This window comes from Leuresthes tenuis, unplaced genomic scaffold (genome assembly GCF_036924035.1).
Source record: "Leuresthes tenuis unplaced genomic scaffold, fLeuTen1.0.hap1 SCAF_12, whole genome shotgun sequence".
Lineage (NCBI taxonomy): Eukaryota > Metazoa > Chordata > Actinopteri > Atheriniformes > Atherinopsidae > Leuresthes > Leuresthes tenuis.
In genome coordinates, this window is record NW_027325366.1 from 4,974,974 (window position 1) to 5,263,331 (window position 288,358).

General features: G+C 39.6%; 7 protein-coding genes across 11 annotated transcripts; 5 read left to right on the forward strand and 2 right to left on the reverse strand.

The window, feature by feature from the left end:
* The first annotated feature begins 4,191 nt into the window (after window positions 1-4,191).
* Window positions 4,192-5,139, forward strand: cxcr2 (chemokine (C-X-C motif) receptor 2). The gene has a single exon (XM_072397617.1). The coding sequence runs from the start codon at window positions 4,192-4,194 to the stop codon at window positions 5,137-5,139; it is 948 nt and encodes a 315-aa protein (XP_072253718.1).
* Window positions 5,140-8,152: 3,013 nt separating this feature from the next.
* faima (Fas apoptotic inhibitory molecule a) lies at window positions 8,153-15,376 on the forward strand. Of its 2 annotated transcripts, none has more exons than XM_072397878.1 (5): window positions 8,153-8,218; window positions 9,205-9,345; window positions 9,478-9,706; window positions 13,147-13,196; window positions 13,376-15,376. In XM_072397878.1, the coding sequence occupies exons 2-5, from the start codon at window positions 9,232-9,234 to the stop codon at window positions 13,523-13,525; spliced, it is 543 nt and encodes a 180-aa protein (XP_072253979.1). In that variant the 5' UTR covers window positions 8,153-8,218; window positions 9,205-9,231; the 3' UTR covers window positions 13,526-15,376. The 2 variants fall into 2 exon arrangements, with proteins under 2 accessions (XP_072253979.1, XP_072253978.1); XM_072397877.1 differs by lacking the exon at window positions 8,153-8,218 and adding an exon at window positions 8,930-8,948.
* Window positions 15,377-16,004: 628 nt separating this feature from the next.
* Window positions 16,005-22,558, reverse strand: parp9 (poly(ADP-ribose) polymerase family member 9). 2 transcript variants are annotated; one of them, XM_072397876.1, is made up of 8 exons: window positions 22,473-22,558; window positions 20,791-21,684; window positions 20,468-20,683; window positions 20,025-20,240; window positions 19,758-19,818; window positions 16,941-17,410; window positions 16,626-16,785; window positions 16,005-16,520 (listed from the first exon to the last, which is right to left on the reverse strand). In XM_072397876.1, the coding sequence occupies exons 2-8, from the start codon at window positions 21,667-21,669 to the stop codon at window positions 16,246-16,248; spliced, it is 2,277 nt and encodes a 758-aa protein (XP_072253977.1). In that variant the 5' UTR covers window positions 21,670-21,684; window positions 22,473-22,558; the 3' UTR covers window positions 16,005-16,245. The 2 variants fall into 2 exon arrangements, with proteins under 2 accessions (XP_072253977.1, XP_072253976.1); XM_072397875.1 differs by having other exon boundaries at window positions 16,941-17,413.
* A 187-nt stretch (window positions 22,559-22,745) lies between these two features.
* Window positions 22,746-35,270, forward strand: parp14rs1 (poly(ADP-ribose) polymerase family member 14-related sequence 1). Of its 3 annotated transcripts, none has more exons than XM_072397872.1 (17): window positions 22,746-22,920; window positions 23,041-23,144; window positions 23,655-23,685; window positions 24,406-24,690; window positions 24,792-25,013; window positions 25,118-27,360; window positions 29,788-30,018; window positions 30,207-30,428; window positions 30,638-30,716; window positions 31,002-31,151; window positions 31,400-31,462; window positions 31,632-31,808; window positions 32,265-32,483; window positions 32,620-33,228; window positions 33,566-33,702; window positions 33,895-34,069; window positions 34,543-35,270. In XM_072397872.1, exons 1-17 carry the CDS (start codon window positions 22,746-22,748, stop codon window positions 34,824-34,826), a joined length of 5,406 nt encoding a protein of 1,801 aa, XP_072253973.1. In that variant the 3' UTR covers window positions 34,827-35,270. The 3 variants fall into 3 exon arrangements, with proteins under 3 accessions (XP_072253973.1, XP_072253975.1, XP_072253974.1); XM_072397874.1 differs by having other exon boundaries at window positions 31,005-31,151; XM_072397873.1 differs by having other exon boundaries at window positions 24,409-24,690.
* A 2,674-nt stretch (window positions 35,271-37,944) lies between these two features.
* esyt3 (extended synaptotagmin-like protein 3) lies at window positions 37,945-186,900 on the forward strand. Its single transcript, XM_072397879.1, has 24 exons — window positions 37,945-38,631; window positions 39,621-39,662; window positions 40,843-40,977; window positions 41,162-41,238; window positions 41,358-41,427; window positions 41,513-41,602; window positions 41,704-41,759; window positions 42,313-42,433; window positions 43,561-43,737; window positions 45,233-45,315; window positions 45,542-45,590; window positions 45,745-45,834; window positions 45,971-46,033; window positions 46,123-46,182; window positions 48,108-48,179; window positions 48,936-49,022; window positions 49,440-49,589; window positions 49,742-50,094; window positions 50,238-50,336; window positions 51,562-51,693; window positions 51,786-51,891; window positions 52,145-52,194; window positions 53,829-53,887; window positions 186,889-186,900. Exons 1-23 carry the CDS (start codon window positions 37,993-37,995, stop codon window positions 53,866-53,868), a joined length of 2,841 nt encoding a protein of 946 aa, XP_072253980.1. The 5' UTR covers window positions 37,945-37,992; the 3' UTR covers window positions 53,869-53,887; window positions 186,889-186,900.
* dnah7 (dynein, axonemal, heavy chain 7) lies at window positions 55,692-154,215 on the forward strand. Its single transcript, XM_072397643.1, has 64 exons — window positions 55,692-55,834; window positions 56,090-56,141; window positions 56,561-56,741; window positions 56,974-57,046; window positions 57,285-57,410; window positions 57,888-58,007; window positions 58,652-58,835; window positions 58,941-59,120; window positions 59,475-59,747; window positions 60,003-60,130; window positions 60,400-60,478; window positions 60,818-61,042; window positions 61,214-61,360; window positions 61,751-61,930; window positions 62,698-62,838; window positions 62,949-63,316; window positions 63,676-63,862; window positions 68,866-69,059; window positions 71,587-71,785; window positions 72,051-72,191; window positions 73,029-73,241; window positions 73,351-73,460; window positions 75,034-75,202; window positions 75,601-75,703; window positions 81,287-81,414; window positions 81,635-81,847; window positions 82,586-82,684; window positions 83,020-83,268; window positions 84,025-84,174; window positions 86,500-86,682; window positions 87,903-88,079; window positions 88,375-88,506; window positions 90,126-90,347; window positions 91,027-91,224; window positions 93,589-93,744; window positions 93,903-94,071; window positions 121,721-121,847; window positions 123,502-123,721; window positions 123,888-124,514; window positions 124,706-124,951; window positions 125,259-125,488; window positions 125,694-126,024; window positions 126,126-126,472; window positions 127,895-128,075; window positions 128,328-128,513; window positions 128,877-129,040; window positions 129,377-129,531; window positions 131,434-131,624; window positions 135,130-135,263; window positions 135,393-135,728; window positions 135,969-136,095; window positions 136,414-136,608; window positions 139,196-139,288; window positions 139,374-139,550; window positions 139,750-139,911; window positions 140,019-140,219; window positions 140,366-140,527; window positions 141,091-141,276; window positions 143,448-143,585; window positions 145,725-145,955; window positions 147,883-148,035; window positions 150,390-150,567; window positions 151,255-151,358; window positions 153,956-154,215. The coding sequence occupies exons 1-64, from the start codon at window positions 55,692-55,694 to the stop codon at window positions 154,160-154,162; spliced, it is 11,781 nt and encodes a 3,926-aa protein (XP_072253744.1). The 3' UTR covers window positions 154,163-154,215.
* slc39a10 (solute carrier family 39 member 10) lies at window positions 155,344-190,727 on the reverse strand. The gene is made up of 10 exons (XM_072397880.1): window positions 190,662-190,727; window positions 179,473-180,651; window positions 179,086-179,263; window positions 171,100-171,275; window positions 168,080-168,244; window positions 167,812-167,920; window positions 167,415-167,735; window positions 164,621-164,701; window positions 157,780-157,970; window positions 155,344-157,632 (listed from the first exon to the last, which is right to left on the reverse strand). The coding sequence occupies exons 2-10, from the start codon at window positions 180,628-180,630 to the stop codon at window positions 157,480-157,482; spliced, it is 2,532 nt and encodes an 843-aa protein (XP_072253981.1). The 5' UTR covers window positions 180,631-180,651; window positions 190,662-190,727; the 3' UTR covers window positions 155,344-157,479.
* Window positions 190,728-288,358: the final 97,631 nt, after the last annotated feature.

Consider the following 288,358-nt stretch of genomic DNA (forward strand, 5'->3'; position numbering starts at 1 on the left):
TCAAGGGAAAACCTATAATTAAGAATAATTCATACCCCAAATTCACTCAATCTGACTGAAAAAGAAACTACACGTTATTTTGTCCATTTGATAATGCACCAGACATCCATATGACCACTTTCCTAACATTGAATAATGGCTCTTTGTGTCTTCAGAGGAGTTCTGAACAGTCAGGATAAAAAACATCTGAGGTTTTCTGAACATGTGGGTGGTGTGAACGGTCTTGTATCTGGCCTGCTTCCCACAGATACCATCAGAATTGGTATAGGGAGTAGGGGTGGGCGATATGGCAAAAATATCATATCACAATTTTTTAAAGATAAAATCATGATTTCGATTTTATCACAATCTTAAATTGAAAAGTGAAAAACAGACAGTGTTGCAGAAGTATTTTCGGCTGGGCAGCTCGTACCACGGGTCAACTACTTGAAGCAGACGTTCGAACCCTGAAGAAATTAGAGAGGATGACAAAATAAAACACTGCACTTCAAGAATCACGGCAAGCATCAAAAAACTTTCACTGCAAATACCTCACATGTGCATGCAAACTCATTTTGGATCAGGTACCCAAATTTGTAGGGATTAAGACTATAACTAAGACTGCCACCAGATTAGATGGGGGAGTAACCCAGATAGAAACAATATATGTAGATATAAAAACAAAGAAAAAACTAGTTAGTTTGCCTTACAACCATGTTCCCAGATTTTAGACAGGCTGTGCAAGGCCAGGCAGACTAACTAACCCAAACAAACTACTAAACAAAAAAAGAGGACATTGAAACAGTGCCACGGACTCAGCAAACTGAAAATAAAACAAAAAATTAACTATACAACCCCAGCATTTTGAGACTATTTTATTAGCTTAAAAAATATGTAAACACCAGCTCATACTTTACGTCACCTCTTTTAATGGAGACCTGCGGTTCCATCACCTTCACGGGGAAACTCTTGGTACAGATGTGTGGATTGATGTGGATGAGTTTAACTAAATGAGTCCATAAATATGTTGATTTGTCCCTTTATTGAAAATGTGTGAATAAGGTGAAATGTCATAGTATTTGCAGAGGCGGACTGGCCATCCTGCTTGTGTAAAAGATCATTTAAATTAGTATTCACAGATTTTACCTAAACTGCTTTGGTACTCTCCACTTTGTTCTGTGGTTTTATTAAATGCAACATATGGTATGCTCTGCAAAGTAATAGCAATACTCACCTCTTCCAAGTCGTCTTCATGGCAGGGCAGGGGAGGTAAAAGAGGGAACTGGCCCAATTGCCTGTTTAAGAGCTTTTGGAGCAATCCATGTTAACAAGTGGGGGAGGATAGTACAGAAGAATGTACTATTTGATTGGAATAATATTACAAAGTATGTGTAACTGAATTTTTTACAGGAATGTGTACATGTAAATATTTATTTTTCCTTTTTTGTTTTGTAGGGTGTTGGTTGTAAATATTTTGTAATTCTCTGGTTACAGAGAGGTCACACCTGGGAGTAAATGTCATGTAGAGATTGTTTTTACATGACATTACAGCTGAACATATAGCTTTCATCCACAAACCAACGTGGGAGAGCCCGAAGACGCATGTGCCAGACGCACATAGGCATGCGTAAAACCAATTTTGACCACTTCATGCTGTTTATTTGCTTTCTTTTAGTTAACTTTCGTTTCTTTTGGATTCTTGTGCGTGTTATGGAGCCGTTTCGGTCCATGTTTGTAAGCCTTTTTTCCTGGATTACATTTTCGGAAGTTGAAACAAGTGGCATTGGAGTGTGTGATTGAAAACCACCGCGGTCTGCTTCTCCTCCTCCAGTTGCCGATACTTTATGTTTTTAATAACGCTTGTCTGTAAACATGTGTTAAACATATAAATTGCATGAACAGAAAGAAGGGACTCACCTGTTGAGTAACGCACATTTCCTTATACGGAAAGCCTTGTCGGAATGGTGGGACATTTGAACGTCGGAATAGCGGGATGTCGGAATGGTGGGACGGTTGCATGTCGGAATGGTGGTATGTCGGAATGGTGGGATGTCGGAATGGTGAGATGTCGGAATAGCGGGATGTCGGAATGGCGGGATTTCGGAATGGGTGCTGCCACCCGATGTGAGCCTACAAAGTGCTTAATGTAACGGCTCCCATCTATTTGAATGCTCTTACAAAGGCTTATGTCACAACTCGGTCCCTCCGTTCGTCCCAGGATTGTCGTCTAGCAGTGCCTACACCACGCCTAAGACAATCCAAACTCTTTTCATGTGTCGTCCCACGATGGTGGAATGACCTACCGAGCGCTACCAGAACAGGGGCGTCCCTGACTATCTTCAAGAAGCTCCTGAAAACCCAGCTCTTCAGACAGCATCTCCTATCCCAGCACTTACCTTGTACTTCCCTACCCCCTCTATCTCTGCACTTCATCTTTCTGTACTTCCCTCTATGCCTGCACCCTATCTCTATCCTCTGACTCTGTCACCTCTGACAGAGTCTGACTCCTGGGTTCCTTCTATGTAGTTTATTGTTAGCTTTTTGTATAGCTTGTTATATCTTCATTTGTAAGTCGCTTTGGATAAAAGCGGCTGCTAAATGCATAAACATAAACATAACCACTAGAAATACACTGGCTTGAGCTGCAGAAAAACTATATTAAAAAGGAAGAAAAAATAAAACCATAATCCCTCTTAAAATCCAGTGAGGCCACATTGCAATGTGAAAGAACAGTGAAGTGTGAAAAGCAATATAGCATTAAAAAAAAAACAGGGGTACAGGGTCTCTTACCACTCTCACTCAAACAGAACAAAAAAAATATGTTTCATGTCATAGTATAAAACAGTAAGTAATCTTCTGTCAACATCCACTTTTGCAATCAGAACATAGATTTTAGAAGTCTGATAATTTTTTCATGTAGGTCCCCCAGAGAAGATAATCTCTGTGGTTTTCCTGCTCACTCGAGTCACACAGTTTGCTAATAGCTTCAGCAGCACCACAACCTGGTCCACACATTATCGCAAAGACTTAAAGCAGATCTGAAGTAAAGGCTGAAGTGGCTGGATTCTTGTTCAATTTATGCACATCAGGGCAGGAAAAATGAAGCTACAGCTTTTCATTGTTAGTCTTTTGAATCATTTGGTGCGGACCTGTCAAGAAGAGGATGAGAACCCGGTACGTGATTCTTAAATTTTACCATTCATTATGAACGTGAGCAATAGAAAAAGACCTATATGAAGCTATCCAACAAAATAATGTTTTCCTATTTAATAATTGCATGGTGAATATGATCCTTCTTAAACTAATGCCACTTTAAATAGATTGCTTGGGGTTTTTAACAGTTTATTAAGCATCATTCAGCTTTTCAAAATCATTAAAGCAGCAGTGAGACATCAAAATATTGATTAGCCAGGAAATTTCAGTGGTTACGAGACTTCACAGAATAGATATTTGCAGTGTCAGTGATCTGCATTTCGTGACGTAAATGTACAAACAGATTCAGATTAATACTAATGACTTTTCCTCATGAGATTTCTATGAGAAGATATTGAACTTATGTCTGTCTAATTGATATAAGGACCCGATGAGTAGCTAGGAAAAGTTGTTAGAACAAAGGGTTAAATATACTGTTGGATCAATGTTGGAAGCCCATCTCCTTTCTAGGATGGAAAAAATAGATAGAAAATAATCTTTAGTCAAAATTCTGAGTTAGGCCTTTGGAATTCTGAATTCTTATTCAATACAGTGTTGAAAATGGACTTCCAAAAGCTTTTGGCCAGGCTTCTTGACCAGTGACACCCAGCAGTGCCACCAACAATACCATTCAAAGCTTTGAACACACTTATGCACCATTCATAAGAACCACTCCTTACTACAGTATTACTACTGTTAGAAACTTGGGGAAATAAGGCAAAAGGATGTAATTTTCTCTCCCTCTCATAGCACCTGTCACTCTATTTTGATAGATATATGATTTAGGCTTAGAAGACAAAGGTTAAGTGTACTTTATTGTACCACTCTGTTTTGCCTCTGGTAGCCTACTTGTTACTTACCAACTGCCATGATTTTGTTTTTATGTCAAAGGCCAACGCAAAGGAAGATCAGCTTTTTGAAGACATTTACAAGTTCCTCGGCAATTCCACGTCTTTTTATGTGGATGAATCATCTGCACCCTGCAACGTAACCATGCTTGGATTTAATTACATCGGCCTGATGATCGTCTATATAATAGTTTTTCTGTTTGGCATCATAGGCAACGGTGTGGTTGTCTTTGTGGTCTGTTCTATGAAGAAAAGTCGAGCAAGCACTGATATCTACTTGATGCACCTGGCGATAGCTGACCTTCTCTTTTGTATTACTCTCCCGTTCTGGGCAGCCGACATCCATTCTGGCTGGATTTATGGCAGCTTCCTGTGCAAACTCCTTTCAGGCTTCCAGGAGACATCTGTATACGGTGGCGTCTTCCTTCTGGCATGCATCAGTGTGGACCGCTACTTTGCCATTGTGAGAGCTACGCGTATGCTGTCCTCCCATCACCTGCTGGTGAAAGTGATTTGCAGCGTTGTGTGGCTGATGGCTGGGGTGCTGTCTCTACCTGTGGCAATTAAGAGAGAGAGCATGTATGCTGAGGAGCTGGAACAGTACATTTGCTATGAAAATCTAACAGGTGAAAGCAGTGACCAGTGGCGAGTCAGCATGCGTGTCCTGCGGCATACTTTGGGCTTTTTCCTGCCTCTGCTGGTGATGGCTGTCTGCTACGGCTGGACGGTGGTGACACTGTGTCACACTCGTAATCAACAAAAGTATAAGGCCATACGAGTGATCCTGGCGGTGGTGTTAGCATTTATTTTCTGTTGGCTGCCTCATAATATCACTGTACTGATTGACACATTCATACGAGGTGGATCACTGAAAGTGGAGACGTGTGAGACTCGCAACAGAGTGGAGGTGATGCTGAAAGTGACTCAGGTTTTGGCCTTCATGCATTGTGCGGTGAACCCAGTGCTGTACGCCTTCATTGGGGAGAAGTTCCGGAACCAGCTGCTCTTGGCTCTTTACAAGCATGGCCTCATCAGCAAGAGGGTTCAGGTGGCATACCGGAAGGGCTCTGCCAACAGCATGGGAAGCATCAGATCTAGAAACACTTCCGTTACAATGTAAATCTGGGAAAATAAGGGGTTTGCCTGATTGATCTGACTCAAATGTTTGTGTTTATTATCCTATCTTTCCTCCTCTCTCTTGGCTTTCTTAATATACATATATATTCTTAATCTTAATAAATATAATGGAATAAAAATACAGCAAAGAAGCAGACGGAATTTAGTTCAGCTAAATGAAGGTGACAAACTGGGGACAACAGCCAAACTGACTCAGTCCCAAAGAAAACAGAATTCATCCAAATGCAGCTCTAAAGGTCACATGTTGACATCAGTTTAGTTTGATCAGTACTGTTTCTTCTTTGGTTAAAGTCTGAGCTGGATTAAACGGGTATAGAAAATGGATCCATGACTCATGTGTGAGTATGAATTGGCTAAACACACAGGAAATCACATTCTTCTGAAAATGGCCAGATACAACAACTGGACTGGAAGGGAGTGAACATGCAGGCAAAAATATATATTTTTTTAAAACTTTGAAAGACCGTCATAAGCCTGGGAAACTATTGTTCAAGACTAATTTATCAACAATCAACAATCGCCAAGTCTGTCATGCAGCTGTGAGAACAGGTGTAGTTATAAAACTTTCACATTGTACATTTAAAAAAACTCTTCATAAAAAAGTCTGCTGTTTGATGTAGAGTGCATAGGAAATTGATTCTGAGATGTTTCTACTGTTTCCATCAGAGAAATCTGAACAGTGAAAACTATTCTTCTTATAATCAGACTTGTGATCTTTTAAACAGGAAGAGGTGGTGAAATCTTTCTTTTAGGTAACACTTCTGTTGAAACTCTTCATGAAGAAAACTAAATTGCTCTTTAGAAACAATGCTTGAATCCTGAAATGCTGTCAGCTCTGCCTTTCATTATCCAACAACATACTTCTTTCACGATTAATAAAATGTATATTCTTTGTCTAAATGTGTACATCAATCTCAGTAATGTTTGTGCATGAGGGTGAAATGTATGTAGCTTGGCATTCCCTAACTACTGTATGTGCGTCTAAATGACTGATGTGAGTAAACCTAAAGGAAAAATGTGTCTTCAAGTTATTCAGGTGCACGTGCATTACACTATTAAACAGTCTTATCTACAGTTCCACACAAAAAACCTACTTTGATGATGCAAAAAACATTTTGGCAATGTTAGCTTTACAATTTTTTATGGTTTGCTGCAAAATTAAACCAAACTACTCAATTCAAAAACATATCGTTACGTGTCAAGCAAAAGACATACAAACTTGATGACTTGCTGTTGGTAAAAGACAAAACATTAAGTGCTGTTTCATAGTCAGGGTTTTTACCACTTTCCTGTTATTGTTTGTGGTTTAGGGTTATGATGGTTATCATTGTAACTGGGAAGCATACATGTTTTTACTAGAATTCCATAGAACCTGGGTCACAAGAAATGAGAAATAAAATTTTCAAGGAGAGCATCAAAACATCAAATTCTTTTGTCAAAATAATAATGATAATAATAAAAAAAGCATTCATCCAAACAGAATCTTCATTAAGTTACTTAAGTGTCAGTTGAGTAAGCTGATGTTGTTTGGAACAGCTGTTTTATGGTGTTAAACAACCACTCCCGAAGACACTGGAGATGGCTGATTTCAAAGGAATGCTTGGAAACTAGTCCCAGGTGCACACAGGTCATGAAATGTTCTTGAAACATCCTTTGTGAAGACCAGGGAAAAAAGAGTAAAGGATTAATTTAGAAGTTTAAGAAGCCTGATTTTCAAGTAAGTGGAGGAAGTACTGCATTTAGCTGAGGTATTATGCCTCGTTCTCCCAAATTTGACAGCTTACTCTTATTACTGTTATTCTATCCAGTTCTTTTGTTTAAAGACATTGTGTGATGCAGTGTTTGATGTCTGAGACAACTTGGTGTAACACTGTGACAGTCTGAAATCACTCCCCACCCCACTCTTGAATGTTCTAACATGAAGCTGTCCCAGACCATAATAATCTTTAAAAGCTGCTCTGACAGAGGGTGAAGCCATTTTTCCTCAGATAATTTGGTCAGAGAGACATTGCGCGAGTTGAACATCAGACAGCTTTGTTCTACTAACTGTAAGTTACAAGAGCAGAGGTGAAATTAGCCAAAAATACTTTCAGAAACTAATTTGTGGAATGCAGTGGCACAAGAAGAATATAAAATGAACAAAAGCATTAACAATGGCTGCCATCCAGTGGCTACTTTTGTGTCAGGTTTCAGGTATTGTCAGACTATCATGATTTATTGGCCATTTTTTACATAGTCTTTTTCTTTCTTTACTTACTTTATCTATAAATATAGGAAACAAATTACAAGAGATGCTCAAAATACAGGAATGATTCTGCTTAAATTATTGAAATGTTGCAAGTAAATGTCCTTTGTTACTTTTTTTCCGTTTTCGAAAAAAACTGAAAAAATAGGTGTTACCATAATTGTTGCATGTTCATCGTGACAAAAGAAAACCAGTGGCGTTACTACACTTTGTGGTTTATTAGCCAACCAACAATAGACTGTAATGTGCATGCGTATGGATCACTATCAGAGAACAGTGGACACATCAGGACAACAGAGACTAATATGAAAACAGTCAGTTGGCTACAAAAACCCTAATTTGTAATATACTGATTGGCTAGTATAAACCCCATGGACCCCAATGGATTGGTGACTTGCATTTGTGTGTCATCCACTTTTCACGTCCGCATGTGGATTGTGGTCCTTTAAAGTTCTTTTTATTCCAGCTTTTGGTGTGCTTGCATGGCTGTCACAGTAGGTTACTGCTTGGCCTTAAGGATTCTGGACAAAACAACCACGGGGTTGATAAAGGGGGGATAAGTGGAGGGAAAAATGCAGCCAAGTCAAATAAATAAATAAAGCCTAACGTACACATAAGGACTTTCCATCCCTGTTTTTACCGGGTGGGCGGAGACAAGCCTATGCGTAGACCGATTCCATGTTGCCATAGTAACAGCATAATAACAGCTCTTCTGTTGGCTCACTCCGGTAGCTAACTACCTGTGAATAAACTACGTAAAAGTAGCCGCTGGACATTTGTAACCTCAGAATTGGAGTATTATTTCAGGACCACTAAGGTAATATAGATACATGATGATTACTAATATTCTGGAGTTAACGTATGAGGTTGTGTTCTGCAGTATTGAATAGAACGTTAGCGGTCAGGGGCTTTGAAAATATTGTCAATACACGCTGAATACGTTTGGCTAATATAGTAATGATTCTGCTTTCTCTTCAAAATCAAATCACAGTTTATTAAAACTACTCCGTTTTCATTGAAGACTTCTCCCGTTACTGAAAATCAATGTTTCAGTGCTTCTAGAAATAAACTAATAATTTATTTTTATTTTTTTACTTATTCTTTTCTTTATTTATTATCCGCTGTATAGCACTGGTACACCGAAATGGATCGTTGTAAAGGGCTGTATAAATAAATTACATTTACATTTACATTTATTTTAATGTTTTTTTTGCTTGGTTTCAATTTAGGAACGACAGTATAATTTCGTTCTTCCCATTTTTCCATAATGAAGTCTCAAGATTATGCCTGAGCACAAATGTTTCTTTAAGTTTAGGATAAAATAAATAAACAGAACACTTGTGTACCACTTCCAAGCATCAAAACTATGTAAAACGTGAGAAATGTGACGTGGTTGAAGGAAGGAAATGTTTAACATTTAATATGGAAAAGGTTGGAAGTATAAATATTTTTGTTTAAAACCACGCTCGATATTCTTAGTTCAAATCGTGAGCTGTAATTTTGAAAGTGAAGCAGCAATACCGGAAGTCAGAATGCAAGCAATATCGGTAACTTATTATTCTCTCTTTAGCAACGTTTCCAAGACGAGCTGATCAACTGTTTAAGCTTTAACATTTTGCACTATTATCACTATACTTATATGGTAGTTTGTGTTGTGGTAATACACTCAAACGTACACAGAAAGTAATAATTGGCCCCATCTCTTTAAGAGAAACGTATTGTAAGCCCGGTGTGTTAGCTATCGTCAGGATTTTAGCCATGCATCTGCTTCACCATTTAATGCTCTAGCTCGGATACTGTTAGTCTCCAGCAGGTTCTGAAGAACTTAGGATGTCGAATGATCTGGCTGGTGTGTGGGAGGTGGCCCTGAGTGATGGAGTCCACAGAATAGAGTTTGAACATGGCACAACCACTGGCAAGAGGGTCATCTACATTGACGGAAAGGTATTTGCACTGTTAATATTAGCCACGGAGGAGACTAGTACTTTATTAGAAAACTAAACTCTTCTTATGATTAACATTTACTCCAAACAATTGTTGTTAGCTGCAATTTTCTGATTTTGAATTATGCTTTAGGAGGTTCTGAGACGCGACTGGATGTTCAAACTTGTGGGGAAAGAGACGTTTAATGTGGGCCAGTCAGACACCAAAGCAACCATCAATATTGATGCAGTCAGCGGCTTTGCCTATGAGTACACTTTGGAGATCAATGGGAAGAGCTTGAAGCAGTACATGGAGAACAGATCAAAGGTCACCAGCACCTGGCTCCTCAACTTGGATGGCACTGACTGCAGAGTTGTCCTGGGTAAGCTCTCTGTGTGTCTTTGCCTAATGTACCAACTGTGTGTAGTATAACCATATGTTCAGTGCTTACTTCGCCAGTGTAAATTGATAGAAAAACAACTCCTGGCTTGTATGAAATATGCATAAATAAATGGTCTTTTCTTGGATTATTTGTTCATCCATATTATCAGTCAGGATTGTAATTGACTTGATATTTAGCACAGAGGCTAATCTCTTTAGCTGCTTTAAGCCCCACGCCATCTTCAGCCACCTCTGTCATCAGGGTAAGTTAATCCTACTTATAATAGCTGATCAGGTGGTATACTGCTTAAAGCATACATACACGGCACGCAAAAACTACAATAGGTTGTTTGCATTTATGAACTACAATGCTCAAAAGCACAAGAATCTAAATGTTTCCTTCAACTAGAATAAGTGTGAGTGCTTTTTCTCAGACAAGCTTTGTGGCACTTTGTTGCACAACAGAAATAATCTCAGTGGACCTTACACAGAGGGAAGCCCAGCAGTTCTTTGGGACTTTGATTTCTTGTATTATCTGGGAAACAGTTCCAAGCTAACACCTAACAACTACATTAAAAATAAACAAGCAAAGGCTGTACACATATTTAGATGTGTATCAAGTTATATGGTGGTGCCTAGAAGATGCCTCTAAATTTCTATATTTTGGCATACATAGAATAGAAAAATACTTAATCATCCCCCAGTGGGGGAAATTCAAAACATATCTCTCCTCACATGAACTGCAGATTTTTCCACAACATATTATCTGCTGGATCAAACTTAAGATTTTGAGTGGGCTATTCTGTAACATGAACATTTTTCTTCTTTAATCATTATTTTGTACAACAACCTGTGTTAGGTTTGTAGACTTACTGCATGACTCATTTTCTCTTGAGTTTCAGTGCATAGATGGATGTCCTGACATTTTCTCTTTGAATTTGCTGGTATAATACAGGATTCATAGCTGGCTCAGTTGGTACAAATTATTCCATTAGTCTGGCCAAAACCACACTAACAATGCATGTAACCATGCTTCGCAGAAAAAAAGAAGAAGGCTAACAGGTCCAAATAAAGTGATTGGAATCTCTCCTGCTTGTTCACGCTCATCTAAACTCCAATGGGCCTGGGTGCTCTACACATGCTTCACAGTTCCACTTTGTTAAACTTTTTGTGAAGATAATAAAGCACAAATGTAAATTAGTACAGCCAAATTCCCAAGAAAGGTGCTCATCGTTGACATATTGACATTATGTTTCATACATGTGAACTCACAGTTGCTTAAATCAATATATTTACATGATGATCTCCCACAAAGTTAGAAGCAGCAGAATTTCTTGAACATTTTTCTACTGACCACAGCATCAGAACTCGATTCCATTCCTGGGAATGTTTACCAGGAAAAGGACGATCATCAAAATAAATGGGTGGAAGAAGGTGTAACTGTAGCTTGATTCAGCAGTGCATATAATTGTACTGAGTAGTGGCAAATTGTTCTGGTCCAAACCATGACACTACCTCAAACACGTTTCACAGATCAGATGAGGTTCTTCTGCTGGGATGCAGTGTTTCCCCTTTCCAAACAAAGAGCTTCTCTTGAACTAACAAGTTTGGTGTGTTAATCATCTGTCCACTAGGAATGGAGTGATTTTCCATCGGATCTTTTTTTCAAATGGTGATATCTAAGGCGATCTCAAATTAATTTAATGTCATAAGATGTTAAAGACAAAAATCTCTAGAACCTGCGCTTTACGGTGTACTTCAAAATGTTTCTCATGGAGCAACATGTCTGCATACAGAGCCCTTTGATCTGTGCAACTGAGGAGGGAATATTACACTCTTAATTACACCCTGCTGCATCGTTTTGTCCTTCTCACTTTTTTCAGAGATGCGCACCGTGGACACAGGCTCTTTTTGTCTTGTCTGTTCTTCATCTTCTTGCTTGCTTACCAAACACTTTTCTCTGCACCACAAGTGGTGTGCTATGTTATCTTTCTTTTTAGTTGCAAAATAAATAATTCACACATATATCTGAACAACAATAACTTAATTAAATCGATGGATCAACATGCGTAAATAAAATGCTCCTCACACAAATAACCAAACCAAAATAAAATTTTGAGCCACAGGTACTTATGTCGGTGCAGATGTGGCGCAAAAGCCATATTTCTAAATAAATAATTGGCTGTAATAGGGATGGAGGGATTTTCGATCGACCGTGGCCACGATCGACTGATCTAAAGACAGCGCTAATTTCACATCCCTACTGTCCACAACGTATTTTTCCAGCCAAAACAGAGGAATTAGCACCATCATCCTTACCTCCACCAAGACAAGGGCTGGGATATTGTTGCTAGTTGTCTGTTTCATGAAGCAAAATGTCATGAAACTTAGTGGACGGTTGGAGCTTGGGCAAAGGAAGAACCATACCAGAATAAGTACATTCATTAACATAACCTGATGTGAGGAGCCCTTAATTGCTTAGAACTAACCTTGTTTTTTTCTTGTGACTTCACTGTGGGCTGCACAGTGGTGTGGTGGTTAGCACCATCGCCTCACAGCAAGAGGGTTTCAGGTTCAATTCCTGGCTGGGGCCTTTCTGTGTGGAGTTTGCATGTTCTCTCTGTGTAAACTCCGGCTTCCTCCCGTCATCCAAAAGCATGTATGTTAGGAGCCCCGGGGAAGGCTGGAACCAAGGGAGGGGATGCTCTTCAGTCACGAGAGGGAAAACTCAGACAACAAAACCAGTGCCAAAGATGGATGTACGGGGCCCCTGACGCGTAACGGCAGTACAAAGCAGCTACGTCATGGAAACGAACAAGGCAACAACTGATAATACCTTTAATCGCTGTGACCGGCATGGGAAGTTGAGACTACTAAATATGCCTTTAATTTATTTCTCTCTCAGTTCATTCTTGTCTATCTTTTTGCTTTTTTGAGAGGTATAAAAGGAGCTACATTTTGAATTTTGTTAAACAGCTTGAATAATAACAATTGAATCTTGACCTTTGCTCTTGTTGACATCTCTGCTGGTCGACCACTCCCGGGGAAGGTGACAGTGGTGTTGAATATCCTCTGTTTGTATGCAGCGTAACCACTTTCACATTGTTTGACACTAGCTGATGATCCGTTGATCAAGAGCATTTGATCAGCAGCTTTTGTCAACAGGCAATGACGCCCTGAAATGTTGTTTATCTGCGGTTGTATTTACTTCATTTTACAGCCTGTTATAGCACCAGATGAATATTATGTCATAACATTTAAAACCATAGAACTAAAAGAGGGTGTACTTTCTTTTTTGCACAACGTTAAAACACTTGATGGTCTTTTTATCTTCTTTTCAGACTTAGATTCTTCTAAGCACCATTGTAGCTGGCAGTTATGCTACATACTTTCTAATGTGCAACAGTTGGAGAACTCAATCACTGTCTCCTCCTTTTCCAGAGAAAGACACTATGGATGTGTGGTGTAATGGTGAGAAGATTGAGACTGCAGTAAGTATAACATCAGAAGGATCCACTGAAAAATTTGATTATGTATGTTTGATGTTAATTCCAAGTTGTGGGGAAATTAAAAGAAGCAACTTTGAGCATGGATCTCCTGAAGTCATAAACCAAAGCATCACAGGAAGAATGTTTTTCTTCAACCACACTGTTGTGATTTGCGCATGCAGGGAGAATTTGTGGATGATGGCACGGAGACGCATTTCACACTCGGGGATCACAACTGCTGCGTGAAGGCCGTAAGCAGCGGAAAGAGACGAGACGGGATCATTCACACGCTGCTCGTGGACGGCACAGAGATAGCTGAATGCACAGAGTGACGGGTTTACATCTGTGAGAACTGTGTTTGTGTTCTGAAAAACCTTTAATTTAAAACTGTTTGAGTGAGAGACCAACTGAGAAACGCGTGCTGCAGGGTATGCTAACCATACATTTTTTGTTGTAATTCTAGTAATAGCTGATGATAAGATCTGCAGGCTGGACAGTTTTAGAGGAGATGAATTAATGTCAGTCAGAAAATAGGATTTGCTGTCTCAAAAAGTTTACTCTCTAAAACACCTTTTTGGAGGAGTAAACTTATACCCTATATGATATACTTCCAGTTTCATAAATGATATAAAATGGGAGTCTACAGGTGTCACATTTAGTTCATTCAGCCATGCTTGGTTAGATGAGCGCCTGTCTTTTAAGACATACTCAGCATATTTACATCCACAGTTAATATAAGTTAGCTCAACTTGGCCAGATGACTGAGCTACTCTCTTTTGTCCCACTTTACGTGCACAGGCAGGGAATCGAAGTATGTCTGACGCTGCAACACTATGAACTGTGTTAGAGAATGTTCAAAGATATTCTGCTGCATCTAACTTTCTGTTTGAGAGATTGTTATACATGTATGTATAGCTGCACAGATTCTTTACGTTATGAGAATGATGATTTTGACAGATATGTTGCCGTTATTAAATCAGGATTTTTTTTATAGCAGAGTGACAGTCTCAAAATGCTGTAAGTGACTGCGTGTTGATACAAAGCTGCAACGGGACTACTTTCTGTCAAAACGTCTGACACGTTTAGCTATTTGACAAAAGAAAGAAAAGCATATGAATGAGAGCATCGTTCTTAGACATTTGATATCCACTTGATGTTTTACTGGTTTTACAAAAAGATGCACGTTGTCTTTTTTGTTGTTAATGGCTTTTTCTTCTTCTGTGCTTCTGGGCCAGTTTGAGTTTAATTGAACGAATACATGCTGGAGGGATTCGACTCCCATCCCCATTATCTTGTCCAGCTTTGAGAAGTTCTGTTGTGATTTTGGCAGGACTAACATGTTTACATGCATTTAAAAAGTTCAGTTTTGAGCAGACTAACACAGTAATCCAGTCAGCAAACCCACAGACCTTTTCCTCCCTGCTCTTTGAGCTAACTTCCTATGTTGATCAATGTGGTGCAGTAAAGGGTTTAAACACCAGGATACAGTACTCGTTGAATGTAGAACCATACCAGTGTGCCCTGTTGAGTCGTACGTAATATTAAATAGTCTGTTTCATTAGTTAAACCTGTTGATGGTGCAGTAACATGTTATTAGCTTTTAACAGACTGCTGTATATGTATAAAATGTTTTAAAATGGTGTATTTTCTGCAACAAAATGGCTACAATAGTTTGATAGACAATCATTGAGATGTGATTTGTCATTTATACAGCTGCTATATATCCCTTTCTTACTGCCACTGGCTGTGGAGACTTCTTGTTGATGTTGTGAGATGTGTGAAAAGCTGTTGTCACACCATTCTTCCCTTTTCCTTGGGAAAATCACAGGTTGTGGTTATACAGAAATGAAGCTAAACATTTATTTAAATTTTTCTCATCTCATTGTCCACTGAGCTGAGCACACCAGTGACCATTATGTAAATTTAATCCATGCATAACAGTGAAATGCAGCTGACAGAGCCAGTCAGTGGGAGTTGTTCTTAGACTATTTCTATGGTCGGAGGTGATGAGCTCAAATGCTCGACAGACTGTGCTGAACGGATTTCTCACCGTTGTGTTATTGTGTCAAATGACAGACTCTTCGTGTCTTTTATATCTCCTGTATGAAAGCTTCACGTTGGTACAAGCATTTCATTTTATAAAATGTAAACTGCATTTAATTTGATTAAATCTAAGTAGCTGATGTGGTTTTCTTGTTGAGCATCAAATGGATGGTATCAATGGACAACACTGGACACAGCTCTGTTGCTTGTTTCAACAAACATTTTATGTAGTTGTGTTGTAACTTACAACTGGGTATAAACATCTAGGTCCTTCAAACAGAAATATTTTCTTCGATATAGACGCCAGGAACACAATTTGGTTACAGTCCTCACAAATTATTGCTATTGTGCTGAAATGCACCTACCTTAACACCAAAGCTCTCATCTGTTACTTGAAGATTATGCCATAAACCTACCTAAAGCAATCTTAACCCAGTTTTACATCACTTTATAGTACCCTTACCAAAGTAAAAAGAATCCTAATAATTCAATCATAAGTTAGTTAAGTTAAATCTTTGATTGGTTTTCAAAGGGTTATGCAATACCTTGTGTTACACATACTCGTATACAAGATGTTAACTACCGTACCCAAAAAGAAACGTGAAAAAATGAAGGAATAATCATACTGAAAATGCATAGTAAAACAAAAAGAATGTCCTGGTTCTCAAGATGAGATCAGAGATCCGAAAATGAAACCTGACATCAGCAGCAGCTCCACTGTGCTACTGTGGTGCTTCAGTGTTTTAAATGTTAAATGTGAAGCATGTATTTTACACACATTAAGACGATTTCTTACATGGGTACAAGACAACAAAAAACATCAAATTTAACGTTGGAGCACGTGAAAATGTCATTTCAAGAATTCTTTTGTTTTTTTCAGATAATTCTATCAGACAAACAATTTTGTGGTTATGTTTGATCAAGGAGATATTTAAGCTTGTTTAAGGAGAAACTAAGGATTTAGCTGTTGCGTCGAACAAATAAATCCCCCAAGGAAACACGTCACTCTTCACACCCTCTTACAGGTGATGATGTACGTGGGCAGAGCCTGGTATCCACTAAAAACGACAGAGGTGTCACCTCCTCCGGTCACGCTGTCATAGATGACGCCGGGGTCTGACCCCACGGGAGGAGGCAGTATGAGCCCCCGTTTACCAGGAGTGGAGTTTCCCATCAGCACCTCTGCTTCCACGAAGTACAGGTATTTGTCTTTTTTCAGCTTCCACAGATCCATGGCCTTCTTTACTGTGCGAGCAAAATAGATGCCCTCACCATAAGCTGGGTCTATATCCAGGAGAAGAAAAAGAAAGAAGAAAAGGATTTGTTATTATTTCCAGTCTGGATGAATCTGTCAGGCTGCAACTCTACATTTTTTTTGTATTATCCCACCTTCAGGTGGTGCGCACTCTGCATGGAATCCAATGCGGCTGATCATCTCACAGAATTGTGCTGGTATACATTGAAACATTGTCTTAGAAGTTGAGCAACGCAACTGATTCTTCTTGAGGTCAAACAGCACCTGTAGCGCAGGGTTCTTCACTTTTTCCACCTAAAAAATAAAACACAAAAAGATGCCTGCAGTGGATTATTACACAGAATTTAAAACTAATCAGCACACCAGTTTATCCTTTTGAGAATCCAACTGTACAATCAATCACATGACTAAAGCTTCACAGTGACATGCAATATTTATCCATACTGTACCTTTAATATCCTCAGGTTCTGACTTTTAAAGGCAGATAGTCTGCCTGAGAACTCCAGACTTGAGTCATCAACAGTCAGTCGTTCAGCAGACACTTTTGTATCTGATAGCATTCTAATTTCCCTTTCTCCCTCTGAGATAAGCTCCTTCTGGATGTCGCAGAGCATTGCCTCTACCTGCAGCAAAGCATCGGCAGCCTCCTCTATTGAAACCCCCTTAATGCTTATGCATGCGTGGCCTTGAGTGAAAAACTCTTCAATGGAGACCCTTCTTTCGGTTAAACGAGACAGCTGCTGATGTTCTTCTTCACCCCAGTGCAGGATGAGGTTGTTGTGGATATCAGAGCTGGAGAAGGTGAAGAGGTCAGTGAGCCATTTCTCAGCCTCAGCAGTTGATTCCCTGGAGGGGCCACACAGGCTGATGTTTGGAGTTGAACCTCTGCTGCCGTGGATGTCCCTTCTGTCCACTGCTGCTGCTGGAACAGACATGAGCTCAAAGTCATTGCTGAGGTACAACCTCAGTTTCAAAAAGGTTGGGACGCTGTGTAAAATCCAAATGATTTTTCAGCCAGTATTCATTTTCAGCTATGCCCCCTGTGCACAGAGATGTTTCAAGATTTTCAGAATCTTGCTGATATTATGCACAGTAGATGTTGGAATATTCAGTCTTCACAATTTTAAATTGAGGAACATTTTTCTGAAACTGCTCGACTTTCAGACGCTTCTGAAAGACTCTGCCTCTCTAAGGAGCTGTTTTTATGCCGTTGTGATATTGGCCTGGGGATTTGGTAGTGGCCCTCTGCACCCATTATTGAGCACAATTCATGTAAGACCTGCACCATATATTTTGGAGGACGACTCCTGTGGTTTCAAACCAGCAGTATCCACAGTTATGTGCCACGTACTTGCTGCTGATGTTGTTGCTGTTTTTTATTTATCCCCTCCCGTTCGTCTTCCTGCAGGTGCTCCTTCGCCTGGTTTCCCCACAGAGGCCGCAGGATGTTTTATGTTTAGTCCTTTTTGTCTTGTTTTTCTCCTAATATTCTCCTATTATTTCTTTGTATCTCTGTCTCGTTTTCACTTTCTTTTTCTTTGTTCTCCCTCTTCCCATGTCCCTGTCAGGTTTGGCATTAATATGTATAAAGTATTTGAACAAAAATGAATAAATAAGCAGTACTGGGCATCGAGGGGAGCTTTATATTCATATCTGTCTGTCTGTCATATCAAGTCTTTTAAGCTCCACATTCAGCAGCTTGTCAAGAAGCTGAAGCTGCGTATGGGTGTTTACTTCCGAAATAATTCCTGTTTTTCATTTGCTGCAAAATAGAGACTTGCTGCTGTTACTTTCTTGCCCCTGATGGATTATGGTGATGTTTTGTACATGCATGCATCTTCTCAATACCTTCTCTCCTTGGATGCTGTGTATCACGGAGCATTGGGGTTTATTATAAGTCTCTGACTCATCATTGTGACCTGTATTCTTGAGTTGGTTGGCCTGCATTGTCTGTTCGAAGACAAAATCATTGGCATGTCCTCATTTATAAAGCAATTCTCAATTTGCTTCCCTCTTACTTGTGTGATTATATCAAGCTGACAAATTTTGGAACTTTTAGTGTTCGCTCAGTTTCTCTGTCACAAGACCTATTTTTGCTGTCTGCGACAGAGTCTGTCTGTTTTGCTGTACAACTTGAAATGGGAAAAAGGAGTTTTGGATGTGCGTCTCCTGCAGCGTGGAACCTGTTGCAGGAGGAGTTGGGTCTGGGGGAGCAGGTCTCTTTAAATCTTAGTAGACTGTTGGAGGGTGATGCATCAGGTTGTAAACGTTTTGATGACTGATGGCTTTGATTCTGATGTTACACTGGATCCGTTGATCTGTTTCTATCATTGTTTTGTATTGTATGTCTATGACTTGCTGCTGTCTTGGCCAGTGCACTCTTGTAAAATAGATTTTTAATCTCAATGAGGCTTTCCTGGTTAAATACATTTTAAATAAAATAAAGCAATAATAACAAAGCAAATGTGTTTGTCATAACGTGGTAATCAGATTACTATTCTGCTTGCCATGATGCTGGACGGGACAAGGTTAAAATTTTTATTTCAATTTTAAACAGTGTCTCAACTTTTTTGGAATTAGGGTTTTTGAGAAAGATCAATTAAATTATAGTAACTGTTAGAATTCCTGCCCTTCATTAGTTTGACAGTGTTCTACTCCTCACTTATTATTCTATGTTTTTATACAGTTAACGGAGATGCTATTTAAAAAAAAAAGGTTCCTTGCTAATTTTCCAGGAATTCTCAGGTGAGTTTTCATGTTTTTGCATATCAGACTACAGACTACTACATCTACACATATCAAACTGTCCAGTTTTTCATTGTTCAAAGTACATCACATTAATATAACAGACCTTCATCCAAAGCAACATCCAAAAATAAGGAACACACTGAGAGGAAATCTGGGGTTCACTAACTTGTCCAAGAACACTTCACGACGTGTGATCTGTGGCAGTTGTGAATATAACAGAAATGTTCCAATTTCAGAGTTACGGTTAGGGTTTCTCTACCTTCTTAGGTACAACTGCCCAAAGCAGACAGCTTGTCAGCTCAAAACTAGTTTAAGACAGTTGAGCTTTTCTGCATTGCTTTGTCTCCAACAATGGTATTTAAGATCATGAAATATGTTGAGATTACAGTCTTGATGAAAAGTTTCTCTGTGATTTTCCAAGGAAAATGATGACTAGTTGATACTAGTGAGTTACATCATCATACCGCCCTAATGAATATTAGTTCAAATGTTTTTTGGTGTAGATATTTTGCTGTTACCTGGTGCAAAGCTGGAGTGTGATGCATTTTGCTGGCAAATTTTAATTTGTTCCTCAAAAGCCTGGAAAGAGAAGAAGAGCATTGGCAACATAACTGGTCAACCTGGTCAACATTTTTCAGCAGGCGTGGGAGTGAATCACACCAAAGCCAGTACATAACCACATTGTCATTTTAAGAGTGATGAAATTTGAATTATTTTAACCTGAAACTTTACATAATACGCATGTGATTAAGCATTTAGAAGATATTGTGTTTTTGAAAAAGAACCTGAAATGTATCATGGTCAGAAGGAAATATGATGAAGTAAACGTCCATCTTTTTTTGATGATTCTGGGTGAAGTTGTACACCGCATCCATCATCATCCTGGCAACTTCTTTTTTTGAGAACCCGAGGTTTCCAGTGCCGATTGCAGGAAAGGCGATTGACTTGTAGTGACTTGCAACTGCCATGTCTAAGCAGTCATTTACTGAACTGAAAAGAATCTGTAATGATAGAAAATCAAAAAGATTGATAGACATCCTAAAGCAGTTTATGGGATTTTCAAAAAACATCCTCACAATCATCCATGGCAATGCAACTGCGGAAAATGTGGACATTACTCTTTCAATCTGCTCAAATGCAATTGTGAGATTAAAAAACTTTAGTTTTGAATACATCAGACAACAGTTTTACTAACGGAAAGGCCTCATGCTTACAGACTCGTACTTACCTGATGTGCTGTATGTTGTCCTTTGCTAATGCAGAAAGTGTGATACACCTCTTTACAGTTCAGTTTGTAGGGTTTTGTGGTGATGATATGCCCCTTTGACTTGGCACTGTGCATTTCTTTCTGCATTCCATTACCAGCTTTCATCAATATGGCTGCAGAAATTTGACCCTCACTCAGATTTTTATTCTGTGATGCAGTGTTTACAATAACATCTGTCTGTAAGAGCACAATAAAGACAGAAAGTATAAAACGAAAGAAATAGTTCCAGCATTTGAAGCCCCTATCAACATAAAATAGACATTTTTACGTGTCCCGATTCTTACTTGTTGTTCTTCAATTTTATCCTTCCTCAGTGTCACACGGACATTTCCAATCTGAATGGTAGGTGATGCTTTGGTAGCACTTCTGGTGTTCTTTGCTGTTGCCTGGCTGTATGTCATCATCGTGGAGGGGGCGAATATGCCATGGAACGCTCTCTCGATTTCCTTGACAGTGGGCTCGTCATTGTTCACAAGGAGGATCTCTTTGGGACGATGTCCATGCTGAAAATATTCATAGTACTTTTTCACAGATGAAACTATGGTGTTTACACAGTCTGGACGGGGGTAGTTGAACAATCCAGAGCTTATAGCAGGAATGGCAACAGTTGAAAGATGGTGTTCTTTAACTCTGTCGAGAATGCTCTCAATTGCTTTCTGCAATTCTGGTTCAGCAAGTGACACTTCATTCCAGCTAGGATGGTGTGGGAGCTCTGGACCCACAGCATGGATTATCTTCTTGCATGGTAGTGACCCTGCATCAAAAATAACCGCATCTCCTGTTTTCAAGTTACCATGCCTGAAGACATAGTCATTACTCTCTCTTTGGATTTTAGGGCCACCAGCTGAAGACAGAGCTGAAGCAAGGCCTCCAAAGTGCTCAAGTCTGATATTAGCAGCATTCACAACAGCATCCACAGATAAACTGGTGAGATCGCCCTTCCACACAGATACCTGAACCCCTGAAGGCAGAGTGACACTAACTCTCTTCTCAGGGACAACAGCTTTGTGATTGGCAATGTTCGGCTCATTCTCAAAATCCACACCATCGAAGGTGGCCACACATCCAAATTTGGTGTTAAGGATATCACTGAGAGCAACTCTAAATTTTTTTACAATGTGTACTGAAGATCCTTGAAGAGGAAAGTCTAATTTACTGGCCATGGTTTCTTGACAGACCTGTGGAAACATCACACAGCAAAGCAAATCACATGTTGTGTTAGTGTAGTGGTATAATTGCCACCTTTCATGTGGGTGACCTGGGTTCATATTCCCTGAATGAAAGGTACTACCTCTAGTAGGGGTCCTTAGTCAAGACCCCCTTACCCTACCTGTAAGTCGCTTTGGATAAAAGCGTCTGTTAAATGCATAAACATAACATAACAAACGCGACCTTCAGTGCGTTTACATTTCAGATTAAAGTGTTGTTGTAATTCCAGTCCAGTAGAGGGCGGCAGAGACAACGTAGTTTAAATATTATGCCACAGAAACTTTTGACCTGCCCCAAAACAAGCTGTGCCATAAACTTACAGCTGTTGTGTGAAGGTGCACTTGTACTGCGACGTTGACCATTTTATTATTAGTGAAATATCACGTTTTAATACGCAAACCTCTTCATATTTCTTTATATTTTCATGCAGTTCTTTCTCTATTTGTACACTAAAGCGTGCACACCCCATGCATGCACACGCACCAGTGAAAAGATCCATTAAAACCCGAGTAAAATGTTGAAAGGATGATAGCAGCAGTTTGCATTCATCCTACAGCTTCACTCATTTCTAATTTGTTCGCCATTTAAAAAAAAAACTTGTTTATCAAAAGCGAATATTCGAGCGAGCACGAGACAACAAAACACGACGCTTTATGTTACTAATTGAGATAAGACAGAATTCCTTTTTCATTTCATGCATTTGATTCTCCATTCAGATTTCAAAAAGAGTTTACAAAAAGGACAAGAAACGACACACTCACCTCAGTCTGGAAAGTACCGAGTGGAAAACAGAAAGCAAAAGGACAAACCAGACCGGGCGCGGTCCTCTCCAAACTGCCGGAAAGCTAGCCAAGTTTGAGTTAATGTTCCTTTTGTTTAACTCAAGATAACACGTCCAGCTTTGTAGCAGCACCTCATTCCAACGCCTCAAGGCTGAATACAACAGCAACGTCAATGATAAGTCAGCCTTTCAGTTCCTAAGAAACAAAAGTGAAAGTATTGTGAGACAGACGGGGTTTGGTCGTGAACGATGGCTAACGCGTACTCGTTTACTCTGTTCGTCGAGTTCGAAGAAAACAATATCCCGAGATTAAAAAATAAGTTGGTGAAATACTTTCAAAGTAAGAAATCTAACGGAGGCGACTGTGAGGTGGACTATGAGAGTGGCAGCGGGACAGCGGTGCTGCGCTTCCTCAGAGAAGAAGGTGAGTTTGGCCAAAGTTGTACATGATTTCATGTGAACGTGAACCGAGTAATGACAGTCTGTTCCCCACCAGTACACTTCCTTATCGAGGGTGTTGTAATGCCTGTCCTTTCTCCCATAGACCAAAAAAATGTTTTGGCGAAAAAGGACCACCAGATCATTTTGGAGAAAGGTGTGTTGTTGAAGATGACAGTTCGTTCTCCCCCGGAGAAGAAAACGACGAAGGTGAGTGCACAAGTTCAAGTCGGTAGAAAATCAGGCTAAGCGATTGTGCAGTTTATTGTGCTCCTCAGGTTTTGGATTAACTCTTACTGTGCCTGCATTTTAAACTGAGAACAAATGAAACCTGCTGTCACATCATTCATTTTCAGGATGATTAACTTAATCAACCTTTCCTGTTCTCACATAACATAATTAGTATGTGTTTGCTGGGGACCATTGGACATCTTAGCTTTGAAACTGAGCAGGTCTGTTCAAACCAAGACAGGTTGTTAAAGAACAGCACACCCTCTGCTGCTTGCAGTTTACTGGAAGTCACGTGACTCAGCATAAATCTGAGGCAGTGCTGCCTGCTGTGACATCTGTGTCCTCTTTTTTTCTGCTGTTTGGATATTACAAAGATCGAAACCACTATGCAAATTGAGAATTATTGGGTGTTATTTTCCTGACACAGATCTGATCATTTGCTTGACTTGATTCCTTTTGAAAACTCAGATTTTTTTTAACCCCATACAGGAAGTTCCATCTGATCAAGAAAACAAGACGTGTAAGTACAAAGTGACACCAGCACATTCTCTTTGGTGTGTCAGATGTCCTGGATTGTTACAAATAAAATGTTTTATACACACATTGCACACCTTGGAGATAGTTTATGTTACTTGAAATTACAACAGAATATACATAATAAGAATGTTTTATCCATGATTCCTTGTCCTATTTTTGACAGTAAAAAGAAAATATTTTAAATCCATGTATTTTATTTTCAGTTTTGGTTGTGTCGAAATGTGCTTCTTCTGTTTTCCCTCCATTTGTGTTTTGCTTTATTATAGTATATTTGGGCGGTGTGTTCATTGGCAACATCAGTCACATGATAATAAATGACCACAGCTCATGGATGTCTGACTGCTTCAGCCACATAGAGGAGATGTCTAAATCACTGTGCCTACATGGCGCTATAAAGATGCATTGGGCTTTAAAAAGTTCCATGAACTTTATAGTCTTGTTTTGGACACACTACACATAAAAAAACATATTTCAGCTAAGTATTACTCCAAAACACTGACCAGCAAGAATTCACTGCTGTGTCAGTGTGAAAATCTTGCAAGAGGGAAGCAGGAAGGGCTGCAGAAGGAGTTTTTTATTAAAGTAACCATTACAGATCGTTAAGATGTGTGGTTGACATCGTTGGGGTTGACTGTTCTGTGCTAGAATATCTGTCTTTGCAGAATGACCATTCACTCATTTAGCTCTCACTTCTCATAAACAGCAGATGTTGCAGAGACCAACAAACTGTCAAGTGCTGATGAACAGAACCCTACAGATAAAGTCCAGACGCAAACAACTAGCAGTGATGGTCATGTAGCAGACGAGGAGCTGTGTTCTACCTCAGCTGTTTTAGAGAATATCCCAGAGAATGCAAGCCAGGAGTTCTTGGAGATGTTGGTGGAAAACGTTTTAAAGGATCTGAGCTCTTCGTCGGCATCCCAGAACTTTGTTTTGGAAGTCATTCCTGACATTTCATCAGCTGTTGTGACTTTCCAGAGTGAAAAAGGTACCCAGTTAATCTGTGTGTGTTTTTGTGTGCAACTGAAAGTGAGGTTTTGCTTTTAAAAAGCTTTCACTGAGATGCTTTGCCTTCTTAACATTTCATAGAAAACACTGACTTCATAGCAAGATGCCCTGAGAACAGGATGTTCACTAAGAAGAAATTATCGATCCGACCTCTCGAAGTCACAGAGCAAATAGTTGTTGAAGACATTCAAAATGTTAACGCAGACCTACTTCAGCTCTACTTTGAACGTGAAGGAGATGTGGAACATGTCGCACTTGATGAATCAGAGCAGTCTGCTGTCATTACATTTAAAGACCAGCAAGGTATGTTAGTTCGACTACATTTTGGAAGTTTTTGTTGTGGATGTGGATTATCACCATTCTAATTCTGCAGACAGTGTGACAGTTCATTATTTTCTTTTCCATAGTGGTAAAGAAAGTCGTGAAGAAGAAGCATTACATCAAACGGGAACAAATCAGAGCCTATCCATTCTACAAGTCTTTGGGAGTAGCCCTCTATGGCAAAGACAAACCTTCGCCAAAACTTCCTGCTGCAGTCTCTGAACCCATTGATACTGCTGTCTGGAGATACCTAACTAACAATCAAGACGCAGCGGAGTCCGTCCGTAGTGACTTGGCAAAACATTTCTGCAATGTAAACCTCAAACAGTCTACTGTGCTCTTGAGCCCTATGCCTGCTCTGCTAAAGCAAAAGGATGCCAAAGTCATCATCAAAGAGTGGGCAAACACTGTAAAGTCAGCTTTTGCACAATTTTTGTCAAAATTCAAACCCTTGAAGTTCAAGCTAGAGTCAGAGCTATGGGATGAGTCTGAAAGGGAAATCAAACAGGCGGTACTGAATGAAGACGTGGTTATAGTGCCTGATAAAGCCAGTGGTGTCTTATCTGTGGTCGGCCGAGAGAATGATGTCAACAGATTAGACAAACCTCTTTCTGAAGTGCTTAGCAAGATTGAGCAAAAGCTTCAGAGGGAGAAACTGAGTAAAACCCAAGAGATCACAGTGTCACCATCAATTTTCCACATCTTGTCTCAAGATGGTCTTCAAGATAAAATTCTCCAACTATGCCCAGAACTCAGAACGTCATACGACAAAGTCACTGCCGTTTTTAAAGTAACTGGATTTGTGGATGAGATTATCGCAGCAAGCCAAGTTCTACATGATGCAATGAACGCATTGAAACGGCAGAATTTAGAAGTGGATAAGTTTGTTTTTGACTTGTTGAAGCATGAACAGCAGGAGGAGCTCACAGACGCCCTCCTCACGTCTTCTGGCATAAATGCAGCATTAGAGATCAGTGTACACAGGCTGCAGCTCGCTGCTGTTTATGACAAAGACCTGATTGAAGCTCAGGACCGTCTGAGTAAGCTGCTGGTATCCCAGCACATTAATGTTGAAGACAGAGGTGTTCTGGAAGAGCCAGAGTGGCAGCACTTGGTCAGTCAGTTGGAGAAGGCCCATAGTGAGTCATGCAGAAAAATTCGGATCTGCACCACTCCTCAACAAGTCGTGGTGTCCGGTCACAGGGATAGTGTCTTAAAAGTTAGCAGTGAACTGGATGACTTTTTAACACAGAATGCTCACATTGAAGAAACCGTTGCTGCTCAGGCAAATGTCATCATTGAATACCTTAAAAGTCTCAACACATCTTGGTTGAAGCAACTGAAAGGCAAGGTGGAGGTGTCTTTCAGAAAGGAAGTCATCCTCCTTAGTGGATCTAGAGCTGCTGTGAAAGAATGCAAGACCTTGGTTGAAAACTCGGTCTCTTCTGTGTTCTTTGAAACTTTAAAACTCTTCAAGCCTGGAGTGAAGAAGTTCTTCCTGCACCAAGAAACCATGTATGTGAACTCACTTAAGAATGAAACTGGTTGCCTGGTCCAGTTGGTTGACTGTGTTGGTGGTGGACAAGATGATTTGGGCTTTGGACAAGTGCAAAAACCTGTATACCAAGTTCAGACATCTGATGGAGTGGAAGTAGCAGTTTGCAAGGCGGATATGTGCAGTTACCCCGTAGATGCAGTTGTCAATGCTTCTACTTCAAACTTGAAACATGATGCAGGCCTTGCAAGAGCACTTTTGAAAGCTGCTGGCCCTCAGTTGCAGGATGAATGTGACAAAGTGATCTGTTCAAGAGGAAATCTCAAACCTGGAGACTGTGTTGTAACTGGAGCCGGCGGGCAGCTTTGTTGCAAGACAGTCATCCATTCAGTTGGACCAACGTTTGATTCATTGAAACCCAAGAAGAGTCAGGCCCAGCTGAAAAGAGCTGTCAAACAAAGCTTGGAACATGCTGAAGAGTATGACTGCATTTCTGTGGCTCTTCCTGCCATCAGCAGAAATCAAGGTTTTCCCCTCAATCTGTGTGCCACCACCGTGGTCCAAGCAGTGAAGGAGTACTGTGATGAGAAGTGTGACACCTTGAAGATGATCCATTTGGTGGACAATGATGACAGTGTTGTTAAGGTTATGGAGGCTGCTGTCAGGCAGGAGTTTGGAAATCATGGTGTTAACCCTTCTCAGCAGTCTCCTCCTCCCAAAGTTAGCAAGTCTCCTCTGGTAAAGCATGTCGCATCTAAACCCTGCTTATGTTGTGTGCAGACCAAGGAGGGCTTGGACATTATTCTTACAAAAGGAAATATTGAGGCTGCCAAGGTAATTTCCATTTTACTTCACTTGATTAAGAGCAAATCATTTGAGTCTGAAATAAAAATATCACACTGGAAATACATGCTGCTACACATTTTTGCTACTACATTGTTAATTACAGATTGGTGGGAATAACCATGTGATAGCACTTTTGCTCCTAACTGCCTTTAACGTGCTGCTGGCGGATGCGCTGCAGTTAATCAGCGTAGTTGACATGTATTCATGTTTAAAGTTTATATTCGAGCCAGTCATCCACACAAATACAAGTTTAATGTTGGAAGGAGTAAATGTTTGTTTCTTTACAGCTAAGATCACCTGCTAGCTCCATATCTTTGACCGTCATCAGAAATTCACGACTATTGTGTAACAGATGGGTCTGAACATTAATTTCCTTTAAAAAAAGGACAGATAGTTCAAAGAGCTGAGCAAAGCAAAAGCAGCAATAGGCAATTTATTGAACGGACATTGAACAGTTTTAACTGTCCCCATTATCGTCTGATGTGAGTGGCTGAGATGCGGATGCAATATAAGGAATCACTTCCAAATAACCTTCCCCGGTCCCTTAACCTGCATTAGAGATCGAAAACCGTCATGTTTCCTTGACTGCAGATGCATGTTGCAGCCATGCCCTTGGTCTGTATCATCTGTAACTAGTTGTAAATAATTTCTAACAGATTCTCATACTAAACATGAGAAATCTGAAATCAAATTCAATTACTCTGGCCAGAGCTACTATAGTGAACAATTAATTACAGCTTTGTGCCATCAGATAAATTAACAACATTTATTTAGTATTTTAGCTACTGTGAGCTCCCCCAAAATGTTGTATTTCATACCAGTTAGTTGCTTGATAATGTGTGAATTGGCAAACTGAACTTTGATAAAGAAGGAAGTCACTTTATCTAAACTCACCGAGATCAGACGCACACTTATGCAGGCTGGATAGACTCCATTTCACAAACAGAGTCACAGACAGCGTTTATCTTGTATTCTTTTTCTTTAAGTGGTTGTTATTGTTCACAAGGTTGGGTTTTGGCACTGAGGTAATCAGAAATTGTGTTAGTAACCAAATTTACCACCAGTGGTAACCAGTAACTATTATTAATATTACAGCTCACGGCTTGTGGACGGGTCTATCACGTCAGACAGCGACAGTCCCCAACATGCGTTGTTATGACATAGATCATGATGACTGGTCCCTGGACGCACGCGGGCGCTCACGCACACACTGAGTTTCACTCCCTCCTTGTGTTTTATAAGATATATGAAAATGATTTGAGAAAAAAAGGTGTTCTAAAATACTCCTAGGTAGGGGGGGGGGGGGGGGGGGGTGATATGGCAAAAATATCATATCGATTTTTTAAAAAATAAAATCACGATTTCGATTTGATCACAATCTTAAATTGAAAAGTGAAAAACAGACAGTGTTGCAGAAGTATTTTGGGCTGGGCAGCTCGTACCGCGGCTCAACTACTTGAAGCAGGCGTTCTAACCCCTCCTTTTCTACCTTCTTGAACGGTACCAATACTTTACAAGATAAAAGGTAGCTGCTTCTGTTACCTCTTTCTATCACTTGCTTGACTTGTCATACGGAGTGCCTTTGTCAAACGCCTGTGTTAATGTTGTCTGTTTTGGTCTTAGCTAGCTGCTGCCTCCGCCTGCGGTGCCGGTGCCGCCGGGCCCCTCGCTGTTTGGCTCTCAGCATTCTGTTTGGGATGCTTCCTCTTCAAGTGATTGAACAGGTTCTTCGTGTTGCCACCTGCCGTGCGAATCTGTGCAAACTTTGCAAATCACATTTGCTTGCGCTTGATCAGTTGCAGAAAATCCAAACCAATTCCATATAATGGAGGTGGAATTTTTTTAGCGACCAACTCCTCCGTTTGGCTTTCAGCCATGGCTCTCCATGCAGCTACTGTTACACACAAACAAGGAGGCGGGTAAGAAAGCGCGTCACTGCCCGTAATTCGCTCTGATTGGTCGGTCAGGATAATGACGTAATACATCTGGTGCATCAGCATAGAACTGCAATTTATAGAATGTGCCCGAGACGATCCAACGATCTCTGCAGTTTGACAGATCGTTACGGATCGTCTTCACGTTGCAATCCTTCACGATTTAATATCGTCATATCGCCCACCCCTACTCCTAGGGTCTCCAAAATTTGGTCACAATGTGACAAAAGTAGACACAGTCTGGAGTCTGTAGGACAAAATACCCCAAAACATTGTTAAGTTAATTTTATCCTGGTAACACTAGCCAGCTCAGGATTGGGGATAAGCTAGTGTGCATGTTCAGCTGTAACAGAGGGGATGGACTGTGTGCCAAGACTAGATGAATACATGGGGCTTGACAGACTCCTACAGCACTGATTCTTAACATATCTTCTACTTTAAAATATGTTGTATAATGATATATCTGTTACCACATTTTCAGACGGAGGTAATAGTAAACACCGTCGCTGAAGACCTTGTGCTGAACAAAGGGGCAGTTTCAAATGCCATCTTGGTTGCAGCTGGACCCAAGCTTCAGAAGCTAGTAGATGGCCAGAATGCCAGCGGAACACCAGGAGAGGTCATTGTTACTGATGGCTGCAAGCTGAAGAGTAAACAAGTATTTCATGTAATTGCTCCGAGCTGGAACAACAGCCAAGGCACAGCTGAAAAGGTAAAGTATGACATCATGTATATGTATGTATGTGTTAGATAACCAGGTCTATGGTACAGTTCTCTGTAAAACATCTACATTTCTATACTTATATTATAGATATTATACATGAATAATAGCTTTCAACTTATTTACTTTTATCTTTCAAAAAGGCTTCATTTGGATATTATTTATCCTTTGTTTTTCAGACATTAAGTGGAATCTTCAAGGATTGCCTTGGATTGGCAGAAGACAATCATTTGGCCTCCATATCCTTCCCGGCCGTTGGCACTGGAAACCTGGGCTTTCCAAAAGACCTTGTAGCTTCCTTGATGTTGGATAAAATCTTCGAGTTTAGCAGCCAAAGACAACCCAAGCACCTGAAGAGGGTTGAGATTGTCCTTTACCCTGGAGATGTTCAGACTATTCAGGTGATCAAAGAAAACAGCCTCTGGAGTGTTTTCATGTTCAAATAGCTAAGAACCAAACATACTACTAAATACATGATGTCTGTTGTTGCTAAGAGGTTTGGATGTTAAAAAAAAACAACACGATGCAGTCAACTGATCTGTAATGTGTGCTTAGGAGTAAAATTTATTAAAGTTGTATTTTTAAGATGTCTGTCAAATTTTGTTTCCAGGAATTTAGCGATGAATTTAAGAGGAAGCTCCCCAGTGCCTCAGGTGGTTTGTTGCCCACAGCTTCATCACAGAGTACAGGTAGGCAACACCGTATTAAGTTATTCGCAGTAACAATGTGATACTATTCTGTCATTAGTCAGTTAATAAGTCTATTGTACCATTAAGGAAGTATTTCAGTGTATTTACACACTTAGCAGGGGAAATATTGAGTTAGCTTTAAAATGCTTACCATATTTATTGCTGGTAAAACTAAATGTTATTGTATTATTTTCAATCAGCTACAACATCTCAAGAGTATCTTTTTCAATGTGTTTCGCAACAGGAGTTTTTCACTTTTCATTCTTTATTTATGTCCTTTGTCAGCAGGCCCCTTCTCCAAAGTTGTCTCCACTTCAGGAATGCATGAGACTAAAATGGGAAATGTGACTGTGCAGGTATTAACAGGAGACATAACCAAGGAGACCACTGATATCATTGTCAACTCTTCAAATGAGACATTTACGCTCAAGTCAGGTAAATAATAGCAAAGCTTAAATATTTATGTGATGCAACAGTTATAATCAAGAATATGAAAACATTTCAAATTAACAGATAGTTGGTGATAAAACATTGATCAACATTGATCGTAAATATCAATGTAATGCTTTTGATGACAGTATCACTTAACAGTTTTGAATAGTTAATATCTTAGACATAATTCACAGTATCAGGACCTATAGTTTTTAATTAAATGAATAGTTGTTTTATTTCTCCCTCGTCAGGAGTGTCCAAGGCTATTCTGGAAGCAGCTGGTCAAGCTGTTGAACAAGAGTGTCGAAACCTTGGTAGGAAAACTCATTTTATGACTCTGTTATCCAAAGATGATCCTAATCTTAGTGCTACAATATTCATAGTTGACACGAGATGATAATTAACCCAGGTCTGTCGTCATTGTACAAGATTGTCCAGAATGGAAGAGTTTCAAGCATTCAGGTCCTCTCTCCACACCTGTAGGAGCTGAACCCAACCCGGGCATGATAATGACAAAACCGGGTAACCTACAGTGTAAGAAGATCCTCCACCTGGTCGGACAGACTGACCCAGGAAAAATCAACAAGGCTGTGAAGAATGCGCTCCAAATGTGTTCCAGTAACTCCCACACTTCAGTCTCATTTCCTGCCATTGGCACAGGTGAGACTTACTAACAGGAATTTGTTAATAAGCAACATATGCTCCACTTTGCTCATCAGAGGGTACTGCTTGCATGGACAAAGCTTTGAAGTCCATCTTCTTGCAATTTTAATGTTTAGATTGCAAGAAGTGTGGATTTGACTTGATGTTGATTGGAGAGTGACCAGTGCTCAGGACGGGAGGTGGGACCGCTGTTGGTTTCCTTACCCAGGAGATAGTTTTTGATTTAATGGGATTATGATTACAATGAATTGGACTGTATCATTGAAGTGCCTTGAGATGACATTTGTTGTGATTTGGCGCTATAGAAATAAAACTGACTTAAATTGAGAGTTTTCTCTTCGCACATTATCAGTTCAACCTCCAGTTGATGGGATATTTATGAATTATATTGATAGTTTCAGTTCAGCTCTCTTGTATGATTCTTTAGTGACTAAACATCTTTTATCTTTTTAGGTCAAGGACAAGCACAGGCAAAACTGGTGTCAGATTCCATGTTGGACGCAGTGATTGATGTGCTGAGTCAAAACACTTCCTCTACTCTGACAACAATCCGGATTGTCATTTTCCAGCAACAGATGCTAAACGACTTCTACAACAGCATGCAACAAAGGGAATGCAGTGACCAGAGGGATAAAGCAGGGTTCTGGACAAACATTAGCTCCAAAATCAAATGTAAATGTGCAGTATCTATGGATACACACACACAGACCGTACATATATGTGTGTGTGCGTGTTTATACACAGACCTTTATCAGTTATCAGTTGTAAAGTGAAATTCTAATGTAGGTCTTGCACTTTGTTCTTTCAGCATTTTTTGTTGGTGAAAGTACAGAAAAACAGGAAGAAGAATTTACCATTATCCCTGCCAAGGTGGACCCTACATGCTTCCACATCTGCAGTGGCGCCCAGGCTAATGTAGATTCAGCCAAGAAGTGGATAACTGACCTGATATCCAATGAACAAAACAGAGTTGTCATTACAGACAACGCAATCTTTAATCTCTCTTCTGCAGACCGCCAGCACATATCTGATATCCAGAAGAACATGGCGGTGAACCTATGGACTGAGATCAAGAACGAAAATGCCTCAATCATCATTGAAGGGGTCAGCAGGGATGTGCTCAAAGCCAACCGTGAGATTGATGATGTGCTGAGGAAGGTGAGGGATGAGCAGGAGCTGAAGAAGAAATTGGAGCTGGCAGGCACAGTGGCAGACTGGCAGTATCGGCAGAACGGGTCTCCATTTAAGAGTTTTGACGGAATGACCAACTACCAGCTGGAGCGAGCGCTGGAGAAAGCTCAACCAAGTATTAAGATTACAGTACAGGGCAATGACTACACTGTGGACATGTCAAAGGGACTAGCCACGGACAGCAAAGGACAGAGCCTACATATGAGGCGAATTGACAAACTAAAAGGTATTTCACACATAGATTTTTAAATCCAAGTTTAAAACATTTATTTTCTCACATGTCTATGCATGAAATCTGCACAGTATCTTTTAACTTATCTAAACTGTGCTTGTTTTAATCATTTTCTTTGTTTCTCTTTATGTTTTTATGTCTTTTAATGCTTCTTCCACTCCCCCTGCAATGCTTTTAGTATATGTAAAGTACTTTGAATTGTTTTGTACATGAAAGGTGCTATACAAATAAACTTGACTTGACGTAGATGGGGATTTGACCAGAGATTTTGCAAGCCAAAAATATGATGCCATAACTGTTAATGCCAACAATCTGGTTGTTTCATTACTAGGTGGAGATGTTCCCGATACCTGGGATTTCTTGCCACCTAACTCCACCTGTCTGGCTGTCACGGTCCAGGCTGGGACACCAGAGTACACTGAAGTACAAAATCTATTCAAGGCCACATGCACTAAAACGATTACCAAGGTAACATAATATTTTAGCTATCACATAGTATAGACTGATTTTGTCGTGCTTGCTGACAGTGCTTGCCTGGTCAGCTTTGTAATATATATATTTTTTTTAACTATTTGAAGTACATTTCACAGATAAAGGTGTATAAGTAATGATCATGAACCCAAAGCAGAATGCACAAAGATGTATTTCTCACAATCTTAGATTGAGAGGATCCAGAACCCTGGAATGTGGAGAAGTCTTCAGATCAAGAAAAATGAGTTGGAGATGAGGAATGGCCACCAGAACAATGAGAAGCGCCTCTTCCATGGCACCTGCGAAAGAACTGTGCCTGTCATTAATGAGCGCGGCTTCAACAGGAGTTACGCTGGAAAGAATGGTGAGATGTTTGGGATGTTGCTGTGAAGGTGTTGATAGTGAGAGCTGGCAGGAAACGCTGGGGAAATCAGAGGGAGAGATACAGACTCTAGTTTGATTTGAGTCTTTGAAGCCACATCACATATGGTTTTAAATCAGTTTTGGTCGTATAATATAACTGCTTACTGAGAGTTTTGAAAGTCGTCCTGACGGCCCCATTCTAAATAAGTGGCTGTAGGCCTACTCTCAGAGGGAATATTCTTACTTTATTATACTTTTACTGTTGATGACAACCAGATTTGTGGTCCAAACAGTTCTAAGAATCACATTAATTTGTTTAGCTGATCTTGATATTTACAGTATGGTTAGATCTTACTATTTGATTTTTGATTATCATTTTTGAAAAGGAAGTAGGTGATGAATGAATAAATGATGAAAATCTTTGGTGACTGTCACATGTCAACTGATTAAATCTCAGTGTTGTTCTATTTTCAGCTACTTGTTATGGCAGAGGCTCATATTTTGCTGTCAATGCCAGTTACTCTGCCAGTGACACATACTCCAAGCCCAACCAAAGTGGGGATAAATTCATGTACCTCTGCCGTGTGCTGACGGGGGACTTCACCGTCGGACAATCAAACATGATTGCGCCTCCGACCAAGGGGAGCAACTCCAATGAAATATACGACAGCGTTGTGGATCAAATTGGCACACCAAGCATGTTTGTGATCTTCCATGACACCCAGGCCTATCCAGAATACCTGATTACATTCAAGTGACACAGCCATGTGCTGTGTAACAAAAGATAAGCTGGCAGTGATTTACTCTTTTTGCTATTGCCAGATAATCAATGTGCATGCATGTAAAGTCAGTAGTCTTTAAACTTTTCAACTTGCACAAGGGTCAGTTATTAGTAGCCAGACCCATGTAGTGCCTTGAAAATGAAACAGTAGAATGATGACATCATTTTGATTATGTGAGCAGAAATCAGTGATTGGAAAGAAAACAGAAGGACGAATTGTTGCCTTTGCTCTCAATAATAGAGCTGAACATGAATGTTTATGACTCCAGAGAGTTACCTGCTCCGTTCCAAAAAAATCATGTGCTCATAGGAACATTTCTGTGTATTAGATTTGATCAACAATCATTTCTAGATTTGAAAGTACAACTGACTGCTGTTCCTGTAACAGAAAAAAGCCTTGGAAATAAACTTACAAACTGAAGTATTGACTGGTTTATTTACATCAAATGACGCACACCAGCTCAACTTTTTGTTATAGAGCAACATGTGCAGTAAAGTTCACTTCTTGCTTTACATTCCAATTTTATTACCAAGTAAGTAAGTACATAGTGTATATGTTCCAAAAATAATAAATAAAGGCACAACATGTCTACTTAAAATGATTTGCAAAACATACATATATTCAAGCATAGTCCAGCCTTAAGTCATGAGAACAATCTTAACAATGCTCAGAGTGAACTTTCAGTTTAAGAGTATCTGAATTACCTCATAACAGCTCAGATCAGGTACTCAATGCGATCTCTGAACCTTGATTATAAAAGTGTGAGTATTAACCACACTTTGGACACGATGACAATTGCGATTACCAGTTTCCTCCACTCTATGGAAACAATCTCCTGTTAGATGTAGCCTCTAAACTCCATTTATGATTATTTTAAATGTATGTCACAGCAGTTTCTTTATGAAATGATCTGGGGTTTAGTTTATGCGGAAACTTAAAGATGGTTCTTTGTAACAGAATTTTTTATAATTTCTTCAAATTTGATATTTCTATCATCCCATTAAGATAATACATGTATTATTAAGGATGTAAGCTGTTATCTTGTTCCATTCTTCCTGCAAATAAATCTGAGGGCGTGCAAAAATATGTTGTGGCATTTTGTGTTTATAAGTTTTCCACACAATGGGGACAGATCGGGACTGTAGGCAGGCTAGTCCAATAGCTGTACCCTCTTCTTCCTCATCAATACCTTTGGAATCTGTGTAGAATGTGGTTTTACATCGTCTTTAAGGCAGCATATGTTGCGCTGCATTACTTCAGCCATAACATAACTGTAAATTAGTTTTACCACGAGCTCTGATATAATCCCATGCTATCACAGGGCTTGGCTTCAGGACTTCAGAAACATCTGGATGGTCCTTTCATCTTTGGCCGGAGCACATTCTTGCAAAAAAGATCTGGAGCACTGATTGTTGTGACCACAGTAAATATTTCCACTGTGTGATGGTCTGTCTCAGACGCCTCTGAGCCCAGAGAAGTTGACGAAGCCTCTGGACAAGGTTAACATTAGGCTTCTTTTTTTCATTGTAAAGTATTAGGTGGTATTCTTAATGTAAATCCATACTGTAGTGCTTAAAAAAGGTTACTCACAGTTATTCCGCAGTTATGTCAGATGTTGATGAAGGATGGTTCTTGATGCAGTGCCATCAAAGGAATTCAAACCCACAGGTATCCATCTTAGGTTCGCACCCTTGCTCTTTAAACTCAGAAATTTCGCCTTTTATGAGTGTTGCTTTTGTATCAAATCGTGATTACAACCACCAGCTGATATCACCTGTTTGAAATAACTTACTATATTTTTTCTACCTTGACGCTCACCCCTAATTTACCCTTGTCCCAACATTTTTAGGAATGTGTTGCAGGCCTGAAATGCAAAATTGTGAGTTTATTAGCAAACTGCATAAAGCTCATGAGACAAAACAATAAATAAACTGGGTTGATACTGTGTCAAATTGAGTAAAAGTCAAAGTAAGAGTAAGAATGACTGTTTCTACACTTTCAGTGCTGATCTGGGGTTGTATGAGATTATTCAGACCTTTAATTCAGCAATTTTTTGATGCTGCCTTCGCAGCCATTACAACACACCTGTATTTGGACAGTTTATTATATTGGTTCATGGCAGACCCTTTAAACTTCCATTGTGTTGAGTTGGAAGTGACCGAATGGTTTACTCATTGCTCATATACTCATTACACACAATGCCATATCAGAGGTCTAACAATTGCATTTGAATGAAGGAAAGGACTTTACACCTCAGCTGTAAAATTCTGTATCCGCCTCATGATGAAGTGCAGGTCACCCACCTCTAATCCCATATTAGATGAGGAATTAACAAAAATTATACTAAAAATACATATTTATATTAAAATTAAGATTAATCAAATGCATTAAAAATGGAATCTACCCAGCAATGATGAAACATGGATCTGTTTTCACCACGATTGAATCAAATCGACCTTGAATGACACAAATTACTTGATCATTTATCAGTGTTTTTCAATTTACATTAATTTTCAAGATATATTTTTGAAAATTGACGTGAATTTGAATATCTCAATTTGTAATCATTTGATTTTTGTTACTTCAGCACTTCTTACTGACGGAGTAGTGTCTGCTGCTTTCATTGGATGGTAGAAGAAGGTAGAGTCGGGGTGAGCCAATCACAGAGAGAGTAGGTAGGGCCACACTCAAGTCATTTCTAACACCATTTCTACCCTCTGCTCCGGGCACCCCGCCATTGATAGTGCACATGTTCTGGCGGTTTCTACACTTGTCAATACCACCACTATCTGGTGAAGTAAATGATTTTTCACACCAACTGAAGTCATTTGAATGTAGATCATCGTCAATAAAATCAACGAAAATAAAAAATTGAATAAAAAATGGAAATAATAATATGAATCTGCCAGCCCACTGTACAAATCTCCATTAGTCCACATTCTTATCGTCTTTATGCAAATTGAGCTCTCGGGCTCCATCTGCAGGTTTCACTGCATTACTGCAGAAACATTTTCTCGGACTGTTTAATCTTAAATTTGAAGTCCAGAAGAACCTCGCTGAAGTCCACGATATGCACGTCGTTATCCGCCTCACCATCTAAAGCTATATAAAACAGTAGATTGAACAAATACCGTGGTAATCTATGATTTGGTTTTTATGCAACTATTGTACTGGTGGAATTCTGTTTTTGCGGAGCACATTCCCCACCCATGGACGCAGGTGTGCGTACCTGTTTTTCGTAGGTTTCAAACACGGAAGTTTCAGTGTTGTGACGTTTTCATCGCTGCTCTTAAGGCGAGTGTGGAAGTTTGGCCACTTTTTTTCTTCAGGCATCTGTGAGAAAGTAAGCCGAAGTAAGCAAAGAATAACAACTTTTTTCTGGACTTGTGGAATCGAGTGTCCCCCCCCCCAACGGGAGACCTGCCCGATGGCGTCCGCCGCTCAGACGCGTCCGAGCGGCCCGGCTCAGGGAGCAGAGATCGGGAAGAACCTGTCGATCCACGGCAGCGCAGAGAAACTGAGCCCCTCTTCTGTCAATCGCATACTAATGGAGTTCCTGATTTACTTCGGACGAGCCGTGTTCGTCTTCTACCCCGTATATCTGACGGGGTACATGGGCTTCAGTATCAGTTGGGTTCTGTTGTGCATGATGATGATTACATGGTGGAGTAAAAATCGCCAGTGGAAAGACGCCCGGATCGGGTCAGCCATTGATTTTGTGGACAACGAGACGCGTGTTGTCAACACAGAGCTGAAAGATTCACTACAGATGGCTACATGGGTATGTACTGTGCTGACACTGACAGGAGTGGGGGACTTGCTGTGTGAGCCGCCTTGTTGGCAACCGCATTCCAGACATTACAGATACGATCAAACTTGAACGTCAGATATTTTATTTGCCGTTAGTGGTTAATTATATCTACCTTTGTCAGACTCATCAGTCGTGTATGGGGCGACGTTGTGTAAAACATCCCGAAACAAGCTTTGAACAGTGTTGCCCTGACAACAACGTTTTGTATTTGCATGGCCGGCCAGATTCCAGCTCACCCTCCCATACCAAGACAGCCAGCTAAAGTATCCTGTTAGGTTGCAGGAGGTTTCGCCTCTTCCCACCACACCCTTATAAACAGTGACTCATGGGACCTGATGAATGTGGGCTAATATGTTTGATAGATGTCAGATCTGATCGGATTTTTACTGGTGGTCACTGTGTATCAGAGATAATGATGATGACATACGTCCTGGTTTCAAAACGACCGGCAAGATTAAATTGTTTTAATTTAACGCAGGCACATTTTATTTCTGATTCCCATCTGGCCATTGCAACATACACACTTGGTGTTGTGGAGTTAGTTTTTTGCTGTTTAGTGTCTTGCAGAGCTCACGTTACTTGGATAAAGGGGTGGGCCCATTATGTGGTGTGCATTAGAACATAATCCTAAACTTCTGTTACAGTTAACAGTTTTGATGCTGCAAGGAAGTGTTGGTAAGTCTTAAACAAGCACGACTGTGCTTGTCCACAGTCAAATTTCTGGAATGCGAAATGTCTGTTTAATCCGTCTGATACATCAATCTTTGCATCATATGATTTTTATCTACCTGTTTTCATTTGAATGATGCCATGCTCTAATTTTGGTTGTTTAATTTGTTTGATTATGCCATGAGATCTGTAATCCCTCCCATCATGCATGACATTGTGTGGTTTTGACTGTTTTGGTCAAGCTTGTGATTACAGATCCACTTCTAACTTTCTTATTTTTTCCCCCAAAGGTACAATTCCCAGATGTTGAGAAAGTCCAGTGGGTTAACAAGGTATATGAAAATAAAATTCTCCAGTAGATTTGTGGTTTTGTGAGGTGATGGGCATCTTCTTCAGGGAATGTCAGACTCTTTATGTCTTTAGGGCTCACAGTGCTGTAGAGCACACTTCCCCACCATCCCATCAAGGTGGAAATCAAAACCTTACTGTCATTTCTTTAAGGAGTCTTCAGGAATAGTTCTCCAGGCTTCTTGAAGGACATCCCAAAGCTCTTCTTTGGATGTTGGCTGCCTTTTGTTCCGTTCTCTGTCAGATGATCCCACACTGCTTCAATAATGTTGAGGTCCGGGCTCTGGGGAGGATTCATGAGACCTGTTGTCACTGATTTTCAGTCTAGTTCTTGTGTCATTTGGCATAGCTCAGCCACCCTTCCATAGAAATATTTTCTGATGAGGGTTCAGTGTATGGGCTTAAATTTGTCTAAAGAATAACTGCAAATAGGGTGATCTTAAATATGCCTTGAGTTGCACACGTTTTGCTGTCCACAAATACAAATTTCCTATTTGTAACTCTATTTTTCTATGTGTAAAATAGAAAATGATAGCCACATGTTTAACATCGCACATGGAGAAATATGCCAAGTTTCTAGCTAATAGCTCTTTGGGAATCAATTTGTTGTCGCAAAGATGCAAAGACTGTTGTCTTTGACTTTTTCTGAAAAACAAAAGTCCCAAAGATACTCGTCAAAATTGTTTCTTTGTTCAGTTTTCTGTTATGTGTAGACACAGCACTGGTTCATCCCTTGAATTAAGCCTTTTTATGCTTGAATTATTCATAGGTGTTAAATGACAAAAAAAAACACATTCTTCTGAAAATTGTCAGGTACAACAGGACTAAAAATGACTGAAAATGTAGCCAATAAAAACTTTGAAAGACTTTCAGAAAGCTTGGAGAACATGACCACTTTAAAAGTTTACAGGAAAGTGTGGCTGCTTGAAAGCCCAATAAACAGAGTTTTAGTGTACATCAAAGGGCAGAATACACATGTCAAACCCGGTGTTTGGGACAAAGAGATGAACAGGCTAAGATGAAATTGTAATCCTAGTCAGATATATTAGTTCACCACTGAAAATGTGTTAGCCTAAAATCTTATTTAAAGATTTGTGAAGCATTTCTAGCTGCTGTTTATTCAGAGTGTTGAATCAAGTTGTTACCTCCTGTGTGTATGTTCAGGTGTTGGAGCAGGCGTGGCCTTTCTTTGGGATGTACATGGAGAAGCTCCTGAAGGAAAACATTCAGCCATCCATCAGGCTCTCCAACTCAGCACTTAAAACATTCACTTTTACCAAGGTCCACTTTGGCCACAGAGTGAGTTGATGTTTTACGACCATTTCAGTCCATTTGTTGGGAGTTACTCACTTATTTGATTTTCAGTCCTGTTTTCTAAAACCAAGCAAATCCAAGTGATTCAAGTTTAGTTTGAAATGAAGCTGTGGCAGCCATATGTGAGGCTCATTAATGTGGCTTTCTTTAAATGTCTGCATCATTTCAGCCTCTCAAGATCACAGGTATCAAATCTTACACCCATGAAGTGGATCAGAGGGAGGTGATTCTGGACTTGAATATAAAGTCAGTCAAACGCAGGTTTTTTTTAACAGTTTAGTCGACTGTACATCTGAGCCCACTTGTGAGCGTGCTGTGTTCCCTCTCCACATTAACATCTAACCAGCACCTTTTTTACTTTACAGTTATGACAGTGATGTGGACATCGACACTGAAGTGAAGCCAGCAATCACAGCTGGTGTGAAAGGTCTTAAAGTGAGTGCTTGTTGTTCTTCTGTGTCCACAACTTGAATTTTACGTTATGGCTGCTGCTCTTGTAAAAACTGCCTGAACTTTTCAGCTCCAGGGGATGCTGAGGGTAATTTTAGAGCCTCTTATCGGTCAAGCACCGCTGGTTGGAGGCGTCACCATTTTTTTCATTCGCCGCCCTGTGAGTGCTCATCTATTTATTCTTTAGTGAAAATTACAATTATTTGATTGGTCTTTTTGTGAACTCCCAAGCCTTTTAAAAAAAATCTATTTTCCCTCCAGACCTTACAGATCAACTGGACTGGCATGACCAACCTTCTGGACACCCCTGCCTTTAGGTTAGTCTTTCCAGAAAATCGCTCTGACTCTTGGGCTACATTCACATAACCAGGAGTGATTCACCTCCTAATTTTCTTTTTTTTTTATATATTAATATTAGATTTTTTTTCAGGACGGTGTGGACACAGAAAATCCATTGTCATAGATCAGATATACATCCGATTTGTGGCTATGCAACATAACTGAGGACACTTATATTGGATGTGATGCAGCTTTACATGTGTTGAACGTTGTTGTCTTCAACGTGCAGCACCACCACAACACTGCAGGCAGTGGCTGATAAAACAGCAAAAGTCAGCCATTTGGCTTTTCTTGTACTTCTCAAACTTTTACCTCATAGCTGGACAAATGTTTCCTGTCTTGTATTGCTAAATGCCATCCATAAATGTGCTGGAATGGCTTCTATTCAGAATCGTTTGTTGGTAATGTGAATGTAGCCTCAGAATACCAGTTTTTCTATTTGGCTTCAACAGATTCTTTTTTATCTATCTGATCTTGTTATGCTCATTTGCCTGGTTGCTGTCCTCTCCCGTCTCATCTGTCCCCTTTTAGTTCACTGTCCGAGGATACCATCATGGACATCATTGCCTCTCTCATGGTGTTGCCCAACCGCATGTGTATTCCCCTTATAGACCAGGTCAAAGTGGATCAGATGAGGTTCCCGCTTCCCCGTGTATGTATGAAATCCCAAATGCTTCCACTTTAAGTCTATCCTTATCTTACCACCAGCCCTGCCTCAGTTTTAGATGGTGATATAGGAAGATTTGAAAAATCTTCAACATCTGCGATATGCCGTACCCATATTGTAACAGAAGAATGATGAGGTGGAATCCATCTTTCTTAGCTGCCATTTGCAGCCTGCACTGTGACCTAGTCAAAATGATGTCATCATTCTACAACAATAATTCAGTCAAAGTGAAGCTTCTTCAATAATTCAGAAAGACATTTTTCCCCCAGAGTAACAGGTTTAATGTATACTATTAACAGATATACACTCCCATACCTTGTAGGTACTTACATCCCCAAGTGAGCATGAGCTACATTTAACACTTGAGGTCAAACTCAAACTGTACCTTAAAGACAGGTTCCAGTACAAAAAGACACTGAACCCCACGTTGCCCCCCCAGTGTATCAATGGGGGTATGAATGTGTGTATGTGTGTATTAGAAAAAGCACATAGTTAAGAATCTTAAGACATGCTGTATGAATGTGTGTGAGTGGGGTGAATGAGGCATGTAGTGAAGCGCTTTGAGTGGTCAGCTAGAAAAGCGCTATACAAGTACAAGTCCATTTACCATTATTGTGATATTAATATTAGACCTAACCCTACCCCCTACCCCACTCTCATCCTCATTTGATGAGGATGAGAGTGAGTCATCAAATGAGGATGAGAAATCACAGGCATCGACCCGGTGCCTGGTCGATTCTGTCATGCAAAATCCTCCGAGTGTTTTAGAATATGGTCTAAAACTGAGTGTTTAATCAATCTGCCAGTGCATGGGATCCCATAGTCATGAATTGACTGATTCATTTCAGCTCCCCTGGAGTAAACTTGACAGTGTTCTCAACCATTCTGACATTGGCTGCTGTAAATGAGATAATTGGGTCGAACTGAAGAATGCATTTATTATTTGGCATATTTGGAAACAGAAGGTCTTGTCATGGACCTATGAATAAAATTGATGTGTTATTTTTACTAAACTTTGCTCTTTCAATTGAACTTTTTTAATGCAGCTACAGATGGTGTGTCTGAACAAAAACGGTGCTCATGTGAAATTGTATGACTCCTCTGCTTCTTAGGGGGTGGTGAGGATCCACGTGCTGGAGGCCAGAGACCTGTTGGCCAAGGACACATATATGATGGGCTTAAAGAAAGGCAAATCAGACCCATATGTGACACTCAGAGTTGGCAACCGGCACTTCAAAAGCAAGACCATCGACAATACTTTGCAACCAAAATGGAATGAAGTGTATGAGGTACAGTAAGAAAAGCATGCTACAGTTCATTGGACATTCATTCAGCCATTTTGGGATCATAAACTTTGTTTTAGTGGTTCAGCATAAACTAAAAATTACATGATGATCCATTTTCCTTACCCAGTAATACTGGGTTAAAATTTGCTTAAATTTGATCCCACATTTCTCTTTTTGTGAAAGTCAGAAGCTGACAAAGTCACTTTTTTTTTCATTATTCATTTTGCAGCAATGACTCGCTATCAGCTGCGAAGCTTACTGTCTAATTTCTATGTTACAACTGTTACAGCGTGTAATCTGCTGGGAGTCTTTCCCTTAGAAATCACAATCCGTATACTTGATATTTACATTAACTTGATCATCTGAAAACACATCCCCCTCTGTCCCCCTCTGCTTTTTCACATTGTTAACATGTTCATATGGTGTTTTTGTCCATGTGTGATAGGATGTATCATAAGCAAAATCACAGCAAAAATATGGCTGAGGATTTCTGCTTTGAATCTGTAGAGCACCACCTTAAGCTTCAGAAAGCTGAGGTCAGAGAGCCCAAATGTTCTACATTAGACTATTTGGAGGACCCAGCTTCAGCCACTCCTGACTACTTGCTGGGTGGTGCTCTGAGAAGTTAAGAGAAGCCAACCCAAGCAAGATGCAGAAGCTAGTTTTCATCTGGTCGCTAAAATGCTAAACTACAGACAAGGTGGATTTATTTTGTTTGGAGACATTGCAGTGTCCCATCAAAAATACAGAAGAGCTTACAGGTCTATATTTTTCAAATTCTACCAATAAACAGCTACGTTTTTAAATGAAACTAATCATAAGGTGTGACACTGTTGCAGCCGTTTATCTGAGAGACACAGTGAGTATGAACATGTATGTCCAATCAGTCCATTTCCTTCTTCACACTATGCTGGGACTGATACCTCCGAACTGACCTTCATAGCAGCTGAGTTTCTCTCTGAAGTTTATTGTGAAGACTGATGGTACTGCAGTCATAAACCTGGGAGACATTGCGACCATAAGAGGGCATGTTAGAAAGTTTTTTTCTTATGGGTTTTCTCTCTGTCCCATGCTCATTTCAATTCACACTGCTGGGAAAAAAGAAGCGAGCAACGCAGTCAGCAGCGTAGCCAAAAACCAGCTATATTCCCAGGCTGTGCCTGCCATTTCCCTGGGAAGGCAGCTGCCCAATGTTTCAGCCTTCTCACCTTATGTGAGAAGCCCATGATTCTGGTTCCCAGTGAGTCATGGGTATCAGCCCTCGCCATTATTTTGCTGCTGTTTCTGTACTGTTCTTTACAACAAGAGCGCAGCAGAGTTTTTATTGAGTCACAGGAGACTTTCAGGAAGTGCTGAGAGGTGGAAATGTGTGTGGAGCTCATTAGCATATTCATAGAGCCCCACTTACCGGATGAAGAACCGGATTTTGGATGCGAGGGTCAGGAACTGCTAGAGCAGGACGTTAAACAACGTCCACCTTTTCTTTACCTTTGCACAGTTTGTTGTCCATGAAGCTCCAGGGCAAGAGTTGGAGGTGGAGCTGTTTGATGAGGACGCAGATAAAGATGATTTCCTAGGAAGGTAAGTTACTATCTAATAACCAATAGAATAGATATTCTGTAAATATTGCCGATTGTTTCACTCATAATTTATCATATTTAGCCATATACTTTACATCCCTCCACTGCCGTGCAAAACTGAGCTATAAATTATGTAATTTTTATATGTATATGTACTTTTTATGAAGATAATGGATAAATATGGCCCCATGCCCTTGACATAATGGTTTGACATTTTTCTGCCTTAGGTACCAGCTTGATTTAGGAGAAGTGAAGCGGGAGAAAGAAATGGATCGGGTGAGTTAACGGTTGTACATAAATGCTTATAGCAGGGGACTTCAGTGCCACTGCAAAGCACAAGCTGATTTATTTGTTAATATTTTGGTCAGTTTTGTATTAAGGGTGAGAATTTTCAGTGCATTTCTTGTCGATATCTCCCTCACTCTTGCAGTGGTTTCCTCTGGAGGAGGTTCAACACGGTGAAGTTCATCTCAAGCTGCAGTGGCTTTCCCTAAAGACCGACTCCAGTCTGCTGAAGGAGGTATAGCAGCTGCAAGCTTCCATCAGGACGCTTAATGACAACATGATTTTAGTGTAATCAGACTTATTGCCACTGCGTGTAGCTCAGCTCTCAGCGGCTATACAGATGTGTAAATGTCATGGTCACTCTCTTCCAGACCAATGATGGCCTTGCTTGCGCCATGCTTGCTGTGTATCTGGACAATGCCTCAAACCTACCAGTAAGTGCTTCATGACAGGGAATATCATTGTAGATTTAGCAAACAGTTTATGCAAATATGCTTAAGTGTACTCATGTACTTGTTTCCAGAAAGACCACAGTGAGTTCTATTCGCATCACAAACATGGGAAACACACAAAGGAGGCACGGGTAAGATCAGATTATTATTACTTTGTGTGTTCTGGGGTCCCGTTCCTGTGTTAAAGCTGATTTAATTTCCCTAAAAAAGTTTGAGTCTCACTAAAGACCTAAAACTATTTTATGCCCATGAAAATGAGGGTGTTAGACTACATATACATAGATATTTAACAATGCAGATAGACATGTAAGTCATGTGAAAACAGTAGGTTCACCCTGCTTTTGTTCCAAGGTTTTACAGTTCAGAACATATTAAAAAAAGCATCTGCTCCACACCAGGTGTTAACAAAGAGGTAAATGCAACCTCAGATTAGCAACAGCTCGTGGCATATTACACCATGTTCTTTATTGAACAAAGCCAAAGTGAAAAACAAAATCCACCCTTACTGCTTTCATGGGAATGAAAGGAAAAGTATCAGCCAGGTGCTGCTCGTCGTAACTTGATTATTTGATCATGTGCAGGTGTGAGCAGCTTTAAAAAAAACGTTTGGCAGGTTGATGTCATAAAGAGCAGTCAGACAGAATTCTTCCACATTAATGAGAGCGACTGGTAACTTCATGCAGAAAACCATTCAAGTTGTCGCTGCTAAAGGTGGTTCTAAACAAGCAATTGAATTAAGGGGTTTGCTTATGTTTGCCGTACTACTTCTGCACTTTGGTTCAGTTTTTGTTCAATGAATAATGACACATGTATTATGTCATGTGTTGTTGTTCATTTGAGCTTGTGTTTACCTAATTTTAAGACCTGACAATGACCAGATTAATTTTTGATATGTCCCGATAGGTGAAACCTCAGGATTAAAAGAGCATGTACTTTGTTCTTCACAAAGCCTTTTAGAAATGTAATCAGAACTATAACACATTCTGTCTTTTTTTAGATCACATTCAAGTGTTATTTTTCACTCCTCCAATACAAAGATCCTCCAAACTGTATTTTTGGAACACAAAGGATTTGCATTTTTAGCTCATTTCAAATAGGATTGTGTTGGATATGGTTCAGGGAAAACACTTTTCTAGGATTCTAAACGAGGCTCTCAGAAAGCATCTTCTCCATGGTAACGCCTTACCACTCAGTCTTTCTGGGTCAGAAGCTTCAGTCAGGTCAGATACTGTCAGTGGTCCAGGTGTGCCCGTACCTGTGTGTGGCTGGTATTTCTGGTCTGTCTGGTGCATGCTTGTCATTTATGTGGGTGTGTTATTGCCAGCTGGTTTTTATGTTGGCAGATTTCCTCTTTCACCTGAGGCTTGTTTCGACTGAGTTTCCCAGCATAAGAAAGTGTGTTAGACTAATATTTCAACAAGTACAATCAAGTTTACACATTGGGTAGTTTAGACAATTCTGAGCAAACTGTGAGAAATATTTATGGGAACATTTTCTTTCAGAATTACTTACAAACTTCTCCCTATACAAGATGTGCCAATGTGAACTGCTTTCAGAAGTCACTGAGTGCCATCTGCTGGCTACAGCCTGAAATTGCATTGACAGAATGAGAGATCAGGTGTGAAGGAGAACAATGAAGTCGATGAGGAAGACACTGAATTTCTTATCAGGTTTCATTTTGCTGGAATGTTAAAAATGAAAATCATCTAACTTGCCCCAGTAATCATCTGTTTAACATGTTTGTTCCGTGGGGTGAGGTGTGTCTGCAGTGTTAGAATGGAATGCAGAACAGTTTCAACCTGGAAGATAAACTGCTGTTTTTCTTATTATTCTCTAAACACTTTACTTGTTTCTGCTAATTTAACTTTTACTTAATGTTCTGTAGTGCTGTTACACCAGGTCAAATTCCTGTGTACATTGTACATTTGGCACATAAAGAGATTCTGATTCTTATATGAAGCTACTCTGACTGACCAAAACATTGAGTCAAGAAAAGAAACTTAATAAATGACAACAGACACTGTAAAAATAAATCTTCTATTTGCTCTGTTTTCAGCTCACAAAGAAACATTCTGGTCCAAACTCTTTGGTGGAACTTTCCATTGATAAGGACGTTCAGAAAAGCAAGGTAACACTCACTTTACCCTCCTGATATGCAAGCTCCCTGATAGTTAATGCCTTTTTTGAAGTCATGTCTGTCTTACGATTATTTTGGGTTATAGTTACCATTATTTTCAAGAGTTTGAGCACCAGACTGCTTGTTTGGCAAAAACCAGATGCAAGGCCAACAGAATAGTTCTCCACCCCAGTTTAGGTATTCACTGTGAAGTAGTTTGACTCTGCACCTGTAGTCTTCTGAATGATGTTAGCTGGTGTTCAAAGTTTAATTCTCCAAGCAGTTATTGCAGTGCATTCCCATTCGATTGATTAGCGTTCCCTTGAGCTAGCTTTAGCTAATAAGGCCACTACAGCAATGCATTAGGAAGTTGAATTTGTTTTCGGCAAAAAGTTGCACAAGGTTAGCCTCTGCTGAGTCTTTTTGTTCCCTTTTTTTCTCCTCAGTGTCAGAGTTACAGAATTTCTTGACAATAAGAAATTACCAGGGCTCTGCTTGGTGTATTTTTCTCTAAAAAGGGGCAAAACAGTTTTTAGCATTTTAGGCCTTCCCTGGCTGCTCATTCGATCTAAGTAATTATCAGCTGTACAACGACACCTGCTGATAACCTGGGCAAAAACACACAAATTCTAAGCAAAATTTATTTTCATCCTACAGAACTCTTCTTTTTTCAATCCTCTGAAATTTCAATAGAAGCACTACGTCCCTTTACTCCTCTGCAGAGCTGCAGCTACTAATCACCCAGCAGCACATCTCCTTTTTCCACAGGTTGTGTATGCATCTAAAGACCCCACGTTTGAGGAGGGCTTCACCTTCTTTGTGCAGAATATCAAAACACAGCAGCTCATTGTTCAGGTTTGTCATTTAGTGTTAATTCAGCACTCATAGGATCTCTCTCAGAATCACATGTTATGTGATAATCCATCTTGACCGTAACCACAGCTAACATCTCAGTGTAATGTTGATTTAATTTTCCTCCCTTTTTTAAATATTGATAATGATATCAGCCAATTTCCACTATGGAAAGTGCTTTTTGATAAAGTTTTCCAAAAATATCTACTAAACCTATAAAACTATTAACAACTGTTATCTACTGAATGTCAAATAAGCCCAGACAAATGATTGAAAGCCTTCATTTTCCTGCTGCTCTATTGATTACAATAGAACCCAGACAGCGAAAGTAGAATTTTTTTCAACAGCATATGAGACAACTAGATATCAAGAGGTAATTTATTTACTGTTTTTAATGTTGCCTTTGTCTGTGTGGCTCAGGTCAAAGAGCATGAGAAGAAGACTCTGCTTGGTGTTCTCAACTTGCCCCTCAGTCGCCTCCTCAACTCCTCCAACATGACTCTTGACCAGCGTTTTTTGCTGGAGCGTTCAGGAGCAAACAGCCAGATCAAGCTGAAGGCCACTCTCAGGGTGGGCACACAAGTTTACACCTGTTCACCTTTCTGCTTTTTCCAGCTGATGTTCTGCTCATTCAGCCTAGGTTTTCAGAGAACTTGTCAGTGCGCCTTATTAGGATGATATTTTTGAGATCAATAACGGTCCTGTCCTCCATCCCGCAACAGATTCTTACTGTGGAAGAGCCGCCACCCAAAATCATCCCCTCTTCTTCCTCCCAAGCTAAACAACAGACGCCACAGAATAAGCCGGGAGATAACACCTCCATGTCCACTCCCTCCTCTGCCACAGTTTCCTCCAACAACATCCCTGCTGCCTCCTCTCCAGCCCAACTGGCTGATTCACTGAATGGCTCAAATGGAAACTATTTATCTCACCGCCGTGGCTCATTCCTGGCTTCTGAAAGCCTGGGCTCACCTTCCAATTCCAACATGCGTCGGTTTGACTCTCACAGCCTGCTGTCAGATAACTCTATTGCATCTTCACGTTTCGACATCTCAGACGGAGCATCCTATCCAGAGTAAGTTTTTGGATTTCTCAACATATCTTTGTCAGAATTAAGTTCTGATTTTAGACTTGTCTACAGAAGTCATGAACTGACCAAGAAGGATTTTAGCAAGTTATGGAAATGAAATGAAATTAAACTTGCTTTCAACACTATAGGGCTATTAGGAATCATAAAGGCTCATTTGGACAGATCCACCTGACTGTAAAGTATGCTTCTCTGAGGAACAAACTCATCATCTTGGTTGATGCCTGCAGGTTTGTTACAAAAATCCACATTCACGTTTTTTCCTCTTAGCGTCATTACTCACTGAAAATAATGCCATTAAAAACCTACAGTGTTGTGCAAAAAAGCCACTCTTTCCTTATATTTAAGCTCCAGGGAGCCAGACTTTTTGTAATCTTTTAAAGTGGAACAGTTCTCTGGGTTTTCCAAAGGTCTTTCAAAGTTTTCTGTCTGAACTAGAGGGAAGTGGTTTTTGTCTTGTGAAACCTCTTAATACTGACCTAAGAATTATTGAAACTTCAAAAAGGCAGCTAACTCAAGTGAAGACCCCATGTTGTCTACCCATCACAGACAACTTGGCAAAGAACCAACTATAAATTGCAACTTTAAGCATTTTGATAGTATCAGGCTGTCACGAAGACACATTATTTTAATTTACTTTAATTTAAATGTATCCATGTAAAATACCAAAGATAACACAGTTTGACAGACATTTAATAGTATCTTTTAACTGACAAGTTGATTACCAAAGAGCTATGGGCCAAAAAAATAGTATTTGTCCAGATGGTGTGCATAAAAATAGATGAAAATGAACAAGTGTCAGACCTACAAAACTATCTACAGCAGATGAACTCTATCTGAAAGTGATATCTTTAAGAAACTGGAAAAAGATTAAGCAAAAACATGACACAGGACCTGATTGTTCAGTTCAGTCTCCATGGAAGCATGACTGTAAAGAAGCCATTTTTAAGGAAGAGAAACAGGCACAAGAAGGCCAAATGACACAAGAAGTGTCTTATGGAGGGATGAATCCTCCCCAGAGCCCGGACTTCAACATTAATGTGTGGGATCATCTGACAGAGAACAGAACAAAAGGCAGCCAACATCCAAAGAAGAGCTTTTGGATGTCCTTCAAGAAGCCTGGAGAACTATTCCTGAAGACTCCTTAAAGAAATGACAGAAAGCTTGTCTCAGAGGGTTCAGGCTGTACTTTAGAGTAAAGGTGCTCAGACCAAATATTGACTTTCAAGCTTGTTAGAATTGTACAAACTCTGTTTTGTCTTAATGTACTGTATATATCTTTATTTTTGCATGTTTCAATAAATTACTATTTATTTCCTATTTTCCTGATAATACCTAAATAACTGAGAGGTCATATAAGACTTTTGCACAGTGCTGTATTTTAATGGCTCCAGGTGTTGAAACTGAAAAACTCCAGCTATGATTAGTCTCCTAAATGTATCCTCTTCCCGACAGGAACTTATTCCCCTGCAGTGAGAATGGAACAGATTCCTACGTCCGCCTCTATTTACTCCCCGACCAGACATGGAGACACCGCAAGAAGACACACATCAAGAAGAGGACGGTCAATCCTGTCTTCAACGACAAGTAGGAACACTGACTCACATACTTGCATGGAGCAGGAAGAGCTTCTTTGAAACTCTCTGTGATGCTTATTTTATCTTTGTCTTTCCTCACAGGTTTGAGTTTGATATGTCACTTGAGGAGGCACAGAGCAGGAAGTTGGACGTGGCAGTTAAAAATAACAAAATGTTTCATACCAGAGAGAGAAAGGACATTGGCATGGTAGGTGGTGCTATTTGTGCATACCCTGTGTTCTCTTTCCTGTCTCAAGGTGAAGTATTTCATGGTATTAGATAGCCATTGGTGAGAGAATTATACAGCCTTTCATTTTTCAGTTGTGGCTCGTTTTTGATTCAGTGTTGTAAAAGTTATTTTTTTTAGATATATTGTAAAAGAAAACCCTTTGGGCTCTGATTGTTTGTTGTCACTTTGCAGATTGCAGCTCAGTTTGGGTAATTTATATTTCTGTCCACAGGTGATGGTTGATTTCTCACAGCTGGATATAGCCAAAGGTGTCACAGAATGGTATGAAGGCCAGATCTCTTACTTTCTGTTTCTTCACAATTTCGTGTTGTTTATTCTGGGTGGAGCACAAACATGAACTTTGTATGTCGTATGAGAACATAGTGTAAGTGTGCTGAATTGAAGTAAAAATGTTTACTTCCATACTTGTACACCTGTACATGTGTCCAATCACAAGTGGATTGCTCTAAGTATGCGTGTTGACACTTGGTGTTAAAATGCGTTCGACCAATAAACATGTAACCTACGTATCACAGTCAGCTGAACAACAAATAGGACATCAGCAAGTCTACTGATCTTTCTGTAATATCACATCAAGTGACCTGAACTTCGTCTTATATAGACATTAACATGCTTAGGATTCACCAGAGTCGCAATAATCTCTGAATTAGCTCAGTTATGTGACAGACAAGAGAAGTAAAAGAGCTCACATTTCTACAGCTCGCGAACAGGCAATCACCTGTTTTGTGCACAGAAGTGCTGCGTGTAGGTGGATTCCTCATTTGACAAACTGTTTAAAAGCTAAGACTTGTGTGCTTTAATTGATTCAAAGCATTTTATTATATGGTCACCACAGCAGGTACAATCAAAAGCACCACAGTCAAAACTAAACCCCTTTAAAGCCTCCTGATATTCCATAGAATATAAACTTCCTCAAAAAACTATCCTTTTTTTCCATTAACAAGGGTTCTGAAAATCTGGTTCAGTTAAACGTTTAAACCTATAGAAATAATTCATTCAATACATTGCTGCAACAGATAAATGGTAAATGGACTTGTAAAGCGCTTTTCTAGTCAAACTGACCACTCAAAGCGCTTCTGACACTACATGCCACATTCACCCACTCATACAGCACGTGTTAAGATACACATAACTACGTGCTTTCTAATCATTCATACACATTCAACACAACATGGGGTTCAGTGTCTTGCCCAAGGACGCTTCGACATGTAGCCTGGGGAAGTCAGAGTCGAACCACCGACCTTCCGATTGGTGGGCGACTGCTCTTCCTCCGGAGCCACCAGATGCAAGGTGGTTAGAGCTGTTGCCTCACAGCAACAAGATTCCTGGTTTGAATCTTTCGGTGACCTTTCGGTGTGGACTTTACATGTTTTCCCTGTGCCTGTATGGGTTCTCTTTCTGGGTACTCGGGCTTCTTCCCACATTCCGTAAACATTCCAAACAGGTTAACTGGTGAGGAGACTGAAGGGGTGAATGTTGGCATGTGTGGTTGTTTGTCCCATTTGTTTCTGTGTTGGCCCAGTGATGAACTGGTGACCTGTCCAGGGTCCATGAATTGGATAAAGCGGTAATAATACGTGGATAGAATATATTCTCCTCTCTGTTCCGCGAGGTTAATGGGTGGTCGCTCTTTAGTCTGTCTGAGGACACATTTATGCTCGGACTGCTAAAGAATGCACTGAGTTCAGAATCCCCCATTTGGAAATGCCATTTTGAGCAAGCGACCATTCGTATACTCACTTGAGCTACTAGACCATTTGAAATAACTGACTGATGGACTCAAGTCTGGTCCAGAAGAATGATGAATTCGCACAATTAAGTAAAACATGCTTATTTGGTTCAGCCATAGTCGTGTTAACTTTTCATATCTCTGTTTTTTTCTCTCTTTCTTTAAGGTACGAGCTCACACTGCCTGGGCTGAAGAATACAAACTAACAGGTGGAACTGTAAAAGCGTTTGCAGCTGCAAGCCAAAGATGAGACATGAGAGCCGCACGTCCCTCTGTCTTCTTCTTCATCGCAGATTAGATTCAGATTTCTATCAAATATGCTGGACATAAATTATTATGATAAGTGGCACATACAGTAAAACTCCACATTGCAGCCACCTCAGCATTCAAGTTAATCTCTCTGCTGCAGATGCTCCACACGTGCATAAGCAGTTGTATCATGGAGGTACATCTATTTATTCTTGCATATTTGCATTGACGGATCAAACCAATTGATCCTGAAAACAAAGTTTTCTTTCACTTAGGAAAAACAATGTAATTCATCAGCAAATGTTCAATCCTCAGACAGACAAGGCAATTTCTGCATTTTTGTTATGGATTTGTTAAGTTGATCAGAACCAGTTATCTCTCTGTATTTGTATTTAAATAGTTGAACTGTCACTTTTTATGTAACGGGTTAAGGGAAGTTGAATAAAAACCAAGTGTTTGTTGAAGCAGTCTAAACAGAGTGTGTTTGTTGCACTGGTTTACACACTGAGCCACTCATTTTAAAGGCAGGGAAAATTAAGGCGACCTCAAAGGGGGGGCCTTTAGCGGTTAAGATAGTAAGTTTTAAACCTGCCTTTATCAGATTCCCAACTAATATTTATTTCTTTAAAGTGGTCACATCAATTTCCAGGATAATGTACAACCTGATGAGCTTTTACTATTTCAATTGAAAAGCAATCAATAATTGAATAAATGTGAGAATGACTTGGCAGTAGTTTGTGGAATCATCATAGTAGTTTTATGGTTTTAAGGTTTATTATATTTATACCTCATTCAACAAAAAAGCAGTATTTTGACAGATGGAGCATCTTTTTCTTTTGTACATGGTGTAGAAATATGTCTCTAAGTCTGCTATGTCTGAGTTGATAGCGATATTGAAATTTGTTCAGTTTATATTAATAGGAAATAAACATCTTAAAATACATTGTGGCTTTAAATATCGTCATATCTTCGATAAAACTCGCTAGGCAAAAACATACTATGCTAACAGCAAAACTTGATTGAATATCAACAGAGTACACAAACTTCTGTTATACCGTAACTGAATTGAGAGGCTCTGAATTCACTCTGCGGACTCATACACCGCCCAACTCCTGCGCGAGGTCAGGTCACAGTTGCTTCCTTAGCAACCTCCTTAGCAACAACACATAGGTTTCGGGTATTCCAGATGAAGCTATTTTTTTCACCAACACGAGTTCAAGCTAGAAGAAACCAAATATTATAGATAGCACAGCACTCTCAGAGACAAATCCATTACAGGTAAGTAAAAACTGTAATTATAATACCGTTATCTAGATTAAACAATTTAGGCTAAAGCATAAATATATAGAAACTTGACATTTAATTAGTCACGACAAAAGCTAACCATTTTTACCCATCTACCGATAGATATTGACTCTTCTCATCGAAATTACAGCTCGCGGGTGTATTGTCGACGTTACTGTTGTAATTTATGGTTTCAAAGTGCGCCAATTTAACGGCAAACTAATGTGAACTCCATTGCTCTGGTCCCCGAAAAACAGCCGTTAACGGAGACAAAACCCCCATTTTCCACGGACAAGCAGAAACCTCGAGGAACCGAAACAGCCTCGGAACGTGGGTTCAATGTTTTGTCTTTTGAGTGTTTTTTCTTTCTTTTTTTCCTTCTAAAGCTAAAAAAGTTTACTGTTTACGGTTTTTGTTAATCGCATCAACTGAGGTATCCATAGTTAATAATCACATATTTTGACCAAGCTATTTCTTATGTGCTGAAGAAGATGTGATGAGTGGCCCAAGTCAAAGTTATAGAAGAGCCCAGAACCAGAGCCAAATGGCAGTGCGGGTCCCCGGGGCCTCCAAACACTGCAATGCACAGTTCAGTCGAAAGCACAGGAATCTCCCTAAAAGCCTGATTGCATTGATTGGGTAAGTTGGGTTGCTTTAATATTACATTAAGATGATTTATCTGATTACCATGACAACATATGCATTCACCTCTATACCAGTGATACTGTTTTCACGGCTGCACAGCTTACCACTCAAGTAAATGAGATATAGAGTTTAGTCTCTTAGAATAAAGTTTCCCAGCAACTTACTACTGGAAACTGCAACTAAAATAAAGCACTTTATCTTTCTTATAGTCAGTCCTATTTTCCACTATTTTGCACTGTTCCTTTTTAGCCAACAGGAGGAAGACTGCAGCGACTCCACCACAAAGGCTAACCGTGAAATGGTAAAATGCAGTCCACAATCAATACTACATATCACAAGCCCCCTGCTCATGATAAAGACATTGCACCTAAATGAAACAGAAGCCATACAGTAACCTAATGGTTGCAGTTGTCAGGTGATTTTTTTTTTTTTTTAATTTTTCAAAATACATTTTGACATATTTCTTTAAACTTTAAAGCCACATACATTTTTAATCAGATAGTTTTTTTACATTATCTATATAATTTTGATTATTTTTACATGCACTGGTGGGTTTATCTTCTGTACATACCATTGGGAAAAATTCAAAATTCAGATCTGAATATTTTCACACTCTTTTAGGCCTTGGATGGACATATATTTCTCCATCACCCAGTATCACCTAAGTAGTTGTTTAAAATGTTACTACTGCCCCTGAAAATGATAATCTGTCTCTTTCAGATGTATAACTATTATTTCCAGAGGGGGATCGATCTGGAGAATGTGGCTCCTCTCCAGGATTCTTGTCTGAAGAACATTCAGGAACTGGTCCCCACCAACTTGAAGAGCCTGAGCACACCCCTGGAGCTGCTGGTTGATGAGATCAAGGAAGACTATTTGTTCAGCGTCAAAACAGAAATATGTATTATATATTACATTCAAAGCCAAAAGCTTTTATCAGAGCAATAATTATGACTTACAAAAAACAGTTGCACCTTTTAAGACCCACACATCAATAATAAAATGAACAAAATAGCCTAACTACAATTTTTAACTCATTTGAAATAATGTTAATTCTTGATTGTATTTTACCTGAAAATCATGACTTAGTAATAGAATCATGTTTATGTTAATATCTTTATGTTTGATTATAGTGACGTATACATCCAGTGAGCCAAGAAGAAGTGACAAGGACAAAGAGAAAATTCTACCTTCTCACAGACTTGAGTAAGGCATCTAAATTGGCATGTTTGCCATGTGAGAAGTAAGCAGAGCCTCTGCTTGCATGTTCTATACTGAGTAGAAAAGCTCTCTTGGCGAGGTCATATTTAGATTTCTAGTTTTTCTTTGCACAAGAAGTTGTAATAAGCAGTTACTGGACGTAGTTATAAACAGTGTGTTTTGCATTAATATTATTGGGTAAAAGTACCGTCTTTACATTTCTTCTGTTGTCTTTCCCTGTCAGAGTGGAAATTATTCCAAAACCATGGCAAAGATCATTTGTCCAATCACGAAAAAGGATGAATGAGAACCTTCACTGTTTCAATCCCACAATGCGGCAATTGATGTTCCTCTGGCACAGCTCTTACAAGTATGTAAATTCCTATGCATATCTATGTATGTTAATTCCTTATACGAACTCCTGGCCGGGCCTTTCTGTGTGGAGTCTGTATGTTCTCACCGTGTATGCGTGGGTTCTCTCCGGGTACTCTGGCTTCCTCCCACCATCCAAAAACAAGCATGTTAGGTTAACTGTCCTTAGGAGTGAGTGTGAGAGTGTGTGTGGTTGTGTGGCCCTGTGATGGACTGGTAACCTGTCCAGGGTGCACCCCGCCTCTCGCCCGATGACCGCTGGGATAGGCTCCAGCCCACCCGCTACCCGACCGATGGATTAAGCAGGTATAGAAAATGGATGGATGGATATGTTGGACACTGTGTGGTGTTCACCAAAATATTGCTTGGAATTTTGTTCTACTTTATTACATCATGTCACACATCCCAGATCAAGAAGTTGGTGTAGATCCATATTCAGCCTGATTTCTCACCCTCCTGGATTACCTGCTTGCAGAAATCTTCGTCTGGTAGATGTAGACGAGTTCCACAGGAGCGACAAGTCTATTGAGCTCTCTGAGTTTCAGCAAATTGTCAGTCAACATGTTGATAATGCCAAAGACATCCTACTCAAAAAGTAAGTCCACGTTATCAGACCTCACCAACACATGAGCACAAAGGTAAATCACAGTCTGAAACAAATTATTTTGTGACGATTTAATGTACAGGTGTTATGAACAGATGTTGAATTGTGCTCAGCAGTTCTTTCAAACACAAAGATTTCTAATTTCATTTTCCAAAAGCGCTGTCTGTCCAAAAATATGTACTGTAAAATGAGTCTCTTGCAGTATCTCAAAGTCCCAGCTATAGGAGGCCATTTACATGAGTATTATCAGCAAGTGTTCCCCTCCAAATGTAATGCTCTGGATGTTATGTTTGTTTCGGAAAATATTAACATGTGGACAGCTAATTTTAGCGGCCTCTAAAGTTCGATACCATTTCACAAATACAACATTGCATAAGTCTAAGCATGTTAGTTGAAGGTTTTTTCTCATCACTGCATAATACGTTCCTATTGGTTTTGTGGGTCTGGGCATGCCTTCCTGACAATAATGCATAATGCAAGTGGCTCTACTCCTTTAGGATGCTTGTATTCAGCAGCCACTCAAATAACGGAGAAGTCAGTTGATCATCAACACTAATCTGACTGAATCATTTTTTGGGAATATAATTAAAAATTCAACAGTCTCTTTTTAATTATGATTTTGTTTTCTGTTTCAGTTGGGTTACACAAGTACAAAACATTTACTACCAGAGCTGCATGCTCAAACTGGTGCCTTCATTCAGCAACTTGGCCAAACTGAAATCTTTCCTCAACTGTGTAGCTGCACTGATGACTTACCAGCTGCAGAATCTTGCCATAGATTCATTGAGAGACTATACACATCTCATTTCTCAGGACCTGGTAGGAGGAAGCTCTTCATACCAGAATGGTTTAAAAAGATGGAACAAAATGGGCTGGGAAAACTCATGCATTTATGTATTTTTTAAATTGCTCTCCACTGTTTAGTGCTCAGACGAAACCAGTGGACACCCAGGCTTTGTTCTGCATTTGATCTTAGAAGACAATGAGATCAAGTTTGAACCTGACCTTAAAATGTATGAGGAGGCCCTCCTTCATGTCTATGAGTTAATGCTCAGGTCTATCGACATGGTACCTCGAATTGAAACCAAACTCTACCATGAGTGGGTAAGTATACATCTAGTTTACCTACCTAGAACTTATGTAGTCTGATGGCAAAATGCTGAAATAATGTTTGATTTCCATTTAACATGAAACCTCCTATCACTGTTGTGTTTTAAAGAAGATTTCTAAATTAAACTAGCTCAATGCATAACAATCTCTTACATTGCTACCATTACATAGGACATTATTTTATAGCACATTTTTCAAGATTTCTCCTACTGTGGTGCTATTTGGCTGTCTGTACTCTATATTTCAAAATCCCATTAGCTACTCTATTTCAGGCTTTGCATCCATGATCTACTTTTATGCCTCAAGAATACATTTTGCCTTCGCCTAAGTTAGTCCCTGACTTCACAGCCAGACTCCCAGCTTGGAAACAACCTGAGACCCATCATTCTTCCTGAGATCCTTCAGGCCCAGCAGGAGGAAGTGCGCAGGGTGTTCTGGGCTGAGTGTGTCAGGCCTAAGGAGTATGTCCATGAGTATGATAAATACACTACATTGGTATCCAAGCAAGCAGAGGAAGATGTGGCGCTGTTCCTCAGTGAACAGCACTCCTTCCAGGATATCATGGCAGAGGCAATGCACTACCGGCAGCTTGCTCACCAGATCCAGTACACGCCATGCAAGGTAGATTATTTAATTTATCAACCCAGGATGATTGGAAAAATTTAAATCTGCGTTAGATGCAAACAGCTGATGTTTTGGTAGTTTCTAATTCAACTCATAATGATCATTCCCCATATAAAGTTATCTTGTGGGAAGCAGAACTTTACCTAACAGAAATCATCCCAACAGCAGTACTTCTTCAGTTCATAAAATAGTTTGTTGGAAAAGTTGTACTATTGTTGTTTTTTGTTAATGACACATATTGTGGAATTTTAGGTGGTAAAGCTTGGCCTGTTTGAGGTCCAGTCCCATAAGCTCATCCACTCTCTTGTGAAGCGTGCTCAAGAGCTCCAGCAAAAACTGGCCACACGGATGCTACAGGACCACCAGGAAGTTAACAAGGCGTGAGTTGGTTTTCATTTCTTCATTCATAACAATAGCAGACTGCAATCTCTTCACAGCAATACAAAAAAAAGAAATTAATGTATGTGCCAGTATAAAAAAAATAACTTCTGCCATGGCCTAATAGAAATGTCTGCTTAATAACACAGCTGAAATATGCAAAAGGTGGCTTCCGTCATAGAAAATGGAAAGCTTTAGCTTTTTAGGTTTGAGACAGAATTAAATCCTCCTTATGGTTCACTCAAATAATAACGCTCCTTTTCTCTCTCAGGCTCTGTAATGAATTTGAGAGGATTTCTGAGAGGGCACTGAGCACACCGCCTGATACTCAGCAACTGATGGAACTTAAGGTGACTTCGACAAAGTCTAATCTCACGGCCCAGCTTGATGCGTTATTCCACAGACAATTGTTCCATCTTAACAACAGATACTTTGCATTCAGATTGCATTTCTCATTGGAAATGTAGTCAGTGAATTTACAATATTATTTTAATCCTTTGATTTGGGATGCTGCCTCTAATTGGACCTTTGGGTGACCTATACTTGAGGCTACAGGAATCCTGGGCTGGCGTTGAATCTTTTCAGACCTGCTAACTAGCTCTACTTTTTTTTTCTTCAGATATTATGTCTTCCATGTAAATTTAAGAACTTCTTCAGAGTGTCCATCGTTGCCATGTGCCCCCATGCAGGTCTACATCAATAAGGTGGGGACTACAGAGATGCCTCTCCTGAAGCAAAGACTGGCAAACTCTAACATACAGCTATGTTCCCTGATGGACTTTGTGACCCTCTCATCACTGGATATGGAGCTCAACTCACAGACCGTCCAGTGGTTTAAACGTATGCCATCGATATTTAAGGAGCACCAGCAGATAATTAATGAAAAGACAGAGCTGTACCAAAGTGGCCTTAAGGTCTGTGTTTTTCTTAATCTACAAAATGTATTATTTCTATCAAACTATTTTTGACAGAAAGCTTCTAAACTGTAGAACTAACCAGTTGAGTAGATTAAGTGAAGGTGAAATTAAACAAAAAGGTGATTGCTAGAAAACGGAAAGCATGCATTTGTATTGCACTCATTCCAGCTGTGCCGTGAGCGATTTGTGGAAGAACTGGAGAGCTACAGTGTACAGGTGGAGGAGTTTCTTGGTTTTGGTGATCTGTCTGATCTCAGCAAATATTTGAAGAAAGCACAGGCCCTCAATGCCAAACTGGAGTTATCCAATGAAAAGGTACATCATGACTTTATAGATTAAGATATATAGTAAAATAAAATAAAAAAAACTAACTGAATAAACTTCTGGAATAAAATTATGCAGAAGGAGTTTATAGCATTGTGTCAGTGCATATTCTGAATGAAATATGTTTGTTGATTGTGTAACGGATGATTGTATTTAATTTGAAGGTGAATATAGGCATTTTAAAATCTTTAATCCCAAGAGGGCAGCATTGGATTTGAATGGAGTCACTGGAGCTGCAGAAGACTTCATCATCTGTTTACCATGTGTTATCCATGCATTGGCAAACATCTTTTTCCCCATCCATCATTTCATTAAATGTCTTTGTTTATTTCTTTTTTCTTCACTCTTATGTTATTCAACCCTCAACTCCACTCTGAAAAGATTAATGATTTCAATCTCGAAGAGGAGGCCTTCGGCTGGCCTGTGTCCCAGTATCCACAACGTAAAAAAATCCAGGACAAGTTGACTCCATTTCTGCGCCTCTATGAGACAGGCGCCAATTTCCTAAGTCAACACGAGCAGTGGCTCCACGGGCCACTTTCCGTTGTGAACCCAGACAAGGTAAAAAAGTGCGGAAAATTATGGATGTTCAGTATCTTTGTGACCACTTCAAATATATTCCAGTCTGAAAGCCACCCACCTAAGCAACCCTTTCTCATTTATCCTAGCAGCTTCCTAGAAATACCATAGTAACAGTTTAAGAGACCATAGCAACCACCTTTGGAGCCACACAACAACGCGCTAGCAACCAGCTGAAACACAGTGGCAACTACTTGGTGCTGCAAGAGCAACCAAAACTAAAACGATAGGAAATGCTTAGCAACCATCCGACACCGGCTCTCAGAACAACTTAACGAGTCCTGCCTGTTTTATTACCCTTAAATAGACTTGCCTTTATCTTTTTACCTTTAGGTTTGACAGACTGGTTTGTTCTGTTTTTCTGTTGGAGGTCAACATATTTGTATCCATCGGTCTTCAATTCTATCACAGTCACGTCTATGTTCCCTGTTATTCTCTCAATATTTGTCTTTGATTTCTTTTTTTTTAATCTACCATGTAGTAACTTGTCAGCAGCCACATTTAAGCAGTTAGCTTCTTGCAGCAAATCTTAAAAAGTCTTATACAGCCAGACTAATGTGTTTCCATACAAGCTGGATATACAGAGATGGTTTAAAGTAGATGGTATTTTTTATATACAGTCTCTAAGTTCTGAGACTTTAAGTTAATTTGAATTTGAATTTGAGTAACAATAGTTTGTTTTATTGAACATTAAGATATCTTGTTGTTGTTTTAATGAAAAAAAAAAAACTCAAATAAAAACCATATAGGTGGAAGGCGAAGTTGGCAATTATTGGCGCACTCTATACAAGCTAGAGAAAGGCTTCAGTGAGATACCGAGTGCCTTGAGGATAGCCACTACTATAAAGGCTCAGGTGGAAGACTTTAAGCAGCACATTCCTATGGTGCAGGTAAGACCCTCAGAAAAAGATTTAGTCCTCTGTCTTACCTAACATCTACTTGAATTTAAAAATCTACATGCCTAAAATATTTCTTTTGACCATTCTTTCTTTTTTCACAGGTCTTGTGCAACCCGGGCCTGCGCACACGCCACTGGGATGCCATGTCGGAGTTAGCTGACATTTCCCTGCACCCAGTTGATGACCAGGCATGCGTGGCTCGCTTCTTGTCTATGAGTCTGGAACAGCACTTGAGCAGCTTTGAAGGCATCAGTGAGGCGGCCAGCAAGGAGTACTCGCTTGAAAAGGCCATGGAGAAAATGGCCAGCGAGTGGCATGACATGGAGTTCAGCCTCCTGGCTTATCGAGAAACGGGCACCTCCATCCTGTCATCTGTTGATGAAGTGCAGATGCTGTTGGATGACCACATTGTGAAGACACAAACCATGAGGGGATCACCCTTCATTAAGCCTTTTGAGGAGGAAATTTGGTAAGACACAAGAGGAGCTGCTTGATATTCATTCATAGCACATGTAGGCACATGTGGGGGAAAAAAATACCACTCCATCACTGCTGATCCACAATCTGTTGGCACTGTTGTTTACTGACTGCTGGGCTGGTAAGACGATAGCTATCATTTTACAACTTCACATTAAAACTCTGTAATGTTATTATCTGGATTCATGGTTGGGAGAAGATAACACCACAATGATGAAATTAGTTTGTTACAATGTTTTTACAACCCAGCTAGTGAACTCAAATTGATACCTGGTATTAAATACAAGTTGAACCAAATACACAGCTTATAGTACAATCATTTATATAATTGTTTTTTGTGATTCATCTTAGTGAATGGGAAGGCAAGTTGCTGCTTCTCCAAGAGATCCTGGATGAATGGCTTAAGGTGCAGTCCACCTGGCTTTACCTGGAGCCCATATTTAGCTCCCCAGACATTATGATTCAGATGCCTGAGGAGGGACGCCGTTTCACAACTGTTGACAAAACATGGAGAGACATAATAAAACAAGTGTCCCAGGTAAGTTGTTTGATTTCTTTTTCTTTTTTTCTTTTTTAATAATCATAGCTCTGTAAAAGAACATGGGTAAAAAAGCTCCTCAGGTGGATTTGTCTCACCTAACAAAAGGAGAAATCGAGAACTTTATCTGGGTTATTTATTCTGGGTTGATTTTGATTGTATTCATTTATTACATTTAAAATCATCGTATTATTATAAGAAAACTGTAGCTGCAGACACACACCTGACAAACAGCAGATTAGAATGGAGAGGGTGCCCTCAGGTGAAGTTAAAGTAAAAAAAAAAAGTTTTTCTCCAGTTTAAAACAACTGCTCTGTTACTGTAGTGCAATTCAACTCTCACAAGTATAACTCTGACTGTTTAACAAGCTCTAACGAGTAGAAAAGTAGTTTTTCCTGCTGTTTTCATCCACAGCTGCTGTTTTATACAACCACTGTCACTTGGCATTAAATAGATTAACATGAATTGTAATGGCAATGTGTTGTTGTGAGAACACCATAAAGTTTTTTATAATATATCTCACTTTATGTGAATAAAATACACAGTAGCACACAGGGGCTATTTATTTGTCACTTTCAAAGAAATGTCTGAATAAGTGAATGCCATCACTTTAACAGACTGATGCAGTTCATTGTTGTGTACCTCATGTGCAAACAGGGCTTAAATGTTTAGGGTACAGATTGTTCTATTATTGTGTTTTTTGTTGTTTTTTTCTTTTAATCGTTAAATCAAAATCAATAAAAAATATTTGTGATATAGGAATACATTTTAAAGTTTTTATCAATACACAAAGCCCTAATCATTGGAATCATGGCTGTATTCTATTTTTTTCTCTCTTTAATTAGAGTAAAAATCATCTGAAACTATACTTTGATCAGTCATAATAACAGAAAGTTGGTTTTATTTATCAGAGTAGCAATGCAAACAAACAAAATTTCAGCAAGGCAAATACAGCTCATGCGTTATGTTAGAGTACTACTATAATCACATCAAATTCAGCACACAGCCATGCCAGCATTAATCTGCTCAGTTGAGACTACACACACATATATACATACGAGCATGCACAATGGGAAGAAAGCCAGCAGATGGCGAGAGTGAAACGCAGAGGAAAAGAGGAACTGCTGAGAAATACAGTCGAAGACAGTAGGAGTATTTAGACAAAGGGAAAGAGAAATGAGTGAATGAGTCAGAGAGAGAAGAACAAGACAAAAACAACAGAACGAGAAAGAAAGTGTGTTGCACCAGCATCTTCAAAGAGTTTCCAAAGGGTAATTGGCATCCTCAGTAGACCTGAAATGAGACACATCAATTTCAGGCAGTGTCCTCCAGAAAGCCCGGCCTGACTGCACCATCAAATAGAAATTATGGATTTTGTCTGGAAGGGGCATGAGTGTATGGGGCCACAAAGAAAATGAGGTCACAGAGGGACAGAAAGCCTACACATACAGGTGTGCATTCGTACTGTCTAGACTACTGTGAGCTGGTATAAAGTATGTAGGCGCAGATGGTGGTACAGTGTCTTTTTTACAGTTGAATTTGTGCTCACTCACTGTTAGTGGAATATTAGTAGATTTCTTAAGTTGTCTTTTTTTCAGTGAATAGAATTACTTTCAAAGTGAGAAAAGGGGGATAATTTAGTTCTGCATTTTCTTTCAACTCTCAGTCCCAGATATTCATGATAATTGCTACATCTTTTTTTCAACTTTAGCTTATGATAGGAAAGCTATATTTTTAGATTACAATGATTTGCACTCAAATCCTCATACATCATTTCAGATTTGGTGTGTATTTTTAATGGTAATGATTCTAATTCTCCATACAGCGTACAATAGTTATAAAGAAGGGCCTCTGCATATAGGCTTGTACTGCATCAGGAGCTGATAAACAACACATCCCTGCACTTCATCCACTGCATTGGTCAGCAGTGCATGAAATTAGAATCATCTCCACTACATACTAGAACTGAATTGTGTGAGCAAAAAGGCAGGCCAGTGTTCAGCTCTCTTACGAACACGTCGGGGCTTGATAATGTTTTTGCTTCGGCTGTCAGCCACTGGGAGCTGCTCAAGATTCACTGATCTTCCAGCACCTCACATCCTCCAGGTCCTCCTGCACTTTTATTAAAATCTGTTGGCTTTTTAATGTGTCTTTTATCCACTATTGCAAGCACAGTTGTGGATGAAAATGACTAAATACGTTAAAAAGATTTACTTTAATGAGCCTTTTCTTTTCTTTTTAAATTATACTACACACCACAATCATGCCCCCTGTAATGAGCAGAGGAATGGAAAAACAGTTCACCCCTGAGCTGATACATTTACACTCATGCAGATGTAATACTCTGCAGGACTTACCATGAATACACAAGCCTTTTTTGTCCTTAATTCATAGCATCTGTCTGTCAAGAGCAAAGAAAATGCTGCCTTTACCTCACGGGTTTTCTCTGCTATATCAGCTGTGAACACATCCTGTCCTTTGCTGAAACCATCTGTTTGGTGCATAAAAACTACATTATCACACATAATACCATGTTATCCATTCAGTGTGCTCATGAATAGCTTCCCGCTGGCACAGTGAATATAAAATTAGACCTATTATTACATTGTCCTCTTAAAGAATGGACCAAAATCACAAGTATGATGACATTTATGAAACGATAGAATCAATTTATATCAGTCAGACACTCTTAGATGGAATAATTGTATATGCTTTGAAATGCAATCAAGTAAGACTTTTTGTCTGTGTATCATCTGCTATGTCTTAGCTATTGAACTTGATTATTTAATTTATCTTTTGAAACATTCCAGTTATTGAATCTTTAGTATCCTCTACTGATTATTGCCGGAAAAAAAATTATAAAAGAAATAGAATGAGTACCTTTTTAAATGAGGCAACACTATCTTCAACTGAGTTATGGTAAGAAATGAAGAGTGATCGTATTGTGATGATGATTAGATTATTACAAAGCAATATACAACCACAATTCAAAAAAGTTAGGATGGAGTGTAAAATATAAATAAACAGAATGCTGTGACTTACACTTTACGATTTCATGAAATATAGTTGCTCATCTTGAATTTGATGGCAATAACATATCTGAGAAAAGTTGGAATGGGCAGACAAAAAGTAAGTAAGGATCGGCAGAGATTCTGCAAACTAAACAAAAAAAAACCAAAAAAAAACCTGTATCTACCAATTTTAGATGTTTCTCAACGTAAAGAGACATGGACAGAAATCAATGTCTGTTAACACAGTTATGAGGATATGGATTGTGCCATTCATATTCATGTTAGAGCTTCATCCTGCAAAGTTTAATTTCTTCTTACATTTTACTTTATTTAGTAGCCGAATTACCAACATTTCCATGTGAACAGTTCAGCTATTCACTGTGTTTCCATTAAATTTAGAAAAAAATGTATCAAAATTTACAATATCTGAGTATATGAGATAAGTGCACGGATGAGATGATATTAGAGCTGACACTGACACTGATGTGAATTCTTAACAATTACTTATTACTTTTATTAATAATCTAATCCTAATCGCGATAGATTTTCAGACCACTTTGGGACACGTGGCCCTCATTGTGTTGGACAAAATGGATATTACTAAAGGGAGAAATTGCAGTTTTCTAATATCACTTTTGAAGCAACACTAACAAAATATCATTGCTGGAAACATATTAACACAACGTATCCATCCATCCATTTTCTATACCCACTTAATCCAACTGTCGGGTCGCAGAGGGACTGGAGCCTATCCCAGCAGTCATTGGGTGAGAAGCGGGGTGCACCCTGGACAGGTCACCAGTCCATCACAGGGCCACACAACCACACACACGTTCACACTCACTCCTAAGGACAATTTTAGAATCACCAATTAACCTACCATGCATGTTTTTGGACAGTGGGAGGAAGCCGGAGTACCCGGAGAGAACTCACGCATACACAGGCAGAACATGCAGACTCCTCACAGAATGAACACGACGTATACATTTTCATTTTATTTAGCATTTTCTTGATGTTTTGGAATAAGAATTAAAATATGTAATTTAAGCATATACTTCTCGTATACAGTGAGTGCAACACAAATCTTCTCTAGTGTGGCAATATGTCTGTCTGGGAAATAAATGTGTAAAAGATGGTTCTTTCATTGATGTCATCCATCTGTCCATTGTGTATACACACTTCATCCTTGTTCAAGTTCAGGAAGGGCTGGAACCTACTCCAGCTGTCCCTGGGTGAGAAGTAGGGAATTAGCTTGACAGATCATTAGTCCATCACATGTCAAATATAAAGAGACAAACAGCCATACAAACAAATACTCATACCTTTGGCCATTTAAGAATCACCAGTTACCCTAACATGTCTTTGGGTTGAAATGTTCGGGTAACTGGTGATTATTTAATGCAGGCACAGAAAGAAAATGCAAACTCTACACAAAAAGGTTCCAAGACAGGTACCTTGCTGATGTGATCTGTGTGACTCATTCACCACTACTGTAATTCCAAAACTGAGATTAGCAGTAGTACATGAAATCACACCAGTCCAGGTGGGACTGGACCCCTCAATTCCCAGTTCCAGAGGCTGTTGCCTTATCCATTAGGCCACTGGGCCTTATTTTGTAGATGTCTGGAGTGAAGAGTCCACTGGCCGCAAAATAGTGTATCTGAAACTGATAGCTTGAAAGACTCTGAATGGAGCTCAACTCATTTTTAGGGATAAATTATGTCAAATTTGAATTTGTTGATGTGGTGGTAGGCAGCTTAGCGAGGTTGAGTGGGAGTTCCATGTACAGAAGTTGTTAGTCCTTGTTGTGGTGTACCTACGTTCAACTCCTGACCTAGGGCACTTTGTTGCATGTGTCTGCTTGCTTTCCTGTAACAAAAAAGAAATAATGTGTTTCTGACTAACTTGTTGCACTATTAATTTGATGATGATGAAATTTCCAGCCTCTGTGACTTCCCAATGTCTTAAAAACTGTTCTTTTATCTGGTGTAGGACAAGCACGTTTTGGCAGTGATAGCCATCAACAAGATGCTGGAGAAGCTACAAGAGTCCAACGAGTTTCTGGAAATGATCCTCAAAGGTCTCAATAACTACTTGGAGAAGAAACGTCTCTATTTTCCTCGGTTTTTCTTCCTCTCCAATGAAGAACTGCTGGAAATCCTCTCTGAGACCAAAGACCCCACAAGGTGAACAGTTGCATGTGTTTACTGTCATCAATTGCTCTTACCAACACCATTCATGGTATGCCATTGGACATTCCCTTGGGTTCCAACGACCAGTTGAAATTAGTTTGCCATCGTAAGTAATTAGAAATAAACTTTAATTGAAACTAGCTCAAAACAGAGTGTTTAGCTAGAAAAACAACAAATTTCTATAGTTAATCGATTACAAAACTTCACAATTTCAGAAAGGGCATTCAGTAAATAATTCAGTTCAATTCAGTTTTATTTATATCGCGCCAAATTACAACAAATGTCATTTGAAGGCACTTAAATAATGTAGTCCAATTCAATTCCAATTTGAGTTCAATTCATTGTAATCATAATCCAATCAAATCAAATTGATTATATTCAAAATTAGTCCAATTCATTCATACAGAGCAAATTCAAAAATAATGTCCTAGCTAAGGAAACCAACAGATTGCACCGAAACTTGCACCGTCCTGAGCGTGCCTGTGGCGACTGTGGAAAGGAACGACTCCCTTTTAACAGGAAGAAACCTCTGGCAGAACCAGAACCAGGAAGGGTGGCCATCCGCCTCGACCAGCTGGGCTTTGAGAAAAGAGGGGACAACAAACACTGTAACACCATTCAAAGGATACCTGTTGGAACAGGGAAACACAAGTTAATAACCACAATAATGCCAAATGTACATAATATCATTTGAGAAATTAAACGGGGGGAAAAGAGAGCAAAGTGAGGAAAGGTGTGACAAAAGAGGCCCTCCCATCCAGATAATACATGTTTCCAGACAAAAGATGTTCCTGCATTTTATTCTCTTCCTGCTATTTCAAATTCTCATTCTTCCGCATCTCTGCTTTACTTCAATTCTTTCTCCAACAGCTGGGAATTCTGATTACATTCATACAGATACACACAGCTCAGCTCTTCTGTAAGGAAGGTATTTAGCAGTATTTGTGTAGGTGTTTGGGTAAGCTGCTGAGACCGATTAATGTTAGGAAGACTTTGTTTTTAAGGGAGAATTTGAATTATTGGTCGCTGTGTAAGAATATAAGAAATTGTTAAGTGTCTGTTATACAAGAAGCATCAGTAGAAACCAAACAATCACAGAAATCGCGCTACTGTAGATATTTATTCCTCGAACCAAGGACAAATGCATGATTTATAGTTGCACAAGTCACAGGATGCATAATGAAGAAGTGTGAAAAAATGATGAATGAGTTTTATCAGCTGGAGGTTTATTTTCTTTAATTTACAGTTCTAACTAAACTTTAAAACATATTCATCCAGTTCATAAATGCGAACAGAATTCCTAAACAAATAATCCCAATGTACAAATAACAAATAAATAAATTGAGTGGAGAATAACATTTGAAGAGTAATTCACTACCAAAACATCTCAAATCTATCTAAAAAGCAGAAAATAAATGTGTTGGGGAAAAAAAATGAGATTTCATGTGCACAAAAAGAAACTTGACAAAACAAACTAATAAACAGTCAAAATTGTTTGTGGAAAGTTGGGGCCAGAAATATTTGGACTAGTGCATTTTTGTGAATACTGGATTAAGGTGTGAAATTTCAAATCCTTATTGGATTAAGGTTTTAGGAATTACAGCTCCTTGGTATGTGGAACCCTTTTTTCATAGGATCAAAAATGGTTGACTCAGAAGCACAGTTGGGTTTTGGTGAGTCCTTCATTACATCCTAATCAATTAAGATACAAAGTCTGCATTTGATTCCAAATGTTAGATTTAGATTAGATTTAAGGAGACGCTGCTGTGAACCCACAGTATGTGGTCAAAGTGAGACTGGCCATTTTTAGGCTGCAAAAGCAAAACAAAACCAAACATGTTAATGGCTGTGTTCATTTCTATAATCATATTTAAGCCCCTGAAAATAGAGCTGTAATTCCTGAAGCCGTCTTTCAATTTGAATGTGAGTATTATCAAATTAAAGATGAGACTCTTTACCACTTTAAACCCATCTCTCTTCAATTGTGGAACAAGCTAGGAAATTATATCAAAGCTGGGGCATTCGTCCGTACTTTCAAGAATCTATTGAAAGCTCATCTTTTCCAAGAACATCTCCCCTGCAAACACTAACTTGCCCTTTGCATCTTTGCCCGTTCCTCTTGCTCTTCGTCCTAATGAATGGATTTCGTACTTAATGCCTGCACCTGGGTTTATTATTGTATTGAAGCCTGAATGTTATTTCTCACTGTCAGTCACTTTGAATAAGATCAATTTTCTAATTCACTAAATGTGAGGTGATATATTCATTACGTAGCTGTGTGTTTAATATGTTTTGGTAAACTGTCAATGTCAAAAAATATTTAACACTTAACTGTTAGTAAAGTTTGCCCAATTATACCATATATATATATATATATATATATATATATATACTGTAAAAAGCAGCATTTGTTTCAGTAAAAATAAGATTACAGCTTTTTACCAGTTTAAAATGAGATCAGATCTCTGTGGATCTTTGACCTGCTTAAGCAATTCCATTTTCTTGCATTTTTTTTTATAAGGGTGCAGCCCCATCTAAAGAAATGCTTTGAAGGCATTGCTAGTGTGGTATTCACTGATATACTGGATATCACCCACATGAAGAGCAGTGAGGGTGAAATGGTGCAGCTCGTAGATATAATTTCCACCTCCAAAGCCAGGGGCCAGGTGGAGAAATGGCTTCTTGAACTCGAGAATGGCATGACTGTCTCCCTGCATAAGGTATTGTGACTGTTACTGTAGTTGCCATATTTTTTATATCACTTACAGTGCACAGATGAGGTTTAATAACAGTGATCTTTCAAAACTCATATACCTCTTTTGAAATGCTTTTTGAAAATTCTCACTTGGAGAATTTGTTCTGTAGATAACTCAGTGTTTCCCACCAAACTTGATATGCATGTTCAAAGCCTCAGCTTGTAGCATTGAACACAGAGTAACCTAACCAGAGAGCTGAAACAGTTGTTTCTCCTATGGTCTATTGTAGGTAATAGGGGAAGCCATTAAGGCATACCCCAATGAGCTGAGGATCAACTGGGTGCGTGCCTGGCCAGGCCAGACTGTCTTGTGTGTCTCGCAGGTCTACTGGACAAAGGATATCCATGAAGCTATTGGCTCAGGACAGAAGGTAATCATTTATTTTTTTTGCACTTGTTAACATATGTTCTAAATTGTAGTTTACATACCTTGTAATCATGAGGGAACTCTTTATACACGACTAGTCTAATGCACTCACTGATTTTGAAATTTTAGGTTAAATTTTTTTAATTTTATTTACTTAATCTTTTATATCATCTGATCTAACCAAAAACATCCACTCTTGATTCTTGGAGTAAACAACAAAAAATGAAAATAACAAAACTAAGAAAAACAAGCTGGGCTGCATGTTCTACATCTAAATCCACAGTAGGCTTTGAAGTTCCATTATGTGCATTTCAAAGCTGTAACCATGGCAACACATGTTATGAAGAACAGTGTAGTCAAAGGGTTTAACATTTTATCAGGACACATGACACCAAGTTAACACGAATGACTTACCTGGTGGCTCTACTGTGTGTCCAAACTTTAATCTATTACTTTAATCTAAAGTTGATTTTAAACAACAAAACATACTGTTTGTTACACAGCCTTTATAACTGACATTACCAGTTGCTATCAGCTTACATAACCAGCTACCATTATATGCTGTTTAGTTAAGTTGGACATGTAGATTCCCTTTTATGACAGATTATGCTTTTGTACCTTTCACTTTGTAGAATGAAGGTGATGCATAACCAGCAATAGCTCGAAGGAAATTTGTGATATCTTTCTTGTGGACTTGTTGACAGAGATGGATTTAGTAGTTGTTTAAGCAATCAGACATGTAAACTTAGAATTATTGATGGGCTCGTCAAAGAATCATCTCTCTGTCTTAATAAACTCCAGCATGCTTTGCCTTTTAGTCACTGGTTCTTCTCTGTCTCAGGCCCTAGAAGCTTACCTGGAGCAGAACAATCGACAGATAGACGACATTGTGGCACTTGTACGTGGAAAGCTGTCCAAACAGAATCGAGTAACTCTTGGAGCTCTTGTTGTGCTGGACGTCCATGCCCGAGATGTTTTAGCCACACTGGTGCAAAAGAGAATAAGTGACGAGAATGACTTTGAGTGGCTCAGCCAACTGCGTTACTACTGGGTGGTATGTGGAAGGGGTGTGGGTGGGGTGACGTGTTTGGGAACTTTTGGGATGAATGTCTACTTAGAACACACACTCAGCGATTGAATTTCAGAACTCTGCATCTGTGCAGGAGAACCACCTTCAGACCAAGATGATCAATGCTGGTTTGCCTTATGGCTATGAATACCTGGGCAACACACCACGTCTGGTCATCACCCCACTCACTGACCGCTGTTACCGGTAAAGCTATGACACAAGAATCCACAACAGTTCAGTTTCTTCTTCACTATAGTTTGTTAGATATGCCTCCAGCAAAAATTCTTATCTTTGTACTAACACTTCTTACCATAGTATTTCAGTGCAGGGGCCATAGTCAGACCCACTTTAATGGTCAGAATAGCTTATGAGAGAACACACAACTCTGAATCTATAAAATAGGGTGAGAGAGAGAATAGGATTCATGTAACTACCAACTTTCTACTACCCAAAGTCTTTCCTGCTGTCTTTTCATAAGCACTTTTCTACAAATACTACCGTCTATAAAATCCAAATAAGCTATTTAGCCACTTCCTGTCCCTTCCAAAAATATAATTATCCAACTTTGAATTAGTGTCATCGAAAAGTTAAAATATGCCATTGATAGTGCAATCAGCTGTCACATCTAAAGATTCATCACTCAGTCTCATCTTGCTGTTAGAGTTAACTACTGACAGAGGTAATTAAATGCAGCCAGGAGACATTGAGGGAACAGTATGAGTGTTTGATCAGCACAGGCTGAATTTGAGATTAAATCTCAACTCTGCCAAACACAAATTCCTGTCCCTCTTCATAAAAATTTGATTTCCTCTCTTAAACGTACATAAAATTATATCATGTCTTTTCGCATAATCACTGGTTTGTCCAAGAATGCAATTGCCATTTTTGAGATGGTTTGTGCCGCCTCTAAATTGTCAGGTATGGTGGTGTACGTGGCGTGGTGGAGATTAGAGGACCCAGAAACAGATATTTAAAGTAAAACTTGATTTATTTAAGATAAATAAATAAAAATCACAGCTGAGCCAGAATACACCAAAACCTAAACTATGAAATAAACACTAGGGAAAACCTGGCTGTGACTATGAACATGAACATGAACATCATGAACATCATGAACATCATGAAGAAGAAGAAGAAGAAGAAGAAGGAGGAGGAGGAGGGGAAAAAAAAGACCACAAGACCAACCTGACACACATGAAAGACGGTGAGGATTTCGAAGAGTGCATGGGGGAACCTGGAAGCTAAATACTGAAGGGAGGTGATTAGTGATGGAAGGCAGCTGGGGGGGAAAGCACAGATGAAGTTAATGACCAGGCAAGGGAAACCAAAGGAAAACATGACAAAACCAAGAACTAAAAACATAACAAAACCAACCGATGTGACATAAATATAAATAACTAGTTTTGGTTTGTGGTAAATAATTCAGTGTATTAAGAATACAACAAAGGATTTTAAACTGTTTTATCAATAAAATGTTTTATTTCTATAAGGACTTATAAGGGCTCTTTAAAATTTTCTGTATTGTACAACTGTATTATTAATATTGTTAGCTATAATTATTAGCCGTAAAATTTAGTACTGGTGCATCTAAAAAAAAAGTGATACAGTAATAACAGAAACTAAATTCATAATTCAGTGTAAGCATATTCTAATTTAATCAATAGATTGGCAACAGGTTGCACTGAAAGATGTTTCAGAGGTTACTTGAAACCTTTAAGAAAAATCCCTTCCAATCATTTGACAGATGACTTTTTCCTGTATGTTTGTTCTCTTTCAGCACCTTGTTTGGAGCCCTCCACCTCCATTTGGGAGGTGCACCTGAGGGCCCAGCTGGTACAGGAAAAACTGAGACAACCAAAGACTTGGCCAAGGCTGTTGCCAAGCAGTGTGTGGTCTTTAACTGCTCAGATGGACTGGACTACATTGCTCTGGGAAAATTCTTCAAAGTGAGCAAATTCTCTTGCTATGACTTAATTTTTAACTGACACTGAAAAGGCCTTGAAAAATGTTCTTCTTCCGATAATTAATTAGAAGGAGTTACTCATACATGCTGTTTCCCTCTTCTTTTGGAATGAAGTGCAAAGAACAGATATTTATTTCTTGGAATCTTAACTATTGCCACATTCTATTATCCTGCTCTTTGAAGCAATATAATAGAATGTGATAAGTTTTAAAAATAGCACTCCACTGTTGTGGCTGTGAAGCCAACAGCAACACCAAATGATTAACACCGAAAATGACAGAAATCTTCCCCATGCCATTTTGAAATTAGTCACCTACACAGCCAAAATGTTTGATTTTGTGTTAAGTAGTTTCATGTGTTTGTGTATGTATGTGTGATCAGGGCCTCTTGTCCTGTGGAGCTTGGGCCTGCTTTGATGAGTTTAATCGCATTGACTTGGAGGTGCTGTCTGTGGTGGCTCAACAGATTCTCACAATACAGAGAGGTTTGTTTTTTTTTTTAAAGTCGGCTTTTCATTCCTTTTGATCTTCAAGTAAGTTGGCATTATACCAGAAACAGTTGGCTTTGTATGAGCAGTAAAGAAGCAGGTTTTAAACTGCAAGAGGTGCAGCACAGAGCTAAGGCAATTTGTGAAGACTGGCCAGGAGAACTTCAAGCACAGCTTTGTTCACTGCAGTGCAGCAGTGTGTATGCGCTTTGGGTGTTGAATGACTTTGTCACAAGATGTAAGAACCAAAACAATGTCCAGAATATGCCCATCCTAAAAATTTGTTGTTTGTGTTATTCAAGTACCTTATTGTACCTTCATATTATAATTTACAATATTGGGATAAAGAAGACTGACTTCACCTGACTACTCTGACCTAACTTGACAAATGATGAAGCTTCTAAAACTAAGTACATAAGCATTTTTCATCTATTGTAGTGAGAAACAGGTTGTCTTCAAGATGTGCTCATTACAAAGAAATAGATTAATGTTCTTAAACCTGCAATGTGAATGAATAAATAATTAATTTATCATCGTTAGTTTTTAGTTAGTCTTGCAAAACATTCTTTGCAAAACACTTCTACTCAACTTACTTCATCACAGTAAAACTCTATTTACCAGAATGTTGGGAGGCTGTGTGAAATGTGAATAATAATGAAATGCAATGATCTGCAAATCATTTAACTTTGTGTTGAAGTTGAATTCAAAAAGTGTACACAGATGAAGACATGCATTGCATGGTAGGCAGGCGGTGGGAGTAGATAAAAGTCAATAAAGGTTAAGGGGCAATGTGAGCAAACAGTGATGTGTAAACTAACAAAAGGCAGCAGGAGATTCTTTTATGAACAAATAAGTCGAAAAATGTCCAACAACTAAAGAATGGAAAGGAAAATAGAGTTGAATTGAAAAAGATAATTAAAACATCTTGGATTTACATAAAGTCCCAACGTGGTTCCCAGGTTGCATACAATCACTGGGACATGATTAGAGGTTAGAGAAAACTAAAAGCTGTCCTGATTATATTAAATTTCTAAAATGAATGTGAAGGAAAGAGCAGCAAGGAGAAAGGATGTTAGTCCAAAGAGCAATGATAGAAATAGAAATAGAAATAGAAAAATACTTTATTCATCCCCTAGTGGGGGAAATTCAAATTAGTCAAGTAGCTCAAAAGAGTATTAATATTTACAATGATTTCATACTGAACAACAATAATAATGATAATAATAATCAATTGACGAAATAAATAAATACATTTGAGAAGAACATGTCAGCAGTCACTGTTAAAAAGCCTTATGGCTGTGGGGACAAAGGACCTCCTGAACCTCTCAGTCCTGCAGCGCAGTGAGATGAGCCTCTCACTGCAGCTGCTCCTCTTACCTGCCAGGATGCTGTGGAGAGGATCTATTATTATCCAAAACAGCATATAATTTCCTCCTCATCCGTTGATCCACCACAGCACTGAGAGGGTCTAACCTTCTGCGTACAACAGAATTGGCCTTTTTCACCAGTTTGTCCAGGCACTTTGTGTAGTGCAACTCCCCCAGCAGACAACATCATAGAGCAGTGCACTCCCAATGATAGTGTGATAAAACATGCATATCATATCACTGCAGACATTGAAGGACCTGAGTCGTCTCAGGAAGAAGATACGGCTCTGGCCCCTCCTGTACACTGTTTCTATGTTGGCAGACCACTCTAGTTTATTATCCAGCACCACCCCCAGGTATTTGCACGTCTGAACAGTCTCTATTTCCCCTCCATCAATGCAGACTGATTGGTATGGAGTTTTAAATCTCCTGAAGTCCACCACCAGCTCTTTGGTTTTGGTAGTGTTCAGGAGCAAAAAGTTATTTTTGGTCAAGCCATAGAAGGACTCCACAAGGTCCCTGTACTCCTTCTCCTGTCCACCACGCACACATGCCACAACAGCTGTATCATCAGAATATTTCTGTATGTGGCAGGACTCTGAGTTGAAGAAGCCTAGTCTGATGTGTACAGGGTGAAAAGAAAAGGAGCCAAAACAGTACCCTGCGGAGCCCCAATACTGCATTCCAGTGTTCCAGAAACACATCTCCCCATCCAGTCTCTCCAAGGTCTTCATGATATGAGATGTCAAAGCCACCGGTCTGTAGTCATTCAGCTCCACCGGTTGCCCTAATTTGGGCACCTCTATGAGACAAGAAGTTTTCCACAGCACCGGGACTTTTTCCATCTGAAGGCTCATATTGAGGTGCCTATGAAGAGGGACTGCTAGTTGACCAGCACAGTCCCTCAGAAGCCTTGGACAGACTCCATCTGGGACTGCAGCCCTTCCTGACTGAAGTCTCCTGAGCTCATCTCCAACCTCCTTCATAGTTAGACAAAGAGGTTGTAGCAGAGGAATCAATTTTAGAGATGGTGGTGGGGGTGCAGCTGGACAGAGGAGGTCAGGCAGTGGGAGCTGCCACAGATGTGAAGGTGCAGCTGGGCTCAGGAGGCCTGGGTGTGGTAGCTGCCACAGATGTGGAGGAGCAGGGTGCCTGATGCTGGAAGCTGCCGCAGAGGTGGATGTGCAGCTGGGCTCAGGAGGTCTAGTGGTGGAAGCTGCCGCAGAGGTGGAGGTGCAGCTGGGCTCAGGAGGTCTAGTGGTGGAAGCTGCCGCAGAGGTGGAGGTGTGGCTGGGTTCAGGATGCCTGGTGGTGGAAGCTGCCGCAGAGATGGAGGCATAGCTTGACTCAGGAGACATGGTGGTGGAAGCTGCTGAACAGAAGAAGAGTTGCTGCGGAGGTGGAGGTGCAGTCAGACGGAGGAGGAGGCTTGGCGATGCGAGTTGCCATTGAGGTGGAAGTGCAGCTGGACAGTGGAAGCAGTATAGAGGAAGCAGCTGTAGTGGTGGGGGTGGAGGGAACAGCAGCAGAGGTGGAAAAAGCCACACCATCAAACCTGTTGTGATGCTGGTGGAAAGTATTGGCTCTGTCCACATCACCTTCCACAGACAGAGTTTTTCAGTCTGTATCCAGAGATGGTCCTTCTGCCCCTCCACACCTACTTGGTGTTATTGTTCTCCAGCTGTCTCTCTACCTTTTTCTTCTACTCCACCTTAGCTCGACGTAGTGTCTTTTTAAGCTCCAGTTGTACACTCCTCCGCCTTTCTCCATCCCCTTTCTGGAACACCCTCTTTTTCTGGTTGAGGAGGTCTTTGATGTCATTGGTGATCCATGGTTTATTGTTAGGATAGCACGTTACAGTCCTCACTGAAATCACAGTGTCCCTACAGAAGTCAATGTAGTCAGTGATGGTGCCCACCCTACTATCCATGTCAATGTCCATTTCTTCTTCCTCCAGCAGCACAACCCAGTCTGTGACATCAAAGCAGTCTCTCAATGCATCACGTGCCTCTGGTGACCACTTCCTGAAAGATCTAGTAGTAACAGGAAGTCTTTGTACACAAGGTCTGTATGTAAGTTGTAGATGGACCATGCTGTGATCAGATCTACCCAGTGGTGGAAGAGACACTGCCCTGTAGGTCTCCTTCACATTAGCATAAAACACATCTAATGTCTTTTCTCCACGTGTTGAACAGTCCACATACTGTTCAGAGCCAGTCAGGCAGGAGGATAGAGAAACGTGGTTGAAATCCCTTGTGATTGCAATGAATGCTTCAGGATGCTGGGTCTGTATCCTAGCAACGGTGTCGTGGATGACGTCACACGCCATTGTCGGTGCTGCCCTCGATGGAATGTAAACAACGATGACGACTGTATATGGTTACTCTCTGGGCTCATAGGACTCACGGAAACCAACTGACAGCAGTTCAATGTCTGGACAACATATCCTCTCCTCAACGGTCACATTGTGGGGGTTAACCCATTTCTGATTAAAAAAAACAGGATAATACCCCCGCCTTTCCACTTACTGCTCGTATTCCGGTCACGATCCGCTCGTACGGCTGTGAAGCCAGGTATGCCCACACATGAGTCTGGTGTGTTGTCGTTCAGCCAGAACTCAGACAGACGGATCAAACTGCTCTCCTTATACAGCTGTTGGCTCCGCACAAGCGCCTCTGGCTCATCACACTTGTTTGGTAGCGAGTTAGAGTTTCCCATAATCACCGAGGGCAGAAAAGGCTTGTACCTCCACCTCCTGTTGTGCCTCTTTGCCTTTAATTTTGGTTCAGCTCTGCATCCACGGTACAGCTTTTTTTTAGCTCGATCAGAATTGGATGTTTAATTCCGCGTCCAATCCTTGACAGTGCCAACAGTTCTTCTCTTAGGTACACCGCTCTAGTACTGGTAGCAGTGCACATTGTCAAAAAATAAAAAATAAAATGAAATGTAAGTAAAAAGCAGATCACTAAAAATCACTAAAAAAGTTGAGATAAAAATGACATATAATTATATAAACAAACAAAATTGAGAGCTACACAGACTTGCTGCCGATAAGGCCGGCGCATAGCAATACGAAGCACAGAAGTGTCCTTTGCAGCTGATAACTTAAGCTCGCATCCAGAAGACCATTGTTTTCAATTTTGCTTATTTCAGCAATTCATGGGTACCACTGACGTCACGTCGATGAGACCGCCGCCATATTTGTGTACATACAGCCGAGACAGCCTGAACGCTTTTAAGAGCATGGATGCCTACCAGTATGCTGTTGCTAGATGTGTGGAATCACGGATATGGCACCTGGAGTCAAGGAAATTATATGTCATCACAGCACATGTAAATAATTCAATAACAGTTTTTAAACGTGTGGTTTTGGTAGTAGTTCACCGTTAACGTTACCCTGGTTGTTGTTTGCTCCGGCGCTAACAACTCCCTAGGTTGTTTACATTCCCACTTATGCTCACTGCTAGCTGACATCCATGCTTTATCATCTATCTATGAAGTGAAACATATGTGTGACTTTTAATGTAAACAAGACTGTTTGTGGTTAACTCAGATCATGTCAGTGGTCTCTTCTTATTGTAGCCAACCATTTATTGTGCCGGTCTACGTCCTTTGGGATGGAATAAAACTGCATTTCGGGGTTTCTTTGTCGACTGCTATCACAGCCAACAGCTCAACATATTCCTAGCATCTTTCAAATAAGGTCAATTTTCAGTATCTGATTTTCCTCCTCCTCCACTTGTTCTGGTAACGTGACAACGCTGTAACCTGTGACCTGAGTGCTGCGGGCGGACACAAATATGGCGGCGTGGTCCTGATGAATACAATGTCCAATTCCATTTTGCTCTTATTACAAAAACATAGCTCCCTTGGAAAAAGAGTCTTGCTGCTGATCTGATCTGCCTGCATTTCAGACCCTTTCACTTAATGAAAACATTTGGTGCATTTTTAAACAAAAAAAACATGGCAAAAGAGCTCCTGAACTGTTTAGCTACTAAATCTCATATCAGGCATCTAAAACTTTAGCAATGGCTCTGCTCAGTTGCCAAAAAGTTTTCAAAAAATGTGGCAGTAAATATGCCTTGTTTCAACCTTTCTGAAACATGTCTCTGGCATCAGATTAAAAATGAGCACATATTTTTACATACATGTTTTGTTTTTGCGTACTCTTGCACAAATCCAATACGTCATCTAACTGCATCTGTTTGATCAGGTATTGCTGCCCATAGTGAAATGCTGATGTTTGAAGGGACAGAGCTAAAACTGAACCCCTCATGTGCTGTGTTTATCACAATGAACCCTGGCTATGCTGGACGCTCAGAACTGCCAGACAACCTCAAGGTACATCGTCAGTCTTATTTTCAGTATTCAGCATACTAATTAATTAAGGTTTGTTTGCATTTGTTTGTAAATCTGCATTACTGTTTATTTTTGTCATACAAGAGGGTTAGGGTGTCTCAGAGCAGCCAATTTAGAGAACTTCAATATACGTAACTACTTAGATGTAAATGTATTTAATGCAGTGCACGTTTCCATTAAGAAAACTCCCTCTAAACCACAGGCTCTCTTCAGGACTGTAGCCATGATGGTACCAGATTATGCGATGATCGCCGAAATTGTGCTTTACTCGTGCGGCTTTGTGACTGCGAGGCCTCTGTCGGTGAAAATAGTGGCCACTTACCGACTTTGTTCAGAGCAGCTGTCCTCACAGCATCACTACGACTATGGGATGAGAGCTGTCAAGTCTGTGCTAACTGCTGCCGGAAACCTTAAGGTTTGTCAAAGTGATGGGATTCTTTGCTGCTTGTCGTTTTTCTTCCCTACAAAATGAAAAGAAAAAAATCTGAAATGTATACATAATCATGTATGGATTATATATTTCAAGTCTAATACTGTTATCCTGATAGACTTCAGTTTCCTTTCAGGCAGATGTAGTTACATTGATGTAGATGTAGTTAAATCTTTAATAATTAAATGTAAACATAAATGGTAAGAAAAGCTGAGTATAATGTCTTGCTTTATCTTCAAAAGAGTTCCATGGTACAAATGTAAGATATTGAGCAGAGTCCTGTGATGTGTGAGTGAAGGAAGAAAAGAGTAGAAAAGATCCGTAAAAGAGGCTTTCAACATTTAGAGACAGGCTCTTCTTTTTCTGTATAAGCAGGAGATTTTCTAGCAGATAGATTAAGCCTGATGCCATTTTTACTTTTCTTACAGAGAGACAAGTGTATTTAGTTCCCTAGCAACAGCTGCTGATGCCTCTTCTTGAATTTAACAGGGGTGCCTGTCAGTCAGATGTGAACAAAAGGGAACTACTTTATTGTAATTAAGCCACTTCATAATGCATATGAAGCGGCTGAATTAACGGGAACAATAAAGTAGTAGGCTACCCTGTGTCTCTTGTGCTCCTCTTATTTATTTGTTGATGTGTTTCATTTGCTGGTTTTATACTTTTATAATTTTTCTCCTCTTATCTCATTGGGGATGTTCTTTTCTTTTCTTTTTTTTTCAGTTGGCTTTTCCAGAGGAGAATGAAGACACCCTGTTGCTGAGATCCATTATCAATGTCAATCTGCCCAAGTTCCTGGCCCATGATCTGAAGCTTTTTGAGGTGTGTTGGGCTCACATTGTCTTGATTAATGGAGCAGTTCACTTCAACTGATGTCAGCCCGTGTTAATTCCACTCAGTTCATCTGGAATCTCGATGCACTGAGACAATCTCATTTTTATTTGAATCAGAATAGTTCACTGGAATACATATGTGCATCAGAGAATGGGTTCTTCATTTCCTCTGTAACTATCATTTGTGCATCCTCACTCTTAAACATCTCAATGTCAGTGTGTGATTATGCATGCTTTTCCTTCAAATAAGGATTGAAGAGCTTGTTTGTATTGCGGTGATTCTTTTGTCACTGATCCCAAAATATATGACTTTTTTTGCCCTAGGGTATCACCTCTGACCTCTTCCCAGGGGTTACGCTTCCAGAAAGAGACTATGAAGTTCTACTCGGGGCCATAAGAGAAAACTGCAAGCACATGAACCTTCAGGTCACAGAATTCTTTGCGGAGAAAGTCCTGCAAATCTTTGAGATGATGATAGTGAGACACGGTTTCATGCTGGTGGGTGAACCATTTGGAGGAAAGACCAGTGCTTACCGTACGCTGGCTGCAGCCCTTCATGACATCTATGAAAAGGTGTGATGCCCATTTTCACTGTGCAGAATTGTAAGTCATGGGGAAATGGAGTAAGAGTGATTCAGATAATTGCAACAGCAGAGGTGAAATGTGGCACATGAAGCCCTAAGCTTGATGATCATATCCGATAGCATCAGAAATGTTGAAAGCACAGCCTTATTTGCGAATAGTTAAACTTGTAATTTTAACTTTTATGGAGTCTGAGTCCTTGGAACATGAACTTGCTGAATCTGTAAAAGAAGACGAAAAATATCACCTAAACCTTTCTGTCAGGCAAATTTATGTGACACCCAATATTCAAGGCTTATATGAGACGCATGCTTGTCCCAAGTAAACACATCCATCCAATTTGTCAGAGCTGTAGTCTTTGTTTAGCAGTTATCGATCTCACAGAGAGGAACAGAACTGGCTTGTTGTATTTACATGGCCGCAAGGCCTGAGAGGCATCCCACCGAGGAGACAGATGAAGGCCTGCTGATGAACGCCTGGGAATGCCACATTTATCATCTTCATCCTTGTCGCTACACATCCACTGATCATGCCCAACTCTGCTCCCCTCTATCCCTCTTTTTTCACAAACAGTTTGCTTTCTCTTTGTTTTTTATTCAGACTGAAACCTTGTCTGAATTGCTGTTTGTTTCAGAATTTGCTGCTCTTTCTCAGCACAAGTTCTTATATAGATAGGAGTATTCAAAGTACTAAGGCGGGAGCAAGTTGATCAAATGAGTTTGGTAATGAATGTGGTTGTTTCATCAGGGTCTGATGGATGAGAACCAGGTACAGATCACAGTGATCAACCCCAAATCCATTACAATGGGTCAGCTGTACGGCCAATTTGACCCCGTCTCTCACGAGTGGTCTGATGGCATCCTTGCTGTCAGCTATAGGACTTTCGCTTCCTCTCAGGTAAGGCGGCCACCTGGAGGCAGCTGTGTAAATCCCTGTGCAAGTTCACTACCAAAGCTGTGTGTATGCAAAAAGGAAAGAATGTGTATGTTTTGTCAGATTATTGATGCTGTGTGTATGCATGGCTCTTTTTTATGAATCTAAGTCATAGTATAATTGTACACACATGTGCACGTACCTGCTGTGCTCTGTAACCATTATTGGATGAATATCTGTATCTATATGTAGATATAGCTATAGATATATATGTACAGTCACGTATGATTTTATGTCTGACATATACTCTTTCAGATAGTTTTCTCCCTAGAAAGTCAGAGTTGATTGTACTAAACCTGCTTTTAGGTGCTTTTGTCTTTTCGTTATAAGGGGCACACTGTTTTCATTACAGACATTTATCTGTGGGACAGAGGGAAGGTGTCTTCACATAGGAGGATTCTCTGAGGAGTTAGAACTGTAGCAAAGAGTGTTTGTCTGTCATGAATACACCTGCTGTTTATGGTCTTGTTCCTTCTTTCTCATTATGCCAGTTACTTTGTTGCAATGCTAATTTTTCTTTGCGATAAAGCGGTCATGCGACTCCAGTTTTGGCTTGTGAAACCCTCTGCTCTTCACATGTTTTCTGTCAGTGATCAATTTTTCTCCTTTAATTCTTGACAAACTGCGCAAACATTACAAGATAACTAACCAACACTTTAACATTTACATATATTGCAGATATGCATACCAATATTGTCTGTATGGAAGCACTCTTTTTTTTAAACAGTTCTCTTCACTAGTTAAAGGAGGAAATATTTGTCTATGTTCACTACATTGTGTTGGGCTTGTACATAAAGGCTGCACAGCTTTGCCAGGACTGTTGGCTCACAACAGACATTCAGGCTACTCTCTTGTCAAGCAGACAGTAGTAGAGATGAAGTATCATTCAATGCAGTGTGCAATATGCTTTCTTCATAATGAGTAATGCAGAACTGAGTCACATTGAGCAAGAACATTGCTGCTGCACATCACCACATGAGTTACAGCTTCAAGAGTGTGTTGCGCTACCTACAGTAGGTAGACATACAACAAGAAGATGAGATTTATATACATCATTGTCTCCTCAGCCTCAGTTTCGGAGTTTTGGATGGATCATTGTTCAGCTAGATTGGCATTTCAATTAATTGCAAGCTGGCTGAGAGAAAGGCTGCAGTGACATGTGAACAAAAGAAACATTTGGCTGTCTTGTTAAAATTAGACCCTTAATAACTCTTTCATTTGTCACACACAGCAGACATACAAGGCAATTTGAAATTGCAGTGGAGGCATGTTCTGATGGAAAATCATTTATTTTCCCTATCCTCAAATTGTTTCCAAATTAACTTGTCGTCTGAAATATGTCTCCGTATATAAAGTTGTCATTTTACAAATTGTTCTTTGTTTTGTCATTGAATGATTAGGTTGAAGTTGATGCAATTAAAATAGAAAACAAGAGCATATCTTGTCTTAATTAATTTTGAAAAAAGCCTTTTATTTCTCTGTGAGAAGAAATCTTTATTTGATTTGCTTTCTTTTTCTGCAGCACGTTTTACCTGACAAATTTAATAATCTGGAGTCAACAGCAGCATAGCGGGTTAAATTCCCTGCATATGCTATGTATTTTTCTTTATTAGTCAGATCATCATATTACATAAAACTCAGTTCTCTTTCAAGTAACAGATGGCCCCAGCCCATGCATCCTCATTTGTTTACATTATAACAAATCAATTTAAAGCACAGCTCTTGCCAGCCCGTTTCACTGGAGAATCAACACTTGTTGTCAGTTTCAATTATGACAGCGTTGGTGTTTATTTCTGTCACATAGCAAACATTCCTCACTTTGATTAAAATGCACAGGGCTTTGGTGACCTTGAAAGTCTGCATAGTCATTCCTCTTAGTGAAAAAGAAACAAATGCAGTATTTGGGTACTATAGAGGTTACAGACACACTGCAAACTAAGCTGTAGAACATGCATTGTTCTCAATGATCCTCAGATCTTAGAAAAGTTAGAAAATTCCTGTTTTATAGATTTTAAAATGAATCAGTCTGTAAATATGTCTGTTCATTTCATCCACCAAACTGATTCAGTATCATTTACAATATTTTACAAGACTTAATCATAGCCTATATTTATCTGAAATGATTATGCATTTCTGTTTTTGTGAGTTGTGATATTTAAAAGCCTAAACCAGCAGGACAGTATTGTCTTCTATTTGTGACCTGTCCTTCTCTTTGGAAGCTGTCAGAATTGTGCTTATCTTTCTTTGCTACGAGTTATTTTGAAGTTGTGTACCACTTGTGTCTTTTAGAACCCTGACAGAAAATGGCTCATCTTTGATGGCCCAGTGGATGCTGTGTGGATTGAGAATATGAACACTGTACTGGATGACAATAAGAAGCTGTGTCTGATGAGCGGTGAGATCATTCAAATGTCACCACAAATGAGCCTCATCTTTGAGCCCATGGACCTGGAGGTGGCGTCGCCGGCCACAGTGAGACATACCTTTATTTACTTGATGTACAAGTTTCATTGTTATGTGTGTGGCTTCCATTTTTGTGCTCTTAATGAAGAGTCAGATGACACAGATAACACAGTGGACAACATGGACAGGAACTGAACAGCTAACGGGGGGGGTCTTTGAGGTCTCCTGAGCAATGTGTGGGTCATTCTCACATGAGTTGTTTACTTGTCTGAACTAGTGTACCTGAACTACCTGGTCGTTACGGTCACCAATGTGACTTTAATTTCTGTTGTTAAAGAGTACTGTCACATATGTGACCTTATCAACCCCAACCCACCAAGTGTGAACATCCTCTTCTATTACTTATAAGCTGATATTCCCCACATACTAGTTTCCAGCTGAGGAAGCCTTTTGGGTGCAAGATGAAAGTCTCCAAGAATTAAAAAAAAAAAAAAGGTATCAGTGAAATTATTTCCTTCCTGATATTCCTGCTCAGTCTTCATCAGGGCTTCAAGCTCGCCCATTGTATCTGTCAGTGACATCATATTTTCCATTAAATCAAGAGAAGAAATAGTATAAATGTCCTCCTCCTTTCCCTCTGCATCCTAGACATTTGGGGATTTGCGGTCTTATTTCAAGCTTCTCCCACAATGCAAACAGCTACACAGGACAGAATCCAAACCTGCATGGAAAATTGTTTAAAAGATCAGTGTTTTCACAGAAAAAAAGTCAATTAGAAAATCTCAAGAGGAAAGACACATTATGTCCAGAAATATTGCAGTAGGTTGCCACTGGTGCCACGCCATTCTAGAACAATTACGGAAGACACAAACCTGAGTTATATGCCTTGAAAAAGGACAATGTACAGCAAAAAAATTAAAACCAAGGGGCATTGTTTTTGACTGAACTGTAAGAAACCAACTGAAGGAAATGGAACTCACATCCTGAAAAGCCAGACGTAAACCATCACTAACACCTTAACAGAACAAAACATAGTTACCGCGAGCTAAAGAGACCCAGCCATGGACTGTGGGTAATTGGATAAAAGTGGATTCCATGTTTTCTTCCTGGGGTTGGACAAAGGATGAAATGCACAGTCCTTCAGAATGTTGATATGTTCAACACTGCACTACCACATTGAGTTCCCAGCATTTCACCCAATAATGTTTGAATAATTGCTGTAATTCTGTGTATTTTAAGAATCACCGGTTTAGAAGTGTGTTTTCATAAGTAATGTATGCTATTGGCAGGTGTCTCGCTGTGGTATGATCTACATGGAGCCCCACATGCTTGGCTGGCGACCTCTTTTACTGTCCTGGCTCAATACGCTTCCAACTGCTGTCAATGCCACACACAAAGCACTCATCACTGCCCTCTTTGACCGCATAATCCCTCCATGCCTCCAGCTCATTCGAAAGGCAACAAAGGTGCTGAATTTCTAAACCTTTGCTCAATGCATACTGTACATGTTTAAGATGGCAGTGGTTCACTTCTGCATAATATGCTGTCATATATGATACCCCAGAAAAATAATTATATCAGTCTTACTGTGCAGTAGAACTTTTCTTTAGTTACTTTTTGAATGTTTAAGTACTGTTTGTGCTGTTTAAATTTGACATTTCAGTTACACAGTTCACCTGCTTAGTTTAGAGAGTCATAGAATATTTAAACATCGTCCGTGTTTGAGATTTTTAAACAAGTTGTCCTTATGTTTGATTGCAGGAGTTGTCCCCGACCTCTGACACCAATCTAGTGAAGTCCCTGATGAATCTGATGGACTGCGTGATGGATGAGTTTCACAATGAAGAAAAAATGAAGAGCATGAATGAAAAAAATATTTGCTCCTGGTTAGAGGTTTGTGCACTACACCTCTGCAACTGCCAGTAATTATTATGATAGGGCTATGAACAGTGATAGCAAATGAATTGCTCTTAAACTGAACTCATTAAGACAGTGTTATGTTGCGGCCTGGTGTCCTGAGAGCATTCCATCACACAGTGCTGGCTGTTGCAAGCCTCTATACAGCCATGTCTTTGTTTAGATCAGTTTGCATAATGCAAGTATGACAGAGTAAATATACAAAAGTCAAAACAACAAGAGCTTAGAAACACTAAACCAACATTCAACGCCTTTAAGACCATCTGATGTGTCACTTTTCATTTAGTCAAACTGCCCATTCAAAATGTTGCACTTGAACACACTGCAGGAACTGAATTTAAAACAGCTTTCTTGTGTGCTTAGAATGCAGATTGGAACCATATCTGATATAAAGTGGGACTGTCAGGTTTTGTTTGACTTTGCACTGATTTGGCAAGTCTGGTTTTACTCACGGAGGCAGAAAAAAAATGCTTACATAGAATGAAAAACTAGACTTAACAGGTGAAATCACAGGTTTGAGCTGAGCAGCGAGAGAATAAACGGCTGTGCTTACAGGTTTTATGAAAGTGTCAGATGGAAAGTTTGCTTTTAGCTGTAAATCAAACTGAAAACTGACTTAATTAAACTGTGTTTTTAAGAACTGAAATTTGAAAAGTAAAACCTAAGTCCTTTTCCTCTATTATCTACAGCTTTATTGAGCTTTTTCTTTTCCATTCATCTTTTATTCAGACCTTCTCGGTGATGTGAAGGCACTGGTCATAGTAGTGTTCACCAATGCTAGTTAAAGGCACACACAAGTTTTCTTTAACCATGCAATCCTGATAAAATCTCAAAAGTTTTTTTTACATATACTGTAGTAATCAGGTCGGCCTTCACACAGGCAAAAAAAGGAAAAGTTTTAGCAGATGAGCCCTCTCTTCTCCCCCCTGCAATGACTTCCAGTTGATTTTTTCCTACTTTTATTTTTTGCCTTCGAATCATGTCTTTTGAAAGCACTGTTATTATCACCCTGTGGCACACTGCACTGATGAATGCCTTTCACCCTTCTCTTCTGTGTTTCTCATCCAATCATTATCAAAGTGTTGAATTAATCAGCTTTTTAACAGCAGGAGCTATCATGAGGCTGCTAAGCCTCATTTCCAATTCCTACAGTATCCCTGCTGTTTTTTGTTCTTTTGCAATAAAGACATCCCCTTTGTGTGGATTTTGTTTGCTGTCTCCTGAAATAATCTGAACAGTGGTTGATGCATTGTCATGGCTGTTGTACATTTAAATCAAATTCATAGTTGCAAACCTTTCCTGCTAAGTGAAATTTTTGACGGCAAAGCTTTTATGTACAACTCTAAACCTATACATTTCCTCATTAATAAGCTTGTCACACTGTAAGCATCATGTGTACCATGAGTGTATTAAATTTAGCATTACATATAATAACCTATATAATAATCTTGTATAATTACTTGAATGTATTTTAAGGCACTGCATCTTGGCTTTTAAACACAGACTCAATAGACAGACATTGTATGCACAGGTTGATATGATTAATGTAATTTAGTGATGAATAGCGGTGACAGTTGTCCTTTCTTTGTACAAAGGGCATCTTTGTGTTTTGCCTGGTATGGTCAGTCGGTGCCAGCTGTGATGATTTAGGCCGGGTGAAGTTTGATGTGCTGGTAAGAGAGGTCCTGAATGGCCCCTTAAGCAAGGAGACCATAACTCGTTATGGCATTCTGGCAACTGTCGAGGCTCCACCTAAACAGCTCACAGTTCCCTTACCCACCGAGGGAACAGTGTACCAGTATCACTTCATTAAAGAGGTAAGACTTCTGCTGACACTCAGAAGTTGAAGTTGTGAGCGATTTGCTGTATTTTTTTATTGAGGGTTACTTATGATTCACTTCCTTTTATCTGCAAATCTTTTCAACAAAGATTGGGAACATTTTTGATGAGCTTTGTATTATTAAGTTAAAAACTAAACACCTCCATCACACAGTATAAAATTATGTTAATATCAAATCTTACTGTGCAAAATTCTTGAGGCATCCTTCACTACTTAATATTTTGCTTCCAACAAGCTGGACTTTCTTGTAATCTTCAAACGTAGTCTGAACCAGTGTTGTGTCTTTAGGTAATATGACAAGTTAGCAAATAATTACTTTTAATTTGTATCTGTTGTATCTTTGTTGCTAGCTGCCTGTTGTAAAGACAAGCAGTTTATTCACATTTCTTTAGTAGCATCTACAGAAAATACCAAAGATAACACTGTCTGAAGACATTAACAGCATATTGTTCCCTCAGTGTAGGCTTTGAAATTAATCAATTGTGAATGCACCTTCAGTGTACAGACATGTCCAGTTTATCTCATATTATACACAAATCAATGTGTGTGTGCTCAATTTAAACAATTTCATTCTGATTCAGATTTGGTCCATTGTGCCCAGTGGACAGTAACCTCTTCTATCATGATTTTTTTTTCCTTCTATGTGTTCTTTTTAGGGCCCAGGTAGGTGGGAGCTTTGGACAGATGAGCTCAAGACTGCTCCCTCCATATGTAAGGACATGCAGTTCAACCAGATCATTGTGCCCACTGAGAACACCATACGGTACATGGCACTAATGGAGCTCCTCGTCACTCACCAAAAGCCAACTATTTTCATCGGTCCCACCGGTACAGGCAAGAGTGTCTACATTACAGTAAGTTGTACGATTGTGTTGTTTCATTAACCTGAATTTTGAAAAGCACTATGTGTTGTGTTGTTGTATATGTAGTGCATGTTATATAAGAAGTGAGCGTTAATTTCTGTGAAGTGTAATCGAAACACAGAGTTAGTCAGACACAAATAGCAAAAGCAACACAGTTACAGAATACATGGTATTTCTCAGCAGAACTTAGAATATTTATATAAAGCACTAATCCACTCCTCCACCCGTTTGCTCCATGTGTTCATCCATAAGTGAGCTCAAACTTCAGACTCTGGGGCAAATGGAGATCATCTCACTGGGGAACCTGCTTTGCTCTCAGCTTCCTGCTTCTCTGCATAGTGAATCGGCTCAGTACAAAAATGGCAACCAGCAGACCGTAGCACAATTCCAAATCTGGCACAAGTGATAAAGCAGCACCAACACCCTAACTGCTTGAATATGAATGGCATGTTGCCCTCACACTGATGCACTTTGGCTGCATGCTGTGTTCATTCACATCATAAATCTCCTTTAATTTTGCACGCCCTTACAAGCATGATTTGACAAGCATGTGTATGCTTGCTGTGCGTAAACTGATCAAAATGCACAGACAGGTGGTGTACGTTAGTACAGGTCCATAAAGCTTAATGTGAGCATTTCTTGTGATCAAACTAGTAAAAGCTGTTTTATGTGTGCTCTTCTTGTAAAATGCATCTTTTGCATGCTGATGCAAAATATTAAGTGATCATAGTATTTTTCCTAATGAGAACTTAAGGACATCTTCTCAACTGTTCAGTTAATGAAATATACTTCTGCTTAGTACTCTACTTCTGCTTAGAGTTTTTTTATGATCTAGTAGTAATGTCTTATTTTTCTAGGCCATTTTTCAAAGTGAAATCTTTTTTTTTTCTGTTGTGGAATAATTTTATTAAGTTAAAGATGTATACAATTGTGAAAGAGTAAGCTGAACTTCTTTCAGGTCTTTCTAAGGTTTTATATATCAGGGAAATATTGTAAAAATCACCTGGTCCATACCATGTGAAAATAGGAAAATACCTCCTCAGATGAACTACAAATGTGACAAATTATTTGTCTGAAAACTTTGCCAAAATGCAGAAGCAGCATGTGGAAAAACTGTGTCCACCATTACTGCTTTGTTTGGAATTAAGAGAGTAAGTAGTAGTCAGGTGCTGGTAATAAAAGTATGTGATTAATCCATCATGAACAACTGTGAGCACCTCTTTAAAGCTGAGGCTCTGGTAGTTTGCTGGTCTGCAGCATTCAGGTGGGTGTTAACACAATGTCAAGGAGAAAAGACTTCAGCAATAGTCTTATAGAGGCAATTGTTGCTGCTCATCTATCTGGTAAGGGTTATGAGGCCATTTCCAAAGTATTTAGAGTCCATCGTTCTGCAGAGAGAAAGTTTATTCATAAGTGAAAAACATTCAAGACAGCTGTCAATCTTCCCAAGAATATATATCCCAGCAAGTTGACCACAAGGTCAGAATTACAGAGAAACCCAAGAAATACCTCTCAGACTACAGGCATCAGCATATTGTCAGTTCATGACAGTACAGTAGAAAAAGACCGAACAAGTATGACTTGTTTGGAAGGTTGCAGAGGAAAGCCTTTTCTTACTATGCATGGCAGCGTGGCTTAAATTTGCAAAGTTGCCTCTGAACAGACCACAAGTTTCTGGAACAATGGCCTTTGGACAGCTGAGGCCAAATTATTGTTATTGTATCAACCATAAACTCTTCAATAAGTATTCTACAGTCAAATTTTAGACCATTTGTCCAACAACAGAATGAAAAAAAAAGAAAATAACAAGTTGTTGCAATGGCCTAGACCTTAACCTGATTGACATGGGACATGAAGAGAGCAGTGTGTAAAAACAAATGTCTCAAAACTTCAATGAGCTGAATCAGCAGTTCAGCTCATTGAGAAGAGTGGCCCGAAATTCCTCCACCATGATGTGAGAGACTCATTATGTTATATAGAAAAGGATTTCTTTAAATCATTGCTGCTAAAGATAGTTCCACAAGCTACCGAATCATGAGGTGCACTTTGTTTCTCACACAATGCTGCTGTATTTTGGTTTAGCTTTTGTAAAATATGTAATGACACAAATAACATTATTGATAATACGCGGTTGTTCATCTGAGTTTGTATTTACCTAATTATTAGGACCTGATAGACCTGACTTGATCATTTTCTGTTGTGTCTTGATACTGAAAACTTAGGAATTGAAAGAAAGCATACTTTCTTTTTAATGTAAATTTTTATGATGTAGTCTTGTTAATACTTTACTGAACATAATGCACTTTCATACAGTGAGATTTGATGATAATTTGTGTTCATATTTCTATTGCTTAGGACTTCCTGTTGAACAAGCTGCAGAAGGATGTGTACAGCCCATTATTTATCAACTTCTCAGCCCAGACTACAGCTGCCCAGACCCAAAATATCATTATGTCTAAGTTAGATAAGCGGCGCAAAGGAGTGTTTGGCCCACCCCTGGGAAAGAAAATGGTACAGCTACTATTTTTCTTTCTCTTGAACATCTTGTCAGTCTTCAGTCACTCTATTTTGACAGTTCAACAGTATGTTCAGCTTACAGGCATGTTGCTTTTCATCAGTACTTGGTAAATAATCTCGATTCTCAGTACACTAATCTTGGATCTTATCAGGTGGTATTTGTAGATGATGTTAACATGCCTGCCAGGGAGGTTTATGGTGCCCAGCCTCCTGTGGAGCTTCTGCGCCAGTGGCTGGACCACTGGAACTGGTATGACATGAAGGACTGCTCAATGATTAGCCTGGTGGATATTCAGGTCATATGTGCTATGGGGCCTCCTGGTGAGTAGCAGCTTTAGCAACCTAAAGTTTAATATACCTATGTAATATATCTTGGGTTACCAAGATATAACAAATTAGACAAAATGTCAGGATTCAATTTCTATGTGGAGTGAAGAGTCACAGGAATTAATTTTATCAGAAGCTCTGTTTCACTGAAATGTGATTTATTCACATAGCTAATTTAATTTTTTTATTTTAATTTAAATTTTAATGTACTTATTTTTTGTTCAGGTAAGTGAACAATGTTTTCTGACATATGTTTAAAATGAGTTTGAAAAAACGTCTGAGGCTGCATGAGTTTTATGTTGCAGGCTCTTGTACCATTTAAATGAATCAACACATCACAATGTGATTCAGATAATAAAACCTGGGAAACATCGAATGAGCAAAGCACTGACTGTTGAAGAATAACAATTTTAGCTGTTTTCATTCACTGTTACTATGTTTTGCACAACCACTGCACACTTAGCACACTATAACATGTTATATGGCTGTATGAGGACTTTTATAATATATGCCATCTTATTTAGTGTACTGCTCAGTCCTGCGTGAATAACAAATACTGCATGTGCAGCGTGGTTCTTGTTATCACTTTCGCAGGAATGTCTGAATGAAGTGTGAGGAACGGAAAAGTGATCGAAGTATAAATGACTGAATACCATCGCTTAAACAGATTGATGACGCCATTAATTTTGCGTAGTTCATGTGTCAAAAGGCCTTTAGTTACTCCCAGGAACTCTGAGAGGAAAATGCGTAGTGAAAAAAGCATGATAAATTACAATATAAGCAAGGACACCTCGGGCGTGTCCTCTGTATTTTTTTATTTATTTTTCCTTACCTTTGATGTTACTGCTACCGTTAGTGAGTCACTCAGTCACACCAGTCACTGGTAGAGGAGCACATCAAGCTAAACATGTAGGTGGAGAGCAGTTTAAGTGGTAGACGACTGTGAGAAAAACATGCATTTTAATGTGGAGATATTTTTATTGCAGCCCAGCTTACTACTCGGATAGCAAGGAAACATGAATCAAAGTTTAATTTTGGTTAACTCCGTCAGTACCGGTCGTCAATCAATTTCCACCGGTTGAGTCAACATTCATTTTGCGATTGAAATGTCAGCGACGTCTTCCATTGAAAATTAAACGTTTATTCAGTGTTGATTTCTCAGTGTTGGATGCTGGACCTGTTCTATATTTCTGCTGGATGCCGGAGCACAACGCAGCAACACTGCACAGAGCAGATTGTGCGGGACAGGAAGTCGTGCGCAGAAACAGAATTAAACACCCGGTTAATTTTCAAAATAATAATAATAAATCATTTTCTTTGGTAACTTGCCCTTACTTTATGAGTCATCATAATGGTCCTTCAAAAGGCCTCAGAATGCTCAATTTTTACCTCAAATTTTCAAAAGCTCTGCACTGGCCTGAAGGTTTTTTGAGATTTCTGACACATCTGAAAACATGTTGAAATGGCGTATTGTTTTCATTTCTATCAGTTTAGTATTTGACTGTGTTTATAGATTCAAGAGTTTTATTTGTCACATACATAATCATATATAGTACAATGTGCAGTGAAAGTGCAGTTTTCTTTTTACCTGCTACCAAGAATTAAAGATAAGAATTTAAATATAAATATGTGAACAAAAAAAAAACCTTGGCACGATAATTCCACACAAAATAAGAAAAATGCTTCAGTAAAAAGTGTTGAGTGTAGGGTATTAAAATATAAGTGTAAAAATGTACAATATTAACAATATTATTGACGTTAGCATTAAGGTGTGGGTGAGTGAGATAGTCCAGTTTTTATATTCTTCACTAAAGGAAAAACAGGATAGGGAGGAAAAGGCTGAACCAAACCAAGCTCATCTTTGGGCCAAGCAGCAAGAAGAGGAGCAGTGATAGAGGGAGAGCAGGTACTATAAAAGGAAGAGACTATGCCAGACCTGTATACGTTTTAAAAGTCAGATGTATAATGCATGATAATTGAAGTATTGTGTAAGATTATAAAAGAAATGTGTTCAAAAGCTGGTTTACCTTAACAAGAGTGAACAGATTAGGCACTATCATCAACATGATAGTGTAATAGGGCTTGGTTATCTATTTTAAATACTGAAGGAAATATGAAGCATTTGTATATATTACCCCTCTGTCCCAGGACAGTTCATTCCTTTTTATTCCTAATCCATGACTTGATGAAATTCATTCTCCAGTTTTACAATTTCACTCATTTGCAAATCATTTAGGATGAGGCTGATGTTCTCTGATAACAAACAAAACAAATAAGCCTAAAAGTCATTCTGGTGGGTTTTTTTGCTCCTTAAGACTCTGAAAATGGCCAGATTTGAATAACGGAATTTAAAAACTTTCCATACCCCTGAACCTGACTAGAAGTTCTGACTCATGACCTCAGTATTTTTTGGACCCTGCGTACGGCCCTGAATATAAGCTAGGAAAGGGCAAAACCATTTCAGAGCAATAGACAGCATCCCTGTTACAACAGTAAATCACACACACTCTTGCCTGTTGCTCAACAGACCTGGAGGAGAAAAAAAAGTGTTGTAATAACATGGAAATTACAGTATAATGTATCTGTGGATATTTCATGCTGTTCCACTTATTGATCTGAAAAACTCAGGCTTGTTGTGCAGTATAGCTGATGCGCTATGCCAATGTCCTGATTTTGCACTGCAGTATCATCAGTTATACGTTTATTTGAACTGTATTACCTGTCTGAGAAAGAATGTGGTGTGCGAGTGGCAGTTAATGGAACATTCCTGCTTGAAGTGCTAAAAATGTAGCCTACATTGTGATGCCAATGCACGATTACAAGCAGGAGATATTTGTGATCACACTGTCTACTCCCTTTTCACTATTTCAAAATCTTACTGTATCCCTCACCTTAAGCTCTCAAATTAAGTTGTGGGAAACAATCTGAAGAAATTACTTGTTCAGCCTTCAGTTTAACCATAATGTTAGAGCATCATCAAGAAAATGTCACCAACATGATGTTAACCTTGTTAAAATAAATTTTTTTAAACTCAGTTTTTATTTTATGTCAGAAACTGGAAGGACACAGGCGCAGGGTTTTCAGAATAAGTTAGTTTATTAATTAAACCACTTATATGTCTCCAGGTCAGAGAAATCAATGGGCTATGGAAGACTAACACAATTCCCTCAATAACTATGATGAGGGTAGTGTGACTATAAAACTTATCAAAATAATACTCACTCCACTCCAGGAGGAAAACTGAAAGAGCTATAAAAGTTTTAACAAAATAACTTGCCGCTCTCTTCTAAAGAGGCAATACGAAATCAAACTCTCTCCTGTAAAACAGAGGCACTGTGAAAGGATCGTTAGAACCAAAAATCACTCCACTAACGGAGGCACTCTGAAAAGATCATCAAAACCAAAAATCACTCCACTAACGGAGGCACTATGAAAAGATTATCAAAACCAAAAATCACTCCACTAACGGAGGCACTATGAAAGGGTTATCAAAACCAAAAATCACTCCACTAACGGAGGCACTCTGAAAAGATTATCAAAACCAAAAATCACTCCACTAACGGAGGCACTATGAAAGGGTTATCAAACCAAAAATCACTCCACTAACGGAGGCACTCTGAAAAGATTATCAAAACCAAAAATCACTCCACTAACGGAGGCACTATGTTAGGGTTATCAAAACCAAAAATCACTCCACTAACGGAAGCACTATGAAAAGATTATCAGAACCAAAAATCACTCCACTAACGGAGGCACTATGAAAGGGTTATCAAAACCAAAAATCACTCCACTAACGGAAGCACTATGAAAAGATTATCAGAACCAAAAATCACTCCACTAACGGAAGCACTATGAAAAGATCAAAAGCAAAAATCACTCCACTAACGGAGGCACTCTGAAAAGATTATCAGAACCAAAAATCACTCCACTAACGGAGGCACTCTGAAAAGATCAAAACCAAAAATCACTCCACTAACGGAGGCACTCTGAAAAGATTATCAAAACCAAAAATCACTTCACTAACAGAGGCACTATGAAAAGATTATCAAAACCAAAAATCACTCCACTAACGGAGGCACTATGAAAAGATTATCAGAACCAAAAATCACTCCACTAACGGAGGCACTCTGAAAAGATCAAAACCAAAAATCACTCCACTAACGGAGGCACTCTGAAAAGATTATCAAAACCAAAAATCACTCCACTAACCGAAGCAATATGAAAAGATTATCAAAACCAAAAATCACTCCACTAACGGAGGCACTATGAAAAGATTATCAAAACCAAAAATCACTCCACTAACGGAGGCAGTCTGAAAAGATTATCAGAACCAAAAATCACTCCACTAACGGAGGCAGTCTGAAAAGATTATCAGAACCAAAAATCACTCCACTAACGGAGGCAGTTATGAAAAGATTATCAAAACCAAAAATCACTCCACTAACGGAGGCACTATGAAAAGATTATCAGAACCAAAAATCACTCCACTAACGGAGGCACTCTGAAAAGATCAAAACCAAAAATCACTCCACTAACGGAGGCACTCTGAAAAGATTATCAAAACCAAAAATCACTTCACTAACGGAGGCACTATGAAAAGATTATTAGAACCAAAAATCACTCCACTAACGGAGGCAGTCTGAAAAGATTATCAGAACCAAAAATCACTCCACTAACGGAGGCAGTCTGAAAAGATTATCAAAACCAAAAATCACTTCACTAACGGAGGCACTATGAAAAGATTATCAAAACCAAAAATCACTCCACTAACGGAGGCACTCTGAAAAGATTATCAGAACCAAAAATCACTCCACTAACGGAGGCACTATGAAAAGATTATCAAAACCAAAAATCACTCCACTAACGGAGGCACTCTGAAAAGATTATCAGAACCAAAAATCACTCCACTAACGGAGGCACTCTGAAAAGATCAGAACCAAAAATCACTCCACTAACGGAGGCACTATGAAAAGATTATCAAAACCAAAAATCACTCCACTAACGGAGGCACTATGAAAAGATTATCAAAACCAAAAATCGCTCCACTAACGGAGGCAGTTATGAAAAGATTATCAAAACCAAAAATCACTCCACTAACGGAGGCACTATGAAAAGATTATCAAAACCAAAAATCACTCCACTAACAGAGGCACTATGAAAAGATTATCAAAACCAAAAATCACTCCACTAACGGAGGCAGTTATGAAAAGATTATCAAAACCAAAAATCACTCCACTAACGGAGGCACTATGAAAAGATTATCAAAACCAAAAATCACTCCACTAACGGAGGCACTATGAAAAGATTATCAAAACCAAAAATCACTCCACTAACAGAGGCACTATGAAAAGATTATCAAAACCAAAAATCACTCCACTAACGGAGGCACTATGAAAAGATTATCAGAACCAAAAATCACTCCACTAACGGAGGCACTATGAAAAGATTATCAGAACCAAAAATCACTCCACTAACGGAGGCACTATGAAAAGATCAAAACCAAAAATCACTCCACTAACGGAGGCACTCTGAAAAGATTATCAAAACCAAAAATCACTTCACTAACGGAGGCACTCTGAAAAGATTATCAGAACCAAAAATCACTCCACTAACGGAGGCACTCTGAAAAGATTATCAAAACCAAAAATCACTTCACTAACGGAGGCACTCTGAAAAGATTATCAGAACCAAAAATCACTCCACTAACGGAGGCAGTCTGAAAAGATTATCAGAACCAAAAATCACTCCACTAACGGAGGCACTCTGAAAAGATTATCAGAACCAAAAATCACTCCACTAACGGAGGCACTCTGAAAAGATCAAAACCAAAAATCACTCCACTAACGGAGGCACTCTGAAAAGATTATCAAAACCAAAAATCACTTCACTAACGGAGGCACTATGAAAAGATTATCAGAACCAAAAATCACTCCACTAATGGAGGCAGTCTGAAAAGATTATCAGAACCAAAAATCACTCCACTAACGGAGGCAGTCTGAAAAGATCAAAACCAAAAATCACTCCACTAACGGAGGCACTCTGAATAGATTATCAAAACCAAAAATCACTCCACTAACGGAGGCACTATGAAAAGATTATCAGAACCAAAAATCACTCCACTAACGGAGGCACTATGAAAAGATTATTAGAACCAAAAATCACTCCACTAACGGAGGCAGTCTGAAAAGATCAAAACCAAAAATCACTCCACTAACGGAGGCACTCTGAAAAGATTATCAAAACCAAAAATCACTTCACTAACGGAGGCACTATGAAAAGATTATTAGAACCAAAAATCACTCCACTAACGGAGGCAGTCTGAAAAGATTATCAGAACCAAAAATCACTCCACTAACGGAGGCAGTCTGAAAAGATTATCAAAACCAAAAATCACTTCACTAACGGAGGCACTATGAAAAGATTATCAGAACCAAAAATCACTCCACTAACGGAGGCACTATGAAAAGATTATCAAAACCAAAAATCACTCCACTAACGGAGGCACTCTGAAAAGATTATCAAAACCAAAAATCACTCCACTAACGGAGGCAGTTATGAAAAGATTATCAAAACCAAAAATCACTCCACTAACGGAGGCACTCTGAAAAGATCAGAACCAAAAATCACTCCACTAACGGAGGCACTATGAAAAGATTATCAAAACCAAAAATCACTCCACTAACGGAGGCACTATGAAAAGATTATCAAAACCAAAAATCACTCCACTAACGGAGGCAGTTATGAAAAGATTATCAAAACCAAAAATCACTCCACTAACGGAGGCACTATGAAAAGATTATCAAAACCAAAAATCACTCCACTAACAGAGGCACTATGAAAAGATTATCAAAACCAAAAATCACTCCACTAACGGAGGCAGTTATGAAAAGATTATCAAAACCAAAAATCACTCCACTAACGGAGGCACTATGAAAAGATTATCAAAACCAAAAATCACTCCACTAACGGAGGCACTATGAAAAGATTATCAAAACCAAAAATCACTCCACTAACGGAGGCACTATGAAAAGATTATCAAAACCAAAAATCACTCCACTAACGGAGGCACTATGAAAAGATTATCAGAACCAAAAATCACTCCACTAACGGAGGCACTATGAAAAGATCAAAAACAAAAATCACTCCACTAACGGAGGCACTCTGAAAAGATTATCAAAACCAAAAATCACTTCACTAACGGAGGCACTCTGAAAAGATTATCAGAACCAAAAATCACTCCACTAACGGAGGCACTCTGAAAAGATTATCAAAACCAAAAATCACTTCACTAACGGAGGCACTCTGAAAAGATTATCAGAACCAAAAATCACTCCACTAACGGAGGCAGTCTGAAAAGATTATCAGAACCAAAAATCACTCCACTAACGGAGGCACTCTGAAAAGATTATCAGAACCAAAAATCACTCCACTAACGGAGGCACTCTGAAAAGATCAAAACCAAAAATCACTCCACTAACGGAGGCACTCTGAAAAGATTATCAAAACCAAAAATCACTTCACTAACGGAGGCACTATGAAAAGATTATCAGAACCAAAAATCACTCCACTAATGGAGGCAGTCTGAAAAGATTATCAGAACCAAAAATCACTCCACTAACGGAGGCAGTCTGAAAAGATCAAAACCAAAAATCACTCCACTAACGGAGGCACTCTGAATAGATTATCAAAACCAAAAATCACTCCACTAACGGAGGCACTATGAAAAGATTATCAGAACCAAAAATCACTCCACTAACGGAGGCACTATGAAAAGATCAGAACCAAAAATCACTCCACTAACGGAGGCACTATGAAAAGATTATCAAAACCAAAAATCACTCCACTAACGGAGGCAGTTATGAAAAGATTATCAAAACCAAAAATCACTCCACTAACGGACGCACTATGAAAAGATTATCAAAACCAAAAATCACTCCACTAACAGAGGCACTATGAAAAGATTATCAAAACCAAAAATCACTCCACTAACGGAGGCAGTTATGAAAAGATTATCAAAACCAAAAATCACTCCACTAACGGAGGCACTCTGAAAAGATTATCAGAACCAAAAATCACTCCACTAACGGAGGCACTCTGAAAAGATCAAAACCAAAAATCACTCCACTAACGGAGGCACTCTGAAAAGATTATCAAAACCAAAAATCACTTCACTAACGGAGGCACTCTGAAAAGATTATCAGAACCAAAAATCACTCCACTAACGGAGGCAGTCTGAAAAGATTATCAGAACCAAAAATCACTCCACTAACGGAGGCACTCTGAAAAGATTATCAGAACCAAAAATCACTCCACTAACGGAGGCACTCTGAAAAGATCAAAACCAAAAATCACTCCACTAACGGAGGCACTCTGAAAAGATTATCAAAACCAAAAATCACTTCACTAACGGAGGCACTATGAAAAGATTATCAGAACCAAAAATCACTCCACTAATGGAGGCAGTCTGAAAAGATTATCAGAACCAAAAATCACTCCACTAACGGAGGCAGTCTGAAAAGATCAAAACCAAAAATCACTCCACTAACGGAGGCACTCTGAATAGATTATCAAAACCAAAAATCACTCCACTAACGGAGGCAGTATGAAAAGATTATCAGAACCAAAAATCACTCCACTAACGGAGGCACTATGAAAAGATTATTAGAACCAAAAATCACTCCACTAACGGAGGCAGTCTGAAAAGATTATCAGAACCAAAAATCACTCCACTAACGGAGGCACTCTGAAAAGATCAAAACCAAAAATCACTCCACTAACGGAGGCACTCTGAAAAGATTATCAAAACCAAAAATCACTTCACTAACGGAGGCACTATGAAAAGATTATTAGAACCAAAAATCACTCCACTAACGGAGGCAGTCTGAAAAGATTATCAGAACCAAAAATCACTCCACTAACGGAGGCAGTCTGAAAAGATTATCAAAACCAAAAATCACTTCACTAACGGAGGCACTATGAAAAGATTATCAAAACCAAAAATCACTCCACTAACGGAGGCACTCTGAAAAGATTATCAGAACCAAAAATCACTCCACTAACGGAGGCACTATGAAAAGATTATCAAAACCAAAAATCACTCCACTAACGGAGGCACTCTGAAAAGATTATCAGAACCAAAAATCACTCCACTAACGGAGGCACTCTGAAAAGATCAGAACCAAAAATCACTCCACTAACGGAGGCACTATGAAAAGATTATCAAAACCAAAAATCACTCCACTAACGGAGGCACTATGAAAAGATTATCAAAAACAAAAATCACTCCACTAACGGAGGCAGTTATGAAAAGATTATCAAAACCAAAAATCACTCCACTAACGGAGGCACTATGAAAAGATTATCAAAACCAAAAATCACTCCACTAACAGAGGCACTATGAAAAGATTATCAAAACCAAAAATCACTCCACTAACGGAGGCAGTTATGAAAAGATTATCAAAACCAAAAATCACTCCACTAACGGAGGCACTATGAAAAGATTATCAAAACCAAAAATCACTCCACTAACGGAGGCACTATGAAAAGATTATCAAAACCAAAAATCACTCCACTAACGGAGGCACTATGAAAAGATTATCAAAACCAAAAATCACTCCACTAACGGAGGCACTATGAAAAGATTATCAAAACCAAAAATCACTCCACTAACAGAGGCACTATGAAAAGATTATCAAAACCAAAAATCACTCCACTAACGGAGGCAGTTATGAAAAGATTATCAAAACCAAAAATCACTCCACTAACGGAGGCACTCTGAAAAGATTATCAGAACCAAAAATCACTCCACTAACGGAGGCACTCTGAAAAGATCAAAACCAAAAATCACTCCACTAACGGAGGCACTCTGAAAAGATTATCAAAACCAAAAATCACTTCACTAACGGAGGCACTCTGAAAAGATTATCAGAACCAAAAATCACTCCACTAACGGAGGCAGTCTGAAAAGATTATCAGAACCAAAAATCACTCCACTAACGGAGGCACTCTGAAAAGATTATCAGAACCAAAAATCACTCCACTAACGGAGGCACTCTGAAAAGATCAAAACCAAAAATCACTCCACTAACGGAGGCACTCTGAAAAGATTATCAAAACCAAAAATCACTTCACTAACGGAGGCACTATGAAAAGATTATCAGAACCAAAAATCACTCCACTAATGGAGGCAGTCTGAAAAGATTATCAGAACCAAAAATCACTCCACTAACGGAGGCAGTCTGAAAAGATCAAAACCAAAAATCACTCCACTAACGGAGGCACTCTGAATAGATTATCAAAACCAAAAATCACTCCACTAACGGAGGCAGTATGAAAAGATTATCAGAACCAAAAATCACTCCACTAACGGAGGCACTATGAAAAGATTATTAGAACCAAAAATCACTCCACTAACGGAGGCAGTCTGAAAAGATTATCAGAACCAAAAATCACTCCACTAACGGAGGCACTCTGAAAAGATCAAAACCAAAAATCACTCCACTAACGGAGGCACTCTGAAAAGATTATCAAAACCAAAAATCACTTCACTAACGGAGGCACTATGAAAAGATTATTAGAACCAAAAATCACTCCACTAACGGAGGCAGTCTGAAAAGATTATCAGAACCAAAAATCACTCCACTAACGGAGGCAGTCTGAAAAGATTATCAAAACCAAAAATCACTTCACTAACGGAGGCACTATGAAAAGATTATCAAAACCAAAAATCACTCCACTAACGGAGGCACTCTGAAAAGATTATCAGAACCAAAAATCACTCCACTAACGGAGGCACTATGAAAAGATTATCAAAACCAAAAATCACTCCACTAACGGAGGCACTCTGAAAAGATTATCAGAACCAAAAATCACTCCACTAACGGAGGCACTCTGAAAAGATCAGAACCAAAAATCACTCCACTAACGGAGGCACTATGAAAAGATTATCAAAACCAAAAATCACTCCACTAACGGAGGCACTATGAAAAGATTATCAAAACCAAAAATCACTCCACTAACGGAGGCAGTTATGAAAAGATTATCAAAACCAAAAATCACTCCACTAACGGAGGCACTATGAAAAGATTATCAAAACCAAAAATCACTCCACTAACAGAGGCACTATGAAAAGATTATCAAAACCAAAAATCACTCCACTAACGGAGGCAGTTATGAAAAGATTATCAAAACCAAAAATCACTCCACTAACGGAGGCACTATGAAAAGATTATCAAAACCAAAAATCACTCCACTAACGGAGGCACTATGAAAAGATTATCAAAACCAAAAATCACTCCACTAACGGAGGCACTATGAAAAGATTATCAAAACCAAAAATCACTCCACTAACGGAGGCACTATGAAAAGATTATCAGAACCAAAAATCACTCCACTAACGGAGGCACTATGAAAAGATCAAAACCAAAAATCACTCCACTAACGGAGGCACTCTGAAAAGATTATCAAAACCAAAAATCACTTCACTAACGGAGGCACTCTGAAAAGATTATCAGAACCAAAAATCACTCCACTAACGGAGGCACTCTGAAAAGATTATCAAAACCAAAAATCACTTCACTAACGGAGGCACTCTGAAAAGATTATCAGAACCAAAAATCACTCCACTAACGGAGGCAGTCTGAAAAGATTATCAGAACCAAAAATCACTCCACTAACGGAGGCACTCTGAAAAGATTATCAGAACCAAAAATCACTCCACTAACGGAGGCACTCTGAAAAGATCAAAACCAAAAATCACTCCACTAACGGAGGCACTCTGAAAAGATTATCAAAACCAAAAATCACTTCACTAACGGAGGCACTATGAAAAGATTATCAGAACCAAAAATCACTCCACTAATGGAGGCAGTCTGAAAAGATTATCAGAACCAAAAATCACTCCACTAACGGAGGCAGTCTGAAAAGATCAGAACCAAAAATCACTCCACTAACGGAGGCACTATGAAAAGATTATCAAAACCAAAAATCACTCCACTAACGGAGGCAGTTATGAAAAGATTATCAAAACCAAAAATCACTCCACTAACGGAGGCACTATGAAAAGATTATCAAAACCAAAAATCACTCCACTAACAGAGGCACTATGAAAAGATTATCAAAACCAAAAATCACTCCACTAACGGAGGCAGTTATGAAAAGATTATCAAAACCAAAAATCACTCCACTAACGGAGGCACTCTGAAAAGATTATCAGAACCAAAAATCACTCCACTAACGGAGGCAGTCTGAAAAGATCAAAACCAAAAATCACTCCACTAACGGAGGCACTCTGAATAGATTATCAAAACCAAAAATCACTCCACTAACGGAGGCACTATGAAAAGATTATCAGAACCAAAAATCACTCCACTAATGGAGGCAGTCTGAAAAGATTATCAGAACCAAAAATCACTCCACTAACGGAGGCAGTCTGAAAAGATCAAAACCAAAAATCACTCCACTAACGGAGGCACTCTGAATAGATTATCAAAACCAAAAATCACTCCACTAACGGAGGCACTATGAAAAGATTATCAGAACCAAAAATCACTCCACTAACGGAGGCACTATGAAAAGATCAGAACCAAAAATCACTCCACTAACGGAGGCACTATGAAAAGATTATCAAAACCAAAAATCACTCCACTAACGGAGGCAGTTATGAAAAGATTATCAAAACCAAAAATCACTCCACTAATGGACGCACTATGAAAAGATTATCAAAACCAAAAATCACTCCACTAACAGAGGCACTATGAAAAGATTATCAAAACCAAAAATCACTCCACTAACGGAGGCAGTTATGAAAAGATTATCAAAACCAAAAATCACTCCACTAACGGAGGCACTCTGAAAAGATTATCAGAACCAAAAATCACTCCACTAACGGAGGCACTCTGAAAAGATCAAAACCAAAAATCACTCCACTAACGGAGGCACTCTGAAAAGATTATCAAAACCAAAAATCACTTCACTAACGGAGGCACTCTGAAAAGATTATCAGAACCAAAAATCACTCCACTAACGGAGGCAGTCTGAAAAGATTATCAGAACCAAAAATCACTCCACTAACGGAGGCACTCTGAAAAGATTATCAGAACCAAAAATCACTCCACTAACGGAGGCACTCTGAAAAGATCAAAACCAAAAATCACTCCACTAACGGAGGCACTCTGAAAAGATTATCAAAACCAAAAATCACTTCACTAACGGAGGCACTATGAAAAGATTATCAGAACCAAAAATCACTCCACTAATGGAGGCAGTCTGAAAAGATTATCAGAACCAAAAATCACTCCACTAACGGAGGCAGTCTGAAAAGATCAAAACCAAAAATCACTCCACTAACGGAGGCACTCTGAATAGATTATCAAAACCAAAAATCACTCCACTAACGGAGGCAGTATGAAAAGATTATCAGAACCAAAAATCACTCCACTAACGGAGGCACTATGAAAAGATTATTAGAACCAAAAATCACTCCACTAACGGAGGCAGTCTGAAAAGATTATCAGAACCAAAAATCACTCCACTAACGGAGGCACTCTGAAAAGATCAAAACCAAAAATCACTCCACTAACGGAGGCACTCTGAAAAGATTATCAAAACCAAAAATCACTTCACTAACGGAGGCACTATGAAAAGATTATTAGAACCAAAAATCACTCCACTAACGGAGGCAGTCTGAAAAGATTATCAGAACCAAAAATCACTCCACTAACGGAGGCAGTCTGAAAAGATTATCAAAACCAAAAATCACTTCACTAACGGAGGCACTATGAAAAGATTATCAAAACCAAAAATCACTCCACTAACGGAGGCACTCTGAAAAGATTATCAGAACCAAAAATCACTCCACTAACGGAGGCACTATGAAAAGATTATCAAAACCAAAAATCACTCCACTAACGGAGGCACTCTGAAAAGATTATCAGAACCAAAAATCACTCCACTAACGGAGGCACTCTGAAAAGATCAGAACCAAAAATCACTCCACTAACGGAGGCACTATGAAAAGATTATCAAAACCAAAAATCACTCCACTAACGGAGGCACTATGAAAAGATTATCAAAAACAAAAATCACTCCACTAACGGAGGCAGTTATGAAAAGATTATCAAAACCAAAAATCACTCCACTAACGGAGGCACTATGAAAAGATTATCAAAACCAAAAATCACTCCACTAACAGAGGCACTATGAAAAGATTATCAAAACCAAAAATCACTCCACTAACGGAGGCAGTTATGAAAAGATTATCAAAACCAAAAATCACTCCACTAACGGAGGCACTATGAAAAGATTATCAAAACCAAAAATCACTCCACTAACGGAGGCACTATGAAAAGATTATCAAAACCAAAAATCACTCCACTAACGGAGGCACTATGAAAAGATTATCAAAACCAAAAATCACTCCACTAACGGAGGCACTATGAAAAGATTATCAAAACCAAAAATCACTCCACTAACAGAGGCACTATGAAAAGATTATCAAAACCAAAAATCACTCCACTAACGGAGGCAGTTATGAAAAGATTATCAAAACCAAAAATCACTCCACTAACGGAGGCACTCTGAAAAGATTATCAGAACCAAAAATCACTCCACTAACGGAGGCACTCTGAAAAGATCAAAACCAAAAATCACTCCACTAACGGAGGCACTCTGAAAAGATTATCAAAACCAAAAATCACTTCACTAACGGAGGCACTCTGAAAAGATTATCAGAACCAAAAATCACTCCACTAACGGAGGCAGTCTGAAAAGATTATCAGAACCAAAAATCACTCCACTAACGGAGGCACTCTGAAAAGATTATCAGAACCAAAAATCACTCCACTAACGGAGGCACTCTGAAAAGATCAAAACCAAAAATCACTCCACTAACGGAGGCACTCTGAAAAGATTATCAAAACCAAAAATCACTTCACTAACGGAGGCACTATGAAAAGATTATCAGAACCAAAAATCACTCCACTAATGGAGGCAGTCTGAAAAGATTATCAGAACCAAAAATCACTCCACTAACGGAGGCAGTCTGAAAAGATCAAAACCAAAAATCACTCCACTAACGGAGGCACTCTGAATAGATTATCAAAACCAAAAATCACTCCACTAACGGAGGCAGTATGAAAAGATTATCAGAACCAAAAATCACTCCACTAACGGAGGCACTATGAAAAGATTATTAGAACCAAAAATCACTCCACTAACGGAGGCAGTCTGAAAAGATTATCAGAACCAAAAATCACTCCACTAACGGAGGCACTCTGAAAAGATCAAAACCAAAAATCACTCCACTAACGGAGGCACTCTGAAAAGATTATCAAAACCAAAAATCACTTCACTAACGGAGGCACTATGAAAAGATTATTAGAACCAAAAATCACTCCACTAACGGAGGCAGTCTGAAAAGATTATCAGAACCAAAAATCACTCCACTAACGGAGGCAGTCTGAAAAGATTATCAAAACCAAAAATCACTTCACTAACGGAGGCACTATGAAAAGATTATCAAAACCAAAAATCACTCCACTAACGGAGGCACTCTGAAAAGATTATCAGAACCAAAAATCACTCCACTAACGGAGGCACTATGAAAAGATTATCAAAACCAAAAATCACTCCACTAACGGAGGCACTCTGAAAAGATTATCAGAACCAAAAATCACTCCACTAACGGAGGCACTCTGAAAAGATCAGAACCAAAAATCACTCCACTAACGGAGGCACTATGAAAAGATTATCAAAACCAAAAATCACTCCACTAACGGAGGCACTATGAAAAGATTATCAAAACCAAAAATCACTCCACTAACGGAGGCAGTTATGAAAAGATTATCAAAACCAAAAATCACTCCACTAACGGAGGCACTATGAAAAGATTATCAAAACCAAAAATCACTCCACTAACAGAGGCACTATGAAAAGATTATCAAAACCAAAAATCACTCCACTAACGGAGGCAGTTATGAAAAGATTATCAAAACCAAAAATCACTCCACTAACGGAGGCACTATGAAAAGATTATCAAAACCAAAAATCACTCCACTAACGGAGGCACTATGAAAAGATTATCAAAACCAAAAATCACTCCACTAACGGAGGCACTATGAAAAGATTATCAAAACCAAAAATCACTCCACTAACGGAGGCACTATGAAAAGATTATCAGAACCAAAAATCACTCCACTAACGGAGGCACTATGAAAAGATCAAAACCAAAAATCACTCCACTAACGGAGGCACTCTGAAAAGATTATCAAAACCAAAAATCACTTCACTAACGGAGGCACTCTGAAAAGATTATCAGAACCAAAAATCACTCCACTAACGGAGGCACTCTGAAAAGATTATCAAAACCAAAAATCACTTCACTAACGGAGGCACTCTGAAAAGATTATCAGAACCAAAAATCACTCCACTAACGGAGGCAGTCTGAAAAGATTATCAGAACCAAAAATCACTCCACTAACGGAGGCACTCTGAAAAGATTATCAGAACCAAAAATCACTCCACTAACGGAGGCACTCTGAAAAGATCAAAACCAAAAATCACTCCACTAACGGAGGCACTCTGAAAAGATTATCAAAACCAAAAATCACTTCACTAACGGAGGCACTATGAAAAGATTATCAGAACCAAAAATCACTCCACTAATGGAGGCAGTCTGAAAAGATTATCAGAACCAAAAATCACTCCACTAACGGAGGCAGTCTGAAAAGATCAGAACCAAAAATCACTCCACTAACGGAGGCACTATGAAAAGATTATCAAAACCAAAAATCACTCCACTAACGGAGGCAGTTATGAAAAGATTATCAAAACCAAAAATCACTCCACTAACGGAGGCACTATGAAAAGATTATCAAAACCAAAAATCACTCCACTAACAGAGGCACTATGAAAAGATTATCAAAACCAAAAATCACTCCACTAACGGAGGCAGTTATGAAAAGATTATCAAAACCAAAAATCACTCCACTAACGGAGGCACTCTGAAAAGATTATCAGAACCAAAAATCACTCCACTAACGGAGGCACTCTGAAAAGATCAAAACCAAAAATCACTCCACTAACGGAGGCACTCTGAAAAGATTATCAAAACCAAAAATCACTTCACTAACGGAGGCACTCTGAAAAGATTATCAGAACCAAAAATCACTCCACTAACGGAGGCAGTCTGAAAAGATTATCAGAACCAAAAATCACTCCACTAACGGAGGCACTCTGAAAAGATTATCAGAACCAAAAATCACTCCACTAACGGAGGCACTCTGAAAAGATCAAAACCAAAAATCACTCCACTAACGGAGGCACTCTGAAAAGATTATCAAAACCAAAAATCACTTCACTAACGGAGGCACTCTGAAAAGATTATCAAAACCAAAAATCACTTCACTAACGGAGGCACTATGAAAAGATTATCAGAACCAAAAATCACTCCACTAATGGAGGCAGTCTGAAAAGATTATCAGAACCAAAAATCACTCCACTAACGGAGGCAGTCTGAAAAGATCAAAACCAAAAATCACTCCACTAACGGAGGCACTCTGAATAGATTATCAAAACCAAAAATCACTCCACTAACGGAGGCAGTATGAAAAGATTATCAGAACCAAAAATCACTCCACTAACGGAGGCACTATGAAAAGATTATTAGAACCAAAAATCACTCCACTAACGGAGGCAGTCTGAAAAGATTATCAGAACCAAAAATCACTCCACTAACGGAGGCACTCTGAAAAGATCAAAACCAAAAATCACTCCACTAACGGAGGCACTCTGAAAAGATTATCAAAACCAAAAATCACTTCACTAACGGAGGCACTATGAAAAGATTATCAAAACCAAAAATCACTCCACTAACGGAGGCACTATGAAAAGATTATCAGAACCAAAAATCACTCCACTAACGGAGGCAGTCTGAAAAGATTATCAAAACCAAAAATCACTTCACTAACGGAGGCACTATGAAAAGATTATCAAAACCAAAAATCACTCCACTAACGGAGGCAGTTATGAAAAGATTATCAAAACCAAAAATCACTCCACTAACGGAGGCACTATGAAAAGATTATCAAAACCAAAAATCACTCCACTAACAGAGGCACTATGAAAAGATTATCAAAACCAAAAATCACTCCACTAACGGAGGCAGTTATGAAAAGATTATCAAAACCAAAAATCACTCCACTAACGGAGGCACTCTGAAAAGATTATCAGAACCAAAAATCACTCCACTAACGGAGGCACTCTGAAAAGATCAAAACCAAAAATCACTCCACTAACGGAGGCACTCTGAAAAGATTATCAAAACCAAAAATCACTTCACTAACGGAGGCACTCTGAAAAGATTATCAGAACCAAAAATCACTCCACTAACGGAGGCAGTCTGAAAAGATTATCAGAACCAAAAATCACTCCACTAACGGAGGCACTCTGAAAAGATTATCAGAACCAAAAATCACTCCACTAACGGAGGCACTCTGAAAAGATCAAAACCAAAAATCACTCCACTAACGGAGGCACTCTGAAAAGATTATCAAAACCAAAAATCACTTCACTAACGGAGGCACTATGAAAAGATTATCAGAACCAAAAATCACTCCACTAATGGAGGCAGTCTGAAAAGATTATCAGAACCAAAAATCACTCCACTAACGGAGGCAGTCTGAAAAGATCAAAACCAAAAATCACTCCACTAACGGAGGCACTCTGAATAGATTATCAAAACCAAAAATCACTCCACTAACGGAGGCAGTATGAAAAGATTATCAGAACCAAAAATCACTCCACTAACGGAGGCACTATGAAAAGATTATTAGAACCAAAAATCACTCCACTAACGGAGGCAGTCTGAAAAGATTATCAGAACCAAAAATCACTCCACTAACGGAGGCACTCTGAAAAGATCAAAACCAAAAATCACTCCACTAACGGAGGCACTCTGAAAAGATTATCAAAACCAAAAATCACTTCACTAACGGAGGCACTATGAAAAGATTATTAGAACCAAAAATCACTCCACTAACGGAGGCAGTCTGAAAAGATTATCAGAACCAAAAATCACTCCACTAACGGAGGCACTATGAAAAGATTATCAAAACCAAAAATCACTCCACTAACGGAGGCACTCTGAAAAGATTATCAGAACCAAAAATCACTCCACTAACGGAGGCACTCTGAAAAGATCAGAACCAAAAATCACTCCACTAACGGAGGCACTATGAAAAGATTATCAAAACCAAAAATCACTCCACTAACGGAGGCACTATGAAAAGATTATCAAAACCAAAAATCACTCCACTAACGGAGGCAGTTATGAAAAGATTATCAAAACCAAAAATCACTCCACTAACGGAGGCACTATGAAAAGATTATCAAAACCAAAAATCACTCCACTAACAGAGGCACTATGAAAAGATTATCAAAACCAAAAATCACTCCACTAACGGAGGCAGTTATGAAAAGATTATCAAAACCAAAAATCACTCCACTAACGGAGGCACTATGAAAAGATTATCAAAACCAAAAATCACTCCACTAACGGAGGCACTATGAAAAGATTATCAAAACCAAAAATCACTCCACTAACGGAGGCACTATGAAAAGATTATCAAAACCAAAAATCACTCCACTAACGGAGGCACTATGAAAAGATTATCAGAACCAAAAATCACTCCACTAACGGAGGCACTATGAAAAGATCAAAACCAAAAATCACTCCACTAACGGAGGCACTCTGAAAAGATTATCAAAACCAAAAATCACTTCACTAACGGAGGCACTCTGAAAAGATTATCAGAACCAAAAATCACTCCACTAACGGAGGCACTCTGAAAAGATTATCAAAACCAAAAATCACTTCACTAACGGAGGCACTCTGAAAAGATTATCAGAACCAAAAATCACTCCACTAACGGAGGCAGTCTGAAAAGATTATCAGAACCAAAAATCACTCCACTAACGGAGGCACTCTGAAAAGATTATCAGAACCAAAAATCACTCCACTAACGGAGGCACTCTGAAAAGATCAAAACCAAAAATCACTCCACTAACGGAGGCACTCTGAAAAGATTATCAAAACCAAAAATCACTTCACTAACGGAGGCACTATGAAAAGATTATCAGAACCAAAAATCACTCCACTAATGGAGGCAGTCTGAAAAGATTATCAGAACCAAAAATCACTCCACTAACGGAGGCAGTCTGAAAAGATCAAAACCAAAAATCACTCCACTAACGGAGGCACTCTGAATAGATTATCAAAACCAAAAATCACTCCACTAACGGAGGCACTATGAAAAGATTATCAGAACCAAACATCACTCCACTAACGGAGGCACTCTGAAAAGATCAGAACCAAAAATCACTCCACTAACGGAGGCACTATGAAAAGATTATCAAAACCAAAAATCACTCCACTAACGGAGGCACTATGAAAAGATTATCAAAACCAAAAATCACTCCACTAACGGAGGCAGTTATGAAAAGATTATCAAAACCAAAAATCACTCCACTAACGGAGGCACTATGAAAAGATTATCAAAACCAAAAATCACTCCACTAACGGAGGCACTATGAAAAGATTATCAAAACCAAAAATCACTCCACTAACGGAGGCAGTTATGAAAAGATTATCAAAACCAAAAATCACTCCACTAACGGAGGCACTATGAAAAGATTATCAAAACCAAAAATCACTCCACTAACGGAGGCAGTTATGAAAAGATTATCAAAACCAAAAATCACTCCACTAACGGAGGCACTATGAAAAGATTATCAAAACCAAAAATCACTCCACTAACAGAGGCACTATGAAAAGATCAAAACCAAAAATCACTCCACTAACGGAGGCACTCTGAAAAGATTATCAAAACCAAAAATCACTTCACTAACGGAGGCACTCTGAAAAGATTATCAGAACCAAAAATCACTCCACTAACGGAGGCACTCTGAAAAGATTATCAAAACCAAAAATCACTTCACTAACGGAGGCACTCTGAAAAGATTATCAGAACCAAAAATCACTCCACTAACGGAGGCAGTCTGAAAAGATTATCAGAACCAAAAATCACTCCACTAACGGAGGCACTCTGAAAAGATTATCAGAACCAAAAATCACTCCACTAACGGAGGCACTCTGAAAAGATCAAAACCAAAAATCACTCCACTAACGGAGGCACTCTGAAAAGATTATCAAAACCAAAAATCACTTCACTAACGGAGGCACTATGAAAAGATTATCAGAACCAAAAATCACTCCACTAATGGAGGCAGTCTGAAAAGATTATCAGAACCAAAAATCACTCCACTAACGGAGGCAGTCTGAAAAGATCAAAACCAAAAATCACTCCACTAACGGAGGCACTCTGAATAGATTATCAAAACCAAAAATCACTCCACTAACGGAGGCACTATGAAAAGATTATCAGAACCAAAAATCACTCCACTAACGGAGGCACTCTGAAAAGATTATCAAAACCAAAAATCACTTCACTAACGGAGGCACTATGAAAAGATTATTAGAACCAAAAATCTCTCCACTAACGGAGGCAGTCTGAAAAGATTATCAGAACCAAAAATCACTCCACTAACGGAGGCACTCTGAAAAGATTATCAAAACCAAAAATCACTTCACTAACGGAGGCACTATGAAAAGATTATCAAAACCAAAAATCACTCCACTAACGGAGAATTGACAATAAACAGATAATACCTTGTTTGCGGTGACAGGTTAGTTTGATATAGTCTTAAAATCTAGCACAGATACTTTGTCCAGTGTGTTGCAGGTACTGTATAGTAGATTATTGCAGTGGAGCATACCTTTCTTTGCTATGATCAAACAATTAGAGCCTTGATTTAGTATTTTATGAAACATCAAGAAGCACTGGCAAACATTTAGTGACTGTAGAGCAGTGTGCATAAGAAGATGTGGCAAACAGCAAAAAGAGGCTTTTACTCTGGATGTCCTCTCACAGGCTCAGTAGTCTCCCTTTCCATCTCTCCTGCCACAATGTTATGATAAATTTATTTGTTTGTCATGATTGATCAGAACTGTGGAATATGTTGAGAATTATAAAATTGTTAGTTTTCATCATATGAAGATATAGGTTGGGCTATTTAGGCTAATAGGAGAAACATGTCAATATTGGACCAACGGATTAAGCGGTTATAGGAAATAGATGGATGGATGGACATCCATCCATCCGGATGTCAATATTGGTGAGTGTTGTTAACAGAAATAGGGATGAGAGATGGAAAATGGAATGCCTACTCAAAAATGCTGAATAAATTACTGTCACAATCAGGGGTTGTGTGTGATGTGGTGGAGAGGTGCAGATGCAGATATTAAAGCAAAAACTTGATTTATTTACAAAATGAACAAAAAGCGTGGCTGAGCCGGATTACATGAAATCTAACCTGTGAGAAAACAACAAAACAAGACTATGGCTGTGGAAAATCGAGGGGCAAAAACCTGACCTGACAAAACCGGGTGAACATGAAAATCGAGGCAAGATGTGAGTTAAGGTGTCAGGTAAGGTGAAGATTTCACGATGAACTGAGGAGAACCTGGAAATTAAATACTGTGGTGAGGTGATTGGAGATGGGAGTACAGCTGTGAAAACAAAGACAGGTGACTTTAATGAACCTAATGTGGCAAGGGAAAAAACATGGCAAGAAATAAACCTGTAAACAAGACATGACAAAAAAACAAAACTCAAAACATGACATGACATGACATGACAATTACAATCTGATGTATCTGTGGATATTTGTTATTTTCCCACTCACTTAAGAAACAGCACACCAATGCGCTACACTGGTCTGTCCCGACTATATGTGCGAGGTCGATCTCCTCCTAATGTTATCAATTATGACTTTGTCTTTTACTATGAGAATTGTCTGGCGAAAATTAATAAGAATGAGAGCAATATATTCATCCGAGTGTCAAAATACATACATTTTAAGACATAGCTTTTTGGACAGAATTAATCTCCCTACCTTATCTGTAGAAAGCTGTAAGGATCTATGTAGGCCAATCACAGCCCAGGAAGTTCTGGAGAAAATTAAATCCCATGAATACCATAGAATACCATGGCAAGGCTCCTGGCCCTGATGGGTTTGGGCATGAATTTTATAAAAAAAGATGGTCAAATATGTGGTGGGTCCGCACTAACTAACATGTTTATGGAGTCTTTTGAAAGGGGCACATTTCCTCCAAATTTAAACCTTTCCCATATCTCTCTGATTCTAAAGAAAGATAAACCTTCTGATTTGTGTGCATTTTATAGACCAATAAGTTTGCTTGGGGTTGATTGTAAAATATTATCCAAGCTTCTGGCTCGGAGGTTGGAGGAGGTGTTGCCTATCTTGGTCGGGCCGGACCAGACAAGGCCTGTGCAACCTGTATGCAAAATGTGCGACAGGTTTTAAATGTTATGCAGTTTTCACAAAATACAAAGAAACTAGTTCTTGCTGTTTCGTTGAATGCTGAAAAGGCATTTGATCGGATGGAGTGGGAGTATCTATTTGATAATTGTTCTGGGCAGATTCGGTTTGGGTTCCATTTTTGTTGACTATATTAAGGTGTTGTATAAGTCTCTGGCTGTAAGAATAATAAAGACTGGTTCAGTGTCTGATGTTTTCCTCTTGGGTAGAGGCACACGTCAGAGCTGTTCCCTCTCACCTTTATTATTTGCACTCACAGTCGAGTCACTTGCAGAGGCTATTAGGACCCACCAGGGGTTTTCTGGTGTCAAGTTAGGAGATAATGAATATAGTATCTCACTCTATGCTGACAATATATTCAATATATATTGACAATATATTCAGAGCATATATTCAGAGCATTTAATATTGATTGATAAAATTTAATATTGATCATTAATGAATTTGGCCTGATTTCAAGTTATAAGATTAACTATAACAAGCCAGAGACCTTACCACTGGGTGACTGCGGGGACTGGACCACTCTTATCAGTTTCCCTTTCAGGTGGCCAACTGCAGGTTTTACATATCTGGGCATAAGAGTTTCAGCAGATATTAAAGAGCTGTATGAACTAAAGTGTAGAATAAGTTTGATCAAGATAAATGTACTTCCCATGATTTTATACCCCATGCAAATGCTACCACTTAAGATGAATAGGTCATTTCAGATACTGAAGGTATCCTGTCAAAATTTATATGGCATGGAAAGAAAGAAAGAAAGAAAGAAAGAAAGAAAGAAAGAAAGAAAGAAAGAAAGAAAGAAAGAAAGAAAGAAAGAAAGAAAGAAAGAAAGAAAGAAAGAAAGAAAGAAAGAAAGAAAGGTAGGTTAAATGAAAACTTTACAATTGCCAATATGTAGGAGGGATCAAGCACTCCCTAACTTTCTTTATTGTAATTGGGCTTGTCATGCCCAGATAATATCAAGTTGGCTTAAACATTTTCCCTTTGGATGCTTGGTGTTGTGCCCCTCTGTCTCTTTTCAGACTTATTTCAACTGACATAGCTGAACTCCCAGTAGATGTTAAAAACAACTGTCTTGAAAATGGTACCTTCATGTCATTCAAACAAATTCAGAATAAGTATAAAATTTCACGTAATAATTTTTTTTTTTGTTTTCTTCAAGTGAGGCATTTTATAAAATCACATTTAACATTCCCAAATAACCAACCAATTTTAAGTTTTATTGAAAGCTTTCTTCTTCATTTTAATTTACCTGCCTTTCCTGACAATAAATGTGTTTCTCTTTCAATTCTGCAAATGCTGACAGGACTAGGGAGCTTTGGGAAAAGGACTCGGGGGTTAAACTTATTGCAGAGGCATGGTCAGATGCTTTCATATCTTCAGATAAGGTATTTACATGCAATAGACTCCGGGAGAGTCATTATAGAATTATACACAGGCTGCAGCGCACCCCTCACTTTCTACACAAAATGAATCCCCAGATCTCCCCTCTCTGTATAAAGTGCATAAAAGAAGTTGGAGCTTACTACCAATGTATCTGGCAGTGCCCGTTAATATTCAGATATTGGAAAAATGTTGCATAAGAGCTTAGCTCTATATTTCACAAAACAGTAACATTAGATCCAGTATTGTTTTTTTCTAAGCATAACTACAAGGCAGCTCTCTTTATCTGCAGGACACTTTACTTTTCACTTTAATGTGTAAACTCCTGCTCTTAGCAAGGCGATGTGTTCAGTTCCAGTGGATTCAGGAGAAGCCTCCTTCAGTCACACAGTGCTATAGAAAAACATTTAAGGTTTTTCCTATGTAACATCTTAGTGCCATTTTAAAAGGTAACGAAAATGCCTTCTATGATATATGGTAAATGGCGCTTTTCTAGTCTAACTGACCACTCAAAGCGCTTCACTACATGCCGCATTCACCCCACTCACACACATTCATACAGCACGTCTTAAGATATTTAACTACGTGCTTTTTCTAATCATTCATACACACATTCATACCCCAGTGATACACTGGGAGGCAACGTGGGGTTCAGTGTCTTGCCCAAGGATGCTTTGACATGTAGCCTGGGGAAGCCAGAGTCGAACCACCGACCTTCCAATTGAACTACAGCCGCATATGGCAACCCTTTCTTGATTATCTTCCCAGTGATCCGGTTCAATTATTGCAGAAAGGGCAACCACCCCTTGTCTTTACAAATAAAACAAATATTGCTAAATCCTTTGACATGACCACATTGTAAACAACATAATTATGATCCAAATGTGTTTTGATGTAACCTATGTGCATAATTATTATGATTATTGTGTTGTAACTTTGCAAGAGCTGTGCTGTCTGGTTCTTTTTTGGTTTGCTTATTAATTAAAAATCAATAGAATATTATTGAAAAAAAAAGAATGAGAGTGTAAGAAAATCAGTGGCTGAGTCTCAATGTGATTGAGTGACAGTGTTCACCATGCTCATTAATGTGTTGCAGAGTGTTTTGTCAGACTCCTTTCTGTCTGATTCTGTAAAATTTGAACAACGGACCCCTGAGGTGCATGGTGAAATCATTCCTCAGACAACTGAGTGAGGTGTGCTGTGGTTTACCAAACAAAGTGTTACCATTTCAATGTGCTTGTGGAGGCTGTGAGACCTGTTAGATGTCAGATTCCTTCACTGTGTGCTGACAAATTCATCGACATTTAGATGCTAACGGAATTGCCTTCCTTCTTAAGCTTAACCACAACAATTACTGTAACTACTTTGTTGACAGATCAGACTGTATCAGCCTGGTTAGATCTCAGATGATGTTGTGGGAAACAAACAGCTTCACTTTGCCCTCACTGGAACGGGAGTATCGTCAGTGTAATTAACATGATGTTATATTAAACTCACATCAAACAGTTCTGTGGGTTGATATCAGGCTTTCTTGCTAATGATCTGTCTTTTCCGTCTCCTGTCCCAGTGTTATTAGTAATGTGTTTGTCATGACTGATCAGAATTATAAGCCTACATGGTACTGTGAGTTTATGTGACAAAATATTTTGTGCTGTAGTCAAACCAAAATTTTTCTCCCTCCAACAAAACCGTAGGGATGCATTTGCTTACAGTTCCATTGCACAGGCGCATATGTCTTTATCTATGCTTAACAAAGCGTTCAGCATAAGAGTTTGATGACTCTAAGACAACAACTCCACCAGGAAAACTCAAAATACAAATACTACTGCTGTCCTACAGTTTGAGTTTCAATAATATTTTTTTTAATTTTATTTTATTTGTTTCACAAAAATGAGGGTCCTCTCTCTAGTTTTACAGTTGGCACTTATTTTTACACTGTTGTAAACAGTAACCAATTGCTGTTCAGTCAGTGTCACAAAGTGCTTCTTGTTGTTTTGTGAAGCTCCCCGCTACCTTAAGGTTTTTCCAAATAGGCATCCCACTCCACCACAACTACTGGTGTTAACACAAAAGCAGCCCTGACTACTGAGATAGCTGGCAGTGACAGCTGCAGATGAAAAGGAGTGGATGCCACAGTGTTGGCTCCTGGAGCCTGAGTTGGCAGTATTTTAGCTTATCCTTGGGTTCTATGGTTGTGTCAGCCCTTGCAACAGAACCACAGAGTTAGGGTCGTGGTAATGAACTTTGATTGCCCTACTGTGCTTATGATACCAGTTGGTCAATTAAACTATTAATATACAAATTAGTGCATGTAAATATGTCACTTCAGCTGAAACTGGTGCTATATCTCATTGTCCTGATCAAATTTGGTGACACAAACATAACTAAGCTGTGGGGCTGGTGGACTTCATTGATCCAGTGGGAATTGATAACATTGAAAAATAATAAGCATCAGTGTGTTTCTGTTTCTGTATGCAACAATCAGTCAGTATACCAATCAGAACACACAGTGCAGTGATCTACAGGCCCAGAAAAATACACAATATCATTTCTATATGACATTACTTGTTTAGAAATATAGTAAAGATATGAATTAATTATAGAATGGCATAATAGCTATATAGAGCATGTTAGCTCTAAAGTAATACCTAAAATAAACATCATTTAGAAGCATGTGCAAATGAAGGCACTCTACAGATTGAACTGAATAGTGTGAAATATAACAGGTCAGTTAGTTGGAGTATCAGAAATGTTAAATCTGTGCAAGGCTAAATTTAGTTTGTTTGTATTACTTGTTCCATAGGTGGTGGGCGGAATCCTATCACACCTCGGTACTTGCGCCACTTCAACATGATCACCATTAATGATTTTGATGAGAGCACCATGTATACAATCTTCTCCAGGATCATAGACTGGCATTTCACCATACGGTAACTATCAAGAATGAGTAGACATGCTAAAAACAAAGTGCATCTGCTTTCAGTTATAAGGTTTTAGAAATCAGAACCAAATTAAAAAAAAAAATCATCTGGTCCATACCAGGTCCTAAAATTACAATAATATTACAAAACTAAAACAAAATGCAGAAGTGTGTGAAGTACACCTGATGATTGAGCAGTTTGTAGAACCATATTTAGCAGAAAAATCTAGAAGAAATTGTTTTCTGTATCACACAGTGTTGAAGAGGAATTTTGGCCCACTTATCTTTAAATTGTGGCTTCAGTTCATTGGAGTTTGCAGGCATTAGACCATATTAATCTCCTGCCCCAGTCAGATGAGGTCTGGACTTTGAATGGACCATTGCAACAACTTCTTTTCCATTATTCTGTTGTAGATTTGCTGCTGTGTTTGGGATCATTGTCCTGTGGATGACCCAGTTTCAGCCAAGCTTTAGCTGTCGGACATATGACTCTGGAATACCATGGTATACAGTAGAGTTCACAGTGTTCAGTCCAGGTCCTGTGGCTGTAATAAAAGCATGTGTACATGCCAGCACGGTTTATGGCACCCAGCCAAGTTCTTTTTTTTAGTTAACATGCTAATTTAAATCTGTAGAATCTGAGATTAAGCTCTTTGGTTTCCACAGTTTCTCTGAGACTTGGATTGTCTGACTTCAGGCTGAGATTACATGGACAGCCATTCCTGCTAAGATTGCTGTTTTCAGTCCTTTACATTTGTGAATAATCTTTTTCACTTAGAATGATAGACTCCAGATTGTTTGGCAATGGCCTTGTACCTTTTACCAGATTGATGGGGAGCAACAATTGCTTGTCTCATTGCTGATGTTGCTCTTCTTTTGCATTGTTCCAACACACAAAATTGCCAAAACTTCTGCTTTTCTCGAGGTCGTCAAACTTTCATGTGATTAGTTGATAAAGTGATTAATATTTATTAGCAGCACCTGGCTGCTACTTACCCTTTCATTTCCAATTAAAGCAGTTTGGTGAGATTTAATTTTTCATACACCGCTTCTGCATTTTGGCTTAGTTTTTGCTAAATGAATAACGACACAGTGTAACATGTCACTGGTTGTATTTACCTAAATTCAAAGCCTGGTAAGGTCCAGATAGTTTTCTTTTGTGCCCTGACAGGTATTACTTGATCCCCCGAGTTACTCAACAGTACATATGGTGGTTTCTGTTCTTTGTAACCTACAATTTATTTTACATTTCAAATGTAATATTAAGGATTCATCAGTAGAATTGATCTGAAATTAGTGCAAACCAAAAGCATTTCACATGTCAGGTTAAGTGTCATTAAGATAAATTCCAGTTACCATAAATGTATTCTGTGTCAATAATTCGTTATGACGGTATTGTTCCCATCCTCTCTTCTTTGCACTGTTACATTATTCACCCAGAACACCACAGGTCCTAAAGCAATCAAATATTTGGGACGAGTTTCCAACCAACCCAAGTAAATAGATGTCTCTCCTGCATTTTAAAAGGATAGACGTATTGATTTTTTTCATTTTAATGTTAATGATGAGAAAAAGATCCTAGGCTGACTATACAGTAGAGTTTAATTTTCTTGCCTTAGATGTAGGAAACTGTCTGATCTGAAACATGAATCACTTCCCAACAGGTTTTCTTTTCCCAAGCCATTTGCTGCCCTGACCTCTCCTATTGTCAGAAGCACTATGTCAGTGTACCAGGAGGCCACCAAGAACCTGCTACCAACCCCCACAAAGTCCCATTACTTATTCAATCTGCGTGATGTCTCCCGGGTCATCCAGGGCATCTGCCTGTCACGACCAGAGACTGCAGATGAACCATCTGTCATCAAACGTCTCTGGGTCCATGAGGTAATGTTGTACACAGAAAACAGTAGAAGCCGCCTAAGAGATACTTCAGTAAAGTCAGAAAAAACACAAATAACCCTGAAATAAAATCATTCAACTTGGGGCTCTTATTACTAAGATGCATGTCTACCACACTTACTCTTTCTTTCTTTCTTTTGTTAAACACCAGGTCCTAAGGGTCTACTACGATCGACTGGTCCACGATGCAGATCGATCTTGGCTAGTGAGTCAATTACAGGTCGTGTTTCAAAATCACATGAAGGAAAACTTCCATCATCTCTTCCAGCATTTGGACCAGGACCATGACGGAAAGGTGACTGAAGATGACCTGCGCAGCCTCATGTTTTGTGACTTTCATGACCCCAAGGGTGAAGACCGGAGCTACCGCGAAATCCACAACCAAGACCAGCTGCATCAGGTGGTAGAGTTGCACCTGGAGGAGTACAACAACATCAGCAAAGCACCCATGAACCTGGTGCTGTTCCGTTTTGCGATTGAGCATGTTTGCCGCATTTCCCGCATCGTCAAGCAGCCAAGTGGCCATGCCCTGCTGGTTGGGGTGGGTGGGAGCGGGCGTCAGTCTCTCACCCGTTTGGCTGGCTACATGGCAGAGGCAGAGCTTTTCCAGGTGGAAATCTCCAAGACTTATGGAACCTCTGAATGGCGTGATGACCTTAAGTTAATCCTGAGGAAGTCTACACAGGGTGAAGCTCATGGTGTTTTCCTCTTCACTGACACTCAAATAAAAATGGAATCATTCCTAGAGGACATTGGCAACCTGCTCAACACTGGTGAGGTGAGATGGATAAAAAAAGAAACATAATATCATGCCTGCAATGGTGTGGATGAGTGACTTGAAATAATTATTTCACAAGTCTAGGGAAGATTAGTCAGTGAATGAATGGATTTTTAAAAAGATGAAAGTATGGGTAGTTTGAGATGAATGGTACTTTTGATACATTTGTGTAATAATTGTGTTATTTACAGGTGCCTAACCTGTTTGCAGTTGATGAGAAGCAGGAAATCTGTGAGCGAATGCGTGTGCTGGATCGGCAGCGTGAACGCGACAAACAAACAGACGGCAGCCCCTTGTCCCTTTTCAACATGTTTTTAGAGCGCTGTCGCACACAGCTGCATGTGGTGCTGGCAATGAGTCCCATTGGAGATGCCTTCAGGAATCGCTTGAGACGATTCCCCGCTCTCATTAACTGCTGCACCATTAACTGGTTTCAGGTGGGTCTATGTATATTGGGTAGGTCCCTGTTGTGCCACTAATGAGCAGCCTTGACCTGTCGGAGTACAGACAGAGAATCAATGGTGTTGTGCACATAAGGACATCAGCAACATATCCTTTGGGTTATGCTTATTTGTTATTTATTTCCCATTAAAGTGTGGAAGTAGTAGTTAATCACTAAACAAAGAGAGCATTAAGTGTATGTTTGGTTCACTTCATACATCCCCAATAAATCATAGATGGGAGTGCAATATGCTATTTGTTGAGGAATAAAGTGAAATTACAGCATATTCCCTTCTTTAAAAGACCTGGCCCGAGGATGCCCTGCAAGCAGTGGCCTGCCGATTCCTAGAGGACGTTGAGATGACAGATCATGCCCGAGAAGGCTGCATCAACATGTGCAAAATCTTCCACACCTCAACCATTGATCTGTCAGCGCGTTTTTTGTCTGAATTGCAACGCCACAACTATGTCACCCCAACCTCATATCTGGAGCTTATTTCCACCTTCAAAGCCTTGCTGAAAACAAAAAGAAAGTAAGATCATGATATTGTTTATTTATCCATTCAGTGTCCATTCATGTAAAAAAAAAATAGATTTGGTTACTTAATGTGTTACTTTTAGATATTTGGTAAAAATGATTGGAACTTTGATTGACTAATTTTAGAATCAGGATCAGAGGCTTCAAAAGCAGTGTCAATTTGAAATAATTTAGTTTGCTTCTATTTTTCCTTTGCCCAGGGAGGTGATGAAACTAAAACGTCGCTATGAGGTTGGTCTTGAAAAGTTAAATTCAGCAGCAGAACAGGTGGCTACTATGCAAGTTGAATTAGAGGCTCTACAGCCACAGCTGGTTGTGGCCAGCAAAGAAGTAGATGAGATGATGGTGGTCATTGAACATGAATCTCAGGAGGTGGCTGAGATAGAGAAGGTCGTGAAAGTGGATGAAGCCGTTGCCAATAAACAAGCCACAGCTGCCAAGGCCATCAAGGATGAGTGTGATGCTGACTTGGCTGAAGCCTCACCTATCCTGGAATCAGCCCTGGCTGCGCTGAATACTCTAACCAATCAGGTAAAACCACAAATATGTTCTTCATGTGAGACAGTGTCTTTACACTTGGCTCAAAAGCCAGCTGCACTGGAGTAGAATGCTGAATAATGTTCTATCTACAGGATATCACAGTGGTAAAATCCATGAAAAGCCCACCCACAGCTGTCAAGTTGGTTATGGAGGCAATCTGCATTCTCAAAGGTGTCAAGCCAGATCGTGTGCCAGACCCCTCAGGCTCTGGTAAAAAAGTGGAGGACTTTTGGGGCCCGGCCAAAAAGCTTCTGGGAGACTTAAAGTTCCTCCAGAGCCTTCATGAGTATGATAAAGACAACATCCCACCAAACTACATCGCCATCATCCGCAATAAGTACATTACAAACCCAGACTTTGTACCAGAGAAGATTAGAACTGCATCCACTGCAGCTGAGGGCATGTGTAAGTGGGTTTGTGCCATGGATAAGTATGAGAAGTAAGTAACGTTCTTCTTCTTTGTTCATAGTAATGAAAATAGATGCATATACACTTGGTCAAGTTTTTCATCTATATTTTAAGGTTAACATGACACATTTGCCAGTTACCAAATGTTTCAGTATCAAGTGAAATCTAAGATCCAAATCTTTTAAAGGGATTCAACATAATTAGTTTTGCCGACAATCTGAAATAAGTTATAGTTTACTGTATGTAATATTAATTCAAATTGAGAATACTTTGAATGTTCCATCATCTACAGTATATAGTATGAATAAAAAAGAATCTGGAGATTCTCTGTGCTCAAGGGACACAGCTGAAAATCAATACTCCCCACGATCTTCAGGCCCTTGGGCAGCACTTCATTAAAGACACGCATGATTCTGTCACTGAAATCACTGCATGGGCTCAGGAGCAGTTCCAGAAATAAAGCTCCATCATGCAAAGAAGAAGCCATATGTGAATATGTTCCAGAGAGACTGCTTTATTCTCTTGGCCAAAGCTAATTTAAAATGGACTGAGACAAAGTGTAAAACTACTCTATGGTCATATAAATCCAAATTTTTTATTTTTTTAAAGTATCCATGGACATAGACTCAAGAGCAGTGGCACTATCCAGCTTGTTATAAGCACTCAGTTCAAAATCCTGCATCTCGGATGGTATGAGAGTGCACATCTAGAAAGACATGTCAGAGCTAAAAATAAATTTACAGGTTTTAGAGCAAGATATGCCCCATTAATATGAGCTCTGTTTCATATAAGGCCTTGCATATTTCTGCAAGACAATTCGAAACTACATACTACATATTTTACATCACCATGGCTTTGTAGTAAAAGAGTTGAGGTGCTGAACTGGTCTAATTGCTGTCCAGACCTTTCACCAACTGAAAACATTTGGAGCATCATGAAAAAATACAACAAAGAAGACTCAGGGCAGTTAAACAGATAGAATCATATATCAGACAAGAATGGGTCAATATTCCTCTCCCAAAGTTCCAGTGACTGGTTTTCTCAGTTCCAAGATGTTTACGGACTGTTGTTAAAAGAAGAGGGGGTGCTACACAGTAGATAATATGATCCTGTCCTCACTTTTTTAGATGTGTTGCTGTCATCAAATTCAAGATGAGCTAATATTTTTTCATGAGACAATTAAATGCTTCAATTTAGACTTTCTATTTAAAGTGTAACAACTCTTTCACAGTTGGGTTTGTTATAAAATGTACCAGAAATGCAAATGCTATGATAAGCTACATACAGGCAACATACAGGCAACAGAGCCATGTCTCAAGAGACCCTGGGCATATGCTATTGTATGTGGATTAACAATGTCAACTCATCACCATTATCATACAGTTTAATCTTAGATTCCAACCTATCCAAAAAATCCAACTTAGATGTTGTTTGTCTTATGAACATCCTCCAGAGCAGCCAAGGTTGTGGCTCCAAAAAAGCAGAAACTTCAACAGGCTGAGCAGGAGCTGAAGGTAGCCATGGGGGCCCTGCAGATAAAGCAGGCTGCCCTCAAAGAAGTTCAAGATAAATTTGCAAAGCTTCAGGAGACATTGGAAGCAAATAAAAACAAGAAGGCTGAGTTGGAAAATCAGGTTTGTAATAGATGTGTCTCTTGTGTATGAACAAAGTTTTTTTTCTTTTTAACTTGTTTTTAAACTTACTTTTTAATGTATTTGAGGCATTCAAGAAGTAGATGGCATTAATATTTTGAGACCAAGCAGCCAAGCCAAGTTTGAAACAGAAATATCTAGCTTTAATCTGGTGAACACTTTTTTGAGTCAGTATGTTGACTTATGAAAACCACAAAAGTTGCAATACATTTTAACTCTTTAAATGCCCTAAAGGTGGATCTGTGCAGTAAGAAACTGGAGCGAGCTGAGCAGCTGATTGGAGGCTTGGGTGGAGAGAAGACACGCTGGAGTGAAATGGCTTTAAATCTTGGACAGCTCTACAATAATCTGACTGGTGACATCCTGATCTCAGCAGGCATAGTGGCTTACCTGGGGGCCTTCACCTCCAGCTACAGACAGGTAAAGACAACTCATGGAAATCTCTTTGGAGGTCCCACAGCTCTTGGAGTTTTCCTCTTTATGAGCCTCACATGTCTCCAAGATCAAACTACCATATAAAAGCCGTGTTTTATTTCAGACCTCGTTTGTATGATGCCAGAAAACTATGTAGAGGAAACAGAATTAGCTCATTTTAAACATGTGTGTGACCCGAAGAAAAATCCCTCACTCTGGACTGTGTGCAAATGAAGTTTGTTTGTGTTTCTTTTTATATGTCTGTTTAAATATGTAGATTTTTGTGTACACCTTGGATATTTACTAGCATTGTACTGTATATGTCGGAAAGTAAAAAGAAAGTCATTAGCTCTGTTTGACCCTCTCCAGGATCAGACAGAAAAGTGGATGAATCTTTGTAAGAGCAAAGAGATCCCATGCTCAGCTAACATGTCTCTAATGAACTCTCTGGGTGAACCAGTAAAGATCCGTGCATGGACCATCGCTGGCCTACCATCAGACAGCTTCTCTATAGACAATGGCATCATAATATCGTGAGTACTGAAGATGGGCTTTCTTACCTCGTTATGCTTTAGGACATTAATGTGGTAAAGATGGATGTCTTAACTTATTTGGTTCAATTTTTCAATTGATTCAAAAGTAACATGTCAATTGTCATTGTTTTTAATCACTGACATGTCCAGTTGTAAGCTGTCTAACTGTGCTCAGTGTCAATGTCCACCACTGAGTGAATCTCTGCATCTCAATTCTTGTCCTGCAGCCTTCCCCCTGCTGTTTGGATGTCTCACAGTTAACAGTTACAAATCTTTCACTCTGATTAGACAGCACCATTTGATCACCCAGCACTTTGTGTGTGTGTGTATTTGCAGAAATGCCAGACGATGGCCTCTGATGATTGATCCCCAAGGCCAGGCCAACAGGTGGGTGAAAAACATGGAGAAAGCCAACAGCCTGCATATTATCAAACTGAGTGATGCTGACTTTGTACGCACTCTGGAGAACTGTATCCAGTTTGGTACCCCTGGTAAGTATTTTTGTAGATTTATCCTTTTGCTATAGCTGTTTTATCAGTGTGTGCCTCACCCATCTTGTTGCAGTTCCTATTATTGCCCAAGGAGGTCCCTCTTTACCACAGGGACTAATAGTTGCTGTACAGAGAACGCTGCCCTTCTTTGTTCTGTGTTCTCCAATAATACTATTGAGTAAGGCTTTCTGATTAGCTTTTATTCAGGCCCCCTGTACCAGTAGAATGTGTCAAATGGCTGCAAACAGTATAAAAGCTGAGAAGAAATCAATAATTTTTTGTGTAATCACCATTTTTCCTTCCCAGTAGTGGGTTCTTTCTGAAATCTTGAGGCAAATTTCACCATTTTTTAAGTGTCTTTTTATAGTGTGTCTCGTTTTATAGCCTTGCTGTCCTTCAATCTCCTGTTTTACTGTGTGGATGCAACCTTTGGTCTACAAGATGCTTTCAGATTAAACTTCTCAAGTCAACTCACAAAACACAACATTTGAAAAAACAAAAACTGTGTTCTGGCAGAATAATTCAAGAGCCAGCACTGAGTGGACATGAGAAGGAACATTAAGAGGGAATTTAGAGTTTCAAACGGAGAGAGCAATAAAGAGCATTAAAAAGACCAGACATTGGGTCTTTGCTTACCAGCAGACGACAAGGCAATAGTTCAGAGTTGCTTGTCCTTGCAGGTTGTGAAGCAGCCCCTTGGGGGTTTAGTTTCACTCCTCATAGCCTGTTTTCTTATTTCACACTTTCCAGTAGTTTGTTTTGCAATCTATAATCCAAATGATGTGCTTATTTCTTCTAGCATGATTTAACAGTTGTTTTTCTACAAAACCTCAATACAAAGCACCATCTAATTCACTGGAATGTTAGCAATATCAATGGGTCTTTGCTCCAAAACAATCTGGAAAGAGTCTTTGGTAAACTATTTTATGAGGAAAAGAGTAAAAAAAACTGAATAAACTCCTGATGGCATAATATCAATAATAGATAAGCAAATGTTCCTAACATGAAAACAGCATTATCATACTTAATGTGAAATCCCATTCAAAGCGATGTTATGGGGGTAAGGCATTTGTAACTTGTAATGTTCTGTGTGCTTCACTGATTTCTTGATCTTGCTTGTGTATCCTCCTGACCATGGAATTTCTTTTGATTCTGTGGAAGGTCAATGTTATGGACTATCCAAAAGATGAAAGAGGGTTTAAGTTTAATTCACCTTGCAACTTTGAAATATTTTACTGTTGTACCTGTGCCAGGCTTTAAAGGTTATTCCAGTACCAATATTATGCAGTAAACAAGGCTTAAGAGTTATTTCTCTTGCTGCTCCAGTAATATGATTTACTATGTGACTATATGAATTACTATATTTAAAGAACTCTTTTCAAGTGAGATGCATACTGCTTTCTAAAGGCAGTAAAATTGACACAACACCATAAAGTGAAAGAAATGTTGAATGAGAAAAACTAATCAAACACAACAAATGATAATGATAGTTGGTATTTCAGGTCCTGTTTTACAGCAGCAATATATCTAGACTAATTGTAGTTGAAAGGCTGTTGCTGATTCAAGAATCCAGTGGACCGCGGGCATGGTTGCCTTTTTTAACCCTGGAGTGTGAAAGGGATGTGGCATAGCCCTCAAATCTCCTCTGAAGGAGTTTGGAAGTCAATGCAATGATAACACTCAGGTGCTGTGCAAAAACAATTTACCTCGACTTGCCGTCTGGCTGCACACTATGTAGCAATTTCCAATTGTGCAATGGCTCAGCTGTTGAGGTGAGCAGTGTTTGTCAACAGCAGACAATCTGACAGCTCCGAAGTAAGATTGTTTTTAAAGATGTCTGTAAGAGACAGGTTTCTCTTGACAGTTTGGTTAGAATACACTTATTTGAATCTTTTCTTTCAGTACTGCTGGAAAATGTTGGTGAAGAGCTGGACCCCATCCTGGAGCCTCTGCTGCTCAGACAGACCTTTAAACAGGGTGGAGCAGTGTGTATCCGTCTTGGAGACTCGACCATTGAGTATGCTCCTGATTTCCGTTTCTACATCACTACAAAGCTACGGAACCCCCACTACCTGCCTGAGACCTCTGTTAAGGTAGAAGAAAAATCCCTCGCTGCTCCACAGACATTGAGCGCATACGGAATCAGAAATGTTTTTTAAAAATTCCAGTTATTACCATTGATGCAATCCCACTTCACACAAACATTCCCATACAATCCTAAACTCACACGCCTTTAGTCATAAAAGTACAGCACAGCATCTCCTGACAGCAGCCACACACCAGTGTTGTTTGCAGCAGGTGTCAGTGTTGCTGTAATGAGCCTTGTGCAGCTCTCCATGCTTTCTCTACCCACCCCTTGGTAGGCAGATGGGGCTGGTACCCTTCAATCCTGCAGTTACATCTTCCACAACAAAGCTTCTGCCAACATAGCAGGAGAGATTAAAAATATAGATGCTGGTGGTACCCAAAGCAGATTTTTCTGCATTTACAATTTACTACCCAGTTGGTAGTAAAAAACAATGTAATTTCATTGAGCTATCTCACCCTTGAGATGTCAAGTGAGGCCATGCATTTTCTTTTTGCACTATGCTAACTATACATTGTTGTAGGCTGCTTTAGTGAGGAAGAATTATTCGTCTAAATTCATTCAAAAATATGTCACTCACATAATTTGGGTTTTGGGTTTGATGCTTTTCTTTGAATTTTTGCTTTAATGTTGAGTTGTTTTTAATCTATTTTCCTCTGTTTAAAAATCAGCATTATGTTTACTACTTAACTCTTAGTTATTGCATCATATCACTCAAATGACAGCACATATTTACCTTAGCAGCACAGTGAATCATTGTTTCCCACCCTCCCCAATAAAAAAAAGTATTACAAGAAAAGGGGCATTAAAGGAAATTGCATTACAGAGAGGCAAGGGGTTGGAAAGCATTACCGAAGATCACATTTCAAGCATCTATTTGCAGGAGCTAGGCTCTTTATGGCCAGCTATTAGATTGATTCAGCTCATTTTTCACAACTTGCTCAGTTCTTTTTTTTTTCTTGCTTTTGCTGAAATCTTTTTGTTTTTTTGGGCTTACTGTACAGTGCACTATGAGGGTTCCATTATTCTCATTAAATCCCATTAGAAATGCAGTAGCTCCAAGTACATGAGAGTGAGCAACTAGAAAACCAGCCCTCAAGAAGCAGCAGGACCTAAGGGAGAAGAAGAAGAAGGGAGGCGTATGAGTGAACAGGACAAACTTGAGATTTATGTGTGCACTGAGTCTTTACCACCAGCAGAGTTGGTCTGACTGCATCAATAGAAATGGAATTTTGCTCCAGAGAAGTGCACTCGTTTATTAGGGCAGAATGCAGATACTAGATATTGGCTTTTAACCTCTAGGTAAGTGCAAAGCCGGATGACTGTGCCTGTGGTAACACACACTCCATCACTTTGAGCTATAACACCTTTTCACAGAGAGGCAAGGAACAAAAAGAAACTCTTACCTGCCTTTTTCAAAGTGTTGTATTCGGAATTAATTGGTAAGGAGGTTATTGGGTACTGAACTTGACTTTGATGACAGAAAGAAAGAGTGAGCCAAGATGTGTGCAGTTGCAGTCACGTTTTCACATACACTTGTAACAAATATGACTGTTATCTCAAAATGAGGCTTTCAATTATTTCTTTAAACTGTTTTTTTTTCACGGGCAGAATGACTATTAAGCATCAAACTATTGGTTTTCTTAAATTACCACAGTGTAAAAATGACACATGTATGCTAAAAAAAAACAAAAAAAAACACATAATGTGTGGTTGAATGTCCCTAAGCAAAGGGCACCTCAACCAAATACTTTAGGTATACATTAAGAGGCTTCTAGCAGGTTAACAATTTGCTATTTTACCACTCCTCTTGGCAGGATTTGTAGAGTAACCTGCTTCATCCATTACCCAAACAGTTTTAATGTGTGCTTGTTATCATTGTTCAGTTGGAGGTATCAATCGTTTGCTCAATAATCTCAAGATGACCACTGTCCCTATTCAAGTAGACACACATAGGAAGGGAATCAAAAGTTTGGTCAATGCTGCAACACTGTGGACTGTGTGAGAAAACATTACGCGTGCTTCAGACTCTAACTTTCTCTGCGGGAGATTATCAGACATGCAATCACAGCCAAATTCCCTGCACAGATGTTGTGTTTAAATTAAGTTTAAATTGATCATTCTGCAGTTATAAAATCAGGATTTCAATTGAAACAGTCTGCGAAAATGTTCTAAGCAACAGTGAGTTGACACATAGTCATGATGGGCTGATTTTTAGTCACATCCTCTGACACATTTAGCAGCCTTACAAAAAAAAACATTAAAATATTCAAATGAGAGCAGCTTCGTTGGGAATGTATTAATATTGGCTGTATTATTAGCCTTTTGTGCTTTACCGTTTTCTTTTTAAAAAAAGGCAAAAAGAACTTTGGAGCACGTGTGGAGGGCCAAGGCCAATTTTAGTCTATACATGCTAGAGGGGTTTGTTAGCCCAGTTTTAAAAAGATAAATGTTGTACAATTTTGATTTGACTAACATGCTTACACGCATTTTTAGAAAACAAGTCAAGTTTTGATCGGGCTTACACAATTTTTTCTTTTTTTTTCTTTTATTTGTGCAAATGAATAAGGAATATAGTATTTTTCTATTCTATTCTAAGTGGGCTGAATTACCATTTGGTACAGTGCGCTTGGGGTTGAATGTCTCATCTTTACTCCTCTGTTTTTTGTGGCCAGACATGTTAATCATTGACTCATTTGACCACAAAACTTTTTTCCAGAAGGCTTTGTCCATCTGGTCATCTGCAAACTTTTAGTCAAGCTTTTAGTCTCTTTTTTTGACAGCAGCCTCGCTGTCCATGGCAATGTAAAACTCAATGAATTGTGGACAGTATTTGAGCACTTCTATAGCAGACTTTGGAGCTCGGTGGCTCTTAGGTTATTTCTGACCATCCTGACCATTTTTTCTAAGCAGAAGCAAAGTTTGAATCTTCTTCCCCAACTTGATGAAGTGGTTACCCCTACAATGATTTATACTTTCATCCAGTTTTTGAACTGCTGATCTTGGAATCTGCAGTTTTTCTTAGAAATGAACTAAAGAGTCTATCCTCCTTAAGTTGATCTACTTTCCTTTTTCTCAGATCTACAGTAAGCTTCTTCAAGGGTTGTCAAACAGATCCTTTTATGTTGGCACAAATAAGCATCAAATCAGTCATAAACTATAACAGGAAGTTAAGAGGCCTTAGCCTCGATAGGTTAAAACACATTTTTAATCTTTTGGCACTACTAAATAAATAATCAAAGCCAGGTCATTTATATTTTAAATATAGTATGTATAAAGACCCCAGAAAAATGTAATCGTATGCACCAAAATCTTAAGTGTGTTTTTGATTAAAGATGTATGTTGGACAGTTTTTTGCCCCAGATAGAGAACATTTCAAAGACATTTTTGAAGGATCAGTTTTGCTATCTGCTACAAGAGTATGAAAACTTTCAGTTGGACATGTGCAGGCTTCTTTGTACATGTTCATGTTTGTAAGCTGTATGTAAGTGTGTGTATCTCTTGTGATGCAGGTGACCTTGCTTAACTTCATGATCACCCCAGAGGGCATTCAGGATCAGCTGCTGGGCATTGTGGTGGCCCAGGAGAGACCTGATCTGGAAGAAGAGAAACAGGCTCTCATTCTACAGGGAGCAGAAAACAAAAGGTATAGAAGAGCAGATCAGATCTATGTCTAATATGCTGAACTTATCAAAAAACAAAAAGGAAAAAATATAAAGGCCTTCCTCACAGTTAGAAAAGCAGATCTGGTTAATTTGACTTGGATTTTTGTCAGGCAACTGAAGGAGATTGAGGACAAAATCTTAGAGGTGCTCTCCTCCTCTGAGGGCAACATTCTGGAGGATGAGACGGCCGTCAAAATTCTCTCTTGCTCCAAGGTGCTAGCCAATGAAATCACAGAGAAGCAGGCTGTGGCCGAAGAGACAGAGCAGAAGATTGATAAGACCCGCATGGGTTACACACCCATTGCAGTGCATTCTTCCATCTTGTTCTTCTGTATTGCTGACCTGGCTAACATTGAACCGATGTACCAATACTCCCTCACCTGGTTTATTAACCTCTTCGTCAGCTCCATTGACAGCTCAGAAAAGAGTGATGACTTGGAACAGAGGTAAGCAGGCCTGGCTTATGTGCCAGACAAATACAAGTTCCTATGAGTCTCTTACTTTAAGGCTCTCAAGAAACAGCTTTATGGTTTTTCTCCACTCAAAGAATCCCTTATAAAATGTTAAAAATTGAGTTTATTACCAGTAAATGTGCTTGAGAGGGGATGAGTTTGTGAGTTGTTTGGTTTGAATTTACGCTCCACTGAGCAAGATTATTAAAGCTGTGGCATATGTTTCTCCCTCAGACTACAGATCCTTCAAGACCACTTTACCTACATGCTCTATCTCAATGTGTGTCGCTCACTGTTTGAGAAGGATAAGTTGCTCTTCTCCTTCTGCCTCAGTGTCAATCTTCTCATGCACAGAAAGCTGGTAAGCATATACACAAATCATCACAGATTTGCTAGACAAATAACAGACGTCTGAGAACACATCCAACATAGTTTTTGGATGTATTAGTGAGTGATTAGCAAGACAAACAAGATGGTTATTGTCAGTTATTGGAGTTTGTCTTTTTATTGATTGCTGTAATTCAGAAAACTTGTATCTTGTATACTCAATTTGAGGAAAGCTGCAACACAAAGATAATCCCATAAATTGTCAATCATTAATCCACTTACTCACAAATACTGGTCATTTGGCTGCTGTGTTCACAATCTAAAAAGTGCATGATACTGAATACTGTTTTAGGTAGATGAAGGGGAGTGGCACTTCCTTCTAACTGGTGGTGTGGGTCTGGATAACCCCCATACCAATCCCTGCACCTGGCTCCCCAAGAAGTCTTGGGATGAGATATGCCGTTTGGATGAAATGGAAAGTTTCAAAGATTTCCGTCGTGGTATGACAGAACTCAGAAATGAGTGGAAACAGGTGTACGATAGCCCAGTGAGTTTCATCTTTCATCTTGTTGCAATTGCTGTATATATAGTGTGTCAGAGAAATACGTGACAGCAGACAATATGGTTTAATGTCCACATCTTTAAAGTCAGAATGAATAGAATAGAATTATTAAAAAGGACCAGACAGAAAAGAATATGTGTCAGTTTGCTCTCAGATTACTGTTCATATGAATGAATAGGAATTGATTAAATATATTTTGGCAAGAAATGTGGTCATGAATAACATTTTAATTGTTCAAACTGAGTCACTTTTGAGCGGCCAAAGTGTTAGACCAAATCTACTTAGGCTACGTAGGTACCCCAAGAATGATGGCTAGGGGAACCAACTGACCATTGTCTGCATAATAAATGTAAAATATTCAGAGCTTTTGAAAGCTATGTCCCAAGTACTACTTATGGTGGTATACTGGGACCGTATGCACACGCAGCTTCTTGGTTCCAGCAAATGTTTACATGTAGAATAAGAGTAAAACTCAGAGCAGTGCCACATTGGGTACTGTGCGCTGCTTTGATTTGACATCTCATGACTGTGCCTCAAAGTTCAAAAGCAGCACACTTTCTATAGCTGAATTTTCAAAGTGTGTCTAGTTAGATTACAGACAGAAAAAGCAAACTGACGTTTACTTAAGACATCTTTGCATTTATAAAGATATGAGATTGGTGGAAACTGAAAATGAACATTATTGCTTTTTTTCCCCTTCAGCAGTACTTCATAGAATAGTTGTTCAAGAAACAGATGAAAGTGCTGGTGTTAATCTACGCTGTTTATACTGTTGGACTACCAAATGTGGTGAAGCAAAGTTTAAACTGCTTGTTATGTAAGACTGCAGCAAACGTTGTGTCTTTGTTGATTTGCTTGTAAAAGCTTGAAAAAGACGTATGATACAGACAGAACTATGCAAAACAGTTTTAGTGAGTGTTGCTGTGGGGTTTGGCACAAGAGTCACAGGTGAGCTTGCCCATCATGAAGCTGAGAAGGGCAGCTCAGTGGGAGCTCCCAACACTGATGGACACTCCACCTTCAGTGTGAGCAGCCTTACGGCTGAATCCACCACCACTTCTTCACAGAGACATACACTGGGTTAAACCTGCTTCCAAATTCAGTTGGAAACAGGCTTTTATTTCACATATTATCTTTTATATTATCTAGATGTAAACTACTAATTTCATGCTGGAGACGTATATTGTATACTGTATTTCTGTCACAGAATGTGAAACGATTATTATACCCACATTAATAGCTGGAGTGTTTTTATTATAGTGTTATCATCTTGTATGATTCATTATAAAGCTATCTTTGTTATGGTTAAAAGAATATTTTTCTGTTAAATTGAGTTTTTTTATTCCTTTTAATAGCCTCTTTTAACTATTTTCTGATTCTGTTATCTCATAAGGAGTTTTCTTTTTTATTTTCATGCTTTATGTCAAATAGCTGAGTTTATTTATTTGATTTGACTTTGATTATAATCTAAATGCTGCTTAGATATAGGATAGATGTATAGAAGATAGTGCAAGGGGAAATGATTACTTGTCAGGTACAGTAGAGAAACAGAGAAGATAGTCAACTATCTTGGAATTATAAAGTTTATTGAAGTTTTATTTAATTAAATCCATTCCATTTCTGTTGTGCAAATCCCATCTATGCAATTTAGATACAAGAACAGCTGTTAAATCAATATGTGGTGCACACAAAAGTGTGTGCAATGCTTTTGTCTATTTGCCATTCACACACATGCACATACATATACACACTATCTTTGATTTATAATCAGCACAATCAGCCACAGCGCTTCTGTCTAATTAGATCTAGTTTGTTCCAGATGTAGAATTCACATTTATTCAGTCTTGACGCAAGAACAGCTGTTCAATCAGGTAGTCTGGTTCTCAGACTCACACACACCAACACACTGCTGTTCTCATGGAGAATCCCCTGGAGATCTTAAATAGGTGTATCTGTCTCAAGCACCTGCCAACACACATAGCCAGAAGTAACTCCACAAACAGCCTGGGGGCAATAATTCCAAAAGTTTCCGTTACCATTGCTTGCTTCCACTGGTTCACTTGTTCCACAAATTAATCAAACATATAGCGGAGAAGCAGTATCTAGTGTTTATTTTTCTTCTTTTTTCCTACCTCTGTGTCCTTCCACTTATTCCCTTCCCATAGCTGTTTCTTTTTAGCTAAGCTATCTTCCAAAATGTTTCCTTACACATTCACAAATTCTACTTTCTACTTAATGTTTCCTCTTTCCACTTAAGTTTCCCCCAAAAATAAATCCTTCAGTAGAATTTATCTTTATGGTAACCTTGATAAATAACCTTGCTTTCCCTCATTCCAAACAAAAGCAAGATATGCCCTTTAATCACCTGGGTGTGTGCCCTACAACTCCTCTACTTTACTTGGATGTTGTCTTGACCTGTCACTACTATTTGAATTTACGCAACAGAAGATGTTGGAAAAAAAAAGTGAATATATTTGTGGTACATTCTTCCTGGAAATATGACAGCTATGATATTTAGAAGCATCCACATGTTCCCTGCTGAGGCTAAAGTTTGTTTCATGCATATTTACAGAACCCCCATCAGACTCTGTTCCCTGATGAATGGCAGGAGAGGCTGAGCCAGTTTCAGAAGATGCTGGTGGTTCGTTGTCTCAGACCAGACAAGGTCCGTTGAAAGAGGGAGTCATGTCAGTTTACTTAGACTTTTTTAAATGAGCGGGCACTGATTATTCTGTTGATTTGCCCTCCAGATTATTCCCATGGTGCAGGAGTTTGTTTCAAACAGTTTAGGGCGTCCCTTCATCGAAACACCACCCTTCAACCTAAGTAAGGCCTTTGTTGACAGCCACTGCTGTGCTCCTCTGATCTTCATCCTCTCCCCTGGCTCAGACCCCATGGCAGCTCTGCTCAAGTTTGGAGATGAAAAGGTACAGAGACATCTGGAGAATTCGGCAGCTTTGAAGTCGGCTGCTTGCACAAACTCTAAATGAAAGGATATATTGAATCCTCTAAACTGACCAGGCTCCCACAAAACACTCACAAGCGCTGAAAAATTTGGGCATAGCTCAGTGCAAAATACAGTTAAGTAATGCAGTGTGTGCGTGCATTTCTGCTATTACCCCTCAGGGCTTTACAGGCAACAAGCTGACCTCGCTCTCTCTGGGACAAGGCCAGGGTCCGATTGCTATGCAAATGATTCAGACAGCCATTGCAGAGGGCACATGGGTGGTTCTGCAGAACTGCCACTTGGCCACCTCATGGATGTCAACACTGGAGAGAGTTTGTGAGGTCAGAACACGGTTTCTTCACACAGCTTTTGTACCCAGTGAGAACACTGTTAATGTAGATCTTTACATATATTCATGCAATGACCCGTGCTTTGTGACTGAGAACAGGGGCTGAGTCCAGATACCACCCACCCAGACTTCAGACTGTGGCTGACTAGCTACCCGTCTCCCACTTTTCCCGTGACGGTGCTCCAGAATGGTGTGAAGATGACCAACGAGGCTCCGAAGGGGCTCCGTGCCAACATTGCACGCTCCTTCTTAATGGACCCCATCTCTGATCCAGAGTTTTTCGACAGCTCTAGCAAGCCAGTAAATTCCCCTGCATGTTTGAGTGTTTGCCTTGGTTGCCTGCTGTGCATATCAAATGTCTACTTTGCTTTTGCTGTTGGAGTACTAAATAAACACTTATATTTGTCTTGAAACTTGCCTTCCATCTGTGTTTATTCACCTCCCAGGCTGTTTTCAAGAAGCTCCTGTATGGCCTGTGTTTCTTCCACGCCCTAATCCAGGAGAGGAGGAAGTTTGGACCTTTGGGCTGGAACATTCCATATGAGTTCAATGAAACTGACCTCAGGATCTCTGTGCAGCAGCTACACATGTTCCTAGAGCAGTACCAGGTAGCTGCACTTTGCAATTCACATTGAAAGATCAGATCAAATGTAAACCAACACAGAAACCGATAACTGAACAAATTACATACAATGTGCATTGCATGCTGTAAGAGCCTTGTTCTGGCATACATGCTTTCTACAGGGTATACACTCCTGTGAACTGATTTATCTCGGTTCATAAGAGTATACATTGTCACATGCAGATTTACATCCATGCTCCTCTTCTCTGTATATGTTATGTTCAACAGCTATGCCTGTAATAGAAACTGGCATTCACAATTGGGTTCTGCTTTGCTCAAGTGTTCACTGTCTTAAGCCATATTCAGAACCTCTCTTGACATTTTCCCACAAACACTCCACCACTCCTGGTCCTCCTGCTGCATCTGAGAAAAAGTGACAGAAATAAAATACTAAGGATAGATTTTTTGTTCAAGGTGACATTTTTAGCTTGTAACCGAGTGTTACTCAGTGAATTTGTAAGTGAAATGTTTCTCAAGAAAATGCCACACTGGTCACAACCTCACACTATGTCAATATTATTTAAAATGTCAATTTCATGTTTTCTGCAGGAAGTTCCATTTGATGCCATTCGCTACATGACTGGTGAGTGTAACTATGGAGGCCGTGTGACAGATGACTGGGACAGACGGACCCTCCGTACGATCCTCTCAATCTTTTACACCTCAAAGGTCATCGTAGACCCTGAGTATAAATATGATCCCAGTGGCCTTTACTATGCACCCGCTGAGGGAGATGTAAGTTACTCAACTAGCTTCACTATAAATCACTATAAAATCGTGTGTTACTGACCCACCCAGTTAACTTGTGGGTCATACTGGTTAACTGTGAATTGTTTGTTTAACATGCCACAATGAGAGATGATTGAAGGTGTGACTACTTGTGAAACCATCTTGGGAGATATCAAGGCGACATTGTAAGAGGTTCAGTCCTCTCTCAAACCATCTGGTTTCTTTGTCCTCAATTTGAGCATTAATGTCCTCACAGGATGTCCTTTAGCCTTAAGATTCAGGTGGATGCTGAATCTTCATGTGAGATTTTAGCTCTCTTACATTGAGCTTGAGGGTTTTGTTTAGTTTCACCTTTATAAATTCCATTCCCTGCTGCACTGAACTGCACTTGCAGCATTGCTTGGCTTATGTTTGTGTATTTCATCCTTAGGGGGAACAAGTTTTTGCCTAAGACTAGGACACACTGGGAAATTGTGTTTGGAAAGAATATTTCTTGATTTTTCAGACAGTAACCACATAAAAAATGCCACAAATTATGCACCTGTTCTACTTTTCCTCTCTGCAAGATGTTGTAATTTATTTTCTTACATATCTCTTTGCTGACTTAACAGAAGTCCAATTTGGGGATCCAGAGGTTTGGAGAGATTTGTTGTAATGTGTTTGCTCCTCTTCAATTCTCTCTGTTTTAATGGGGTCCCTAATGGTGTCAAGATCTGATGATGGCCCTTCTCTGTTTCACTATTGGGTGTGAGTCAAAGGGTTTCCAGTATACCCGAGTTCTGAGATTTGTGTCCTACTCTGTGACCTTGATGATACTGTCCACCAAATTAATGTGTTCAGTGAAGTCTTCTACTTGGGTTTTAATTTTGACCCAGGTGTCATTCACATATCTGAACCAGTGGCTTAGTGTTCCCTTGCAAGATGTCAGGGCTCTGCTTTTCACTTTGTCTATGTAATTTTTGTTATAGATTGCAAAAAGAAGCTGGAGACATACAAAAAGATGAACATCCAAGGTGTTACTGTATAATGCTGTTGTTGTTTTGGAGCTCCCCAGCAGTTGTATCAGTAAGATTAAGTCAGAAACCAGGACTCAGGAAAATTTCTGTTTATTTTATTTACAATGAAAAGAATATACAAACAAGCAAATAGCAAATTCATCATTGTTTGCATTTTATTTGAAGATTACTAATCAAATATACATGTAACAAGGAAAAAGTGACTTTTGCCTAACATATGTATTTCAGAATAACGTTGCAATTTATCCTCTTTGTCAAATCCAACCACTGCAGCGTAATTCAATTCAGTTCAGTTCAGTTCAGTTCAGTTCAGCGCCAAATTACAACACCTGTCATCTCAAGGTACTTCAATAATATAGTCCAATTCAAGCCAATTGGAGTTCAATTCATTGTAATCATAATCCAATGAAATCCAATTAATTAATTTCAAAATAAATCCAGTTCAGTCACACAGAGTCAATTCAAAAACATTTTCCTAGCTAAGGAAACCAACAGATTGCACCGAAACTTCTCTTCGGTCCAATCTCCCGTCCTGAGCATGCCTGAGGCGACTGTGGAGAGGAACAACTCGCTTTTAACAGGAAGAAAGGGTGGCCATCTGCCTCAACCAGCTGGGCTTTGAAAAAAGAGGGGACAACAAACACCGTAACATCATTCATACATACATATGTATGCAAATACACATAAACATGTTAGGGAACATTTTAATTATCGGTTACAAACCCATCAGGTACACAAAGCTGCAGGCTGTGTAATTGCTTTAGAAAGTCAAAAAAAGAAAAGAAAAAAATGACAAACTCTTTGGTTTTTATTCATTCACATCGTTGCTGAGCTACCTTCAAAAAGTCATTAGGAGGTAGAATTTGTATAACAAGGCACAGAAGGTAGCAACTGTCACTGAGAGTTGATATATTTGTTAATACAAGTGCAATCTATAGCATGCACCATTTTATTTGGCTTATTGTTCTCCTGTACTTCACCCCGTCCACCCAAATCTTTTATTCATGAATTCGCATTTACATATTCATTAAAATAAATGTCAGCATTCTGAGGAGCAGAGTTGTTTTTCAAGGAGTATTATTACTCGAGATGATTCCGGATGTTTCTGTTCTCTGACTTCACCTCATTCCTCTCCCTCCGTTTTTTCTTTTTCTCTTGCAGTACAACAGCTACTTAGAATTTACGAAGTCACTTCCCCTCAACCCGTCGCCAGAGATATTTGGCATGAACGCAAACGCAGATATCACCAAGGATCAGGCAGAAACACAACTCCTGTTTGATAACATATTGCTTACACAGGTAAATCCACCTCACCTTATAACAAACAATTGTATTATATATCAATATATTTTGGTAATTGTTGAGCAATTTAGATTTGTGAGTTTTCAGCTTTCCTTCAGTCCATTTTAAAATAGCTTTAGCCCAGAAAAGACAAAGGCATTTCTGAATCATGTGGCTTCTTCTGTGCATGATTGAGCTCTAACCTGCATTTGTCGATGGCACAACGGTTTTGTTGATTTCTCAAAATGTTCCTGAGCCCATGCAGTGATTTCCATGACATAATTATGCCTGTTTTTAACGCACCACCACCTGATAGCCAGAAGATCACAGGCATCCAATACTGATTTTTGTCAGTGCCCCTTGCACACATGCCTACCCCCCATTCCAATTTTATTGAGAGGTGTTGCTATCATCAATTTCAAGATGAGCAAATATTTTTCATGAAATCATTTTTCACTTTTAACATTTGATATATTTTATATCAACATAAAATTTGAATATAGGGTTTTGAGATTGTAAATCATTACATTCTGTATGTATTTACATGATACACAGCTTCTAAATGTTTGGGAATTGGAGTTGTAAGGGTTGACTAAATAATTCACACTCTGACCCAACAAATGCAAGTCCCACATATACATACAGAATACACAGACTTGAGTATATGCATGAAACCTCATATACATAGACCCCAAAACGTAACTTCTAACAGAATAACACAACATATGTACGTTTCCTGAAGTTCTCCACTGTGAACTTAATTTTTTATGTCCTCCTATAAAAAAATCCATCTATCCAGCATTAATTAAAGAGAAAATATATAAATATTTTATCTGTACAAAAGGTTGTCTTCTTTTGACACTGCAGAGACACAGTATGACTCACAGTGGCTTTGGTGGAGCTGTGTGATCTCACATCATTATATTTCAGCGTCGCAGAGTTGGACTTGGTTTGCTTGTTGTGGATTATATCTTACCAGGTCCCTGCAATTTTACATCAAGATCTACTTGAAGATGAAAGAAGTGCTGCTTCTCCTGCACAGTATAAAGGGATATTTATTTATATGTTTATCTTTTTTTTATTATTATTTTAAGACACAGAGCAGTGTCTTCCACTTGTCAAAAATGTTTTGCTATGTTAAAAGTTAGATTTTTTTGGAATGCCTTTGAATTTAAACTTGATATGAAGGGAGTGCAATGGGTCTACTCAGTCAGGGTCTACATAACTCCAGAAAAGATGGGCTCTGTACATGTGCCTATGTCAGCTCTGTCTACAGAGGGAGTGTGAGTTCACAGCATCAGGCTCAGGTTGCCACAAACAGACAATTATCTCCACATTCGTCGTGACTGCTAGATTTAAAGTTAAAATTAAAACTCACTGGAGTCTGGAATTTATTCATATGTATTCTATTCAACGTGATTAATATTGGCGTCACTCATGTGTGGACTTCATTAGCATCTAATATGGTCTCATCAGTCTCAATGATCGATAAACAGGGAGACACTTAAAATGGAATGAAGCAGCTATTTATCATTCTCCTACTGTAACCCTGGTGCCATTAGCCAATGATTATCTATTACCGGTGGCTAGTGACTAAACATCGTATAGGTAAATGGTTCAAGTTGGACTGAGGGGAAAGTGGAGGAATCACAGATTAGAGTGAATAATTATCAGCATGACGGAGCATTAGAATTGTTGATGAGAGTGTGTCCAATTACTGTGTGGGAGAAATTGGACGGAAAATGCTGTGAAGCCTCTCAGCTTACGCTCTATGATGAGATCATAAGATTATACTTGGTTGAAATCCTGAGTGAACAGTGTTACTATTTGCTGTAGCTTAGGCTCGGGTCTATAAATAAAGAATATGAAGGTGAAATTAAGAGGTAAGATATCGAGTGTCATTCTGTGTCCTATGAGATGTCTAAATTTGAATCTGTCTGGCATAAAGGTGATGAAATATTAGCAAAGTAAAGTCAGACCTTCTTAGAATCATGATCAAACTAACACCAGTGGAAAAGAGTCCTTAAAAGAGAATGCATAATATGACTAGTCCAAGACTGCAAATGGTAATTTTCTCTGAAAACGATGAACTGTCATTCCAGTCAGAACCCTGTGTCCTGCCTCCCCTTCTCATTAGTTCTCTGTTTCTCTGATCAGTCCCGCTCCTCAGGCGGAGATGCCAAATCCTCCGATGACATGGTCTTTGATGTGGCAGCTGACATCCTGAGCAAGCTGCCTGCAGACTTTGACTTAGAAGCAGCAATGAGGCACTATCCCACCAGCTACAATCAGAGCATGAACACAGTGCTGGTGCAGGAGATGGGCCGCTTCAACAACCTCCTCTGCACCATCCGAGACTCCTGTGTCAACATTCAGAAAGCCATAAAGGTACACACATGCACAGCACAGGTAGAAAGAAGGGGAAATTTGACAGTGTCAAATTTGACTGAGTGAATTTTGAGTTTGTTGATATTTTTTGCTCCACAAGGGACATTTTTAACATCTCACCTCAGCACTAATAGCTTTCTGGAGATTGAGTTACTAAACTCGACCCTGGTGCAGTTCTCAGAGATCCTTATTGTTTGGATACTTATGATATTGTGTATGACAAATGCACAGAAATCCCTCGTTTCATCATTGATTTTGCATTTGTGTGCAGCAGAAGCAATAATTCATCTGCATGGGCCCACTTCTACTGACTGATTGCAGGGACAATACTGCAAACAAATTCTCAAATATCAGATATTGTAAGCATTCAGCAGAACACCCCAAATGCTCAAATGTGGGATACGTTAGTTAAATCAAGCAAGCAGAGTCTGTGAAAGTTGAGGGAAATGCACATATTAGCAACAATTTAGAATTGTGTCTGCCTACAAATCAGTGTTGCTGTTGTTGGCATCTTGGACCCATAAAGAAGCCTAGTGGTAGTCACTCAGATTAGGTAATGATCTGAGCCTGTGTAATTCCTGTTTTGATGTTTAAAAAACTAAAATGATGCAGGGATTTTTGTCTTTTTATCTCCATTATTTGCGTGAATTTCCATTTCCGAGTGTGACATTTGGGGGATAGAATATTCAAATTAATCACGCAACACGATTTACTGAAGATTGATTAAGTATATTTACTTCCTGTTTCACCATTATTTTCTACTGATAAAGCAATGTCTTCATTCGTTTTGTGTTTAACATTGGAGCACTAAATGCTGCTAAGGGGAGACATTTCTGGGAAAAGAGGGGATCCCAAAAAGGTGGCAATAATTATGATGACTTTAAGATGTTTAAGTGTTATTTAAAAACAGACCAAGAAGATTAAATACAGTTAAGATAAAAAAGTCACGAGTAAAGGAAGAAAAGGGGGTAATGATAAAATAGTTTCAAGCCTTTATTATTTTTTTACTTGATCATTCATGTTAATGCAATTGTCCCTGAGTTATAAAACAAGAGGGAATTGAACAGTATTAAGGTGAAGACAGAGTTTTTTTATGAGAGTAAAAAACCCAGCTTAAATGTTTTCAGCAACTCAGTAAGCTTTAAATGCGGTGACTTTCATGCTTATTATGCTTGTCAGATTGCAAGTAAGAAGTGCCTACATTAGGAAATTACCTGCAACTGATTGTCATCAGGTCTGCTTGTTTGCAGTCCCACACTAATTTCCGTTGCTACTGGTTGATTGTGATGGTCATTATTGTAATGAACTGCCTGCGCCTGTGTTCAGAAATTAGCACATTGTTAGAAAATCACTTGCAGAATTGGCCATTCGCACCTAGACCTTTTTTAACAGCAGCCTCCTTCTGATTTGTCTGGCTTAGCAAACCTGCTCCATAATTTTAATCAGTTTTCATTTCTTATGTTGCCAGGATGACATACTCTTGTAAATTGGAGGGTAGTCATAGCCATAAGTCTCAACATCCTCACAGTGAAAGAAATCCTATCTGAGTTTCATGACACGAGACTGTAATTAAGCTCCATGAGATGTGCCATAGGGTTGCACGGTGGTGTGGGGTTAGCACCATCTCCCCTTCTGCTGTGTACTGTCTTTAGGAGAATGTATTGAAGAGAGCATAAAGGAGTCTGAATGATGACATGCTCATTCCCCTTTCTGACTGGTATCAAAACCCCTCCACAGAGCAAAAAGAGTTCCCTTTATGAGGTTGTCAACTAGTATCTCAAAAGAAAGTTATTTCTTTTAACTAACCAACTCTTTCAGATTTTATTAGATGCCAAAGCACAATTCAAACAACTTTGCATCCATAATATTGTGTGTAATAAAAATGTGTGTATTTACTGCATATGTGTGTGTTGTTGTTGTTGTGTAGGGCCTCGTAGTGATGTCTGCAGAGCTAGAGGAGGTAGTCAGCAGCATCTTGACAGGTCGCATCCCAGCCATGTGGATGAAGAAGTCCTACCCCAGCCTCAAACCGCTGGGAAGCTACGTCAATGACTTTCTTGAAAGACTTCAGTTCTTACAGGTGCCTTAGCACTCAAAATCACCTGATAACAACCATATGATAAGGAAAAAGAAAAAGGAAAAAAAAAGATTAAGACATAGAGTGTGCATGTCACTGAAACCGTATTGGCTTTTTTCTTCTTTTTTTAAATTCTCAGACAACACATTGCAGAAGGAGGATGTCTTTGTAGACTTTAGCTGAAACTTGCCTGAGACACATAAGTTATGCAGATGTGCTTCATAATGTACTGCAGGCGGTGACATGTGCTGAATCCCCCTTCAGTCACATGAAAAACTGAGACAGGAAATACATATGACCACATGACCTATCACGGGAGTCTACAAAGTGCATCTGTTCATCACAGTTCAGTTAGTTCCCACCAAAGAAATATTCTTCCTGTTCATCAGTGCTAAGTAGAGTGAAAAGAATGCAGAATGTGTGTGTGTTTGAGCGTTATCCAACTGAAATAACTGCTCATGACTCCCCACAAGGTGAACTGCAGAGTCACGGGTTTCTTATCTCAGACAGAGCAGGAAACTTTGGTCATTTTAGGAAAATTACTGTTCTAACCAGATTAGAGAAGAAAAATATCAGCTCCATCTCAGTTAACTGTATTAAAAGCTTTGTGTAACCTTAAGGGCTACTGTATCTCTATGATTATAGATAAGTGGGTTCTTTAATCCACAGTCTGCAGTGGCACCCAGGAGTGATTAATAACTCACTGGCAAAGTTTACATGCACAGCAATGCTCAATACTTATATCAACCCATTTAAGACCCAATAAGCCACTGCCATTAAAGAAGTATTTTCTGATCACCTTAACCTAAATAAGGTCATATTCAGAATAAGTGCTAATATAATTAAGCTATGTGGAGTATGCCAATCTTTGTCACATTTTGTAGATATCTATTTGTCTTAATCGCAGTGTAATGCGCTACTGGAGCTTTCATGGCATCTGGTGACACATACATCTGCTTCACTACAGAATGGCTGCCTGAAAAGAACTTTTGGGGTGAAGGACAAACACAATTTATGCTCTGTGATTTGATGAATACGTATATAATGTAGGCTGTGGATGGACACAAACACTGCAGTGGTGCCGGGGGACATAATGTGAACAAGACACAATAAATGCACTGTGCTCTCGAGCGTGGAAAAGGGAACGTGATATTGCTGTGCAGGTGCACTTAGCCACTGTCAACATCTGTGATTGTAAAACTCTCCTGTAATTTGTGTGTTAGGGTTCAGGCTGGTGTACTGGAAATATGAACCTGAAATCATATTGCTGTTTATTTTAAAATTAATATCATCTTAAAGGCTGTTGTTCTTTGTGACCTACCAAAGAATCTGTGGACCACAAACATTAACATCTGGCCAGAGGTTGGGTTTCCTTATATTTTTATATGTTTCTACACTGGGAAAATTCATTAGCTAAGGCTGAAAAATCAAAATGTCAATACTTTGAACATATTTGGAGTTAACTTTAAACGTTAACTCGCTTTCTGTACAACTCTTACTTGCAGAATCGTTGTTCTATTAAGTTTGTGTGGAGTAGCAAACATCTAACCTTCATCCATATTATTGTTGTTACACATGCCTTTTCTCTTCTTCCAAAAACGTTGCAGTTTAACAGATTATAAATGGGAGATATTAAATTGTTTATCATGTCTATGGTTTCTTGTGATATTGTGCAAAAAATATTTTTTCCTCTGAAATCTAACCAGACTCAAAGTATTTACTGCACAAACCACATTTCTGAATCTGGATTTGTTTTTTTTCAGTGAATTTGCCCGCTTCTCTTTACTCTTTAGAATTTTGAGCCAGCTGTGCATAATGAGCATTATGTGCACAATGTAACCCAAGCACAGTCACATGTCTGAGGACATCACATGCATTCCCTCTATGGAATGTTTTTAGGTCAAATCTGATATTGTCATGCTGTGTTGGGACTTCCGCACCTTTTCCACATCAGGAATTAGTCACATCAAAGCGCTGCATGTAGCTTTATTGTAAGAATAAAATAGATATGTGGTTGGACTGGTTATATTTGTGCAGCCCACTCAAATATTTACATTGTGTGGGAAACTGGTCAAGGACGGTCATGTGAATGTCATGTCAACAAGATAATGTTTACGGCTTACTTCCTGTTACCTGAAAGTGGCGCTATAACTAGATCTCAAACTTGATCTGTCCATGAGTCCAGGCCACGTGTCCTCTTGTTGGCCATTAGAAATCTGTAGCAGATTGTTGTCAACAGGTGGCGCTGTATCTTTAGATGAGTATTGATGCAAATGTTTTGCATCTGGAACTGCTCATGTGAAGTTAATGAGTTTTCTAAACTTGGAATCTTGGAACCTGCCTTGTTTTGTGTTCAGGATTGGTGTGATGAGGGTACACCTGCTGTATTCTGGATATCTGGATTCTTCTTCACCCAGGCTTTCCTCACAGGCAGCCAACAGAACTATGCCAGGAAACACACCATTCCCATTGACCTGCTCGGCTTTGACTTTGAGGTCCTGGATGACAGACAATTCAAACGACCCCCAGAGGATGGTAGGATGACACTGAGACTGACTATTGGATGGGGTGGGGTGTGGGTGTAGCCAGTCAGTAGTTAAAGTTGTATATCAGCCGAATTTGAAAGTGAAAAAGGGGAATATACAGTGAGGTTTAAAGGTCGAAAGTGAAAGAAGTGGATAACAAGCACTGTGTGCAAGAGAAGAATCAAACAGATGAAATCTGTCATAAGGCTAACTTAATATAAGAGATGCAGAGTGTTACGTGAGAAAGTAAGTTACAGAAGGCTTTTCTGCCTCTCGTCTACATGCAGGCCTGCATCAGCCCCTCACTGTGCCTGCAGCTCTGCTCTGAGATTCTCACTCAAATCTCACACAAAACCTCACCCTCAATCAGTCCCCAGCTGGGTCCCCATCATGCTAACACAGCTGATGCTTCCAAGCTACAAATTTGACAGCGTGTTTGTGCAGTTGGGTGTGTGGTACTGACAAGACTCCAGCAGCCAGTTATTGCTAAACTGCACCCTTTCTTCCGCACTTATATGAGAACGTTGCAGGCCAGAAGTCAGTTCAGCTTACCAGTTAACATTTGATGTCTACATCTCCATGTGTAATGTAATGGTAAGAGGAATCCTTGAAGTTTGTAGGTTAGGTCCAGTTCGCAGAAGACCACTCTGATATCGCAGAACTTTTCTGACATCTGTGAACTGTGTACTTGTTTCAGGTGTTTATGTCAGAGGTTTGTTCCTTGATGGGGCCCGTTGGAACAGAAAGACCAAACTTCTTGCTGAGTCCTACCCCAAAGTGCTGCACGATCCCATGCCTGTGGTGAGGAGCACAACACAGATGCTGTAACATAACACACTTCTTCTGATAGGTTTATTCTAAGAACCCTCTGAAATCGTCTAATCGTAATGTGAACTGCCTTTTATTTCCCCCTCTCATTCAGTCTGACATCGTGTTACATCTCGTTCATGATGGTTGATCCTTTTTTTCCTGTCAGAGGTGTAAATCCTACTTCACTTTAAAACATTTTCCTAAATATTTAACTGTTTGGTTCAGTAGTTTATTGAAGTGCTGCCAATTATTCCTGAGATTTGGAGTTTGGAGGTGTTTTTATTTATTTTTAAACAGTAAGTACAGACTGTGAATCTTAGATGCCAACGTTGCTCAGTCACTGGAGTTGAGCTCCACCACTAAAAGCTAGATATTCAGTTTCCAAGACATAAAAGACAGATTTGTTAGCGGTTTTACTGAAAATCTCTAGTAGTTTAAATGGCCATCTGCACCCAGTGGACATCATTCAGCTGTATTAGCGCTCACTCGGAACAATGAATTTATAAAGTATTTAAACTTGAAAGAAGAAAAAAAATAATCCTGGAGGGATGTATAAACGATGCATACACACAAAAAACAATGTGAACCCCTTTTCCTACATACAAAGTGGTATTCATGAAATAAGAATGTTTGCACCTGCATACACACATTTAAGCCTGATATGACCCAACATACAAGCTATGCATTCATCTGATGCAGATGAAGATCCTCCTTCTATACTTCTGACGCTGATGTGCGTTTTGGCCTCTTTTTTCTTTCTTTTTTTAAAACTTTCATTCAGCAGTTTTTCTTATTCTGTTTGTGATTCTGCAACTGAGATCCCCAGATAGACCCATTACATTCCTCCACCTCACTTCTGAGTGTCTCAGTTTCACATCTGGTTAAATTGTGCTTCTGCTTCACTCTTACTTTTCTAGTCATATCTATTTAGTTGTGGTGGAAACAGTATTTTATATGCAACTGACTAATTCGGACAGTGTCACAATCTTTCATAGTTAAAAATGGGATCAGAAATAAGGCCTGTGCACGTGAATCAAATATCACAATTGAGATTTATAAAAAATCTATGTTTTCTGTGAAAATAATTCCTATGCACTTCCCTGCCTTTTTCTCCTACCTTTGTGTCTACACTCAGTTTGAGTCAGTTTAATGCATTTGGCCCTAGAGTTGGTCATTTGGCTTTCAAGGTCCCTTTTTCACTCTCGTCTCTGTTTCTGCATGAATGCCTTCGAGAGGAGACAGTGAGCGCCAGCATCCTCCCATTGAAACATGATGCTACTGTATAAATGAGTTATGATTCCATATTGAATTTTAATTGCAGTTTTAAACACAATTTATTTCCAGAGAGAAATGTGTAGGTTTACAGTTTATTTTCATAGCTGTGAGATTTGACACCTCCGTGGGCACTAATACGCCTTACTGTCCTTGTATTAAATTTGGAGTGTGTAGCAAAAACGCCGCAGGTGACTTGTCGAAATGTCCTTGTTGCATGATCCTGTATATTCTTACATAAGACTCGAGGGAAGCAAGTTTTATTGATTCTCTTTGTCTAAATCTCTCTAGGTGCCAGAAATGAGGGAAGATATTATATTTCTTAATAGAAAATTATGAAATGGGACAGAGTCCATGCTGGGTGTAAAAAAAAAAAAAAACCCTCAGAGGTTTTTTGCTTTTGTTCTGTTGTGAGAAGAGAAAGACCAGCCACACACTGTAGCTGCTCACGTCTCCCTGTTCTCTGGACTCAGCCGAAGCTTCAGCACCGTTTTACACTCTGCCTGTGGGACACCCGTCTCCTTTGCCTCCCTTTGTCTTATTAATTCACACAGCTTAATGTGGTGTATGAAAGTAGACTGACAGAAATGGAAATAAGCAGCTGAGAGTGATGACTGATCAAGTTTTCCTTATTTTTTTTTCCCCCCTCTGTTCTCTCTTCTCTACAATCCGTTCAGTGTCGATGAATAATGCACGACACTGACTTTTTTAATATTCAGACATTTCAGGGAAAGCTATTAACAGAAGCAGTTTTTGACAAGAGCGGAACTCAATTAAAAATGTGTTTATTATTTGTGTGTGAACACAACAGAGGCTGGCTTTGAAATGCAAATCTGTGCTGAGGCGCCTGCTATGGAACCAGATGAGAACTTCTGCGGCTGCAACTTTACAAACTGTTTTTTTTTTTATAAAAGATGTTTTGTTTTTTTATTTGAGTGGCCCAGTTTATCCTTTTTGCATAACCAAGACATCTTAATAGCTCAAGGGAGCACTTCCTTCTTTATGCTTTTGTTTAAGAAGTTTATGTCCCCAAAGTTCCAATTTGTAACTGCTTGGATAACAAAAAGATCTAGGTTAGCTGCTTGATCTATATGTTCATCACTGCACTCTGACACTTAAACAATTTGTCCTGCAGTTGAAGCATGCTAAATTCCTTGACCAGTCAAAATAGAAAGAAAACAACTCCTAAACAATAGCAACAGTTTGACAATATGGCCTCTTTAAACGGAGTATGCTGAATTTTAATATCACATCCTTTGGCCTGGCTGCTCTCTGCCAGCCCCACTGTAACACTCCACTCTGCTTCTTTCTGCCAGATGTGGCTGAAGCCCATGAAGCGACAGGACGTTCCTCAGAGAATGTGTTATGTGGTGCCCGTCTACAAGACAAGCGAACGGCGGGGTACCCTGTCCACAACAGGACACTCCACCAACTATGTCATCACCATGACGCTAAACTCCGACATTCCTGCTGAGCACTGGATCAGACGAGGAGTTGCTCTGCTCTGCCAGCTAAGCTTTTAGTTCCTGCCTTGTTTTCACGCTCTGACATGTCATTAAAAAGCATACAAAGCACACACACTCAGATGCTCTGTCCTTTCTTTGCTGAACTTCAGGCACATATGTGAATGCAGTATTTATGGATGTTATGGATACACAGCCAGCAAACTGTAGTGTGACACTTCTAACAGCAGCACAGCACAGAAACTCAGCCGCACCTTCTATATTTGGTTCATAAATGGGTGCTTCTTTCAAAGAGCTCTGGTATTCACAGTAACATGCAAAAGTTTTGCTTGATCACAAGTTCTGTTACTGTGAAAAGCTAAGAAAGTTAAAGATGACCTGATTTGAAAAAGATGAAGCATTTCTTTAATATTTTAAGCTACATTACTCTTTCATCTTTGGTTTAAAAAACGACAACAAAAGTGAAAGTTTTGGCCTGCTGCATAGTTAGTAACACCCCCTTTGGCTCATTTTCCAGCTTGAAAATGTTTTATGTATTCAGTTCAGTGTTTCATTCCTTTTTTGTGATTTTTTGCTCATTCTTCCTGGAAGGTCTGGTTCTGTTGGATTCTTGGGCTGTCTTGCAGGCCCTGCTGCTTTCAAATCTATTTACAGATTTTACAGTGATGTTTAGGTCAGTGGACTGAAGAAGGGTTGAGGCAAAGCGTCTACCTCGTGCCTCCCGATGTAACCGATTGTAGATTCCGAGGTTCAGGATCATTATCTCTCCCATCTTTTTCCTTCTCTTGGAAAAATCTTTTGATCTCTCAGGTTTCAGTTCAACCTTGATCGCTCGTTTTTAAATAAAAATGTTTACATTACCAACTAGCCTATAACCTTTTCCTGCTTTCTTAACATCTTTATTTACATTTTTTTTTCTGCACAAGTGACAAGTATTTCTGAAACTTTTAGATGGGGCTTTAAGCACCATGAATTCCACAAAAAATGTACAAATCTTTAAAATGTTGAAAAGAGAGACTCATCTTCAACTTCATGCCACGTAGAGATCAGACAATCTGCCCAAACACAGAGGTGTAGCGGTGCCTAAACATCTGCATGCCAGGAGCTAATGGTGCCAACAGTGCTGCTCTGATAATGCAAACAGAAGCGTCTCGCTAACACTGCTGTTGTTTTGCAGCTGTACAATCTGTACAGTCTCAGAGGTTCTAGCAGAACCAGAATCAGGAGTCAGGAGTTTATTGGAGTTTATTGTCCTTTTTGCAATAGGGATTGTACACAGACAGGAAAACAGCAAAAATGTCACATTTGGCATTTTACTAAACAAATACAACAAAGCAAAAATTATCTTTTTTTTTGTGCCAAATAGCCATTGAAGAATTTTCATTTTTGGGGCATAATGTCTACTTTTCAACAAGTCAAAAACTAAAGGAATGACTGACTTAAAGCAAACTAATAGACCAAAGGACAATGATGGGATGCATGCATATATATATATATATATATATATATATATATACACACACACATATCTACATCTACAAACAGGCTTGTAATACCGGTCACACTATGCCCCAAGGAATTTCCCATGACCTTCACTGTCATTTAAAAGGTAACAAAGGTTTTCAATATTTCAACTTTGCAGAACAGAGAAAGAAACAATTTAACACTTGACACAACATCCACTGTTTTACTCATGCATGATTCAGTCAATACAATGGCATGAGTTCAGTGAGACTGAGGATGATTTACAGCCATTTAAGACACAGGCGATGGATGTCACACAGTGACAGGATAAATGACGTCACACACCTTCACGTGTGTGCTCCAGCAGCTGAAGCTACGTTTGGCAGCTTAGCATATTAGTGGAATGTCAGGGTGGGGAAGGAAGAGCTGTGTCAAGCACCAGCCACTGAAAATCTTCACTGTGGCCACTTTTGGCTTTCTTTGCTTAGCGACCATAAAGTACGCTTCCAGAAACAGAAATGCTGGACAGTAATGTGGTGGATGAATATTTTTTGTTTCCATTATCTGACAACCTGGCTGATCATCGGTTTTAGTCGCTCCTGTTATTTGTTACAGATTGTCAGGAAGTTACTTTATTTTTTTACAAAAGTATTTTAAATAAAATTGTTAGCAGAAGCTGAAATGAGCTTTTAGTTGCACACTAATACTACTGACACTATATTATTTACAGCACCTAAAATCTGCAGTGATGTGACAACTGAACTGAACCTCCTACTGTGATTTCATCTGCACTGCAGGTCGCTCTAATTGCGGCATCCTAAATAAATCTACTACACTACAGCTCTTTATGATGAAGATGACTAAGTTCATCTGAACTCACAGTTTGAAGTTGTTAAATATCACAAAGAAAAAGAACATATACTTGCCTAAAATTAATATATGTCTCATTTGGCTACAGATTGTCAATCAAATCTCTACAAAAACATGGTCAGACGTTCATGATATGCATTTCATAAGTAAAAAATAAGACTGATTTAATTTGTGAAGGCAGGTAAGTTGGCAGCAGTTCTCTCCATCAACCACTAGGTTCAGTTTTGTGTATAAATATCTGAATAGACAGTAAAACAGACAAATAATCACTCGTAGGTACAGTCAGGGGAACACTTTTCTATGTTGACACTGCAGCTTAAAAGCTGTCATTTCTGAGCAGGTCATGCAACATGAGCTAAAGGGTTTGTTTTGGGTATAGCCGCTAGCTAAACTGAGCTGTGTGTCTCTTTAAGGACAGTGTGACAGTGTGCAGTGCAGCTGTGGTGCTGCTCCAGTGGCCGGGGCTTGTCACACAGGTGTTTGATGAGCAGCACAATGACAGTGAAAGGTGATGATGGATTGCAGGTGGAACACACACAACCGATGGAAAAGGCATAGACGATGGGACACAGCACAGAGTGGATGAGATTTGGGGGGAGCACGACGACAACATACTAACGACAAGTGGTGATGGATAGGCGGCGAGCGAGCTGCAGGGCCTGACAGCTGCCTCTTTGCAGGAAAATACATCCGGCACTACCTCACTGTCTACAGGCCTTTTTTATTTTTTATTTATTTATTTTTTTAAAGGTGGAGTTCACAGGTTTGGAGCAGAGGGGGTCTTTTCTGGTTGTGCTCTTCTTTTGCTTCACAGGGAGCAGACAGGTTGGCGCTGGTGGTGGTGGAGCAGCAGAGTGTAAACATCACCAGCAGAGTCGCGATATATGCAGAAGCCACTACTGCATGTTTGGAATGGAGGCCACGAATGAGACTCACAGTGCATGCAAGACAAGGCCGTTACATCACAAACAAAGCATGTTAAGGCCTAGAAGAACAACGCTGATACATCCAGCTCTCCCCTCTTTCACCTCCTCTTTTCTTGGCTAAAAGCCAAAATCGAAAACAATGCGGTCTTCAAAGATGGCAATTAGCAACATGATGCCGAACCCAGTCAGCATGCCCAGGTTCTGCAGGATAAAGTGTCCCAGGTGGCAGCGCTTGTGCTCCTCACTGTCACCGTGAAGCATCTCTGGCAGCTGTTCAACAAATAAAGTAACCAGTCAGGATAAGAAAGATTTTCAGGAAGCAGAGAAAGGAGGACTAAAACAGTGAATGGTGAGCCATTTTTTATTTGGGGGGGCAGTTATCACTTGGGGACCTTTGAATGCGCTCTTCCAACTTACCATATCCACCAGAGCCACATAAAGGAACATGCCAGCAGTGATTGCAAAGATCCAGTTGGTGACATTGTGCGTGTACTGGCCCACAGCTGTGCCAATCATCATGCCAACGTAGGCCATGAGGGCGGACAGCAGATTGTAGACAATGGCCTGCTTCACAGACATCCCGGCTTTCAGCAGCACTGCAAAGTCACCTGTCGGGAAGAGGAAACACTGCTTTCAGCACCGTGACATTGATTCTCCAGCATTCCAGTGCTGACTGTAACACACGTCTAACCTCTGTGACGTGCACTGTGCTCCTTCAGGACTGCTTACTGAGAAGCACAGCATTTTTTATTATTTTCCTCAGCATATTGTAACTGCCATCGCTGATAATGTGAACTTGCACTAAACAATCCCCTTCCACCTCTATCTGTCCTCAAGTAGGTGAAAAAACAGAGCTGCACTCTCTAAGAAATGTATTTTAACTCCCCTCTGATGTGCTTATGATTACATATGCATGCTGTAGCCTCTCTACCCTCTTCAATCATTGCCAGGCCAAACGCAGGGAGCGGCCCAAGTCTCAGTGGAAACGCCCTGGATTTGGAAAGAGAGAGATGAATACCGAGACGAGCCGTGGCCTACATTTCCTGCACCATGTAACAAGCGGCCTCTTTTCCTCGCTAATTACTACAATGAATATATTACCACTCTGCTCTCATCCATCAATCAGTGCCAGGGAAAAGAGAGAAGAAGTCCACACACACCTCACTTCAGTGACATTTCCCCCCCCTTCCTCTTCAACTAGCTGCAGTGCTTCCTTCCTCCTCGGTTCCAATCCGTCAGACACGCCTGCCACTGCCTCATCTACCGCAATTAACACACCCATCACTGCCAATTAGCTTCACTATGGGTGGTTAAAGGATCCTCATAATCATCATATTTTTCCACCCAGATGCCAGTCAGGGGACGGCTTTTGTGTTCCGGTGGAGCTGAGAGGTGCACTTGTCAAACTGCTGGGTTCGTCTGACAAGTGGCCTGACGGGATGTGAGCGCAACAGATGAAAGCGTCGCTTAAGCACGAGCACGGAATCAGCAGGAAATTACATGGAGACAAAGAAAAGGAGCCTGAGAATCTTCACATGCACTTTGAGACGGGACTTCAGCGATGCAGTTACCCATCTGGAAACTCAGCTACAGCTGAGTGAAACTGTGATTATAGAACAACATTTCTGAGATGAATTAATGTTACATGAAACTGGTGTTTCAAACACAGCTGGATTTTCTGGCAATTTAAAGCAAACTATAAAGCAGCAATATATTAGATAAAACACGTGTCATGTCCCTGATCCCCCTCTTCACATGGGGCACACAAACTGCACCGCCTCTTCTTCTCACTATAAACAAATAGGTTAGGGAGAGCCTGATGGACTCAATAAAAACATATCTGATAGCTTCTGTTCACTGCTGCTGGGTCTAACGGAATCAAACGTGTCCTCAGACGACAGACTGCATGCAAATGAGGCACCAGCAGCTCTTTCTGTATGACTGAACGTGTGCCAGACGCGGTCCATCATCCTCGCTAATGGGTATTGACAACTTATCTCAGTGATGTCAACCAAAAAAATGTTAATTTGTAATAAAGTGCATTTATCTAAAATGAGGACAACAGTGAAGACCACTGATGCAGAAGAGATGTTTAAAATTCAAGGGATGAAGTTTCAGTTGTGTATGAGGCAGTGATTATAGGCCTGGCCTGCTGGGGGGCAGTCAGGCTGATGGCTTTGCTTTGCGGTAAGACGTATTGCATCACTTCCTGTTGCTTTGTGTGTGCGCTGTGACAGTTCTCGCTCCTCTTGAACTACTAATAATCACCTTATTTCTCCCTATAATTTACACATCTTGCATAGTTAACTCTATCCCATACTTGTTATATTCTAACGCTCACTCTTACAGATCTTTAGCTTTTATTTTTCACTTTTTAGCAGTGTGTCGGGTTCTCTAGCTTAGCATGGCTACCAGTTCTCTTCCTCCATCTCCTGCTTTCACCTGCTCCGTGTGTCAGATGTTTAGTTACTCCTCTGCCTCCTTTAGTGGTAATGGTACATGTAACAAATGTAGTCTTTTTGTAGTTTTGGAGGCAAGGTTATCTGAATTGGAAGCTCGGCTCTGCACTGTTGAAAACCACCCGATAGCGAGCCAGGCCCCTTTAGTCAGTGCGGTGCCACCTAGCGTAGCTAGCTCTGTTAGTCGTTCCCGAGCAGCCGGGACTTAAGAGTGTCTGGGTGACTGTCAGGAAGAGGAGTCATAGTCCTAAAGTCAAGCCCGTGGTTCACCATCAACCTGTCCACGTTTCAAATAGATTTTCTCCACTCAGCGACACACCCGCTGAGGACAAAACCCTGGTAATTGGCAGCTCTATAGTCAGAAACAGGGCATTAGCGACACCAGCGACCATAGTCAAATGCATTCCAGGGGCCAGAGGGGGCGACATAGAATCCTATTTAAAACTGCTGGCTAAGGATAAGCGTAAATATGGTAAAATAGTTATTCACATCGGCGGTAATGACACCCGGTTACGCCAATCGGTGGTCACTAAAATTAATGTTGCATCGGTGTGTAATTTTGCCAAAACAATGTCGGACTCCGTAGTTTTCTCTGGACCCCTGCCAAATCTGACCAGTGATGACATGTTTAGCCGCATGTCCTCATTCAATCGCTGGTTGTCTAGATGGTGTCCAGCAAACAACGTGGGCTACATAGATAATTGGCAATCTTTCTGGAGAAAACCTGGTCTGATGAGGAGAGACGGCATCCATCTCACTTTGGAAGGAGCTCTTGTCATTTCTAGAAATATGGACGAATTTATTAGTCATCCAAAAACATGACATCCCAGGGTTGAGACCAGGATGCAGAGTTGTAGTCTTACACACTTCTCTGCGGCTTCCCACCTGATGCTGCCCCCCCCCCCTCAATCAAAAAACACAAAAGGAGCAAATCCTCTTGTGCAAAAAAATTTAAAACAAAAACTTTAACTGAACAAAAACATCAAACTATTAAATGTGGTTTGCTGAATATTAGATATCTCCCTTCGAAGTCTCTGTTAGTGAATGATTTGATTTGTGATCATCATATTGATATATTTTGTCTTACAGAAACCTGGCTGCAGCAGGAGGATCATGTTAGCATTAATGAATCAACTCCCTCTGACTATTTAAATGTTCACGTTCCTCGAACCACAGGCAGAGGAGGAAGAGTGGCAGCTATCTTCAGATCAGGGTTACTAATCAGTCCTAGACCCAAGATTAGTTTTAGCTCTTTTGAATCTCTGATTCTCAGTTTTTCCCACCCAAAGTGGAAATCACAAAAACCTCTTGTGTTTGTTGTTGTGTATCGTCCACCTGGCCCTTATTCTGAGTTTCTCTCTGAATTCTCAGAGTTTTTATCCCAGTTAGTGGTGAGTACAGATAAAGTCATTGTAGTGGGTGACTTTAATATTCATGTAGATGTTGAAAATGACAGCCTAAATATTAACTTTAATTCTATATTAGACTCTATTGGATTTTCTCAAAGTGTTCACAGACCTACTCACTGCCTTAATCACACCCTTGACCTTGTGCTGACTTATGGCATTGAGAGTGAACAGTTAACAGTGTTCCCTCATAACCCTGTCTTGTCTGACCATTTTTTAATAACTTTTGAATTTACATTACTTGACTACACGGTTTCTGAGAAGAATTCTACATATAGAAGGTGTCTGTCAGAGAATGCTGTAACCAGATTTAAAGAGTTGATTTCATCATCCTTTTCTTCACTGCCATGTGCTGATATGACACAGGATGGCTACCTAAATTTTACTCCAGTAGAACTAGACTCTCTTGTTGACAGCACTATAGTTTCAATGCGTACAACACTGGACAATGTTGCCCCTCTGAAAAGGAAGGTAATCAGTCAGAAGAGGTTGGCTCCTTGGTATAATTCACAGCTGCGTGCGTTAAAGAAGACTGCAAGAAAGATGGAGAGACAGTGGCGTTCCTCTAATTTAGAAGAGTCTCAATTAGTCTGGAAAGATAGTTTAATAACGTATAAGAAAGCACTTCGTAAAGCTAGAACTGCTTATTATTCATTATTGATAGAAGAGAATAAGAATAATCCCAGGTTTCTTTTCAGCACTGTTGCCAGGCTGACAAAGAGTCCGAGCTCTGTTGAGCCATGTATTCCTTTAACTCTCAGCAGTGATGATTTCATGAGATTCTTCATCAATAAAATTGTTTCTATCAGAGAGAAGATTAATGGAATCCTTCCCATTATTATCACTGATGTATCATCAAGTAGAGCAGCTTTAGAAGTATCTTTAGAACCTGATTTGTATTTAGACAGCTTCTGTCCAGTTGATCTTTCTGAGCTAACAACAGCAATAGTCTCTTCTAAACCATCAACTTGTATGTTAGACCCAATCCAAACCAGACTGTTCAAGGAGGTTTTCCCCTTAATTGACACTTCCATATTGGATTTGATCAATCGGTCTTTGTTGATAGGATATGTACCTCAGACTTTTAAGGTTGCTGTAATTATACCTTCTTTACTTAAAAAACCTACTCTTGATTCAGAAGTGTTGGCTAATTATCGACCCATATCCAATCTCCCTTTTTTTGTCTAAAGTTCTTGAAAAAATAGTTGCAGTTCAACTTTGTGATCATTTACATAGAAATAATCTGTTTGAAGAGTTTCAGTCAGGATTCAGAGTGCATCATAGCACAGAAACAGCACTGGTGAAAGTTACCAATGATCTCCTGTTAGCTTCTGATAGCGGACTTGTTTCTGTGCTTGTCCTGTTGGATCTCAGTGCTGCATTTGATACAGTCGATCACAGCATTCTGTTACAGAGACTTGAACATGTTATTGGGATTAAAGGAACTGCATTAGGCTGGTTTAAGTCATATTTATCTGATAGATTCCAGTTTGTTCTTGTAAATGAAGAATCTTCCTCACACGTTGGAGTAAGTCATGGAGTTCCTCAGGGTTCTGTGCTTGGACCGATTCTTTTTACTTTATACATGCTTCCATTAGGTAACATTATCAGACAGCATGGCATAAATTTCCATTGTTATGCTGATGATACTCAGCTGTACTTATCTATGAAACCAATAGGTTGGTCAGACTACAAGCCTGTCTTAAAGACATAAAGATTTGGATGACTCAGAACTGTCTGCTTTTAAATTCAGACAAAACTGAAGTTGTTCTCTTTGGACCTGAGCACTTCAGGGAGAAATTGTCTAGTTATATAGTTACTCTAGATGGTATTTCCTTGGCTTCTAGTTCTACAGTGAGGAACCTTGGAGTTATTTTTGACCAGAATTTATCTTTTGACGCACATATAAAACTGGTTTCTAGGACTGCCTTCTTTCACCTTCGTAATATTGCTAAAATCAGGAACATCCTGTCTCAGGGTGATGCAGAGAAACTAGTTCATGCATTTGTTACTTGAAGATTGGACTACTGTAATTCTTTATTATTGGGCTGTCCCACATATTCTCTGAAAAGCCTCCAGCTGATCCAAAATGCTGCAGCCAGAGTTCTGATGAGAACTAACAGGAGAGATCATGTTTCTCCAGTTTTAGCTTCTCTTCATTGGCTCCCTGTTAAATTCAGAATAGAATTTAAGATTCTTCTTCTCACATATAAAGCTCTTAATGACCGAGCTCCATCATATCTTAAAGATTTAATTGTAAGATATTTTCCTAACAGAGCACTTCGCTCCCAAACTGCAGGTTTACTTGTTGTTCCCAGAGTTTCTAAAAGTAGAATGGGAGGTAGAGCCTTCAGTTATCAGGCCCCTCTCTTGTGGAATAAGCTGCCAGTAAATGTCCGGGAAGCAGACACCCTCCCTAACTTTAAGATTAGGCTTAAAACATTCCTTTTCGATAAAGCTTTTAGTTAGGGATGGCTCAGGTAATACTGAAACATCCCATAGTTAAGCTGCTATAGGCTTAGACTGCTGGGGGACCTCATCTGTCACACCTTTCCTCACTTTGCTCTCTTTTTCCCCCTGTTTAATTTCACAATTGATTTTATGTACATGTGACATTATTCTGGTCATTAACTTGTGTTTCCCTGTTCCAACAGATATCCTTTGAATGGCGTTATGGTGTTTTTCCCCCTCTTTTCTGTCTTCTCAAACCCCAGCTGGTCGAGGCGGATGGCCACCCTTCCTGAGTCTGGTTCTGCCAGAGGTTTCTTCCTGTTAAAAGGGAGTCGTTCCTTTCCACAGTCGCCACAGGCACGCTCAGGACGGGAGATTGGACTGAAGACAAGTTTCGGTGCAATCTGTTGGTTTCCTTAGCTAGGATATTAATTTTTTGAATTGGCTCTATATGAATTAATTGGATTATGATTACAATGAATTGAATTCCAATTGGCTATATACAATTGTTGTAATCTGGCGCTATATAAATAAAATTGAATTGAATTGAATTGGGGGGCCTCTTATGTCACACCTTTCCTCAATTTGCTTTCTTTTCCCCCGTTATGACATTCTGAACATTGGCATTATTGTGGTCATTAACTCGTGTTGTCTGTCTCAACAGGTATCCTTTGAATGATGTTACAGTGTTTGTTGTCCCCTCTTCTCTGTCCAGCTGGGCTTGAACTGGACTATATTATTGAAGTGCCTTGAGATGACATTTGTTGTAATTTGGCGCTATATAAATAAAACTGAACTGATTCACTCACTGATTATCATTATGTGAAGGAACAGAACATTTTTCACAAACCACCAAATAATGAATGTGTACAGTGTTCAGTGAGAAAATTACTCCTGCTTTTGACTTTTTTTAAAAATAAATTCAGCTCTCGTTGCACTCACCAAGTTCATGAGGTAATTCGTGACAGAAAACAGCCACAGATGTACTGATGCCACCAGTCAGGTTTGCACTGAATGCTGCACCTGTAGAGACAAGTTTCCAGAGTCAGACAAAAAGCAGAGTGACCAAGAGTTAGATGAGAAGATAAGATACTGTCTAATCCACCACTAGAATATTAGGCTTGAGGCAACAGCTCGAGTCAGTCAGATTCTTTCTGAACATCCCAATCCAACATGTTTGGAAGCAGCCATTTGAGACATAATCCTATTTGCACTCATTTTTACACTTTAGCTTTTGTGTAGGTTAAAGAATCATGGTTTCCTTATTTACGTTTGGAGAGAAACAGACAAGTTCCACTTTCCAGTTGGTCCACGCTGACCTTGGTTTTATGTTCAACATACAAACATAAGAGCAGTGTCAATCTTCTCACAGCAGTGAACAATATTAACACTGGCGAGGGAAGTAAATATGCCTCGGTGAAAGAGGCAGCACCATCCCTGCACAGCTCACAGAGTTTGATCCACTTATGGAAACACATTACCCACTAATAGCTAGTCAGTCCAGTGTTTTCTGTCCAGCCATTTCTTTCAGTGGTATCGCAAACTTGTACAAAAATAGTTTGATGTGGACCTTGACTTTTGTATGGTTTCAAAAAAACAAACAACATAAACCCTCATCGCAGTCAAAATGAGATTAATTGCTGGGCTGAGGTGCCAGTGTTTTTACACTCGAACGGACAAAAGCTTCTCCGAGGTTTGGAATCAGTCTACAGCAAACTGAAAACTCCTGCTACAACTTAATATGCCTGAATTTAATTTCCAGTTCAGGTCTGATCGTTTCACAAATTAAAGGAAATAAAAAAATTTAAAAAAAACAAAAACAGTATGAAACTATCAAAAACTGTAAGGAGAAATATTTAAAAGCATTGTCAAAACCTGATCTATCCATCCGGTTTTAAACACCTTCAGAATGACTAAAAATCCTCATACAGTGCAAAATTATTCACAGAACACACTATACAGGACAAAGGATGTTCTGGATGGGTCCGACACACTCAAACATCTGCTCACATTGCACAGATAGCACACCTGATGATTATGCACACGCTTTGTGGTTTTGTGCGCCTGTGCAGAAGTTCTGGCTTGAGGTTTGTGAGGACCTATCAACATGGCTTAAGTGTAATATTGTGCGTACTGGGTGACATCAACATGGACAGAAACTCGGCACACTGAAAAGTGAAGAACAATGTGTGTATTAACCAGTTTAGAAATCTTCTTTCAGATCACATTTGCATGGAGACGATGTCTACCTCATCAGAACATCAACTGGCTGCATTTAACGGTCTCTGGTCCCCGCTGATTATTTCCATCACTTAGTGGGGTGCTGGGTTTCTGTCTCACCGTGCTGGGAGGTTGGGTGTGTGCTGGGGGCTTGGAGACTTTGGGGTTCTGGTGGTCTGTCAGGGTGTGGGGGTTGGTTTGATAATTGTGGGGGAGCCATGTATCTGGTGTCTGTGCTTGGGGGGGTATGGGTTACATCAGGCACGCCATAGTGTGGGTGGGTTGTTTCGGGCCCAGGTGTCCAGCCAGTTGCTGTGGGGCCTCCTATATGTCCGCAGGGTTTTACTTGGGCGGGGCTGGGGGATGATGCATCTCAGGCTCAGGCCGCTGCCTGTGTTTTGTTTTAAATTAAGTTAAAGAAGGGCTTCCAGGGTGGGGAAGGTGGGTGCTTTCTGGGTGTGCAGTGGCTCCCCGGATGCTGTCGCTGCGGGCCCCGGACCTGGTGGACATCGAGTCCTCCCTCCTGTGACGGGTCCCAGGGAACGGGGGTGCCTGTTCCATCCCTGGCTGCCCTTTCGGGGGGAGCTGGTCTCCGTCCTGTACCCCTCTCTAGCTCCTGTACACAGCCACACACGCAGGGTTCTGTGGGGTGTGGTGGATGGAGCCACCGAGATGTTTCCCTTTGCAGCACTCTGAGGCCACATGCCCCTCACTTTTAATTACAGCTTAGACATTACTACATATCACACACTGACACCACACACACGAGGCTTTGGGGGGTGGGTGTGCTGAGTGGCAGATGCTTCTGGGGATTCTTTGCCTGGTTTCCCCACAGAGGCCGTAGGATGATTTCTGTTTAGTGTTTCTACAGATCTTCTGGTTGTCTTCTATCATTTCTTTGTATTCGTCTCATTTCCCTTTCTTTTTCTTTGCTCTCCCTCTTTACTTGTTCCCCCGTCAGGATCTGTATTAATATGTATAGTATTATACCCAGGGGAGCTTTACATTCAAAAAGCTTCCCTTGGCACATCAAACGTGTTTGGCACAACTTGGTATTCAGATTACAGTTCTGCTGCCATGATGCTGAACAGGTTAAAAAGATTTTTAAAAAAGCATTGTCAAAACCAGATTTTTCTTTTACTTTTGTCAAACTATGAAATAATTATACTTAACATTACTGCATGTCCCATGTTTTACATACAGCAAGCTAACACTGGTTTTCTTTGAGCGCGTCAGAAATTATTCACTTTCAGAATCTACCCATTAAAAAATTAATTTTGGATTTAGGTAGCTTATTTTTTCTGGAAATTATTAGCAACATCAATTTATATAATTATAAATATAATTGTACAGATTGGACAGCGTAGGTGTAGTTTAGGAATTTGTACCATTATGTTTTTTAACATTTCAGTCTGTTACACTTCATCACGAGCATGAAAATTTCAAATTTGGTCACATAACATTTCCATGAGCAGATTTAAACTATAACTTCTGCACACAGTGCAGAACTAGTTACCTATAGCGAGACCATCACTGAAGTTATGCATGCCATCTCCCATGATGACCATCCAGGCAATGCTGGCTATACCAGCATCCTTCATCTCCTGGTCTGAGTGGCAGTTTCCTCCATGAGAGTGACCGTGTCCATGCGAATGGCTGTGTCCGGGATTGTGCTGCTTGGCTTTACGACCATTCTCCTTGGTGGGCGTCTCTTGGTCTTGCTGGGGGTTTGCGGGTGCGAGCGGCGTCTTGTTGGTGGGAGAGTCGGGTGTCTGGAGCTCTGTAAGCTGTGTGTTGTCGTTTCCACTGTCACAGGAGACGACTGTACTGTCTGGGTCTGAATGAGAGAGTGTTACAGTGATGGCTCTGGACACTGAGCTGCTGTGAAGTCTGCATGACCAAACATCTCTTACCTTCACTGAGTGGCTTCAGGTGCAGCCACTCTGCATCGGAGCGCCGGTTCAACTTGTGATCTGACAACTTCCTGCCAATCTTACCCTCCTCACTCACCTTCTTTATGCCCTGTGAGCAGTGATACAATTTTATGCTCCATTTACAGATTCATTCCATGACACAGCTTTCTTACACTTTGTAACCTCAAATAGTCAAATGAGCAACTAAATTAAAGAACAAGGAAAAGAACAAAGTCTAGTGTTTACAGCATGGCCACGTTTGTCTCACCCTCTGGTCTTTGTAGTGCTTAAACATGCCAATACAGTGTTCGATGATAAAGAGCAGATAGATGCCGGCCAGCGCCGTCAGTCCTTTCCACACTCCATCAAAAGCTGTCACCAGATCAGTGTCATGGCTCGTCGTGTGTTGGCTGTGATCGTGCTGCCCTTGAGACTGTGAAGAAGAGGAACAGAGCATGACTGAGAGGAAGAATCACATATTACTTTGTAAACATTCTTTTAAAATGACGTGAATTAATTGTTTGAGGGATTTTATTTTTTTTAAATATTTTTTTCACACAACCAACGTAGGTTTGAAAAGTTAATGCTCGGTTAAATAAATTAAATAAATTTAACGAGACATAAATGCCATAATTCAGAGGAAAAGGTAGGCATTCTGAGTGCTACTGCATCATATTAAGGCCTGTGTTACTGCTGCTGACAGGAACAACAGTGACAGAACTGTCGGAGATCCAGCTCTACGAAGACAACAGCAGGTCCTGAGAGTCTGGAAACTGTTTTCCATTTGTCTGTTAGTTGTTCTGTAAATATTTTAACATTTGTAGAGTTTCTTGTATGCATGGATCAGGTTTTGGACATTTTTGCATCGCTTCCTGGGAATTTGTTGATTATGTTACATTTGTGACTTCCTGTTTGTGGAGTTTTGTACAGGTGTTACTACAGCTGATGTGTACAACAGTATTTACACCATGTACAACGCTGTGAAATTAAATCAACATGAATACAGACCGATTCACAAATATGCATTATTTGTTCTGTAAACAGATTTAAATGTAATACAACAATTAGGTCTGCTCCATCATTAAACCTATATGGTGTTTTCTTACCGTTAAAGATGGGAAAAAAATGTTAAAACAAGGATCCATCATCAACATTTTTTGTCTTTGCGTATAGTGCATCTTCTTTTCCACCAATTCATTTCTCTGTGATGGACAGTATCTGACGTTTGTCCTTTCCAGATCTCTGATGCAAGCTCATGTGTGTCTCAGAGCTGTTTCAGTGTTTTTGAGCAGCTTAAAAAAAATTCTGCTATGAGAGGATGTCAGAGTGGAGAGCAGCCAAGCTCTTGCTGGCTGCTCTCCACTCTGACAAGCAGCCAAGTTTAATAAGAAATATGGATCCACACATGCGTTTCGATGGTGAAGAGATTAATAATGTAAATCCACACACAATTTGTTATTTGCTACATATTGCATGAAATCTCTGGGGTTGCTAACCTACAATGTGTTCTTCAAGATTAAATGCCATGAATAAATGCTCAAGCTGAAAAGATTGTTCTCCCGTCTGTCAGGAGGCTTCAACTTCAGATATTATTAGTATGTCATCCTTTCTCATATGTCAAGTCTATGAACTTAGGAAGCCTCTAGTCTCCAGGAGACCTGATTTTGTCTCATGAGCCATTTTATACCTTTGCACAGATTTCAGTCTGTGTCATTCGGCCCCAGTAAATGGGTATGTTTACAACACAGACAGATGTGCAGTAACTAAAACACCCTAACAAATAGCCTTGCAGATGAGGGTAAAATGCTGATGGGCTGAATGTTAGCTTGAGCGAGGAGAGCCCAACAACAACCGCTTTTTTTTTTAACCACAAAACCCCAAAAACAATAAATGGCAAAAAAGGCGAAAAGCAATAGACGAAAAGCTGCTCTGCTCCACAGCTGCTCAGCTCCACAGCTGTACAAGTGCACAGCTGCTCAGCTCCACAGCTGTACAACTGCACAGCTGCTCTGCTCCACAGCTGCACAGCTCCACAGCTGTACAACTGCACAGCTGCTCTGCTCCACAGCTGCTCTGCTCCACAGCTGCTCAGCTCCACAGCTGTACAACTGCACAGCTGCTCAGATCCACAGCTGTACAACTGCACAGCTGCTCAGCTCCACAGCTGTACAACTGCATAGCTCCACAGCTGTACAACTGCACAGCTGCTCAGCTCCACAGCTGTACAACTGCATAGCTGCTCAAACAATAAATGGCAAAAAAAAAAGCAATAGGCGAAAAGCTGCTCAGCTCCACAGCTGCACAGCTGCTCAGCTCCACAGCTGTACAACTGCATAGCTCCACAGCTGTACAACTGTACAGCTGCTCAAACAATAAATGGCAAAAAAAAAAAGCAATAGGCGAAAAGCTGCTCAGCTCCACAGCTGCACAACTGCTCAGCTCCACAGCTGTACCACTGCACAGCTGCTCAGCTCCACAGCTCCACAGCTCCACAACTGCTCAGCTCCACAGCTGTACCACTGCACAGCTGCTCAGCTCCACAGCTGTACCACTGCACAGCTGCTCAGCTCCACAGCTGTACCACTGCACAGCTGCTCTGCTCCACAGCTGTACAACTGTACAGCTGCTCAAACAATAAATGGCAAAAAAAAAAAAAAGCAATAGGCGAAAAGCTGCTCAGCTCCACAGCTGCTCAGCTCTTCTTGCTCTGTAGAAGAGCAAAGCTAAAGCACCAACACAACTAAAAACATCTCAGACTGTTCCCCATATCTCCGATACTTCCTCAAGTGACAGCAGAACACTATAATGTGTAGATGTCTGTTTGAGAATCTCCAACACACGGAGCACGCAGAAGAGCGTTCAGACCTTAAAGACGTAAAGAAAGAACCACTGGGTCAGCCGTCAGAAGAAGTTCATGTCTATATTAATCATTTATAATGACACATGTCACAGTGATGGTGTTAAGTGGAACTGAATTATATTAAAGGTTTCAAATAATCTTACATTATCTTGTATGTAAAGGGAACATAACAAGAAACAACACTGCTTAAAGATAAAAAGACACCTGAATCTACAGAAACTAAAGATTCCAGACACTGTAAAGGATTTACAGCAGAACCGTTGTATTCACTTGCAAAATATTGTAAGGTTTATTTGTACAGCCTATCTAACCTGCAAAGGTGCCAGCAAGTGGCAGGTATTAGAAACAATACAGAGGCATCTACAAACATAGTACAAAACAATTTTTATTGAAAGAATTTGTGTTCTGGCCCCGTGTGGTATACTCACATGAGGTAGTAGATGAAGGAGAGCGTCGCCACTGAGCGTGCCCACTGCCAGCGCTACCAGGAAGGTGAGCAGGTATTTGAAGCAGGATTGTTTGAGAATGGGTACAAGTACCACGCCGAGCAGAGACAGCAGACTGATGATGGTGATGGAAACGAAGCCCCAGATCCAGACCCACACTGGAGAAAAGAAGTAAAGAAGCCTTTCAGAACCTAGGTGACAAAAGGCTGTTCTCAGTCTGGGACACTTGTATAGTTGAGTCAAATAGAGTCTCGGTTTTAGCCAGCACAGAATTTAGCATTAGATGATTAGACTGATTCTATTTTACTTTATTCCCATCCTGTTTGCATGCGAGGGAAATTATTCTCCAGGGGGTGTCAATCCAGGTGTCCTTATAATGACACAAAGCCCCCAAAAAATAACACAATGGGACATTTCAGCAGAGTTTTACCCTCCCCATTTTTCATCCAAGTCCGCAGTCATGAGACATGAAACACAAAAGAAAGATGAAGCTGCACGATCATTTCAACTGTCAGTCCAGAACACATCACATCACACACGAGACAGAGAGAAAAGGTTTGGGATTCTGTCATCAAAGGCAACCAAATGTTTAATGTAGTATGAAATTCAATGTCACACCAAAGCAGGTGATGCGTTTGCTACAGCCGTGCTCAGCCTCTCACTGCTGACATTCAGCTAAAGATACTGTGTATATGTAATGTGCATCTTTCAGGCAATTTACTTCAGTGATGGCACCTCAGAAGCATGTCACCACACACCCAACCACTGTTGAGCAAGAATTGCTGTGCAAGATACCACAATAGCTGCTACTGCAGCCCTGTGGGAGATTACATTTGCTGTATGACAGTGAAAAATAAATCAATCATTATTCATTCACCAGATTTCCCCAAACTGGTCAACATATATCAAACTCTAGTTGGGTTTAATTCATATAAAGGCAACACAGAAAAATTGTTAAAAAGTGTAAAAGCCCACAAGCAAACACACTTTTCATGTCATCGGCCCCAGGTGGTGTGGCTTGAGATGCCCAGAAACATGCTTTATGTCTGACAGCGTGGTCTTCAGAGAGACTGAATCGAGCCGTTACTGTACCATCACACAGCTGCAGCACTAAAAATAATTCCTGTAAGGCTGCAGTCTATCCACTCACTAAGCACTGAGGTTCTTCCTGAGGAGGTCGTTTTAACTGCAGGACCCCGATGCTGAACAGCTACCATAAAAAATGTTTTTCAGATAATGATGGTGGTCTGACATTTTCCCTGACAGGATGTCTGTTTGTTGCGTTTCTGTACACAAACATTCAGGAAATCTGTATGGAACTAATTTACTTGCTGGCCTTTAAAGGACTTGTAAAACCCAAATTACTTTGACAGTGCAGTGAAGTCAGTGCACAAAACTTAGTCCAGTGACTCGAACTTTATTGAACACAAGGGATAAAGTACAACAAGCAGTGTTTAACACTTGTGACAGTGTTCTCTCTCTCAGAGCTTAGACGCACTTAACTGAAAACAGCTGAACCAGTCTCACGAAACCTCAGTGATTACTTGAAATGTCCCCCATTTTTCAGTGTCTTCATTCCAAACACTGGGCCACTGTGAATCACTGCCTTCTTCTACTGCACAACATTTCGAACTACAATAATCATCATCCTTATGATGAACCATCCAGGTGAGTCAAATTCTATAAATAACTTAAAAATCACCCATATATTTGTTACCTTATTCAAACCAAGTTATTTTGCCTGAAATAATGTAAGAAGGTAGTAAGCACTCGGCTGCATTTCAATCTCAGCTTTCTTTGTTTATAGAAAACATTGATGAATGGTCAGTACGGATGGATTTAGCCATTGTGATAACCTGTCTAATATACTGAAAATGTGTGATAATCTTTTAAAAACCGTCATGGTTTCCCTCTGGTTATACACTGTATGTAGGACATTGAAGCAGTTGTTTTTCATGAATCCAACAATGAGGAAAACCTTCCTCTCCAACAGTGACACAGTGTTGTGGTTAAAGGGGAGGATTGTCACAGCTTCTTGCTTCTCCACTTATAGAGTAGAACATGTCTGTTTGTGATTCCATGTACAGTGCAGGCAGTTGAGTCCACCAACAGAAATACCACAAGCGTCACATCATAAACACACTGGACAAGATAGACCTGACTGTTTTGTTCACTGTGAAGCCACAGTGCCTATCAACAGAATATAGATCTATATCTGCTTTTTCCTACAAGTCTTGGAAGCCTTTTTGACCATCACTTTTGAAGTTCTTTTAGTTGCTCCATTGATTGTATGAGTGACAAATACAATTTGGGTTAAAAGCACTTTGAGTGGTCAGCGAGACTAGAAAAGCTTCATGCAAGTACATTCCATTTACCATTTAACTTTCCAATAGTGCTTTTATGTGTCATGCATCTCAGTAACAGCATGTTTTAATATGACCTTTGTTCGACCATCGCTAGCTTCAGCTCCAGGTTACTGAATGTGCAGATTATGTGAAGGGCATCCTCATTAAGCAGACGAACCGCTCAAGCTGAAAACATTTTTAGAAATCATAGATAACCTTCACTTTCTTATTTTACTTTTACTACCCTATCTTTAATGTGCCTTACAAACCAAGGTTTTACAGCCGACTGGTTTCTTATTTGTCGCCATTAGGCAGAACACTGCGTAACCCTGAGAGGCAACTGTATATCAGCCAGACAGTTCATTACTGCAGGTCCTTCACACTCATGCAGCTCATCTACTTCTCTATCTCATTACCTCCGTGCAGTTTTGGTTCTGTGTGTACGCAGACGTGGAGGTGGGCAGGCAGTGGAGCAAGTGAATGTGGTGACAAAGGAACTGAAGAGAAGAAAAGGAGACCAACTGGTGTGTGGCTTCTCTCCAATTACGCATCTCCTGTGAGTCATGGCTCAGAAAAATAGCCCACAGTGTCGCTTAGGCTCTCCTAATTGGCACGGTGCAAAAAGAGGGGGGAGTGGGAACCAGCGAGAAAGAATTTCGGAGCTCCCCCATGAAGGCCAGCAGGAGGTAGATGAGAGGCAGTTCTGCAGCATGTTGTGATGTGTATGGCTGAATCTTGGCACACCGTTTTTGAGAATGTAACGCCTCTAGTTTTCCACTAATGAGGAGCCATCGCTGCCCTTTTGACTTGTTTGTGCTCGTCTGTCTCTTTCGTCATCATTACCATTTTTATGACTGTTGTGAATGGTGGCACACTGCTGCCTGGGGCTCATGTGATACAGATTTCTCCAGAGGGGAGTGTGTTTAATTATTAAAAGTCTGAGCAATTTAACTTAAGCGCCTGCTGCTTTATTCTATCCCAACTGCAAAACTTTAAAGTGAAAATCTTTTTCAGCTGCAGTGGGTTTCTGAGTAAAGCTGCACTTTCTACCCCTGGTTCAAATCAAATTGGGTTGAACAGAACATCTTATGACCCCACACTCGTCCTGTTGCCCTTTGTTTACAGTGACATCTCCAATCAATTAATCAATCAACTTTATTTATAGAGCACTTATCACAGATAGAAATCACAAAGTGCTTTACAGTAAAAAGGGGAGCAGGATAAAAGAGGAAGTATAAAACAAACAGGGATTAAGAACATAAAAAAGAAATAAAAGAACAAAATAACAGGGTTTAAAAATGGCCAAGTTAAGGATATTGAGTCAGCTAAAAGCTTGTCCAAATAAAAGGGTCTTCAGTTGGCTTTTAAAGGAGTCAGCACCCTTGGTCAGGCGCATAGAAAGAGGCAGAGCGTTCCATCGTCGAGGGGCGATGGACTGATAAGCAAGCTCCACAATTTCTCACCCACTCCTCAGAATGTAAATTACAACTGAAACACAATTAAAATGGAGCAGCGAAACACTTAAACTGAACAGGTAAAAACAATATGTTCACTCCACGTGAGGTTGAGTTATCTGCTCTGAGATCCATACACGTACTGTAGCAAGTCCTGTGAAAGCGTTGTAGGTTTGCTTTTTGCAAAGCCAACTGATTCCTGGTGTTTGCTTTGTGGGAAGCTTTTATGGCTTCGTGAGCTTTGTTTTACAACTTGTAACTCATTAACTTTAAAACATTGCGATTTTATACTTTGAAGTCTCAAATGTGGAAACATTACGAACTTACAAAGCAGGGCTCAACTGGGATCTTCATTCACTATCAGTGGGTCTACATGATGAGATTAACTGGATTATAGCTACAGTTGGGTTCTGCTCCTTATCTGAGGGTAATTATCCTTGGATTTATGGCGGTGAATGAATCGAATCACTGGCACAAAGCCTGTCATACCCCAGTACGACAGGTGGCGCTGTACCCATTTCAACTATCGCTAATAGAGCCACTTCCTGTTGACGTCTTCACCAAAAACAACAACCAAACTAAGGCATTCGAGAGAGATGGGGAACGAAGAGCAAGAAGAAGCTACGTCCCTCTACATTTGTGATGAGCTGGTTATGGCACAAACACGATGCCCAACGGCGCATTTTCCATTGCGTTGTTCGTTTCTTTCCGATAGCAGCAACAACAACAGTAATATCGTCTCCTTCGACTTCCGGATGATGATGATCCCGGGAAAAAATCTCGAGCATGCGCAGAACACAAAGTCCAGTTCACCAGGTGCTTCACAGTCTACAAGCATGTTTAGTGCGACTATCAACGGAGTTATCTCTGGGTCTTAATCCGACTGTGAGTAACCTGATCCGGTCCAATTTTTAGTCAAACTAAGGTGTATACATGAACTTAGTAACTCTTACTAATTTTCTTATTGTAATTTAGCCATTAATCCGATTCTTTACAGTGCCATGTGACCCCACTGCATGTCTTACCTTTCAGCCTCATTCATCACTGGGCTTTCTTTTACCAACTGGATGTATTCAGATTACAAACAGAAGGAAGAGGGCACACTGACATAAAGAGGTCTTTTTGACATAAGGACACAAAAACATCCTTTTTGCATATCCAAAAGGGTCAGCATATATTAAGACAAGTAATTCACCATCATGGCAAATTTAACAAGGATGCATACTGCAATAGACAGGAACCTTCAAACACAAGTCTCGTTTCAGTTCAAATTATCCTGATTTAGAGCATCTCTCATACCGCATCAAGCAGGGCTCCATGCTGCAACCATTTAGTCATAAAGACCATTGAAACCCCTTTGTGACACCCCAAATAACTGATAAGAACAAAGAAAGAAGAGACATATCGCACTGAAAGCGAGAAAGTCCAAAGCAGCCTTCAGATATCAAACACACGCCGTTTACAAGGTAAAAATATTGCAAAGATTATGACAAAGGTGACGAGGCAGATTGTAAGATGGAACTATGCAGGAGAATTTTCTAAAAAAAAAATAAAAAAATAAAAAAGTAGTCAGTTTTAAGTAGTCAGTGTCTGATGCTTCATTTGTGCTAGCCGTTTGTCACATTAGCTGGCGCTCCGGCCACTTTGACGTTGTTTCAGCCAGCCTTGCACCTCGCTATTTTTGTAACGTGGTAAGAGAGGGACATGATTGAGAAACTGGAAGAGCAGCATGAAGGAGTGTGTGAGTAGGTCTCCCTGGGCATCTGTAAGACTCATCAAAACCCCAAAAGATATAACTATTGTAAATGTTACAAAAACAGCTTGTAAGTGAAACATAGAAGGTTAAACTGTAGTTTGTGCAGTTTCTGAAGCTGCTCCTGCAGCGTCAGGATGGTATGCCGTTGTCTCAGGAGCAACACAGACTGACAGAAGAAGAAAACCGCTGTGAATCCAACGCACCTGAACTGACGGTATAAATGTTTATGGCGATCCACAATTCACTGGAGGAATAACGGAAGCGGAAAGCATTATCCCAGCTTTACACACAGCCAGAGCTGATTTTAGTTTGGAGAATCACAAGGTTTCCTAAGGCAAGCAGAGGTAAAAACCTACTCAACAATTCCAGATAAAAAAACAACTCAGACCTAAAAAAATTTCATAAAGGTTCAAATTAACGGTATTTTGTAAACTTTACGTGGTGTGATTTCTGCATTACATTTACACAGACTGGGTCAGCGTAACATGCTGCAACCTGGATGTTCTGTGGTTGAGAAAATTGTGACAATATAAACAAATGTCTTTTGCAAAGAGTGTAAAAACCCACAAGCTCCCTCCCTCTAACCTTGAAATATTTGAGGTGCTCTTCTCATAACCTCATTCTGAGAAGCTTTGGGCTGTATGGATTCATTTCTAATTCTACAAGCCAAGAGCACTCTGACTAAGATATTAACACTATTAACATTAAAAGTAATGAAAATATCCCTGTAAGAAACCTTAATGAGCATAAATAAAGGTTATACAAGTGCAACCAAAGAGACATAACTTAGCTGCAGAGTGACCGTTTAATCAAGAGCTGAGGGTGAACAGGAGAAGCTTACAGGTCTGTCTGACTGTTAAACCCAGTGGAAGAATTCTCCAACTAAAATGTCTTCAAATCATCCTCTAACGTGTCTTACACAGACAGATTAGAGGGTACTCTTCCTTCATCTGTAACTACAAGTTCATTAAGCTCTGGTGCTGTAGATGTACAAAGGTTGTAGGATTGTGCTGCCCGTTTCAGATGTGCTCTCAACTTACTTAAAGAAGCTTTTACTAACTTTCAATATCAAACTGAAGTCAGTGTTCAAATTACTCTCCCATGAGTGTTCATTCAGTAGAATAGCCTTACTCAAAGAGGAACAGCTCTATCAGTGCACTGAAAATGAGAGAAGATGGTGCAGACAACAGCGGCGTTACCCAGAGGACAATGGTGTTACTTCCTGGCTGACTTCAGTTATTATCTGTATAAAATACAGCTTGGTTATTTCAAATAAATATTCTGTTATGCAGCTCTTCAACTCTTCCTCAAGAGTAGCTCCAAGTTATACTGTACTGAATATTCTGGCAGATCGCATTATAACCTTTTTGGTTTGGGTGTTTCCTGTGGCACCAGATAAAAACCACAAGTTAAAATTCTTCACACATATTTACACCTATATTACTTCATTTGAATATGACAAATGCATGTGTCGTAGTTATAGGTATGTTATCAAAGTTGCTGACATTATGAGGTCACAGAGAAATGCAACATCATCTGTACGGTCACAAATCAAACATGAGTCTTCACAGTGGCCACAGATGAGAACAACAATTACCAATGTTGCAAAAGGGAGACTAGGCCTACTCCCGATTTTCACCATTGACCCTAAGGTTCTTTTTCCTTGGGCGTCACCCAGCTCTTCACATGGGGCCTTTTGGATGACTGGATGACGACTACTTCATGATCTTTAAAAGAAAAGGGGCACGTATCATTCCTGTAAGAATGAAAACTGAATAGAACCAAGGGGAGGAACTGGGATGATGCCATAGAATCTGCCCTAAACGTAGCCCAAAGAACAGCAGAGAACCCTCAAAAGAGGTCGTTCCTCATCAGAATGTTATCACACCTAACACTGCTCTCCCTTAGGTCCCCAGCAACAGACCCGCTGAGTTTAAAGGAGATCCAACAGATGAGAGAGGCGAAGAACAGACAGAGCTTCCTTGTTTTATCAATAAGATTATATTCAGTGTCTAAATAATCTTACCTTCTTGCTGTTTATTTTTTCAATCTAGTTAATCAATGACAGAGGTACACGCTCAGTGATGAGGCCAGTAATGACCTATTAGGTTTACAGCACACAACAAAGATCTATTGATCAATCAAGCAGGATGTGCTGAGATCAAAGTGTGATGAGATAGTAATGGTTTAAAAGGTAATGCTTGTTGTTAAACTGTCTGACTACCAGAGTGGGTCGTGAGCCTCACACCGTACTCTGGGGATACCTGAAACCTAACACTTTTTTCACATTTACTGTCCATGATCTTACTGCGAGTTAAAGCATGTGATGATGAAAAACATGATGATATTACTGCTATTTGATTTCTGCTTTCAAAGTCAGTTTGGCCAAAATAAATCGATACCCAGCTCTTACCAGAACTGACAGGCTCCACCGCCGCCTGCTCCACCTCCATCTGATGGTAATGGCGGATGCAGACACGACTGTCTATCTGGTAGAGCAAAGCAGGACACAAATAGGCAAACTGGCTGCGGGAGATGAGTGCTTCGGGATTCAGGCCATAGTAGGCGAGGAGCTGAGTGAGGTTCAAACACTGGAAGTACAAGGAGTAGAGAAGTAAATACAAAAGGAAGAAACCACTGACCATAAAGCAACAGCAAGACTTCCAACCACAGAATATTCAGCCCTGTATAATCTCAAAATGTGGATATAAACGAATAACTAATGACTGTGTGGAGCATACTGAGAAACAGATGATATTTATTTTAAAGAGGGGAATCTTTCAGCTTGATAAACTCCTACCTGCTCATGCTGATGAGACATTCCACCTGGATGTCCGGACAGCACCTGCGAAGCGGGTGAGGCAGGGTACCCCGAAGCCTCTCTCTTGTCTTTATGAGAGTGGCTGTGGCCGTGTTTGTGATGATGATCATGACCGTGTTCATGGTCATCAGATGAAGCTGTGTCGGAAGAGGGCATTTTATTTGATCCTCGCTGACCTTTGACCCTCGCCGGTTTTCTGGGTCTCTTGGTCCGGCTCTCTGTTGGGGCAGGAGAGGCATGAGGAGCTTTGGACGGCTCTGGGTGGGCAAAGGGCTGCTGCTCGTGGTTGACGGGAGTGATGACTGTGTGCTCTTGAAGAACATGATGATCATGTTCACGGTCACCGCTGTGATCTCTGTGGTCATGTACGTTGTGCTGCTGAGAAGACAGGTCCTTGTGGTTGGATTGCATCTGCACCTGCTGATGTTTGTGCTCTTCATGGTTGTGGTCGTGGTCATGATCATGTGTATGCTGCTGCACATGATCATCAGAATGTTTATGGTTACTATCCTCTACCATGCTGTGGTCATGATTATGTCCACGATCATGACTGTGGTCATGTTTCGTGGGTGCAGCATCTGGACTGGCAGGAGTAGTCTGGCTGCAGCGTGTGGGGACTCGTTCCGTGTGTGGATGGTGGGAATGGGGTTTGTGGGGAGTATGATCATGCCCATGGTGATGGCTGTGACTTTGGTCTTCATTCGATGATGAATGCAAGTGTAGCCCCTCCTGCAAATCCAGCAACTCAAGGTGGGCTACATGGTCGTGGCCTAGATCCTCATGATCCACACCCAACACCTTCACTTCTCCTAGGCCCAAGCTAAACAGCATATTCTGAAAACCCTGGAAATCTAAACGGTCCTTCTGACCATATCGGTTGAACAATTGCTGGATGTAGAAGCGCTGCTCCTCCGCAAGACTGTCACTCTGAGGACTCTTGGACGCTGGGGACACTGTGGCAGCGCTCATGTATGGAGTCTGAGAGATCTGTAGATCGCTGTGGGCACTGCTGTGGTCGCCATGGTGATGTCCATCATGCTGGTGGCTGTGTTCTTCTCCATGGCAGTGGTTGCACTGATGGAAGAGGAAGGTAAGCACACACAGGAAGCAGAACTTTGGGTGCACATGGACTCGCATTGTCCCCTCACTTCTGGTCCCCTGCAAAACAGAATGTGACTGATTTCATTATTAAAGTCATGACTGCATGTAGAGAAATGAGGAATCTAGGTAAGTTTATGTTTCAGACTAGACCTGCATGGACTTCACTGGGTAATATTAATCAACCATATGAAGTTCAAATATTGGAAGTTTTTTTGTTTGTTTGTTTGTTTTAAATACAGGTGCAGGTAAGAACATGCAAATAATGACTGAAACACAGATGCAGTCCAGGATAAGAAAAATTAACAGCAGTTTACATACAACTTTAAGAAAACAACAAGATAATTAGGATAGCAAGCCTCCAGACAAAGCTGCTACACCTTTGTCTTAAATACTGAATTGAGACATTCTGGAGCACAAGAAACTCTCCACTGAGGATTGAGTAACAAATTGCTTGTTTTCTCCCACTTAAAAAAGCCTGAAGCAGCAATATCATTCCAGTCAAATGATCCTCACAAGGTCTCTTGTGAAGCCTGTGGGTGGTTAAAGCATGAATAGTGGGTGTGGAGAGAAATAAAGAGAGGTCAGATGTGGAATACTGCTAGATAATGGTATGAAGGCACACAGACCAGACAAATGCGTGTGCACATACACACGTGTGTGCTTTTGGCCACCAGCTTGTTAGCAGAGTTTATATAGGATTTACAGCTTTCACATATGAAGGGAATAAAATTGTTGTGTACATCACAGATGCTGTTGAAAATAAAGATGATAGATCCTCCTCAAAGCTGTCAAGTTTAGTAACAGAGAGCACACACTGTGTGCGCCAGCTAAAAACATCATACTACAACTACACTGATTTCTTTCTAGATACCCACAATTTCAGCAAGAAACTGTAAAACAGAGACTTAGAGGACAGAAGAGGACAAATAAAACTGGAACCTCAACTTCTAACTTAACTAAAACACAACACTTTCGTTCAAACAAAAACTTGCTCATTTAATCCACAAATGACACAGAAATCAGCAACAACAGCCAAACCACTTTTCTAACAGTGGATAGGTCCCACCTAAGTTGCCAAAAACTTTTAAAGGACACAGGCACAAGAACACATGGGGTGTCCTGTGTGGTCTGGCACTGGGAAGATGGCACCAGATTATTTGGCCCCTTTGTGTTGTGGGCAGGAGAATCTGGATGAGACGTTTGCTGGCACTTTCCGCAGAGTCTCCATCTTGTTGGGATCTACAGTGTTTGGAGTTTTTGTGATGGTTGTGCTGGGGGCGGTGGTTTGCCTGCCTGAAACAGCTGTTGCAATGAGGAGGTGGGTGTGTGTCATCCACATAAATGCCAGGACCCCAGGATTTCCAACAGAACATTGCAGTGTAAGTTGTAATCTTTTCATTTTTTTAATGTGGTCGATTTGTGTTCTAGAATCTAGAGAAAAGGTTCATCTGCATACAAGGTACAAATATAATATTGGCAACAAACCTCCTCACATGCATGTCATGTAAGTAATATCTTCCTTTTGATCCCAGTGAAATGCTTAACAGAGTTAACACCTAGCTAGTCTATCAAAGTAAGAACAATGCTCTTGTTTATAGATCATAGCCTTAATCATGGTCCAGACTACATCAATAGCTTATCAGCTGATGACTATAAACTCATAATCAACTAAGAAGATAACAAGAGTAGCATTTTGCATACAAGTGGTGATTTTTGTCAGGTTTTTAAAGAACTTGGTAGTATGATGTTGTCCAATAAGCTATTTGTGTTTAAATGAATAAAATGAATATTGTTGTCGCTGAAATTTCTGCTAAAGTTACTGTCAACACAACTTTAAAAGCTACAATAAACCCAACCTGTTCAAAGACCTTAAACACAGCAAGTTTTCACATATAGGATATTCAACACCTAAATCGTTATTACTTGAAATGAGTCGGTTACGGAAAGCAAAAAGGCTTACCTCTAGGTTTTTTCTTGAATGAGTGGCGTGTGAATTTCAGTTGTGCCAGTAAGAGAATGATGGTGCTATGACCAAGACTGCAGACTGAGTGTGGTTACAAACCTGCTGCAGACAGGACAGTGTTTATAAACATGAGGCAGCAGTGACCTATGAACCCAACAGCAGATAGGTTGGGAAGAACCCAGCTTTAAGATCACACCCTCGAAGCAACAGCACAGCCTGCAGCACTTCCTGATAAGAGTCTTTGTTGTACTTGGCATTTTATGAAAACAGGAGACTCTCTATTCAACTTGGAATAAACTGTGTTACACAAACTGATGTGAAAAGTAAGCATTGGAAATTTATCTTAGTGGGAGTTTTCATGCTTAAATAAATGAGAGAGAAAAAACTACTTTACAGAGTTTTCTGAGATTTATTCACAACAGCTGCATTGGTTTCAGGACAACAAAAGCAAATAATCCTACCATTACACTGTGAAAGGCACTAACTTAACATCTAATTGGGTTTCTTTTTCTGTGTGGTCCCAAGTGATGAGGGGGAGATTAAAACTACTCAAAGTAGATCAGAAATAGATCAGCAAGGAAAACTCAGATCGTAAAAAGGTTTATGGTGGGTCAAAATTGGTCGGTAATGTAAAATAAAACTTTTTTTGTCAGAGCTCATGGCTATTCACTTCCATTTACAACTCAAAGTAACACTAAAGGTGTACTCAATAATGTCCTGTGGTATCAAAGCCAACAGCCTCTTATTTACCTTGCATTTAAATGTTCCTACCTTTCATCATCTTCAAGCCTGTGAGTCATCATCAGGGCTGCTCACGCTCTCCAGGTTTACATTGGAAAAACAAATCTCATCACCTGATTTGTGCTGTGTTGTTATGATAAAGCACTATGATGCCAATATGCTACACCACGGGCATTTGACTAGCCTGTGGAAGAGCCCACCTCACCTACAGACGGTTCCTGGCAAACCATACAAGGTTCCTGGATTAGAAAAAACAGGCATACCAATATGTACACAATAGATAAGTTTGATGCAGTGGAGGTATTCACTAATAGTAAGATAGATGTAACAAGAGAAATTAGAAAGAATATGTGGAAAAGCTGGAATACAGTGCTACATTGTGAGTGTAAATTAATAAGTACAAGGCTTATAAATTCAAGATACTGGATGTTTTAACAAAACAAAATTTGATTTTTGTAAGCTACAACTACCAGATCAGCACAGCGGTGTTAATGAGAAACCAAACTTAAGTAAAAGATTGAGTTTAGGAAAAAACTAAATCGATTTCTCAAACCTTTTCAGATCATTACTCCTCTGATCTCCTCTTTTTTGATGGAATAAGTTCCAAATTGTTGACAACAAAAGGAACACTGTAAATTCTCTGAACCAGGAAAAATATCTTTGACCCCTAAGCCGCTTCATATGATTCTCACACGACCATAAACATCTCTGTCATCTCAGTATCAACCCGGTGACTGCAGGGGAGCCAACTGAGGAATGAAGCCAAAAGAAAATCCTTTCTGGCATTCAAGAAATGTAACTTTGTGACTTGTGCTTACTGTTATGGAACAAGTAGGTTGTTTTTTCACAGTAAAACAAGAGGAATTAAGAAGCAAGCATCTTTAGTATTTTTCCACATTAACTAATTGCTAGTTTCCCACAGAGACTCAGTTTCACTTAAAATACAATAAATGTATTTGTGGTTTCCAAACTATTCCAATATTTTGAGCTACCAAAATAGACCCTGAAAAAAGCAAGAACGTTGCCCTAAGCAGTGAAGGATTAAGCTTTCCAGTTTTGATCCATGTTGCAAAGCCCGGAGGATAATGTGTGCACTAAAGTGGAAAGTTTGGGAAGTAAGAACAAAGTTTGTTATGAAGATAGAAAAGTTAAAGCCAGAGCAGTTTTTCTAAGTAAGGCCAGAGGCATCCAAGAAAAAGGGCAGATGTCAGCCGCCAAAAGGACCCAACTCCCAGCAGATGGTGAGTCGAAATCTTGCAAGACCACAATGTGTTCATGATGAATGAGATTCATGATAGCAAGAAACACGACACACCTGAGTTCAAGTGACTGATGTTCACTGACAATCACAAAAGAAAGCTAAAAACATAAAAGCTTCTGACCTGTTCTCAACTCACACATCACTGCTTCAGATGCATTCACTGCACAGCGGTGGAACAGTAACGCCGACTCTGAATCTGAAATGGTTGTAGCACAAGGCAACTGTCCTCTAGAACCTCGTCTCTAGAACAGACGGTGCTTTGTCATAATGTGGAGACCCACTAACAACACAGAAGACAACATCAAGGTAATCACTTTGTTAGGTGAAAAGATCAATTCTCTGAACACGACAAGCTATTGTTAAGAATCAGTCAAAAGGCTGTGTGGTAGGTCTGCAAATATCCTGCCGCACGCACCTGGCATATTCACACAGCCTCCTAAATTCCTTTGAACAGCTATTCTGTCAACCAGTAAATAACAGATTCTGCAGAGGTTGTACGTTAAGACATGAATTTAAGAATGAGCTTATTTAAAGATTCTTCACATTGACTTTACAAGATATGACCAAAAGAAAAAAAAAAAAGTCAAACCTTTATAAAGCTCCAACTTATCCAAAAACCCTAATGAGGATATCTGACGTAGGTCCACATTTACAGGCCACGTCCTCCCTAAACTTGCTTTCACACAGCTTTGTGCATGACAACAAACACCACACCAAGCTCAGGGTTTCTGATTGAAGCTCTTGAGTTTCTAGCTGTAAATTCTTTTGAGCAGAATCAAGGCACCATTATAAGAAAGAAAAGCCATGAGCTAGCTGTGGTAAGATACAGATCCGTAGCTGAAGTTCTGTGGCCTGAAAACATACTCATCATAGCGCATCAGAGTTTAAGACCGCAAGGATCGGCCTGACACAGACTATAAACACAACGATTACCTGAAAACACTGCATAGGTGTCAAAGAAATAACACGCCAGCAAAATGACTGTGACAAGTGATCCTTACCTATCATCACTAATAAGCCAAAAAGCACCAGAGCTCACACCGCACCAGTATTAAATGCCAGCAAAAACATTACTAACAGGTTGAATGTTTTGAGGCATTTGAATCCAGTGACTTAACTAATTTGTACAGGGAGGCGGGGAGGCTTAGGGAGGGAATGTGTGTGTCTGCGTGTTTGAGCAGTCAGGGAGCCCTTCAGCAGTTCAGGATAAAGCTCATGATACATGTGTTTAGGAACGGCAGCCTGCCCATTTTAGCATTTTATCTGTAGGTTCATTAACAAGTTCTAAAGTCCACAAAGAAGCAAAATGCTCCATAATTGTATTATCCCAAACCTCCTTACACATAAAAGCAACCCTAAACACGTAGAAACTATTTAAAATTCTCCTTCTCAGACTGCACCATATATCTTTAATAGGTGCCAGGACTGCAGGCAGGCTAGTTGAAGACACACACCATATCTATATGAAGCAGACTGTTGTAAGTCATGAAGACAGAGGTCTGGCATTAAGAGTGTTTACACAACACTAGAAATAAGCTTTTTGTGTTAGTTCGACCAAAATCAGACTTAAAATGCATAGAAATATGTTAGTGTGACAGCAACCCTACAAAACTGAGCTTCTCGAACCAACAAATCCAGATAATGCAGTTGGGAATCTAATCATCTCTGCACTTGTATGCCCAACTACTCTCAGATGGGCCAAAGTGTTCTGCTCAAGCTTCCATCTTTTAGTGAGAACGCCAAAGTTTAAGACAGCCAAATTCTCATTAAAGCTGCTCTCATTCACATATTTTAAAATTCTTTGGTCAGACAGCTACATGCATCAGAAATTGTGAATGCAAATCATCTCATAAAGACTACATGTCAACTCACAGTCACTTTGGCATTTCAAGACCGTCTTTCTGTTCTAATGAAATTCAGATTTTAGAACTAAAGCATCATCTGACATAATATGCATTCTCTTGTTTGCTTTTGTTTAGCGTTAAACTTGAATGTTGTGTATATTGACACACTGTGATATTTTATTTTATGTCAGGTTCAAACTGCAACATGTTTTCATAAAGAAATTTGAGATGTTAAACATTTTCCTGGGTCACAGCTTGACTGTAACAAATGATGGTGGGTCCTGAAGCCAGACCAGTTGGGAACCACTGATCTTCATCAATGGTACCGTCACACTTATGTAAGCCATCTATGCCATGGACACACCCTCATATCGTTACAGACACAGGATTTTACACCTCTGGCTGAAAGGGTCTGGATAGTCTTTCTCAGTCAGGCTTTCATCAGAGGGAGTCCTGCTGAAACGTGGACTCATCTGGCCACAGAGCACCAAAGAGCACACATACACATCTTCCTGTCTGTCCTGTTCACAAGTCAAAGCTATTAGGAGGATGTTTGTCACCTGAAACAGTTTCCACTAGTGGTCATCAAACACTACCTTTCAGCACAAAATTGCTTCTACTCAGTCTATAAATGATATAAAAGAAGAACTTCCATCAATCTACTGGGCTGGAGCCTATCCCAGCTGAACGGGTCGCCAGCCCAGGGTGTACCAAGGGTTTTTATTGTAAGTTGTTAGCATGTGGTTGTCTCATTTGTTGAGATGATTTTTAATGGGTTTTTTTTACCTGTGTGATATCAGCATCGATCAATACATGCATGAACACATCTTTTGTTTTCTTTTTCTTTTTAAGTAAGGTGTTAATGAAAGTGTTGAATCACCCTGACACTGAAGTTTCAGCTGTGGTGTACTCAACTCCAGGCTTTCCATCATCCTTCTACCTGTTTCAATAATAACAGGCACTGAAAGTGCAGAATAAAAAGAAACAAACCACTTCAACTATGAAGTTGGCAATGGAGTGCTAAACCCAAAATCCAACAAATATTCCAGAGGTTAAAAAAAGAAAAGGGCAGCACATCTAGATATCCGGATTAAGGAGAGCAAAAGTACTCACATTTGTCTTGTTTATTAAGAATAATATTACACTGCTAATACAGAAGCTCTGAACATTGATGGACTTTAACTACACAATATCCTTTTTTTACACAACACACACTTTTGTTGTACTCTTTTTCTTTTACTCCACCGTAATTTAATCCATAAACAAACAAACCACAAAACCCTCTGCAAAGTGTTTGCTCATTCTTTATACATATACATTAAGCAGGTAAGAGTTCAACAAAGAACTGCAACAGTATCTACACCAGTGTGTTTATTTGAAACGCATTTCACTGTAATACACAGAGCAGATGAACCCAGAGCGCCATCCGTCTTTATTGAATCCAGATGCTCTTTCCCTGTGTTGCCACACTTCAATCACACCACTATACTTAGAAAGATGCAAGTTTAATGAACTGAGGTGAGGTGTAGTACATTACAAAACCAGCACATTTAGTCTTGTATGTGTTTTAAATAGTGCAAAAAAACAGCAGAAGTCTCAAAACACTTTCAGGCTGTATGTTCTCATCGAAAGTGTCAAAGGTATGTAGAGGTTGTAGATAAGGTCTGGTGATTCAGCTTAACACTGTAAGGGGATTCCACTTTTATCGCAGGCAGGGGTACGTATTAAGTTCCCATTCATGTTGAGCAGCACTCAGCTTCTGGAAAGAGTTAATGTTTCCCATTTCTCCAGAGGAGCTTTGTCAATCTGTGGGAATAATCCAAAAGATATACTCAGGGATATCCCTACTTGGTTCTATTACTGCTAATTTACAACAAACAGCCAGTGGCACATAGTGAATGGAAGATTTAGAAACAAGATGGTGGAAGTCTAACAAAGAACTATTGACATCTACTGTGTGAATTCAGGGATCAAGTAAGGATGGAGTTTGACCGATATAGTGAAGGAAAAGTGAGGCTATCTTAACCCCCTCCATGGAACTCAGTGTAGTTCAACCAACAGCTGTAAATGCCTTCTTACTAAGTGGCAGTAAGTGGTAACTATAACTGCAAGCATTGGGAAGCTTTCACTCATCTCTGATATAAACAGAATTGAAAGTGTCTTTATTTTTTCTACAAGGTCACAAAAAGTCCCAAAGTTGGCAACAGTGTAAAACAATCCTCCCTCCTGCACATTATCATGTTTTATTCACAGTGGATTCTACGCGTAAGATTGGATTTTGCATGATGTAAATGTTATCATCAGAGGGAGTGTGCTAGGCTTTCTTCTGATGACTCCATCTACTTATTGTGACCTTGGAAAACTTGTGCATGAGCATAAATACCTCTGTGCAGATGCTGATCTACTTTAACATACCTCCAAGTGGACACTATCACAAAACATACGACTCTGTGGTACTTGAAATTATGTGCTCACATCTGCAATAAGTATGCCCTGGGCAAAAAAGAGGCTCAATCATTTTGCTGCACTCAGCTCTGTTACAAAAAAGAAAATGTTGTGAATGGGTTACAAAATATGCCAATATACCCGGACAGCCTGGTCAAGTAAGATATAAGGGCAAGGAACCCTGGTTAGGGTTATTAAAATCTGTCTGTCACAATTCTATCATGATTATCTGAGGAAATCTTTCTAAAAACAGCATGGAACAAACTTGGTTTCAAATGTTTTATTCCCATCTCTACTTCCACATTGTCTGCCACTGTTGGAGTTTGCACCAGTGTTGTGCCGTTTTACCCCCTTCCTGTATTACAGTTTAATGCCACATCTGTATTTGTGGCGCTTACCTGCCAATATTCGACCAACTGGATTTTACTGCATTTACGCAAATGCCATGAATTTACATGCAAAGCCAAAAAGCCATGAATTTACATACAAAGCCAAAAAGCACATCATGGCTGTGGGCAGTTTGATTTTGATCCCAAAGTCAAAAGATGAGTCCAATGACTCAAAGAAAGCAGTTTGTCAGAAATTGTTCTTTTTAGTCATTATATGGGCAATACATTCTGTGGATAAAGGAGATAATGCAGTTTCCCACCACACCTAAACATATTCAATTATCCTGACTATATAACAGCAAAAAGACATTAATCCATAGACTATCAGCAACATCTTAACAGCTGCCAATATCTTGATTACAAAAGCCATTTCATCTTGTGAGTATAAGGTCAGTCCCTCTGAACTAACCACCCTTATTTAGTATTAAAACATATGTGGCATCCTGAAAAGAGCATAAGCCTGGCACATGTCTGACGTAGTCAGTGTGCATCACAGCAAAGTAGCTGCTGGAGGGCTTTACCGTGTAAGCTACTTTAGCTGCACTGCAGAAACTAGGGTCTTTTAGTTAGTTTTTCTATAGCTACACAATTCTATCCGAAGAGAAAAGCTTCAAACATGCGTCTAACAGCTGTTACTCTGCACACTCAGTTCTTCAATATCTCTGCCTCTGAACAAAAATGTGTTAACTATGTTATATCAAGCTGATGAACGTGGAATTGTTCACACTGCAATAAGACTACCGACTACTATTATCAGCGGGGAGTGAAAGCCTCATCTACATGTCACCAAAAGCGGTCATTTCAGTAGAGATTCCCACGCTTCCAGAGTTCCGACATGAGGCGAGACGATATTATATGCAGTTTTAAGTACATCTCAGCTTAACGAGATTCCTTTGCCATAAAACCGTGCAGGCTGTCGGTTGCAGAAACAGAGCCGCGATGTCATCCAAGTTACCAATAAAGAACCTAAGAAGCGTAGAACTCTGCACGTGGTACGCATGATAGGACGCCAAAGCAGGCTTGCTACTCTTCCGCGTCATTAAAACGCCTTCAACACGTCAGCGTTACCGCGTACAAGCTTGATAAGCCACCCAAAATATAGTTTTCGCTATCCCAAAAGCTATTCGACACACCGTTTTAAAAAGCACCAGCCCTTTTGTTTGGATAGTTGATTCTTTCGTTCAGGCTAGCGCTAACTCCAGCTTCGAAACAGGCAACGATTCAACCAGCTAACATCAGCTAGCAAATGCCTCATAGGAAATTAGCTTGCTGTCTACAAAGAACAACGGTATGTTATGTTGTCTAAAAATTCGCGACAAATGTTCACAACAGTCGTTAATAACATCTGCACGTTACTACAAGCTCAACTCGGGTCCATGTTGTGGGAGTGAATGAAAACAAATGGGTTTTTTTTATATAGTTACCTCACTCGAGTGCCGTGTGCATCTCCTCTCCGCTCGGTACCAAAAAAAAAAAAAACGTACCGTCTACGTCAGTGCACTAAAGGTCAGTGTATTCACCAACACCTCTTACGGGCTTTAACTGGAAGTATATCAGGGGCGGGCCATCAGTCTACGCTATGTGCGCAAAGTAGCGACGAAGACTGACTTCTCACCGCCAACTTATGTCCAGACTGTCATATGACTTGCCACGGATATGATGTTCAAACAGCGAGGGAAGAACATTCTGCCCACCACGAGGGAGAGACCCAAATCGTCTTCTAAAACGTATACCCTACACCAGGATTTGGCCACTATCCTTGCTTTGAAAACAAATGTACTTTGACGCTAAGATAGTGTATCGTAAATGTATAAAACTGTAGAAAGTGATTACTTGACAATCGCGTGCTTACCTTTTCAGTAAAATGTTGACGTCATTTTCAAATTCTTTCAATAATTATCATTAATTCAGCCTACTTAGAATGTTTCAAGACTGCACATCAAATATTGATTGAAATATGCCAGAAAAACATATGACAACGAAAACCCATGATAAGTGTAATTTGACTTATATTGGTTCTAAAACTACAGAATCTGAATATACAAACTTCACATCACTAGTTTTAATACACACTTAAAATCAATTGTTCTTTTAGAGAGGAAAGGTCTACAATAAGAATAGTTAAATTGGATCAAAACATTATATAGTTAGAAGGTTTCTTTTGGTTGATGCTTGTTAAATGTATATTAATTTGGTTTTAGTGTGTAAACTGGTAGCATAGATCTCTACCTAATCTGTTTGATTGTTACCGGAACTTGGTGGTGACTCATAGCTGTAGCTGATGACAGAGGTCACATTCTTAGGATTGTTCATGGGAAAAAGGAGGGTAAATCTTTCTGGAAAATGTTTTTATTCTACATTTACACTCATATTACGGTGAGGTTTAAAGCTTTAAAACTCATTTTGGTACTTTTACGGTCAACATAGACTGGACCTTATAATGGATGATTTTATTATTTACTGAGCATTATTATGTTGCAGTGGGAAAGAAAATATATGCAAAAGCATTGGAATTACCAGCATATATGTATAATTCGGTTTTAAATGTGATATGATCTTAATATAAGTGACAATTGTAAAGAGCATGATTTCATTTTAACTAACGACTCAGGCAGTGAATCACCATATTGCTCTTTTCCAGGACATGCAATGAGTGTTGGATGAAAACATTTGTAATACCCTACTGATATTAAGGTCAGCTGATTTGAGTCAGGAGGTAGCAAACCTGAAAGAACTCATTCAAACATTGTTTGCTGTAAAACATGAGAGCTAGTATGTGCTTCACACAGGGAACTAAGAAGATCTGCAGTCAAAATTGTTAATGTAGCCAAAGAGAATCTGGACATCTAAGCTGTTTTAACTGTTTGGGAAGTACAATTAGCACTACATGTAGCATTAGAAATGAATTGCATACCAATTTGAAAACAATGAATAGACTTAAGGGTGCAGCATGATTTTAGGAAGTCTGTCTTTATCTAGGCTTGAACAGTTTACAGTTCACCAGAAGTTCAGAAGTTACACGTTAGCTGAAAGGTGATAAAGACAAGTACCCTATCACCTCGTTTCAACATACATGTGTGTGCAGTCTGTAACTGCATCTGATATACATACCTTTGTATGCATGAAAACCTCCCTGCAGCAATAAGAGAGACTAGTTTAGCAGTTTAACCCTCGGAATATCCTCTGGATTATCTTTTGTCTTCTGAGGTCAAAAATGACCCCGCTGGGTTTGACTGCATATAGTCCAAAATGTCATTAAATTCTGTGTTACACATTTAGTCTTACTTCGGTACAACTCATTACCACAGATTTTCCCTTTGTTTTGGAATTTAGGGCCAATTGATTTGATGAATAAAAAACATCCTTTGACAGCAAAATTTATTTATGGTCAGAATGATCACAGGACAACCCCAGGGTAAATCCAATAAGAATATGAATGTGAAGTTTCCAACTGAATGTGTTCCAAACAGTGCTCAGTTTGACTGTCAAGCTAGTGTTTAGTAAGCCTGTTCGCTACTTTGTTTATCTTACTCCCTGGCATACACCTCCTTTTATATATGTGTGTTAGTATGCACATCAACCAGAGTTCCATTCATACCTTTGTGGCAACACCCAAAATCTCCAATGGGTGTGCAAAACTCGACCTTCCACTTCTTTACCCTCTGGAATTTACATTGAAAATGTTCAACTTTAGCATTGGATTTCTTAGAGAGACACAATGCGAAAAGGCTGGGGAAAAAATACAAACAGGCAAAAAAAATCAACAGTTTCAAAGTCAAACTGATCTCTATGTCTTGAACACATTCAAGTGAAAACTTTATTGTTATATTTAGCAAGCAAAGATGGAACTATGTAATAGTGTTCATGCATAATGATTCACACATTCTTTTAAGGTACAATTTTTGTATTTTAAAAAAGAAAACTTTCATCAATTCATGTTAAATACAAGGAGGCTTAGTTCACAGATAAGATGGCATCATGGACCAAAGACATCAATCAGTTCAGTACCTTATTGAAATCCACTAAAAATGTTTTCAATGCACTCGAGGCAAGTTTCACAGAAAACACAGAAGGAGGAGTTTCAGATATCTATTGTAAATAACTGGGATTCCAATGGGAACAAATGGAATTCCAGTTGAGTTGCTGCCTTACAACACACAAGATATGAGGATGATCTTTCTACTGGGCCTCAGATATTTTCTTTCACTGCACTTTTATTACAGTATTTCCAAGAAATCAGCAATTTCATACATAGTGCTCTAAGCAATCCATGAAAATGATATGCTCTGAAGTTTCATGTCTGCTCATATTATATGGTATGGTACTGATGAAGTTGCAACTGACCTTCACCGTTTTTGTGCTGGTAGCTATCTCTGTGTGTGCAAGTGTGTGTAAAGCAATTAGACACTGAGGAAACACATAGCTAATTTCTGTCGGCCTTGCACCAGCTGGGTCCACTTTCTAGCTTCTCTCCTTTCCAGGTTTCCGCTCTCATGTCAGCTGTCTCTCGTGATCACAGGGAGATTAATATCAAGTGATTGGCAGCCGTGTTCTCACTTAGCACTCCAGTCATAGTGCCCCAGGGTCTCTGCCAGTCGTAAAGCAATGGCAGAAGTGCCATAGTGGTTTTCACTGTCATTTAGTCAGTACCCAACCTCAGCAGGATGAATCGTGCCAACAGCCGCACTGAGTTATGAGCTAGACTCAGCCCCAGTCATATATATACAACCCAGTACAGGGAGCCATTTCCTGCTGAAATGCCTCTTGCTGCAGATTACTGTGGTAATATTTCCTGCACTGCAACTAGAGTGGTTATGGTCCACAGGCAATCTACCTGACACAGCTTTTGCCCAGGACGAGCCATTGACTTCAGTTGATAGCCCTTTTTATCACTCTGTAGTTAGAAAGGTGAGGGGATTTTTAATGAGGACACTGGTGGAACTTTCCACAAACTGAAACCAAAAAATGGTTGAACAGCAACTATGACAACTGTACATGGTTACAGACACAAGTTAAATAGTTCATTAGAGTCATATATCCTATTATGTGCATGTATCAAACTGAGGTTATCCATCTTGACTGCTTCCATTCATTTTATGGAAATAGACATTAGGGATATGCAATGGATCTTATATGTGTGTGTATGTGGGTGTGAGTGTGTGCGTTCGTACATGTACATGTTCTTGGCATATAGTTTGCTGATACAGAACAAATCTGGCACCCCTGCAGACCCACAAGAGCTCTGTCCTGGAGGGCAGCCAAAGACAGGAAGACGACAAGAGAATCTGACAAGTTACAAGTTTTAAATATCAGCTCATTTGCCACCTGTAAGCCCATCTAATGAGTGCTCATGGATTTTTCATTCACCTTAATAGGGTAGAGGATGGGGGGGGAAAGGCAGGTGCATTTGCTTGTTTTCCCCTCAGGTCTGTTGGACCTGCCAAAGCTATAATGCACACACACACTTCTCAAGTAGCCAGCCAACTCCCACTAACTCCAGCTCACACGCCATCAATAGATAAAAGCAGGGGAAGAGTGTCCAACAAGCTCTAGAAGTTGAATTAAATTACCACTGGCAAAGTAGATTCACTGTATTAATTAGGGTTATTGGATGTGTATCATGGTTGTCTCTATTTGTTTTTTTTGGGGGGGGGGGGGGGGGTTTCTCTCTTTTTTTTGTGGACATTTAAAAAGAAAAAACATTTGAAAAGACCAGAAAAAATAGACAAGTGTCTTCAAAGGTGCCTGATGCCTAAGTCTAATTTCTAAAGCTAATTTACAAGGTAAAAGTTCATCAATCTACAAGGCAAAGCACTATTTGAAGCATTATAGTATAAGAAGTACTTACTGTGAATGTGAAACATTTTTACATTGTGTACAATCAAAACCATGAGCACAAGATAGCACCTACAGTACGCATTGGGGAACTATTATTCTTTATTGCAAACCCTATGTTTTGATTAAACAAAATTACATTCTTGGTATAACATGATATTTCCTGAGCCTATCACTTGTTGCCAGATTCTTTTTTTACTGTGGCGAAGAAAAAAGACCAGTTTGAGAGCATCATAATTTTTTTCAAAAAACACAACAATTCAGAAAGTGATGAATAAATCATCAAAGAACTCTTTTTGAACCTTTTGTAATGTTATCATGAATTCAAATTGTCATGAAATGTTTAAGTCCACCTCTGCTAAAAATCTAAACATATCCTACAAGGCATATCATGAGTAAAATCAGCAATTAATGCAATGTCTAAGGATTTCTGCTTTCCTGCTCCAGAGTACCACTAACATCTTAGAAAATGGAAGTCAGACAGCCTATAAGTTCTACGTAGACAATTTTCAGAAACCAATCTTCTTGCGGGTTGGAGCTGAACATTTAATTTCCACGAAGAGCCAATGAAACAAGAAGCTAGCAAGCTATGAACACAAGTTAATTGGTTAATCAGTTAGAGAAGTTAGTTGGATGAATAACCAAGACCAAGCCTGCCGACACAGCCAAAAGGTCAGGAGCCTGAAGCTCGGCCAAGAATTATCCAGGAGTCGTGAGTTAATCGAACTAGTAGCCCAGCTAGCTCTCCCAGGTGCTCAGTCAGGAATTTGGGTGCACAAGAAGGACCTTTGGAGTCATAAGCTTGCCAAGAGTCGAAGTATCCCCATAGCGCTAAAAATCATAGCCCAATTGCTCAAGAGCATGCTTGGTTAGAAGTGCTCAGCCACTCAGGACTCGAGCGTTAGCTAGCTGGAAGCTGAGAGCTAGATCTTCATGCTGCCTGAGCTGGGAGCTCGCTTGCTGAGCTCTTGTCTGAGAATCGCTCTCTGGTTAAAACATTGATGGCTGACTTACGAATTTCAGGACTGCTAAACAGAATTAGCATATTCTTGGCTATTAAGTCCTCATTTGCTAAATAGAGAAAAAAGTGAAGAGTCAGTCCCAATCCATATTAAGACCATAAGGTTTTCATTTCAAGGCTAAATCTATTTTTAAGGAAAACGGTTTTTAGTTTTTAGAGGAATTATTACCTTTTACAGAGTTGCCAGGTCAATTAATAACTGCATGTTTTTTTCATAGAACTGCTTACTGCTGTCACAAAAAAAAACTGGTACAGCTTAGTGCTGAACAGGAAAGCTGCTTTGAAGAAAATTGACCTTTGGGGCAAGGGAGAAACACAAGCAGGATAAGGCGCAGTGTTTTGAGGGATATGTTTATAGTTCACATTTTGAACATTACAATTGCATAGGGGGTCATAATATGGGCAAAAGTAATTCATGAAACTATTCTAAATGAGAATATGAGTGGAATATCCTATTTGTTACTCATATAAACAACTTACTTGGAATATTGTCTTATTTAGATAAAGATCAATAATCAAGAAAATTGCTGTGCATGGTAACAGCCACTAATGCCAAAGGTTCTGCAGCCTACAACCAAAATAATAGAGGATGCAAATAAATGTGTCTGGTATTCATTTTACTTTTGTGTTTATCATTTCAGTAATTGACATTGACAGAGTCCTGTGATGGACTGGCAGTCTGTCAGAGGGTGTGCCCTGCCTGTTGGCAGCTGGGATAGGCTCCAGCAAAGGATAGATGGATAATTGAAAAAATTATGATATCATTGTACAGTAACTTTTCAGTTTGAAATTCTGTGGTTACAAGTCATTAGGGGATACATGGTGGTGTGGTAGGTCCCAGGTTGGATTCCCGGCTGTGTGGAGTTTGCATGTTCTTCCCCTGTATACGTGAGTTCTCTCCGGGTACTCTGGCTTCCTCTTACCACCCAAAAAAATGCATGTCACAAACAAAAAATTTGATGCAGACCAAACAAAATAGGCAAACAAAGGACAGACCATTTCAACAACTTTCTATTCAAGATCATGATTCAGTATCATTATGCAACACTGCATGAAGAAATTACATATTACCTCTGCCACACAAACACACACACTATATAACTCACAAATACACTAAAACCATCCATCCATCCATTTTCTATACCGACAGTCCGTTAATCGGGTAGCGGGTGGGCTGGAGTCTATCCCAGCAGTCATCGGGCGAAAGGCGGGGTACACCCTGGACAGGTCGCCAGTCCATCACAGGGCTACACTAAAACCATTTAAACAAAATATAACATTCCTTTTAATTAGCTGAAAGCTGGTTGGAAGAGTCTGTAAATTTGTCTGATAGTCCATAAAAAAATGAATTGGGAGATTTCAGTATTTTTCTAAATCACTAGCTATGACGTCATACAAATCCTGTAGGCGTGGAGTAGGGGATTTACATGTAACTTCAAACTGCACAGTAAGACAGGATGTAAAATTCAGTGATATCACCATCCTTAACAGGACTGCAGCATCACCTTAATCTATCTATCGTTTTCCAAGATCTCAGCCCTTTATGTTTTAGCAACACCCTCTTGCCCAACTTCAAATTTGATTGCATCCAGTACATCACACTATTATTCAAAATAAAATGACTCATTTACAGCTCCAAAAGTACTTTTTTGGCATTTTTGTCAGAATTGGTACCATCTCCTCTATGGGTTTTTAGGTACTAGAGAGATGTATCACTGTAGATTAATTAACTTTTTCTGTCACGCAAGATTTTGTCAGAGCTGATTTGCTGCTGAATATTAGGTTGACAACTGAATTCAAGAGCTGGGAACAATTAAGGCAAAAAGTCTTATAGAATGTAAATATTTTTGGACTGTCAAAGAGCCAAATGTAGGATCTTTCAGATTAATTTAGATAATTTGATTAAAAAATTGTCAATCATTGTTTGCTTGATAATAAAACAACATTTTACTTTACTTTAAACACTTTTGTCATTTCCTTGTTGGGTTTACTCAATTACCTACCTTGGTTTGTGTTTGAAGAAGATCATGGTTAGGGCTATATACATACTTTTTACAAGATAACTGTCATCCTTCTGACGCTCATGCAGGCAATAGTTGGAAGTTACCTTTATTGACGCCATTTTTATACAGGTCCAGTTGTCCTCACGACCACTAGAGGCCTCCAGCATGAAACGCATGAAAACAAACAAATAAAAAAACATTCCTTGACAGAAAGCAAGTGCTGACTTCTGTGCAAGAGCAAAGTATTCACAATAAAATAATTTAATGCTAAATCCTGTTTTTCTTGTACCTTCTGGGGGTACAGTAGCTCCTGGAATATGGTCGTTGCAGGCCCCGAGCCTGGTGGACATCAGCCCCTCCTGCCCTGTGTTGGCTCCCAGGTAGCGGGGATGCCTATTGCAGCCAGTCCCTGGCTGCCCTCTCCGGGGGAGAGTAGCTCCCCCGGTGTATATCCCCATACCCCTCTCCCTTCTGGCTCCTGTACACAGCACACACTCACACATGAAGGGTTTTGGGGGCGTGTGTGTTCGGTGGGGTGTAGTGGATGGGGCCACGTAGGTGGTCCCCTTTGGTTGCACTCTGCAGTCCCCTGCCCCTGTTTTAATTACATCTTAGACATTACTACTTATCAAACAGACTCACACACACACATTAGGTCTTGGGGGGTGGTTACACTGAGTGGCATCTGGTGGGCGGGGCTCTTTGGGTATGTAGGCTGCCCAGAGGGCCGCGCTCCCAGTTCTACAAGTTTGGCTGCCCCCCAATTTTAATCGCTCACTATTAGAAAATATTGAAGAGCCAGAAGGGTGAGGGGAGGGGTCTTCTTCCCACACCCCTGCTTCCTGGTTGCTGCTCGGGGCGGGAGGGGCCAAGAGGATTAATTAATTGTGCTGCTGGTTCGGGGTCTGTGGTGGCTGTGGGGCTGCTGGCCCCCTGGTGTGCCCGCTGCGCTACACCCCAGCGGAGTTGAGGGAGGGAGGACGTGTGGATGTGTGGATGTATGGGACGTGAAAGTGTGTGTGGTGATGATTGGGCCTGGATCTGGGACTTGCTGTCGCCTGGCCTGCTTGTGCTTCTCCCGATGGGGGGGCGGCGTTGCCTCTCCCCGCTGCTCGCGACTTCACCCACCTGTGGGCACGTCTTGACTCCCAGGGCACTTGGCCAGGGGCGCTGGGGCAGGCGCTGACCCACTGTGTGGCTGTCTGGGGCGCTTGGCCCTCCTGGGTATTGGGTGGGGCCTCTGCCAGGGAGTTTGGGGGCGCTCGGGCTCCCGGGGCCCGGGTCCAGTGTACGGCCCATGTCTGGGCGGCTGGGGCCTGGCGGGGTCGGTGGGCTGTTGCCCCTGGCTCTCGGAGGGCCTCTGCCCTATGCTTATGGGGGCTCTGTCCGGGGGCTTCCTCTGCAGTCTTCTGGGTGGATGCGTGGTTGTCCCTGTGGTGGGCTTCCTGGGTTCTGTGCTCTGTGGGGGCTGCTGGTGGCCTGGGTCTTGTGGCCCTCTCTGTGTGCTTCTGATTGCTGGGGGGGGGGGGGCTGTGGATTGTGGCTCTGTACACTTATACACTCATAACTAAGCACTAAGTTATCATGTAGGTCCTGTGCCATGGGTGTTGCATGTTCTCACACACACACACATTTATTAGCCCAGTAGCATGGTCGCTAAGCAGTTGATGTATTATCATGTCGTCTCAGGTCATCTATTTTCACAGCTGTGTTGTATGTGATTACCGCTTCTTGTGCTTGTTTTTGTTTGTTTGTGTGTTTGTTTTTTCTCTGCTTGTCTGCTTTCAGGTGCTCCTGGTGGCGCTAAGGCTGTATTCCCCTCAGAGGCCATGGATTGTTGTTTGTTTTGTTTTTTACAGGTGTAGCAGCTGGTTGTCTGGTTTTTGTTTCTATTTTTGTTCTGTTTCCCCTTCTTTCCTCTTCTTCTTTCCTTGTCCCCCGGTCCGGTTCGGCTCTATTACATGTCATATATTGTAAACAGAAATAAATAAATGGGCATGAAGGGGAGCTTTACATTTATAAAACTTCCCTTGGCAAAGCAAATCTGTTTGGCATCAAAGGTATTCAGACTACAATTCTGCTGCCATAATGCTGAACAGGACAAGGGGGAAAAAAATAATAATAAAAAAATCCTGTTTTTCTCAGATAGTTTACTGTAGATAGTAATGATAGTGCCATTTCTTCCTATTTTATATCTTGCAGGGAAGTAATCAAACAGTTCCCTGCAAAGAGCTCCCTGCAGAGAAACATAATCTCAAAGACACTCAGTATCACATGTCTACATGTCAGGGCCATTCAGACTACAATATATTTCAATTGCTTTTGATGACATCACAGAGATGGAGAGGAGCTTTTGACAGAATTGTGTGGTCTTCTCTAATAATCTGATTTCTCACTTCGTTGGGGGCCCAGCTGAGATGAAAATTGAATTTTGAAGTAATAACATTAACATACTTACAAGGTTTTGATGAACTGTGGTAAATAAGAAATAAATGTTCAGATAGTCTTTCTGGCTGCCAACCTTAAATGAGCCAACCAATAGATTATTAAAGTAAGTATGTAATAATGCAGTTTATTCTGAACAGATATTCAGAATAAAAAACAAACAAACTGTAAATTCCTTTATACCATGATTAAATTGGATAATTCTGAAAAAGAACAATGCTATTCATGGTTATTCTGTAGATGACATCCAGCTTTAAAAATGTGATTTGTCTTCTCACACTGCTCTCACTGCTGCTTTTTCTTAGGAGCTCCAGGTGTGACAAATCCGCAGAGATAGATCTTTAGCTTAATATAACAATACACAATGTGTTTTAAAGAAAACCACAATCCTAACCAAGTAGTTTTGTTTCCAAAACTTTACCAACGTGAATAAATGTCTCAGTTTGTGCTAAGACAAATCCCTAGATTGTGCTACCGAAACCTTGCCAACTAGTTTCAATGCCTAAATGCAACCAAACAGGACACGGAAAAGAAGGATGTGAAACAGTAAGTAACCTGAATCTGAACTGAACTTGATCTCCGATGTGTCTCTGTTCCTTCCTATCCAGACATCTTAAGTGCACACTGTCCATGTAAGTAAATGAATGTCGGAACATTTTCTGTTGCTGTCTACCATTGCTGCAGTTGTTGCAACATTAAATGGACATTGTAAAAGTATCTAGTTTTCCTGATGTAACCTAGTTCCTTCATGTAAAGCCCTCTGACACCTTGAACTTTAATAACTGTCCTTTTGACACACAAACATTTAAGGGTTTTTTGTTGTATTTTAAAAAAATTCTGGAGTAAAAGCAGCAGACTTAAAAAGGTATGGCTAGTCAGTTTGTACTGTCTTCACAAGACAACATTTTGTGGACCAAGAAACCTCAGCATACCGTTGTACAGCAAACTTGGGAGTCTTCTCCTTTTCTTTGGGTTAGGATGGAGAATTACATTGTGAAATTTGAATATAATTTGCTTACAGATGATGTCGGAATTAGGACTCATGCTTTATTTGTGACCTGATAGGTGATGTCATGTTCTTCTTTGAGAGCTCATGCTGATGTCATCAGTTCTGTAAAAATGCCAGCAACAGTGGGCATGTGCACCAGTTTTTATCAATTTGACCATGTGTAAGCTGTAAATACACACAACACATGCTAACTGACAACGTCACCACAGCTCAAAACACATAAAAATACAGAAATACAATGAATATAGTGTTACACGCACACACACACACAGGACTGACAGACCTACTGACTATAAGGTTTTGGTTTATTTTACCCGCATTGACAGTCATGTTTATACAATACTAAGACATAAAATAAATGTTTTGAAAAATTGAAAATAAAAATTATAATCTGACCAAAACTGAACTTTTAAAATTTATCTAAACCTGTCGGTTCATCTGAAATTGTATAACATTTAAGTTCTAAAAGCCAAACTAGAACACCCAGATGATTTCGTTGGGGATAGAATCACTCCTGCTTGTATACACTTAACTCAAATGGGCAATGGCGCTCTGGGCTTCAAAGTCACGTCTTTGGTGTTTTTTCATAAAAAAAAAAAAAGTAAAGTGCAATAATAATATAGCCGAATCCTCAATAAGGCTCCTAACATGCACACACTTATTTCTTTTGTCAGATGGCTAAACGCATCAGAAATTGAGACTGAAAAGGACTGTGTTAACTTGTGGTTGCCTCGAGCATTTCTAGACTTTCACTGTGCTGTGCTTTTTATAACAGCAGCTTAATAGACAAAATAACCATTTAAGTAACTTAAATACTGTGCAGTGAATTTGGCTTTACTTAAATGTGGAATGATTTCCCATAAAGTTGGAAACGTTAGAACATCTTGAAAGTTTTATCACACAGCTAGGGATGGGAACTGTTGAGAATTTAGCAATTCCGGTTCCATTATCGATATCGCTTATCGATTCATTTCTCTTACCGATTCTCATAGTTATATATAGTACAAATGGCTTTGGTTGCAGTAAAACTTTAATTCCAAGTATGCACCAACATTTTATCTATTTTCACCTCTGTCATTTTACTTTTCCCTGCCTCGATGAAAGGGGTAGTGGCACGCCAGAGAAATTTATATTCTAATTTTTTTCAGCGTGAGAAATACAATGTGTGGTGGGAGTGCGTGACAAAAGACCAAAAAGCGTGACTGTCACACTTAATGCGTGAGACTTGATACAATCAACAGGACCTGGAAGTTTTACGTTGCCTGGGACTTTTGAGATGGAAGACACTGTGCCACAAGCTCCCCCGCGAGTTGCCGTCATCGCATAGCAGCCTTGTGCAAAGTAATTGCATGCTGTGTAGTCAAATGTTTCAGCATGTTGGAGGTATTTCCCCCTTTAGATCTGATCACAGCTCTGCACGTGTTGCAACTGGCCCTAGTACTGTCCTTTTTGGTGAAATATAACCAAACTTTGGTGCTCTTCTGCCTTGACACCGTGTTGGAAACATTCTGAGCCAAAATACGAAGCATGCACATGACGTCATCGCGCAAATGCATCAGACATTAGCAGAACCTATAAACGGTATCGTTAGGCAGGCAGATACTGGGAAGCGGTTCTCGATTCCCATCCCTACACACAGTGCACAGTGTCGCAGAGTCAGATATACTTTAGCCAATAGCTTACCCTCCTTGAATGTAATACTAAAACAAGGATGGTCTACCAATTAAATAGCCAGGTAGCTCTAAACACAGCTTGACTCACCTTTACATGTGATCATACTGAGTGAAACTATCCCCAAAAACGCTCATGATTTTACTCAAAGCAGGTCATTTTGTTGCTAAATCCACGTAAAAGTAATTCATTATCAGATATTTCCATGCAGTGGTGACGTGTTGTCAATGACATTAGAACAGAAAGTTCTGAAATGAGTTTTTTCTTAAAGGCATGGAACAGCAGTATATTCTAATGTTTTATTCGGAGGACTTCTCAAACCCAGATTTTCTAATCCCTTGAAGTCTCTGAAAGGGATTTTTCTTTTTTTTTCTTTTTTTTAAGTGGGGTTTTGTGTATTGCTTATGAGAAGTCAGTGTCTCACTTGTAGAAGGCAGCAATCAAACTGCTCTCAGTTTAGTAGAATCTGAAATTAATCGCTACAGGAGAGGGAAGCTAAAATCTACTCTGAAAGGGTCTATGAGAAAAACAGTCCCCCATCTAAAACGACTCAAAATTCGAAATTTTCATTGCGGTTCCAGTGAATGCTGTTCTCTGGATTTTTACATTGTGTCACTTCTGCATCAAGTGGTTGTTTACTTTGTCACAACATCTTTTCAACTTCAGTTTTGTCACTCCATGTTACAACATGGTACACGGTTGATTGCAACATAGTCAGATTGCAAGATCATGTACAGACATCTATTGGGTTTCTCATACCTGGTTGGTTTACCTGAAGCTGAATAATTACATACTGTCATTGAGCTGTTTTGAATGGGGAAAAATTCACTCTTGTCATGTCCCCATTCTGAGTAGCTTTTAGCTGAGCTCATCTGTTTAAGAAGCCCTCTTATTCTCCAAACTGAGAGTGCTCTTACTGCTGTTTACAGCAGGCAACACAGAATTCTCACAAGTGCTTCAGACAACCCACTTCAAAACATTGTAATATCATTTGGACTATGTGTGAACATGTGGCAATATATGAATTGCCTTATTTGATTCTTTTGTTTTGTCATTATAGTTATTACTTTCACTGCAATAACAGTTCTATGGCAAATCCCTTTTTTTCATTCGTTTTTAATCTTGTCCTGTTCAGCATCATAGCAAGCAGAATAGTAATCTAATTATCATGTTGTCATAGGTGTGTTTGCATGAACATGTAAACACAGGCAGCCAGTAGCCCCCACAGAGCACAGAACTCAGGCAGCCCACCTCAGGGACAATGACGCATCCACCCAGAAGATAGCAGAGGAAGGCCCTGGACAGAGCTCCCACGGCCATAGGGCAGAGGGAACCAGGGGCGAGAGCCCACCAGCCCCTAACCACTACCTAACACCCCCCGGCAACCTGAGCACCCACCCACCCCACCCCGGCACCCACCCACCCCACATCCCATACCCTTTCAAAAGGGTATGGGATGATAGGAGAACTCTTCAACAAACCTGTTGCGTGAAGGTGTCCATCCAGCCAGCAGACACCTCGGTAATCCATAGTGGTTAAACTGCTTCTAGCTACATCTCTACCTTAATTCCAGGAGAATTCTGATACCCTGCTCCTTTCCCTTCCCTGGTTTTGTGAGAGATCACAAAGAAAATTAATGAGACTTGCCACTGAGATGGAGCAAAGCATGTATTCTGGGCATGATTCTTTATCCCCAGTTCATTTGCTTTCTTTCATTCCCCTTTTTAGATTAATTCATTTTCCTTCCTCCTTTGTCCTCTTCATTCTCATTTTATTTCAGACAGACACATAAGTGCTCACAATCACTGCATAAAGTGTGTGCATGTCATGTCTCATGTCATGTCTTTACACATTAACAGACACATAGTGATTTTCTTTTTAAGCTTTCACCAACATGAATACAGAAGCCTTCAGTTTTTGCATTGCATATCTCATTGATGTGCCTGTCATCTCAAAGAGGACACATGGCGACTTACACACCCTCACAAAAATAACAGCTGACATTTTAATTTCACTTGCAGGGAAATTCTGCATTTTTATGATTTCTTTTCTTCTAGAAGAAAAGTAAAGCACTGCATCGCCCTTGCTCATCTCCCACTCCCCCAATCTTCTATAGTTGAAGATAGCCCACAACTAAGCACAACATTTTTGTAGTAATTTGACACGTATACAGATTTTATTATGCTAACCAATCATTATGATAATTTTATGAGTTTTCTGTCACATTTTTTATGGAAACCGGTTGCTTAATGGCTGCACAGTGCCTCTACCCTGACATCTCAGATCTGCTTTTTCCACGCACTATCATGATCCATCAGTTTAATTTGAGAGCTCACGAGCATACTTAACCACAAGCATAGATACTGTTATTCAGTAGGACAGCCATGTTTCATCCATCATGTAAACAGCTAGGAAAGAACAAGAGGAATGCATCTTCCCTTCAGACCCGACACACTTGAAAAACTCACAGGAACTGCCACCAAGAGATCTATGGATATGAGGTCAAGGGAAGCTGTCAAGGGTAAAGCTCATGAAACAAATGCTTTTCTAATACCTAAGAAAATAGATCAAAGAATGGCACGTAAGATGAGATGGATGGAAAATGATAAGTTTTGATTTACAGTTATAGGAAATACTGCAGTACATAAAACAACACAAGGTTTTAAAGTGCTTTAATCTAATACCAAATCAAGTCCAATAAAGTGCCTTCTTACTGCCAACCAACATAAATCCACCAACTACATTATAAACCCAACTCTGTGAAAAGGTTGTGTCAGTAGGGAGTGAAAGCTTTCAATTTCTCTTTCACTCACTTTCCCTTGTATAACTTCAAAATGCATGTAACTAGAAACTCGATATACACACACATATATCTATCACATATTCATTTTGTGTAGCAGTTGCTTTGACATTCCTTTAGGAAATCAGAGCATATTATGTGTACCAGACCAAACTCAAAATTATTTCATACCATTGCTAAAAAATCAATTTTTTTTGTTGCAGTTATGTGAAGATAAAAGTCGATGCTTTTTCAGCACCGAGAATTTTCTGTGTCAGGACAAAATAAGATAAAAAATCTGGTTCTAATCAGGTCTCTTAATGAGTTAAAAGCAACCTAATTTTAGAGCTGACATTGTATCAAGTGATCTTCTTGTTTAACAAAAGGCCAAAATGTAAAAGCAGTGTGTGAAGACGCAATGTAAAAGCTTGTAGATCTACTTTTAGCATCAATAAATTGACAGCTTTCTCTTACAGTTTCTTACATAATTGTGGAAGATTTTTGAAGCACTCTTCTTTACCACTTTGCTTCATTTAACTGATGGCCTCACATTTGCCTGTGAAATGATATTTGTATACAGAAGAATTTATGGTGAATGCAATGACTCTAAGGTTTCTAATTGGCATCCATTCCATTCCATTGGCAGCAAACAAGTCCAAATCATCACTCCTTGACATTTAGTATGAGGTGTTTAGTGTTCACCAAATGAGGCACTGTGGATATGTTTGGTGTCCAAAGGACATTGTTTCAGAAGTCTCATGGTTTCTTCAGCTGCAACTTTGTAAACCGAAGCCGTGCTGTCATGTCCTTTTTATTACATGACAGCAATCTTTTTCTAATTGTACTGTTTGAACTTCAACATTTAACATGCTAACTGATGCCTGTTGAGTCTGTAATAAAGCTCTTTGATTTTTTTCATGCTTCTATGGGCATTGCATAGTCTCACCTCAGGGTTAATGTACCAAGATGCCAGCTGCTGGGAAGATTGCAAACTGTTTTAAATACTTTACATTTAAGAATAATTTTTTCTCACTGTCGAGTGATATACTTCAAATAGTTTGGAAATTACTTTACAACCCTTCCCAGATTGATGCACAGCAACATTTGCTTCTCTAAGATCATTATTGATGTCTTTCCTCCTTGGCATTATGTCAACACACGCTGTGTCATCAAACTGCTTAGAAACATCTGCCTTTATAGAGGTGCATGCACTTACTTATTATCAATAAATCAAGTGCATTTGATGAAGGCATGAAAAGGTGTACCAGTTTTTCACACACTGCTTCTGCATTTTAGAATGTGACCTTATGTTCATCTGAGGTTGTACTTACAAAATTTTAAACAAGATGTGGACAATTGAAATATACTTTCCTTGTTTCCCAGCATATTGTTGCTTTCACAAGACCTTCCACATCACCCACACTGCACAGGAATTTCCCATTGGCAAAGAATTGCAAGCCAGTGCAGACAGATTGCACAGCAGTCAACTTTTGGCTACAGCATGTCTCCATCCTGAAATTAAGTTCCAACAAAAGATAACAAAGGTAGACTATGCTGGGCCTGCCTGCAGAACCTGTATCCATCCCACGGGTTCTCATCAGGAAAAGCGAGTTGGTTTGTTCTTTCCCTGAAGATCGTGAGGCTGATGGTCTGAATGGTTTTTGTCTGATTCAAACGCCTTCCACCACAGGGTCATCAAATTTGGGACATTTCCTTGTTTTTTGGTAAGAATTATGGTTCTCTCCTTCTGTCTCTCTGTCTTTGTTGCCCGCTCTTTGTCTCAGACACACTGCTTAAGTAGTCCACTGCATAGGTGGATTGAGCTCAGTTGATTATAATTTTATAAACCAATCCAACGCAGAATAAGGCGGTCTTTGTGGAAGGTGAGTAGGAAATGTAAGACAACTATGTCCTGCCGTGAGTTGTGTGAAAATTGACCACATACAGTTGCCATGAACAGTGAAAATAGCTCTGTGTTGAATGTCAAGGCAGTCATTTTGTACAAGTCTCAAGTAGCTTTTTGAGGAACTACAATCTTTGCCATTCATTTTTCAGCCCTGCAGGTTGTTGCATGATTTTAAAAGACATCTTTTTTGGGAGGAGGGCAAGGCTTAAACCCTGTCTTGGAAATTGGCCCTAAGTGGAACAAAACAGAGTTGTTTGTACTGTAATTTGCATGATGGCCCTCACCAGTAGTTTAGTTGGCTTCTGCCTCAGGGAGACTGTGACAGGCTATCCAGCAAAGAAAAGTCTGCTTCATCACTGTTGAGGGAGACAAACAGAAAAAAGTGAAAAGAAGACAAAAACTTCTTTTAAAAGTCCCACAGTATGGGATAGATTCCCCAGCAATTCATGAGGTCCAATGACATTTAGATTAGGATCAAAGGACTCTCTGTCTGAGTTCATAATAAAAGTCTAAAACACAAAGTGAAGGCAGATAACTTGGAGTTATGCTCTCTAAAGGTCAAGAGTATTTCATGAAATTACTGAGTGAATGGCCACATTTACAATGTGCCAGAATTAATTGAAATACAGGAGTTAGAAAAGTGTTGCATATTCCCTGCTCACTTCACAAAATACAGTGTCTGTGTCTGAAAGAGGAACAAAAAGGAGGCTAAAGTGTTTTGTGTAAATGTGGTTAAAATTCAACACTATTACCATTAGTAACATTTCTAGTATACAATTCTTAAAAGTCTGCCGTTCTGCCAGACTCACACAGACACCCAGAGTTACTGACCCATTTATACTGTATTAATACAGCTTGCCTTTTAAATTTTCAATATGAAGCTAAGTAGCTGATGGTCTTTATTCATGCTCAGCTTCCCACAGGTCTCTTTTATAACCGCTCAGCTTTGCAGAGTGTAGGTTAAGTGACTTATTTGATTCTGTTGTGCTGTTTAGAGAAGAAAAGATGATTGTGAGGGAGGAAAAGAGCACTTTTCACTTTTATCAAGCTGTCCCTGGGTCGCTTTCAGAACAAGCTAACCCTTAATGTATGATCAGGATTTATCTATGTGAACCTTTTTGAAATGCCTCACATCTATCTTGGTGAATATATAAGGTGTCTGAATCTAACACTCAAGTCCTTCTCAATTTTTGTCTGGCTGTCATTCTTCCTCTCATTATATGCCATGCACCAGGGAAACTCTCGGATCAGAGCAGACAGAACCTCTACCTCACATTAAGCAACATTGTATATAAGCATAGATATGACAATAAGAGAGCAAGTCATGAGAGCAGAACTGTTACTCGTTCTCTTACACATGACGACTTGATCTTGGAAATAAAGCAGGATCACACTGACTGAATTCGCTTTTCACAAAATGAAGAAAACCTGATAACAAACCAATTACTCAAGAACACAAAACAGAGTGAAACAATGAACCCAGAAAACCTAAGTCCAAAAATTCCCAAACCCTAACAATAAGAGTTTAATTAAAATTTTCAAGAATAAACTGTATATCAAACTTTCTTTTAACTTCACAGCAGATGTATTGTGATATGCCAGTATTGACGGTAATTGCAATGTTTACTAAATATAATATCCATATTGTGTTGATAAGACAAGATTCGATTTGAGCTCAACTAATAAAATCTTTTTTTTTAAGTTACTATCTTTTTAGTCTGAGTCCAGTTGAAGTGCCAAAACCATACAGAAACAAAGCAAAACTAAGATGAATTAGTCTGATATGAATATAGTATCCCCACATAGTTTATTGATATTATTTTGATAAAATTCACCTGAATGCCTCCGTGATTGTTTTTTTAATTGTTACAGCCATATTTTAGTTTTCTTTTTCATATAAAAAAACATGAAGCAAGTGGGTCCAGTGTGATGAACAGTCATTTCGGACAGATATTCTTTATTTATCATGTATGAATGAAGCTTGGCCCAGAATATTTCCTTTGGGTTTCTAGTGAGTAAAGAAAGAGAAGCCTTCTCTAACACTGCATAGTATATAGTTTTGGTCCTTTGGGAAGCAATTCTACCCTGTGTATATTGTAAGTTATGGATACATTTTAGACCAGAAAAAATATGTAATGTGGTATAGATTAATAGCATGAGCAAGCAGGCTAAATATTTCATCCCTCCAGCCCTATGTTGTAACCTACAATTTAGAGGCCAAAAAACAGACAAGTGGTATTTCTAAAATATCCCAAAGAGATAAATAAAATTGTTCCTGCTTTAATAGTTTTAGGCTGAGGTGAAGGTTTTTGATGCAGCCAGCATTAATATTCTGCTCAGTTTGCTCTTGAATATTAAACAAATCATCAGTTTTTAAAATCTCCCGGTGAACTGATTTGCTTGTGGTCTTTGCTTTAGAAAAATCATCAGCAGGTGTTCAGGGGAATCAGGAAACTTACATACGACAAGTATTCAAAATTTCTATTCGTGAAAATGTTTTTTTTTTTTGTACCACCAGTTTGCTATGGGCCCCATGCGCTTTTGCTTTCCTTTTGATGCTTGAAAAACAATTATTTTCCAATGCAAGTATAAATTAGCTTCTCAGGTACGCTCACATGGGCTCCAGCATCATATCAATCCTTTTAGCAAGAGTCTAAGTTGTCATGATTACCATATAACCCAAATCATGATTTATCAGAGTCTAACAGTAAAAACACTGACCATGTATCTCTTAGGAATGGATGTCATTTTCATTTTTCCTGAAACCATCCATCCATGTTCTATACCTGTTTAATCCAATTCAGGGTCACGGTTGGTCCATGATCTGCAGTACATAATATCATCAGAAAATGCTAAGAATCTGGAGATATCTCTGTTTGCAAGAGATACTGCTGAAAATCAGCATTAGAAGCCTGTGGTGATCTTCAGACTCTCAGGTGGCACTACATGAAAAATAGGCATGATTCTCTCAAGGGCTCAGGAACATTTTCAGAAGTCACTGCCCATGAACACAGTTTACCGTGCCATCCACAAATGCTGGTTAAAGCTCTTTCATACAAAGAGGACGCAGTATGTGATCATCTTCCAAAAAGCCCACCATCTTTTCTGGGCTAAATGTCATTCAAAATGGATGGAATCAAAGAGGATATTCTGTGGTCTGATAACTCAAAATTTTTTATTCTGCTTGGAAACAATGGATGTGGTGTACTCTGAACCAAAGCCCTGCATCTCTGATGGTATGGGGTTCATTATTGCCTAAGGAATTTGCAACAGGCACATTTGGGAAGAGAATTTGGGAATTAGAGGTTAATGTTTCTCCAATCCTCTGGTTTATTGACATTATTATCAGACCAAAGATTGTAAGTCTGAGAGGTTGTATGTCTGAGAAGGTGATAAGCAGCACAGGAGCATCACAAGGGATTGTACTCTCATAGCTTTTCATCACTCAGTACACCTCAGACTTACAGTCATATTCAGAGTCCTGTCATCTACAGAAATACTGACTGCAGTTGTAAGGGATATCAGTAATAGACAAGAGGCTGAGTAAAGGGAAGCGGTCAAATAGTTTGTGCCACGGTGTGGGAACAATCACTGAAGACTGAGAGATCACTGTATTTTAGGAGGGACCCAGAATAAGCCCAACACTATTTCTATCCAGGAAGGAGAGGTGGAGATGGTGGAGGACCACAGATACCTGGCTACTCACCTGGACAACAGATCAAAATGCAGTATGAAGGCTGTTTACAAGAATGGATAGAGCAGACTGTACTCATTGAGGACAATTAGGCCCTTTTGTGTTTGCACCAAGATGTTGCATATCTTCTATAAGTTTGTGGTGGAGAATGCTCTCTGCTTTGCAGCCATTTGCTAAGGCAGTACTATCAGAGCCAGTGACTCCAAAAACTTTACCTACTGATAAAGAAGGCTGGCTCTGTGATTGGGACTGAAGCCCCTGAAGCTGACTGTGCAAAAAATTAATATTCTAAAAGCTGGTCAACGTAATGAGCAAAGCTTCACACCCTCTACATAACATAAAAATCAAACTTTGAAGTGTGTTCAGTCAGATGCTTCTTCAGCTCCACTGCAACAAAAAAAAAAACAACACTTTTACACACTTTTTACACACTTTTTATACAAAAACATATTTCAGCTCCCATCCAATCTAAGATCTAATCAGGGAACTTTCTTTTCAAACAGTTTTGCCTTGCATAAAGTTTTCTAGTGACTGACTGTTACTCATTACTTCACTTAATGTTTGTTTGTATAATGTTATAATGAAATCTGATGCATAGTTTGTGAATTTTCTGATGATTCCTTCAGGGACATAACACCGGATAACGTTAACTCTTGACAAAGGCTAACATAACCATAACGTTATTAGGTTATTACCTGTCTCCTATTATGTAATTGCCGTCCACTCAAAACCTGTCGATCAACACAAACATATTGGATCTGCCGTTTTCTGATCCCAACAAAGCACCGTAAAGCCAGAAGCAGCAGCTGTACAAACGCAAAGTTATCCGATGTTGTTGCTGCTTCTTCTTCTTGATGTTGTTGTTGCTTAATGTTTGCGCCAAGGTGTATGCAAATGCAACAACATAACTGATGTTGTGTTTTGAAAAGATCCTTCTAAGTTTATCAAAAACCTTTGCGACATTTGAAATGACAATATTTTTGCTACTGTTCTGTTTACCTTCTTTATTTGTTTTGTTTGGTCCAGATTTCTTAGCTTAAAGGTCCAGTTTGGATACCTGTAGCCTCAGAAAGAAAACTCTCAGCCTGATAATGCTATGTTCTGATGACAGCCAGTTTGTGTTCCAGAGGGTGATACAAGTCAGAGAACAGGTATTGGTCTGTCTGTGTGGACTTACCTTAATGTTGAGACTTCCATTCTCTTTAATGCTCTTTGCAACATCTTAAAAAGGCAGCTCATTGTCTTTAACATCCTCCCTCATGAACTTGTTGTTGATGTCCACTGAGTTGATGCACTCTGTGAAAGCCTCTACTTCATAAGCATGATTTTGGTTATTTGAACCAATGGCTTGGCATTTCTTTGTAGGAGCTCAGTGCTTTGCTCTCCACTTCCTCCTTGTCAAGGTTGACCACAGGCCACGAGGCTGGCCACAGTGGACACTTGAGATCCCATGACACAGGCGTACTTTTGTCTGTAGAAACAGTCATTGTACTTAAAATAGTTGGTGGAGAGGTAGAGGTTCAGGAGGGTACATATCTGGATAGGGATGAAGTTGGTACTGTTGTTTAAAGAGCAATCTTTATGCAGCTGTTTTCTGATAGTCTCCTTGAACCCTGATATCATATATACCTGTGAATTGTCTGCACAAATGATTTTACACATAAATTGCAGAAGGTTTCCCTCATGCTGGGAGAGAACCTACTCTAATTTAGGAGCTAAAAAATACCTAGCAAACATTGTTCTATTAACTACATCTGTCTGTCTTTTTTCTGTTCTGTTTCTGGTGCACACATTTGCTTTCAATCATTTCATGATATGTATCCTTTGTTTAAGTTTACATTTGCCAGATTATTGTAGTACTCCTCACAGTCTAATATTTCTACCATTTTTTTCTGCTATATGTGGCAGGTTTGGGGTTGTATTTGTGGCATTTGTGCTGACTTGTGGAGACCCATTAAGTGGTCTACTTGGTGCCAGCACTGGTACGGGCCTGCAGCGTTTTACCAGAGCTGCTGCGCTCCGTGCTATTTGCAACAGCTGCGACGGCGTCCTGGTATGTACCTTTCCCATTAACAAAAAGTTAATTCGGACTTCCGGTTATGGGGTGCCGTTGGTGAGACGCATCTCAGCGAGGCTCCGAGGCTAGCTTACTGGTTATTGTTTTAAGCAGACCACAAACAGCTTAAACCGTGCATACTTTAACAGCATACTTCCAGTCAGCATCATGGTCAATACCAAAGCCCAGAAAGCAGCTCAGCAAAACTCAACAACATTGAAAATACCAGCGTCCACTCCACCAGGTAAAGCAAGCTCAGCTGCGGCTAGCATGGAAGGGTCGAGTGCTGAAGTCATCAGCGCCATACGCTCGATGCAAAGAGACTTCTCGAAAAAGTTTGAAGATGTGTTGAGCGGCATAAGTGGAATAAAGAACGAGCAACAAAGACAAGCTAATTTTACAGAAGCAGAGGACAGAATTGGACAAGTACAGGACAGTCTGGACGTCATGCACAATACTGTGAAGACGTTACAGGAGAAATACGCCATGCTGGAAAACAAAGTCGAGGATCAGGAGAACAGAGCGTGTCGCAACAACCGAAGACACATCGGCCTTCCAGAAAAAGCTGAGGGCAACGACATGTGTGCTTTCCAGGAAAAATAGCTTATAACAGCGCTTGGCAAGGACAATTTCCCCACTCCTCCCATCATCGAGAGAGCACACCGGATAGGACGACTTAGTGCTTGCCAGGACCCAAAAGCAAGAGCGGTGATTATCTGATTCCTTAACTACAGAGAAAAGGAAAGCGCTGTGCGAGCAGCCCAAAGACAGAGTACAGTGAAGTTTGAGAACCACAGCATGAGATTCTACCCATATCATCTGAAACTCAGACAGCAGAGGCTCTTTGACCCGGTGAAAAGGCAGCTACAGTCCCTGGGTGCTATTCTGACCCGACTATTCTGACGGTCACCCACAGCGGGCAGCGACACTCTTTCACAAGTGTCCATGATGCAGAAAAGTTTGTTCAAAGAGTCCAAGGCGATACCGCTGAAGGATAAGTAGGATAAATGTAGGACGCTGCACTGTGATGCTACTGTTTCACGTGGACAGAGGTAAACAAAATCATGCTGTATTGAGGTAACGCTGGCCAGAACAGTGACAGTTCAATAACGTCAACTAGGGGTGGGTGATATGGCAAAAATATCATATCACAATTTTTTTTTAAATAAAATCACTATTTCGATTTTATCACAATCTTAAATAAAAAAAATGAAAAACAGACAATTTAGTTCAAAGAATCTTTCTTATCAGATTTTATTTTAGACAGTCACAGTTTTGCCTGCATGTGCAAACAATGTGAAGTCTAAAGTAAACAACAGCATTCTAATAAAGTGTACTCTTGCAAAAGTAGTAACAGAAAGTTAAATATCAATCAAAGAAATTACTGCCAGTCATTTAAACAGGAGTTATTTATCAAAACACTAAATAGCTTATTGAAGCTGCTGCCTCCGCCTGCGGCACTGGTGCCGCTGGGCCCCTCGCTCTTTGGCTCTCAGCATACTGTTTGGAATGCTTCCTCTTCAAGTGATTGAACAGGTTCGTCATGTTGCCACCCAATGTGTGAACTGTTTCTGTGCAAACTTTGTAAATGACTTTTGCTTGCGCTTGATCAGCTGTAGAAAATCCAAACCAACTCCATATAATGGAGGTGGAATTGTTTTTAGCGACCAACTCCTCCATTTGGCTTTCAGCCATGGCTCTCCATGCAGCTACTGCTACACACAAACAGGAGGCGGGTAAGAAAGCACGTCACTGCCCGTAATTTGCTATGATTGGTCAGGTTGATGTCTGGTGCGTCAGCATAGAACTGCTATTTATAGAATGTGCCCTAGACGATCCTACGAGCTCTGCAGTTTGACAGATCGTCTTCATATTGTAATCCTTCACGATCTAATATCGTCATATCGCCCACCCCTAACGTCAACACCTGTGAGATAATGTTGAGTTTCTTGTTTAATTGAAATGGGCTGTTCCTTAAGGGGAGTTTAGAAGGTACTGTGTTACTCCATTATACAAATTGTCACGATTTATGCTTTGATTTATGTCTTGTCTCGTCATTTCCTGTTTTATTTTGAAACATTAACTTCCCTCTCGTTTCAGGTGCCCTTCCTCCTGTGTCAAGTGTCTGATTGTCCTCCCTGATTCCCAAAGTGAAAGTGTTTCCACCTGTTCCTCTTGGCTCCTCATGTGCTCAAATAGTCTGTGTCTCCCTTGTCTTGTGCCAGTGTGTTGTATTCTGTCCTGAACATCACTCTAGCATCCTTTGTTCCACAGTTTCCACAGCCATAGATTCCTTGAGCCTGCTGTCGAGCGATCCTCCTGCAAAGCATTCTGCATTTGTGTCCTGTGTCCTGAGGCCGTGACAGTACACACTGGCCAATGAGAATGCAGCAGGGTCCGAACCACTCGTCATGCCCACAGAGAGGATTTTGCCAGCATGGAGCCCGCAGACTTACTGGCTCCCCTTATCCGGCACAGGAATCTGACCAACTGCTTGGCCGGGGGGGCCGACAAGTTTGTCCGGTGGAGGACCGCTGGTTTCGTCCTTAACATGTTCCGGGTGGGGCTGGTTCCACACACCAGGGAGTCTAGGAGTTTGCCAAAAAAACAAACAATTAGAGGCTCTGGTGGACATATGGGGAACGAACTTGACCGTGGTATCACGCTCCAGGAGACTTTCACCTCTCTTTTTGTCTCCCCAGTTCCTGCTCCTGTGTTGCTGTCCCCACAGCCAGACGCAACGTCCAAGCCGGCCCCCGCCGACACGTCCAAGCCGGCCGCCGTCGCTCTGCCGCAGTTCTCCGCTGCTGCCGAGGTCCTGCCCCACCACTCCGCTGCTGCCGAGGTCCTGCCCCACCACTCCGCTGAGGAGGTCCTGCCCCACCACTCCACTGCCGCCGAGGTCCTGCCCCACCACTCCGCTGAGGAGGTCCTGCCCCACCACTCCACTGCCGCCGAGGTCCTGCCCCACCACTCCGCTGAGGAGGTCCTGCCCCACCACTCCACTGCCGCCGAGGTCCTGCACCAGCACTCCGCTGAGGAGGTCCTGCACCAGCACTCCGCTGATGAGGTCCTGCACCAGCACTCCGCTGACGCCACCACGACCAAGACTGTGGTTGCAGCCACGACCCCAACTGTTACTACCAAGACCAAGAATGTTTTGACCAAGCTTGTGACTACCAAGACCAAGAATGTTTTGACCACGACCAAGCCTGTGACTTCTGTGTCCTGTGTCCTGAGACCGTGACACAAATAGTAACTAATTTTGTTATAAATATATTCACAATGGGACCATAGGTTGTTGGAATTTGTATTTTTTGTTTATTTTTTTTCTCATTATACGACACGGAGAGGCTGCTTTAAGTTTTGTTTTTTCTCTTGTTCCTTCCACAACAGCTCCCTTATTTTTTGATAGCCTTCCTAAAACAATGCCTATTTGGTAAGGACAACATATATATTTCTGTTCTCAAGAGAATCATTTAAATGGTCTGAATAATGAATAATTTGCCAGAGCATGCAGGAGAATAGGACTCTACATGCTCCTCACTCTGAGTGCATAGTTACTTAAGGGGTCATACCCCTTAAGTAACTATGCTTTTCCCCATGGGGAAAAGCATAGGGGATTTCAGGGTATCTCTACTATGTAGGTGTTTCTTTTCTTTTTTTTTTCTTCTTCTCATTACTGTTATTGCTATTTGCTTGGGTAAAATGTGTAGTATTTCCATCTCTCATAAGGTGCTCTGCTTCATAATTGATTTAATACTAAATGGTAGTTAAATCAGATATTAAGATCACATCCTGGAATGTCAGTGGGTTGAATAAGCTAGTGAAATTAAAACAGGTACTTGGCAGGATTAGACTACTTAAATCTCAAATTATTTTTCTGCAGATATCACATCTGACTGATATCAACAAAGTTATAAAAAGATGGCCTGGACAAGTTTTTGCTGCCCCATTTAACTCCCAAGCCAGAGGCGTCATCATTTTGATCCACAAATCCATCCCATTCAGGGTCAACCAGAAATAATTGATCCAGCTGGCAGATATATTATTTTGCAGTCTATAGATGATCTTAACTTAATTGAGGTCTGGAGAAAGTTCCATCCCAGCAGAAAGGAGTATTCATGTTATTCAAGTACTCATCACGTATTCAGTGATGAGTAGTAGTACGTGCCTATTCAAAACATCATCACGTATTGACTATTTTTTTTTATCTCCATGAGTTTACTACCCCAGGTAAATGAATGTGGTTATGATAGTGTAGTTCTATCCGACCATGCTCCCATCTCTCTAACCCTTTATATACCAAGGCTTGCTCGATGTCCCCTAGATGGCGCTTTCAAACCAAATGGCTCCAAGACCCCCAAATTTGTTAAATTTCTTAGTGATAACATTGACATCTACTTCCAGATGAATACAGATCAAACTAGTGCAAGTGTAAAATGGGAAGCACTTAAAGCTTATATTAGCAAACATGATGATAAACTATACAAGCTTTAAATCTAAGTCCCATTTTGAAGAATTAATCAATCTTAAGACTCAGATTAAAATTTTGGAGTTAGAATTATATCAAAATTATAGTCCAGAGAAACATAAAGAGCTACTTCTGTTGAGAGCTAGGTACAAAGAGCTTTCCACGAACAAAATTGTTGCAAATCTTCTTTGGTTGAAACAATCCTACTATGACCAAGGTGACAAAGCGGGGAAACTCCTTGCAGGGAGAATTAAAAGAATGCAAACAGAAAGAGCTATAAATTCAATTAGATTTGAAAATGGAATTATGGCAATAGACCCAGCTGCGATAAATTCCTCCTTTAGAACATTTTATGAATCCCTTTATCAATCAGAATATCCAGAGAACACGCAGTCACAGATTTAATTCTTAGACCAATTAGATATCCCGACTACAACAGATCAAGATGAGACCGAACTGGATAAGCTTTTTACGGTTAAGGAAATGTTAGAAGCTGTGCAGAGAATGAGAAGTGGAAAAACCCCAGGGCTGGTTGGGTTTCCTATTGAAATTTATAAATTGTTTCCAGGAAAATTACTCCCTCCACTTCTAGAAATGTTTGAAGAGGCATATGAATCAGGAATCCTGCCGCCATCCTTACGGTCTGCACTAATTACCTTGGTACCAAAGCCTGGCAAGTCACCAACGGAAAGGGGATCCTATCGCCCCCTATCTTTAATGTGCTGCGACACAAAGATATTATGCAAGGCCTTAGCTTGGAGACTAGAGATATGTGTTCCCTCTCTAATTTCTAATGATCAGAATGGTTTTCTTCTTGGGCGCCAGGCATTTCAAAATATACGTAGAGTATTGAATATATTACATGTAAGGTGTGACGCCAAAGATAATGCAATCCTATCGTTGGATGCCGAAAAGGCTTACGACAGGATTGAATGGAAATATTTGATGGATGTCTTGGCAAGATTTGTGATGGGAGAAAAGTGCCTTAAATGGGTGAAACTTTTATATACAGAACCAACAGCAGAAATAACAACAATCAACCTCATATCACAAACCTCTAGTCTTCACCGAGACGACAAGGTTGTCCTTTGTCACCTCTTTTATTTCTGTTTGCTATTGAACCCCTGGCCTTGGCCATCCAGCAGCATCCAAAAATCTCCGGTATTAAAATAGGAGAACTGGAGCATACTATTTCGCTCTTTGCGGACGATGTTGTTATTTATTTGTCCAACTTGAATACATCTATTCCAATACTCGCTGACCTAATCAAATCGTTTGGAGAATTCTCTGGCTACAAAGTTAATAGTTCAAAGTCAGCTATACTATTTCTGAATGAACATGAAAGCTACCCAGGAGGAATCTACATATTTAGAAATCAAAATAATCCCGGAAATCGAGAATATAGTCTCTCTCAACTATGATCCCATAGTACAATCCACAAGCGAATCTTTTAGTAAGTGGATGTCAATGCCGATCTCTATGTTAGGTCATATTAATATAATTAAAATTTCAATCCTCCCTAAATTCGTTTATTTATTTCAATCGATCCCTCTCCCACTTTCACAATAATTTTTTTGTAAACTTAGGAAAATGTTCTCAAATTTTTTGTGGAATAACAGGCGTCCAAGACTGCGGCTCTCCTTACTGTACCTTCCCTACGACAGAGGGGGGCTTCAGCTACCTAACCTATGATGGTACTATTGGGCAGCACAGCTGCACACAGCTATGTTTTACTTCTCCTCTGACCCCCAGCATGGATAGCTATCGAACACACTGCAACATACGGTTTACCTCTTCAATCATATATGTATTCTGCTCGTATTAAGACACTCAAGACACAGACGAAAAATCCATTTGTTAAGAATATCCTCTCTGTCATGCTTATATAGGGAATGCACCCAAACTCTCCCAATTCTCCCCTGATATGGGGCAATGACAGCTTTGTTGCTGGTAGAGCTGATGGTGGATTTAAATAATGGGTGGACAAAGGTTTGGGCAAAATAGCTGATTTATATGTAGAAGGGAAACTAATGACTTTTGATCAGCTGGTTCATAGATATGCCATTCCTAGAAAACACTATTCTAAATATCTACAGTTAAGAAGCTTTATAACATCACAGACCCATAGCTTAGAGGAGCCACCCCTCTTAGATACAGAGAGTATTACTGTTAATAGTGAAAATAGTCGAAGACAAATGGCATTATTGTATACTATGCTGAAATCCAAATCCAAAGACACCTCATACTCCAGACTTAATGCCTGGAAGGACGATCTACACGTAGATATCATTGAGGATCAGTGGGAAAATACTTAAAAGCACAAATGCAGACAATTAACACTGCATTGAAACTGTTACAGTATAAATGGTTGATAATAATTGTCCTAAATGCAATGCAATGTTGGCACACTGTTGTATGTGGGAATGCCCAAAAATTCAGTTGTTTTGGAAGAATACAGTTAACCTGGTCTCACGTATAGCTGCCATAGAGGTCCCTCTTGAGGCAAAGTTCTGTATATTAGCTATCTATCCTAATCACTTTGTACCAAGCCGCAAGACAGTAGCTTTGATTAACCTGTGCATGCTTCAAGCCAGGAGAGTGCTTGCTTTGAGATTGAAAAATATGGACAGTCCTACAACTGCAATGTGGCTATGGGAAATGGCTTCTTGCCTTGCCTTGGAGAAATTTACATATGTGGTCAGAGGGAAAAACAGTAAATTCAAGGAAATATGGGACACCTTCATGCAATTTTTGGAAAGCGACCAAGTGGAAATTAATGAGTGAAATGGAGTAGAATAAAATAGCAGCACCTAATAAGATGAATATTAATTGTAACTAACTAATATTATGAATAAGAGAGCGTTATTTTATCTAGGCTTTTGATTTGATTGATTGGAATTTAACTTTATTTATTTATTTGTATATGTATGTTTCTATTTACTTTTATTTATTCTTTATACTTATTTTATTATTTTATTATTCTATTTAATCTTATTTAAGTTATTTATTTTCTTTACCCTGAGTGTTAGAGTGTGGGTTGGGGGTGTTCATAAATGTTTGTATGTTAGTTCCTTATGTGTAAAACTCAAGAAATGTTTTTTTTTTTTTCCTTGTCCTGTCCAGCATTATGGCAGCTGAATTGTAGTCTGAATACCTTTTATGACAAACAGATTTGCTTTGCCAAGGGAAGCTTTATAAATGTAAAGCTCCCCTTGATGCCTATCAACTGCCCATTTATTTATTTTTGTTTACAATATATAACATGTAATAGAGCCGAACCGGACCGGGGGACAAGGAAAGAAGAGAACAAAGAAGAGGAAACAGAACAAAAATAGAAACAAAAACCAGACAACCAGCTGCTACACCTAAACAGACGACAATCCATGGCCTCTGTTGGGAATCCAGCCTTAGCGCCACCAGGAGCACCTGAAAGCAGACAAGCAGAGAAAAAACAAACACACAAACAAACAAAAACAAGCACAAGTAGCGGCAATTGCATACAACACAGCTGTGGATATAGATGACCTGAAACCACAGGATAACACAGCAACTGCTTAGCGAGCATGCTACTGGGCTAATGAATATGTGTGTGTGTGTGTGTGTGTGTGTGTATGTGAACATACAATACCCGTGGCACAGGACCCACATGATAACCCTGCTTAATTATGAGTGTATAAGTGGACAGAGCCACAATCCACAGCCCCCCCAGCAATCAGAAGCAGGCAGAGAGGGCCACAAGACCCAGGCCACCAACAGCCCCCACAGAGCACAGAACCCAGGATGCCCACCGCAGGGACAACCACACATCCACCCAGAAGACCGCAGAGGAAGCCCCCAGAAAGAGCCCCCATAAGTATAGGGCAAAGGCAACGGCCCACTGACCCCGCCAGGCCCCAGCCGCCCAGACATGGGCCGCGCACCGGACCCGGGCCCCAGGAGCCCGAGAGGGCCAAGTGTCCGGGAGTCAAGACGTGCCCACAGGTGGGTGAAGTTGCGAGCAGCGGGGAGAGGCAACGCCTCTTGGTGAGGATGCGTGCAGCAGCAGAGTTTAAAACGTGCTATAGAAAGGACGACGGACAAACAAAAACGCAAAACGTATCTTTCTGTCACAGCTCATCTTTTGTTATCTCTTGTTTTCAGGTCATTTGTTATGTATTCAGGTTTTCTGTTATGTTCTTAGATTCAGTTCTTGTCATGTTTCTCCCCTGCCATCAGCTTCACTCACATCACCTGTTTCATTGTCATCAGCTGCACGTCATTCACTAATCACTCCCTCCACAGCATTTAGTCTCCTGGTTTCCTTTCACTCATCGCAGATTCCTCACTTCCCTTTCATGCCAAATTCACGAAAAGCTAAGTCTGGTTTCCTGCCTCATAGTCTTGCCATAGTCATAGTAAATCATAGTCACCGTTATTCATAGTCATAGTCTTGTTCAAGTATTTATTCATAGTTTTGTCTCGTTTTCATAGTCTTGTTTATTTTTAATTAACAGTTTAAGCATTTTTGAATCCGGCTCTGCTGCTCCCTCTGTTTTGCCTTGCTCCCTGTTTTTTGGAAATAAACCTTTTTTTGAATTCTAAGAACTGCATCTGGGTCCAATCTCACCAGCGTTCCCTGACACTTTCTACTACTTTCTTCTCTTTCTGTCTTTGTTCGGACCTTTTTCTTCCATCTCATCTTCCTCTCCTGCCATTTTCAAAGACTCTCATTCCATCATTTTAGAACTCTCCGTTCTTCATGATTCAATCTGTTCAATCCTAAACTCTCTCCAATAGTAGAACACACAGCTTACGCTACACTTTCAGCCAATGGTATGACTGAAACTGTTGTGACGTCTGCCTGGGCGTGTTTTGTAAAACAACCTATTCTGATCGTGGATTTAACATTGTGGATTAAACAAAGGAACCTAGTTTCTTCATTCCTATATTTCATAAACATTTGTTCAGAGGATTCTAAAAACACCATAACTTCTTAAGATATAAAGGTTAAACTTATAGCATAAACTTAGGATATAAAGACATCAAAAACAAAATAACATAACATAAGACAATGATTATGAGTCTCAAAATTCAGATGGATATCTGTAAAGTTATGACGTCTGAATAACGAACCAAACAACATTATTTAAATTTAAAACGTTATGTTAAACATGGAATACAATAAGAAACAGCCGGAAACATTGGTTAACAGTTGCATTACTTAATATAAATGTCACATGTCATATGCAAGTTGATGACTTCATTTTGGGTTTAACTATTCAGTATTACGGACCACTAGGGGGCAATGTGGCTCCATAAGCTGATTAGTCATTTTCCAAAATAATTAAATAAATAAACTTCTTCCGTTTCCTTCTACGTACGATCGTGAAAAAGGTATTAAGAGTTTGCATCAGAGTCAGGGCAAATGCCACCTTTCATTTACTTTGACCCAGATAAGATCAGAAGTGTCCTGTTCTGGTTTTCTCCAATACTCTCCTGAGAGGGTCTGTTGTTTGTTCAGCTTAGTTAGCACTAAGTTATTAATGCATTCACCTAAATTTATGGCACAAGTCTGTGGAAAGAGGGGCTGAGAAACTCCCCCAAAATGCTTTCATGGGCAAATGTTGTTGTAAATCTGAGGATCTCTGGTCCTTACACATGAACATCTCCACACTGGAATGTGGCAGATTTCCAAAGTCTTAAGTTTGAATTAAATTCCACTCTTGAGTTCGCTACATCGCATTATTTGAATTACGTGGGGTTTATTTGAAGAAACTGTGTATTGTTTTTGATTATATTTTTGGGAATGTCTTATATCCTTGGTTGTATTGTTTGTCTGTGACCATCACCTGTAGAGGTTAAATCTGTGCAGTCCTTTTGAGGACACTCATAGCCAGCTGCTTTTGCTGTTTATTCTCAGTTGTCACTTAGCTTTTAAAGAATTAGATAAAATATTTTTGTACTGGAAATCACGTCTGTCTTAGTGTGGTATTTGAACCTGAGTGATCTTAAGACTTCCTAGGCGGAATTCCATGCAACTACTACTTGCAAGATAATGCTGGCTTATAAAATTTGATTTAAAAAAAGAAATTATGATATTGTGCATAGTAGTTGCCACAACTAGGTGTAGGAACCGAGGAGCACATGCGTAGAACAGAGGGCAAAGCTCTGATAGCTTAACCTTAAAATCAAATCATGACAACACCCATTTAGGAGAGAATTAAAAAAGATGATTGCAGTCTTGTTGGTGGTGGAGTATCTGTTAGCAGCCACTGATTTCTATATATTTTTTTCCTTTTACCTGGCTCTTGGCTCCCTGTCAAATTCAGAATAGAATTTAAGATTCTTCTCCTCATATATAAAGCTCTTAATGACCGAGCTCCATCATATCTTAAAGATCTCACTGTAAGATATTTTCCCAACAGAGCACTTCGCTCTCAAACTGCAGGTTTACTTGTTGTTCCCAGAGTTTCTAAAAGTAGAATGGTAGGCAGAGCCTTCAGTTTTCAGGCACCACTCTGTGGAACCAGCTGCCAGTATATGTCCAGGAAGCAGACAACCTCTCTACCTTTAAGACTTAAAAGGCTTAAAACTTTCCTTTTTGAAGTTAGGGATGGCTCAGGTGATCCTGCAACATCCCATAGTTATGCTGCTATAGCTAGGATATTGTTTTTGAATTGGCTCTGTATGAATGATTTGGATTTTTTTATTTAATTAATTAGATTTGATTGGATTATGATTACAATGAATTCAACTCCAGTTGGCTTGAAATGGACTATTATTTAAGTGCCTTGAGAAGAATTTTTTTGTAATTTGGCATTATATAAATAAAACTGAATTTAATTGTACCAAGTAGTTTTGACTCAAACCCAAATGAACCAATGTTACTGCCTAATACCAACCAAAAAATACCAAATTGTTATGTGTTGTGTTTTCATTTGCATCCATTAAAATGATTGTGTCATTGCTTGGAACTATGTATGTACCCTTTGAAAACTAATGATTGATGCATTTCTCTCAACAGATTCCCTTTAATGCTACACACTGGGACTTTTCTGTGAATACACAGCACTATAACAGCTTATAATTACACCAGTAATTATCAGTTATTTTTCAACCAGCAATGATTGGTGTACCAGAACTTACAAAGGAAGAAACAACAGTAAAGGAAATGGAATGGATGACAGCAGCGAGAGATATGGTGAAGCTTATGGAGGATGAACCTGGAAAGCATCCAAAAAAAGGTTTTGTCTAGCAATGAGGAAACTGTGTTCAGAGGAAGGATCCTCAGAGTTTTCAGGTGACGAACACAATGCATAGACTCAAGTGTTAAGTGACAGCCAATAAAGCAAAATGAAGGCATTCAGGCATAGGAAAAAAAGGTGAAAAAAGAAGAAAAAGAAAACAGGGAGAAGACAAAGTAAATTCATACTTTAAAGTCTTGATGTGGCATGCATCAACATGATTTGTGCTATCACTCTTAATGCAGAATGAGGAGACAAATGAGTAGAAAGTAGCTGAAGTGTTGCTACAGTGGAATGCACAGTCATGTGACAAAGTGTACACTCTCAGTAAATTAATTTTATTCTTTCAACTGGCCTAACAGCTGTCCCCTATAAGTATAGATTGCTGTACACTGTCCTCTAATTTCACAGCCTTCAAACTCAAGCATCTTTAAAGGTGAAACGGATTATGTTCCATCTTCTCACAACAAGATGCCCTCACACCGCCTCTTTTACGCTGAGTTGTTTCTGGTCTGAATGATTGAGGTTAGGTTCTGGTGACGGATTGTTGTCAGGTTTTGTGCAAATTTAGAAATTCAGTTTTGAATACATTAATAACATATTACAAGTTTCACTTTGGCTTGCGCATCATGGCAAAGTAGAATATCTAAAATTCTCACAACCAGCTGCCTTTCTTAAGTTTATTTTGGTCAATGTTGTCATTAATTTTTCCACTGTCATACAAATTTCTAATAAATTTGTTTTAAAAAAGTTACTTTCAGTTGGCATTTCCGTTCAAATCACAATAGATCATTTGCATTAGTGACTGAATAATTTCTGTTTTCAGCAGCGATGACCACCATGGTGCTTATTCATGCATCCTGCAGAGGGCTGTTGTGCACAGGTCTGCTCTGACTGGCAAATATAAGACGCCTCGGATATGGGCAGTGCAAAGGGGAGGGCTTGATTCGTAACCCTCATTAATAGTCGAAAGCAGTGGCACCATCTAATTATGAAGCTCATCCATCAGCCGTAACAAGGGCCGTCATAGACATTTAGTTAGGCATAAAAGCCGGCACACTCTGTTTTATATGCTAAGCGAGATGCCACAAAGAATTTGCAAGTTCCCAATCTCGGCACTAATGGCTTTCCATAATTTAATGAATGATGTATTACGTTGAGTTGGGAACCTTGGAGGATTGAAGGAATAAGCTGGGAGATACAAACAAAAGTCGTAGCCTGTAATTTACTTGAGAAACTCTTGACCTGTGTGGGGGGAGGCATGGGGGGTGGGGGGGCTGCACAGTCACCTCGCCACATCCTGATAAGCACAACTGGGTGGTGATGTCTGTTTTTTTTTGAGGGGCTGTCAATTGAATACAAAGGCCAACTCTGTCTCATGCTGATTACCATCTCTTAATTATAATGAACAAACCAATGGGCCATGCATATTAGAAGTAGGAGAGGAGAAGATGGATAACACTTGATGGTATCAGATGGTGCACTTTGAACCTCAACACACAGCAGTTATACAACAGTATTTCTAATGAGCATTGTGAACAAATACCCTGAGGCAATTTTCTTAGAAGATTAAGGAGATTATTGGGTAAAATAATGATTAGACTACTATGAGCAACAATTGATGAATCATTTTAAATTAATCACTGAGCAGTGCACGGACCATCATCCAAAACAGCTGCGCTTCAACACTATTTCAGCTACGTATTCATGCGTGTTTTGTTATTAACAGAAGCTGGGATTTGTGTTTGTTAGTATGAGCGTTGTTCTCTTGGGTGGTGAGACAATTTGCCCCACCAACACATGTGCATTGAAATTCTGTTACAGAGCTGCAATTTTTCCCTCTAATGAAGCCATTACTTTGCCTGGATCAAATTTGGTAGTGTGAGGTTAATGGCTTCATTAAGCAACAAATCGCCACCCAGGGCTTGGGTAACGCACTTTGCCTTCCCGTCTCAGCTATATTTCATCGTTTGCCATCTATGAATGTATTAAGTTTCAAGGGAAACAGATTAACACAGGCTAACAGCCGGCTATGCTTTTATTGCACAATGAGAATTAGAGCAACAATTTATAGCAGAATAACAATTGGGCCTATACTGATTTAGCATCATATGGGCAGGGTGTTAGTGTATTTGTCTGACGAAAGAAATGGAGTACATTGTTCTGATTCTTCAAGTTTGGTCTTTCTTAGAACTCAGTCTTGGTTAAGAAATAAAAAATAAAAAAATACTTGACAATAGAATTTAAGTAAAAACTGCTGTCAAAAAGATCACCACCAGTGACAATAAACCTGTAAAACAATAAAACATTTTGATTCAAACAAGTAGTTTATCCATATTTGATGCATACTGCTGGAAATTAGGTTTATGAAACCAACAACCCTAAAATATGTAAAAAAAAAAAAAAAAAGAAAGCCATAGTTCTTAGATGAACAATGAAGTTTGGTTATAACTCTCACGTGTTGATGTCTGAAATCCTTTTTACATTGGTCCACAAAGCTGCTAAAATCTTTTTAGGTTCATGACACAGAAACATGTTTACTGACTGTAACATATGACATGGCAACCCAATCCCACAACAGAACGTGAAAAGATCATGTAAATTTATCAAGTGTACCCAGAGACACAATTTTTCCAATTTTTTTCATTCTACACTACACAAAAAGAACCCTATATTCAATTAAATTAAATTCAGTTTTATTTATATAGCGCCAAATTACACCAAATGTCATCTCAAGACACTTAAAGGGGATCTTCGGTATTTTTAAACCAAGACCTTATTTCTGCCATGAAATATGTTTTTCTTCTCACCGAGAAGTTTGGTAAAAGTTGGCATTCTTCGGAAGCTATTTAGATAACTCGCAATCCATATAACGGGGTGAACAGGGCAAAAATGATGCAGCCTCTAAATAAGGTATTATCTGTCTTTATTTCACCAATACTTTAAGATGAATGAATGAACGAACTTGTACTTTAGCTCTGTTAGCTCATCTGTGCTGTTATCTGGCTACTTGCAGCTATAGGAGAGGTAAGGCGACTGTGGAAAGGAACGACTCCCTTTTAACAGGAAGAAACCTCCGGCAGAGCCAGACTCAGGAAGGGTGGCCATCCGCCTCGACCAGCTGAGGTTTGAGAAGACAAAGAAGAGGTAAAAAACACCATAACACCATTCAAAGGATACCTGTTGGAATAGGGAAACACAAGTTAATAACCACAATAATGTCACATGTACATAATATCATTTGAGAAATTAAACAGGGGGAAAAAGAGAGCAAAGAGAGGAAAGGTGTGACAGATGAGGTCCCCCAGCGGTCTAAGCCTATAGCAGCTTAACTATGGGATGTTTTAGGATCACCTGGGCCATCCCTAACTATAAGCTTTATCAAAAAGGAAAGTTTTAAGCCTAGTCTTAAAAGTGGAAAGGGTGTCTGCTTCCCGGACATTTACTGGCAGCTGGTTCCACAAGAGAGGGGCCTGATAACTGAAGGCTCTGCCTCCCATTCTACTTTTGCTATTCTGCTATTCTGAATTTAACAGGGAGCCAATGAAGAGAAGCTAGAACTGGAGAAACATGATCTCTCCTTTTAGGGCTGTGGATTGTGGCTCTGTACACTTATACACTCATAATTAAGCAGGGTTATCATGTAGGTCCTGTGCCATGGGTATTGCATGTTCACGCGCGCACACACACACACATTAGCCCAGTAGCATGCTCGCTAAGCAGTTGATGTGTTATCCTGTGGTTTCAGGTCATCTACATCTATATCCACAGTAGTGTTGTATGCAATTGCCGCTACTTTTGTTTGTTTGTGTGTTTGTTTTTTCTCTACTTCTGCTTTCAGGGGCTCCTGGAGGCGCTAAGGCTGGATTCCCAACAGAGGCCATGGATTGTCATCTGTTTTGTTTTTACAGGTGTAGCAGCTGGTTGTCTGGTTTTTGTTTCTATTTTTGTTCTGGTTCCTCTTCTTCTTTTCTTATCCCCTGGTCCGGTTTGGCTCTATTACATGTTATATATTGTAAACAAAAATAAATAAATAGGCAGTTGATGGGCATCAAGGGGAGCTTTACATTTATAAAGCTTCCCTTGGCAAAGCAAATCTGTTTGGCATAGGGTATTCAGACTGCAATTCAGCTACCATAATGCTGGAAAGGACAAGGAAAAAAAAAAAAGAAAAGAAAAGGATGTTCCTAATTTTGGCAATATTACGAAGGTGAAAGAAGGCAGCCCTAGAAACAGCCTAATGCAGTTCCTTTAATCCCAGTATATATATATAGTAACTCGATGTCATAGTATTTTATGACACAGTCACGTATCAGCTTTATCATCACAATTGATAAATAAAAAAGTCAGTTTGGAAGTTGGAGGGGTTCGAGGATTCTAATATACAAGTGGAGGAGTCATGACAAAGTCCCATTCTGATCTCTATTACCTTCAAGTAATCTTACTTAAAATGCTGTTTTTTTTCATTCAGTCTGTCTTTTCTCATGCTTTCAACCTTTAACGCATTACAAAGTACTTGCTTAAGGTCAGGAAGATATCAAGGTTACATCAAAGATTAACCTACAAAAATGCATCACCTCTGAATATCCTTCTCCTGAGTTACTGCTTGGCCAAGTTCCGACTCCTCAGCTAAATACACAAAAACTATACGTCCGATTAAAATACATCCCTTTGAAAGTCGTGCTGAATGGCATGAAAATGAAATACAAATTTCATCTTCATCAAGTTGTTGTACGTGATGCTGACTCTTTGTAAGCTTTATTGCGTCACTTCCTCTTTCCTTGTTTGTATACTGTGGAATTTCTTGCTCCTCTTGGACTATTAATAATCACTTTATTTATCCCTATAATTTACACATTTTTGCAAAGTTAACTCTATCGCTTACTTTACGTTCTATTCTAACACTCACTCCGACATATCTTTAGTCTTTATTTTCACTTTTTAGCAGTGTGTCTGGTACTCTAGCTTAGCATGGCTACCGGTTCTCTCCCTCCATCTCCTGCTTTCACATGATCCGTGTGTCAAATGTTTGGTTACTCTGTCTCCTTTAGCAATAATGGTATGTGTAACCAATGTAGTATTTTTGTAGTTTTGAAGGCGAGGTTATCTGAATTGGAAGCTCAGCTCTGCACCATTGAAAATCACCCGATAGCGACCCAGGCCCCTTTAGCTGGTGCGGAGCAACCTAGCGTAGCTAGCACCATTGGCCGCCCCAGAGTGGGTGCCCCAGAGGGACCTCAGAGTGACTGGGTGACTGTCAGGAAGAAGAGTCATAGCCCTAAAGTCAAGCCACGGTTCACCATCAACCTGACCACGTTTCAAACAGATTATCCTCACTCAGCGACACACCCGCTGAGGACAAACCCCTGGTAATTGGCAGCTCTATAGTCAGAAACGTGGCATTGGAGACACCAGTGACCATAGTCAAATGCATTCCAGGGGCCAGAGCGGGTGACGTAGAATCCTATTTAAAACTGCTGGCTAAGGATAAGCGTAAATATGGTAAAATAGTTATTCACGTTGGCGGTAATGACACCCGGTTAAGCCAATTGAAGTCACTAAAATTAATGTTGCATTGGTGTGTAATTTTGCCAAAACCATGTCGGACTCCGTAGTTTTCTCTGGACCCCTGCCAAATCTGACCAGTGATGACATGCTTAGCTGCATGTCCTAATTTAATCGCTGGTTGTCTAGATGGTGTCCAGCAAACAATGTGGGCTACATAGATAATTGGCAATCTTTCTGGAAAAAAACTGGTCTGATGAGGAGAGACGGCATCCATCTCACTTTGGAAGGAGCGACTCTCATTTCTAGAAATATGACTGAGTTTATTAGTCATCCAAAAACATGACAACCTAGGGCTGAGACCAGGATGCAGAGTTGTAGTCTTAAGACTAGTTTATGCTTCTGCGTCACCGACGTGAAACCGTGATTGAGCATTCAAAGTTCTGTGTCGAGGGAATGCGTTGCTGTGCAATTCAGGGCTGTGTTTGTGTGGTTTCAGGGGTTATAGCCGAATCCTTGCTTTTTCTTCCGGTCACCGTTAACAACAGTAAACAATGACAACAGAGGTGGAGCAGCTGTATTTGCAGTTGGAGCTCATCAATAACAAAGAACAAATGCTTATAGTCCAAATGTTGAAGCGCTGGCAACAGAGAAGATGTTCATAATATTGCTAAAATCAGGAACATCCTGTCTCAGGGTGATGCAGAGAAACTAGTTCATGCATTTGTTACTTCAAGATTGGACTACTGTAATTCTTTATTATTGGGCTGTCCCACATATTCTCTGAAAAGCCTCCACCTGATCCAAAATGCTGCAGCCAGAGTTCTGATGAGAACTAACAGGAGAGATCATATTTCTCCAGTTTTAGCTTCTCTTCATTGGCTCCCTGTTAATTTCAGAATAGCATTTAAGATTCTTCTCCTCACATATAAAGCTCTTAATGACCGAGCTCCATCATATCTTAAAGATCTCATTGTAAGATATTTTCCCAACAGAGCACTTTGCTCCCAAACAGCAGGTTTACTTGTTGTTCCCAGAGTTTCTAAAAGTAGAATGGGAGACAGAGCCTTCAGTTATCAGGCCCCTCGTGTAATAAGCTGCCAGTAAATGTCCGGGAAGCAGACACCCTCCCTAACTTTAAGATTAGGCGTAAAACATTCCTTTTTTAAAGCTAGGGATGGCTCAGTCATAGTTAAGTTGCTATAGGCTTAGACTGCTGGGGGGCCTCCTATGACACACCTTTCCTCACTTTGTGCCACGGCTAGGTTGCTAGCTGTCTTAAAGTTACTCAACTAACTAAACAGGCAAGGTAACAGTTAACAGAGTTTATTGTATGGAGGAGGTGATTGTGGACTGACAGGAGAATCCAGGTAAAGTGGTACTCTTTGGGGGGAGAGAGGTAGCTCGGAGGAGGTAGTTAAAGATATCCCTGAAGTAAAGGCAGGTTGTGGTGTGCCTGATGGCACTGCAGGTTCTTTCAGTGAGACTCAGAGACGGAGGATGGTTTAACATGTGGCTTATTTCACACTGTACAACAATCTGTGGAGTCGTTCGCAGGCCTTCCCTCCCGGTTCGTGCTGCCGACTCCACTTTGCTCTTGTCTCTGCTCCAGCCACCACGTCCAGCACGCTACTTAGTTTTTAAAAGAGGAGAGTGATTAGACAAGTGAATGCCGGTATACTATTCACTCACCTAGTCCTGCTCCCCCGAGCTCTCTCCACACCTCTCTCTTGCAGCTGATGCACCACGCCCCCTCCACACAGGTTTTATCCTTACTCGATCCAGGAGGGAGTCCGAGATAGAGGGGAGGGTGCTGGCTGTGGAGCAGTGGCTCTTAGTTGGCAGCAGGGCGAGCAGGTGGATGAGTGAAGCAGGCTGGCGTTAGCACTACAACAGCGGGTCCCGATCTTGGCATGAGGAAACCAGGGCACGGAGAAGAAAAACCAAAGAGAAACCAAAGCAACAACAACCAAGCATGATCATAACACTTTGCTCTCTTTTTTCCCCCTTTTATTTCCTCATGTGACATTATGTGCATTTAACATTATTGTGGTTATTAACTTGTGTTTCCCTGTTCCAACAGATATCCTTTGAATGATGTTATGGTGTTTGTTGTTCCCTCTTGTCTATCCTCTCAAACCCCAGCTGGTCGAGGCGGATGGCCACCCTTCCTGAGTCCGGTTTTGCCAGAGGTTTCTTCCTTTTAAAAGGGAGTCGTTTCTCTCCACAGTTGCCTCAAGCATGCTCAAGACAGGAGATTGGACTGAAAAGAAGTTTCGGTGCAATCTGTTGGTTACCTTCGCTATGAAATTGTTTATGAATATATATATATGAATGAATTGGATTATTTTGAAATTTGGATTTCATTGGATTAGGATTACAATGAATTGGACTCCAGTTGGCTTGATAGGCTACAAGATATCATTATCATCAATCCCTTGAAGCACAGTGTTAGGATGGCCACGTAGAGGCTGGATTCGCAAGGTAAGAGGCTTGGGTCCGGAGTTGCGTGAAACCAACCAGGTGTTTATTCACCAACAATAAGTAAACAGACACACACAAGGGACTAAGAGCAGAGTTGCAACAGCCGAGCATGGTGCAACTGGCAGCCTTAAATACTGGACTGCCGCTACCAACCAAGACCCTGGGGAATTCTGCCCCTCCCATTACATAGCCACATAACAACAATAGACAAAACCTTAAAATACATTTACCCTCTACTATACTCTCAATCCAATACATATTCTACTGGTTCTAAACAATATCCCCAAATCTATAAAATACCTCCCATGAACTGATTATGGTGCGATCCTCCCTACACCAATCAGTTCATGGTACGACCCGGAACCTTTAAATACAACAGAGTGATTGCAGTGACTATTTTCGCCCGAACACCCTGGAGAGGAGACACAGGTGAGTGACTTGCACATACACACACATATTTCAGTTATCATCTGGCATAGTCACATCACATTTACCAAGCACCATTAGTTACAGTTAAAAAGCATTGTTTAGGCAACCAACTAACTAAATGTTTCTTTTGCAGGCCTGGTCCCCACTCATCCCCTGCAACACAGGACCTGCACACATTGTTAACAATATACATTCAATAAACACACATTCTTAAATATACTAACTTTGTGTCCTTTGTGACAATAAATGACCAAAGTAAGTAATGAAGACTACCTTCATTACACACAGGCAGACCCGAATGGCTTTCTTGCTACTGGTTTATTTGAAGAATGCTCTCCAAATTAAACTGTGACAACACAAGAGCCTTGAGATAACATTTGTTGTGATTTGGCGCTATATAAATGAAGTGATTTGAATTTAACTGTTTATTTGAACAGAGGAGATTTATGAAAATGCACTCAAACCTTAACTCAAGTATGTATACCATAATATATACATGTAGTACAAACTTATGTAAAAAGAGTTTCTTCCAAGTAAAGTACAGAATCAAAATCAAAAATATTAATTCTGCAGAATGGTTCCTTTTGATGTAATTAACAACAAACAAATAACTGTAGAAAATGTAAATAAAAATAATCCATTACTTATATAGTATATTAAAGTTTAATCAAGTTAAGTACATGAGTACTTTTGTACTTTTTTTCCATATGCATTGCTGCGTTGGCACGTAAAATCTTTCCTCCAAGTCTCTGCACAACAGGTATAAACTGTAAGATGAATAAAGCATACAATCAGGGTGGCAGGGTGAGTCATGTGTCAAGCTGCTGTCTCAAGACGGGAACTTTCTTCATCTTATTTTAATTGAAAGGATTCTATGTTATTGGAGACAAAAAAAAATAAAACCTCATCCTGACACAAACCTGGCTTTGCTCTTCATTAACTAGCGCAGATGTTGGTGTTGAAAAGGAGGTTCAGAATTAAATGTTCACTATCATCATAGTGGCATTGGTGAGAATGCTTGCAGACACGAGTCAAAGAATTGTATGCTCAAACTGGGGTTTATTTATTCAAATAAGGATTTAAATAATAAATTCTGCACTTGAAGAAAGGAAGAAAAATACAGACACACATGGGTGATCAAATCTGAAAGAAAGCAAAAATAAAGTTAAAACTCAGAATCTTATATTATAAATTAAATTAGGTTGTAATGTCCATAGTGAAGAAATAAGATTCCATGTGAAATATGGACAAAACTAGTGATGTGTCCATCCGAGTTGAGGCTTCGAAGTGTGTGTCGAGTAATTTAGGATGCATTTTTGTATCGAGGCGTGTGGATGATGTATGTGGTGGCGTTCGAAGCCTCGTGAACCAGCCGTAACACATGACCGGTTCAGGAAAGCTTTGTGCGTAATACGAAATATAAGCGCCAGTGAAACGCAATGGATCTACCCTCACATTGTGTGGATTTAGAACCTTATGGTGCAAACTTATTATTCATAGCTAGCTGCCTTTTTGTTATGGAGCCAGCTAGAAAGAGGATATTTTCTCCTGTCTGGGAGCATTTTCAGCCAATCTCTTAACCTGCTGATAATCCTAATAAGGCAGGCACACAATAATTGTGTGAAACAGAATAGAAATACTTAATTAATCCCATAGTGAAGTTACTGTAGCACAGCTACAAGAACACACAATAAATAGCATATATATAAAATATAATAAATGAAATTATAAAATTTAAATTACTGTTACTATTATGGTAGGATCTTTGTTACAGTTGGCAAACATTTCTTTCTTCTCTGTTGGTCAGCTATTACCATGCAACAATTTCACAACTTAATTTTGAATGAGGGGGGAATAGAAATACGTTGACATAAATTTCATGATAAAAAAAGAATCTTACTTGGAATAATTTGATTTAATTCAAATTCTGAATGAAGTGTCTTTTTTTTTACTGATTTACTTCCCCACATTTTTGTTAGTTATCAAAACCACACAAAAGTCTCTGGCTACTCATAGAACAGGGCACTGTCTCTCATAAAAGAAGCATTTAAAGATTTTTTTTCCCCACATTTAATTAGCAGCCAACAACATATTCTGAATGACTACACTTTTCTCTGGGTCAGTTTGTCCTCTGAAGTCATTCACAAGAGCCAGCCACAGACCGACAATTGTTTTCCCTGCTTAATGGAAATGTAAAATGAAAAGCATGGATATTTTTTTTCTCAACAAATCAAAAATTAAGCACAGTGCTGATTTTTATGGTTTATATTAATCTTGAATTATATTTTTTAAAGTTCTCTAAGAAAAAGTTAAATTCTGTTACCATAATCGAGACTGTAGCAGATTTGAAGCTAATATAAACTTTTCCCAAAGCATCTGAACAACATGATTATACAGAAATACAGACAAAATGCCTGCGCCTACATTAATTAGCTTTAGATGCAGAATTACTTTACATTTTGGTTGATGACTTTAGATTGATCTGCTGAGTATTTTGTGAGATTTGCCCCATGCAGGTTTCTGGGATGAAAATTAAAGACTATATTATTAAACACAATATGAATATGAAAAGTGCAAGATTAATAATCTGAATTTGGGAAAAAATACAAGTGATGATCATTGCGGTCCTGGCCATAATGCTTTTGGAAAAGAGATCTTTGATGTCAATGTGATTTTTTTCCTGGTTAACTGAATTGAAATTAATAATACTTTATAAATTTCAAAATGGGGAATAATTTTTCCTGCATGAAGAATTAAAACAGTTAAAAGTCAGTAGCCGTTGGTCAATGTCAAAAAGTTGTGTAGAGTCATTGCTGTGGGCAAGTATGACCTCCTGTAATGTTCCTTTTTCCAGCTGAACTAAGGAAGCCTCTGACTGAACACAGTTGTTGTTTGATTGTTATAACACATAAGGGGTGTGTAGAATTGTTTATTATGTGTAGAAGCTTCTGAAACATTGTTGTTTGAAGTTAGCCTTCTTTATGAAAAAATAAGTTAACATACTAATAATCATTATTCAAACCAAAAAAAATCATTAGTTTGTTCAAGTGTATGTTTTATTCCTTTACTGGTAACATAATCTGGAACACAAATGTGTAAATGACATGTGTTAAAGACCTACACATGACAAATGATACAATGTGACATACACTGATAACTAAAAACATCATGACCAACCCACTTCTAGAAGCGTAGATTCTACATGGCCTTTGAGGACATTCATAGTAAAGACTGTAGTGGATGGACACCCTGTTATCTATTTCAATGAGTAGATTTCTCTGTAAGTGTACATGGGGTACATTTACTGTAGGTCCGCATCTAAATAGTTAGTGAGAACGTTCTCGTTGTCACTTTCAGCTCTCTCCTGAGGTTGTTAAACTATACTCTTATAATTCCTGTCCTTTGTTCACAACAATGATCCCCTTTGAAACCACAATGAAGCCGGAGATGAGAGCTTGGAGTGAAAAAGCTGAAATCAATGGTTAATGAGTACCAATCAATCACTGGTAGGGAAGGTGGGCATATGTGGCATCAAAGAGTGTTCCCCTGGTCTGTGGCATCCCTTTGATTAATACCTCATCTCGTTGCGCCTGGTAACCGGGGCTCCCAAAATGCTTTGCAGACCACTGTCCGGAGACTTAATTTTTCTCAGTCTCAATCCTCCAAACCCTCTCCATCCACTCATAGCTTTGTGTGATGATGCCTCCCAGCTGACTGTGGCCATAATGCCACCATTAATCGTGTTGCCATAGTGATTAATCACAAACCCTCACTGAACCAAAGCTCGCTGTGCTGTCTGAGACAATAGATTTTTGAGGAGCTCTTGTTGTTGCCCCTGGTTTGACTGCATGCCACCTGTGAGAAGTCGTATTCAAAGTAAACACAAAAATCTTGTGCTACAAAAGAAAATGGACCAGACTCAGTGAATAATCCCTATATAGACCAGTGAGCAGTGCTGACCAACATGTGATTGGGGTCATCAGGTGGGAACCTCCTTTCATCAGTGTTTCGTCTAGTTGGGCCCACAACACCTCCAGGAGGCTAGACAGTAATTACCGGCATCCCCGAGTCACTCCCCTAATGCCAGCCATCACTGCTCCTCACACCACAACAACTATCTTTTTTTTTCCTACAACCACAAGCTACCTCAGCCTCTCACCAACTGTACACCCTCCACTTAAATATATCCTGGATTTCTTCCTTGCTTCTTCAAAGAGTCTGTTTACCCTAAGTGCTCCCCCTGCTGGGCACCCAGCTACTATTGCTTGTTCTAATCCAAATCCACTGATGCCCCTTTTCCACCAGATCGGTTCCAAGGCTGGTTCAGGGCCAGTGCTTAGTTTGGAACCGGGTTTTCTGTTTCCACTGACAAAGAACTGGCTCTGGGTCAGAAAAAAGAGTTCCAGGATAGCGCCAGCTGTTTGCTGGGCAAGAGGAAAGAATTGCTTAAGTCAGCAGGGGGGCAGAGTTGTTAAGACCAACAACAATAGCAAGACCACGAGAGGGCTCATATCTACCGCTGTGGTAGATATGAGCGGTGACTTAAAAATCGCCAGTAGCAATATGTTTGTGAATTTGTGACGATTCCAGCAGGGACAGAACACCGGCTAACATTAGCTCATACCAAAGGCTAACATAACCATTTCACATTCAGTGTAAGTAAGAGTCAAAACGTTATTAGATTATTACCTGTCTCCTAGAATAAAAACATATTGGGTCTGCCATCGAGGCGTGTGTTGATGACGTACTTTATGTGGTGACGTTCGAGGCCTCGCAACCTGGCCGTACCACTTGACCGGTTCAGGAAAGCTTTGTGCGTAATTCGAAATATAAGCGCCAGTGAAACGCAATGGATCTACCCTCACATTGTGTGGATTTAGAACCTTATGGTGCAAACTTATTGTTCATAGCTAGCTGCCTTTTTGTTATGGAGCCAGCTAGAAAGAGGATATTTTCTCCTGTCTAGGAGCATTTTCAACTGATCTCTTAATCTGCTGATAATCCTAATAAGGCAGGCACACAATAATTGTGTGAAACAGAATAGAAATACCTAATTAATCCCATAGGGAAGTTACTGTAGCACAGCTACAAGAACAAACAATAAATAGCATATATATTAAATATAATAAATAAAATTATATAAATTACTGTTACTATTATGGTGGACGACATAGTGAAGCCACACTGTCATTTCAATCACCACCTACTTTACATTTATCATCCACTTCATGGCACAGTCCAACAAATGATGCACCATGAAGCTTCGGCCCATTTTTGATCTACTCAGATGGAAAGCTTCAGTGGTTTGTTAGGCTTTATCTCGTCATCACTAGTCTCGGATTCAGCTCCACCCTGTTTTTTTTATGTAGTTGCCTGAATTGATTTTCAAAGTTTTATATCTGTTGCTCTGTTGCTGCAGATATCTGTATCAAGTTTACTATGTCAAGTCTGGGCACTACATATCATAGTGCCCAGACTTGACACATGACACGCTCTTAACTGGTTATAGAGAAAATAGCAGATTTGTAAGATATTTGATTTATGTGCAACTTGGAAATAGATAAAAATAGAATGTTTATGTGCGTGTTCCCACAGAGAGAGCCATCCTGTAAAGAAGTGAATCTGATGATTTCAAAGAAGGGTTACAAACTGGTGGGCCTGCTGGAAGTGGCACTTAAACATGCTTGCCAACTGACAGGCAGCAGTTCTAATGATCCAAAGGAGAGAGTTGCTGGTTGTGTTTTCCAGAGTTGTGAGAAAAGCAGTTGAATGCTTCAGTAAGGGAGCAACATTGAGACAGCACTCTCCTCTCTTAAGAGGTAATTACACTATAAAGTCGAGTCATGCCCCACCTCTGGTAAAATATTCCTGGTAATCTGTCCATTACTTCTGTAATCCTGCCAACTATCAGACAAACAAACAACCTGAACCAAACACAAATTCAGGTAGAGAAAAGCTTTAAAAAAAAAGCCAGCCAATTTTTGCCTCCACTCCCCGAAACACTAAATCTTCCCTGTTTTGAGTGTCCGAAAGTGAATTTCTGAATGACATTTCATTCACTCCAACCATCCACATACAGTTTTTGAATGCACCCTTTCATAATTTAGTTTGTAGAGGAATTTGTCAATCTGGAGGAAGACCGTTGATTTTGAATACTAAACAAACACATCCCTACCCCACAATGCTTCTTCAGAAGCTGGGCTTCCAGATGACCAACACAAAAAGAACTGGGATACCTGACCATAACAGACATTATATGCTATGAGGCTGGACGTCACTTTCTCACTGTTAAAGCAAATCATCCATTATGGTATAAAATTTTTTTAAATGAGTACCACAATATGCCAGAAGACAAAAGAAGCATCCAAAACACATCAGATTTGTGAGACAAAGTTCTATACATTGATTTTACAAAGCTGCTGAAGCCAAATAGAGGATTGAAGACAATGAAGACAGCAGGGCTCTTCGCCCTTGTTGGGAGATCTGCCAAGAGGAGGAGTGTTCTTACTTACTAAAACAATCCACTGGTAAAAATAAGGGGGTGCGGTGTTCTTAATTCATTCTCAAAGAAAAGCTGCAGGGAATCAATGGGCTATCTCTGTGCATGGGTACAGTGACGTTTGTAAGCTCCATTAGGAAAGTCACACCAAAGTAAAGGGCCGGTGGGCTCATTACAGGGATATCTGCAGAGAAAACATGGATGCAGAGTATATAAACTTCCTAACCAAACTGAAATACAGTGTTGATCAAAGGAGATTCTGGATTAAAGTGGGTGACACAGTTCCAGGGGCTACAACAGCTTGTGTTTTACAGCCAAACTCAAATAGTTAAAAATCTGCTAAGGGCTAACGCAACTGATTAGCACAGAAATACACACAGCAGTAGACATGATGGTGGCCATGATTTCGCCCATCTGGTAGGGGCAGAGCACGTGGACACAAAACTGCTAAAATTAACCCCCATGCAATCAGGGTCCGAGAGAGAAACAGGCTGAGTGGAACTCCAGAGGGGAGAGAGCATCTTCTGTTTGCCATTTAATGCACACAGAGATTTTTAGGAAATCAGATCCTGTTGTTTTCACTCTGTAATTACGCAGATATACTGTCATTCTCATGGTGAGTTGCATCTGCCATTCCTGTGCTGGATTTAAGTTGCTTGAATGTCATGGATGTAATAAGAGGAAATAGAATCCTCAAAATGTGCACAATTTTGGCTTTTAAAACATATATGTCTGCAGGTGTTCCTAATATTACTGAATGTGAGGGATCACATTTGTAAACTAACTATAAGTAAAAACAGAATTAACTCTCTGTTTTAAGTCTTTATTTGATTGAAAATAGCTTTATTTGAAATACATATACTCTTTGTTGAAATTCTATGATGCAATTTTAAAGAACTCTTTGTTTCATCAGAGAATAGGACAGTGTACTATTTTCATCATTCCAGAGATGTGAATCAGCTTTAGCAATGGAGCGAGAAACAGCAGCGTCAATCGAATGAGGAGTCATAGATGACAGGCTGCACATCTTTGACTTCTCAGCAAGATGAGTAACTTTACTGTCTCATACAGCACAGAGGAAAACCTCATACTGTGAGCAGCATGAAGTTAGATTATTTGAAAATAACTTTGACTGACTTCTTGATTAAAACAACATGATGTTTTTGGGCTGCACTGAACGAAGACCAGTTACTCATCTTCTATTTTTGAGAGGTTGCTCTGCATGTGTCAGCTGATGACACCACACCACACAAAAATCCTCCTCGAATCAAGTAAGATGGGAAGTCGGAGGAATTCATTGTTCAAGTTTGTTTTTTTGCATGACAAACTGCACCTATAATCAGTTAAACTATTTTGTAATCAGTCAATGGATCTTTGTTTTGTCACAAAAGTAAAGGTTTTGATGAGAGTACAGAGGGAGTTTGGTCTACACAACATTTGGTAAGTTGCATTTCTGCTCTGATTCGAGACAAATAATAAAAATACCCGCCCTTATAGTTTAATACAGAGAAGTGCAATCAATAACAGCAGCACTTACTGTCAGCTCCAACTCCCAGACGAATTTTAGGACTCAAGAGAGATTTGTATGACGGATCTTTAAAAAAAAAAAAAAAAAAATCTAATTTTAGCCCTTAAGCACTTAAAATGGACGAATATAAAATTATTGAAATTGCAAGCATACATCTTTGCGATTGCTCTTTATTGCTTTCTCTCTGCTTTTCAGAGGCCACAACAAGCGTGCACAAGCAGAGTCTGAATTAGTGGGTAATGGCTGACATCAATATGACTGTAATGTCATTTCATGATGCATCCTGATCGTTACTGGCCTGGCAAAGAGTGGTCCCCAGCTTGCTGTAATGACTGGGATGTCAGGAAAACAAATGTTATTACTCAGCGCTATTAAATATTGCTGTTATTTCTGTGACAGCGGTGCAGAGGGGGGCAGCCAGCTGATTTTTAATGCGTCACTTTGAGTCAAATGAAATCAAACTGCTTACTGTGTTTCCTCATCAACACTCAAATTTCAAACATATACAAAAATAAGAGAGATTCAGGCTTGGTTTGTAATAACTGTTATGTTTTATTGTCATGCCTGAGATGAAAATATGGGGCGGCTATAGCTCAGACGGTAGACCAGTCATCTTTAATTTGGAAGTCTACAAGTCAAAGTATCCTTGAGCTGTCATATAGAAAAAACAGAATAGTTGGACTCCTTTGGTCAGCATCTTGGGGAATTTATTAGTGGAAACAGCAAAGGTACATGTCACACAGTAGCATACATGTGATTCCCGTAGAACATATTAACTCTTCTCTCTACTTTCTGATAACGTCCTGTCCTGTTTCCAAAAAACGCCATGACCTCGATGAAGACATATGACTATATCTATTAACTCCCATAGAGCAAGATACTAAACCGCACACTGTCCCCAAAGTGTTCCAAAATGAATATAATATGATATAAATCATGAAATAACAACATTGGTTTTAATCACAATTAAAAATCACATTGCTTTTCAGATTTACAATAAAGGCTCAAAAATAGTGTAATTACACAGTACACTATTCCCTTTATACAGAGAGCTTCAGTTTTGATAGGTCAGCATGTTTGCGTTCTACTTCCTGAGCCTCCATAACTTTTTCTATGTGATGATGTCTACTCTCCACTTCTCACAGAAGAAGGTGGGGATTATGGGAGAATTTGCAACACCCAGACCACGGTTGTGCAAAAGATCTCTAGTTTGAGACTGTTCCAATTTTCAACAGCCATTCTACTTCTCTAGCACCTTCTTACTCATAATCCCTTACTTGTATGTGGTGCTCTCACCAATGAATGATTAGAAGTTGGAAATAATTTACATGGCGCGGTCTTCATTTTGCAAAATACATGGTTAGACATTTACAAAAATGTACTTGTTTAATGTTTTCATAATTTTATATCCATGTGTGGCCATGCATGTCATGACATGTAATTGCTGCCTGAAAACAGTCTACACAGATAGCAGACACATTTGGGCCTAATTTGGGTTATAGTTCTTTTACAAGAATGCACTTATGATTATTCAAACAGACCTGCTTCAGCTGATGGATCTTTGTTTGTTTTGTTAAATTTTCCATTTTTTTATGAAGGCTCAGCTATTTAATTGGAAAGTGTAACTTGAGGCAGATGTAGTGCAAAGGTTCTGAGATGTGGCTAACTTGGACCAATGTATTTGTTGTTTTAGCCAAATGTGTCTAAAATGTCATATGCCAGCTTTAACGTGGGTTACAACAAGTGTTGTGAGGGCCACGTTTGGAAGAAAGAGTACATCCTGCAATTCCAGCAAAACTGAAAAAAAAAGAGCTTACATTTGAGTTTAACAGCACTAAGACTGAAACAAATGAGTGTGATTGACAGAAAGTTATACTACATAGTAGGCACAAAATAATAGTGGTATATAAACATATACTGAAACAGTGACACTCATACAGCACTGCAGTTGGAAGGGCACCACTGAATGAGAATAGACAGGGAAGAAAAAGAGCAACAAGGGTTTGCTGAGTGAACTGGGATCTGCAAACATAACTGTTTTCTTTTATCTTGCATTAAATACATCTTCTGCTATAAAGTGATATTAAATCTAATATATATTTATATGTAACTAGCAATTATACACATTATAATAATGCGTCAGCTTTGTCTCACTTTAGGTAATAAAACTGCTATCTGTTTTATAAATGAGTAGTTAAAGGTAACATTTTATTTAAATAATTTCCATCAAACATCATCAGAATATTCAGCATTCCAAGTGCACACAATACCTGCAGTCCAATTTTAATTTTATTCTGCTTCTCATTCAGTATTGCTAAACTGACAATGCTGTTATTCACCCTTAGTTGGACTGAGCACATGCAGCACTCACAAGGTCACTGCTGACATTCATTATGTGGGGCGCTTTTAAAGCCCTCTGAAACTTGTCTCACAACTTGTTATAACAACGGACATCATCTCTCTGAGAGCATTGAAGGATTCAGGGTAATGAGGGAAATTGGCTGCCAGTGTCCTTCAGCTCAACTCATCCTCCATCAGTGCTGTTGGAGATGAATGGCTGTCTGTGTAATGAGTAATTTAGCAGTGAAGCAAGAACAGTGTCTCAGTCAGCCCCTCTCTGCACTGTACATGAAACCCCATCACTGTTGGAAGAACATGCTTTTCTCCTAAATATTCACAGTTTTTATACATGCCTAAGTCCAGATGAACAAACTACTTGTGATACATAATAACTTTGATTCAAACTAGTAATACGGTTTATTATTTAAAAAAAGCATTTAGAGCATGTGCTACAATGTGATGCGTCTGTGGATGGATAGAAAAAAAATTCTCTGTGCCGCAGATTTTATGCATCTGAATTTAAATGACTGAAAAAAAGACCAAAAACTAAACATTTTCTTTGAGTTCATAGTCGCTTCCACAGCAGACACTAAAGCATGAGCACATCAATGACCTTATTTTTCACACAAACTCCTTGAAGTTGTCATTATTGTATATGTGGCTTTGACTGCCACACAACAAGAGCATTGATTGAAAAAATAAATCAATGTATACATAGATATATCAATGGACAAAAATAACCCATCTGACAGCGGTTTCTGTGGTAACCTACTAAGAAACTAAAATGACCTGTGCTAAAATCTCTTAAATTTGTGTATCACTCTTCACTCAATTCCCTATTATGGCAAACAAAAATTTGTTATTTTCCAGAATTTCTTAGTCATATTACTCAGTAATTAGATAATCTGTACCACACCCTTTTGCCCAATGGCAAAAGGGATAGGCTCAGTCTTCCCCATGACTCGGAACTGGATCAAGCAGGTATAGAAAATGGATAGATGGATCGATAAATTAACTTTTGTTTGAAACTACAGCCTCAATCCATCTTTGGTATGATGCAACTTGGTTAACCCACCTGTCTTTGGAGATTTTCTGCAATTATTTTTCTCAGATTCTCTGAAACTGTCAAAGGCTATTTAAAAACCATCAGTGCACAGTACAGGTGTCACTGTAGAAATGTCATTTTCAATCTTGGGGCATCAAATATTGCCATTTGACACAGCCAGTTGCGTCCCTGGAATGAGGCATTCTTTCAGGCTGGTGCCCTGCTGTGACTTGGTGGTAGGAGTAAGTCAATATGTCATCTCAGGGTGATGCAGAGAAGCTAGTTTGTGCATTTGTTTCTTGATAAATGGACCTATCCCAAAAATTTTCCCCAATTTTACTTTTCTCTGGCAACCTGTAAAATCCAGGATAGCAGTTAAAATTCCACTGCTTACATATACTCTTAAGAGGCATAAGCCTCCAATTATCAGGCTTCTTTCAACTTGTATGGGTTTGTGAGGCAGACACCCTCTTTACTTTTACAATTAGACTTAAAAGCTTTCTTTTTGATAAAGCTTCTAGTTAGAGCAGGCTTGTGTGACCCCGAACCATCAATTTAGTTATGCTGCTATAGGCCCATGTTGCATGGAGCACCTCTCTGCACTGTTCTCTCTGTACTCTCAGTATTTGTATTATTTTGTGTTAGGGATGCGAAATTTCATTATGTTTAATTGTACTGTAATGTATTGGATTCTAATTGCACTGTACTGAAATGGTTTGTAAATCTTGTTTATAAATGAACTGAATTCAGTTTAATTGATCTGAGTTCAGAAGAAACTAAACTTTTTTTTTAGAGATTCATTTTCCAAGTTAGACTTCCACTCTCGAGATTTTACAAGATGTTTCATGTTACCTGTGAGCCCTTTTTGCTATTGCCATTGCTGTCAAGTTTGTAATAAGTTTAGGTGCAAACAAATCTCAGAGAAGGAGAGGGGAATAGTTTTGCTGCACCACAGAACAGTAATCCTGCATGAAATGCCAAGAAATCATGAAAAAGTAGCAGTATGTGACACATTGGACATGAGACAAACAGGAAATTTTTAATTGTAAGCTTTAACCAAGAGCATTTATTTTTAGTCTCAAAACAGCGAGGTCAGACAGCCAGTTTGTTCTACATAAAACAAACGCACCCCCCCCCCCCCCCCACCACCACCACCACCACCACCACACACACACACACACACACACCTAACTAGCTGGGTGGGGCTTAACATCTAATTTAAATGTGCTGTGGAAATGCTGAAATGGAAAACTAGCACAAGCTAGGAGAAAAAGTTATCACAAGCTTGTTGAAACTTGTGCTAACATCAGAAGCAATGACTAGAAATTGGGTAAGTTTTGCTCTTGCTGTGTACATGGCAAACCTGACATGTTCTGTTTATGGTTGTGATAGCATGAAATAACATTCTGTAAGCCTTTGTGTTCATAAAGATGCTACACATGTTGATTAAATTTATTTGGAGTAATTGTAATGTCCCTTCAAAAATAGCAGAAAGGAACTGGTCTGCTCATCTCTTGAACAGTTTTGCCACTTAACTAATTACAAAGTCATACACTGTTTCAGTCATTAATCCAGGTTATACCACAATTATAAGTATTTTGACACTTAAAGTGTAAAGTTTTTTTTGTGTTTTCTCTCTGCTCCACTCTCCTCATAAAAAGCTGATTGCTGATTTAAGAGCTGTGAATCTCTGGGTACATGGAGATTCAACCAACAAGCCCCTTGCCTGCAAACAAGAGTGAGCCCAGTTCTTTGTTGAAAATAATAGAGAGTGAATATATTATCACTCTGATACTTCAAGCTATTTATAGCTCCTCATAAAATGACTTCAGTGTGGTCATACTGACCTTCAGAGTTTATTGTGGCAAAAACTTTACAATGTACATTTCTAAGGAAGACAGGAATCAGTTAATAACTACAAGATCTAGACACTAAGCTAAATAAACATCAGCGTATAGCAACATGTTTAGCTGTCAGTAAGAAAGCTTAGAAGCCTATTTTCAAAATTGTGGAAACTATTCCTTGAACAAATAGAGTACAGTCCTGATTCTGCTGGCTGAGAATTTTAATTAAACAGTTCTTCAGAAATAATATGACTATGTGTAACGGGTGGTGTATGGACCCAATTGCAGTACAAAGGAGTCAGAAGACAGTGGTAAAAAGTTCAAGGCTTTACTGAGACTCTGGCAGACAGACCAACGGTTTAGAAACCGGCAAACAGGAATCAGGAGAGGAGAGGCAAAGTTCTTGGTCAGGGACAAAAGGCTGGGTCGAATTACCAGGAGGGAGACGAAGCAGGGAATCAGGGACAGGCGAGGTCGGTACCGGTAAAGCTGGCAGGAGAACGCTGGAAAGACAAGCATGGCAAAGACAATCTGGCAAAGGATAGAGTGTGGAGCTGGTGACTATATGCTGGGCTGATTGCATGTGATGAGAGGCAGCTGTGTGCACAGGTGAGTAGAGTTAACTGATGATTGGATGACTAAACTGTGACACTATGTCTAATAAACTCATAGAGTGCTCATAGATTGACTTAATAATATAATGACATGAAATTCAGTGGTTGCATTAATTATGCAAGAAATTATAAAACAAATATGCGTCAGCAAAATCAAAATTTAAATAATTTTGTATTTGGAAGACCAACTGAAGTGTTATAACTTCAAATGTGATGATTTGAGAGCAAATTAGTTGATAAACCTAATTTCCGAGCATCCTTTTATTTGTTCTGTTTTTGTGAGCCTTTGCTCTTTGGTTTTCTGATAAAGAAACTCTGTTAGTTGGCAGCACTACATAGAATATTAATCAAGAACCAGGGAAAATCTAGGTTAAGTAAAAAGATAAAAAAAAACTCAAGTTTTCTTTATGAAAGTGCATGTAGGAATCACTGTTCATTAATCATAGTGAAACAGAAATATTTCTACCAGTTTCACATTTCTCATACACCACATATCCTCTTTTACTTTCTGCAACTTAATAACAAAACTAAGTCTTAACTTGGAGGCACTGTTTTGCATTCTGACATTTTTAAGTTTAAGTTTAAGACGTTTGTTAAGCTCAGAGGACCATTTTTCTAACCATACCAACATAACTTCCCTGAGGCAAGAAATCAGGACTACACAGCTACAAGAGGAGACATCAAAAGGGAAAGAAATGAGAAAGATGAAAGAGAAATACATTATTAGGATTTTCATAGGCTGTCGTTGCTGCCAATTAGATAAAGGAAGAAATCTCGATGGAGGAAGAGTTGTTGCATCATGTCATAATCTTTGTTGATGATATCGATAATGAGCCACCTGTCTAGCTGGAGTCCTGCAATATTTCTCTCAGCATTTCATCTTTCAGAGTGCCTGGAATCTATGGTCTGAAAAAACAGAAAAAGACCATAGTTCCAAAGTGCACATTTGTATCTTTTTTAAAAATATTTCTTTGGAAACTGTCAGTGACCTATGTTTTATGTATTTTTATTTCCTTCCCTTTTTTTCACTTGAAAAACTTAATATCTGCCTTGTTTTGCAAAAAATATGCAAATTTGTATGATGGAGTTACATAAAATATGTAGGAAAACCAAAGAAAAAAAGTGATTGACTAATTTATCGCTATTATTATTATCTCAATGCAGATCAGTTTCTATAACATTCGTATTTTGGGGTCATGCTTCTTCTGATTCCCATTCTCATTCTTCTGATCTGTTTTCTTGGTGTCGATAACTATATGAGTGAAACAGTGTGTTGCTATGTAAAGTGGGTGGGTTTTAAATAAAGTCTCATTTAAATTTAATGACCAGACAACTATAGTCTTGCACATAGACATTTCTCTCCCTCCCATTAGGGTACAGTATAAGGACCTTGTTGGCCCCTGCTATATAAAATGCAAATGTGAACTTTGCAAATAAAGTAACTTTGGTGGCAATTTTCCCAGGTCAGCTGAGAAAGAACAAAAGGACCAAATGGTGTTCCTCCCTGTCTGATAAGGTACCTATTTGTAGTTTCAGTGGGTGCTGTGAAAAATCTACCATAAGACAATGGAGGTTATGCCAACTCTCGTGTGGGTGAGTGAATAACCAGTGATTTTCCAGTTGAAATTTAGATACTTTTTAGCCAACCACAACCTCGTTTCTATTTCATGCACATCGAGGAGTATTGCATTGGAAAATTATAATGGAAAACGCCATAATTCGAATTAAAACGACGTAGCGTACTTTCACCCGACTTTCACCCCGATCTCTGCTTGGGCAATTAAGGGCATTAAATAACACCTCTTGTCGCCTTCTCCTCATGACAGCACCTCTAACCGCCAGGACTAACTGGGTTGACAGCTTCAATACCACTTGCCCGATTCTTAGTAAATGTTCAAATCCTCTCTCCATGGTGATACACTCCGGTAAGACGTTTACAGGCTGGTTGTCATGTCAACCTTCGGAAAACTACCGGGAGTTAGTAGTTTTCACCAAAGTCTGTACTTTTGATGGAAACACACATTCGAATTTCTTTTAATGCGTATTTCCCAATGATTCGAATCACTTTTGGATGGAAACATGACTAGTGACTACAAAAACTAAAAAGTAATCTAAGACCAAAATACAGATACATTGGAACATATTTAAAGTGACTAAATTAATTGCCAACAGTTCATAGATAAGATTTAGTAAATATTCACCACAAACCATCACGATTAAAATATTGTGGGAAAACAGTAAAGGAGTGTCATCTACTCCATATAATATCATTAAAATATTCAGATCAGTGTGTGGAAGTCACTGCGTGGAGACATTTATATAAATAATAATGTGGTTTTCAGAAAAAAACATGCTTATTTCAACAAGAAAATACCAGACCATATATTTAAAACGCATCTCAAATATTGGTGCATTTCAAATGTTTTAACCAGAGAAGGTGACAAGTTAGCATCCAAACAGTATTACAGTTCATGTGAATACAAATGCACCTTTAAACAACTTTAAACAAGCTGGCTTCCACTGGTCTTAGTACTACATATCAAAACTCTCTCTTTTTTACTGCAGTCACTTCTGGCTCCTAATAAAAGATGTAAAAACTACATAAAGCTACATATTTTTTGCATTTTCTGCAATAACAACTGAATGAATGTTTCCTGTTGCAACTTTGTTTTACTGTAACTGCAGGACTTATCACTAATAGGATCAAATTAATAATTAGGATATGCAAAGATATGCATAATTTATTTTCCCAACTGAGACTTTTAATTCAACGTTGAGCTATGGCCATACAGGTTTATTTTTAGATAAGGTTAAACAGCCTTTTGTGGATAAAGCTTTTAGTAGATCTGATATGGAAATGTGTCATTGAGGTTAGATTTGATGACTGAAATGCCAACATTTCATCAACGACCTCTCAGTAGGTTATGCTGTACTTTGAAGTGAAGCACTAAACTGGAAGGAAGGAATAAAAGGAAGGAAATTACAAAGGCAACATTGGACAGCTTTGATACTTCAAACCATCACCATCAGTAATCCTCCTCTAACTTGCTCTCTATGGATTATGAACCTTCAAAATAGTGGTTTCCTACCTCCCACAGTCCCAGCTAATGAAAAATGACAACAATTTCAAATGAACATTTAGAATTGAGTTTACATGGAGTGATTGTGTATTTTAAGAATTCAGTTTATCCTCATTGTTGCTATGGACAATGACGACAGTTGTGATGAAGACTTGCATGGAAACAAATGACAATAAGAAATATATATACTTACAGCGGGTGTCAAGGTGTGTGGTCTAAGGTAAAAAAAGTAACATTTTATGGTCTGTTACACTTGAAAGTGTCCGATTTCACCCATTGTCCTTCTACTTAACTCCAAGTCTCTGTTTGCACTTTCAAGCTAAGAGACTGACTCAGAGGGTGAATTGATGTAGTGCTTTTTTGCCTGCTGAGACTTTTTAGAAGCAAATTTCAACTGCCTCAACATGTCACACAATTTCTTCTAATTTATCATCTTCATGTCTCCAAAACAAGTGGCACATTTCACTATAGTGACACTATATGGAGTGACAAAAATGAACACCAACTGGTAACCATGATTTAGGGGAGACCGCTTCAGTAAGATGTTACCGAAAACCAGAAAGAAATAAACACTGCTGTTGCTAGTTCTCTGCTTTTCTGGTCTTTTGGTCTTCCTTACCGATGAGCGCACATACTGTCGTCTTCCTCCGTTACGATGTGTTCAAGTGCTATTTTTCCTTCAAATGCTGGGGATATGAGCAGATTCACAGAGGCTTTCACCAGCACTGGTTCTTCAGGTAGTGTATAAAATCTGCTTATGTAAAATAAATCAAGAACTGATAAGGTCTTATCTTAATCCAGAGATAAAGGCTGTGTTCAGCACAGGTAATCCAGCAATGTTAAAAGAGACCCAACTTTGTGGAACATTGCAAACTGACTTCTGGCTCAACGTGCTTTACCCCTCTAACACATTAATTTTGGTTTGTATACAGCCATCTGCTCCACAGTTAAATATCAGAATTTGGTTTCAAAATGTTCAGTTGTAGGTTAGAGATGTGAATATGTGAATTCAAAGGACAATTAGCCTCTGAAAGAAAGGCTCAGTAAAATGTCTCTGGTTGAAAGAAGGTGATCATTCTAAAATTCATCTGGTAGAGAAGCAGATTTATCAGCTGTAGTCCATGTCATTGATTGTCACAGCTGTGGAGTAAGCAATGGGTCAATAAGAGTCATTGCATGCTGTTGTATTTATTGCTTTGTTTAACAATCCATCATCATCTTGTGAGACCAGGCTTTATAACACATTTACATGGTGGAGCAAGGGGGCATATGCAGGGTGTCACCTGCGTCCTCTCATGTAATCATGAGTGTGATGAAATGCCTGTTGTTAAACAGCATATCAGATTACCTAGAGTAAATATGCCACAGATAATATGGATGATGGAAAGCAGTGGTGAGCAAGGAGTGACATTAACACTGTTTAATGTGATCATTTTGGCAGTTTGATTTCAGCTTCATCTATCCTTGCTGTCTGTCTGTAAGACATACAGCAGTATGACTTCATTTTTAAGGATGATTCGTGTTCCGAGTTCATGGTGTTGGCTGAATATTGACCAGATTTATTCGTGAATAAACCATAAGACTACAACTGATAAAAGTGTTTTGAAAAAACTGTCACAAACCATTTTAAGTAAGGCTTGGCAGTACACTCAAACACTATACATATCACAGAAGCAGGCTGGGGGTTAAAAAAAGAGGAACCTCTGAGAGTTCAAAACCAAAACAACTTGGTAGACAAACAAGGCAGCTCAGGAAATATCCACAGAAAATGTTTTACTACAAAAAAAAAGAAAAAGAAAAAATCTAACATATATGAAATTAAAAACAAAATGGAAATGAATAAACATGACTATGCTTCTCTGTGCAAAACCATAAACTTGGAACCTTTGGGGAATGAAACAGATTAAACGAAAGCGCTGCATCAAAACAGCACTGAAATAACTACGTTCATAACCAAGGAATCTGACACCAATTTAGCTTAAAGGCGACAGATTATTTCAAGAAAATGGCCTTTTTTCTGTGATTTGTATTTAATTAAATGTGCCTTAAGTCATTACCAACTCCAAAACCCAATAAGAAACACAACCCTGACACTTTGTTTGAGGCCTCAAACATATGCAGTTGATATGCAGTGGATTTCTTAATGTTAGTCTCTGAAAACTCAAAGAATAAATTACAGTAATGAAGCCATATTTCACCCAGAGTTTGTGGAGCTAATATGTAACCAAGGAATTACTTGATTTTTTTGTTATTGCGTGGTTGGCTGGCAAGCTGTTACATTCTACAGTGTGTGGTGTTTTTACAGCTTGGGTCAGTCCAACACATGACGCCTGATGACTAGCAGAGGGATCCATGCCAGCTGGCCACAGCCACAGATAAGAGAAATGTAAATATTTAAGAATAATGAAAGTATTTTTCTATCAGTTTGGTGTGTGGTAGTCTGAGCTGTTTGCTGTGTGGTATTGCTAGTTCTCAGGCTTTTTATTATATGTTCTGTCATTGGGTTATAGTGTACTTCAAGGGATTTTAAGAACTATAAATCTTAAAATAGGAGGACCCTGACGAAGAGAGAGATGGAGTGGTGTGAGTGGGTCATCCCATGCCCTTAAACTGATGAGTGGAGGTTTTAATTCATGGTCATAGCAAGAACTGCACTGCTGTATCAACGATGGGCCCATTTCCCTTGGGGAAGGTATGCTGTTTATTGTCAAGCTTGACTGGGGAAGTAAAAGGAATCTAGATGCCATCCATTAGACCTGTGATTTTTGTGCTGTTACATATAAAAAGGTTTGCTGTATAAAAGGTCTTTAACCATGTGTGAGTGTCTCACATGAGATAGATTTATAGATCCAAACTTAAACACCCTAAACTGCTCACCACTCTGAAATGATCAAATGTATTTTATATTTAGGAATTAAAATTAGAGTGCTTACTATTCTGGTGAAGCTAAACCAATCAATTGCTAAGAAACTGCAAACATTCTTGACCTCAAGGCTAACATTAAGAAGCTGGCTGGATGACCAGTATGAAACCTGACAATTTCTCACCACCAGTTCTTGCCGAGGACTAGACCATGTCTTCCAACCACTATCTCATCCAGTCAGGCTTCACCCTCTGCCTTTGTTTAATTTTACTTTTTAAAATCAATTCTATTATAGCAGACTGACACAGGGGAATGTGGAAAGTGAAACTGGTTTATTGGTAGTAATGGTGCAAGGTCGGTCCCCAGTCTGGTGAGATCTTCAAGAGGAGAGGGAGAACAGTTAGTTCGGTCCAAGGTGAATTCAAATAGAGAGATCTGTCGCTCAGTGAGGGCTTACTATGTTTCCAGGAGGGGTCTAACGCAGGAGGGGTAAGAGAGTGATGCAGGCTGGGGTGGTGGTTTGTCTGAGATGGTGGCGTGACTAGCAGGCAGGTGCAAAGCAAGGAGGAATGCAGGTTTGTCAATCCAGACACAGAGATGGAGTCAGAGGAGACACCCAAAGATCTCGGGAGAAGCAAGGTTGCACTGGGAACACAGGTAGAGGCACAGTTAGACATAGAAAGCTTTCTCCCGAGGACCACTGGTCGACCTGATTAACACAGAGACTGTGAGACAATCTGGCGAAGACTGGAGCTCCTGCAGATCCTTAAGAAGCCAGCTCTAAATGAGCATAGACGAGCAGCAGGTGTGCTGGCAGGAGCAGTCCAGACTCCGGCCCGGACTTCCTGGATACCTGCTCAGCCCCGCCTGGAATTCAGAACAAAACCAAAACACCACAGCCAAGTGTAATCATGACAAACTTGATTTATTTATTATTAACTGTGAGCATCTCTATAAAAGCAGTTTTGGAAAGTGGAAAACATTTAGTTCACTCCAAGTGTGGACCATGCAAAGCTCAGAGAAACTGCAAAAGAATGCCTGAAAAAATCAATGAACTGAAGCAACATTGAAATGAAGAGTGAACCAAAACTTTCCCATGCCAATAAGAGACTGATAATATCATACAGAAAACAGTTCCATTAAGTTACTGACGCCAGCAGTGGTTCTACCACCTGTTGAATGATAGGGCATACATCAATTTCCCCAAACTGTTTCTGCATTTAGGTATAGTTTTTATCAAATAAATAATTACATATATAATGTCATTGCGGTGTGTAATGTGTCATATGTTGTTGTTCATCTGAGATTGTATTTACCTCTTTTTAAAAACCTGGTGAGGACCAGATGCAGTTTATTTGTACTGACATGTAAAACACTGGAATTAAAAGAGGGAGTACTTTCTTTTTCACATGATGAAATACACCATCAGCATGATAGGGAAATTGATTGTTTTACCATGACATTGACATTACTTCCCCTGAAATGCATTTGAAGGAATGATCTGGAAACTCAAGAAACTTGGAATATGGTTCACTGTTAAACAAAAACATAACAACTTCGAGCAAGCATATTGTTAGTGCTTTGGGTATTGTTAAGTGTATTATTATGCTTCATGGAAATGGAACACAGCCTTTGTTCCCATCTCTGAAAGTGTCTGTTAAAATAAGTCATTTTAGGAGTCAGATATCAACACCTTTGTGATCGATCAAACGCCTTCTAAACTCTCCTATTCCCCTCCTTCCTTTGTCACTCCTTCACTGAAGCCATTCTTTTTTCTTCCTTTTAGAGTTTTTCTCAGTGCTATATCTCACTCCCAAAGGTTTCTACCCTTTTAGTCTCAGAGTACCCCTGCTGGTATACTCTGGAAAAAAACAAACAATATAAAGGCACCACACAGAAGGCATACAAACGTGTTCCTTTACAATACTTTTGCCTTTGTTGTGAACATAAAGGTGCCTTTATGCCACCAAAAACACATGCTAGGAATACTTGATTATAGTGCCAGTAGAATATCCTGCAACTGATACAAAAACTATAATAACTAAAATAAAAAAAACTATATTGAGACAGAAAGTAAAGACGAAGATATGTACAGTACCATACTTAAAAAAGCATCGAAAGTGTCTTTTTCATGCTTTTGCACTGGTGGGAGCGGAACAGAACATGGCCTTGACTTAGTTAGCATCCTCGAAGCTCTCCTTAACTGTTGCAATCAAGTTTCCCAATAAGATGTGAAAATTTCACATGGAAAAAATCTTATATATAACATATATGTTTTTTAGTGTCACACAGCACAATGTTCATAATTTAGTAGGTTTGGGGGTTGGGGGACGAGAATTGTCACCAGTTGAAGGAGATTTTATTGCAGTATATCATAAAGGAGTCTTTTTTAATGCATGCCTGTTTCTAAGCCTTTCAAATACTATATTTTGTTAAGGAAGGTTCCTAATTAAAGTGTAAAAAGGAATTAGAACTCATGCAGTCCTCTCAGTGCGAATAATTTTAGCTTTGATACTACCTTCATTATCTCCCTTAGCACTGGAAACAATGTATCATCCTTTATGAAAGGTAAAGTGAATGTTGTTGTATGACACTCATGCTTGATTATTTCAGTGATACTAACTGGGGTTCATGTAAATACATATCAGGATAGTGAATGTGAGCAGGTTTGGTAACAGCTTGTGACAACATGTTTAACTTTTGCAGTTTTTTTAATTACTTAACTCTGATAATGAAGTAAAACTATGAAAACTTTGAATATTTTAGCATATACAGTACATAATATCACAAAAAGATTATGAGAATCTGAAGGCATCTGCATGGGCAAGAGACATTAATTAAAATCAATATTGGTTACCAGTGCTCATCTGGGAAGGTACCATCAATGCTGAAAGGTATGCACAGGTTTCAGAATGACATATATTCACATCCATATGAAGTCTTTTTGGTAGCTCTTGCATTTTTCAGCAAAATAATGCTAATCCACATAGTGCATCTATTACAACAGGATGGCTTCTTAGTTTTAGTTTTGGTGCTGGACTGGCTTGCAGTCCAGACCTCTCACCAATTGAAAACATTTGGTGTATCAAGAAACCTGAAACTAAAATTACAGCAAGAAGACCCAGGACTATTGAGCAGCTAGGATCCTGTTTCAGACAATAATATTGTTTTCAGTGGTATCCTAACTACTTTAGAATTGGAGTTGTATCTTTCAGTACACGCACACACATTTATATGTATATATTCATAACATCAATACTGGCTGATATTCAGCATGTTTGCTGCAATCTCCTTATGTTTTTGACTTTGCCTGTTGCTGCAGATTCTGCAAACATTTAATATGAAGCAACTTCATTCCTTTTTTTTTCACAAGAACAATTTATTGGGCCAATCAAGTTCATAAATGTATGTGACCTAATTGTATTCATGCAGTACATAGATGATGCATTCTGCAATATACTGGTGACCAGGCCAGGGTGTACCAGCCCACGAGTTATATCTTTATAATGCATATTTTTGTTGATATAATTGTGCTTAAATTTATTGACTTAATTGATATTCAATTTTCTCTGGACAGAATTCAATAGAGCAAGTCTAACTCTCTTCTATTATCAGAGTTCATTTTTACTTCTCAGGAGGCCAGCCACAGAGTCTGTGATCAAATGTTAATAGCATTAGACAAGACATTTTTGCAGCCTTATAATAGTCTATATAATTTCTGGCGTGGCTGAACTATCTGACAACACCAATGATGGAGATTCAGTCTGGATTTTTGTGAATTTTACCCAGCTACCTCCTCAGCAGAAAATGGGATACCATGTGTGAACATAGCAGGTTATTCTCTGTAGAATTAGCTCCTAGCAAGAGTACATGCTAACAGTGGCTCCTTCAACTCTTTTCTGCTGGCCTGTACAATGCTTTCCACGAGTGTGTGTTGTGAAAACTTCCATATGTTGAACTGACATTATATACAGATCCAGTAGGGAGACACATCCACCTTTCCTGACGTGCGTGCTGTAAAGAAAAAAACTGCACTTCTTTGTGCTCTACCCTACCACTCATCCAGAATACTTCCAGCTGTGATGAGGCATCGCAGATGATGAACTTCCTTTTATGAATTGTGTGCCTGGAGAATCCAATTCTCCAACTATTCTTCAGTGTTCATTGTGAAAACAGCCTCAAAGATCCGATAAGGAGCTTTGAGATGGAGATGGAGTAGTGCTAGTCTTTCTTTCTAGTCTAATGGAGCCAGTTGAGGAGGAGGATTGAATATCTCATCAAGACGTCCACTGGGCATCCTCATTTGGAAATTTTCCAGGCACTATGAGTGGGGAGGAGACTTCTTTTGACACCGACACCACAAAAGAGAAATTTGTATGTGGTGGCTTGGGAAAGCCTTAGGACTCCTCGTGAAGAGTTGGACAATCTGTCAAGGGGGATGTATGTCTTACTCATTGTACTGGCTCCGGATGAATGGTAAAACATCATCATCATTCATGCTTCACAATGACTGGCTGATTCATATGCTGTTTGGCTTCTAGCTAACAAGTAATATCCAAAAATGATCATGTCAGCGTACGTCATAACCAGCAAATTTATACTTCCCACAGTTAGTCTACTGAAACATTAGAGCACAATGCTGTTTGCTGCTGCAGTTCTCAGCTGTGTGCTCTAATGTCTGGTGTAAAATTGGATGCGTATGTATGTGTGCGTTTAACAAATCTCTCCTAACTTTTATTGATATAAATGGCCATTTGTTTTGGATAGACATAAGATAGATAGATAGACATAAACTCTTCACACCATTGAAATTAATCAAAGTTGAATGTGAAAAATAAAGAATTCTTAATTTTTACCAACAAGAATTAAGAGTTTCTGGTTGGCAGATACTTGTCCAAAGTACAAACTCTGAAAAGCTTTGAAATTTGAACAAGCTTAATCTTTCAAACCATATTTTCTATCTACAGTACTGGGACAAAGTCTTAAGCTGCCCCCCATTTTCTTTATATTTTGCTTCAAAGGAGCTCGACTTTCTTGTAATCTTTTTAAGTGGTCTTGAGCAGTAGTTCTCCAGGCTTTCTGAAGATCTTTCAGAGTTTTTCTCCAGGAATTGACATTTTTCCCCATCAAATTTTCAGTCTACTCCCTGTACCTGACCCCTTTCAAAAGTTCCATAGAACTATCTGTCTAAAGACTTGTCAACAACTGGACAGAAAATCAGTGGCAGCAGGTCTTATGGTGTGATGAATCCTCCGCAGAGTTCAGACCTCAACATTACTGAAGCAGTGTGGGATGATTTTGACAGAGAACAGAACAACATTTTTAATATAAATCACACACTGTAAATTGGAAAACTGCCTTTGAACTTCTGTTTGATGCTGCTGTAGCCGTTGTTTATTTGAATATACAAAGTGGTTGTGCAAGGATTTATCTGCTTTTAATGGATTTTTTCAATTCGCTGCTATATTGTTATGATAAAATATTTCCAAGGGCACAAATCTTATTCACGCACATGCATCCTTATTATCGCTGATGTTTGTGATGAACGCAGAGCAACTCTCAACATCTCAACTCAACATGCTAACATCCTGGGAACATTCTGCCTTCGTTCTTTCCTTTGTGGAGTCTAGATTTGTTTGTTTGCCTAGTGCTGCTCAAGCTATTTGAAGAATCTGGGAACAAAATGCCGCACAGTAGCAACAATCAAAGACATTTCAAAATATACTGGAATTTGGACTCTTTAGAAGACAAAGGAAACTATCGTTTTTTTCCCCCTGTTCTCTTCTGTATCAGTTAGCCCTGTATGGGGCAGCATCCCACCGGGAGGAAAAATCATCCTGAACCTCCCACTCTCTCTTTGTGCTGAGCACATATGTTTCGGTTCTTTCTTGCTCCAGCTATTCTCACACATGTACTTTAAATAAAAGCCCCCTACGGTGCGTTTAATATCCCGTTCATCATGCTTAGTTCAAACAATACCCTTTCCTAGTTTTTCTGGGGAGGAAAACATAGAGCAAAGCTATAGCTGGGTTACAAATGACTGGTGTGTGTATATGTATGTGCGTGTAGGAGACAGAAAGAAAAAGGAAGAGAGAAAGATAAAGAAACATGATTGATTGCTCAAGCATTACAGAGTATGTGTGTAATACCACCCTCTGTGGTTTTGATCTGTTCCACGTTGGAAGTGCCTCCTTTGTGCCTCCTTGAGAGACACATTTGCCTTTTTGCCGCACCGACGAGAGTGACGTGATAAGAGATTGAGAGAGTGACAGAGATGTAGGCGTGCACAAACTCATAGAATGTGGAGCAAACTTCTTTTTTATTGTCTAAGTATGCTGATGCTCAGTCAGTGGCAGGAATTTCAGTGGACACTATTTCTGTCACCATGTGGGTGTGGCTGTAACATGCAATTAAAGTGCTTTGTGTGTCTGTCAGGAAGAGTTTTCACCAAGTGAGCCTCAAATCATCAGTGTGCAGCAGATTCATGTTCCTAACAGCTTGAGCAATGTGTGTGGCTGAAGCTGCAAAATACAAAATGTCTTCCATTGTGTGGTCATAATAGTGATTGTTGTAAATTATCATGGCAGTGTTCAGGGTCACTGTGAGGCTTCTGTTTACCATTGCTGACAGGCAACAGTACTTATTTGTGCAGCTTTTATAGCAAATGTTGAAAATGCTGTCACCCAAAGTTGAGAAAGAGTAAAGCACCAACTAACTGGCCTAGGTTTATTTGTCATGGTCCAGGTAAATTGGGTGAAAAAAATGAAATCTCCTGATATGGTTCCTGATATAAAGTTGAAGACACAGTCGCAGAGGATTGGAAATGGGTCTCTTCTCTCCACCACTCTCCTGCAGAGGGTGCCGTGGTTCTGCTCATTTTGCTCTTGCTGCCTTTGTCATTTTTACTAACAATGTACAGAGGCTCCATGATGTATTTTTGACTGCTGTGGCTCAGATGATGCAACATGGTCGTGTTACATGGAAGAAATGTATTCCTTGACATTAAAAATAGGCAACATAACTCAAACACCCTAAAATAATAATGACTTTCTTTGTCAATGTTTTTGTAACAAGGGGACCCATTAAATTGCATTTACAATCATCATATCAAGGCTTTATTTGCTCTGAACTGTAGTCTCATGTAGGTCAAGTCAGATATGTGACAATTTTAAGTAGCAGCAGTAAAACTGGGTTTGAAACTCATGAAACACTGTTGAGCTTAAAGGTTTCCTTTTGTTTTCTGTTGTAATAGTTTGAAAAACACCTGCCGAATGATAGCTTGTATTAGGCTGTCTGCTCACAACTACACTGTTCCAGTACATTGTTTTTTTTACTGTGGACTCGCATATGTATAATGCTATAAAAGAATTTAATGGCAGGACTTAGACTAGCATCCATCGCTTGACCCATTACCATGGAAAAGTAACAATACTGTAGGCCTATATACAATTCTCATATATTTGCTTGAGTTAGTCAAAATGTGTCAAATTAAGAGTTTGTCAGTAATAAGCAAATGTAAAAAAAGGTATATAACTCATAGCTCTGTTCAAACAAGAGTTCAAAAAAACAATGGGACACTGTATAAAATGTAAACTTAAAAAAGATTGAAATGAATATCCCTTAAACCAATATTTATATTTTACTGTTTCATGAAAGATATCAGCTCATCTTGAATTTGATGGCAGCAAAATTCGGGACAGGGCCATGTTTACCACCGTATAGCACCCCTTCCTCTTTTATCAACAGTTTTTGAAGGTGTGGGAACTAAGGAGACCAGTAACTGGAACTTTGGAAGAGGAATGCTGTTCAATCCTTGTTTTAGGACTGTAGAATTAAAGCTGCTTACCTGTGTACAGTCTTCTGGTATTGATTCCCGGATGTGTCCCTTGCACACAGAGATGTCTCAAGATTCTCTAAATCTTTTAATGATATTATGTTCTGTTGATTTTAGAAAACTCAAAGTCTGCAATTTTCCTTTAAGGAAAATTATTCTAAAATTACTAACAATTTGCAGACAGTATTTTGCATATTGACAAACCTTAGCCCATCTTCATCTCTGAGAGACTTCTTCTCTAGGCTGCTTTTTCTTTACAACCAATCATGTTACTGACCTGTTGCTAATTCCCCTAATTAGTTGCAATATGTTACTCAAACTGTTTCTTTTTTGTCTTTTGTGAATAAAATATTGGTTTATTAGATTTGGAAATAATTGCATTCTGTTTTTCTTTTCATTTTACACAGCTTTCAGAATCAGAATCAGAACACTTTATTGATCCCCAGGGGGAAATTCTTTTGTTACAGCTGCACTCATTTAAAGAGCATGAAAAAGGAATAGAATTTAATATAAACATATATATATATATGTATAGCAAATATTTTAAAAAACATGGTTTACAAAGAATTGCACACATCCAAATGCACATATCCAATGGCCACCATAAAAGGTGTCAAATATTAAGGGAGGAGTTATGGAGTCCAACTGCCACAGAAGGAACTTCCTGTGGCACTCTGTGGTACATTTTGGTGGAATCAGTCTTACTAAATGTGCTTCTATATTTAACCAGTGTGTCGTGGAGTGGGTGGGAGACATTGTCCAAGATGCTGTGCAGCTTCGACAGCTTTCACCTCTCTGAAACTGCCATCAGAGTCAGTTTTTTGTAACTCTGCAATACCATCCAGAAATGTACCAGATAACATACTTGACATTATTGGTGTAGCTGGCTTTTCAATGCCTATGTTTTGGGATCACAAACAACTTCTTATCACTGCTAGTGTTTCAGCCTGCCCAGAGAACAATTGTATTACTCCAAAAATAACCAAATTGAATGCAAAGGTAAACTGTCAAAACTAGAATTTGAGCTTCTCTTGTATCATTTGACTATATTTATATATAGGAAAATCAATAGCTGGTTTAGCTCCTGCAGCACAAATGATAGCTGAGAATTACTTTATATATTGCCTATTCACAATGTAAAGTAGCCAGCATTGTGATACCCATTCAAATATTTCTCACTGTGTATACTTCACAAATGACATCTCATTGTGCACAAGGTTACCACCGATAATTGTGAACAAACTGAATACATGGGTGCATGTGTTTTATTGTCCTATACTGTATTGGAACAAGGTCATAATAAAGCAGTTACTCTTATCTTGGTGTCAGAGAAACTCCATCAGGAATTCAACAAGCCAAAAGCTTCAGGGCTCCTGGAATGATGCATGAAAATGGACAGTATGAAATGTATGAAAATGGCAATGGAATATTTTTGTTGAATTGAAGTGATTGTGCATCAGCAATCAGGTCCATTTCCTGAGAATATAGCACAGAGAGCATGCATCATCAGAGCCATGTAGTAACTGAAAGGACCATAGTTAATTTATGGGTTGAAAATACACAATAAAGTACACGTACACACACACACACACATAGGGGAATAGTATGAAGTGATGTCATTTAAAACCTAAAAGTTATTCATTTATTGAAGTCTCTTATTCATAACAATAATTCAGATGTAAGTCAGCAAAATCTAGAGGCACTACATTTGCGTGGTTGATTTGTTATTTTCGTTCAAATTGTAGCAACCAAAAGGGGGATGTGTCACACAACCCATAAACACACACGCACACACACGAGAACACACAACTTTCTACTAATGCATATCCATTTGTCTGTGTAAACACAAGGTGAGCAGTGCAACTAGAACTCAAAGTGCTTTGTTGTGCTGAGGGACTCTGTGTATCCTCCCTGCAGGACATCCATATTTCCCCTTAAGGTCCCCAACCGAATTACTCTTTCATTCTATTTCTATGCCTTTTTTTTCAGTACGCTCCCTTTGTGCCCCTGGGGAGTTCATAACCAAACAAAGTGCTCTGTGGCCTGCTGTGTCTCTGAATCGTACAAGGGGCAATATGCAGCACTGCAATCCCAACTCTGATGCAGGTCATATAGTAATGTTTGTGCAAATGCTTTTAGGTTAATTCAATGGCAGTGTTGAGGTGAGTGAAGGATGTTCAGGTGAGCCAAGGTACAAAGCTGAGATACACTGCATGCAATATCACTTTGTAACGCCACTTACTATGATTCTAGAGTTATTTCAATGATTTGAGATCATTTTAATTTAAAAGTAAAACCACACAAAGCACTCACACAAGTCAATTTTTGTTCAATTTGGTCCAGCAAATAATATCATGGTCCATTGGGGACACAAGGAATATGCAACAGGTATTTCCAGGGCTGTAAAGTAATTGGTCAATACGCTCGTAGTCGACCAAAAATTCTGACTGGTCAATATGTTTTGCCCTGTTAATTTCTTACAGTCTATGGTTTATATCCTCAGGAAGAAAGTACCAAGCGATTATGGGGGTGTTTTTAGAGTACCCTGTTTCACAGGTAACAGCCTGTCTTCAGAGAACACCCTCCTTGTTTTCACTATTTTGGATTAACCCAACCCACTACAGCCAGGCAGATTAAACGTCCATGTTATTCAACGTCCGGTGGTTTGCTGAATATTTATTTTTATTTTGAGAGTTTCATTTACAGTGAGTCCTCCTCTACCATCCGTGTCAAAGACATTGGCAGTGTGGCAGAATTTTACAAAAATAGATGGTGGGAAGAAAGTCGAGTGCAAAATTTGAAAACAACAGTTTGCATATCACAGCTCGACTACAAACATGGCGTATCATCTAAAAACTGTAATATTTCAATATTATAGGCTGTTGTTTTCATATTAAACGTATTTCAGTGGTAGTTGGGCATGTCTTTCATTACTTATATTATTATTAGTCTTGTTGTTAGTGTTGCTCTGCTCAGACTCGTGATTGAGACGTGATTGTTTCCTGCCGTTTCCATAGCGATAGCGGCGCCCGGAGAAATTTATATTATAGCGTGAGAAATACCATGTGTGGCGTGTGAGCGTGAGAACTTGTTGAAATGCGTTTGTCTCACGCTCATGGCGCTGGATATATGCCTTTTGTGTTTAATTGCCTTTTTGTGCTGATATTAGTATATTTTAGGTAATTGTGGGCTATTATATTGCGCAGATGCACGTGATGCAAAACGCTGTCAGAGCCGTCAGATTCAAGTCCCCACCCCCCCCAGTCCATTTTTAGTCGAAATTTCAGGGTTTTAGTCGACCAAGAATCTCTTTGGTTGATTACAGCCCTAGTAATTTCAAAATGTTTCTTTACAGATAAGGAATTCTTTATATTGTTATTATCAATTTAATACTTCATTCTAAAACAAATAAGTTTATTTTAGGTGTGGATTAGATGTATTGTCGAACTATAATGTTTTCTTAATTTTGAAGGCAATTTGAAAAGGTTGCAAAAAGGACTGCCTAATTTAACAGAATAAAGGAGAACTAAGAAGACAATATAAGAATATAGATCCAATGCCCAAAGTTAGGACACTGTGTACAATGTAAATAGGAACAGAAATATACTATTTGCAAATTTCAAAAATCTATATTTTATTCACTTTAGAATGTAGAATGCATAAAATATTGAAAGTGAGCCATTTTATCATTTCATGAAAAATATTTGGTCATCTTGAATTTGATGGTAGTGGCTCTCCTTCTTAAGCTTCAGTGTCTCCTGGGTTCGGTGCCAGATCGTTGTTCACTCATAGTAGGAACTTCACCGGCCAACTACTCTTGTCAATTCTAGTTCCACGTCTAGTGAGATTATTAGTAAAGTTCTATTTGTCTTTTTGTCCACAGAAAACCCTGGAGAAAGAAGTTGTGACCCACCGTCACAATCAGCAAGGAGCCTCACGATGCAGGCATCACAATCACTGTTTGCCACTGTTTCACAACACTGCCAAGGATTTTCAACTGCCACTCTGTTCCATCAACGTTACCACCATGAGCCAGCTTCTGGCAAGGCAGTTCAAGTTTTTCCTCTTCCCAGCCACCGATCAGTACTTGCCTCTAGTTTCAAGATTCATTCTCTAATATCCAAGAAAACTGCTTGGATTGGAAAAATAGATAGACAACTTTATTAATGCCTTTGGGAGGTTCCCTCCGGGAAATGGAAATACTGAGCTGAAAGATAAAACTGAAGATTTGTACTGTTATGTGTACTGTAATTTCCTTTTTGTTAGAATTGATATTATAAAATAGAATAGGAGGAACCGGTATCGAAGTGAAGGTATCAGTATTGGTACCGGTATCGAAAATTTTTGATTGATACCCAGCCCTAAACCTGACACCTTGTATATTTCAGCAAGACAATGCTAAACCACGTACTGCATCTATTACATCAACATGGCTTTGCAGCTAAGCAGCTTGAATCCTGTATTAGACTAGAATGGGACAACATTCCTCTCCCAAAGGTCCACCGATGTCTCAGTTCCCAGACATTTACTGACTGTTGTTAAAAGATGAGATGCTACACAGTGGTAAACATTGCTCTGTCCCAACTTTTTGAGAAATTAATATTTTTCATGAACCAGTAAAACGTCTCAACTCTACTGTGAAAATATTTGCAATAATTGCAAATGATTTAATTCAGTTTTCATTTACATTTTACACAACATCTCAATTTATCTTGAACTGGGGTTCTAAAATGGCTCTATGAATTTGTTTTCCAACTGTCCTCCCCAAATATTTGACCTGCCAACTACCAAAGGTTTGGTTTCTAAAATGATAATTTTAACCTACGGTAAATTCTGGACTACAGTGCGCACCTGAATATAAGCTGCATCTTCTACTTTTAAAAAGAAAATCCATTTTGTATTTGTATAGTCCGCACCGGATTATAAACCGCGGGTGTCCACATTGTAATATGAGATATTTACACTTTTGATTAAATAAGTATGGTAACATAAAGAAATACATACTGCAAATGCTTTTTTTCCCCAACAGTGCCTGTAACACGGCTGGTAAAAAAAAAAGACAGTAGCCTACCAGGAAAAGTCATTGATCGCCTTCTTCATCTTCCTCCTGCACACTAAGACCATCAAAGTCATCTAATTCAGTGTCCGAATTGAACAGCCTCAGAACTTCGTCACTCACTTCAGTCTCTTCGTTGTCGCTCTCACAATCTCATCTCAGATTGATCGAATAGCTGCATCATATGCATTTCTTCATTTGTTTTCCATGTTGAGGGTGAGTACAAATGACAGACTTACAATAATTTAGTAGTGTTAGTGTGTTTGATTTATCGTACAATTTCATCGGACCACTGTGAACTATTCGTTAATCTTATTGGTTTAATGTTACGAGGCAAAATGTTTTTGGCGGCATGAAAAAAAAGAGAAAAAAACATATTAGCCGCACCGTATTATAAGCCGCGGTGCTCAAAGTCCGGTATTTACGGTAAATAAAAGAGACACAAACTTTGTTCAAAGACCCACCACAATCTACATATAGCATTGGAACCATAGACTTGAGTTCGATAGTCACTGGGGTGATAACAGGGGTGGACTGGGACAAAAATTCAGCTCTGGCATTTTCTGTCCAGACCAGCCCAATACATTATCAGCGGACCCCACATCAAAGTCCACAAATCTCGCAACGTCTTCTCTCATGCATATTACCGTTACCACCTGGCTCAAGGATGGCAACAAGAAGGGAGGCCACACACAAACCTCTCAAGCCAAAAGTAAATTTATGTAATTCCAAATCAAGATAGCTCTAACTACGTAATGGGATATGTAAAATATGTTAGGCGTCAGTGGTGTTAACAGTGTTTGGATGTGTGACAATAAGGTGTGATGTATGTTGTAAGGTGCAGAAGCTAAACAAAGGAAAACAAAGGCTGAGGGCCCTGAAGCAGATCATGCTGCAGGCCCAGGTGAGAGAGAGAGAGAGAGAGACGCCCCTGGAAGCAGCCTTGATATCTGCAGCTGAAGCCCAGCCCAAAAGGGCAGGCCCAGGCTGATTCCCCTCCCAGCTCTACATGTGTCTGGAAAAAAAACAAATGAAACAGAGAGTGGAAGCAGACAGAGAGCAAGTCCTCGAACATGGACAGAGGGGAACAACTCCTCAGGCTCTCTCATGTCAAGTGGTTAACCTGAGAGGGACAGTTTCCTGTCCTGCTGACTGAGCTTATGCAGCTGCCTGCCATGTGGCGACGGGAGGTACTGCATGAAATTGAACGAATCACTCACTGACACAACTATTACTCCCGAGTCATATTGAAGGTTAGTTCATATTGAACGAAACGTTCGTGGGCATAACAACACTAATCGCTTTGTGACAATGCTCAGACAGCACTATACACAGCCAGTTTAAAACTACAGTAAAAGTAACACATTTACACACAAATTATACTTATGAAATAGTTATCACCTCAGTAAACACTAAACTAATTTAAATATTACAATAATTTGCAAATATTGCAAATTAAACAAATTATTTCTTATAGGCTTACTTGTATATTGTGCTAAAATTCAAAGTATCTCATCTGTATTTACAATACAGCTTGATCTTCATTTGCAACTCACTAGTTCTTGTGAATGTTTATTGTTGTTATGGCAACAAGAGACTACTGACATTAGCAGTTGTTAGCTAGCTTGCTAGCTTGGCTAAATCATCTGAACAACAATAACCCATAATATCCCAATTCGGCATATTTAAATAAAATCAAAAACGTTTTCTACTTTGTTTTGGACATGTCTCAAAAATGTTGAGTAGTCAGCCCCAGGCTAATTTTACTTACCATGTCTGCCTCCACTCGCTCACCATCGTCGAGTCCTCCTCGCTCGTCACCCGGTGCAGCAGCACCTGCTACTGCTGGGCACCAAATAGGTCCGTCAATTTGGCACATTTAGCAGCCTCCACTCCATCTCCTTTCAGGCTCAGCAGCAGGAGCCCGTCCCGCGACTCCCGGCCATGTCATGAGGTCCCGCCCCACCCTGGTTTGTGTCGTGATTGACAGCACTGTCAAGGCTCTCTGAGTCGGTCAGCCCATGATTAATTGACAGTGACAAACAATAGACCAATAATAATATGTGTCGATGTTGGCAACACTGATAGCCCTCTGTACATGGACATTATAAAGAGGAGACGCCTCATCAACCGCTGGGGCTCGAGAAATACAGCCGCCATCTTGGACCATAAACAGCACAGTATTGAAGATGCCAGAGCATTGTATTCCTGTGCAAATCGGCGGACGATTGCGAACAGGGGTCGGGGGATTACTTTTCACAAGTAAGATTCAACATTATTATTGGTTGTATTTTGTGAATAGAATATTATTGTACTGTATTTATGGCCGCCACCGAAATCGTAGCCGGCAAACGTTAAGATGGGCTATGTTTATAGCCGGTGTTCACCCGGCTATTAGGCCAACTGAGACTTTATAAATCATATATTCCATAACACAGAATTAGATTACAACTGACACAAGAATGCTATTGTAGAGGTAAAGCAAATATTGCTGGTATAACATTGACCAGCAAACTTTACACAGGTGACACAGGCTGTATTATTCAAATGTAATTCTTTCATCCTAACAAAAGTAAGATACCTCTCATGTCACACACCCAACCCACTTACTTAAAAATACAGACAACAGAACATCTGACTGTAGAATAGTTTGCAAACAAGCTTATTTACAATTTCAGCAGCTTTGGTTTATTATCAACAGATATGTGTCAGAATGGGAGTTGTATGTGTTATCTGCTCACATTGCACAGATAACACACCTGATCATTATGCACACACTTTGTGGTTCTGTGCGCCTGTCCAGAAGTTCTGGCTTGAAGTCTCTGAGGACCTATCAACATGGCTAAAGTGTAGCATCCCTGCATGCCCCACACTGTGCATAGTGGGTGACTTAGACAACATCAACATGGAAATGAACTCAGCACACATGGTTCTCACAGTGTTATGTATCGCAAAGAAAACTATTCTCATGAACTGGAAAGTGAAGAACAATCAGTGTATTAACCAGTTTAGAAATTTTCTTTTAGACTATATTAGCATGGAAACAATGTCTGCCTCCTCAAAACATCAATTGGCTGAATTTAATTCTCTCTGGTCCCCTCTGATTAGCTTTATCACATAGTGGTGGTGGTGGGTTGCTGTCCCGTCGCTCTGGGCGGTTGGGTGTGTGCTGGGGGGGGCTGTGTGGATTCGGGCGTCTGGTGGTCTCTCGGGTCGTGGGGACCGGGTTGGTCATTGCTGGGGGGGACTGTGTGTCGGGCTTGGAGGGCAGTTTTGGGTGCTTTTCCCCTGTTGGGGGGGGGCCTGGGTGATGGTGGGTCTCAGGCCCGGGCTGCTGCGACTGGTGTGACTGGGTGGTTTGTTTGTTTGTTTTATGTTGTTGTTTGTTTGTTTTTTGTAGAGGTCCTCCGGGGTGGGGTGGGGCAGGATGGGTACCTTCTGGGGGTACAGTAGCTCCTGGAATATGGTCGTTGCAGGCCCCGAGCCTGATGGACATCAGCCCCTCCTGCCCTGGGTTGGCTCCCAGGTAGTGGGGATGCCTATTGCAGCCAGTCCCTGGCTGCCCTCTCTGGGGGAGAGTAGCTCCCCCGGTGTATATCCCCATACCCTCTCCCTTCTGGCTCCTGTACACAGCACACACTCACACATGAAGGGTTTTGTTCGGTGGGGTGTAGTGGATGGGGCCACGTAGGTGGTCCCCTTTGGTTGCACTCTGCAGTTCCCCGCCCCTGTTTTAATTACACCTTAGACATTACTACTTACCAAACACACTCACACACACACATTAGGTCTTGGGGGGTGGTTACACTGAGTGGCATCTAGTGGGCGGGGCTCTTTGGGTATGTAGGCTGCCCAGAGGGCCGCGCTCCCAGTTGTACAAGTTTGGCTGCCCCTCAATTTTAATCGCTCACTATTAGAAAATATTGAAGAGCCAGAAGGGTGAGGAGAGGGGTCTTCTTCCCACACCCCTGCTTCCTGGTTGCTGCTCGGGGCGGGAGGGGCCAAGAGGATTAATTAATTGTTCTGCTGGTTCGGGGTCTGTGGTGGCTGGGGGGCTGCTGGCCCCCTGGTGTGCCCGCTGCACTACACCCCAGCGGAGTCGAGGGAGGGAGGACGTGTGGATGTATGGGACGTGAAAGTGTGTGTGGTAATGATGGGCCTGGATGGGCCTGGATCTGGGACTTGCTGTCGCCTGGCCTGCCTGTGCTTCTCCCGATGGGGGGGGCGGCGTTTCCTCTCCCCGCTGCTCGCGACTTCACCCACCTGTGGGCACGTCTTGACTCCCAGGGCACTTGGCCAGGGGCGCTGGGGCAGGCGCTGACCCACTGTGTGTGGCTGTCTGGGGCGCTTGGCCCTCCTGGGTATTGGGTGGGGCCTCTGCCGGGGGGTTTGGGGGCGCTCGGGCTCCTGGGGCCCGGGTCCAGTGCACGGCCCGGCGGGGTCGGTGGGCTGTTGCCCCTGGCTCTCGGAGGGCCTCTGCCCTATGCTTATGGGGGCTCTGTCCGGGGGCTTCCTCTGCAGTCTTCTGGGTGGATGCGTGGTTGCCCTGCGGTGGGCTTCCTGGGTTCTGTGCTCCGTGGGGGCTGCTGGTGGCCTGGGTCTTGTGGCCCTCTCTGCCTGCTTCTGATTGCTGGGGGGGGGGCTGTGGATTGTGGCTCTGTACACTTATACACTCATAACTAAGCACGGTTATCATGTAGGTCCTGTGCCATGGGTGTTGCATGTTCTCACACACACACACATTTATTAGCCCAGTAGCATGCTCGCTAAGCAGTTGGTGTATTATCATGTCGTCTCAGGTCATCTGTATCCACAGCTGTGTTGTATGCGATTACCGCTTCTTGTGCTTGTTTTTGTTTGTTTGTTTTTTCTCTGCTTGTCTGCTTTCAGGTGCTCCTGGTGGCGCTAAGGCTGTATTCCCCTCAGAGGCCATGGATTGTTGTCTGTTTTGTTTTTTACAGGTGTAGCAGCTGGTTGTCTGGTTTTTGTTTCTATTTTTGTTCTGTTTCCTCTTCTTTCCTCTTCTTCTTTCCTTGTCCCCCGGTCCGGTTCAGTTCTATTACATGTCATATATTGTCAACAGAAATAAATAAATGGGCATCAAGGGGAGCTTTACATTTATAAAACTTCCCTTGGCAAAGCAAATCTGTTTAGCATCAAAGGTATTCAGACTACAATTCTGCTGCCATAATGCTGAACAGGACAAGGAAAAAAAAAAAAAAAGAAAAAAAAGAATGGGAGTTTTGTTGACCCGAACCCTCTTAAGAAATTTGAAGGAATACAATAGGAAAAAGAAGGCAGAAAATAAGCTTGACCTCCTTTTTAACCCTCTGAGGTCTCAGATTGCATGACGTCATTGCGGCGTCATAGAAAACAAACTAGTTCACCTGGAGCACAGTCATCAACTTTATTCAAAAGTGCAGATTTGAAACTATCTCCTAGTATTTATTTGACTTTGATACACCACGTAAAACCGGAGATATGATAGTTTCAATTTGGTCGTAAAAAAATATTTATCCGATCGTTAAAAAAGGGCGGGATGGGAGGGGCAGGGGTTGCATTTCTTTCCATATCTTCGTCATTTTTTGTGATTTTAGAAAACGGGAAAAAGTGGTCGAATCTGTTAATACTACTCTACATAACCAATGTACCAGAGACATCTTACATCGATCACGGGATGTGGGGAGCGCCAAAAATCGCTGAACCGGAAGCCAACCGCAGTAGTTAGCGGCGGACGTTTTTGAGGAGAAGAAACGTTTTTGGAAGAAGAAAGAAGACAGAAGAACAAGATAACTGAGTTTTTTTTTAGAGAGAAATGAAGCTGTCATTGGATGTCAATCATGATGACGATGTCATTTCCTTTTCATCGTCCGAGGAGGAGGAGAGCAGCGATGAGGATGATGAGGTAACAGACCCGTCTTTTGTCAACAGCGACATCGTCGGTGATGAGAGATAAGTCATACTAATCATGAATATTTGTAGCTTTTGTTTTGTTTACTGCTGTATTGTAAATGTTATAAAACTGTCTGATAATGTTATATATTTAGGTAGGTATATGTGTACAGAAGAGCAGGGCTGAAATAATAAATACAGAGCTGGGTAAATGTCCGTCATTTTGTTGTACTCTTTATCTGAATTTTCATACTTATCTCAAGGAGATGAATATTCTGATTTTACTAGTGTGTATTTTGAGTTATAGTTAATGTTATCTATGTTTATTTCTAGTTGTATGTATTTATTTATACCTGTAAGGTTTTTTTGTAAACTGAGTATTCACATTGTTGTAAGGATGTTGTAAGAATTACAATGTTAGTGCCCACATTTGCATGGTGGTAACAGATTGTGGCATTGTACACATTCTGTGGGAACAGATGCCAGCCTGAAAGCCACACAAGGCCGCAGGAATTGCCTACATTGCCACCAGGTCGACAAAAAAAAAAGAAATCTCACTCCCTGGAAGTGCCAGTCTTGTGATGTGGCGCTGTGTGTTGTTGTGGACAGAAACTGCTTTGCAGAGTGGCACAAATAAAATAAAAAAAAACTTTGTCCCGTTGTTTGTATATTGTTTGAAATATTTGTATATAGTTTGATTACATCTCAATTTTACCTCTAATATTACATTTTCACTATTTGGAACTCTGGGAGTAGCTATTTGAGACTGGGAATACAAAGCACTGGTGTAGCTCTCTGTATTACTTTGCACTTACTTTGTTTTGAAGGTGATATGGTAAAAAACGCCTGGAATTATACATGCTTTTTATGGTAAATATTTGTATAATGTATAACTTTATTTAAATTTTACATTTATTTGTTCATATTTGCAACCTTTGTTACCCTTTTCAAGTTCCAAAACAGTTCATTGAGCATGTTTGTGTTTATGATATGGATGTATAATGTGTTATTTTTTCATTTTTCAACTTTATGGATATAGTAATTTCTGCAGTATTAGCCCAGCCATTGGCATAAACTCTATAATCAAAATTCCAATAATGGTAGGCGACTGTTTAATGTATTAATTCTTGCCCTTCAAGTTAACTTTTGTCAAACTGTGAAATACTTACATAAGTTGAAAGAAATGTGGAAGTCACACTACTCTCTGTACCTCCCCTTTACTCAATGATCTTTCAACAGCTGCAGTCTCTTTACAGCTGTTCCATCATTTAATACATCCTTGCTCTTTCCATGGGCATACGAAGGTCAGGTGAAGGTAATGCTTAGGATTATGGGAGCTCAGTGACTGGTCCCTCTGCCTGCCATGAAAGGGTGAAGTTAATGGCTCGAAGAGGAGAGGGAGGTCTCCAATCTCTCAGCCGCAGGCTGTGAAAGCGGATGCCTTTTATTGCAGATTGACCCTCACAAGCTGTAGCTGAGGCCTCTCACCGGGTGTGGGTGGCTTTGCTTGGATTTACAGTTAATGTACCAGTGGTAATGAAGCTGCTCTGGTCCGCTGGCTCTCTTTGCCATGCCATGTTGAAGTGTCCATCCCTTTGTTCATCACTGCAGGTCTGCTGTGGGTCATAAGAGCCAATGAAGTTGTGGCCTTGCCACCCCCCAAATAACTCTGGGACTGATGGGCCATGGCAGGTAGAAAGATAGAGATGAGGGGACTATCTCCACTTTACCCTTTGCAGCCATATTTGCTGCTACAGTAAATAGTACTTTATTTCAATGAAAGTTGATTGTTGAGAAGCTAGGATAATTGATTTTTACCATACAAAAAAACTGGACCACATCCACAAAAACCTTTTCTTTTTCTTTCTTCCTTGAAACTAGCATAGAGTGCCCAGGGGCCAAGATACTGCAGTGCATGACTTTGGTTTCAAGCCTCTCCAGACTGTTTTCACTTCTAGATTGCTTGACATTTTTGTGGGCTGTTGATGGTATCTTTGTGGCAACTTCAACATGATAAATTACTTTTATTGCTATACATCTGCAGGGCTGCACAGAGATTGGAGTTAAGTAATTTGAGTAGTGATATTACCTTATCTTAAAGCTGTAGGGAAAACCAAAGTACAAAAAAAGGGCAACATTCTCTAGTGTTAAAAAAAAAAACTGTCCCCATGAAAATGCAAAAAGATATATTTATAACACCCTCTCTAGCTTCAAGATTAGGCTGAAAACTTTCCTTTTTTGATAAAGCTTATAGTTACGGATTGCTCAGGTGATCCTGGAACATCCCATATAGGCCTAGCCTGCTGGGATACCTCCTATGTCACACCTTTCCTCAGTTTGCTTCCCTCTTTTATATCCACATATGACATTATGTACATTTGGTATTATTGTTGTAATTAACTTGTGTTTCTCTGTCTCAGCAGGTGTCCTTAGTATGTTATTGGTGTTTGTTGTCCCCTCTTTTCTGTCCTCTCAAACCTCTGCTGGTTGAGGCAGATGGCCACCCTTCCTGAGTCTGGTTCTACCAGAGGTTTCTTCCTGCTAAAAGGGAGTCATTCCTCTCAGAAACTCTGCTGAGGACGGAGGGTTGGACCAAAGAGAAGTTTCGGGGCAATCTGTTGGTTTCCTTAGCTAGGAAAATATTTTTTAATTTAACTCATTTTTCATTTAATGAATTGGATTTGATTGGATTATGATGACAATGAATTGGAATCTAGTTGGCTTGAATTGGACTGTATCATTGATGTGTCTTGAGATGACATTTGTTGTGGTTTGATGTAATATAAATAAAGCTTAGTTGAAGTGAATTTAATTACAACATGTCAAGCCAATTGTTACCTACTTTGTACTGGATGGCAGCTTGAAATACCACATTACAAAGGAAAGGACAATGCCCTCACTGTGTCCCTACCTACACGTCCACACCAAAAGATAATATCTAGTGACCAACAGCAACATTTTTGTCTGAATAAAAGGCAAAAACACATAAGAAAAAAGAAATTGCTAAAAAAAAAACTTTTTACACAATACCCTTGTAGAGTAAAGTCCTGACTTGGGCCCCACAGTACAATCAGTGGGATTTTACCACCTCTAGTATGACTATTAATATTACCAGGCACTAGTATGACTAACACCTATGATCTTATTGGTGGGTATCAAGGATTGACGAGGAAAGGACACAAATGCTGGACTTATGCAGCAGAGCAGGCTTAGACAGGTAGTAAAATGACAAAAGGGTATACTAATCTAATTGACACTCTGCTGGAGCTGGACAAGAAAACTACAACCCCCAAGGAACAAATACAAAGAAACGACTTACGTGTTGACCACAGAGACTAACAGAGAAACACAGGATTACAACATAAACATGGCAAATATCTGAGAAAGAGAAAATGTAAAACAGAAGAATATATACAGAGGAAGTGGAAAAAACAACAAGGTTCTGAAAATTAAGGAAGCTTTCACGCCAGGATAATCCAGGGGGAAAAAAATTCACACCTTTATTTGTTTTGGTTCACTTTCACACTGCACCCTGGAAAGTAAACCAAACCACCTGAACAATGTCACACAGTTCCAACAGCTGCTCATTTGCAGTGGAATAGCTCGAAACAAGCACTGACCAGGAAGGAAAAAAGCATGAGGAAGCAGAAAACCTGGCTAATCAGACCGAAAACAGAAATCCATCCCCTTCAGGATGGATTTTTTTTTCACAACAAAAACAAACCGTGTAGCAACACTAAATTTATGCAGTTCTGGGGTTTCTGTAGTTTGGTGTTCAAACCTAATTAACTTATTTTTAACAAGAAGCTGCCTAGTATGATCAGCAGGCAAGGCAGTGAGCTATCCGGCATGTTTCTCTATATATGAGACAAATGCAGCAGTACAGAAAAAGATGTCAGAGAGTGAGAGACTACGATGTTCTGCTTTGGTAACACAGAAGCTCTACATCACATCCTCTCTTTGGTTTGCTGGATAGTCTGTTTGCATTTCCCACTGTAAGCAAACCACACCAGGATTCACTTGCAAATTAACTGAGACCCATGTTTTCAGGTGGGCCAGAGTTTGCTTGTTTGGTCTGTACCAGAGTTTGGATGAGCTTAAATACCTGTCCAAACAAAGGTGACTATCTGAGGAAACAAACTCAAGTCTGTTTAAAGTGAACCAAACATCTCTGATGTGAAAGCACCTCAAGATCTAGTGTAAGAAAAGAGCCGACGTAAACTCAACAAAATACACGGGGGAAAAGCTCTTCAAAATAAAACAGGAAGCAAGGAAACAGAAGATCAAAAACAGAAATTAAATTGCGTGTGTGTTGTCTTACATGTTTCATAATTATAAATATCTTGCATCTTCAGAGAGGGGGGCATGTTATATTGGACAATTGATACAAACCCCACAAATAGCTATTTAAATATCAGGTTGTAAGACCAAAATGTCAAAGGTGATGAATACATTTTGAAGGCACTGCCGTTTTCAAGGTATATAGTTTCAAATTTTCTAACTACTCTGGTTGCATGATTTGGATCGTTCATTTTTTGCCCAACACATGTTGTTTCTCTAGTCTTCTTTACACATGATTTTACAGATGATATTATTTTTTTCAAATGAGGTTTTCTTTGAAATTAATTTACCAAGCCCAACCATAACGATGGTATTCTTGGTGTTCTTGTCATGTTGCTATGCCCAACATTTCTGTTTACAGGTGAGGTTTTGCAAAGGCTAGACAAGTTCTTTGTGCATCTCGTAGGAGCGAGCCCTCTTTGGTCAGCATAGATGAAGACCACCATTGTGTGGTATTTGTGAAAGAAAAATTACTCAGATTCATCAGGGTAGCCTCAGATCGGCAAGGCTTGGAAAATTAAAACTAAAATATGATTCTTGAGGAAAACTTTCGGCTGTCGTCAGAAAACTTTGTTTTTGTAAGCTCGAGTAATATAGACAAGACTGTCACTTGAAATAAAAAAAATTATATTTGACAGTGACCCCACTAGAGTCCAGACTTCATTCCCATCTACAATCTGTGGAGGGAACTAGAGATTAGAGTAATGACAAATGAGTCACAAAATTCATAGACATGATACTGGTGTAGAAGCTGAAAGCTTCTTAGCAATATAACTGATTACTAAGATTGAAAATAAACATTTTGCCACAACTATGGGAATAGGTACGATGAATATTGATACATCACATTAGAGAAAAAAAACTTGCTATAGTTCATTATTAACATATCTGACAAAATTTCTTACTGTCATAGTGCCTGGTACTGTTTAAAAATATATGAATGAAAGCAGCTTTATTGGGAATACGGCTGTATTAATATACATTACGTGTAACCAAATGCAAATGTGATGTTATTATGCTATTAATATGTGAATTAGTCTATTATGTCATCTGACAACATTTAGGAAGTTTTCTAGGACTTTGCCAGTGGTGTAGTACAAGATATATGTGGGTATACAGAGTGCATTTTTACTATTTTTCAGTGAGTTCTGAACATACCCACTTCTGAATTACCTCTAATGTGCATCACATTCAGTGATGTGCAGCAAGTAAAACTGCTTTTACCACAACAGTGAAAGCATGACATATCCTTCTTCTTCTCTGATTGGCTAGAACCTAGGACTTAAATTTCATGCATTGGTTAAGTTTAAACCTCAGGTCATGCCCACCTTTAGCAGACCTATTGATTTTCACAAAAATAACAGCATTGTTCATAGAAACCCTTACTGAACAGGGAAAAGAAGAGCATTCAAATAAGTGGTTTCCTTTGGATGGAATTAGCTTCAAAATTGTTTGAAATTAAAAGCTGATCTCACTTGGACAGGAGGCTCATGTAAAAGAGATTCTTCATATCAATGAGATTTTCTTGAATGAATAAAGATTATAACAACAAAAAAGGGACCCTAAAATATTTCTTGAATGAAACACTACAACTAAAGTAAAATGTTGCTTCCTCTTTAGAAATAGCTCCATGATTCCACAGCGAATCAGATGTTTGAAGAAACAGTTTGTCAGTTTGACAGTTTGATGGAAATAAAAATATCTTTTTTATCATAATAAATGTTTGGTTTTTTTTTTGTCAAAGTTGCAAATAGAATAGAATAGAAATAGAAAAAAACTTTATTCATCCCCCAGTGTGGGAAATTCAAATTTGTCAAGTTGCTCAAAAATAATTGCCACTAAATAGGCCACTAAAGTGGACGTTAAAGGGGATCTCCGGTATTTTTAAACCTGGACCTTATTTCTGGCATGAAATACGTTTATCTACTCATCGAGAACAGTTTGGCGAAAGTTGGCATCCTTTGGAAGTCCTAAATATCTAAATAAGGCATTATGTGTCTTTATTTCACCAATACTTTAAACTGAATGAATAAACGAATGTGTACTGTAGCTCTGTTAGCTCATAGGTGTTGTTATGTGGCTACTTGGGGCCATAGGAGAGCTAACGGAGGTATTTCTACACAGGCACTCTACTGGGACCACTTATCATGTTGATGATCAACAAAGATTTGATAGGTAGAATATCTCAATATAACATCCACATAACCAATAGATTGCACAGATTCTCTTTGGTCCAACCTATCCTGAGCGCACATGAGGCAACTGTGGAGCGAAACAACTTCCTTTTAACAGGAAAAAAAACTTCTGGCAGAACCAGACTCAGGAAGTGTGGCCAACCGCCTCGACCAGCTGGGGTTTGAGAGGACAGAAAAGAGGGAACAACAAACACCAAAACATCATTCAAAGGATACATGCTGAGACAGAGAAACATATGTTAATGACAACAGTAATGCCAAATGTACATAATGTCATATTAGGAAATAAAAGGGGAGAAAAAGAGGACAAACTGAGGGAAGGTGTGACATAAGAGACCCTCCAGCAGTCTAGGCCTATAGCAGCTTAACTATGGGATGTTACAGGATCATCTGAGCAATCCCTTACTATAAGCTTTATCAAAAAAGAAAGTTTTAAGCCTAATCTTAGTAACACTCCAATCTTGAAGTAACAAATTCATGGACCATTTCCTAATGTTCCTAATTGATAATGACCATGTTCCTGATTTTGGCAATATTACGAAGGTGATAAAAGGCAGTCCTACAGACCTGTTTTATATGTGTCAAATAATAATTTCTGGTCAAGAATAACTCCAAGGTTCCTCACTGTGGTACGAGAAGCCAAGGAAATGCCATCTAGAATAACTATATAGCTAGATAGATTTCCCTGAAGTACTCAGGTCCAAAGGCAATGACTTCAGTTTTGTCTGAATTTAGAAGCAGAAAGTTCTGAGTCATCCAGGTCTTTATGTCTTTAAGACATGCTTGTAGCCTGACCAACCTATTGGTTTCATCTGGTTTTATAGATGAGTACAGCTGAGTGTCATGAGCATAGTAATGGAAATTTATGCCATGCTGTCGAATAAGATTACCTCATGGAAGCATATATAGATCACGTCATTTGTTTTTTTATTTGGCTGATAACAACATGGTTGTTTTGGTTTCAGGATTGCTATGGGTGTACAATAAGTGTGCATTAGGAACAATAACTGAAAAATATTTCTAGATAAAAAATACCTTAATTTGAAAGAAAATGAATGTATAACTATTAAAGAGAAGCCTTTTGTTTAAAGAAAGTTGACAGACTGTTCATTACAAGAGTCTATTCTGAGTAAGGCAGTGTGGAAAATGACCCACTGATAACAATAAAACCAAGATGCACTCTACGTGTATCTGTATCAGATATTAGAGGGGTAGTGTCAGACCAATATTAGAAGAGGTTGTAATATTACTATTTCTTTTTGTATCTTAAATCTGTTTATCTGTTTAGCAACTCACTGAATAACAGACAAGAGGATGATCTGCTGAAGAGAAGAGGCAGCAACTGAAGTCTTTGTAGCAACCTAGTCACTGCCATTACCTAGAATATGTGCCAACTGCTGAGTAAAATCATGTTGGAGGAGAAGACATATGCGTGTAAGGTACTCTTCTCATACCAATGTGAAAGACTTTCCATAAAAAATACATTAGTAGACACCTCAGTCTGAAGGAAATGCAGATCAGTTTGCTCGAAAGAGGATACTACCAGTGACCAGTAGACAGTAAATGTTACATAAAAGTCTACGTTGTGTTCTTACAGCTAAAGTAATGCAAAAATTAAATCTTAGACCACCTAAAATTAACTGCACCACCAGGGCAAACAAACCTGTTTAAACTGAACTAAACTGCTTAAATATAAAATCAGAAATGTACACTGCTGATACTGAATATATTGGACACCTTCCAGCTTTCGGCTAAGTGTTTAGATATTTTTATATATATAAATAAAATCGAAATTTAGATGTGGACCAGTTATTCAGAAGATTAGATTCACTCGGGAGAAATGGGTGTGAGTAAGAAAAGACAACAAACAAGAGATCACTGTTGTGTTATATTAAAAACAGGAAAACATATAATTTATGTTTATGTATTTAGCAGACACTTTTATCCAAAGCGACTTACAAATGAAGATATAACAAGCTATATAAAAAGCTAACAATAAACTACATAGAAGGAACCCACTAGTCTGACTATGTCAGAGGTGACAGAGTAGAGATAGGGTGCAGGCATAGAAGGAAGTGTAGAAAGATAAAGTGCAGAGATAGAGGGGGTAGGTAAGTACAAGGTAAGTGCTAGGATAGGAGATGCTGTCTGAAGAGCTGGGTTTTCAAGAGTTTTTTGAAGATAGACAGGGACGCCCCTGTTCTGGTAGCGCTCGGTAGGTCATTCCACCATCGTGGGACGACACATGAAAAGAGTTTGGATTGTCTTAGGCGTGGTGTAGGCACTGCTAGACGACAAGCCTGCGACGAACGGAGGGACCGAGTTGTGACATAAGCCTTTGCAAGAGCATTCAAGTAGACGGTAGCCGTTCCATTAAGCACTTTGTAGGCTAACATCAGTGACTTGAATTTGATGCGGGCGGCTAAGGGTAGCCAGTGGAGTTCAATGAACAGAGGGGTGACGTGGGCTCTTTTAGGCTGATCGAAGACCAGACACGTTGCCGCGTTCTGGACTATCTGCAGAGGTTTCACAGCACAGGCTGGGAGACCAGTTAGGAGAGCGTTGCAGTAGTCAAGGCGGGAGATGACCATGGCCTGCACCAGGAGCTGGGTGGCATGTTGGGTTAGGTATGGTCTGAGCTTTCTTATGTTTAGTAATGCAAAGCGGCATGAACGAGCAACCGAGGTAACGTGATCTTTGAAGGTTGAATGATCTGTCCCAGTGAGTTGGTGTATATGGCAAAGAGAAGAGGTCCCAGTACTGAGCCTTGGGGGACCCCTGTGGCAAGGTGGTGCACTGCAGAAGTGTGACCAAGCCAGGATACTTTGAAGGACCGACCAGTGAGGTATGATTCAAACCAGGAGTGTGCTCTCCCTGTGATGCCCATGCTAGAGAGTATGGACAAAAGGATACTGTGGTTGACAGTGTCAAATGCAGCTGATAAGTCGAGCAGGATAAGTACAGAGGACTTAGCTGTCGCTCTGGCTTCTTTTAAGGCTTCTGTCACAGCTAACAGAGCCGTTTCGGTGGAGTGTCCACTTTTAAACCCAGATTGGTTTGGGTCAAGGAGGTTGTTATAAGAGAGGTAATCGTTGACCTGCTTAAAGACCGCCCTTTCAATGATTTTAGACAGAAACGGGAGGAGAGGGACCGGCCAATAATTCTCCACATGAGTTGGAGGGAGGGAAGGTTTCTTGAGCAGCGGTGTAACCTGAGCTTGCTTGAATGTGGTAGGAAATGTGCCCGATGTCAGTGAAGCATTAATCACATGCGTGACTGCTGCAGTTACAGTAGGAATTTATTTCGATATGAATTGATTAGCTTCTTCTCGGTTTCTATACAATAATAACACAAGACAAATCCTTTACAAATCCACCTGTCAGGTAAGTATCTAAATTTGATGTCTAATTCTTAGTTTAGTGCTAATTTAGTTACTATTCTAATTGTCTAGTTTAATTTTAATTCTGTATTTTTAATCCTATTTTAGTGTGTTTCTTACTGACAGGTGGTTTCCTTAACTTATGCCTCTCTCAATCAAAACAATAAACAAAGATAAATAAAAATAGTTACAACAGTAAAAGTAGGCTATACAGTCACAATATATCACAAATAAACAAAATTGACTTCTCTGACAGTCCAGGTTTAGTGGAGTTTGGCTTGCCACTTCAGTTCAGACTGTAATGTCTGACCAGCTGAACTGAAGAATTTGAATGTTGTCCATAAAGATAAAGGTGATGAGGAGGGTCACGATCAGCACACACACATACAAGCTCCTGGCCTTGGAAGCACAAGCCAGGAAAATAATCAATATAAATCTAAAACACACACAAATTATTTTATGTTATCATTTGATTATAATATAATTTATATTATTAATATAGAGTAAAAAAACTAAAAAAATAAACACACCTATCTATAATTACAAACTGGATTAACATTTAAAATTAGCCATTGGTAGTTAAAACACACCTTATAAATTATGTTATCATTGTAATATTATTTTTTATCTTATTAATATTACGGGAAAACACCAAAACACACCGTTATTTACATATCTACAATCTGGATCAGCTGATAGTCAGCTGATCCCAGCCACAACAATGCTAACGCTGTAGCCGTTAATGTTTAACATTAGCCGTTGGTAGCTTGCCAACGTTTCTTTTTTCTTTCTTTCTTAACAGTCACTGAGCTACTATTTTTTCTTTTTAGTTCCAGGGCTACTTTGTGACGGAGTATTGTTTCACTCACCAAGGGTCTTTGATTTAAAACAGCAGGATTATTACTGTTCCAGGAGGGGTTTCTTCTTCTTTCTTTCTTTTTTTATTTTCTGTTGGTCTGTCTCTGACTCCGTCTGTCTGAGAGTGAGGGCACTTTGGTCTACACAGCCTTTTATATCGGGACTGTTGTTATGGTTACATTAGAAATATATAAATGTATCTATTTCGTTAATTAATAATTATTTATTAATTTGGATAATATAACCTAAATATAAATCAAGTAATGTAAATAAAATTATTATTTATTTATGTAATATGTTCAGTAACCAGGGGTTACATGTAACTTACATTTTCATCAAGTGCACATCTCTTTATGACAATTTGGCTGAGTTGTCAACACTGTGAGCATGCTTACAGGAGAGACTATAGCAGGAATGCACGTGATGTCATAAGATATGTTACTGTAGGTTATTCCCAGAAGAAAAATACAGTGCACTCAAAGACTGTTTGACTTGCTGGAAAACAGAAAACATGTCTAACATTTTTTTTTTACAAAAAAAAAAGATATAAATGGCAAATTGATTTTTACTATTCACAAAGACAACTGGGAATCCATACTCCAAAAAGTGGATTTACTGTGAATACTTTGTATCTGCTATGTCAGATTTCTGAGGGAAATTTTTTTATTGCACAATATTATGAAAAACCATAGACATAATAAACTATTTAGCATCTCCCATTGATATGAGTAAAGCTGCCTTTACATTTGATAGATAGATACATTTATTTGTCTTGAGTTTGTATTTTCTTTTGCTCCTTTCCTTTAGTTAATTGTGGTTTGTTATTTAATCGGTTCATTATTACTTTAAGTTTTTGTTTAATTTATTTATTACCTAATTATTGTAATTATGGGCATGCCGACCACAGCCGCTCACGGCGCTTTTGGTGTGAGCCCCCAGTAAGAGTGAATGCAATATAACCAGAGCCACCTCAGACATAACCAGAACCAACTTAGACAGAACCAACTGATGCTAACATCATGCTAAAATGCTAACATACTAGCATCAATAGCATTTTTGCTAATGTCGCATCACATAGACATGAACTCACTGTTTTTGTGCTCTATTAGCTGATGCTATGAGGTTATTATGCCGATTTCTGGAGGACTTTTGCTCGGCCGGACTATAACGTAGAGACATTGTTCAAATGTTCAAACTCACGGGACGCTTTGGACTACAACATATTAGCGTCTCGTTATGCTGGCTCCTATGGTTTTCGAGACATGACACTTTAAATTGGTCAGAATTTTAATGCTAATGATTGACATGCTGATTTTGGAGAGGTTTTGCTCGGCCAAACTTTATCGTACAGACATCGTTCAAACATTTAAAGACTCGAAACAGTTTGGACGACAGCATACTTAAGTGTCATTAGGGTGGCATTTAAAATTTTTGAGAATTTTCAACGTTAATTCTATCGTAATTTTAATGCTAATGAATACACATGCTGATTTTGGAAGCCTTTTGCTCGGCCATAGTTTATCGTACACACATCGTTCAAACATTTGAAGACTCGGGACGATTTGGACGGGTGGCAACATCCATTCCGAAATACCGCCATTCCGACATCTCGCTATTCCGACATCCCGCCATCCCACCATTCCGACATCCCACCATTCCGACATGCAAACGTCCCACCATTCCGACATCCCACCATTCCGACATTCAAACGTCCCATCATTCCGACAAGGCTTTCAGTTTAAGGAAATGTGCGTTACTCAACAGGCGAGTCCCTTCTTTCTGTTCATGCAATTTATATGTTTAACACATGTTTACAGATAATTAAAAACACAAAGTCTCGGCAACTGGAGGAGGAGAAGCAGACCGCGGTGGTTTTCAATCACACACTCCAATGCCACTTGTTTCAACTTCCGAAAATTTAATTCAGGAAAAAAAGGCTATGGACCAAAACGGCTCCATAACACGCACAAGAATCCAAAAGAAACGAAAGTTAACTAAAAGAAAACAAATACGCAGCATGAAGTGGTCAAAATTGGTTTTACGCATGCCTATGTGCGTCTGGCACATGCGTCTTCGGGCTCTCCCACGTTGGTTTGTGGATGAAAGCTATATGTTCAGCTGTAATGCCATGTAAAAACAATCTCTACATGACATTTACTCCCAGGTGTGACCAGTTAGGTCCTTAAGATATCAACAGGCTGTATAAAGCCTTGCGCAACGGCTGTGTGTTTGTGCCAAATGCGCAAAGCCCATCCGCGCTTCCCATAATTGGAGCGAGTACTCATAAATCACGTGAATTACATGAATAAACGTTTTTACTGCATTTTGTTGTGTTTTATACGTTCTATGCTGTCATTTCTCTCCTCTCCTATTGGCAAGGCAAGGCAGAGTGCTCGCAACTGTGTCCTGTGCAGTAGCCGTGATATCTGTAATTGCAATTATTACTTTTGCATATGATGACAGCGAGCAAAAGACGCATGGGCTCCGTGGAGAGCTCCGCTCCAGCTGGCTGCTGTGACAGCTCACTGACACTGTATTTCTGCTTAATCAGTTTCAGTCTCGCCAGAGTAACATTAATATCTGTATTTTTATATTTGACATTTCAGGGGATTTTGATAATAGATTATTAAAGTTTGTTTGCGAGGCTGATATGCCGGCGCAAATACGCGCGCCGGCATATCAGCCTTCATTAGTGTAAAATGTTTTGGGTAAAACATAGGCTATTAAAAGGAACTGTCGGAATGGCGGTATGTTAAAAAAAAAAAAACATACCGCCATTCCGACCATAGAAGGAAAAAAGTGTCGGAATGGCGGGACGTTTAATAAAAAATTAAGTGTCGCCATTCCGACAATTGGAGGCCAATGTCGGAATGGCGAGATGTCGGAATGGCAGCATGTAACCGATTTGGACTACAACATATTATTATGCTGGGATTTACAGTTTCTGAGAAATTGAACTTTAACTTGATGATATTTCAATGCTAATCGAGTGACGCGCTGATTTTGGAAGCTTGTTGCTTGGCAACAATTTATTGTAGAGCCATCATTCAAACGTTCAAAGATTCGGAACGCTTTGGACCACAACATATCGTAGCCTCATTATGCTGGGATTCACAGTCTTTGATAAAGTAAACTTTAACTTTATGCTAATTTTGAAGCTAATTGATTGACATGCTGATTTTGAAGGCTTGTTGCCTGGCAACATTTAATCGTAGAGACATTTAAACGTTGAAAGACCCGGGGTGCTCTGGAAGCAGGGAGTGTGGTTCATTATCAATCCTTTGCTGGGGGTGTGGTTTATCGGCCATCATTAACCACCCCAAACATAACCAGAACCACTACAGACAGAACCAGAACAACCCCAAACAATAACGGGTGTGGTTCATAAACAACCCATAAACAACCCTCAATCACCAGGGGGTGTGGTTTATTTGACCAATTTCCAGAAATTTTCTAGTTATTTCTTTTGCAGTTGCTGGTGGCTGGTGGTGGCGGTGCTGGTGTCTCGGTGGTGGCATCCTCCCTTCTGTTTTATTTGCTGTGTTTGGGAAGCAGATCTACCTAAGAGTGGGTATCTGCCACAAGGGTGATTTTGGTTGCTTTTCTTTATTTTGGTGGGACCCCCTGTTTGCACTAGCTGTTGTCCACTCACTTGGCCCCAGCATTAATTAGATTTTACTTTTGTGAGAATGTGATTCCTTTTAACAATACTTTTATAGACTAATAAAACTTGTATTTTTAAACGTTGAACCTTGTCTCATGCTGCCTGAGTGACTTACCTGTGTACCTTTAATATGGCAACCTAATTCTCTGGGTGCAATTCCCAGGGTGACGCTGTTGGTTTTCCTTGTTTTCTCTTTAGTTAAGACTAGTTTTATTTGGTTCCTCCTCCTCTTCGCCAGTTATATATCAAGGGGGATGATAGGAAAAGCTTGTTAGAGACCAAGATACAGGGGCAAAAATGTGCCTCAAAACTAGCACTACTGTACATGTGTGTATGTATGTGTGCAGACAACAACTGCAGTACAAGATTGTTAATGCGGCCCCTCACAACTCCAATCATAAACTCTGCTAATTCTGGAACCCAGATACTCAGAATAATAAAGGTAGATCACAGGGATCTTTTGTTTTGTAGATCACTTATTGATCTTTTCACTGCTCACAAAGAATGATTCTGTTTCATTTTCTTTTTGTACACTGTTGTAGAGTTATGGTTAGGAATTCCACATCTTTCCATACACATTGTCATGATTGTTGAAGCGTGGACCCCAGAGCGGAGACACAGAAATGGGCAAGGTGGAGGTGATTTAAAAAATAACTCACTTTATTGAGGACCTGAACACACAAATGTCACCTGCGGAAAGGACTGAAGCAGATCGGCAGCTGACTCACAGGTGAGCTCAGGTACATGACACAGATAATCCAAGGAAGACTAATCCAAAAACGTAAAAATAAATCCAAAACGGTAGTCATCCAAAACACACAAGACTATGGTTTAACACTGAAAACCAGAATGATCAATGATAATGCGGACTATCTGGCAAAGAATGGGAAAGATGACAAGGTATTTATACATGGAAAGTAATTAGGAACAGATAGAAAACGGGTGTGTCAGGGCTGCATATCATCCCTTCCTCCTGTTGGTGGAAGGAAAAACCAGGAATAGAAAAAACACTAAGCGGAACCTGGAGTTGCAGCCGTGGCTGTGACACACATATTTTAAGTGCAGCTGATTTTAGAAACAATAGAACAAAGTGCACAACAATAGTTTAAGAAGAAATTTGCTGATGGTTGTAATCTATAAACATTTTCTGCAGATATTGCAATAATACACCTTTGGCCATGATAATTGTACAGTGATAGTTGTTATTTTTTGAGGTCATAAAGTTAACTCTAGTAGAAGTGGCAGAAACACCACATGGCCTCCCATTCTGTAAACATCACCTCCCCTGCAGCTTTGCCACTTATGCTGGACTCAATGTCATCTGAAGTAAGTGGACTGACTGAGGTAAGAAGGGCTTCATACACCCTTTACTTGCCTTAATTGAGACAATTGCGTGTGTGGAGTGCCTCTGAGAGAAACTGACTGCTGGGTGATAAACATGCTATGCGAGATAATGTCAATGTTCTTCCAATGACATTTATAGCAGTCTAAAGAGTAGAGAATAGAATGTCTTTATTGTCATTGTACAGGTACAACAAAATTAAGGAGACGTAAT

What these genes read in the sequence shown, in the direction of transcription:
- cxcr2 (XM_072397617.1), top strand. Translation starts at nt 4,192, where the DNA reads ATGATCGTCTATATAATAGTTTTTCTGTTTGGCATCATAGGCAACGGT.
- faima (XM_072397877.1), top strand. An exon ending in TCATCTACATTGACGGAAAG is followed by an intron (nt 9,346 to 9,477) that starts GTATTTGCACTG and finishes ATTATGCTTTAG; the next exon opens with GAGGTTCTGAGACGCGACTG. An exon ending in TGACTGCAGAGTTGTCCTGG is followed by an intron (nt 9,707 to 13,146) that starts GTAAGCTCTCTG and finishes CTCCTTTTCCAG; the next exon opens with AGAAAGACACTATGGATGTG.
- parp9 (XM_072397875.1), bottom strand. Translation starts at nt 21,669, where the DNA reads ATGGCCAGTAAATTAGACTTTCCTCTTCAAGGATCTTCAGTACACATT. An exon ending in CTGACCATGATACATTTCAG is followed by an intron (nt 19,819 to 20,024) that starts GTTCTTTTTCAA and finishes TTCTCTTTCCAG; the next exon opens with GCTTTTGAGGAACAAATTAA. An exon ending in AGAGTGCGCACCACCTGAAG is followed by an intron (nt 16,521 to 16,625) that starts GTGGGATAATAC and finishes TCCTGGATATAG; the next exon opens with ACCCAGCTTATGGTGAGGGC.
- parp14rs1 (XM_072397872.1), top strand. Translation starts at nt 22,746, where the DNA reads ATGGCTAACGCGTACTCGTTTACTCTGTTCGTCGAGTTCGAAGAAAAC. An exon ending in GCGAATTGACAAACTAAAAG is followed by an intron (nt 33,229 to 33,565) that starts GTATTTCACACA and finishes TTTCATTACTAG; the next exon opens with GTGGAGATGTTCCCGATACC. An exon ending in GAGTTACGCTGGAAAGAATG is followed by an intron (nt 34,070 to 34,542) that starts GTGAGATGTTTG and finishes TTCTATTTTCAG; the next exon opens with CTACTTGTTATGGCAGAGGC.
- esyt3 (XM_072397879.1), top strand. Translation starts at nt 37,993, where the DNA reads ATGATTTGGTTTTTATGCAACTATTGTACTGGTGGAATTCTGTTTTTG. An exon ending in TTTTTTTCATTCGCCGCCCT is followed by an intron (nt 41,603 to 41,703) that starts GTGAGTGCTCAT and finishes TTTTCCCTCCAG; the next exon opens with ACCTTACAGATCAACTGGAC. An exon ending in AGAGAAAGGACATTGGCATG is followed by an intron (nt 51,892 to 52,144) that starts GTAGGTGGTGCT and finishes TTCTGTCCACAG; the next exon opens with GTGATGGTTGATTTCTCACA.
- dnah7 (XM_072397643.1), top strand. Translation starts at nt 55,692, where the DNA reads ATGAGTGGCCCAAGTCAAAGTTATAGAAGAGCCCAGAACCAGAGCCAA. An exon ending in AGCCTGATTGCATTGATTGG is followed by an intron (nt 55,835 to 56,089) that starts GTAAGTTGGGTT and finishes GTTCCTTTTTAG; the next exon opens with CCAACAGGAGGAAGACTGCA. An exon ending in GCACCATTAACTGGTTTCAG is followed by an intron (nt 124,952 to 125,258) that starts GTGGGTCTATGT and finishes CTTCTTTAAAAG; the next exon opens with ACCTGGCCCGAGGATGCCCT.
- slc39a10 (XM_072397880.1), bottom strand. Translation starts at nt 180,630, where the DNA reads ATGCGAGTCCATGTGCACCCAAAGTTCTGCTTCCTGTGTGTGCTTACC. An exon ending in AGCACTACAAAGACCAGAGG is followed by an intron (nt 167,921 to 168,079) that starts GTGAGACAAACG and finishes CACTGCTCACAG; the next exon opens with GGCATAAAGAAGGTGAGTGA. An exon ending in CAGTGATGGTCTCGCTATAG is followed by an intron (nt 164,702 to 167,414) that starts GTAACTAGTTCT and finishes TTGTCTCTACAG; the next exon opens with GTGCAGCATTCAGTGCAAAC.